Source organism: Carettochelys insculpta, chromosome 15 (assembly GCF_033958435.1).
Source record: "Carettochelys insculpta isolate YL-2023 chromosome 15, ASM3395843v1, whole genome shotgun sequence".
Lineage (NCBI taxonomy): Eukaryota > Metazoa > Chordata > Testudines > Carettochelyidae > Carettochelys > Carettochelys insculpta.
In genome coordinates this window covers 2,728,865-2,983,125 of record NC_134151.1, presented here as the reverse complement: position 1 = coordinate 2,983,125, position 254,261 = coordinate 2,728,865, and the positions used below count along the sequence as shown (strand labels likewise).

Genomic DNA, 254,261 nt, shown 5'->3' with positions numbered 1-254,261 from the left:
CAACGGTCCTCGGAAACCCTTGCCCATGAAGGCACTTCCCCCAACTGCCCCCCCAAAATGGCACAGGGCTGGTCCTTGTTGGTTGCAGCAGGAAGCCAGCCTAGTTGTTCAGGTCGGTATCAGGGAGAGAGCAGAGCCTCTGCGAGCTGTTATTACAACCCGACGTGGGGGGGGACAGTGCGCGCGCACACACACACACACACTAGTGGGAGGGGAAGGCTGGACAGCGAGCTTGAGGTGAGAAGGGCTCTGGAGACAAGGAGAGGCCTTAAGCCGGGAGGGTGAATGGGCGGAAATGGCCCACTGGCGCTGAACTGAGGGGAAAGACAGAGCCGGTGTGCAGGGGAGCAGGGAGGCTACTAGGGAACCAACCCACAAGCAGCAAAGAGACCAGGAAGCCCCCGCACCCCAACACCTTACTGCAGGGGCCCGGACACCTCTCCTACCCAGGGCAGGCCTTTCCCAGTGGGAGGCAGGTGGGGAGCTGTAGGCCTCCCTTAGTGGGGCAGGAGGGGGTCTCAGGTGCCGGCAGGGCCTCAGCACATGACAGTGCACAGAGCGGTCACCATGAGCAGGCTCTGTTTCTGGAAGGCCACCAGCTCCACTGGCACCCACAGCCTGGGCTGAGAGCAGAGGGTGCTGAGCCCTCCTTACAGGACCAGGCCCTAAGAGTAAGACATGGTGGGATTTGCACGGTGTGTTCAGTGAAGGGAAGGGGGCCTTCCACTGACCCAGTGGGCCCCAGCCTGTGGGGCACAGCACACGCCTGGGAGCATGATGGGACGTTCTGGGCAGGTGGCCAGGCCAACCCCACAAGGGGCCAAGAGGGAGCATCACCCAGCCCTGCTACAGCCCCACCCTCAGCCAGGACCCTCACGCCCATCCCCACCCACAGCCTCTACCCCCAATCATGGCCCCGCCCCTGCCTCCCTCCCAGCTCCACATCCACCCCAGCTTCAGCCTCTGGCCACAGCACAATGCTCTGCTTCAGCCCTCCCTCCCGCCGTCTCAGCCCCAGCTTTCACTCTGTTCCCCTGGCCACGTCCTCCCAGGAGTTGGAGCGTCATGCCTGGCCCTCAGCTCCCGGGCAGGGAAGCCAACGGGTATTCGAAGGCTTGATGCACTATTCAGTCAGCCTGAACGTTCACCTCACACCCTTGAGGCGCCAGCCAGGCCAGGCTCAGGGACAGAGCCATGTACACACACGAAGGCCGGTGTGTGTAGGGAGAGCTGCTCACATGGCTTTGGGATGGCTGTGAGGGCAGGGCAGCCATTCAGCCCTTCATTTTAAACAATAACAGACTTCAAGCAAGCCTGGCCGGCTGTCCCCCATCACTGGCTCCCCTCGCGGCTTAGCAAGGCAGAGCCCTTTGCAACGGCCCTGCAGGCGAAAGGCCCACGCGCCTGCAGAGCAGACTCGAGCAAGCTGAAGGCGCACGCCCATTTGAGAAAAATGGCGCCAGATATTTCTGGGCACAGGATAGCGACACGTGGCTGGAGATGAGAGCGCTAAATATAAGCTGGCGTTGAGAGAAAGCCGTCATTTGGAGAGTGGGCTGCAGTTTGCAGAAATTAACGGGTGTAATTAGCGCCAAATATAGAATGCAATTATTTTATCTGAACTGGGGGTGTATGTTACACCGCTGAGACATGGCAGACATGTACAGTTGTATCACTCCTTCTGCGGCCCACCGTCGAGCGGGGAAGTGCCCTGGCTCAGCTCCTGGGAAAGAGCAAGAAAACCAAGAGGTGCTGAATGCACTCAGTGTCCTGGACCGAACACACACAGGGGCGTGGCGGGAAACTTGTCCACCAGGGCCTACTAAGGACTTGGCTGCAAAGCTAGAGAGATGAAAGACAGTTCCCTGGGCTGCAAGTGGTGTTCTCCGAGAGGTGTCGCTCATGTCCATTCCAAGCTGGGAATGCGCAGGCCATGCCTAGTCACCGGAAGCTTTTTGCCCTAGCCAGTAGCCATAGGGTCGGTGTGGCGGCCCCTAACGTGGCACCTGTATGGAGACCCCGTATGCACCACCCCCACCCCGCCCCAGGTCCTTCTTGCCGGCTACTCCGACAGTGGGGAAGGCAGGAGTGTTTGGAATGGACACGAGCAGCACATCTCGAAGACCACCACTTCCTGAACAGGGAACTGTCTTTTCTTCTTCGAGTGATTGCTCATGTCCATTCCAAGTTGGGTGAATACTAGCCAGTGCCAAGGAGGTGGGGTCGGAGCCCTGGGCAGAATGCAGGGCAGCTCTGCCCATTGCAGCGTCATCTCTATCATGCTGTGTCAGCACACAATGGGCCGTGAACGTGTGTATGGAAGACCAGGCTGCTGCCCTGCAGATATCCTGGGTAGGGACTTGGGCCAGATATGCTGCTGAGGAAACTTGAGCTTAATGCAGGCCACTACCCAGGAGGAGATTTGCTGGGAGGAGCCCGGGAGGCCCTTTATTCTGTCTGCCACTGCCCCGCACCCCCCCCCCCCCCCCCCCCGCACACACATCCTAGAACTGGAAGGGACCTTGGGAGGTCATCTAGTCCAGTCCCCTGTCTTCTTGGCAGGACGAAGCACCATCCATTTGCCCTAGTCCTTAACAGCTGTTGGGATTTCTTGAAAGGTTTGGCTCTGTCCATTTAGAAGGCCAGCGCCTTCCGAACATGCAAAATAAGCAGACTCTGCTCCCAACGGGAGGCATACGGCTTCAGGTAAAAGACCGGTAGGGAACTGTCCTGGTTAACATGAAAGGGGGAGACCACCCTCAGCAGGAACGCCGCATGGGTGGGGTGGGTCTCAACTGACCTTGTCTTTATGGAGCACCATATACAGGGGGTCCACCATCAGGGTCCTTAGTTCCGATGCCCCCCTGGCCAAAGTATCGGCCACCAAGAATGCTGCTTTGTAGCCAAGAAATAGGAGGGAACAGGAAGCAAGGGGTTCAAAAGGGGCCTCCATGACTCTTGACAATACCAGATTGAGGGCCCACACCAGCAGAGGGTGTCACACCTGTGGCCTGACCCTTCCCAGGCCCTTCATAAACCTCTTTATCACAGGGTCTGAGAGGATTGATGATAGGCCGGGTCTAGGGCGAGAAGTCGAGATGGCCCTTAAGTGGACCTTGATAGAGGACAGTGATAACCCTTCCTGACTCAAGAATAACAAGTGGTCCAGAATAACCGGCATTGGAGTCTGCCCTGGGGATAACCCCTTCTGAGGTTCCCAGAGAGCAAAATCTTTTCCATTTGGCTACGTAATGTTGCCCTTGTGGCGGGCTTCCTGCTGTTTAACAGCACGTCTTTCACCAGTCCTGAGCACGAGAGCACCACCGCTTTCAGCCACGGCACTTCCACGCTGTGAGGTGTAGCACTTGACGGTTGGGGTGCCGCAGTCTCCTCGCCTCCTGGGTCAAGAGGTCCAGGAGTAATGGGAGTGCGATTGGATCACAGACAGACCGCTCTGAGGGTCAAGTACCAGCATTGCTGAGCTCACACTGGGGCCACCAGCATGACCAATGCCCGGTTTGCCTGAATTTTGAGTAGGGATCGGTGGATGGGTGGCACCGGCGGGAAGGCATAAAGCAGAGGGCCCAACCACTGAATGCTGAATGCACCTGCCCAGGAGCCCAGGCTCAGATTTCAGTATGCGCAGAATGTCCGGCACTTTACATTGAGCTGGGAGGCAGAAAAGTCTACTTAGGGATGTTCCCACTTCTGGAAAATTAAATCCAGCACTTCCGGGGGCAGTGACCACTCGTGGTCCATGAAAGACCTGCTGAGACAGTCCACCTGGGAGTTGTGGGCCCTGGGTAGGCAATACACTTTCAGGAGAATTGGATATTGAATGCAAAACTCACAAAATCTGAGGGCCTTGTGACACAGGGGAGAGGAGAGGGACCGCCCCCCCCCCGGCTTTTTTATGTCATACATTGCTGTGGTGTTCTCCATGTGCACAGCAACACAGTGTCCCTTTAAACTGCATTGAAATACCTCTCACGCATGCCCGATGGCCCTGAGTTCTTGACCATTTATGTGGAGCCGGGCCTCCTCCTTGCGCAGCAGGGCCTGGGCTGGCATTCTCCCAGAGGCGCCCTCCGCCCCAACCCAAGTCTGAGGCATCCATGTCTGGCGAGAGGGAGAGTTGTGGGGAGCTGACAGGCACTCCCATGCCAACTGATTGAGTGTCCTGCTACCACTGGAGGGTTAATAGCACTCTTGGAGGGCCTGTCACCAACATGGCAATGTCGTCCCTGACAGACGGTACACAGAGGCAAGCCACAGTTGGAAAGGACACACTCACCGTCTGGCGCGATAGACTATCAACATGCTTACAGCCATGTGACCCGACGACCTGAAGCAGCCGCTGGCCATCATGGTGGGGAACTCGATCAATTTGTGGAGAAAAGATGCCATGGCCCAAAACCTGCTTTGCGGCAGGAAGGCCCCAGTAGGGCCTCCACAAACGCCATTACTTGGGTGGCGGGGGGGTCAACGCTGACTTCACCTCGTTTACCGTGAGACCGAGAGTGTCAAATGTTTGTCATATCAGCTGTATGCGCTGTGCTACCTGGCGCTGCCCATGACCCCTCGACCAGCTAATTGTCCGGGTAGGGAAAGAGGTGCACCCTGGGCCTGCGTAGGGAGGCTGCCACCACTGTCATGCATTTGGTGAAGACCCTTGGGGCCGGGGGGGGGGGGGGGGGGGGGGGGCGCTGCGGGGGTGTTATAGACCACACGGAACGAATGTGAGTTGATAATGGTCCTTTCCCACCATGAACCGGAGGAGCTGCCCGTGGGGGTGGATAAATTGCTACATGGCAATATGCGTCCTGTAAGTCGAGTGGCAAACCAGTCCCGCTCTTCCAGCATTGGAATAATTAGGCCCGGGGATATCGCACTAAACTCTATCTTTTTCACAAATTTGTTTGGGTTTTGCAGGTCCAAGATGGACCTTAGCACCTCACCCCCTTTGCCCTCAGGATTAGGAAATAATGGGAATAAAACCCCTGCCCCTGAAACTGGTGGAGAACCTCCTCTCTAGCCCCCCGTTGGAGGAGGGACTGTATCTGCTGCCTGAGCAGAATCTCATGAGGAAGGTCCCTGAAGACAGATGGGGCAGGAGCATGGGAAGGTGGGGTACAAAGAAAATTGGACAGTGAAGCCCCTTCCTACTGTGTGCAGGACCCACTGGTCCAAAGTTCTGTTGCAGCAAGCGTGGTAGAAGGGGGAATAGGTGGAATGACAATAAAAGCTGAGCTGGAACTGGAGTGTAACTGGTGTGTCGCTCCCAACCGCACCATCAAAATTATTGTTTAGGCCCCGGTGGAGGTTTTTGATGCTGCTGGCCCTGAGCCTGTTGGCCATGATGTCTCCTGTTAGTGCAGCCCCGTTGCCTCCTGTTACCGCGTTGCTGTTAAGGGAATGTCTGAACTGATGCCTCGGAGTGAAACGCCAACGTTGGGTTGCAGGCGTGTGCTGGCCGAGCGAGCATAAGGTGGCCCTCAAGTCTTTTAGGCTTTGGAGCCTTTTGTCTGTCTCATCTAAAAACAGGGATGGCCCCTCAACGGGAAGGTCCTAGATACTTTGCTGGACCTTGAAGGGGACCCCCGAGACTTGTAACCATGCTCCTCTATGCCTGGCTATCCCAGAGGCCAGGACCCTCGTCCAGTGCCACATGCAGTGCTGCCCTGGATTTGAGCTTATGCTCATCCACCACCATGTTAAAATCAGGTTTATTCTCCGGTGGAACTAGCTCTGAGAAGCAGGATAAGGAACCAGCCATGTTGTACACGTACCTGCTAACCAGAGCCTGCTGGTTAGCAATCCTAAACTGTTGGCCTCCTGTCAAGTAAACCTTTCTACCATACAAGTCCAGGCATTTAGCCTCTCTGTTTTCAGGGGAAGGGCCTTGAAACCCCTGTCTGGCCCTGTGATTCTCTGCATTAACAACAAAGGAGTCAGGGGGAGGGTGGGTAAAGAGGTACTCGTTGCCCAGGGCAGGAACAAAGTACCCACGCTCGTTCCTTCTGGCTGTGGGTCAACCCACCAGGGTCTGCCACACCATCCTGGCAATTGTTTTAATAATGGGCAGTGCCACCCTTGTGGGCCCCGATGCCAAGAAATCATCTGTCACCGGGTCTGTTTCGTCCCTGACTTCCTCTGCTTGTATATCCAGGGCCTGGGCCACAGTGTGTAGCAACTTCTGGCATGCCACGCCATCCTCCATACCTGGGGATACGGAGGAACCAGCCAAGGCCTCATCCGGGGAGGACAAGAATGACACCCCGCCCTTTCCATGCCCACCAGCAAGAGGGGTTCCACACACCCCGCCACCTCCGTTTGAGTCCCTGGCACCCGTGGGCTGCAGGGCCATGCTCAGTGCCTGGGGTAGAGCGCTCGGTAAAAATGTGGGCTGCATTATGGGTACGTCAGGGTAGTTCGGCACCTGGACGGCACCGGACCTGCTGGTGCTGTTACTGATGGAGCCTTAGGTCCTGGTGCCGTTACTGATGGAGCCTTAGGTCCTGGTGCCTGCAAGGGCGGTGCCCAATGTTCACTTGGTGCTGTGTGATGGTGCCGATGCCGGTGCCAGGCTCACCGAAGGGACCTCCCACTTGGTCAGCCCTTGTGATTGTTCCGGCTGAGGCACCCCCCACCCCAGTGATGCCGAAGGTGCCATCCTGGGCATGTGGGGAGTGCCAGACACCCTAGTAGGGAGTCCCATGGCCTACCCTTGCATTTCATGGACCGCCCATGAGGTCCGAAAGGGCCATTGGGGGAGCACCTTGAAAGGACTCCTGCCAACCCTCGTCTGCAGGGTGACACCTCCGGTGCCGATGTCCGCTGTGGCACGACAATCTCACGCTCCCACTGCTGATTGAGCTGGAGTAATGAGAGTCGGACTGTGACGCAGGCAACCAGAGCAGTTCCACAGGGCCCATGGTTTGTGCAGGCTCCCGTCTCCCTTGCACTGTGTGATAAGGCACGCTGAACGGGGTCACTGTAGGTGCACCTTGTGGTGGTTGGTCCAGTGCCAGGAAGTGGGACGGTGCCATGAAGGACGACTTCTGCCAGTGGCCTGCGTTGGTGCCTGCGTCTGGGATGGTCCGTCCAGGGGTGCGGACTCCCAGTGCGGTGTCGGTCCTGGCACTGTGATTTGGATGAGGCCCTGAGCCGCAATGAAAGCCTCTGGTGTTGAGCGCAGCCTTGGGGGAGCGTGGGCTCCCACCTCCTGCTGGCTCGATGCCCACACTTCAGGAACCAGCTCATGGTGCAATCTGGCAGATGCCTTGGAGGGTTCTTGGCTCTTGACCCTTTTGGGGGACTGGACCCATTCATGCCTCTACTACTTGCGAGGCACCGGGCACTGGCTTCTGTATCACCATGTAGCGCTTGGCACCAACCCCTGCTCCTGACGTCAGGTGTTTTCTGACAGCACCAACGTTGCCAGAGCACTCTACACCAACAATGCGCCGCTCTGAGCTTCTGCAGGGGTCCTATCCAGCTGCAGGGCTCCTTCCATTGGTAGGACTTTTAAACACTGTGCTCAGTCCTTTAGAGTCCTAGGTTTGAAGGCCTTACGGAGGCTGTAACCTTCACGAAGGTGTAGCTCACCAAGGCAACTCAGACAAGTCCTGGGTGGCTCATTCTTGGGCATTCACTTGCCACATTTTGAATCCTGGGGAGCCAGGCAGCCCCTGGTGCCAAAACGCAGAGAGCGGTTAAAGTCCCGCCTTGGCGCACTGATAACTAAGCGAAAACTATTTACAAGTAATAAGTAACTATCTGAACTAGTTACACTCACAATGACTAACTAATTTACAAGTGAGGGCTACCAGCTGGCTACAGAAGAAGAGAGAGCTGCAGCAACTGACAGCATGGCGAGAAGGAACTGAGCAGATGGGGGTGGGTTGGGTGGTGCATACATTGGTCGCCATATAGGTCCCACTCCAGGAGGTGCTGCATCGACCCTGTAGCTACTGGCTACGGCAAAAAGCTTCCGGCAACTGGGCATGTGTCAGAGCACACCCAACTTGGACTGCACCTGAGCAATCACTTGAAGAACCAGGAGTGACCAGGTAAGGCCATAAGAATCTGAACAATGCAGAAACCAGACCAATGCAGCCACACCAGAGTCGACGCTAAAGCCAATTAGCCAAATGCATGGCGTTCGGGATCCCTCTGTGTGGGAAGGAGGGAGACCACACACCCATGGGTGTAGGTAATTCACCTCCCCAAGCTGCAGTAGTGAGTTCACTGGATGTATTCAGCCATTGACCTGGCCATGTCTACACAGGGCTTAGCTACACCACGCAGTGGAGTGTCCACACTCAGCCGGGTAAGCACCTGGTGTAGACCAACCCTGGATTTTACTCTCATTTACGCCTCTAAAGCCCTACAGCATGTGCCCATTCAGACCACTTCCCAGGGCTAGGGGGATTGCCAACCCTCCAGGACTGTCCTGGAGTCCCCCGGAACGAACAAGCCTCCTGGAAGACATGGACGAAGCTCTCCGTCTCCTGCCCCAGCAGCCACTACTTTGTAGTGACTCGTAGCCCCTACTGATCTGAACAGAAGTAAGACAAAAGGGCGAGGCGGAAGGCTATATGTGCCTGGTCTCAATGTGAAGTGGCTGAGCAGTTGTGTGACCAGCATGGCGCACAGGCAGCCTAGGGGTTAGGGGCCTTATGGAGGCGTGCAGGAAGCTTGCGTCTACTCTCTGGCTGCTACAACCTCTCTTTATGCCCTGGATCATTCAGCTAGTTTCCCACTGTCTGGATTCCCGAGCGTTAAATGGAGCCAGCACCAGGGTATTACGAGGCTAGAAACTGTGACCGTCTCCAACTGCCCAGGCAGGGGAGCTGGGAAACACCCTGTGTACAGGACGCAGCAATCGGCCAGTTTGTCGCTGCTAAACCTGAAATCAACTCCGGCTTGCTAACTGGCCCCCAAAAACGTGGCGACATCTGGGGCCCAGCTGCCACCACTGAGCTGTGCTTAGCATGGACCCATCCCCGCTGCATAGCTGGACAGCATTCCAAGCCCGGTACATGGCACTGCGTTTGCGGCAGGGCTCCAGAAGTCAATAGCCTCAGCTCCTGGTGCGCTGCACATGGAACCTTACACCCAAGTGACTGTCCTGAAAGGCGAGGAGAACAATGCTGCCTTTATCAGTGCTGCTCCAGCCAGGAGCTCATGGCCACGTACAGGCAGCTCTGCCTTTTCCCCAGCGGGCTCTGCTGTTAGCCGATAGCACGTCCTCCTGGAAGGTTTCGCACGTATGCGGAATGGTGTAGCTCGTGAATCACACTGCCAGCTCGCTTTGTGCTAGCTGCAAAGGAAATTGTCTAAGCAGGGGACTGGCTCTTCCTGCCTCCAGGGTGCCTCGTGCAAGTTGTGTTGGGCGTTAGCTCGTTCCAACTCCCACGCTGCTCCTGCCTGAGGCCTCCTGCCCCGCTCTCTCTCTCTCTCTCTCTGCCGCTCTGGGTGCTAGCGTCCTGCCTTGGTCTTTCTTTGTGGCTTGTTTCTCCAGCCAGGTCATTAACCTCTGCCCCTTTTGGGGTACCAAAGTCCCACTGGACAGCTGCCCACTCTTCTGCCCTGGGCGAGGAAATCAGGCCACCCAGCACACCAGGTTCCAGCCCAGGGACCCCACAACCAGCAGCAACAGGGACTGCCTGCTCCCAAGCCTGTTTCCTAGGCTGCCCCTACTTCACCTCCCTCATGGTCTCTCCCCACCCTCCCCTGATGTTGTCCTTCCCTCAGGGCCAAGGCCAGGGCCACAGACCGCCTTGGCTTCCTCCTTTTCCTCTCTACGACTAGGCTGCAAAGGTGTGCGGGCTCTAAAATTGGCTACTCAAACTGTGGCCACGCTCCCCCCAAGCCCCCCGCCCCGAGGCCCCACCTTCACACACACCCCTCCCCCCCCGAGGTCCTGCTGCAGCACCGCCTCGTCCCCCAGCACCCCGCCTCGCCCAGCGCTCTCCCTTGCTGCCTGTAAAGCGTGATGGGGCCATGCCCCTCAGCCCCCCTGTGTTCCAGTGCCGCTGCCCACAGGCCGCCACGCTGGAGTCGCCTTGGGCTGCCGCTGTCAGGGCTTTGCATATTCAGCGGCACCAATGGCTCAAGTGCCCAGGCGGTGAGCAAACCACCCAGGCCTCTCCCCCTCACCACCTCAGGCCCCCACCCCCAGTCCACCCCAGGCCCTTCCCCCACTCCACCCCAGGCCTCTCCCCTACTCCACCCCAGGCCTCTCCCCTACTCCACCCCAGGCCCTCCCCCATGCTACCCCAGGCCCCTCCCCCATGCCACCCCAGGCCCCTCCCCCACTCCACCCCAGGACTCTCCCCTACTCCACCCCAGGCCCTCCCCCATGCCACCCCAGGCCCCTCCCCCACTCCACCCCAGGACTCTCCCCCACTCCACCCCAGGCCCTCCCCCATGCCACCCCAGGCCCCTCCCCCACTCCACCCCAGGCCCCTCCCCCACTCCACCCCAGGACTCTCCCCCACTCCACCCCAGGCCCCTCCCCGACTCCACCCCAGGCCCCTCCCCCATGCCACCTCAGGCACCATCCCCCACAACTCCCTTTCTGCCAAGTTTCTGCCCCCCCACCCACCCCTTGCCACCCTCCCTGCTGCTTCTGCCCCCCCCCCAGCCCTTCCCCTATGCTCCCAGCCCCCTGCCTCCTCCTGCTCCTCTTCCTCTGCCCTCTAGCACCTCTCAATAGCTGACTGTGGCGGAGGGGCACACTGAGTGGGAGGGGGCAGAGCCATCCCCAGTGCACCCCTGGACTGGTGCCTGTGGGAATCCCTCCTGTTCCTTTTCAGCTGGGCTGCCCGCTCAAGCAGGGCTGCTTAGCTGCCCAGCCCCCTCTGATACGGCCTAGGAAGTTAATTGGCTTCCTCAGGCTCATTACCATCACTCCAGCCCTGGCTGGTGTGGCATGAACAGCCCCCATCACATAGGAACTGCCTGGGCTAAGCTGAAGGGCCTGCAAAACTGCTGGTCCAGATGGTTGCTGGGATGTCTTCATGTGCCGAAAAGTATATTCAAAAACAAAGCCCAAAACCGGCCCGTCAGTCTTGGGTAATGCAGGACCAGTGCCGCATGGCCGAGGCACATCAGCACGTTGGCGGCGGTTTGAAAGCGACGAGCTGGAGGAGGTGACAGCTCGTATTGGCCCAACATCTCTTGGCAGAAAAGACGCTTGCTGCTGGGGTGGCGCTTGAGCACGAGCTTCTTTCGCTGGCAGCAGCCGCTCCAATGTAAGCACTCGGCTTCCCTTGCTCCCCTGAATGCCACAGCAAACGGAAAGCTGCCGGACTCATCCGCCCAGCCTGGGGAGGCTCCCGGTTCCAGCCACGCAAGGGAGGCTGTTGGTGTGGTTAGCCCAACGATCTTGTGCGTTGTGGCTGCCAGTCCCCGCTGTGTCCTGGATGCGCTTTGTGACCACAGCCACCACTGCACGGCCCTTAGCGGGGCTTCTCCAAGGTATCAGGAGTGCCTAATCGCCCCTCTAGCCCCCGCCGAGTTCAACACTTGTGGGTTTGGAGGACTGACTCCGGTTCAGCAAATGGATTTTCAAACACAGCTGCTCATGGGAAAGGGCAGACTTTTCCCCCCTGACATTTCCTGCGAACTCCTCCGCCACCTCCCCCAGAAACACTAGGCATCAAGCCCAGATCGGCTCACCCTGAAAGCCAGGTCAGGGTGCAGGTGGCTTTGAACACGATGGCTCGGCCCCCACGTCATTATTTAAGCCCTACTTTTCAAGGATCCACAAATTTGAGATGCCACAGCTCCTGGGTGTCCACCTTGCATCTGACTTGCAGAGGTGCTGAGCGTCCCAGGGCCAGGCGGAGACAATGGGAGCTTCCAGTGCTCAGTTCTGGAGCAGCTCCACCTTGTGAGACTGCCAGCTGGCTGGGTTGGCAGGCCTTTCAGCTGGCACGCGGTTCTGTAGTGAGCATCGCTGTAGCGGGGTAGTGTTTCTGTAGCTGTCTCCGCCACATCGAAGCCCACCAGGGACTGTGGGAGAAGAGTTGGTTCCCAAGTGCAGTGCTAGGAGTTCTCAGCGTGCCCTAAGCCCCAGCTGTACATCCACGAACAGCTGCAAGACACGTTCGTGTTGAACGCTTATGTTTGCACTTGGCAGCCCTGTCACTTCAGAGGCCTTGGGCATGTGTATGTGACGTTCCTTTAAACATGGAACGAGAGCCATCCCAGGGAACGGCTGCCAAGCAAGTGGGAGGCCTGTGACATCCAACTCCCATATTACCTTCCCCTCGCACTAGGCTTGGGAATCCCAGGCAGCTGCAGCCAAAGCAGCCGGAGGGACTTTAGAAGTATGTGATGGGATCCAGTCCTGTTGCATGGATGGAGCCAAGCCAAGGGCTGGATCTGGGCAACAGGACCCAGCTCCGTAGTCCTGTGGTGAAGACCAGCCTGCCCCTGGGGCTGCTCCCCTGGTGAGATACAAGTGCTGCTCACATCACAACTGCTCTGGCCACTGGTAGACATTAAGGTACTTTGCTGGCCCCCTAACATCTGAGCACCCCTTTAACACAGTTACCCTCAGGAGACTCGGCCATGCAGTGCTGGGCTTGGCCTCTACTTCACAGGCTTTGTCTCTGTTTTATAGCTGGGAAAGGAAAGCCACACAGGAAGCAAAGCCAACAACCCAGCCCATGTCTCCAGGTTACGCCCCATCCTCCCACAAATCCTCCCTCTCTGAGCGCAGGAAGTACCCAACTCGCGAACGAGTCGTCACGTTCCAAACTTTCACTTGTAAGTCAGTTGTTTGGACTTCACAAAGGATTTTCCCACTGACGTGATGCTCTCAATGGTAGGTAGGGACCCCAGCTAGCACTAGCTCGCAGTAGCCTAGTTAACACATCAGGCAGCGGGAATCCCGAATCTTTGCAAATTATAGAAACAGCTGTTTAGCTGATCCTCAACTGCTGGTGCTTGAGGAACGGTGGGTTTACGTAGAGTAGGAGGAGGAAGGTGGAGATTCTGAAGGGGCTTTCTGGGCATCCCATGGCCACCCCTCGCTTCGCACCAGCTCCTGCAGCCAGAGCCATCACCCAGCCACCCCCCCTGCCCCGGGGGCTCAGCACTGGCTCTAGAAATCCCCACCTCCAGGCCGTCCTCCCCACATGGCCTGCATCCAGTGCAGGAGGCGGTGCGTGCAGGCCGGAGGATGCTGACGCGCTGGTTCGGCCAGTGGCTGGCAAGAGGTGGTGGTATCCCCTTCAAAGCACCATCTCTTGCTCCTCTGGAGTCCTCCAGCCACCACCGGTGCCTCTCGCCTGCTCTCCCGTTTGTACGTGTGGAGGGTCCCGTGCCCGATGAGTGTGACACAGGAAGCGCCTGTATGCTGCTTTCCCTCTACTAGCCAGAGTTGGGCCTGGGTGGCCCATTGGTCCCCTCACTGGCCCTGCTGTAAATCCAGAGCTCTCCATTCAGCCCATGCAGGGGCATCGGGCAGGAGCCAGTAAATGACAAGGAACCGTGCAGCAGAAAAGGCTATTTGCTGTGCACCAGCTTTGGTGCGTCTGAGCCGCTGCACGTATAGTGTGAGCTGCACTCGGTGCTCTCTGGCAAGCTGGGCGTCCCATGCTGGCCCCCTCCTGGGAACAAAAGACTGGAAACTGTGCACTTTGCTAGGGTGATGGTTTCGGGGCACATAACTCAATTGCCCACATCAAAGAGAAACGTTCAGAAGCCCAGCTCCGGCAGGAGCCAGGGACCACTGTCCTCAGAGCAGGTAAAAAGCATTGGCTTTGTCACACCGCAGCCTCTCCCGGCTTCACTGGGCACCTGAAATCTGACCCACTTTGAGTTACCCTGGAGGGCCCTGGCTACGCTCTGGGGCAGCTGCTCTGCCTTCCCGCCAGGTCCAGAATCACCTCGGGATCATTCATGTCAGTGATGGTCCATCTTCGCCTAGGTGCCCTCCTGCCTGCAGGGTCAGTAGCAGAAGGCCCAAGGGGCCTTGGTTCCTAGCCCTGTAGCGTTCACTGGGCAGCGAATCCATCCTCCTCCGCTGTTCCTGCTCAGAGGAAAGGCTCCCTGCCCTGTCGGGAGCAAGTGCCCCAGCCTGCCACGGCCACATCCCCACCGCCAACACTAGGCGAGGGTGGGAAAGAACCGTGCTGAGAAACAAGCCCCCACCCAGCTCAGGCACCCGGCTGGCACGTGCAAATTGATGAGCAGAATCACAGCAGGGCCAGATGGGCTGGTCTGACATCATCAAGTCCGCACCCTGCACAGCAGCAGGACCACGGCAACCTGGCCCAGCCCTGCCAGATGTTCCTCCAACATGCTCGTGTGTTGCCAGATGTTTCTCCAACATGTTTCTCCAACAAACATGCATGCCAGATGTTTCTCCAGCAAACTCGCTATGGTTGGGGGGCCCGCGATTCCCTCCTTCCCAGAAGCTTGGTCCAGCACTTCCCTAACCCACATGTGAGTTTTTCTCACAGGTTGAACCTCTCTCTTGTCCAGCACTCTTGGGACCTGACTGATGCCCAGTGAGAGAATTTGCCAAACTACAGGAGATAAGTGTTGGCTAGCAGCATTCTCAACACTCCCACTGCTCACTGGGCTCGTAGAAAACTTTTAGGGGTAAAATACAGCTAAGTAACAGCACAAAACACAGAGTGCCAGGACAAGTGGCTGAAAACAAACTTTATGGGACCAGGGGAACCTCGGTCACGCCATGGTCATCCAGCTAACTAAAATCATGCTGGACCACGGATGTGGCCAGACCAGAGTGTTCCGGATTAGAGAGGTTGAACCCATTGCTGACCTGATGCTCCCTTGCTGCACGAAGTCCATGTCCTACCTTCAGTGACCCTGGAGAATGCTTGAGCTCCATCCTTTTTAGACAGCCCATAGCATAACTGAGAAATTAGCATCAGCTTCTCCCTTAATCTTCTTTTTGCCAGCTAAAACAGCCAGTTTTTAAAGCTTTCCTCACAGGTAAATTTTTTTCTAAGCCCTTTATCATTTTTTTCTGTTTTAATCCTTGTGACTTTTTTTTTTTCCAATATGTTCACATCATAGCTCAGGTGTGGTTCCAAGAACTGGACACTCTGTATTAGCAGAGGCATAAGCAGTGTTGAGTAGCGTGGGGTGATTATCTCCTGTGTCTTACATATAACGCGCCCCTTCACACACCCCCACAACTATATTAGCCTTTTTGCAGCTGCAGCACGCAGCTGACTCATATTTAGTCTGTGAGCCACTGTCACCCTCAGCTCCTTTTCCGCCTTTTCATCACCTCGCTAGTTGTTCCCCAGGCTGTGGCTGTGCATTTGATGGGCTCCTTCGTAAGTGACGTTCTTCACGCTTGTCTTTATTGAATTGTGTTGTGTTGCCTGCAGAAGAATTCTCCAAGGTCGTGTTGAACTTTTAATCCTGGCCACCAAAGTGCTGCTCTGACACTTCTGTGAGCCTACGCCACTCTGTGAGCCAAGTCATTAATGGAACTATTGGCTCTCGTCATCATTGTGTGCACAGATTTGCCAAGCTTTGGGTACGCAGTTACTGGGACCATGCACCTAAAATAGCTTAAAATCCATCCCTCTCCATGCGGGTGGGGGTCACAGACACACACACATACATTTCAGTGACAGGCCCTGGGCCTGAAGCCCCAACCTCTGCCAAAGCTGGTGTCTTGCCAGCCTGCCCAAGTTCTTCATGAGACTCCGTTTCATGCCAGGGCCCACAGACGGTGTTCTTGTTCCTTTACATTTGGTACCAGCATTTAGGGCCGCCTCCAAGCCCGCTGAGGGCAATGGGATGGTCCCGCTGAACTTTGGAGTTGGCCCTTACCAAAAAGCGTCCTGCTCGTCTTCCTAGAAGAGGCTTCACACCAGGAACTGAGGCGATGCAGCACAGATCACTGTCCTGGGTGTTGACAAAGGGCCAGACCGCAGCTGCTAGGCAACTAACGCTCTCTTGGGCAGGCTTGGACCGCAGCTACATGAGGCGGGGCCATAACCGCAGCCCTCTTTTACCTCGTCAGAAACTGGGGTGCAGAAAGGTCAACTGATTTTCCCCCCCCCCGAATTTCACACAGCAAATCAGTGGGAAAGCCAGGGCTTGCCCCAGAAACCTCTATCCCCAGCCCGATGCAGCAAATGCTCCGCATCCCCTTTAGCGACCCTGTCAGAGACAGCAACTGGCCCTATTCGGCTCAGGTTACATCTCCGCAGCTGGCGGGTCCCACTCGGGCGGCTGTACACACTCTCCTGCGCTCGCTAGCCGTGTAGCCTCAGCAGGGCTGGCGAGGAGCGGCAGAGCTCCGAGGGTGTACCTCACAGTCTGCTGCCACCCTTGCCCCCTGCCTCTGAGGCTCTGCTGCCAGCTTTAGCAACAAGAAGTCCTGTGGCATCTCATAGACTAAGGGATTTATTGGAGCATCAGCTCTCGTGGGCAAAGACCTGCTTTGTCAGACACACCCCCTACCACGGCTACCCCTCTGCTACCAATCACCCCTGTGCTGCCCAGTGGGGTTGGGTGTATGTTCTCCCTGCACAGTTAACGCCATTGCTGGACAGTTACTCTGCTAGGCATTTGCATGGGCTAACCAAGCATCTGGGAGGCTCCTTCTCTGCTCTGCTCCCCCCATGCACCAAGGACAGCCGCCGGCTGGTCAGGCCCAGCGTTCCCTGGAAGCTGGGTGTTTCTGCAGCGGCTCAGGAGAGATTCAAAAGCCGCCCAGCTGATAAGGAGGGCGCCCACGTTAGGTCGGTGTTCCTACTGGTGGCGTGTAGTCGCACATGCAGCAGCGCCCATAAAAATGTAATCCGCCCCGGAGGGAAAAAAGCTGCACATAGATGGGAATGATTAGAGGAAATACTGGCTAGGCCTCGTGTGCTCCCTGGGGTTGGGACAACGCCCACGCAGGTGAGATGCCATTGTACAATTCCAGAGCGGGAGCTCAGCCGGTGGCGAGCGTCTTCACTGACAACTCAACTGCAGCTAATTGGTGTTAAACCCAACCCGGGGGTTATGAGGCGAAAACCCCACCAGTATCACGACCTGTTACAAAGCGTTATGTCCATCCTAAGACGGTCCAGCTTCCCAGCAGTGCAGCTGAAGTGTTATCTTTCTGCCCCTCTGAGACTCCTGCCCCTTCAGCTGTCAGTTTGGTCACACTAAGATGGAAGGCCCCCAGTACTGCTGACCACCTGTGAACATTTGGGGGCATGTTCTGAGCCTTACAGTTGCAAAAGATGCCTTCTAAACGTGCCTTAATGCAGCACTGTCTCACCTGATCTGCAGATGATAGCACCACTGAGAGAAGCATGAGCAGACCCATTCATCTCAGTGAGGTATTAACTCTGAAACCTAATGGTGGGAGTTGCAATGTCACGTTCGGTTAGTTACTACAACATTTGGTTACTCTGGGATGTAAGTGAAGTTCAGGCCTGGGAACTGTTCTTCACACCCATCACCCGCCCCTAGGCTGATCATTGAGTTAAGCTTAATGCTGGAAACATGTTGATTATTTCTTATTTTATTTATAATATAAAAAATGTTCAAGTGTTAAACAGTCAAGAGTTCAGACATTCAGACAATCCAGAGCAAATGTTTACAGTCGTCATATGACAAATTAGCAGAGTTTCCAGCTGCCCCATTGTGGGTGCGGAATAGAGGGTTTTGTTACTTTATTGCTAAACGTTAAATGAAATACACTGTCAATTGTTGTATTATCTTCTCAGTCACAGCTTCACCATGCATCCAGTCTACAGTATCAGAAATGCAAAGGACATGCAGAAGTGAAAATACAAAAAGAAACAGGTCAGGCTGCAATGTAAACAGGGGTGCTGCCGGGAACTGAAAGGAGGGGCGCTTTCACATGTGAATTTTCTGCTGCTTGGACACACAGCACTGCCTCTTTGAGCCACACGGCCAGTGGCCAGGGCCACCCCAGCGTGACATCCAGCTTTGATAGCAAGTTATAATGTTACACGGGCACATTACAACAACCACTTTCTTTATGATATATGGCACGTGGGTACAGCAGAATCCACTGAATGGCTTTCCTGATGCATCGCCCGCCTGTTCCACTGACCAGGGGCAGGAGCCTGGTGATGCACTGCAGTGACCTTCAATAGGGAATGATCACATACCTAGCACCCACGCCACTATTCACAGCAAGGGGCAGGGCTAATCTAGCAGTCGTACTGCCACCTACTTCCCCACAGCCTCTGCGCTACTCTTCTGCACTGTCCTGGCCAACATGTGACCCTGTCGGAGATTCACATTGTTTCTTGCAATACTGTAACGCCGTCTCTTACAGCAGCTTATCAGCAGAGAAGGCTCATCTGCAGCTGCTGCAGTGGGCTGCTTCCCTTGCCATCAGGGTCTGTACCAGTGGAGTGGGTTCAACCACGTGTAAAGACGTAATATTGTACCACATTCATGTAAACATTTTATTCATTGGACTACAACTTCACAAAACCTTGCCAAAATGAGTCAGTTTTACTTGGGTCCCCATGAGTAACATGGTCAACAACTGTATTGTAAGGGCTGTTGCTACCGTCTGCTTTTTCTTTTTTTGTGTGTAACTCTTCCTACTACAACTATTTTACTGGCAAGACTGATTCCCCTTAGGAGTTACTTATGAGAAAAATACACACACGTGTCATTTGCGTGTGTTTAATAACAATATTTTAAAGAACAAGATGACAACTGTCCAGAGCAAAGTGGAGGGTGCTGTTTCTTTCAAATGGGAAAGTGCCCTTAACATGGGAAGTTGTCTTGAACAAAAAAAAAAAAACCTATGATATTTAGAATGCTACCGAAACGTAATATCCTCAGCATGGACTCTGGCATTAGCAGACAGCAAAATAAAGGCACCACGATATTTTTTTTTCTATTTTTAAGAAGTCAAAAATTGGCCCATCTTTTTGTTATTTGTTTTGTTTTGTTTTGTGTTTTTTTCTCCTCAGAAGCGGTAAGTCCAGATGTTACATATAAATAGAGATTCCCTATAAAAAAGTTCTTTGCTGTTAGCTATTATAAGACAACTTTGCTAAACCGAAAATAAAACATTTGATTTGTTATATTTTTTCCTCTTTTATATAAAATAAAAATCTCTCTCCTCCTTTTCGATGCCGGCCTGTTTGTGGTTGCGTGAGTTTGTGAGGCTTCTAAAGAGGAGCCGAGTCCTGTTTGGGTCTCGTGTGCGGCAGTCTGCTTGGCCCGCTCTCTGGCTGAGTGCCGTGTCTCTCGTAGGAGTAGTAAGTCCTGCTGTCTCCTGGCCGATAGAGCGGTGGTGAATCTGTGCTCGTTGCCTCAGTGTTCTGAACGGCTAGGAACGGGGTGCTCTCCGCTATGAGCTCCTCATCTGACTCGCTGTAGGAAGCACTGCTTCCCGAGAAAGAGTCTCTGACTGTCCGGGCTCTGTGCGAGATCTGCCCATTGAGGTTGGATCTCTTCCACCGCCTGTTGTTGCCAGCTGTTTTCTTTGGTTTTTCTAGTGCTGTGATGTACTCCTGTGTCGTTTCATACTCGTCATCCTCCACAATGCGGAAGGGGCTTGAGGGCAGGCTCCCCATGCTCTCATTCAGGTAGCTCCTCCTTTGGTAGTAACTGTCGTATCTCTGCATGTCCTGGAAGGGCACCTGGTAGTGTCGCAGTAAGGGCTGCTGCTCTTCCACTCGGAAACTAACGGGTGCCGCAGGCGGAAGGGACACTGCATGAGCCGAGTTGGGGGAGGTGATCTCAAAAGTTGGTACCTGTGCAGCAAGTGAGTAATGGAAGTCAACAGGAGACAGCCGGGCTGGTGTTGTCAGGGCCGACACATACCTGAAAAGAGAAACTACTATATTAGCAGCCCGATTAACAAGAGCTTCCTAGATAGAATTCTTCTCCACAGGAATACCTGACCCTTGGGTCCAGACTATCAGGGCCAAATAACTACCACAAACACACTCCTTACTTTGTGTAGTGGCATGCCTACACTCCTCACGCTGCAACTGACAGACCCGCACCCTTCATGTGGTAACTGACTGACCTGCTCCCCTCACACTGTAACTGACCAACCTGCACCACTCACACTGTAACTAACCGACCCGCTCCCCTCACACCACAAACTGACCGACCCACTCCTCTCACACCGCAAACTGACAGACCTACACCCCTCACACTGTAACTGACCGACCTGCACCCCTCACACATCATCTGACAGACCTACACCCCTCACACTGTAACTGACCGACCTGCACCCCTCACACATCATCTGACAGACCTACACCCCTCACACTGTAACTGACCGACCTGCACCCCTCACACATCATCTGACAGACCTACACCCCTCACACCGTAACTGATGGACCCGCATTCCTCACACAGTAACGGATGCACTCACAGTCACTGAGACACCTGCATCCACATGCTCTAAACATCACTCAAAAGAACCAAATGCCAAGGAGTTTTACAGACTATGGGGCCCATTTACAATAGGGCCGCCCCATTACAGGGCGTGCAAGCCCTCCATTTGGACTCCCGGAGCCCTACATTAGCCCAATGGGCATGTGAGTGTATAACTGTTCAGAATGGAGGTTTACAACTGAACTCTAGCCCCCTCCAAAACACCACCCCTTTCTCAGTGCCAGCCACACTGAACAGCTGTTGAGGAAATGAAGGATAACATCTGATTGAAACAACAGTGAGAATCTAGATAGGAAATAATACCAGAGCTAAAACCCCTCCCCTTGCAAAAAGTCCCATGGGAGCTTCAGGGTCAGAAATAACTAGAACGTCTCTCTCAAGGCTCCTCCAGAAGATGCCAATTCCAGTACAACTGCAGCTTCCAGCCCCACACCTAAGCTCTGGAGCACTCCAGGGCCAAAGAGTATTTTGCGTCTGAGGGATTCACCAGGGAAGTCGAAACCTTTCGTGTTTGTTTCTTCACCTGAACCAAAGTCGTGCACTGGAAAATAGCTTTGGTGAACCTGAGTCTGCATGTTTCTGAGAAAAAGGAATTGAGCCTGAAAAATGTCCCTCGGCTCTAGTTGTTAGGTTATGGTGTCCCAGCAGTTTCAGCTTCAAGCTCTTTGACCTTGCTTGGATCTGCGATGGGCAGTCCTGAGGCACAGACACTGGGTTAGCTCCACATTTGCTCTTTTCCAGCCTGGCTGCTCGCACCATTTTTTGAGGAGGAAACGTCCAATTCAAATAGGTTCTGCAGTTCCCGCTACAGGCAGAAAGCCTGGGAAGGCTCTCGCCACTTGTTCCGTTTCCTTCCCCATCTCCTTAAAGACTCTTAGCAGAAGAGATCCAGAATCTCATTTCCACTGACTCCTGCCCTCTTTGCCGGTAGGGCTGGAGGGACAGCAAAGTCGGGAAGGGGCAGGGGCAGGGTGGTAAAACCCAGGAAGCCAGTGGAGGAGGGTGGCAGAGCTAAGATGGAAGGGGGAGAAACAAGTCCACCCCAAGGAGTTTCTTTCCTGGCAGAGAGACGGTTGGCACATGTCGGCAGAGGGAAAGGACTCGCGGAGATACAGAGTAGGGGCAGGAGACCAAGAGACAAGAAGTGATGGGGAGTAAGGGTTTGGAAGAAGAGTCAGTCAGGCCTTGGAACCTTGAGTGACATGAGGAAGGAAAGAGGGGAGTTAGAGGGGGAAGAGAGAGTGAGACAGGCTCAGAGGCAGAGGAGGGATCTTAGGGGTGGTTTGGAAAGACTAGCAGGCCCCGGGCCAGAGAAGCAGGCAGAGAGGGGTGAGGTGTCAGAAGGAAGCAGGAGGAGAAGAACCACCAGGCTTTGGAAGCCCTAGAAAGACCAAACCTGGAGGATCTCAGCATAGGCCTAGAACAGTGCCCCAGGGCTCAGCAACCTGGCAGCAGAGGCAGAGGCAGGGGATGGGGGGATTACAAGGCAATCCAGAGAGGAGCAGGGAGCAGTGAAAGCGTTGACGGAGAGAGGCTGGGAGGATGGGAGATGGAAGGGATGAGGCTGAAAGCAGCGCAAAGTCAGTCTCAGGACTGTGACAGGAGTGATGGGGACAAAGGAAGGGAGACAGGCTGAACTATCGCAGGTGGGACCTGGGACATAGCCCTGGCACAGAGATCAGCGCTTCAGCGAAAGAAGCACTGGAGTCGGGTCAGTGACCTCTGTGATGGGGCAGAGTTGTGGATGCCTGTAGAGACCGTAGGGGTGAAGAAGAAAGAGACCCAGACCTTGAATCCAGACAAAGCTTTGGAACAGAGACTCAGGCTTCCCTCGGTTCTAGACCCATCCCGGCACTCTTCTGGTTTTGCCTTTTCTCCCCGCTTCCCTCCTCTCCTAAATACTTCCACTGAGTCCTTCCCCTTCTCGCTCTCGCCCGCTCTCCCCTCCCCACTCAGCCGAGAACGTGGTAAATTCTCCTGCCAGTGGGATCTCTGGGTCCTGTTCTCTCTGCTCCACCTCAGCCAGGGGTTTCCGGGCTTGAAGCAGGAATGACGTCTATGCAGTGTGATAGATCAGATCTCAGACTAGATCGTTAGAGCCCTGCAGATCCACGGACCACCCCCCAGACATGGATGCAGATATCCACAGCTCAGTTTTGCAGATACAGATGTTGATACAAATTTTGCATCTGCGCAGGGCTCTGTAGCAGTGTGTCCCTAATAGCGTTCCCTGGAACCCCGGGGTTCCGCGGAGTGAAAAGAAAGGTTCCGCGAGAAAATTCCATGACCATATCGTTTTAGGTTTTAAAAATAATAATTAATATTAAAGCATCTACAAATTCTACTAAAAACAATTCTCGTGTGTGTTTGACACAATAAGTGTCTCCGTGGAGCGCCAGTTCAGCCAGAGACTGCGGATAATGATGTCATTACTCAGCGTCAGTTGTGCGATCGCCTGTTACTCCCAGTACTCACTCTCAGGGAGCGTGGATCATTTTGGGGCGGTTTATGTCATGAATATTCAGCTTTATCAAAACGTGCAATTCGTCAATTGTTACCCTTCGCCAGCGTGTGCTTGCATGACACTGGGCTCTCAGACGACGCAGCAACAAAAATGAAATACAGAAACCAACTCAATGCCGCGCCAGATACGTGAATCCAACTTTCCAGTATTAAACCAAATAAAAACAGAATTTGCCAAGGAAAGAAAGCAATCCACTCTTCCCACTGAAAACTGCCAGCAGAATGCACAGTCGTTTTTGAACTTTAAGTTTTGTACACACTAAAATGTGACTTTTGTTTTTAAATATGTGCAATTAAACTAAATGTTGATCTCATGACCTAGCTGAGCATTTGTTTATTATTATCCTTACTAATTTGTGCTCTACTTTCTCAGCTCCATATAGAAGACTGTTATTAGGGGTTCTGCAAAATTCTGTCAAGTTTAAAAGGGTTCCATGGCCAAATAACCCTGGGAAACTCTGCACTACAGATTACCACGTTGGTCCCCACTGGTCTCAGAATCCAAAAGTCTCTGTCCCTCTCCCTGCACCATCATTTGATTTCTAGATGGTTTCTTCCCCACCTCACTCCCTGCCCCCTGCCAAGTTCAACTGTCAAGTCTTCGGTAAGTGTGTCATTTAGCCAGCAGCTTGCTTTCACATTCTGGATTTCCCTTGGCAGTCACACACTTCCGTTTGCGCTTTCCACTCGTGGATACCCCAGCGCAGGACGGAATATGCAGGGTGTCTATCGATAGGCCTTGGGGCATGTGAAAAGACGCCAGCCTGTCTGGCCAGGAAAGAGAACAGGTACAAAGCTGCGCCAGCACTCTGATCAGGTAACTAAGCAGGTCACACCCGCCTTGGCAAAGTGATCTCGGTGCCAGGCAGACGAGGGGTTCACACAATACCGAACGACTGACGTTGTGACGAAGGGTTCAATTTGGGTGCCCAAAGGTGCGGGGGGTCATGCTGGTATTTAACCCTACGGAAAGCCCTGGTTCAACAGTCTGACTACTTGCTGAAGCAGCAAACAAATGACGTATTTCCTCAGCACAGGAGTCTCTCTGTGAGCCTGTGCTCTGCACGGTGGAACCAACTGCTCAATCCCCCATTCTTCCCGTTTCTGCTTCTCCCTCAGCCCCTCACTCTCTCTGCTAACTCCTCCATTTAGTGGTGTCACAATCACGTAACCTACGAGTCCAGCTTCCCACCTGCCCGTGCCGTAGGAGCTCAGCTCCTACAGACCCTTTCCCACTGATCTCCCCTCTGCTCATCTCTGCTAGGACCCTTCGCTGGGGAGCACCAGAGGCAGAGAGGGTGGGATAGCTCGGTGGTTTGAGTATTAGCATACCACACCCAGGGTTGTGAGCTCAATGTTTGAGAGAGCCATTTAGGGATCTGGGGCAAATAGATTTAAAAAAAAAGCTGGAGGGGGATGGTGTGTGGTCCACCCAAGAGGGCAGGGGACTGGATTCAATGACCTCCCATGGTCCCTTCCAGCTCTATGAGACGTGAATCGTCATTAAAAAAAATGCTGAGAGGCCCCAACTCGCCACTGTACCATAAGAACAGCCATCCTGGGTCAGACCCAAGGTCCATCTAGTGCCATGTCCTGTCCTCTGATGGTGGCCAAAGCCAGATGCCCCAGACGGAGTGAACAGAACAGGGACTCATCCAAGTGATCTCTCTCCTGTCATCCATTTCCAGCCTCTGACAAACAGAGGCCAGGGATGCCATTCAGCTAACAGCCATTGATGGACCCAACCTCCATGAATTTATCTAGCTCTTTCTGAACCCTGTTAAAGTCCCGGCCTTCACAACCTCCTCTGGCCAGGAGTTCCCCAGGTTGATGGCAAGCTGCGTGAAGAAATATTTCCTTTTGTTTGCTTTAAACCTGCTGCCCATCAATCTCATTTGGTGACCCCTTAGTTCTTTTGTTATGGAAACAAGTAAATAAACTTATCCTCACTCACTTCCTCTCTGCCTGTCACGGTTTCATAGACCTCTATCAGATTCTCACTTAGCCTCCTCTTTTCCACTCTGAAGACACAATCTTTTTAATCTCTCTTCATATGGCAAACCCCTAATCATTTTTGTTGCCATGTTCCGAACCTGAATCCAGCCCCTCCTCTCTACTTCACCTTCCTTTGCCTCCAGCCCCCTCGTGGGTCATGAGCTATTTGTCCATCCCTGGGCTGAACTGCTCCCTACTGGCTGGTAATTGTCACAGCTGCTCATGGCTGCAGGTTGTTTGCACCGACAAAGCTGTTGGAGCAGGTGCCGAAGCTCACAGGATAGCGGCTTCTCTCTGGGGAGAGGAATTCCTCCCCATGTCACAGGTGGTCAGCAAGTTTGGAGTCTTCAGCCAGGGACCGAGAGAAGCTTCACTCTCTGCCTGTCCCCAGAAGTCACCCTGACATTGTCAAACTTTCGCTTATTAATATTTGTGACAGAGCCAGGCCAGAGGGCTACAGGAGAGTGGTGGAAGGGAAATATATTAGCTGCAGATTAAATAGATCCCTGTTCCACAGAGGCTAATCTAGAACTAGCAGGAACTTGCTGGAATCAATCAGGGCAATCAAGCCAATTAAAGCACCTGGAGCCAATTAGGAGGTTTTTAGAGGCAAGTGAGTCAGACTAATCAGCACAGCTGGGGCCAATTAAGAACCAGGTAAGACTGGTTAAAAGGGGGCTCCTCTTCTGTTAGCTCAGTGCACACAAGGAGCTGAGGAGGGAAGGAGCTGTGGAGAATCTGGGAAGAACAAGCACAAGTAGGTACCAGAAAGAAGAACCTGCAGGTATGGAAGGTGCTGGGGAGGGCCGTGGGGCCTAATAACCCACACCAGAGTCACCTGCAAAGGAGCTATGTCCCAAGGGCTCACCTCTCACTGTGCGGCGAGTCTCGCAGCGAATCCACAGAATCTCTGTACTGCACCGGGGGTCTTCTCGATTCTTCAACGCAACAGGCAGCTCCTCGCCGGGCACGGGCCTCAACGCAGGCAGGGCTGTTGCATTTACTGGTTCCCACTGAAGACAGCATCATACCGGACTGCGAATCTGAAGTCAGGCTCTCCGTCCGGTCCAGGCTCCACGTATGGCTTTCCTGCCTGCGGAGCAAACCACAGATCAACAAATTCAGCTGTGGGCTGCCTCACCACGCCCGTTCCCTCTGGCTGTGTGTGGGTCTGAGCCACACAGAAGGAAGGTTAGAAATCCACACGCTGGATCCACTTGCCTCTCTCTGTAAAAGCAACGGGGCTAGTTGTGGGTGAGGGGCAGATTTGCAAAACTTGGTCTTGACTTAATGAATATGGGTGCAAATGGTTGGGGCCCTCAGGAGCAGAAGCAGACCCTTGACCGCCTTACAGCACATGCAGATCAGGCACTTGGACAGCTGCCCATCTGCACTGACACCCCCAAATAATTGTAGCTGCAAAGTTGTTCTGCCAGTACTTACGTACCAGTATCTGGCTGCAAGTGCTCTACAAGAGAAGCCTACTGAATGCTGCTTTTTCCTGGAAAATGATTAGGAGCCTGGAGCAAACCCGCTGAAATCAAAGGGCCTTAAATGAACTGCATGTATCTGTTGCAAAGAGAGGACTGCATGTGCGGGAGCCTGGAGGCATCTAGAAGAGGGTAAGAGCAGCAGATGCCTAAGGGGGTGCCAGTGGAGCCCATGGTAAGGCCCACCTACAGGAGCCAACACACAGCCAGCATAAGGACTACACATGGTCTGATGCAAAGGAAAGCAAAGTCTGTCTCCCAGTGGCTGATTTTGCTGGCTGGAAGAACCAATGCAAATGTAGATAAGCATTTAAGTGAAAGCCATAGGTTGGCCTCCATGCTTCCAAAATGTCGTCCTGCTCTGCTCTCCCCTTTCCTGATGGCAGGACAGCACCATAGTCAATGGGGTTATGCCAGCAGAGGGTTTCCCAGGCATGCCTGAGCAGGAGAACAGTCCTGAGGCTTGACCACCAATTGCATTTACACCTCCAAGTGGTGCCCTAGTGAGAGAAGGAGGGGAAGAAAAGTGAAATCTGCTCAGGGTGTGTCTTCAGGACGTGTTTGCTCAGTGAGGCTCAGGCAGAGAAACAGAGTTTTAGACACCAAAAGCCAATTCATGACAGTACTTTCATGCCTTGTGGGATTTACAAAATGCTCAAGTGAGTTGGGCACCTAACTCCCGCTGTCTTTCAGTGGGAGTTAGGCACTTTGGAAATCCCAGTGGATGCCTGCCTGCCATAAAGCCTAGTTATTGTGATGGGAGTGCAAAGAAAGAGAACAAAACCCTATCAACCGGGGCTGTACAACCACATATCCTTTTGCACACACAAGTCAGGACTGCACCTATTGTGTCTTGTCTGTGCGCGCAATTCGTGAATGCTCAATACCTGAAAAAATTATGTCTCAGTCCCCAGATTTGGAGGCCTGACTAAGATAACAGCCACGCTGCTGGAGGAATTTATGTAAGAGAATGTCTTCTAAAGGAGCTAGCATTTGCCTACTGGTCCTCCTTCATGGAACACGCGGAATGCAAAAGGTTAATGAACACCCGCCAAATGCTGGGATTACACTGGTCGACAACTTGCGTAAGTGAGTTCAGAATCAGAACTGACATCTTTTGCTTTCTCAGTTGAGCACATCTGGCCTATAATTTACTGCTGGGGCATAAAAATATGGACCACACAGCATCATCTTATGGTTGTGTTTTAATGCTGAGTGCACCTTCAAAGAACTGACTACACTGAGTGGAGCAAGCACAGTATTCACCGGGGTCATCAAAGAAGGAAAACTAGAGCAGCCACAAAGATGAAGGCTTCCTCCTAGCTCAGCACATTTGAAAGTGTGATTCAGGCTTTTCACGGACACTATAAAAATGGAAAAGATGAGTTTATAATTGTAAATGCCCTGGGAAAAAAAATCGGAGACTCTGCTTCACGTATCAGCTGCTTCTTCCACCTGGATGGCTATTTTAAAATTTGAAGAAATAGCACTTTGGCCCTGTCCTGTGAACAAGCACTCCTGCTATTTCACGGATGACCTAACACCGCGTAAGGCAATCAGACCCAGATTCCCAAGCCAGCGTCAGAATGGCTCATGTATCTGAAGGCGCAAGGTGGAAACAGAAGCATCAACACCAATGTATTTTTTTTTTTGCTTTCAACAAACTGAATGAACAAGCTTTTGTTGATGCCAAAGTGCATTTGCCAAACTGGACGCCAGTTCTGAAAATGTGGACCCAAATGTTTAACAATATTTATAGCTGTCTCTTCTTCCACATCATGGGCATGTGTAGCAGGCTGTTTCTAGCCATTAGTAATATATTCTTTACTATATATAGAAGATGCAGGCAACTGCCTGTGTGAAATACACACCTACGTATATTTCATGGATTAATGTATATACAGATGCATTTAACTGTTCTGGATAACTACCTGTTTGAATAGCTTGGGATGGTAAAACTTAGTCTGAAGTTTAGCTCTCGATCTTTCATAGCATTCTTCCTCAGGAACAACTATCTACGTGCGGATATACAAAGCGCATTCACGGTGAGTGGACAAAAAGCAAATTTGCCACCGCAAAGTTGTAAGGAGGTTGTGTTTCATAGCTTTGAGATCCCAGGTCTGAATTTTGATGTTTAAAAATGAAAAGTGTATGCGAGGGCCTCAAACCAAACCCCAGAACCCAGGGCGTCTCCCATCTGAATCTGGGTCCAGATCTGCCTTTTGTAAATGCCCCCGAAAACCTGGGAAATTTGGTTTATTCAAAACATGGATCAGAACCCAAATTTTGCAGCTCAGCTCCATCTCCTGTACCTCCTAAAGTATTTTAGAAAAGAGGACAGCCGTGTGTACATGAGTCAGGTTTGCAAAACACGTGCCTCAGAAGCCTAGGTCCCATCTTCAAGGGGAGTGAGCACTTACAGGCTAGACTTTTACAGGTGCCTAATGCAGATAGCACCACAATGGGAGTAATAAATGTGCACATTTGAAAAGCCCATTTTGCATTTTCCGGGACTTAAATATCTAAAAATCTGGACCCATCTCCTTCTGGAAATGGGACTTACGAGCTTCTGAAATTTTTTTCTGTAGATACTTTTGCAGATGTTACCCAAAGTCCAGTGTGTGCTGATTATCTGAGTTATTATATGTTCCAAACAACACAGCTAAGAAGGATTTCCTCCAGAGCTATCACAAAATCAAACATGAAGAATAATCTCCAATGCATTTTCCTCCTGTATCTCTTTTCTCTCGGTCACTCTAAGTGACAGGATATTGCAAATACTCAGTGAACAAGCAGGTGAAAAGAAAACCCTTTTGTATTCACTCTGGCTTAAGGAGTGGTGCTCTTGCTCCAAACTTGAGAGGCTCTAGGCGGGTTAGTACGGGTGGGGGTCTGGCAACCTCACCTCTGGCTTGACGTGGGGGTGGCTGAGGAGCCATGGTGAGATGGGGAGCAGGAATGACTTCCCGAAAACGTCGTCTCTGTTTCCCTCCGTATCACGTGTTCCGTGGCAGAAACGTTTTTCGAGATGTACTGTAACAAAGAGAGTCTCAAACATCAGGCAATGGCTCATGGCTTAAGTGGGGGTAGAGGGGGTCCCCTTCTTCTGCAGCCTGGGGCATGGCGCATGTGCAGGTTTAAGCTGTTAAAGATGGTGGACATGGACCACGCACGAATGCTTCATTCAGGGACACTAGGCCCTCACCAAACCCCGGAACAGCCCTGCCTTTTCTGCCCGGGGCCCAGACCCCACCTCTATTCACCACAGCCTTGAGTTCCCCCCCACCCTGGCCACAGGAGCCCTGAGCTGCCGGTCAGCCCACCTGCACCACCCCAACTCCCCGGCCACCCTCTGGCCTGCCCCAGGCTATTGACCTGGCCCTCAAGTGCTGGCCCTGAGCCTCCCTCTAGCCTGAGCCACTCCAAATTGCCCCAGACCACCAGCCAGCTGAAAGCGATGACCAGCCAAGACCCTGCTCCAGGCTGCCAGGGCAAGCTGAGCCCCAGCCAGCTTCACAGAAAGAGGGGGGGCCACGGTAGGGCCTGGCTGTAGATGGGGCTTAGCCTCCTCTGGTCTAGGATGCGCACTGCCCACAATGCGGGACTCCCTGTAACTTCATCTGAAGACTTCCGTAGATCAGGAAGAACTCGGGGTCCATCACCGCAGCGGTGGGTGAGGATCTGCAGCCTGTGGTGTGCAGGAACCCAGACCAGATGGTCACGGTGGTCCCTCCTGACTATATTGTCTGAGTCTATAGCTCACATCATGTAACAACGGCAGGACCAGGTGCACCTCTGTGTCCACACTACAGAGAGGAGGAGAACAGCAGCTACCCAGAAGGTTAAAAAGCAGTGGCTGGTCTGTGCCACTTCACTACATCAAGGAGAGGCTGCTACGTGGGAATTATGGAGGGGCGTTGGTGAATGCTGAGCGCTGTATATTTACACCAACAGCTCTCCTGATCTAGCAACGATCATACACAGCTCTCGTATGGATTATTCCTACTTACAGCATAGGTTTCGCCCAGTTTCATGTCTTGCCGCAGCCCGGGAAGGCACTAGAGCTGCTTTTTCAGATGCTCTGCTGTATGCATTCATGCCCGTCTATCTAGCTAGCTCTCTCGTCTTCACTGAGCACATGAGAGGAAAGGATCCTGTCCTGTGTGTTCTATCACGTCTGACCGTCTCCTGCCTTCATTGTTTCAAATGCTCCCAGTCACCATAATCACTTTCACGGTCCCTTTGAATTTAATGGAACTATTCGTGTACATGACACTGAGCCTGGATCAGGGCCTAAGGTCTTAAAATGGGCCATCGGCGTGGCATCTGAGCACCCCATCGAGCCGCCTCACCTTGAGCAAAGTGCTACTGGTTGAAATTAATGGTGGCTGAATAAGGCCTTTTGTCCATGGTGTTCAACCAGTTCTGAAGCAAGAGCCACTACAGTGGCAACTGCTATAGCAAACTCGCCACATTATATTAAACATATTTATTGTTCAAGCCAAGCAGCCACACTCATCTGGCCAAATAGCCACATGCGGCTAGTGGCTAGCATTCTGCGCACCACAGTCCTATGCAAAGTACCATGCACACCTCTGGCTTTTAAAGATAGCAGCAGCCTCAACTTCACCAGCTCTGGAGTTCATGGTATTTGTAGAGGTCCAGAATGGTGCATTCTGAGATATCCTCAATGACCAGGAAATACCAGGAGCAAGTGGCACAGAGAATGTAATGTGATTAGAACCACAGAATCACAGAGCTGGAAGAGACCTCAGGAGGTCATCAAGTCCAGCCCCCTGCCACAAGCAGGAGCAACCCCCACTAAGTCATCCCAGCCAGGACCTTGTCCAGCCGGGACTTAAAAACCGCCAGGGATGGAGAATCTACCACCTTTCTAGGCAACGCATTCCAATGCTTCACCACTGCCTGGGGAAGCAGTTTTTCCTAATATCCAACCTACACCTCTGCTTCTGTAACTTCAGACCATTACCCCTTGTTCTGCCATCTGACACCACTGAGAACAGTTTCTCTCCATCCTTTTTAGAGCTCCCCTTCAGGAAGTTGAAGGCTGCTCTTAAATCACCCCTCAGTCTTCTCTTCCGCAAACTAAATAAGCCCAGACCCCTCAGCCTATCCTCATAGGTCATGTGCTCCAGCCCCTTAATCATTTTCATTCCTGCATATCTGTCCTGATCGTCCTCCCCAAACCCACCAGTTTTAAAAACAAATTTCCATTCCTTGGCAGTTTTTGTAAATGGAGTCCCATGTCTTTGCCCTCAGTTTTTCATGTCAAATCCCAAATGTTACACCTCAGCAAAAACACATGGTGAAAAAAAGACATTCTGTAAACTTCTACACTGCCTCATACCAAAGCCACTTACATCAGCCATCTGAATTTCCTCAGGATCCAGCTGGGGGTGACTGGGGCCATTGGCCAGGCTCCGGGTTGGATGGGCGGGGCACATGTTTTGCCGTAAATGGTTATGCATCTGTTTTCGTTGTTTTCTACAAACACACAATGGAGACACGGATTAATGGGGTTTACTCAGCATTCTAAGATCTCACTGGCCTCTTCATGCCCAAAGCCTGTATGGAGACAGATAATGAGGTGGACAAAGCTGTGCTCCCAAAGCATGTCTCAGAGATACTTCCAGCACATGGGAGCCAGGGCAGTGGAAAATCTTGAGCATAAGACAGTTCCATGGCATTAGGATCTTTCTACTATGTTTGAGGTTTCCTGAAGCAACAACACAAAAAGCCCAAACCAGCACTGATGTTCTGAAGTCACATGGTATTTGGGGAAGCTTAGATCAAATCAGACATCAAGAATAGTAACATACACAAAACACACAGGAGGCTTTAACACCTCTATACACACAGCTACTGACTTGCAAGTTGCATTCTTAGAAAAACGAAACAAACCAATCCTCAAACCGAGACCCTGTGTAACCTCTGTGTTAACTTAGTAGTAAAATGGAAATTATATTTCATTGTCTCGTAGGAGAGCTGATGAAGCTTTGCTCAACAGGCATCGATATGAAATTCAGTGAAATACAGCCCGCCGTCAGCAGAGGTGAGATCAGACGTCATGATGACTGGGTCCCAGAACAACGGATTTTTCCCAGTACAACACCAAGTCCCGTTCTCTCATCCGCAGGACATTGTCTGACAGCAAAACGGGGTTGAGTTAGATGAAACCCAGAACGCACGGCACAATCAGGCATACTACAAGCTCTGGGGCGGGGGCAGGTATGGAGTTTTCACTTCCACTTCCTTGCCATGTTAGACCTTACATTTTTCTCTGGTGTAAGTGGGTAACAGAATACAGCATCTCCTTTGTGTATTATCTTAGGTCAGCAAGTGCTATAGCTAGAAACACGAGCCACAAGCTTGAACACTGCTATAAGATTTACTTGTTTGCTAGTACTCACTTGGTTTTACAATAGGCGACCACACATACTATTCCAACCACAAGCAATGCGACGCAGATTCCAGTGATGGTTAAAACTCTCTTCTGATAAAGTTCTTCTGCTTCTGCAAAGGTTAGAACGACAGACTAATTAAAAATGTAGCCTGCAGGAAAGGATGTGCTCTGAATACACAAGTACTAGCAGAATCCAATCAACATGGGACTGTCCCTAAGTGTTCCATGGTTCGGTTCTGAGGAACACTTGAAGGCTTGGATGATTATCCCAAACCTGCCCAAGAACACTGAGATCTCCTAACATTCTCTCCTCCTTTCCTCCTGGCTCCCTGCTCCTGCCCAGGAATCCCACCCTTCTGCACCCCAGAAAATGTACTGACTCCTTTCTTCCCGTATAACAGCTAGTCCACAATCTCCAATAGCCCCACGACTCTGATCTGTCCTTTCCAGTAGATTCCCCAGGTTCCTTGGTAATCCAGTATACAGGACACTAACAATGCCCGAGGTGACAATCAGGGTCCAGACACCCCAAAGAGAGAAGAGGCAGGTCTGGACCTCAAAGAATAAGCAATTGAATCAGTTGGCCATATGCAATGGTGTTATGTATACAAACCCGCCAAGTCAAATTTTTTATGAAAGCTTGTAATGTTCTAACTTGATGGGCATTAGGAAAGCCGTACACAGACTAGGGATATGAGAATACGTAAGTTCGTCTGTAGATCATTCTGTTCATGACCAGAGCTACAATTACAAACAGTGGTTAGTACAATTACTAAGCAAGTTGTTCCTACAGAAGATACCTCCTGTACTAGTCCACTGCCCAGCCAGGAAGGGACAATGGGGGACCATTAGAGTGAATGGCAGAACATTGAATCCACTTGGGGAAAAAAAGAGACGCAGCCTTGGAAAACACAGAGTACTCCAGTGACACAGCTGTGGCCAGTGTAGCCACCTGCTGTAATGATGATGGTGGCCAGATGTCTCAATTTGATAAGGATGGTCTTGATATAAGAGGTTTTGTCTGACATAGGTGCCTTGTTCCCTGTCCCTCTCCATAGCTAACCCACCTCCCCAAGATGTGATAACTAGGTTGATGGAAGAATCCTTGCATTGATCTAGCCACTGAGTCTGGAGTGGGAGGTTAAGCTGGCTTTACGGCAAAGCTCGGCATGGATTTTTCACAATTCTCAGCGACGTGGCTGGGTCGACTTAATTTTGTCACATAAAGCTAACCCAGGAGACGCTGGGCTTTCCCCTCCATGGGTCACCACAGTCTAAAAGAAAGACATAGAACCTGCAAACCATTAAAAGAGAGGAGCTTTGAAGTGCCAGACACCCACAACCCCAGGACCAGCTGCTAAGTGACGTGTGTGTTCTGGACATAGAGTATGGCGGGAAACTGGTCAGTGGCAGTAGGTAACTTGTATTACAAATGGGAATGTAGCTACTACAGACATGCAGGGACTGAGCTGGCACCCTTATATTTGTTTTCTGGGTAACTTGAGATGGATCTGGGGAACTGAAAGAGGATGTTAAGGTCACCCTTATGCTTCTAGGCTGGCTACTGATGGATTCCTCATAGAATCAGAGAATGCCAGGGCTGGAAGGGAACTTAGGAGGTCATCGAGACCAGCCCCCTGCCTAAAGCAGGATCAACCCCCACTAAATCATCCCAGCCAGGACTTCATCAAGCTAGGACTCAAAAACCTCTGCGGATGGAGATTCCACCACCTCTCTAGGTAACACGTTCCAGTGCTTCACCACCCTCCAGTGAAATAGTTTTTCCTCATATTCAGCCTACTCCTCCCCCTCTGGAACTCGACCCATCATTACTGAGAACAGCTTCTCTCCATTCTCTGTAGAGCCCCCTTTCAGGAAGTTGAAGGCTGCTATCAAATCGCCCCTCCGTCTTCTCTTCAGCAAACTAAATAACCCCAAACTCTTCAGCCTCTCCTCATAGGCCACGTGTTCCAGCTCCTAATAATTTTTGTTGCCCTCTGTTGGACCTGCTCCAATGTATTTACATCCTTTCTATACCGGGCGGCCCAGAACTGGACACAGTACTGCAGATGTGGCATCACCAATGCCAAAGACAGGAGAACAACAACTTCTCTAGATCTGCTGGAAATGCTTCTCCTAATGCACTGCAATATGCCGTTAGCCTTCTTGGCTACAAGGGCACCGTGTTGACTCATATCCAGCCTCTCATCCACTGTAATTCTCAGGTCCTTTTCTGGTGCACTGTTACTTAGGCGGTTAGTCCCCAGCCTGTAACAGTGCTTGGGATTCTTCTGTCTGAAGGGCAGGACTCTGCACTTGTCCTTGTTGAACCTCATCAGATTTCTTCTGGCCCAATTCTCCAGTTTGTCTAGGTCACTCTGGACCTATCCCTACCCTCCAACATATCTACCTTCCCCCTTACCTTAGTGTCATCTGCAAATTTGCAGAGAGTGCAATCCATCCCCTCATCCAGGTCATTAATAAAAACATTGAACAATACCAGCCCTAGAACCGATCCTTGGGGCACTCCACTTGAAACTGACCACTAACCAGACATAGAACCATTGATCACTACCCGTTGGGCCCGACCATCTAGCCAGCTTTCTATCCATCTTACAGTCCACGTATCCAACCCATACTTCCTTAGCTTATGGGCAAGAATGTTGTGGGAGACTGTATCAAAAGCTTTGCTAAAGTCAAGGTATATGACATCCATTGACTTCCCCATGGCCACAGAGCCTGTTACATCACCATAGAAGCTGATCAGCTTGGTCAGGCATGACTTGCCAGTTATGTCACTGTGATGTTTTGGGGACCACTCCACACCTGTAACAGGTTCTGTCATCGCTTGCCCTGCAACCTGGGGTGCCTTATTGCTAGGTTGTCATGGCACAGCTCTGAGCCTATGAGCCTACGTTTTTGCCCTGGCTTCCTCCAGCCTCGTAACCCTGGCAGCAGACCTCAAGATATACAGCTCTTCCAGTTACAGGTCTCCCCACGTTCTTAACTACCTGACTGTCCGATATTTCCCCTTTCTCCCACCCCCCTCCACCCGGTTTGCCACTCCCAGTGGAGTGAAAACAGCCCCCAGCTACCAGTTCACTTTGCCACACATAGCAGAGACCGGATGGGAGTAAATATACCATAGGCTATTGCCAGAATATTACAAGCTTTCATACAAGTCTTAACATCACGTACAGCCAGTTAGTTGGTTTAATTGCTCATTCTTTGGAATTGGGAACCTCTGTTCTCCCTGTGAGGTGTCTGCACTCTGATTCTCACACCTGTAGGCACTGGTCCTTTGCAAGCCTCCTCACAAGGTGCAGCAGATCTCTGTTCTCTCTGCTGGTCTCGAGGATGTTTTTGGTTTTGTTTTGTTTTTTTCTTTTTCTTTTTCTTGCAACACCTGCGTATTACAGGTCCTGGAGTTATGGCAGAAATCACAAAATCTGGTGCACAACCGGACATCGGTTCTGAAAGGAAAAAGCTTTCAAATAATGAAAGGTTGGATGGGCATAGAAAAGAGGCGACAGGGCTGCCGGAAGACAGGGAGGGAACAGAGTATTGAAAATCCAGTAACAGGTAACAGTAGTGGAATTTTTAATGAAATCCTGGAAATTAGTCTAATTAATTTCTCAACCTAACCAGCAAGGTGGATTTGTCTCAGTTAATATCTGTGGCAACTGGTTTCAGGAATATCATGAGACACTGTGCAGATTGAACCACACTGTGAAACTCACACATATTTGTGAATGTGAATTTCATCAGTGATACGTTGTTTCTGTTAAGATAGGGCTGGAGCAAGCCAGAGAGAGCCACAGTTATTTGTAACGGCACAAGTCTCTTGCAACAGATTATCAGTAAACTTGGAGAGGCTTCAATCATCTGAAGAAGTGGGTCTGACTCACCACAGCTCATGACCTAATACATTTGTTAGTCTCTCAGGTGCTACAGGACTGCTTGTTATCTGTGATGCAGAGAGAAGTAATTTATCCAAACTGACCAGGTCTGTAAAACTGCTCAGGATGAAGTCAGGGGAAAATCTAAGATTTAAACTGCCTCTGATCAGTTCAACTCCTTCAACCAGTCACGTGGCTCGGGACAGTCTATTTTCTTGTCTGAAGACAGTAGGGCAAGCTCTGCCCTCAGTGCCACGGAGGCAGATCTGCTGAAATCACTGGACTAACTGTGGATTTCCAAAAGCAGGACTGAGAGAAGAACTTGGTTCACCATGTTGTCTTGTGAACCCACTGGGAGGGAGAACCGCAACGACAATAAGAGCATTGAACCCTGAATAATATCCTGGGACTAGGATAATATATGTAATAACAAAGCTCAGGGAAAATAATTTGGTATTTGAGCCTGTTTTAGCCCTCCACTTTTGGAAGTATCTAATGTAGAAAGAATTGGTCTCTTTCTGAACAGAAAGAAATCAGAACCAGTTCCTTGAGAGGGTGTCAAAATCCACCTGGTTTTGTTTCTTCCTATCAACATAGAAAAACAAATGTGAACTATTGCATTCTGCACACCGTGAGTGTTCGTGCCAAAGCAGTGATACAAAAAGGGAGTAAAATCGCCATGTGTGCTACACTGTGAATCCTGACACAGGTGGCATGTGCCCTGCATGCCACGTTTCTGGCAAACTGAACTCAGATTCTGGGTTAGGAATGAAGGCAGGATACATAGACATTCACACTGCAGACTTATACCACAGCCATTATTACAGGTGACAGGAATAGAGAATTTCTTACCTATGCAGCCCTTCCTGTATCCTACTTCCACCACAACAGGCATCTTCCTTCAACATTCATTACAGAGGATGACAGCAAGAATCTCCCAAGCTTTGGTGCATCCATGCACTTTCCTTGGCCGATACGGGGTGAGGGCAGTATGTCCTCTGAGAAGCAATTCATCAAGTTCCTCCTCAGTTAGGGTAATATTTACCCCGGCATTGGCCCTCAGGGGCTAGTTGGAACCTAACTGGTGCTCACTCCTGTGCTGACACAAGTGAAGTTTTTCACTTGTGCTGCAGACACATCCGTGATGATTGGTTGCTGGATGATTTGGTGTGGTCTGATGTTCCCTAGCCTCACCATGACATCAAATGTCCCCTTCTGGGAAGAAGTCGTGTTTGGATTGGGATGTTTAGCTCTACTTTTTTTACTTGCCCTTCCCTGCATTCTTCCTGGTGAGGAATGTTGTGACTCTTTTATACTGGTGAAAGCAGAGAAAAGGAAGAGTTCCACGACTTGCCAGGCCTGGATCCCAACAGCTCAGCCCCTTTCACTCCATCAAACATCCTGAGTTCTCCTCACACCACTGCTGGGATCATTAATGTCAATGAACATGCCATCCTAGGAAGTTAGCAAACTAGGACAAAGCAAGAGGGCCATGACTTGACTGGAAGGGACCAAAGATTGGGAGATTTTCACTGGTTGTCAGTGTGCATAACTCTCGTGACTAATGGCGAAGGAGGAGCCCCGGGTGGCACCAGGAGCACGAAACCGACAGAGTCGGGGAAAGAGGTAACAAGCACGATCTTATTTTGCTGAGCTGAGCACGGATTCACAGGCCCCAGCCATTGCTTGCCCCACAAATAGGAAATTCCTCCTCTTTTGAGCTATCAGGACTGGCTACCCTGATCTTAGAAAAGCAATATAAGCCGCTCCTCTGTGAATCTCATGAGCTGATTTTTGTTGGGGGACTCAAATTTGTAGCATTTAATTTTGGAAAAACAAAACAAAACAGCTTTTTCCTGGATTATGGAAACAGCAAATCAGTTTAGATTTCAGTCAGATCTAAAAAAGAATGGACTGCTTAACAAGATGCCTTTTGGAATCCTAGTTTAACGTTCTCTCTATTTGGCAGAAGCCCAGTAAGTCCTGAGCCTCTCTTATGCATAGTTGGTGGTATCAGTTCCATGAGGCCAGAAAACACTCTGCTCTCCATTTGATCACCGGTGTGGATTACTGCATGTGAAAAGGCACAGCCTGAGTTTTTGAAAGGGTTAATAAAAATTTGCCAAAGCAGCTAAATGTGATTGTTATTGCTCACGGGTGAATATGCTTCTTCACGGGGGGAGACCAAAAGGGATCCGTTTCTACCCTGGAACCAGGTGCAATGACATTGTCAGAGAGAATTTTCATGATTCACAATTTTTGAAGCAAAAATGTTAATTTTTTCAGATGCAAAGCCTGCCATTTAGTTCACGGAGCGAAGAAGGGATGGAGTTGGGAGAGGCAAAACTAGCAAAGGAGTTAGGTTTCCCCCCAACTCACAACCCCTTCTCTCACAAATCAAACCCCATCCTTCACGTGCGGCACAATGCGGTGAGAATCCCTGACTTCGATTTCCCTGCAAGTGCTAAAAATCCCATTTTATTCCACAGGGAACTTTCGAATGCATCAGAAATGCAGGCTTAGGGCCCGAGGAGCGTGACAACCCTGCAGCAATGAAAACTGGAGCCACGTGTCACCGCTGCAAATCTGAGATTAAAAGGGCTGTTGAAAATAATTGCCATTGGCTCCTCAAGGTCTCGTTACATTGATGGCTGATAACTTAATACCTTCATGTTACATGAACTCATTGGGACAGTGACAGACGGAAAATAACGTTAACTATATACCACAATTTTATCTTTAATGTATACTAAAAATCTTTGTGGTCAGTTCATTTTTGTCATTCAAATGCCATGCACAGCTAGGATGCTATACAAATAATAAATAAGAGTCATCAGCATCACTCTAAACCAATGGCATTATGGACAAATCATTGCACATCAAGTAATACAGTCACAGTTCCAGCCATGGGTACGACAGCAAAACAGATGACAAGTGAAGAATGGATGAAGGAGGGAAGGCAACTAAAGAACCAGCACTTTAATGTTGGTCACCTAAGAATGACACTGGGAATGAACAAGGAAAATGAGACAGGAGTAAACTAAATAGGGATGTCAAAAATCCTCAATTCTAAATGTTCTTTAAAGGTTGTATTTGTAACAGCAGCACCATTTTCTCTCTAATCCCTCCTCCAAATCAACTCATGTTCTGTAGCACAGAGCAGCCAGCTGAGCGGGGATGGCACCACAGATGCCAACTCTGCCCGGTGTTGCAGCAGTTTGGAAAGGTGGACAAATATCTCTGGGGGACCGAAAACGCCCAACTCCTAAAGGGTGTGGACTGCCTCTTGCAAGGTGCTCAGCCCTACCATTTCCATTCTCACCATCAGGAGCAGGAAACACCCTGCACCAGATCCTAGGAAAGAAAGGATCTGAGTTCCCTGGAGACAAAGCTCATTCTCAATGCACTGGTGTCGTGATTTGCTGTGAATAGCCCCAGGACCTCAGAGGTGGGTGGCTCATGGCCCAGGCAGACCCCCAAATACCTATGCTGAGCCAGTATAGCTCTCGGGCAGCCCCTGAATCTGGTCCAAAGAGACATAAGCAGAGGCAAAACTGCTCAGGGCAATTACCAGATCCCCCCCAGATCACTGTGCACACAGCTGGGCACCGCTATTGCACCTAGGAAGACACAGGGCCACCGGGATGTCTCAGGGACTCGCAGGAAGCAATACACGGAGGGTTTGCAGAACATGGGTGGTTTTAATTGGAAATTTATGCCAAATTCTGCTCGCAGTGATTCCCTCATAATCCCGCCGATACCAGTGTGAATATGGCTCCTGGAGGCGGGCGAGAGAGGGTTACAAACAGGCATGAGCTAGTCAGCAGGCCAACCCCCACTGCCTTAAACAACCCACACCATGCTGGAGTTCTGACTCAGTAAGAACTAGAGGCAACAGGAGGCTGTCCATTTTTGTGCCAGCTCTTTAAATATAGAAACATGGCCTGGCCCTGAATAAGGACCATGGGCCTGGGGTCTTTGTGGTTTTTGTACACTCAGCAAATGTTCCACAACCAAACGGCAACGTAAAAATTGGGGTAAGCGGAGAACTCCGCCAGAACTATGCCACACACAGACAACCAACCAGAGGGGACACAATACAAGGAGGGATGACTGCAGTAGAAAGAAGATCTCCATGCTGGATGGAGGCCAAACTTGCAGGGTTACGATCAGCCAGAAAGGGACTGGGTGTGCAGGCAAATGGGCTTTTCCTGATCCTAAACTTATCTCAGGGTTAAATTTTCAAAAGCATGCAAGGCACTGTGACTTGGGTCCTTTAATAGCTTGGAGGGTCTGGGCCTAAGGTGCTTTGGAAAACGATGGCCTCTCTTCCTAGGGCTGTATAAATGAAGTCAATGGAAAGAGGCTCCCCAGTTGACTTCTCTCTGCTTCCAGGACAATTTAGCTGACGTGACTTGATTTACCCCTTTAATCCATTTTCCTTCAAGCCAAGCCCACGTTTTGTGAGATAAGCCTGACTCTGGTCGCAACCCTCCCCTGCACTCTCCTTGATTTCAGTGAGAGAGGGCAACTTTCAAATGGCATGACACTACAGTTAAGCTTCACCTATTTAAAAACAGCTGCGAGCTTTGAGGGGGGTTTGTTTGATCCAAAGACCTTCTCAGTAGCTTAACTTCCAGACTGCCCATTACTGGAATATTTGTCCATTGCCAAGCTACAATCACTGATCACCTTTCAAATTGACACAAACCGCAGCTCTTCAAATTAAATACAAAAAACAAAAAACAAAAATGCAGTGAGGAGACATAACGGCAATTTAGTATTGCAGTCATGCCTTGCAAACAGCGCTTCTTGCCATGCCCAAGAAAAACGTGCTGCTACAAATACATGTGTATTTTGCAAGGTTCACATTTGGGGATTGGTTTTTTGTTTTGACCCAAATATCTTTTTGGGTGCCAGGAAAAAAGAGCAGAACAGCTGATTTTTTAATCATCCCCTTAAAGCTGTAATGTTTAGGACTGTGGGCAGCTTTTTAATGGCTTCGGATTAACAAATGAATGGTTGTTCCATACCCTTTAATTCAAATCCAAGATGCTCTGCCAATGCAGAAAGAGGACAAGGAAGAGAAAGAAAAAAGAGAAAAACAAGTCTGTCAGAGATTTCTAAATAGATAAAATATATACACAGCGTGTGATTACAGCAGCTTAGCTTTTCCTATTCATTGTCTCAGTAGCAGTAGGAACACAACTAGGAACACAACATATGCATTGATATGTTTTATATTCCCACAAGAGGTATTGCTCCATGTAAACAAACAGCCAAGCAGACAGCAATGGTAGTTAATCATGAAGTCTCAAGAGATGAGACATGTCTGTTAGTACCTGAGATGGCATTCAGCTTTTAGTTAGAACAAATGTTCACAGCTGAGAGACATATCCCGACACCAGGATCTGATAATTTGTCTCCTGAATTTGCACACCCAAGAGTAAGTGCTAGTCAATTTCACAACCCTTTGCGGATGAGCAGGCCTTTAAACAATGCAAAGCAAAAGGATACAATCTATTACCCCTAATTAATGAAGGGAACACTGTGCACGTAATCTGACTTTGATCTCAGACACACAGGTAAGTCCTGCGGCGTGACTTTTAAAATTCACTGACTTGTGCATTGACTGCGCATGTCTGTTGGCTACAGTCACTAATACTGGGGTGTAGTTTGTTGTGTACATACTGTCTATAATTAATTATGCAAATACGCAGCTGCCTGTGCAAGACAAAAATCGCTGTGAATGGAAAACTCAGAATTGTTCTCAAAGTTTCTTTGATGTTAGTACTCTTCTGCCTTTGGCATAAACTGTGACCTTGTTTTCCTTAGAAAGGAGTGGGGCAGAATTAAAAATCTCATCATATACCATTTAAACTTTAAATCAGTTACAAATAAGAAAGTGATCTTTTTTGGAAATTTAATGCTAAGAGAAATACAGTTTACTGAATGGACCAACTGTGCTGTTAAGCTGTAAATACTCAAAATAGCTGAACATTCTGAATGATGTATTTTAATTTCTGTGTATAATCACACCCAGTGGGTGTGGATGGAGCAATCTTATAAAGGGAAACACCTATATGCATCAAGGGTAATTTTGCCTGCATGACATTCAGACCCTTGCCTTGCACATAAAGCAGAGTTGTAACTCTTGCACACCCACATACACAAAACATGATCATTCCTGATTTCTGGGTGTGACGGTTGCTATGCTCCGATTTCCACAGGAACCACTTTTGTGTTAGAAAAAGACAAGATTCGTTTTGCTACTGCCCTGAACTCTGGGGATTAGCACCAACCCTTACGGACCACAATAAAGTCTTGCCTTAAGCAACAGAGAGATAGCCGTGCTAGTCTATATACTATCAAAACGAAAAAACAGTCCAATAGCACTTTAAAGACTAACAAAATAATATGGCTATGATCTGAAGAGGTGGGTCTGTCCCATGAAAGCTCATCACCTAATAAATTATTTTGTTAGTCTTTAAAGTGCTACTGGACTGCTTTTTGTTTTGTCTTAAGCAAGTTCCTCTTTTAAAGTCCATTTTTGAGTACTGTACCATTGTCTTATGAAAGAGCCTGAGACTCCCCTACTTTGAATCATGTCACCATTTATACCTGGCCAAGCAGAATGCAAAATATTGCCACCTGGTAGCAGTTCATAACCATTTTGCACAGCTATAAATGACAACCCAAGGTTGAAGGGCAGGAGAGAAATGGACCCAATTCATATATTCTTTTGAAGGTTTTTGCTTATCGCACAACCCCTGGGTCTAGCATGGTTTTATTTCAGTTTTTTTATCTTGTCGAGAATTTTGTTAAAATTTGGGGGGGGGGGGGTGAGAGAGAGAGGGTATCATTTTTCATGCACCTGTGTCTCGTTCCCTGCCTCCTCCCATTAATCCTATCCTCACAACTTACTCTAACATACCAAATGCCTGAGCAGCTTCAGATGGAGGTGATTAAAATGTTTTAACAATATTTATCTGGTTTGACAAACCAGACATTTTTGCGGGGGGGAAACAACCACCTTATTAATCTTAACCATTGTCAATGGTCATTTCCCATTCTGAATATCCCCTTTCATTTACCATTCTCTGGGCTTCCTCTTGAGCTGTTGGTTTTGTACAAGGGGTTTTCTTCTTTGCTGCCAGCCCTGATTGGACAGTTTAGCCCCACGATGGAATGTTTTAAGATTGAAAATTTTCTTTTCATAAATTGACACTTTACTTAAGGAACTTCAGCAGAAAATGTCACAAAATGAAAATCCGCCTAGTTGAAAACGTAAGGGAATTGATACCATATTGGAAATTCTTGACATTTTTGCCAACTATTTTTATTTTTTTAATTAGCTCTTTGTATAACAGCAAGTTATAAGCAACTAAAAACAGGGTACTAGAATAGCAAGTTATAAACAACTTTAACTACAGGCATCATTACCTGTGCCACCTATAATTAAATTAATCTGCCTGGGAATTGTTCCCTACTCTCTTAAATATGGAATTTCCCCCATTCCTGTACTTCACAGAAGTGTACATCTCCAATGAAACACCATGCATGGGAAGTAAAGGAGGAAACATTTCAAGGGCAGGTGGAATTCTTATAAATATAAGATGTCTATTAGAAGTTGATCAAGGGTTTTGAACGTTATGTCATGTATCTGAAAAAGAATTAACAGACCAGGAGCAACCAAGGTACACCAGTGTGAACAAAAAATACCTACCTAATGGCTTTGCAATTTATCATGCAGGTCTGCTACTTATCCCACGGCTAAGATGCCACGTACGTTATTATGTACATTATAAATTTTTTACTTTTTAGAGTGCATCATTGTGTAATAAATTCTACAGTAAAGGTTAAAAATAAATTTTCTTACATATGTCCCAAACTTTCCAAAAACGTCTCTTTTGGAACTACAGTTTGTTTTGGTCTCAGGCAAGAAACACTTCATTGTTGCTGTTGCTGAAAGTTTGAAAAGTCTCACTCATCTTTTCTGAACTATCGATCCATGACGTTCATGCACATTTTAAGACTTTGTCCACATTTGCAATTTTGTTGGTAAAACTTCTGTTGGTCAGGAATGTGGAAAAAACAAAACAAAACAAAACAATTTTCAATGTTTAAACATTCCCCTGGGGGACTAAACTGTCCAATCAAAACTGACACTAAGAAGGAACCCCCTCGCACAAAGATGGTGCGAACAGTAGCAGGGGATGTACATCCCACTCAGTAAGGGGGTATAATTATGCCACCAGGAAGGTTCTCTTCTTACTGTCATGTAGTTGCATTGGTACAGCTGTGCCACTGTAAGGTCTGGTGTGTGGATATAGCCTAAGGCTCAGGTGCTTCTTTGCCTCTAACCATTCAAAAACAACCAAACATAACCCCCTGCAAACACCGCATATGACTGGCCCTTTTTGAGCACCTGGTCCTGGACTAAGTTTGGGGAGTAAAAATCAGTACCGGTTCAACCTCTCTAATCTGATACCCTTGAGACCTACTGGGTGCTGGATGAGAGAATTTGCCAGACCACAGGAGGTCAATATTGTCTATCAGCATTACTGACACTTCCACTGCTTACTGGGTTCTTAGAAGACATGTGGGGTAAATTACAGATAATCACAGCACAAAACACAGAGCCAGGAATAGTGCCTGGAAACAAACTTTATGGGACCACAGAAAATTTGGTCACTCCCATGGTAAATCATGGTAAACTAACTAAACTTGTGCTGGATTATGGATGTTGCTGGACAAGAGAGTTCCAGACTAAAGAGGTTCAACCTTTATCTAAAGGAGGTGTGCGAGAGTTGAATCACTCTGAATCTATGCCTAAGGGGGAAGCTGGGAAACTACACTGAGACTGTCTGGAAATAGAATCAAAGAACTCTAGAACTGGAAGGAACATCGAGAGGTCATTGAGTCCAGTCCCCTGCCCTTACAGCAAGACCAAGCACCAGTGTAATCTCCAGTTTGAGTATATATACTTGCTCTAACTCTGTGCACAGATACATACATTCCAGTGCCAGAAGGGACCACTGGGATCATCTCACCTTCAGGCTAACAAAGAATGCCTCCAGAATAAGTCATAGAGCACCTCTATTAGGAAAACATCCAAACCTGGCCACCCTGAGTCCTATCTGGATGAGTCCTAGACTCGGATGTGTCCTTAGATTCTGCCAAGATTTTGGCACGGCCACATGAAACCCTGAACATTTCCAGCAACGCAATGTGGTTTCCCTCTCTGGCCAGACAGGTTCAGGCTGCTCGTGGGACAGTTTACATCAGAGAGACTGTGAATGTCTTGTAGAAATGCTCACAGTCCTAGCTGGGAACAGGGAAATATTAACACAGAGGGGAACAATCCACCCACTTTTCCCCTTAGCTTTCTTCAAAAACAAAGAAATGTGAGGAAGTCCAATTCTTGCTATAGTTAAACTTATACCAGCTTAACTCTGAATTGAATGTTTGACTGATTTAATGAAAAATGCAAAACACAGAATGGACATTCTTAATTCAAATTCAAATGGGTTTATATAAGGTATGTTCACACAAACATTTAATTTGCAGCCCGGGAACCTACTCCACATTAACCCGCTTTGGACTAACACTTACCAGGGACACTTTTGACATGGAGTAACAGTTTACTACTATGTTTTGATCTTGTCATCTTTGAAAGAATTGCTTTTGGTTCATCAACAGGCCCCCCGGGGCCATCAGCCTGCAGCAAGCTGGTGCAGCATACAGTTATGCTCCAATTTGCTGCAAACTAATTGTTTATGTGTAGACAAACCCATAGATCTAACGTAAATCATTTCTGTGCTGCATCAAGTGTGTTGCTAACTCTTGCACTTTTAGTCTGTGTCTCATGACATTCTGGATTTTTTTTCAGCCCCAGCTTCTGGAGTCATGTGATTAGAGCCTCCACTTTAAAAAGATATGTTTCTATCCATCATGGTCACAGAGAAAAGTTTAAAAATACAAAGCATATGAACACTAAAGGCTAAGAAACTGGAAAACAAATAAAAAGAGCCAGTTTTTGTCTGAATCTATCCATTTTAGACCAAGCTCTTGATTTTAATGGTGCCATGCTCATGAACTTGGCAAAATCAATATAAGTGAACTTCAATCAGCTTCAAAGTATCCAAACTCATTCGCACAAGTGTAATGAAATCCTGTTAAAATCACATTTTCAGTTAAAGCAGTACAGCTTTACAGAAGAGGTATGAGTTTCAAAAGTGGCTAAGTGGCCTACAAGCTTAAATCCCATTTTCAAAAGTGATTTTGACACTTGGGAGACTAAGAGTCAGATTTCCAAAGGTATTTAGGCCCCTGAAGATACAACTATGCACCTGGTAGGACTTTCAAAAATTCCTAAGCATGTCAGATAATTCAATCCTTTTGGTAGCAATGAGATTTAGGTGCCTAAGCTATTTAAGCAAGCCAGTAAAATCCCATTAGACACCTATTGATATTGTTAGATGCCTGGGAAATGCATATTTCTCAAAGTACCAATACTTTGCCTCTATTGCCCATACAATTATTTTGATAACTACTTAGGGTACTTAGGCTCAGGTTAATCATAAGGACACCATTCCAGATTTTCACTGGCTGAGCATCCACCATTGGTGCCATATTTTCAGAAGTATTCAGACGCAGAAGATCCCATTGTGACAATTATAGCCAGATGTTGGGTTTGGAGCTCTTTGGAAACATAAAACATAGTTTATGATACCCAACACAGTTGTCAAGTATCGGAGGGGTAGCCGTGTTAGTCTGTATCTGTAACAGCAATGAAGGGTCCTGTGGCACCTTATAGACTAACAGAAAAGTTTTGAGCATGAGCTTTCGTGAGCATGGACTCACTTCATCATCTGATGAAGTGAGTCCGTGCTCACGAAAGAGCATGCTCAAAACATTTCTGTTAGTCTATAAGGTGCCACAGGACCCTTCACTGCTGTTAACACAGTTGTTGTCATTGCAAAACCAGCGTCTAACGTATTCTGGTATTTTGGATTTTTGCAGTGTTTGTGGCATTTGCCACACCTGGAATTTACACTGGAGAATTAGCACTGTGAGGACTGGGTCTGTTTTCACTGGGACCTACTATAAGGGCTTGAGTTAATACAGGTTGAACCTCTCTAATCTGGAACTCTCTCGTCCAGCAAATTCTGTAATCCAGCATGATTTTAGTTAGCTGGATGACCACTGATCACGGTTGTGGCCAATTTTCCCGTGGCCCCATAAAGTTTGTTTACAACCAGCAGTCCTGGCTGTCAGTGTTCTGTGCTGTGATTTAGGTATAATTTACCCCCGAATGTCTTCTAAGAGCCCAGTAAGCAGTGGAACTGTTGGTAATGTGCTAGACAATATTTGTGTGGTCTGGAAAATTCTCTCAGCCAGCACCGGTCAGGTCCCGAGGATAGTGGGCTAGAGATGTTCAATCTTCGTTATTACAAAACTAACATTTTCTGGCTTTTTTAAAACTAAATGTCTAACGGTAACTGGGCATTCATGTAGCTATGGTTCCCGCCCCCCACGCCCTGCATATGTACTATCCTTGGGTAATTCAATGAAGTTCAGTTAGCTGAGACCAGACCATCTGTTCTAAAGTGTCTTTATACTATTAATACCTTTCAGCTGTCACATGGTCACCAACATGCCATCTAGGCATTTGTTAACACAGTCTCGGAGAGAGCGGTTGAAGGAATTGAATATTTATGGCATAAATCTTGTATCTGAGACATCTGAACTAGTTTCACATTCAGTGAAGAATTTTGGGGCATCAAAAGCTCAAAAAAGGTGAAGGCCAAAATATTCACACTTAAGTTGCTAAACACAGGCATCTTGGCCAATTCTGGGGACTGAAACACCACACTTTCAGAGACACCAAGTCCCCCCAGCTCCTCTGAAAGTCAAACCACGTGTATTGAGGAGTCTAACTATGGATTTAGATGCTCATCTTTAGGCATGCAAGTTGGAAACTTCTGATCTAAGGGACTTGCTTCTGAAGGTCACAGAGCAAGACAATGTCACACCTAAAACAGGGGGCCAGTTCTCTCCACTCCCAGGCCAGTGATTTTACAGTCACAGAGTACGTCTCCTCTTACTACTCTAGCACAGGTCGAATCTCTCTAGCCTGGCACCCTTGGGTCCTGACTGGTGCCAGACAAGGGAATTTGCTGGACCACACGAGGTCAATATCACCTAGCAGCATTATCAACACTCTCACGGCTTACTGGGCTCTTAGAAGACATTTAGGGGCAAATGACAGCTAAAGAACAGCACAGAACACTGAGAGTCAGGACTGGTGACTATAAATGCACTTTATGGGACTGCAGAAAAGGTGGCCACACCCACAGTAAGTGGTCGTCCAGCTAACTGAAATCATGCTGAATTACAGCTATTGCTGGATGAGAGAGCTCTGGATTAGAGAGGTTCAATCTGTATCCCAACACACTCCAATAATGGCCTGATTCTGTTCCCAGGGAGTCACCAGAAACAGGAAACAAGCTCAACACAAGCTTTTATTACTGCAGCTGCGTCAGGTGGTAAATACACTGGCCTAAGCAGTACTGAAAGACACGGGAGAGCGCAACTGTGGTAAGTGACAGTCTGAATCGAGTGTGGATGGGCCAGGCACCTTCCCCATGTTGGAGCTGCAACGGGCTGGGGCAGTGAACAGATGGGAAGGAGGAATGCTCTCCTTTAAATTTTACCTTTCTGCCTTCTGCAGTGCTCCAGAAAAGAGCAGGAAAATGGGAGGCAACAGCTGTGAAATCTACAACGCAAGCGTCCCAAAAAAGAGTAAATCTCACTGTACCGAATGGCTGGAAGATGGTGCATAGCAGATCTGCACTTAAACCAAAGCCAAAATGAGGACACATCCATGCCCGTCCCATGCCGATCTCAAGGCACACTCATAACTAGGAGGTTCAGAAGTGTTTAAGCATCCAGCTACTGCACGTTTCATGGAAGATCATTCCGAGGTACAAAGTTGGGAGGGACAAAATGGGGGAAGTAAGAAAGGGATGAAGCGGGGTCCTGTACTAATGAAATAGAATCCCTAGCCTCTGCATTCCTGCCGTGTGTTTGTGATGCAGGGACTGAATGCCACCGTGCAGCAAAATTCATCTACAGGTCACCACTTCCTTCCTCCAAATAGGACTCGAGTGGGAATTAAGTAACACAGACGTCTTGCGCTGGCCCCCTACTCGGGGACAAATTTCAGGCAGAGGGTAAAGCAGACAAATCGGGAACAATCTGTTTGATTGTATCACTGCTTAAGGAACGCCTCGGGGAAGGCAGTGAGCGTGTTCTGAGCACATGCTTTTAAATTGAGAGATTATCCTTTAAACTAAAATAATATCACAAATAGGGTTAGTTGGACAACTATTTTGGCAGCCCCTCCTTTGTACATTTTGATATCACATCTGAGCTTCACTGGGGATCTCCCCTACAGGTAGGATGGGTATAGGAATGGCAGACCTATAGCTAGAGGATCCTTGTTAATTTCATGGCCACATTTTGCTTTAAAAACAGGAGACAGGCATTGCCCTGTGAATGACAATTCCAGACAAGATGGCCGTCATGGAACCATAGATTTCTGTTAGTTCCCCGGACCTGCAGAGAAGCTAAAAACAAAGGTCAGGTGATCAGCTTTCTCATAAGTTATCCTCTTTGGGTAGGCGCATAAAATTGCTCAATAATTCTCATTCCACTGGGTTCAACTTTGCTCCAAAGAGTCTGGAAAACAATCCACACTCCCGGCTTAGAAACACAAGGAAAGGCAAGGATGCACTGAAGAAAATGGAATGGGGTAATACTTCACCTCGCAGGTGCGACCAGCCTACAATGTTTCCTTAATTGCATACCAGCTTAGCTTGCCCAGTACCTTACTTATAAAAACAACAGCAGGTTTTGGCTGGTACAGGAATATGCTGCAAATGGCAGCGTATTAGCCGGCTCCTGTGATTACCATGCAATTAACCTTAGTAGGTCCCTGTCTGTAACCTGCACTACAGGTCAGGCATGAGAAACAACCCTGTTATTCTGATGAAGCACTAACTCCCTGTAATTACCCGGGCACAACATGGCACAGTAATTACCCTACAATTAAGTGGTCAGCAGTTATCCTGTCACTAAAGGGCAGATGTGTGATGTTTGTGGAATTTAAGATGTTACTCACTATGGTTGTTGAATTCAGATGAATAAGAGACAGGGGAGGAAAAGAGGAAAGGACAATGAATAGAGTATATAAGTTTGCAGGGAAGGTTTTATGAGAACCTGCTTCCTGTGATCCAGGGCTGTATCAAACAGAAGTAAATGCTCTGCCCTTTACTCTTACTCCCTAGTTCCTGGTTATCACATAGGAAATATATGATTGAAGAAATTAAGTCATGTGCATAGAAAGGGTGAAATTCAGGTCTATGCACTGTTGAAGCCAGATTCAAAGCTTATCTTGAGGATTTAAGTAGTGCATGGGAGTGAATTTTATCGCAAATGCATAAAACCCACACCAACTCTGAGTCCAAATCATATCTTCTGTGAGAGGATCAAACATACATTTACAGTGCAGTTAACCTGAAGACCTCTCTCGCTTTGGGTAAGACTCCCCTTGACATCAAAAGGGATTAGGATCCAACAGACACAGCGGATGCTACTTAACAACAACCTCTTAATTCCTAGTTAAAACTTGCTATTATCCAGAAGTTGCTAATACGCAACTTTTTTCAAAGGGCGATACATAGACAAATGAGCACAAAGCATTGATGCATTGTATAGTACACTAGCTGTGTAACTCTTAACTGTGATTTGCAACTTAGCATTTAAATAGCTTCAGTATTAAATGACTGGGGGATGGCTAACGTGAGGCCAATCTCTAAAAAGAGCTTCAGAGGAATTACAGGCAAGTAAACCTAACTTTAGTAGCAGGCAAACTGATAGAAACTAAGAACAGAATTGTCAGTCATATAGGAACATGCTTTGTTGGGCAAAAGTCAACATGGTTTTAGCAAAGGGAAATCACGCCTCACCAATCTACTAAAGTTCTCTGAGGGGAATAAGCCTGTGGACAAGGGGGCGGATCCAGTGGATATAGTGTAATTAGATTTTGAGAAAGCTTTTGACACTAGCACCAAAAGCTTTTAAGCAAAGTAAGCTATCATGGGATGAGAGGAAAGGTTCTCTGATGGATTGATAACTGTTTAAAAGAAAGGAAATAAAGGGTCAGAATAAATGGCCTGCTTTCTGAATGGAAAAAGGTAACTATTAGGTACTGAAAGTACTAGATCCCTGAGGAGCCGGTGCTGGGAAAAACCCTATCCAACAAATACACAGATGGCCTGGAAAAACAGGTAAAGTGAAGTGGCAAAATTTGCAGATAATACAAAATTACTCAAGATAGCTAAGTCCAAAGCAGAGAGCAAAGTGCTTCAAAAATATCTCACAAAGTGGGTTGTAGATGGCAGACAGAATTTAACGTTGATCAATGCAGAGCAATGCACGTTGGAAAACATAATCCCAATAAGACATATAAAATGATGGGTTCTAAATGAGCTGTTACCACTTGAGAGAGAGAGATCTTGGAGTTACTGTGGACAGTTCTCTGAAAACATTCCCTCAATGTGCAGCGGCCGTCAAAAAAAGCAAACCGAAGGTTGGGAACCAATAAGAAAGGGATAACTACAAAGACAGAAAATATCATATTGCCCTTTTATAAACCCACGGTACGCTCACCTCTTGAACGCTGTGTGCACATGCGAGCGCCTACCTCAGAAAAGACATATTCAAATTGGAGAAGTTTTCGAAAAGAGCAATAAAAAGGATTAGGGGTACGAAATGGATGCCACACGAGAAGAGATTAATAAAACTGGAACTTTTCAGCTTGGAAAAAAAGATGACTAAGGGGGGATATATAAGAGGTCTGTAAAATCATGACTGGTCTGGAGAAATTAGATAGGAAAGGTTTGGTTTTTTTAATTCCTTCTTGTAACATAGGAACTAAGTGCATTCAAATGAAATTAACAGGCAGCAGGTTTCAAACAAAGGAAGTATTTTTTTCACACAACACACAGTCCACCTGTGGAACTCCTCATCAGAAGATGTTGTGGAGGCCAAGACTATAACAGGGTAAAAAAGAACTAGAAAAGTTCACGAAGGAGAGAGGTCTATCAATGACAATTACCCAGGATGGGCAGTGGTGGTATTTTAGTGTTTCCCAGGAGCTGGGGCTGAGCAACAGGGGACAGATCATTTGAGGACTACCTATTCTGTTCCTTCCCTCTGGGACACCTGGTATTGGCCATGGTCAGAACACAGGATACTTGGCTAGATGGAGGTTTGGTCTGACCTAGCATAGCCATCTCATGTTCTGGTATGAAGAAAATCAAACATGGCACACTGTCATGGAAACATGATGTAGCACAACACTGAGAGCAAATTTGGAAAATTTCACTTTGCTGTGTGCCACAGGAAAGGCTGAGAAGTCAACACAGCTCTGCAGTATGGTATGAAGCCAAAGTTTTATAAACCCCTCAGAGAAAACTTATGAAACAGTTACCCTACAAGTTCTCTGTATACTCAACAAAACTGTATGTACTTAATGCTTCTTAGGTGTCACTCCAATTGACAAGCAAAAAATTTTACAACAAATACAAAAATAATACAAGTAAAAGTGTATTTTTAAGAAGAAAAATTGTCCAGTGTTCCGTGGGTTCCAAATGTTGTCATTGGCACCTACTAGTCTTTCTCCATTGTGCAGAAGCCTCAAGCTACAGCTCTGGCATATCCCGCCAGAAATGTCCCCAGCACTCCTAGCTGCTCAATGGGGAAACATATCATCAATGCGCTACCATTTGGTGCCTCATCAGCCAGGTGGGACCTTCTCCAGAAGTGTAGCATAAGAAAGATCCTCTTTCATCTCCAATTCTTCTGCGGTTGGGTTTTCAGGAACAGGAGCAGTGGTCAGCACATCAGTGTCCATCATTTCCAGGTGGTGAAAATCCTCCCTTTCTGAAGTGGCCTGGAACAGTCTGGAGGAGAACAGAGGCCTCTGATTCCACAGCAAAATGAAAAGAATCAGATTTGAGGAGTTTTTGCAACATCCACTGCTCGCAGATGTAGGTTGTCCTTCAGAGAGGCAATTACCCATGCACGAAGACAAGCACAGCAGTGACCTTTGACCTTTTAAATAACACGTTCATTGGCTGCACGACTGAGATAACATTCGGAGGCAACCACAGAAATTGCGACAGCTCTTTAGGAACAGCAAGAGTGCTTGCCCTGCTCAGCCACCTTCAGGGGAAGTTTCTCCATCTTATTCATGTTTGGATGACCTGGTCATGCGATGCAGCCCATAGCTTTATTCCCCCCTGTGCACCCTTCCTTCTGCATGCCAAATGAATCAAGAAAGCCCTGGCGGAAGGGACGGGTCTAGAGTACTGTGGATGCCACGTGGCTGGCACTGCTCTAGAACACTGCACAGACTGACTGACTGCCATCCAGAAACTGTCTGGCCAATGTCTTCTTTCTCCCCAGACTCCTGACACAGCACTAGGTTGCGTTGGGCTGTCTGCTGATGGAGCCAGCCATCTGAAGAGGTGAAGTCCTTCCCTCCTTGCTCAGCCACCGGCTGACTTGCTTTCTGTTTCAGCATCAGCTCAGAGAGTCAAGCACCCTGGCCATGGGATGCTGAATCCAGAGCCGCAGGGCTTCACCAGCATCTGAGTCAGTTCCCTCACACCAGCACTCGCAGCCTTGGTTTCTCCCAACGCTCCTGTGAGAGGCTCCGGCGAATGGGTGCGACAACAGACTTTGAGAAACCAAACTCTCAGCTGCTCTCACTTCCTTCGCACCAGGATCACGTAGGCCCCTCTGAACTCACACGTTATCCATGAACTCTTGGTTCACCCGTTGGGAAATCCTGGCCAACAGCTGAAAGGCTGAGCTGTGCTTCCTTGGAGAAATGGTTTGTGGCAATATGCTGCCATTTAGGGGAAACTGCTATTAAATCTACAGTATTTATTATAATGGCTGATCATCCACCAAACAAGATCAGTCTCAACTGACGCGTCCATACGGCCCTTTTTCTAGAACACAGTACTAATCGGCTGAAAGGAGGAAAGCTTTGGAGGAAATCAGAGGCCAGTTTGCAGGGCTGGTGTAGGATGTGCAACTCTGTATCCAGCTTGTTTCCAGATCAGCCATGGTGGACTGTCCTATGTTCTGGAGCAACTGCATGAGGCGTAGAAATTTGTTGAGATTTGTGAGGGGGACGTGGTCTCTGACTCTGGGGCTGCAGGGAAAAATTACTTCTGACTTAGGACATCAGGAGGAGCTCCAGGAAGACAGTTTTCCTGGGACTAGGCCCCTTCCAACCCTATGATAAAAATGATTTTCCTGCTAGAAAAGATAGGGCAAAACTGTCTTCAACACACAGTCCCACCAGGTTTCAATAATGCTTTCTAGAGTCCACATCTGTAGAGGTGATTTCAACTGCAGAAAGAGAAACTTGGACAGCTGCGCTTTGTTACATACCTCCAGAGGCAATGGCCTGCTTCAAATATTTGCATTAAGAGAAATCTGTCACATACAGCTCACCTACTCCTAGAAATCCCAGGTACCTGTTATGAAAAGGGGCCACCAAAAGCAGAAACAGAAGAGCAGGTGCATCAGAGGAGCCAAAGTGCTGCTAGCATAGGCCAGCCCTAGGATTCTTCAGACAGCCAGCGTCACAAGAGCAGTGGTGTTTGGCACCAGCTCTGGCGACTCGCACGTATCGGTGCGTAGAGAAAGGAAGGTATAGATTCTTCCCAAGTCCCAGCCTGGGTGTCCTTGTGAGATCCATAGGCAAAATTCCCCACATGCAGTGGTGGCGTCCTGGTAGCAGTACCACATCCACGGACAGCTCTGACTGAAGGTGAAAACAAAATAGTCCCTTACGTGGCTGCGACGTTTTATTGTCGAGGCAAAGCTGGCAGGAACAGAAGGCCCTCTGAACTGCCTTCAACTCTATATTCAATATTAAACAGTGCAGAGTCTTTGAGGAAGCACTGACAGGCCTTTAACTCCTTCTCTAAGTAAATACAAGACACGACTGTCCTCTCCCTTACTCTGCTTCTACTGTAATCACGCCTTGACTGGAATACAGTAACTACCTCGTTCCACCAGGGGCAGTGAAACGAGAAGCCCAAGGCCTGATGACAAAGGCAGAAACCCCAACCCTGGGGGTTTCAATGGGAGATGAGAATCCATCTTAGGACAACCAGGACTTCCCAAAGACAATCCAGTAAAAGTTCTGCAACAGATACTCGAACCCCAAGCTGTTGGGGACCATTTATTAACTGCCAGAGTGGTTAATGTACAACTGTGTTACTGCAGCTCCTCCAAGAACTGACATTGAAAGGGTGATTCAGGTAAGTCACTGAGTCTAAAAGACTGAGTTTGGGCTGATACAGAGCTTCTTTCTGGTCCTAAAAATGGACAAGATCTTCTGTCCAAAAGGGGCCTCCAGCCTCATCAAAAGGTTGGAAAAACTCTGGCCTACAAGAGACCCAAGACAAGGCAGTGACTTGTGGCTAAGGGTGAGTGTGTGCTTAAATCTGTTTATTTTTATTATGTTTTGTCTGTAATGCCTTGACCTTACCAGTAACTGTTCTTGCTCAGAAAGAGCTGGGAGGGCGATCTGCAACTGTTGGCAATACGCTGACTGTAGCTCACGGAGAAATCAATGCACAGGCACTGGCAAGCTGCCCTGCTTGGATATCACAGTGGAAAGCAGGTTGCTGAGCAGCCTCAAAATTCCCAGTTGGAAAGGAGAGGGCCAAGGGTCCCTGCCTAGAGACAGGTGATGGCTGGAGACCTGACTGGACAGTCCTGAAGAGGACCACAGAGAGGGAAATCCAGGTACAGCGAGCCTGGAACACTGCGGTGCTCAGGACTAAAAAGTATTAGAAAGACCATGTTACTCCCAATATTTATTTAGCAGCAACATACCTGCAGCTGCAAGAATATCTCCAAGATCCAATCGGTTTTGCTGGAGGTTCCCTGAAAGAGGAAGTACTCAAGAGAAAGAGAGATATCACCTTGGTGGGCAGGAGAGGGTGAAATTGCTTAGAGCAACTCATGCTCCCTCTTGGGAAACAATTTGGGAAGACACCGTATCAGCATGTTTTGGCTAAATGGGTTTTGCCCCGACACCTGCCTAGGCTGAGGAACTTGTACTCAGGTGAGCTGACAGCCTTGCCAGCCCCGGGCCAGATGGGGGGTGCACTCTGTGCCCCCTGAAGGGGTGGGGCCTCAGGCAGAAGACGCTGGACAAGGCAGCCAGCCCTCTACGGCACCCAGACCATCCCACCTCCCAGCACCCACCAGATCATGCCACCCAGGGCTCTGCAATGCATTGTGCGGCCCTCCACCGGCAATTTAGTGCACCTTCATGTCAACAAGATGACAATGCTCCGCTGTTCAAGACAGCAGCATATCGGACAATGGAGTACGTCGATGAACCAAGTGTCAGGCTAAGTCTAGAAACGGGTCTGTCATTTGCACCTCAGAATTCATCTCGACATCTCTGACTCCCGTTACCATAGCACACAAACGCCTAGGAAGACGCGCTATTCTGTGGATGCTGCGCCCTCGGGTTGTCCCAGACACCCGCCTCCAAAGGTTATAGAAAAGTAGGTGCAGTGTGAACTCCCACACATAGCATGTGGGAGTCCATGCTAGGATGTAAGCAAAAAGGCTGATAAAAGCCTTATGAAGCACAGATTGCTCAAGGTCCACATGCATATTATAAGCTGAGATAACTAGCCCCCTGAGTACCACACCTCAGCACCTGGCCAGGCCCCTCTGTGCTGGCCAGATGTCCTGTGAACGTTTAGAACAACTAATGGAACTGGAACAGGGGTTGGATGCGGTGCCCCAGAGAGTGATGCTGATAAAACTGAAAACCACACCCTCTGGAAAAGAGAGAGAAGAGACAACCGCTGCTGCAGCCACGGCTTTAAGAGGCTTCCTCCGCCAGGAGAGATCCGCATCACATCCAAAGCTGTGGCTCCTTAAGGAACAGGATTATGCAGTAACAATCCTGTGTCAGCACCCTGGGAATAGCTGGATGGAGCAGGGATTGGGCAGTCCGTGCTGTGCAGCGGCAACGGTTTGTTAACAGATTATGTTGTTGAGTCTCATTCAAGCTCCTTTGCCGCTTTCCAGGTTACACCGTCATACTGCAGACCACCAGACGGCAAAAGGGTGGAAATTTAAGAAAAAAATATTTTGACGCATTTGTAGCTCTGCCAGATGGTGCCCAGTCTTTTAGGCTGAAGCAACATTCTTAAGTAAACATGAAAGAAAGAAACAGACAAAATTGCCACTTCTGTTGGCTCACAAATCCGAGGCAGCTGCTGGTATTCCTGTTGGAGCTTCGCTCTGGGTGGAGGGAGTCCAACAAGAGCTAGGATGGGCACCTGAGCAGAGCATAACCAAACCTGCCATTTGCTTAAAACACGCATTTAAAACGGCTCGTCCAACATATTCCTATGCAGGACATGGAGCTTCATCCAAGGCCCACTGGACGCAGCGAAAAACCTCTACTGACTTCAAAGGCCTTTGGACCAGAGCCATACAGGCTGACAGCTCTTACTGGTGTCAACGGGAGGTGGATAATTATACCTGAGGGCAGAATTTGGACCGCACACAGGAGTTTTACATATTCTAAGAGAAAACCGTTGTTCTTTATGTTGCAAAAGAGACTTGGTGGGTAACTGCCCTGTTGTCGGACCACAACATTCACCACCTTCTCAGGCCACAGAATGACAGTTGTGAACTGCAAACAACCAGCCCAGTCAGTCTATCGTACAAGCAGCTAACGAAAGAAAGGGCCAGAGATGCCACACTGCAAGACTGCACAGATAATAGAAGATGCTGATATGCATCTGAAGAAGCCTGCTGGCACCCTAGCCACACAGCCTGGGCTTATCACGGAACCCCTGAAAAACTACAAACAGGAACCAGAGACTGTAATTCTTTTAAACTTGGTGGCTCTAACTATAGATAAGAGCACTGGGATGGGGACAGAGCAGGTATAATGTGGGGAAACCCTGAGACACTAAAGTCAGCTCAGTCCATCAGAAACGTTAACTTTTCCTTCATTTGCACATTACATTTTTATTAGTTAAAATGCAGCCAGAGTGGTTCTGTTTTACTGAGGTTTCACACTTTAGATCGTATTTCATGCTCTGACCTTCATGGTCCTCTGATTACATCACAGCTCTGCAAGCTGACTTATAGCAGCTAGCAGAGATCTGGTTGTATGTTCTTCTTGGCTTGCAGTCTATATGATTATTATATATTCACATTGCTGTATACATATTATAGACATAATTATAATTGTAAAGAGACATAATTACACATAAATATGAAGACCATGAAATGAAAAATACTTTCACAAGATGATTTGATGATTCATAAACAGTGAAGATAAGCCTAGGCGACTTCTTTTCATTTAATAGCACTCTAAAATATCAAAGGCACTTTTCTCTTTTATATACTTAATTACATTTGGTATGCATTTTAAATTCATTATTTATTCCCCATCAATCTAAACCAAAACCAATTTCTCAGCCGTTCGGATGTAGGATGCAGTCCTGCCGGTAACCACGCAGCAAACATTGCTATCCCACTTGTTTAAACATGATATGCTTTCAGTGCTCAGGCCCAGAAAGTACACTTCACAATGCTGCATGCCTAAGCCTCTGCAGAGCCCAGTGAAATTAATGGAGCTCTTCACAGTTACAGGGGCCCTAACGCATGTATCAAATGCAGGAGCAGGACCTCATTTACTAGATATATCTTAGATCTCTTCTCATCTCAGGAAACCTGTCCTGCCTTCCCTACCATGTTCATTGTTTGTTTTTGCAAATGCCTCTAGTGGTGTTGTACGGCTCTCTGCACGAAAGGTGCTGTGAAAAACAGCATAAAACAACACATCTAATTTGAGTATTTGTCCTTGTGGGTCCCACATGCGGCACACACACAACATAAGACACAGGAGCCACGTGGACAAAACATCTCCAAGGACTCTGGTTACTGGTAAATAAGTAACTATTCTTCAAACTTTCTGGCTTTGGTCCAGTATTTCTACACATTTCTGGCTATTTCTGCATTACAACAAAGAACAAAGACAAGCAGCATTCATTGTAATTTTCTGTGGACAAATCTGGAAATTCATATTCAAATTTTACTCAGGCAAATACCAGCTGGCTTTAGCGGCCATTCGTCTGTGTAAGGACAAAATCGAAATGAAGTCAAAAATCTCCAGCTTTCTGCCAACGTCATTCATTACAGTGAGTTTCCCTGTCCTCATCTGGAAAAATATTCCCCAACCAGCAAATGAAAAACTGAAATCGTGCAAGTATGGTCCAGAAAAAAGAAACTTCAGTCTGTTTACTGTATTGTCACATAGCAACGATATCATTAGAATCTCTCATGACAACAGGTTCTGGAGTTACCACATAGTGTAAGATAGAGAAGGACAAAAATCAGCACCTGGGAGGTGTACTAGCCTCTGAACCGCATCACGACCATGTGCAGAAATTTCTGCAGCAGGCTGTTTTTTTTGAAAATATGGACTTGAATTTTTTTAAATATAAAGGAATTCCAAATGGTCATGCAATGAGTGTAAGAGAAGGTACTGAAAAATTTGAGTGGAAACAGTGATTGTTAAAGTGATTGTGTGATAACAGACTAACAATTTATACAGTAAAGGTTTTTATAGAAATTACCTTCTGGGATCTTGCTGTAATACTGTACGTGAAAAACAATATTCCCTCATGCTGTGAAATGTAGTCCCTTCCCTGCTGCAGGGCCAGCTCCCTAGGCAGGGAGCTGGCCAAGGAGCTACAGCTCCCACGATGCCTTGTGTCCTCCACCCTGCACAGTGCAGCTGGGAGGAAGGGAGAGAAACTGTATCGGGCAGCAGGGGGTGCATTTGATCAGAAGAGGTCTGCACACGGTCACAAGAACAAAGTGGAAAACCACTCTACAGGGAGAGAAATCATCCAATTATTTCAGCTTCTCCGTATCACAGAGTGTGGGAGCAGATTCTTCTCACTACCAGAGAGGCAAAACCTCCACTACTGTCTGGCGAATAGAAAATATGACCCTGCACCTGCCCAGGTCAATGGGAGTTTTACTTGCGCGAGGTCCACAGTAAATACAGAGTATGGACCTGCGTTCCCTGTAAGCTGGGTCATAGTGCAGCCACTCAGGAGAGAGTCAAATGCTGCTGCCCAGTTGATTAGCAGAGTGTCCACAGCTAGGTTTTGTTTTTACTGGTGGTGCACATTGCACATGCCTCCATGCACATAACAAAATGTATTCTGCACATGGATGGAAAAAAGAGGGAACACTGGTGTGGATTTAGCCCAGCCAAGACCCATACTCATCTGCAGGGAACTCTCTACACCTGGCCTGATGGAACTCTGAGAACATGCTCCTCGGTAACCAGCTGAGATGCAGCAGAAGAGTCTAATCATCCTGTCAGGCCAGTGTCCAGAATTTGTATCAGTTTGCAAAGAATCAACCTCCAGCTTTTGCTTATCCCACCCCGATATCCAGTGAAGAGTTAACACTTATAATACAGTCGCACACCAAGGCTCCAGTCAGGAAACAAGCCTCTAAAAAATAATATGCATTTAATCAGGGTTTACAGTGGTCATAATGATTTGTTATTTTACTTAATGATTTGTTACTCATTCACGGTGTGCTCAGAATATGAATCACAAGACACTTTTCTTTTCTCTGGAATTTTTTCTTGGACCTGTCTGAATCTGTTTCAGTTTTTGATCTGTCTCTCTTGCATAGCATGAAGTGAAAAGGTAATTAAAGGGACAGTGCTAAATTTTTATTGGGCCCCAGATTTAGATTTTGTTAAAAAAAAAAACAAACAAACACACAAAAACCAGAGAGAAATATAATTTTCCCCTTTAAATCTTCCATTTGAAAAAAAGCTGAAACTAAATAGGCATTCCTCTGGGATTTTTTGGGATCCAAACATTGCATCACTGCAAACCTGGAAATGAAACCAGCTATAAATCCAGGTGAATCTCACTTCTCTGATTATTATTACTGAAGCAGAGACCAATGTAAAAAAGAAAACAAATAATTAGTGAAAGGTAATCAGGACATTCAGTAATCAGTGGGTAATAAAGTGATGTAGGTCAAGAAATGAGTTTGACTGTAATATGTGAGTAGGCCATTTAGGGGTCTGAGGCATATAGATTTAAAAAAATAAAATCTGCCAGGGACAGTGCTTGGCCCTGCCAAGAGGGCAGGGGACTGGACTTAATGACCTCTTGAGGTCCCTTCTGGCTGTATGAGATATGTATGCAGTAGGGTCTCAACATTCGCAAGGGTTCCATGTTGAGAACCATGGCGAATGTTGAATTTCGGGAATAGGGCAGCCACTCCCTGCCTGGAGCCCCAGCAAGGTGGCGGTTGCTGGCACTCCCCACCTCAGATCCCTGGGAAGCAGAAGCTGCCGGCGCTCCTGCCCAGGGCCCCGGAGAAGTGGTCGCTGGTAAATAAGTGAATTCGCAAAGCTTAAAGTCGTGAATGTTGAGACCCTACTGTATCTCCATACATACATATATATATATATATATATATATATATATATATATATATATATATACACACTGAAGTTGATAGTGTAATTTTAAAGCATGAATACAAAAAAAAGCTGTACCCACCAATGGAAAAAAATCACATTTTTACAGTCATGCAAAAAATTCAAAGCATAGTTTGTTCTTGCCATGAATGTTCTGAAAAAACAAAAGGCACTTATCACCAAAAAGAACTCATTGTTTGCACAAATAAAAGCTATTGTTATTGCAAGTGGCAAAAGTTCTTTGCAAAAAATGGTGACACCTCTCCCTGACCAAACTACATCTCCCATGATGCACTGCAGTCTCTCCTCTGACCAACTGATAAAGTGCATCATGGGAGTCACACATCACTGTGTCTGCATCATAGTAAATGTGGCCTGGCCAGGAGTCCGTTGGAGAGAATGGAAGAATAGAACCTGTACTATAACTCCCACAGGGCAATGTGATACTGTTGGGAAATGTGGTTTAATGCTGAACTAGCAGAAAACGAAACATTTTGGGTCAGTTCACAAAATGTCCTGATTTGGAAATATGAAAATGTGTCCTTTTGATCAAAAATGCTGAAACAAAGTTCTCCCATTTTTAAATGTAATTTTGAATGTTTTGCCCATTAAAAAATTACATTAAAACTCTGCAATCCAATTTGGGAAACAAACAAAATGTTAAAATAGCTAAGTTCTATATGGGACAGATGCCCAATTTTCATGTATTGCTAGACAACTCCTCAGCAACAAAGCCTATTATATCTTGTTTGTGTATGCAAGGGAAACTGTTATAAAGTTGTTATTACATAGGTACTACTGATTCCTACTACTTTAAGCATAGGGAGGAAGGTGGGTGTAAGGACAGATCTGAGATACCAATGGGGATATGGTAACTGCTGGAAAATAATGACATCTCAGTGGTGACCCCCATGTATAGTTTCACGTACACATATCTCGGGTTCTTTACCTATGAGGCTTACCTTCGATGAAAATTAGGAGCAATTAAATAGCATGATGAACTGAGCAAATTTTAATAACACATCCTGTGCAATGCCTTTAATTCTTATATTGCACCAGGTGTACATTTTGCAAAGCGATGAAACAAAGACAAAAGCTAAGGAGAAATATCGGGGGAAACATTTTGGAAGCTTCCAACCCATGGTCACAAATCTCATGAGTGCATAAATTTTGAACAGATTGATGAATTATCAGAACTGGGGACTCAGCTGTAAGCCAGGTAGCAAGGACCTCACAGAGAACACACACTTTGGCCTTGGAGACAACCAATGCTTACTTGCACAAGCTGTCTCACTGAACTCAATGGGGCTACTCATCCATGTACTCCTCAGTGGAAAGGGTTGCACAACTGGCCATTTGAGAAGCCCTGTGCTTGATGGCCTTACCTGGAGCTGGATTCTTGGTTGCACTAGTGTAACTCCAGAGCAAGCCCAATGGCTTTAATGGTGTTACTCCTGATTTACACTAAGATGAGAATTTTGCCTTGAGTTTCACACTCATGCTAAAAACACCCACTGGCATGAATACAAAGGGAGTTTGTCTAACCAGGGGCCTAGTAAAAACGAAGGACTCCGTTATCTAAGTCAGGCACTGTCCCACTCTGGAGGCAGCACAAGGCTGCTATATCCCACGGGCAGATGCAGGGGGAACTCTGTCTCCGGGATATCTACTGCTACTTCTCGTAGGAGCTGTACTACCTAGAACTTCTGAAAGGAACAACCATAATTTAACCTAAATCCAGTAATGGGTGATCTCAATTTACCAGTGAGTGAAGTTTGGCTTAGCTGCTGAAAAAGTAAATACAGCCTGATCGCTGAGATATCTTGAAGAAATATTGTGAGGACCAAAATTATAGCTGGGTTAAAAAAAGAATTAGAAGAGTTCCTGGAAGAAAGGTCCATCAATGACTGTTAGCCAAGATGGTCAGGGACAAAACCCCATGCTTTGGGTGTCCCTCAACCTCTGAATTTCCAGGAACATCGACTGGACAATGGGAATGTGACACTCAATAAATGATCCAGGTCTGTTCATTCCCTCTGAAGCACCTGGCATTGACTCCTGTTGGAAGACAGGACGCTGGGCTAGATGGATGTTTGGTCTGACCCAGTGTAGCCATTCTCCTGAAATAATTGGTGGCCATCTACCTATGGCTCCCAAATAGACACAGAGAAACTCATGGCTCTCATAAAGGTTGTGCAAAGCAGCTCCTGATGTGATGATAACGTTAACAGAAGGCTCTGATTACTCGGGCTGTTCTCTACAGCACCCTGGAAAATCTTGGCTTGTTTGGATTGTGCATGAAAAGGGCCAACTGTAAAATCATGCATTATGTTGGATTATGAGGGAAAGCGAGAGCCATTCAAAATGATTATGAGGCAGTGAGGGCTTTCGTTTTCCTCTTTGCAGCACTCCCCTAGCTCCCGCTAACGTCAACCAGAGCTAGGTGGGCATGGAAAGAGGAGAACAGGGCCCTGAGGAGTGGAAGAACCTCCTTTGAAGCCGTTACATCGTGCTACGGGAATCAGGAAGAAAGAGAAGTAGAAAGAGACATACTGGAGAAGCTGACCATTGCGAAGTGCTCACACCGGTCCCCGGTGAATTCGATCGGACACCTAACGAAAGAAAGAAAACCAGAAAGAGAGAAACAAGATAGCAAAATGATACCCAAGCGGACTGAAATGCGGCCCCTCCTGATGTCACCTCAGGGCCCTTCCATGAGTCCTACCCATCTACTTCTGCCTGATCCCTTACCTGGTTCCCTAAATGCTGGCCCAAACCCTATCTCAGAACACCCCTGGCTAGACCACGCTAAGTCCAGTGCTGCGCTGCGCCCAGGTGAGTTAAGAAGTGTGGTGCATTTTTTGTCTTCAAACATACTGTGCTTAGGATCTGGCATGTACAATCGCAAAGGCAGTTTTTCCAAACATCTCTGTCCGAAGAATCCGTTTGGACATCTGGAGGAGGAAAAGGGGACAAATCACAGAACAAATCTGGCAGCATCCTCGAGGCGATGGTTAGAAATAAAAGCGCATAGCGATGAATGGAAAAATAAAATTAAAAGCTTCGTGTACAGGCCCTGCACTTAATCTCTGCCGTGTGTAATCGGCCTCCCTTTATTTTAATGGCCTGTTCTTTTCTAGTCTCCAGGCAGCCAGGTGTCGGTCAACGCATCCTTTCAAGCAAGGCTTATTGTTTTCCTTCTCCTATGCCCACTGCTAATCACCTCTATCAACCACCACCTGACCAAAGGCTTGGGCGGGAGCTGTGCTAATGAGCAATCATCTCAGAGACAAGCATTAATGACACTACAGCCAAAGACGGGCAGGAAGTAGCACAGGGTGAGCAAGCAGTGGCTGGTAGGTGCGCTACTCCTCCTAACACTGTTCCTTCCCAAAGGCACTGCAGAAAGCTCCAGCACCGTGGCAGGGTTTTAGAGAGCACTTTCTCCAGAGCCCTCCGTGCTACGGGAAAGAAAAATAAGCTGCATTGGAACAAGCCCCTGAGACTGTGCCCAGATGCTGGCATCTCAGGGCCTCCCCCAGTCACCATTACTGTGCCAGGAAGAACTGGACGCACACAGCCAAATTCAGCCATCAGCTACACAGGTGGAAATGTGCACAGGGGGATTCCAACCAGCGACCTCTGGAGCTCAATGCAGGTGCCTCTATAGTTTGAGCTAAAAGCCAGGTGGCTCTCAGCTAAGGCGGTGGAGGAGACTCCTTTCTGTGTGTGAGTGGTCTAGGTGGCACTCTATGGGGCAGGGAACCACACCCCTAGGTGTGTGTGGGTTGCACAGATCCACAAGAAGCCCACCGCAGTCCTGCCACTGATGTAACAGGGAGTGGAGATGTGGCTTTGCAGCTCCGGCAGCAGCAGACTAGTGTAATGCCTGGGCCAGATCCCTGAGGCTGTCTAGTGAGGGCAGAGTCGCAGGGCAGAGCTACACATAGGAGGTGGGGGAAGCAGGACATTTAGCATCGATGCACGTAGCATATTTTTGGCAAGGCCAGGCCAAGAGCCCAAGCAAGTGGCTTTGTCAGAAGGCAATTTTGACCTGAGCCTTAGGAATGAACCTCAGAAAGCTGAAGGTTTAACCCTGAACAATTCAAAGGCTTTTTCAAAACCTGGGAGGTTCCTTTTTTCCTCATTCTCCTTCACCACCTTTTCTCCTCGCCTAAGGAGGTAACTCCCCAACACTGCCCTTACCTGTCCGTGATTCTCAAGCCCCTCTGTTTAACCCGCAGACACCTTCTCTGATCCCAATGGAGCTCTCTTCCCACGCAGCTCCCTCCCTGCGCCTGCCTACCCTTCCACATGCTGAGCTCCAGCTGGCGACCCTTTTTGTAGGTCGCACGCTCCCCAGCAATACTCATACAGGGTTCAGGAGCTGCAAACAGCTCTGTAGCGTCTCTCCTGCAGATCTTTGCAGCAGATGGTTTTAAAACGCTGTGTGATGAAATTATCAACCGAGCCAGCTTACTACCAAGCAGGGTGCCTCTGCTAACCAATTGTTATTGATGAAATAATATTATTTGGTCAGTCATTTTGCTTGTGACATTTAGATAAACAGTACGTGAACCAACAAAGTCACATGTCTGTGGCTCCTTTGGGTACTGCTGATGTCTAATTCAGCTCGTGAACTATTGACGTCCCAGGATCACTCCTCTTGAGCATCTCCAATGTCAGCTGCCCTCCCCACCACCACACCCACCACAACAGTTTGCTCCTGACCCTCCTCCTGTGGAGATCTGAGTACTTGTGAGACTGAAAACAACTGTTGGCCCTACCGTGCTCCCGACACCCCTATCGGCCGACAGATCAGGGACTGAGAAATGTGTTTCATTAAAGGGAGGAAAGTCGGAACCTTGAGACTGGGGCTGTTTCTTTCTCACTCCATTACACACGCCCCATCATGGTTTCAGTTGGCCTGATGGATTTTTAAATGTCTAAATTCAACCTCAGATTTAGGATGATTCCATTATGGGCAGCACTTCAGTTTTTCTGTGTGTCAGAGGTAGACCTACTGTCAGGATCATAGTAGCATCAAAGCAACATAGAAAAAAGTAAATTAGTTATCAAACACCCCCCGAGCATAACTTTGCTGACTCCGCTGAAGTTATACTGAGAAGAATTTGACCAATTAGCTGCAGAAGGGCATGCTGGATTTTATTATTCTTGAACTATCGACAGCTCCATATTGCATAGAAAACAGAAATCTCCCCTCCACCAAATTTCCATTAGTACTTTCTACCAGTCTACAGATAAATTGAGGAGGAAGAAGGAATTGCTTTTTTGAACCGTATAACATGATCAAAGCTTTTTTAGTTCAAAAGGATGTTGACAGATTAATTTGGTGCTGTTGTTCAAGAAGTAGACTAGAAGTGGTTTTCTTTTCTTGCCAGAAGTATGCTTAGAGGATGAACGATGGCTTTGCAAATAATTCAAATTATTGAATTATTCAGTTCAAATTTATTCAAAAAATTATTTATTCAAAAATTATTTTTGTTCAAAAATTAATCGAAAAATTATGCAAATTCAAATAATGCCAATAATTCAATAATTTGCAAAGGAAACAAATGAAGACGAAGACAAAAACAAAAATAAAAACGGAGATGGAAACAAAAACGGAAAAGAAAAGCGTTCCAACTTCTTCTGTTGACTTGTTTAAAGGAACGCTGTCAAATTGCTTAGGTTCTACATTTATCTGGCCTGAAAAGAAGGGAAGAGTTAGAAAGTGTGATGTTCCCCTGAACTCTATAAAGATGGAGGGGACGTTGTTTTGTCTTTTTGATTGCAACCTTTCTCTTCCTTGTTGGAAACACAAACCCAACAGCACCTGCTCTGCAGAACTGGGAAGGTCGGAGGAGGGGCACAGATCACATTCCCCTTCTCTCTGAGGGAGGGCTGGGCAGACTAGGGCTGTGTTGTTCCCCATTGGTACGGCAGCAATCACCCAGAAAGGGGAATGCAGATGCCTCTCAGCTGGAGGACTCCCCGTCAGGGCATCCCAGGGACTGCAAAGGCAGCTTATTGGCCACTTTGCACATTCAGACTCTGCTAGGAAGCCAGGCGTCTTAGTGTTTGTACCATGCCTGGTGAGCCTTAGGCTACAGCCTGTAGACATGTGAATTACTTTTCATAGTTTGCTGGGCCAGAGGGACCTAATGGAATCATCCCGTCTGACCTCCTGCATCATACAGGCCACCCAGTACCCCTGTACTGAGCTCATAAATTTATGTTTGACAGACCAGTCTGGTCCTGATGGGAAGACTTCAAGAGTATGCATCCCTTCTCTTGGTAGCTTGTTCCAGCAGCTGATGGCCCTCTGTTAGAAAGGTGGGCCTGACTTCTGACTGGCGTGTGCATGGCTTGAACTTCCTCCAACTTTTTCTGCTGGGTCAACGAGCCCCTTAAAACCCAGGATTTGCACCACTGAGGTCCCTTCCACGCTGTCCCCTAGCCCAAACCAGTCTTCTCTTCTCTTCTAAACAGACAGCTGCTTATTACTGAGTGGTTAGGGTATTTTTACTATTACTCATGCTCTTCTACTATTGTTACTAATCACAAGGGCTGCCGCTAACTCCTGGCTGGAAAATCCGCACTTCCTGGTAACTTTCAATGGGTGAGGCATATTACTGTGTCATTGTCTCCGAGCCCCAGAGGAGCCACGCAACCTGTTCTTAAAGTGGTACTACAGGGAAAGAGAGCATGGCCTCTTTGAACACGGGGGTGGAACTAGACTTAGGAGCTGGCTAAGGTTGCACCCCCTGAGTCACTCTTAAGGTAGCGAAAAAGTGAGCCCCCTTCCCCCCGACCCCATTCCAGCATCCCTTGGTGAGGATTGCTCCAGAAATGATCCAGATACATGTAACCTATATTATGGGAAAGATTTCTGAGGTGGAAAAACAAACCTCGGCAAACTCAGTACCAGCCTGACCTTTGGTCCTGTCTCCTACACTTCCCCGTCTCCCTCCCTCTGCAGCTCTGACCTGCTATCCTTTCCCACCAAAGGCGCGGACGTGTTCCAGCCCTGCTGCCGCTGCCATCCAGTTTGCAGGCCGTGTCTCTCAGAATTCCATCTTCCCCAGTGTCCATGTCCCCTTGGCCTTCAGTGAGGGTCAGGCGCCTACGGTCCCAAGTCACTTCTGATGGTGGAAGTCAGCATTTCACTTTTGCCCTCCGTAGTATGCAAGATCTCCGACCACCCTCCCGGGCTGCGGTGCAGGGGAGAGGCTCATAAATGCCGCCTCGGCGTGAAGGGCTCGAGAGAAGGTGGCTTCAGTGGACCCTCACCATGATGGGGCCGGGGAAGCCAGGAAGTGCAGTACCCAGCTGACGTGTACTAGCTGTCTGAAGACAGAAAGCCCAGGGCTGTTGAAGGATGGGAGGTCACCTGGGCATCTCTCGGGAAATGCGTTTGAATGAGAAGAATCAAAGGTTTCATTGTGATTTGGACTTCAGGATATTGAGCCATCCGAACCCTTTGAAGTCCACCCATCCCTAATGATATAGCTAGATTTACACAGAGCCTGTTCAGCAGGGCACAGCCCCGCTGTGGGCCCCGGGGCAAGGCGGGAGAGGGGCCCGGTTCTGCACCCTGGAAGGGGCGGGGCCAAGGGTGCAAGGGGTGGGGCCCAGGGCAGTCAGTGCCCAGCCCCCGCCTGGACTGTGGCCCTGCCCCCACATGCAGCCACGCACAGCGGTGGAGCCGCACTGCCGCAACCCTTCAAAGGGTCCCAGAGCTCCCTGGGCGGTGGCAGGACGGGTTGTCTCACGCGCAGAAGGTGCAGAAGGCAGATGCTCCACAGAGGGCTGCTGCTGGGTGCACGTGAGCAGCTTGCTACTGGGCTTCGCCTCGGGGCCCCTCAGAGTGATGCACACGCCATGACGTTCCAGGTCACCCTCAGTCGACAGCGCAGGCCCACGTCAGGCCCGGCGCAGAGCTACACCAACCTATGGACAGCAAGTCTCGCCCTGCTCCCTGATCCATCTGTGGATCACTCACCGTCCTCTAACTCAATCCCTTCTCTGTGCTCCGCCAGCTCCAGGGGCCAGTTTGGTAGGGAACGGGAAGCATCGGCCTGCCTCTGCTCTCCCCACTTTGCCTCGACTTCCCAGGGTAACCAGACAGGACCCCTGTGCTCCCCCAAACAGCAGGACCACAACTGGCCTCATCTCCCATTCAGAGCGTCCCAGGGAGAAGGACAGACCCCCTGCAGCCCAGCTGGAGCGAGGGACCATCTGGTCCCTATTTTGAAGCAGATCCACCCTCATCTCTGCCTATCGCTTGAACATGGATTTCAGAGAGATCTTAATGGATTCGTCTACACATGGAACACTTCAGTATGGGCCTACCTGCCCTGATGGGAAGGGAGCTCCCATCAGCACAGCTAATTCCCCTCCTGAAAGGTGCAAGAATTCTCCTGTCTGCCTAGCACCAGCTGCGCCAGGGTTAGGTTGGCAGATCTGCATTTCTTGGCACGGATTTTTCACACTCCGGCGAGGCTGATGTCAGCTCCCGGTGCAGATCAGCCCCAGGGGCCAGTTTTGCTCGTCTGCTTTCAGGAGATGCCAACCTCCAATGGCTGGCACCACGCCCTTTGCTCTCGGCATTGTTTTGTTAATTGAGATCACAGTACCCACTTGGGAAGCGACTCCGAATATAACAATCTGTCACTGTGGAAAGCATGAAAATGAAGGTGGTTGAATTTCTGAGACTATGGAAAAAATGTAGCACAAGGAGCCCTGGCATTTCAGTGAGTGAATGGTGAAATAAGGCATGCTGCTTATTTGAGCTGGAAAAGAGCATTGTTCTGTCATCATCCCCCCGCCCTCCACCAGTCCCTGAGAGTCCAGCACCGGCAGGCTGTGCGTCACAGAACAGCCACCCAGAAGAGAAGAAAGCAGCAAGACCAAATGCCCAGAATTTATCCGGGGCATCAGTGACAGGGACAGCCACTGTCTGGTCAGGGCTGAACTGCAGCCAACCGACTACAGTAACCAGGGAGGACACCAGCATGACCCCACTGGCTGGAGCGGGGCCAGCTTCAGGCTGGGTTTCTTTAGAAGGGTTCAGAGAATCAGCTGCTTGTTCAGCATGCGCCACAGGAGAGCAACATGGGAAGGTGACCATAGCGCTGTGGCCTCAGCGACTCGAGCACAGACTAGGACGGGCTGGCTCAGGGGATTGGTGCGGAGACAGGGATCTTCACCTCTAGCTCACATGTTTCTATCCAGCCCAGACTACGTCAGTGGCATCCGAAAAGCCTTAGCATCCCATGGCTATTTGGCGACCTATGTGATATGAGCTGGCAGGCCTCAGTCTCCTTGCTAATGGAGGTGTGTCCACATTGGTACGTGTCCACTCTAGGCAGCCTTCTCCTGCTTCAGCTCTGGGGCCTGCAGCCGAATACGTCTAGGGGTCTCTTCTAGTGCTACACCTCTGGGATTCCACAACAAACCACCGCCGCTAGGAGTACTGGTCCCGGTGTCAGCCAAGAGGCACACACAGAGTGGGGAAGAGACTAAATGCTACAGCTGGCTGAATCATTATTTATTGAGCCCTTTTACCTGTTCACAAATAGACCCTGAATTCTGACAAGGTATTTATCTTTCTTGCTGGGCTTGTCCACCAACACCTTATTGACTGTTTGCAGCCTGTTCACTTCATCTTTACATAGCTTGTTGCTGTTGCACGTGTGATTGGCCAGCTAAGCCACATGGCATTGCCACTACACCCCTTCTCCGCCTGAAGGGATGACAGACGTTTTTTAAAATAGGGGAATAATGAAAACCAAATGGCAAGCTGTTTACACCACAATCCATCCGCCTAGGGCAGGGGGAGGATGTTGTAGCTCTGACCGTGTCATTGTGATTTTTATAACTCTGACCCCGTGCTCTGGGATATTGAGAGGAACGCACAATAAATCAAAAATAAATCAAAGACTATTTGTGCCCGAAGCTCTGTGGTAGGAATCGCTGGAGAAACAGAAGCAGAATGCAGATCAGAGTGACAGGAGAGAAACATGCCAGCGGTCGCAGAAAAAAGAGTCCATGAATGCACACTAACGAAAGGTGGCTCGAGTCACATTCCTGGCAGTGCACAACTTAGGCCTGGTCTACACTAGGAAATTAGGTCGAACTTACCTGACTTAGGTCCATTTTCTAAGCAATCAGTCTGCACTACAGGGTCCGTTCTGCCGACTTTGAGAGAATATAAGGTTGACTTTGGTACTCCTGCTTTTCATGAGGAGTAAAGCCAAATTTGACCTGGCGTGGTTGACTTCAGGGCAGTGAGCATCGTGAAATCTGACATTCTTGACCTCCTGGAGGTGTCCAACAGTGCACCAATGTGGCCGCTCTAACCACCACTCTGCTCTGCTGCTCTCCAGGTGTGCAGGAAACAGCCCAGGAAAGTTTGAATTTCATTTCCTGTTTGGCCAGCGTGGGAAGTGGAGCAGGCAGCACATCTAGCCATGAATTCCCAGGGTCACAGATGCAGCATGCAGGAGATCGAGGACCTTATTGCTGTGTGGGGTAACAAAGCTGTGCTGGCAGAACCACGAAGCAGCAAAAGAAACAGACATCTATGCCAAGATCTCACAGGGCATGGTAGAAAAAGGATACACCAGGGATGCCCAGCAGTGTCGTGAAAATAAAGGAGCTCCGGCAGATGCACCAGAAGACAAGAAACAAATGGACGTTCTGGGTCATCGCCACAAACCTGCCGCATCTATGAGCAGCTCAGTGGGATTCAGAGGATGGAGGTTGGGGGTGGGAACACAATCATTATCCCCAAACAGTCAGTGGGGACCTCCTAAGAGATTCCTAGCATCAGCAGGGAAGAGATGACAGATGAGGAAGAAGAGGAGGATGACAATGGTCTGCAGGCAAATGGAGCAGCTGAACTCACCGAAAGCCAGGCACTTTTTTTAAATTTGGATCTCATCCCCTGTTCCCAGGACGTTTTGCAGCTGGACTCTGATGGTGGGGAGGGCACCTCGGGGGAGCTCTCATTTGTAATCATGCTATAAGCGGGAGTAAGGCAATTGGGTGTGATCTGTGGCAGGTGCTGTACACACACAAGAACAACTTGTTAATGTGCCTGGGGACGGAGCGCTGATCCTCCTTGAACATCTCCGAAAAGCTTTCAGACATGTGCTCTTTAATCCTTCTCACAAGGTTTCTGGGGAGGCTTGCCTTAGTCCGACCTCCACAATAGGACACCTTTCCTCACCAAGCCACCAGCAGGTAATCTAGAGATATCGCACCACAGAGCAGTGCAGTATAATGACCAGCCTTCTGCCCACATGCAGTCAGCATCGGTTCCTTATCTCTGTGTTATCTTAAGCAGGCTAATAGCTCACACTGCAACCCAGAGGAAGCAGGGTACGGTGCATTAAGCTATGATAGCACAAGCTGCTCCACCAAGCCTAGGCCACGCCCCCTGTGTGGGCTCCTAAGGAAAGGGAAATTTCACTGTCCCAGCAAAGTGGGAAGGGGCAGCATGCAGAAACCGTGAGAACCGTACAGCTTCACTAGCCCAAGCCGCACTGCCATGCCTTGCCCCCAGGGTCCTGTGGGAAGGAAGACTTTCAGAGTCCCAGCAGAGTAGGGAAGAGCAGCACATGGTGACCTTGACTGCCACAGCCTCGAAAGCCTCCATGACCTCCACCTGCTTGCAGCATTCACAGCTGCAGAACCTGCTTTTGGAATCACAGGCTTGAAAGCATGTCCCACTCTGTACCTTGCCAAGACTGGAAGCAAACTGAGTCAGGCAGGTTCCTTAAGTTCTCTGGGAAGCCCCCGCTGCACAGAGGGCACTTAAAAACCCAAATTTGTCCTTGTACTTAACACATCTCTATGGTTTGCCACAGAGGTTCTTTCACAAAATTACTTTGTGTGTTACAAAACTCTTTGTTGTGGTGTGCTCAACAGTGGGCTCTTTGACCACCACTCCTCACCCACTTCCAGCAGACAGACCGGCACAGATCTGAAGGAGAAAATGAACCTGGGAAGGTATGTTTTTAAAGAACAAACAAGCTGCCTGCATGGACATTGCACAAGTAAATGCATGGAGGAGAATCACACTGGAGGAGAGGAGGGTAGATTGGGAGGAAGGGAGGGTGTATCAGAAGCACAGGAGAGCACTTGAAGATTGTGAAGTTCAGACCAGGAGAAGATTTTGAAGCTGATGATGCACCAAACAGAGCTCCTGAGATGCCTGGTAGAAGAGCACAGAGCCCCAGTGCATCCCATAACGAGCCACATGCCCTCATCATGTTCTGAACCCTCCCCTCATCAGCACCCCAGAATGCTGGGAGAAATCAAGTGCATCCTTGCATTCCACTCCCAGGGACACATCTCAGAGCAGAAGGCCAACATTCCCCCACCTCTTGCCCTTGGTCACCCACCTCTAAAGCCCCTGCCATGAACTCCTTTACTGTGTGCTACATTTTGTCCCTGAAATAAAGATGATTAAGCTTTCAAAAACGGTGTCTTTATTGCTTGTGTTGCACCACAGTGGAGCGGGGGGCGGGGCGGGGGGCCGGGGTTACAGGGTTTACAGGCCAGTATACATCATACAGGGGGCACCTCCTTAACAGCAACAGACATGACTGTCATGTCGCTGTCTGGCCATTCAAAAAGCTGTTTTTCAAAGCCGCACTAATTAGCAGTGCCCCTCGCTGTCCTCTTCTGATCGCCCAAGTGTCTGGCTGCTCATAATTAGTGGCCAGGTGATCTGCCTTGGCCCTCCACCCTGGTATGAAATTTTCCCCCTTGCTCTCACATAAGTTATGGAGCACACAACAGGCTGCCACCATGAGGTAATGTTGCTTTCACTGAGGTCTAACTGAGTCAGGAGGCTCCTAAACCTGGCTTTTAAATGGCCAAATGAACACTCTACTACCATTCTACACTTGCTCAGCCTGTAGTTGACCTACTCCTTAGTGTCACATAGGCTGCCTGTGCATGGCTTCGTGAGCCAAGGAAGCCAGGGGTATGCAGGATCTCCCAGAATCTTTATTGGCATCTCCGTGTATTCAATGGTAATTTTCCAGTCTGGGAAAAAAGTTCCAGTCTGTTGCTTTCTGAACAGGTCAGAGTTCCTAAAGAGGTGCATGCCATGTACCTTTCCCGACCGTCCTGCATTGATGTCAGTGAAACGGCCCTTCTGATCCACCAACATCTGCAACATCACAGAGAAGTACCCCTTGTGATTTATGTACTCTGCGGCAAGGTGGTCTGGTGCCAAGATAGAGATCTGTGTTCCAGTCCTCACACCGCCACAGATAGGGAACCCCATTGCAGCAAAACCATCCCCTATGTCCTGCACGTTTCGGAGAGTCATTGTCCATCGTAGGAGAAAGGTATTGATTGCCCTGGCTACCTGGATCACAGCAGCCCCCACTGTAGATTTGCCCACTCTGAATTGATTGCCCACTGACCTGTAGCTGTCTGACGTTACAAACCTCCACAGATCCATTGTTGCTCCCTTCTGAACTGTCAGAGCAGGTCACATTTTGGTATTTCTGCGCTTCAGGGTGGGCGAAAGCACTTAAAGTCCCATAAAAGTGGCCTTACATATGCAGAAGTTTTGTAGCCGCTGCTGATTGTCCCAGGTCTGCAGAACAATGTGGCCCCTCCAGTCTGACCTTGTTTCACAGCACCAGAACCAGTGCTCCACAGTGTACAAAGCATTGATTGCAGCCAGCATCTCCCTGTTCCTCTTCTCCAGTGGTTCACATTCATGTATGTCCTTGTCCTCCTCAGAGTTTTCATCATGGTGAAGGCTGCTTGGGCTCAGCAAACACCTCAGCACAATACATGAAGTACTCACAATACTTTCACAACAGCTTGAAGCTGGACAGGTTCCATGCAAGCCTTGCATTGACACCTGCATGGATACCCAGTGACAAAGGTTGTGAAAACCCTTTCTGACATTGCTTTCCAAAGGGGTTATGTCCACACTAGAGGGTTTTGTTGGCAAAATGGCCATTTTGTCAACAAAACCCACAGTGTCCAGATTCCCACGGTGCTCTGTTGACAAAAGTTGGCAGAATGTAGCACTTTTGTTGACAGCTGTACCCTGCTCCCCACGAGGAATAATCTCTCTGCTGACAGAGACTTGTTGACTGAAAGCCAGTCTGGATATTCCAAGGGGCCCTTTCTTCACAGACAGGACTTCCAGGACACCAGTCAGCCCTGTCTTCTGTGCTTCCAGTTGGCCGCTTTGCTGATAGAGCAGATGGGCAGTCCAGCTGCTTTCTGTCAACAGAGCAGATCACTCTTGCAATTCACTTGGCAGGCTGGCCATGAGTTGTAGACAGAAGTTTTGTCAGAAGATACCTTCCAACAGGGACATCTTTTGATAGATCCCTGTAACCCCTTTTGACATAACCAGGGAGTGGGAGGAGAGAACTGCACTATGGGAGGCTGACGATGCACACCCAGAACCGCCTGTGGTGCTTTTTTGTCCCACCAGACACTGGGAGCTTAACCCACAATGCACCAGGGCAGTAGGAACTGTGCAATAGGTACCCACAGTGCATTCCTGAAAAAGTCGAAGCTGCCCACCCTAACGGGGACGCACTCCATCCACTTCAGGTGCCGGTGTGGGCATGTGCCCTCAACTTTACAAAATCGGGTGCTAAAAAATCGATCTGCACAAATTCAACCTAATCTCCTCGTGCAGATGTACCCTCAGCATTTTCTTGAGCCAGTCACACCACAAGGTTGAATGAGAACACTGCGGGGATCCTGACACCATGAAGAAAAAGAACTACAGATGCTCCTCAAGACAGCTGTGAGGGTAGGCAGACCTTGGCTGCAAAATGTCAGCTTGACACACAAAGGTGGTGCTATGCGTAAGCGTCAGGCGTGTCTATGAAATTTCACAAAATTCCGTGGATTTTTTTCTCCCATATTCTATAGAATGTTAGAAAACGATGGACGGGAATCTGTAAAATTTTGAAGCAACCTGATTTATAAAACATGATAAATGTTTGCTTTGTTCAGCAAAACATTTATGTACATTTCGAGTAGCTTTAAATTAAAGTGACTATGTATTGAACACACTTATCTCTTTTTAAAATTTTTCCACACCTCTGAAATCTTTCATTTTCAGCTTGTGACCTTCCAAACTCGTAAGCCTTCCATTATCCCAGGCTGAGGGCCAACACAAGGACATGATGGTTCTTTATTAGCATCTTCAAATCTCACAAGCTGATTCTCGCAGAAATGATCTTTCCTAATTGTGGTTTTGGTCTATAACACAATTGATGGTTTTTAGTCCCGGTTGATTTAGAAACTTGATTGTCTTGGAGCTAAAGGGCCCTGTGGCTGTCAACAAGATCAGGGGAGTGATGCATATTCATCTGTGACCTCTCCCTTCTCATGTACTCAGCCACGCGCAGTTCAACCAAACCCCGTGATCAGAGCCCATCACCGTGTCCCAGCCCAGCAGCTGACGTGCTGAGATCCTCAAGTCAGGTTGCCAGCTTTGGCTGGATGTGTTCCTGGAGGTTTCATCGTATGACTTAATGTTTTATTACAGATTGACCTTTAATTTCTGGACACTCCAGGAAAATCCTGGAGAGTTGTCAACCCTTTCCTCAGACTGAAGATGGCAATTTGTCTGCCATACCACTGAGTGCTTAAAGACTCTGGAATTGAGCTTGAGGGTTATTTTTACTTTCAGGGAAAGCTCTAAGGCCTATTTCCAAGACTTTCCCTAACAGGAGGGCCTGGGGAAGCTCTATTGTCCCCCACCCCTATCTCCCCTGGGGCCAGAGGCTCTTCATGTTATTAGTGCTGTTGGGTAAATTATACATGTATGTAGCACTGCAGACCTTTATATTTTGGATGCCAACGGGCTGCAATATGCCTGAAGCCTCTCACAGCTCTCTATGGGTAGCTTCAGGTGGGCTGTGTGCAGATTCAGGGTGACAGCATTGCCTGGGGCATAAGCGGGTTTTCTTTGCAACCCAAATATGTAGACGTTTTTGTTTTTTACATTAAAGCTTAAATTATGCAAAGCCTCTGCACACACTCCAAACTGGATGGTGACATCTGCCACAGATTAGAAATTCCAGGGCATGTATTCCCAAGTGACTCCACTCGGGATTATTTTTTTCAGCGTTGAACAAAACTGAAATGTGGTTTCCCAGCAAAGTGCCACTGCATTTTCCTCCCTCAGTGTCTGATGGCTGGAAGGAGCACTTTACGGATGACCCCGCTACAAAAGCTTAACCCAACACAAGAGCTGCCCCCTCTTTTGTTTAGTAAATATCTGCACCATCTCAGGCGTGCAGCCACTTCAGGAGAGGAATTCATTTCAGGTGCCTCCTGGCTCTTTTGTTCCAGAGCACAGAATCTCCTGTGTTTGTGGACGACTCTAACTAATTAAATACGTTCCAGTTAAGTTGACTAAGGAGATAAAAACAGAGGGTGGGCCAGCGGAATGTTCCCAAGTCGTATATCCTGACTGGTGAATTTCAAAAGGGGAACACTGAAAGCGCTGATAACAGCACGCTGGTGGAGGAGCCAGACTCTGTTTCCATACTGCTACGGAAAAATAATACAGCCTGGCAGAAGGTCTTAGCACCCGAACATTGGCATCATTGCCAGTAAGGAAGAGGAACAAAGACCAGGTTTGAAACAAGGTTTATAGCCGGTTTGATCAGCACTGGTTTCCCAGCATCTGTGGTTGAGTTTTATGGACAGGTAGGCCTGATTCACCATGATTACAGACAGATGTGAATCACTCCCAAGTCTGCGTGTTCCCACCTGTGGTTTCGATTCTGGTGCATTTTCTAATGTTGGGCAATTTTTAGTTGTATTTTCATTTTTACATTTTAAGCGTCATAAACAGTCTGCTGCGATTCGAAGGTGTTTTAACGGCTGCACAAGGCCCGTACCAACGGCGACAACTCCCTTACAGTGGGGAGGGGAGCGTGTGTGCAGATTTCGGGACAGGATCTATAACGCAGCGTGGAAAGGCTAAGAAGTATGGCTCAAACTTTTAATTCCATCTCTCCCTCCTACACTCCATATTCCCTTTCCGAATTGTTTTCCGGACTTCTTGTTTCAAAAATGCTGCTGCTGATCATCAGCTGTCTTGACGCTCATACCCTAACCTTTCTCTGCTCTGCAGTGTCGGCACTAACCGCCTGCACTAGGATTCCCTCATTTTACAAGCAAAGAGAAAGCATTCTGAGTGATGCTATCCGAAATTCAACTCCTGTGTACACATTCCAATGCCACACTAGTGACTAAACAGCCGGTGGTCACCTCCAGTTCCCCAGGGACACTAAATAATTTTGGCCTGAAGCCCAAACTTGCCATATTCAGTCCCCAATCAGCATTTAAAAACCCTGGTAAACCAAGGAACCCGTAGCAGATTTAATGTCCAGTATCTCTGAGGACACCAGGACCAGAAATGAAGGTATTACATTATAGGAATACGGGTTCCAGCGCTTTCTTTTCTAGCTCTGGCAAGTAAACAGTGACATTGGAGACCTTAGAAATCACCCCATTCTGATTCTTTGCTTCCCCCACTGCAGACACACCCACACCCCCTTCAAACCCAGCATGTTTGTAGCAGCCAGTAAGTTGGGATTTATTAGAGCTGCGAACCCATGCATCATTCTCTCTGACAACAAACACCCCACAGCTTTCAAACAGTACCATAGATCAAGAATTCCTGTCTATTTCTAGTGGTTTATGAGGCTGTGGCTGCTAACATCCTAATGGAATTCAAGTTGGGGAAAAAAGCCCACAGGGCAGTGATTGCAACGGCTTAATTGTAAGGCGGATTCTTCCATGACTAGGCTAGAACTGCTCTGGCAAGTGTGGTCCAAACACTTTCTGGACCAGTAACACTCTCCTCGGCGCCACTGATGGGCAAAGAAAGAATAAACCCCCCCTTGTTCCCCTCTTCTATAGGGATTTCCAAGTTGACACCACTTCAAGCTGGCACCATGCCAGGTGCTTGAAGGCCATCTCTGCTGGGTCCCTCACGGGAATACTTCAGAACCAGCACAATGTGCTCACTCGCAATAGCTGCCTGCTGACTTTGAGCCAGATTCAGAGCTGCTAAAAAGGGAGAGCGCATCGCCGAGAGGCAACACACTGTGCCTAGGCACATCCACGAAGGAGCCGGCCTGTGAAGTCAAGTGCGTTGCGGGCGCAGAGAATTGCGCAGTACGTTTCAGTATGAATTTCGCTCCATTATAATTCAGACCCGGACTGAAACGTTTCTAAAGAGGGAGGGCATCAGATCTAGGACTGTGGCTCAGCGCATGCTGGCAGAGAGGCCATGAACTGACTGGGGGAAAGACTGAATTCTACAGCTGGCCAAATTACCCACTGCAAATAAACTATCCAAACAATTTACCCCTTCTATTAGCAACTGTTCACAAACAGAGCCTGGATTCTGCCAATGTATTTACTGTCCTTGCTGTGCTCACCTAATTAACTGATCACAACCAGCAGGCCCAAGCCCCAACCACTGGGTGCAGCCACAGATCTGGTTTTCCCCTGTGTTTGAAATGTGTCTGGATCCAGACCTGCGTTCGGTGCCCATCGCTACCTCCTGCGACCAGAGAGAGGCTATTGGTACAGCACCTTCCCAAGCCCGGCCCAGAGTGAGGCTTCTGGTGCACTGTGGCTTGCAAGGGATCTCAGGGCTTCTTCGGCATTTCCTCCAGAGGAAGCTCACGCTGAAGAGGCTGGATATTAGGAGGTGCTGAGCCACCACAAGTCCAGCTGAAGTCAGTGGGAGCTGAAGGCACTCAGCACCTCTGAAAACCAAGCCCATGATCTGTAAGGGCTACTGGTCATTTGATCACACGGAAAGATTTACGTGTAACTATCCCAGCTTTTCGCCGCAGGGCCATAAACAGGGGAGAAAACAGGCTCTTGGCTGACTAGCAGCTCTTTGCTTGTGATCCCTGCCAAACAAACAGGGCAGTTTTCATGCCAAACAAGGCAATGCCAAAGCATGCAACGTATGGTGGCAATAAACACACACAGAACCTAACCAAACCTCGTTGACCTTCCAAAATAGTTTGCTGGTTAGTCAGTCCAAGTATTTACTTGAAACCAGACTTGCTGGCCTCTTCCTGACTCAAAAACAGATTTGAGCAATTGCCACATTTGCTGCATGTTACAGCATAGAAGGGGCTGGATGGAAAAACATGGAGACTTCGCCTCCTCCAGGTTAAAACTCCCGAATCTGGCATTCTCTTGTACAGCAACCGCCATCATCCGGCAGGACCCTGGATCTTGCAGGACCAGATCAGTGGCAGGAGCCCAGGGCAGGGCAGCCGCCGGGGGCTTGGCAGCAAGGTGGGAGAGCAGCAGGGACCAGCGGCCCAAGCTGGTAATCTGGCAGCCCAGGCTCAGGGTAGATCATCAGAGGGGCTGTGCGGGAAGCCGCAGCCAGGGCTACGTGCAAAGCCCCTGACTGGGGAGGTGCAGTTCAGTGGCTCATCCCCAGGACAGGGCAGAACGCCGCAGCCTGGAGAGGCTGTGGAGGGGTGGCTGTGGCCGAGAGCCAGCGGCTGGGGAGCCTGCAAGTGTAGGAGGGGGGAGAGGCGGTTGAGAAGCTGCAGTGACAGCAAGGCGGGGTACCCAGGAGCAGGGGCTGAGGCCAGGGAAAGGGGCAGAACTGACCACCCCTGCACCTGCAAACTCCCTCATCCGGGACCATTCTGGTCCTGTGGGTGCCGGATGAGGGAGGCTGAACCTGTACAGAATTCGTCCGTGGAGCTGACAGAAAGAGCCCTGCGGCAGAGCAAACTTCCACTCCCTGCTTTGCCGACCATCTTCAACCCCTGAATGCTTTAACCCCTTCTGCTCTTGGCCTGTCTGCCTAGCCTGAGAACTCTCTTGGTTACTTCTGTGGGGCAGACTTCTGGGGCTGGCTGTCTCCCTGAATCCCTCAGCCCTCGCTTCACACAAGCTGCTCACGGGAAGCCACCAGAGGGCGTAAGCTTTGGGTTACGGCTGGCCTTGCCTAGGCTTGAAACAGTGCTCTAGAGGTGAAAGGATCCCCTAACCTTGCCCCTGCCCTCCACCCTGCACCAGAAATTCCACGTTCACTGATGACTTACTATGTCTCCCTGAGGTTTTTGTAGGTCCTACTAGAAAAAGGAAACAGCTAATACAACACCTGGTTCCCAAGAAGCCCCTTCATAAGCCAAGTTTTGTTTGGAGCTAGAGTTCTAACTGGCACCTGGGAGACACCCTCACAAGCCTCTTTTCTTAAGCTGACCGGGCTGTGCCAGGGACAAGAAGCCTCCCGTAAGGAGAGGGGCGCGTAGGGGGCTTTGAGTCACTCCTCAGGGGCCCCTCGGGTTCAGAAGAGAGGGTCATGCTCCAAGGAAGAGCCTGTCCATTCTGAACAGGAGAACGCAGACTCTGCTGCTGAACCTTGATCTGGCCTGGGGAAAGCTGCCGGGGCAGAAGCAGATCCCACCCTTCCCTGCAGCCAGGAGGGAAGAGAGAAACACCTTCTCAGACTTCCAGCATAAGCCTCCCCTGAAAGGAAGGTTCAGCCGGGGGGGGACGGACCATCATGGGGATTCTCAACTTTCCCCTCGGAGCCCCTCTCCCCCAAACAGGCTATGGAAACCCTGCGGCAGCAATTGATTTTCTGCAGTTTAAAAGCCAGGGCTGGCGTTTGGGGGTAGCAAGCAGGGAAATTGCCTGGGCCCTCAAAGCCAAGTTGCTTCAGCTTCAGCAGCGGGCCCCAGGGAGTCTAATGCTGGCCCTGATCGTTAGCATCTTTTGGTGACTCCCCTGAAATCTGCTCAGGCCCCCTCCCCCACCCCATGGGCCCCAGGTTGAGAATCACTGACCTATGATACTTGGGGATGCATAAGGTCCTACCAAGTTCATGGTCCCTTCTGGTCAATTTCATGGCCGTGGGATTAGCAAATTAGTTGATTTCACAGTTTCAGACACCTCCGTCTGCCACATCACAAGGCTGTACCCATGAGAGACCCAACCCAAAACGGATTGTGAGGGGCAGGATCACACTTGAGCTTCCTGCAGCTGCCAGAGGTGGGTCTGATCCCCTTCCTGCAGCTGGGAGCACCCCATCAGGGGGCTCCTCACTGCTCGTCCCCATTGGACTGGGGAGGAACAGGACTCGTTGTGGGAGAAGATCAGACCGTACCTCTCTCTGCTGCAGGAAGCTCTGTGGCTGTGCAGGGGATGAGGAGGTCCTGTCCCTTCCCAGCCTGGGAAGAAGCAGATGGAGAAAGGGAGCACCTGGCGGGAGTATCCCCAGCCCTGCCCCTCTCTGTCCCCTTCAGTAGCTAAATTTCACAGGGGAGGGCTTATTTTGCACTCCGTGATGAATTTTTCAGGGCTGTGAACTGAGTAGGGCCCTAGAGATAAGGCAATGACATCAAAAAACCCACCCTCCTGCTAAACCTACGTGGCTCTGTCAGTACGATCTCCCGAGAACCTTCCGAGAGGCATCTCTCCTGCAACCGCGCCACCCCCCCGGCTTCCGCGGCAGGCGACTTATCAGGCACGACCATCACTCACTTGCAGGAGAGCTGATTGATCCCCTCGATGTAGTAGCACACCCCGCCGTTGACGCAGTAGGACTTGGCTGTTTCGTTGCATTTTCTGGCATGTCCTGACCAGGAGGAGAGTGTGGTGGTCACTGCAAGACAGAAGAGGATACACGGTGACGCCACGTGCTCTGCAAGTCGGCTCCCTTCGTTGACTGAGCTGCCCCAGCTTTAGACCTACGTGCAGCTCCTACGGGGTCAGGGAGGTTTGAGTGGCAGTTTTCATGCTCCAATCGCACCTTTGCATACAAAGGGTGAGGGGCGGGGAGAGAGTTCTGGGCAGACGTCCCTTCCAGAAGCCAGGAACCAGAGGCAAGGAGTAGGAAAGGACATCCCTTCCTTGCTCCGTATTCTTGGCCCTGGAGGGTGACTGCGAAGACACTCGCAAGCCCAACCTCTCGCCTCCTCGGCCAGGGAGAAGGTCCCAGACGAGGGACGGAGAAAGCACGTGCTGCCTGGAGCTCCAGAGAGCCCCACGGTAGCTCTGACACGACACTGATACGCTGAGCTCACTAGATCAATATCTAGTGGCGCTGCAGCGTGTGGGAGGACACAGAGTGGAGCTCTGTGATTCCCTAATAAAGGAGTTGTCCGTGGCCTGGGGACTGACATTCACCCTTTGTTCCCAGGAAAGGGACATCACAGGCTTCGACCTGCACTCTGCTCTCGAGGGGCGGCCTCGAATGAGGAAGTGGTAATCAGCCTAGATGGACATTTCAGCTTCGGCTTCTCTGATGAGCCTACCAAACAAAAGGAAGCTCTGGCCAGGTCCATGAAGGCTGTGCAGCCTAGTGGTTAGGTTGTTGCGTGGGGGCGGTGGGCAGAAAGGGGAAGGACTGATCCTCTGTCTTGTATTCCCCATAAGATGAGCATTTGGGCAGCCGCCCTGGTGAGATTCAGACACCACCAGCTGACTGGCAAAGCGCCCACAGTGTTTCTATGGGCGGTGCACATCCGCATATGCCTTGGTGCACATAACAAAATTTATTCTGCCCACGGATGGAGAAAGCACAGCGGGAACCCCGCCCCCGTCCCCTGTATTCCTGGCTCAGGAAGTTGAAGCCATTCCCAACTCAAGTCCTAAAGTTTGGGTTGTGGCCCCAACAGTCCAGGTTCCCCTTACTTGGGCTTCCTAAGAGGTTTCCCCTCTTTCTCAGAGGGCTGGGGCTGGGGATTTACTTGTTCCCATGGCTGCTGGGCAGACAGGCTCTGGTTCATGGCCTAAGGCTGCTGAACCAGACTCCTGCCTCCTCCTTTGTCACCCCCCAAACTGAGCCAGGCTCCTTCCTTTGCTCCCCCTCCAGCCCTGCCATTGGGTGGAGGTAAAGCGGGGTGAGGCTAGCTGGTCCCAGAGGCTTTCTTCAACCCTTTGGTTGCTGGGCACTCCTTTCTCCACTCCTTCACAGAACTGTTGGGGATACTTCTCCTAGCTGGCTATTCCCATATTACTCTACAATTAAAGAACGCTGAAACCAACAATGTTCTGCAGCAACTTACTGAGATTCTCCTGGCCATTACCGTGAAACCCTGCAGAATGTAGCAGAGAACACTGAATGTCTTGTCTCCTTTTTTAAACTCTCCTAAAGAATTCTCTGTTGAGTTCTAGAGACACCGAACAACCTCCCAGAAGGTATACAGCCCATTCCATTGTACGGCACTTTCCATAAGAGCTGATGTGGCATCCCCACATATTTTTCAATGGGTCACCAAGCAGCCATCAACCACTTACTAATCCTGTGGTCTGGATGGAAGTCAGTGAGCTGTGTAGCAGGAAAAGACACCTGAAAACATGGCTCTGGTGCAAGGCTGGAGTCAGCAAGAGTTAGGTCAAAAGCAGACGTTTGCCTGCAAGTCAAAGTCCGGTGCACGAACTCAGCACCGGTGCGGCTAAAACACAGGGAGCAGAACCCATTCCAGCAGGCCAGCACAAGAACACCCCGACCGAGCACACCGTAAGTTGGTTTGATACAAGTGGTGAACAGGGATATTTTGTCTGACTCATCAGGAGGAAAGCACGAGGGGAGATAAATCTGTCAGGGAACACGTGCTGATGTGTAAATTGTTTGTCCCAGATGGTCTATAAACATTGGAGTGCCTTGATTTAACACTGGCCAACTCAGGGGGGAATGAAAGGTCTTGCCCCTGAGCGAGCTATCTATTGTCACGAGCATGTGTGTGTATGTTAGGGTACCTGTAACTTTTGAACCAGGGCTTCATCAGCACTCAGCCTGGCCAGGTGTGTCACTATGAAACCAAGCCTTGTGGTCTCATTAGGCAGTTTGCTTGAAGCTTGCTGTATGGGCGATCTGGCCAGAACCAGCACACTTAGAACATACACGCAGCTGAACATCTGAAGACAACCTGGTGGCACAAGACCTCATCGTCTTACTTCCCAGCTTCACCCGCAGGGGATGCGAGCTGAGCCCACACAACAGTGGTACGTAATGGCAGACGCCCTGCCCTTCTGGTGACCCCCTCAAATAAGTGGGGTGTTTTCAGAAACATAAGCCCAGCACAGGAACAACTTACATGTTTTGTTCTGCTACTCTGACGTGGACAAGGACCCCTGCTGGTGGATCTACTTCATAGGGAGTCTCTCTCTCTCTCTCTCTCTCTCTCTCTCTCTCTGCTCATTCTGCAGAGTAGATCATGCATGGCCTCAGCCAGCCGACATCCGCACATTTTACTCTCTTGGTTACATAAAATGGGGCAAGCTGGTCCCACAGGTTTTCTTTAACCCTTGGGCTGATGGGCTCTCTTTTCTCCCCTCGTTCGCAGAAGGGGTGGGGATACTTCTCCTAGCTGGCCATTCCCATATGGGAAGGTCCTCTACAATTAAAGAAAGTTGAAACCAACAATGTTCTGCAGCAACTTACTGAGATTCTCCTGGCCATTACCATGAAACTCTGCAGAATGTAGCAGAGAACACTGAATGTCTTGTCGCCTTTTTCAAACTCTCCTAAAGAATTCTCTGTTGAGTTCTAGAGACTTCATTTCGGGCACCCACTGTTTGCTGTCTGCTTTGGCAGCAAGAATCAGTTCATTGTCAGCTGTGCTGAGCTGTACGGCTGCACAGCTTTGGATATGCACTCAGCAATGCTATTCTCACGCCGCGCACCCCAGAAGGGCTGCTTTTTGAGTTGGCTTCCTTCAACTTTTTCTTTATAACCTGTCTGTTTCCCAGCACACTGCTCCTTGAATCCCAAGGTGGTTTTGGTTGGTTGGGTTTGGTTTTGGTTTTACAAATTCAATTATGTCAACAACCAGAGAAATGCAGCTGACTCTAGGGTAGAACACAGCAGAGAACAGCCTATCGCGGAACCAAGCAGATTAGAACAGAGAGCAACAAGTGTGAAATACACATTAAAATAAGGAATGGTTCTCAGAGAGGCAGAATGTGATTCAGCTACCACTCTGGGGTTAACCCTGCTCTTGAAAAATGCCCTGGGACTTTTAGTGACTGTAACAGACTTGCCAAGGTGCTTTTGTGGATTTGCTGCCCAGGTCCCGTTACAATTAATGACAATTGTGTGTTGAAATCACTTAAGAATTTTTAAGGTCACCACGCTGCACATTCTGTGTCACATCTAGGACAGCACGTACCCAGCAGCACAGCACCTCCTAGCCCAAAGAAAGGACGCTGGCTCAATTCTGACTCAGAAGAGTGAGTGTCAGGTCCCAAATCACCAATGGCAGAAATCAAACGTCTCCTTTAAAACTAACGCTAGAGCAGCTGAGTCAGGTCTGAGCAGCGTGCTCCAAAACCTTGGTACAAACCGAGAATGCAAAGCGACAGTCAGGATAATAGAGAACAAGTGCAACCAGAACAAGGCCATCAGACTTCAGAATCAAGTAATCTGCCACTTATTAGCAAGCAGCTCCATGGCACAAGTTTGGCAAAGTCCAGCCTCAGACATCATACAGGGAAAGTATACAATCTGGAGTAAGATTTCCACAGTAAACAAAGAGGGTGAGGAATGGAGAGGGGGAAATAATCATGGAGCACGGACTCCACAACCACTAACAACAGAAAGCACACAGATCACTCCATATAAAAAGGCAACATTTAAATGCACAGCATTAAGGAAGGGTCAGAAGATATGGAGAAATCAGATACTATGCTTAGACTGGGCCACATGGGCTCTTACTTAGATTCCAGGTGCTTTTAATCTGATTTTAAATATGCAGTGTTCTTTAAACAAAACAAATAAAATAATTCTTCCATAGTTGGTTAAAAGTTGCACATTTTGCACGTTGGAAGAGATCTTTTATTAGAACTATTCCTGTCTGAAGAATGAATGATCAGGTCGTTTTTCTCCCATTGCCTTGATAATATTTTTTAAACCATGTTTTATGTTTGCATTATGCTGCAGATCCCAGAATGCTTTGCAGAAATTGATACACATGCAGGACTATTCACTGGCAGCTTTCCCTCTGCCTCTGAAATGCAGCCACTGCTGGAATGAAACGTAGCAGCCGATCGGCCACAAGCACCAGAGAACAGAAGAGTTAATTGAGATGTCGGTGTGAAGAATAACTGAATCAACCAAAAATGCAGGGAGAACGGAGGTTGGTAGGATACCTCCTCCTGAAATGAGGAGCACACGTCTGTCAGATGCTGACCTGTGAGGATAATTCTCAGATTTACAAGCAAATACACTAGATGAGAGGCGTCTGCATTTCTAGCACCTGTCACCTTGGGCCATCTGAAGAGTGGTTATGTAAAGCGACTGACGCCAAAGGATTTCTGCCACTAATTTCAATGAGAGCAGAAACATGTCCCAAGGGCTGAAACTGGGTTATTTTTACCCAGGAGCCTTATAACCCCATTCTACTCTTTTGCTACATCTATTGTGAACAGAATCACAGAATCACAGGGCTGGAAGGGACCTCAGGAGGTCATCTAGTCCAGCCCCCTGCTACAAGCAGGATCAACCCCTGCTAAGTCATCCCAGCCAGGACCTTGTCAAGCCGGGACTTAAAAACCTCAAAGGATGGAGAATCCACCACCTCTCTAGGCAACGCATTCCAATGCCTCACCACCCGCCTGGTGAAGTAGTTTTTCCTAATATCTAACCTACACCTCTCCCTCTTCAATTTCTGACCATTACTCCTTGTTCTGCCATCTGACACCACTGAGGACAGTTTCTCACCCTCCTTTTTAGAGCTCCCCTTCAGGAAGTTGAAGGCTGCTATTAAATCACCTCTAAGTCTTCTCTTCTGTAAACTAAACAAGCCCAAATCCCTCAGCCTCTCCTCATAGGTCTTGTGCTCCAGCCCCTTAATCGTTCTTGTTGCCCTTTGCTGAACCTGCTCCAGCAAATCCACATCCTTTTTATACTGGGGGGCCCAAAACTGGACACAATATTCCAGATGTGGCCTCACCAGTGCCGAATAAAGAGGAATAACCGCTTCTCTAGATCTGCTCGAAATGCTCCTCCTAATGCACCCTAGTATGCCGTTAGCCTTCTTGGCTACAAGGGCACACTGTTTACTCATATCCAGCCTTTCATCCACCATAACCCCTAGTCCCTTTCCATCGTACAATAACGCCAGACTATCCAGAAAAGAGATTCCAGAACCGTTCGCCTCTACTGGGCTATAGAGCACAATACATCCTCCAGGCCTGACACTCCCCCAGCACCCAAGGTGCAGAGCGCCTCCAGCTCCCATGGCGACAGAGGGCATATTTTGGTCGTGGTGCAATGCTATTTATCTGCCATGCGTTGTGAAGCATCGAATGTGTTCAGATAACTGAATGTCTGAACAACAAGGGAGCAGTTTGCAGCAAGTTACGAAGTGGGGGATGCCTCTCCAGTGGCAAGAAGCTTCGGTTAAAATAAGGGGATGGGAGAAGAGCTGCCCAGAGAGGTTCTGGATGCAGGAGTGCAGGGAAGGGGGTCAGGGGTGCTGCAGCACGTCCTGGCTTCAAGTGGTCTTCATCTTATACTGGGGTTCAGTTTGGTTCAGTGGCTTTCAGCACCCCCGAGACAAAATTATTCCAGCACCCCTGTTTGCACAGCACCATTATTCACACATGATCTGCGTCCCGAAACGCTCCAGGGAGTCGTGACGGTGATTACGGGGAAACAAGCGGTGAAATGACAATGAGAAGAATCAGCGTAAATGACCACCTTCACCAGCCGCCAGATGAGAGCCGAATGCAGACCAAAGAGCCGCAAAGCACGGCTCAGAGCTGATGGACAGCAGTGACACAGCAGAGTCAAAGCAATACAGACAGCACTCTTCCTGTCTGCTCCAAGAAGCCTATGATTGCTCTAGATAACCTGGAGAAGCCACTGGTCCATGGTTATTCCAGCCCAACCCACCTTAAAAAAAAAGGCAGGGGTTAAATTCAAGTAGATTGTATATGTGTCCTCAACCCAAGCAACAGAAGTACTTCTTTCGAGGATGGACAGCTGATGCCAAGATATTAGATAAACCAAACAATTTCCTCTTCTGGAATTTGGTCTCTGTCTACCTTCATTTAAGGGTCTTTGATGGAAGAAAGAGTTGGAAGTGGCAGGCTGAGAACTCTGTCTGATGAAAGTCTGAGCCTGCTTTCTTCTGCAGACCAGAGTGTAAAGGCCAAACAACCTTCTGCAGTCTTTAACAAATGCAACGTGTCACCTGCCTTGGCACTACAAAGACCTTGACCATTGGAAGGGAGGTCCAGAGTTGAGTCTGAACTGTGCCCAGCAGGCCCAATATAAAAAGCCAAGAGTCTCCTCTCAGGAGGACAGCTCAAGTTGCCATAGACCACATCCACGGAGCTCAATGCTGCCGGCAGAGATTATTGCAATCGACATTCCAGCAGGACAGATGGAAGTAAATTCCGCTCACTCTGCTGGGTCTTCATCTTGAAACACTGTGATTCTGTCCCATTGCATGTAGTTATTTGAAGGCAACATTGACTGATAGTCATTCTCGATACTAAGCTGAAAGGAAGAAATTCAATAAATCTTTTCCCCAGAATATCTTAGCCTGCTGAGACAAGGTCCCTTCAGACCCATGAGATCTCTCTGAAGCCCCAGTGTCCAGATGATCTCCCTCGGCTCTGGCGCATTTGAGGAACAGCGACTGTACACTCTTCTTTCGGAATCTCTTCATCAAAAGCGGCTCTCGTGGGTGTTTCTAAGAGGAGAATCTTGAGGACATTCTGGGTGTCAATATGCATTTCTCAAATGACTAACATGTCTCACAATTTCACATATACGGCTCTCCCTGAATCAGTCTAGGAATATGTCACACCCATCTTCCAGCAGAACTATTCTGCACATCAGGTGACACTGAATATCCAGGCGGCGCGACCAAGACGTAACAGCCCCAAGAGCCCTCCACTACTGTCACCTACTTTTTTAATTTTTGTCAGCTAGCAATTTAAAGAAAAAGCATCGAATAAAGCCAAAGACTTTACAATAAGCTCTCCAGCCACCCTGCACCGTAGCTATCTAACTAGGAGGAACGCTGAGAAGTTCCAACACGCTCCTGGAACCAGCCAGCAGCTGGGGATGCCCCAGTCTCCATGACTCTCTTAAGAAGGGGAACACACGAAAGAGCAAGTCACATGCACAACCCCGGGGGTGCTGAAAACCTTCCGAGCTCCAGTGTGGAGGGTGCCAGCACACCCAGCAGCATGAGGGTGAACGTTGCAGTTCCTACATCAGCTATGATTTAACCCTATGGCCACGGATTTTCAGCCTGCTGCCAACCAATGTAACGCTGAGGAGGTTATCAAGATACTACAGCTGTAGCCTGCAAAGGGTTAATGAACGTAAGGACGTGCTGAAGCACACATGAAAAAGTGCAGCATCGGTGTCAACACTTGGGAGAACCTTGCCCAAGTCCATCCCCAGTGGAGAAGGGTAACCTGTGAAGGGGCGGCACCACAGTACAGACAGAGAGAGGCGGAGAAGGAGAAAAGAGCATCAAAAACTGCCCCGCGCCCCTCCAACAGCTACCAACACCTGACCCTTCTGTGATAAGGCCCGCAGCTCCCGAATCCCGCTGATGAACCATCAACAGACTCACAAATAAGAGGGCGTCGTGAAGACGTCCTGCTCATTATCGGGTGACCGCCAAGAGACGAACGCCATTTGGGCCGTCAATTGTGTTTTACCTTTCATGAGCCACAGCTACTGTTTATCGGAGCAGGAGAACCGTGCCAGCTAAGACCTGCTTCTCGCCACCTTTTTTTTTTAAACCACATTGAATGCTGGGTCCACAGAGTCCAGACACTTCACACTCTCAATATTTAGACATTAGCTTTGACAGATGAATTCAGCAGGTTTGAGAGTGTATACAAATTACTTGCTCTGTCTAGGCCTGATGTTCTTCCTGATACAACAGAGAATCTCAGGCTCCTTTCAAACTAGTTCCTCAACCTTCCATCAGAGATGAAGTACAGTGAGGTACCTGGGCCAAGTAATCCTCTTTGTTAGGTTGGTGCAATTCTGGATTGACTCCCTGATGTCCATGCAGTGACAACGCAGGTGTACTGATGAAGCGGAGCGTGGGTTTCTATGCCAAAGGTTATCATCTAACAGGGGCGCCGATGTCATCAGGAGGGTACGGCTGCCATGTGCACACCGACCCTTAGCATTGGGGTTTGCTATTGGCCACATTGTGAACACGTCGCTTACATACAACCATGTGAGTTGGAGCAACCTGCACGCGGCTGGCAGTTGATGGGGGCAGGAGTTTGGAAGTATTCCGTGAACATAAGAAGGGCCAGACGGGGCCCAGTATCCGGTCTCTCAACAGTGACCAATGCCAGATGTCCCAGAAGAATGAACAGAGCAGGTAACCATCAAGCATTCCCTCTCCTGTCTCCTGTTCCCAGCTTCTAACAAACAGAGGCTATGGACACCATTCCTGCCCATCCTGGCTAACAGCCATTTGTTGGACTTGTCCTCCATGAATTTATCTAGCTCTTGTTTGAACCCTGTTAAAGTCCTGGTCTTCACAACATCCTCTGGCAAGGAGTTCCACAGGTTGACTGAAGTGAAAGACATACTTCCTTTTCTTGGTCTTTAGCCTGCTACCCATTCATTTCATTTGGCAACCCCTAGTTCCTGGCTTTTTATTGATCTGGGTATATCCCAACATTTAGAGCTTCTTGGAAATGTTGCTCACTGAAATGACCTCATCTCGTCTGTGACAAGATCTCGAGGGCACAATAGACAGCCCAGGGTTATGTAAGTACACGCCAGTTTAACATGAGCTATGTCTGCACAACAAGCTAGGGTCTGATGCCACCATCCAGGCACCCATATTCATGGAAGCTCAATGAGAGACACTGCAAAGAGCAGTAAAAGTGCAGTTGCACGGCAAGTGGCACCAGAGGTACAGCTGGGCTTTGCCGCGTATACGTCATGGTTTTCCGGTAAATTTGTATTTGGCCCAGCTCAGCCGTTCTTCTGCTACTGCCACCCGCATCAGTATGGATAACTCGCTGTTTATGGTCACACTCATTCCACATGAGCCAGCACACACAGGGTTATACAAGCAGGGGAACCGTGCCTCTGGGTCGTAGTGTAGACCCAAGTGTCCATAAAAGAATGCAGGAGACTTCACTTGAAACAACAGACAGGCTGAAACGGGCACAACATCTGTCTATCTTGTGTCATTAAGGCTTCTTAAGAGAAGGGATGAGAAATGTTTCTTAACTGGCAGCCTGTTTCAGTGAAAAAGGCAGCTAACTGCAATGTCTTGCAGCTGCAAGACTCTGTATTTTGGTCAAGCTTCAACAAGAACCTCTCAAGTGATTTCTTGAAGATCACAAGGCTGTCCAATTAATTTTCTCTTCTGACACCTGGGCTCCATAAAGCACCTGCCAGCATCACAGCGTCCATCGCCTTGACCCTACAGAAATACCAACATCAACTTTATGCATCTGCAGATGCTTTTCTCCAGCTGTACTAAAGCGCTTTATTAGACAAGGAAACTGAAGACCACAGAGGGTCATAACAGTCCAACAGTGGGGTTGGAAATAGACCCTGGGTCTTCTGACCTCCAGTTGGGATGGATTTTCAAAAAGCTTTTCTACAATAACAAAATATTTTTGAATTTTAATTGAATTTTTAAATTTCGGTTCACTATAAAACGATTTTCTTTCTCAAAACAAGCCTATTTATATTTCAAAAACCAGCTCATATTAAGGCCTAAACTGTCTATAATCTATCAAAACCATTTACATTAATAAAAATAGCAGTATTCAAACTGTAAATCTTTGTTGCCAAAGTGTTAACGAAAGTCAATGCACTGAATTGGCAGAAGTCACTAGTGAAACCATCCATACCAGACTTTGCTGATGTGCAAAATCAGCTTCAGAATATTCCCTTATTTCAGTTTATTCAACTAGCTCAGTTCAAGGATTGGCTCACTTAAGGTTGAAAGACCAGCTGGGAATTGAAAAAGTAGGAAAACTTGTTCTCCTCTTCTAGTCTATGAATAAAAACAAGGTGCCAAAAGATGAGATCTACTAGTTTGAAAATCTTGAAGGACAGAGTGAGCAGAAGCAATCAGTTCAGTTCACTACTGAGAATACATCCTTTGTTTAAGAAAATCAGTGTTAAATACAGAGGGTTTTAATAAACTTTTTTATGCAACCAACAAAGCAATTAATTCTATTTAGCTAAAAACCATTTTAAAATGCTGTTTGTGTATGTTTAATGAAATTCCAATTTCCAGCACAGCTTGACCTGACTCATCATTACTAAGCACAAAGACTGTATCTACACTACAAAAATAACTTTGAAGTAAGCAGGTCTGAAATATAGCATCTACACACACCCTACTTCAAAGTTAAACTTCGAAGTGGGGCCCTAGTCCATTCCCAGGAATGAAGTAAGGACTTCAAAGTTGGGCTCCCTTCAAAGTTAACTTTGAAGTAAGGGAAAATGTGGGTAGACTCTCTGCTGACTAACTTTGAAATTAGTTCCTAGCATAGATGCACCAAAAATGTGTCATTGATTATTTTGTACATAATGAAGAAAAAGTAAAAATTAGGGAACTGAATAAATGTAAATTACATTATATAATTGCTTAAATAAATGTCCCTAAGTATAATGCGTTCTTCTGTTTAACACAGAGTACCGACAAATTTAGTTTAAAGATTATATTTAGTTACAAACCAACATGTTTTAGTGGTTAGCAGCCAAAGAGAATCAATTTTTCTTTAGAAAAAAGTTACAAATGCTAAATAAGATTAAATTTGATTATTCAAGTCAAGGTTTTCTGCTTGCTGATTTAAACCATTATTAAAATCTACTTTAAATCAAATCACCTGCTATTATAGGTCTCTGCTCTCATCACTAGACAAACCGCCTCACATGTCTTAAGGATAATTATTTTTCATTCTCTCACACATCCAGGTGTCACACTTTCAAGCCATCCACCTTTAACGCACCTACAGAACTTATTACATCTATAGATGCTACATAGCATCTTGCTGTGTGGGCCCTATCGCGCCTAGGATTAAAATCCCTAACTACAAACTTCCCCGCAAAAAGCAATACAGAGAATGATGTAGAAAAAAAAGCTCAGATAACGTTATAAAGATCAGTAAAGCCAAATGCAAAGTAATTAATTTAGAGGGGAAAAAAAGTCCAACTACACAATAGGAAACAACTGCTTAGGCAGTAGTACTGAAGAACAGGCTCAGTGAGGACAGTTCTTTGAAAAAAAAATCTGTTCAATGTGCAATGCAGTCAAAAAAGCCGACAAAATCTCAGGACCCGTTAGAAAAGGGATAGATAGTAAGAAAGAAAATAGCATGATGACACTATGGAAATCGCTGAAAGACCTACACTTTGAATGCCATGTGCAGTTCTGGTTGCCCCATCTCAAAAAAGATATATTAGAATTGGAAAAAGTAAGGCAGGCCTCACGCAGTGGCCCCATGACCTCCCTCTGAGGCAAGGATCATTTATTTAGAGGTTCTAAAGTAGGGGTCTGCAACCGAAATCGTGAGAAGAGCCATTTTTTCAAATTCAGTTACAAAATCAGTCCTTCAGGAGCCACAATGCACGTGAACCGTGAACACGAAATGGTCCTTACTAAATAACGCCAATCCGGGCTTCTTATCGCCATGGTTTTACTAACAGCACAGGTGTGCACACAATGATTTGTACCAGTTAGAAAGCTGTTAACCCCATCTCCAGGCTTTACCCCCCATCCCCAGGCTTAACCCCTTTGAGCCCCAACCTCCCCCCCAAGGCTTAACTCCTCTGAGCTCCAACCTCCCTCCGCCCCCCAGGATTAAGTCACCTCAGTGCATAGTTCCACCACGGCCTGTGTCCCGCTGCTCCCCGCCACTGCCTCCTCCTTGGCAAGCTCCGAGGCTACGTGGCTCTGGCAGGGACAGGCTCAGCCGCCTCTCCCCCGAGCTCTCCTGCCAGATGACTTCTGCCCACGTGGGGCAGCTCCCTGGCCTGGCTGGCTTTCACTTCCGAGCTCCTGGCCCTGCCGCCCTGACTGCTCAGCAGCTCCGGAGCCGCCACCCCTTAAACGGAATTTATTTTTAAATCAATAAATTCACTTAAGCAGCGACCGCCTCTGGAGACACACGTGATGTCAGCAGTGGCAGCTCTCGGAGCTGCAAGTAGCTCTGTAAAGAGCTGCATACGGCTCTGCAGCCGCAGGTCGCCAACCTCTGTTCTACACCGAGTGTTTATAAGTGTTACACGGAGGGTTTATATGGAATCATAGAATTCTAGGGCTGGAAGGGACCTCAGGAGGTCGAGTCCAGCCCCCTGCCCAAAGCAGGATCAACCCCCACTAGCTGATCCCAGCCAAGGCTTTGTCAAGCTAGGACTTAAAAACCTCTAGGATGGAGATTTTGCCACCTCTCTAGGTAACGCACTCCAGTGCTTCATCACCCTCGTAGTGAAATAGTTTCTCTTAATGTCCAACCTCCACCTCCACCTCCACCACTGTAACTTCAGACCATTGCTCCTTGTTCTGCCATGCATCACTACTGAGAATCACCTCTCTCCAGCCTCTTCAGGAAGTTGAAGACTGCCATCATCACCCCTCATTCTTCTCTTCTGCAAACTACACAAGCCCAAATCCCTCAGCCTCTCCTCATGTGCCACATGCTCCAGCCTGTAATCATTTCTAATAATATTAGAAGAGAGATACTTCTGTTTTTACTCTTTCTGCCTCAGAAACACCTTCTCCACTTACCTCACGCTCTAATACACAAAGATGTGGTACTGGTATTCAGTGACTGCATAAGAGATTTCAGGTCGAGCACTTTCATTCTGGTGAGCTTTGATGGGGTTCCCAGTGAGGCTTGTAATGCAAAAAACCTAATTACTGCCTTAATATTACGGAGAGTTTCCTACCTCTCCATAATAATGAAAAAAAAAAAGAGCTCAGCTTCAAGCCATCATTTGCAAATGGAGGTGATATTTACCGCAATAGGGAGACAGTCGCACAGAGGCAAGGTTGGGCGGGAAAGAAAGAAGACAAACAGAATGAACATTTACCCACATAGCAATTTTCTGATTTTCTTTCTCAGGTTGGAACACAGTGCGTGGGCTGTTTCCCTCCACGGGTTATACAGGGAAAACTCCCTTAACAGCTTTTCCCCTCTGATTGATAATGTGGGGACTTCAGAATATTCAGCTTTCAGGTAAACCCAGAGCGCCTCCAGTGAAACATATCATTATCCTGGATTTACACCGGTGTCACTAAGCGCAGCGTCTGTTGGTAAAGCCCGCGTTCGTGATACCATAATCTGCCACATCACAGCTTGACGTGGCTCATGCAGCATTTAGCATAAGCACGCAATTAAATTAGAAAGGGATGGCCTTGGAGACAATGAACCCTTTTTCTAATTAGGAAACCTAATACAATTGTATCCAGACGTTGTATTACTGTGGTAGCTCATGTAGTTGAAAACTTTGCCCTCTGTAAAATGCATGAGCTGAAGAGTCACAGGGAGGTGGCCGTGCTCGTCTGTAACTCCACAAAACAAACCAGCAGTCCTGGAGCACTTTAAAGACTACTAAAATATTTATTAGGTGAGGAGCTTTTGTGGAACAGACCCACTTCTTCAGATCTGGAAAATTCCAGCCGCTGAGCGTGATCAGGGCTGGGGCGGGAGGACTTTTTTTTGTTTTATGAGCTGAAGTGGTTATCTAGATACAGGTAGACTTTAATTTTCTTAAACCATTGGGGTGGCAGGCAGGGGAATTGCTTAAAGTTCCTAAAGTTTTCTACTAAGAAGCCTTCATGAAATAAATCCACTGGAATATAAGCCTTGTACTTAGGTGCCAGCGTATAGAGCAGTATAAACAAGCCACTGTCTGTTCAGCATTTTAGTTGGAGCTGACTTCGCTTGTGCTTTTTAGGTTGCCTGTTGTAAAACTAGGCAAACACCAATGCCAGTCGCTGCACCCAGGGGTACCTCTGTGTTGCTGTACCCTGACTGCAAACTACTGCTATAGGCAGGGCTGCCACACAATTGCACCAGACCCCCAAAAGGGGTAGGGCTCCCCTCCAGTGCTGCCCAGGCTGCACTGCCCATGATTCCAGTGGTGATTTAAAGGGCCTCGGCCTCACACCACTGCTGGGGTAGCAGGAGCGGGAGCCCCAGGCCCATTTAAATCACCAGGCCCTGGGGCAGCTGCTCTTTTTGCCCCCATCCCATTGGTGGCCCTGGCTTGTTGTTTCTTTATCTCTCATGGGCCCCACATACACTTATAACATTATATCAAGAATGAGAACAGATACCTGAGCCTGCCTAAACTAGCCAGATGTATGGGATGCAGGATCAGGCCCTTAAATGTCATTAAAGGACCCAGTCCTACATATTAGTTCCCTGGGTGAAGTGGTCGAGCGGTGACATCTGGTCACGCCGTACCCTAGGTGAACTGCAAGGTACGTCCGAGTCGTGTGTCTTGGAAATGTACGGATAGGCTCACCCTGATTTGTCATCTCTCTGTGGCTGTGTCTACACGTGCCCCAAACTTCGAAATGGCCATGCAAATAGCCATTTCGAAGTTTACTAATGAAGCGCTGAAATGCATATTCAGCGCTTCATTAGCATGCGGGCGGCAGCCGCGCTTCGAAATTGACGCTCCTTGCTGCCGCGCGGCACGTCCAGACGGGACTCCTTTTCGAAAGGATGCTGCCTACTTCGAAGTCCCCTTATTCCCATGAGCTCATGGGAATAAGGGGACTTCGAAGTAGGCGGCGTCCTTTCGAAAAGGAGCCCCGTCTGGACACGACACGCAGCGGCAAGGAGCGTCAATTTCGAAGCGTGGCTGCCGCCCGCATGCTAATGAAGCGCTGAATATGCATTTCAGCGCTTCATTAGTAAACTTCGAAATGGCCATTTGCATGGCCATTTCGAAGTTTGGGGCACGTGTAGACACAGCCTATGACTGTTTTTAATGCATCATTTATCTATACAAATGATTTGCTGTTAGGTTCGGGAAATAATACACTGAACAGATTGGTGCGGACCAAAGGCGATCTAACGGCTATAACTAAGCTCTGATCCTGCAAACTTAAGTCTGAGAGGGACTTTCTTCGCATCAGTGTTCCCAAAGAATTCAAAATGATGTTGGCCGCACTTCTGAAATCTTCACCACAGAGGCAGAGCAGCCCGTGCTGTAAATTTCAGGATTGACTCACCTTACTCTATAGAAGCAGAAACGTACTAGGGATGTCAGAACTGTTCAGCCTACTGATCTAAGCAGTGAAGCCAGGTGAGAGGGGATCGGCGTGGCACGTCCAGTGCATTGTTTGTGTTAGGTTAGTCATGTGTCTTTGAAAAGGGAGAGGGACTAGTAGTAGTAGCATCCTTCAGTCTACGTAGACTATGGATCGCGCCCTTTGGAGTTCCATTTGGAATCATCATTTGCAGCGTCGACCGTGACTGTGAAGGCCCACACGAGAGTGACAGTCCTTGCTGCATCTGTTGCATGTGTAGTGGGTGTCTGGCAGGTCCTTACTGTGCTTTCTGTGCGCTCGCTTCTCCTCTGCTAGCTGTCTGACCCTCATCTCACCCTTCTGAAGGCCCTTGTGTAGTTCCTGCCTCCATCTGCTGCGATCGTCTGCCAGCTCCTCCCAGCTGTCCAGCTCGATGTCTACCTCCCTGAGGTCCCTCTTGCAAACATCTCTGTAGCGCAACTGGGGGCATCTGGGAGGTCTTTTGCCAGAGGTTAGCTCACCATACAGGATGTCTTTTGGGATCCTTCCATCATTCATCCTTTGGACGTGGCCAAGTCAGCGGAGCCATCGCTGCCTGAAGAGGGTGTGCACAGTTGGGATTCCAGCTTGCTCAAGGACGGCGGTGTTGGGCACTCTGTCCTTCCATGATATTCCAAGGATGCTCCTGAGGCAGCGCAAGTGGAAGACGTTCAGCCTCTTTTCCTGGCGGGCATACAGGGTCCAAGTCTCACTGCCATAAAGGAGGGTGCTGAGGATGCAGGCTCTGTAGACTTGCATTTTGGTGTGAGTGTACAACTCGATATTATTCCACACTCTCTTGCTGAGTCTGGACAGAGTTGTGGCTGCTTTTCCGATCCTCCTATCCTCCTACTAGAGGGACTAATTTATAGAATTATAAATTCTAAATATATATAAACTACAATACAAATATATAAATTATAATACAAATTGGGGTATAATACATTTATCTGTCTGGCATTTGGCTTTCATACACCTGCTTGGTGCTTAGCTTTCGTAGGTCTATTTTTAGTGTTCTCTGTTCCTTTTGGGGGGAAAATAATCCATTCAAAAACACTTAGCCAAAGGACATAATTCAGCAAATCCGCTCTTGCTTTCTAGAAATGTATGATAACAATGCAATGATGGAGTGCAATTCTGTTTTCCTGCTATTATCCATACTTTGCGTGTACAGCAGAATCCTGAGATACGCGCACTCAAGTTGCACAAGTCTTGGATTAACGCAACTCTGAGTGGCGGGGAGCTGGCGCCTGGCTCCGGCTGCCCACCTCTCAGGCGAGCTGGGAAACCGACCAGTGCAGCACCCTTGATTGAATGATCGCTGAAAATAACACAGGGACAATGAAAAGCACGAAAAAAGAGTGGATAGTAAAGATTTTGAAAAAAGAGCTGCTGAGGAAAGGGTTTTTGGGCTTCTGAGCACCCTCTGTGTTCTCAACAGGCTCTCCACCCACTCTTCCCTGTGTGAAGGGGTCCAAAGTTAGAAGAAAGAGGATAGAAAAGGCCCGGAAAAAAGACTTTTGGCTTCCCTCTCCACTACACAGAAATTCCCAGCACAGGGGACTGGGGATGAGGCTTGCCAAATTTCCCTGCCGTTGTGGGGCAGTTTGGTATTTGGGGAATTGATTGGCCAGTTGACATGGTCCTCAAAAATCTTTTTTGGTGCTGGGGTGTAGTGTCCGTGGCTCAAGAGCCACTTGAACCGTCCCCCCCGAGTGGCAGCCAGGCCCCGTGATTCATAGCCACCGGCAGGAGACTTCCCCCTGGCAACAGCTAGCCCACTAGGCTCTTGTTGGGTTGGGGGATTTAGGGGTTTTTCAGGGGGGCCAATTGAGGTAGTCACCCCAGGCAGCTGCAAGCCCTTGAAAATCTTAGCCACCAAGGGAGACTTACCCCCCAGCAGCAGAAAGGCCCCAAAAATATTTTTGGTGGGGGGCCAGTTGAAGCAGTCCCCTCAGATGGCTGCAAGCCCCCAAAAATCTTAGCAGCCAGGAGAGGCTTCCCGCCGGCGTCAGCAACACCCCAAAATCTTAGCTGCTGGGGAAGACTCCCCCTTGCCCCTGGCTGCAAACCCCCAAAAATCTTTCCTGCCCTTGGAGTCCTAACTGCGCACAAGCCAGGACCATCAGCATTGAAAAGCAGGCACGTCTTTTATTGGGTCGGGGACTGGCCAAATGCTGTGGCTGAGTGCAGGAAAGACCCCAACTGTGTGGCGCCTCTGGGGCAGGCGGGGGGTGCGCACAAATATAAACTGCTGAGAAGAAGTTTCTCAGACTCTCTTACAAACCTGACCCCCGCAATAGCCTGCCTGCCATGCGGTGCAGTGAGGCAGCAGCTGGCGCTCGGCAGCACAGAGAAAATAGCAAGTGCTCAGCTAGCAGAGGTAGAGACAGAACCACAAACTCCATGTTAGGGCTATTTGTAGTGGGTAGATGCACTCAGAGTGCTAAAAGCAAAGAAAACAACAAGAAGTCCTGGGGCACCTTATGGACTAACAGATATTTTGGAGCATGAGCTTTCGTGGGCAAAGACCTCCTTCGTCAGATGAGACTCATGCATCTGATGAAGCGGGTCTTTGCCCACGAACGCTGATGCTCCAAAATATCTGCTAGTCTATAAGGTGCCACAGGACTTCTTGTTGTTCACGAAGATACAGACTGACACGGCTCCCTCTCTGATAAAAGCAAAGAAAGACATTTCTCAGCCTCTCTTACAAGCATGACCCCACAGCCATGGGCTTCCTGATCCCAAATTCAAATTCACAGTCTTCCTGTTACCTAATTCCTGTGCATTTGGAGAGCAGCAGCCCGAGCAGAGCACTGTGGGGGTACATACAGGACACCTCTGGAGGCAATAAATTCAATTTTACAACATAGCGCTTCCACACTGGCCTTTATTCAAACTTTAAAATCTGAACATGACGTTACACCCAGCCAGTTCTGACGATATTATGATATCGATATTAGTGCTCCCTAAGAGGAGCTAATGGTATTCACAGTGAAGACAGTCACGCTGTAATATTGAGCTAACTGCCTTAAATTTTGATTTCTCTCATAGTATAGACACAGCGATACAGAGGTTGTGAAATCTCCATCCCTACAAGTTTTCCAGTTCAGGCTTTCAAGTCCTGGCTGGGATGACTTAGTTGGGGTTGGTCCTGCTTTGAGCAGGGGGTTGGATTTGATGACCTCCTGAAGTCTCTTCCAACCCAATGATTCCAGGAGTCTATGATCCTCTAGATTAGGATTCTCTCGCTCTTTCTGTGCAGCTTGGGTATAAGATACAAACATTTCTTCTGAAGGATTTAATTAGTGATCAAGTCCTTTCTTGGAAACTGAGCAGAAGCAGAGATTAAGTATATGCCAGGCTGTTATAAGATATCAAAGTGGAATGCGTTGTAAAAGCAAAATAAATAAAGAGAGGAGATCTGGGTGAGGGGGAAAAAACGATAATTACACTCTTCCATCATTACAGCTAATTTAGTTTCTGAAGAAGGTAAAACATGTGGTACATTTGTTATTCCTGGGGAAATTAAGGTAGAAAGCAATGAATGGAATAGCCATTTGCAGTTGAAGCTCAGGGTGGATTAGCTATTTTGGGGATATGTGTTGGAACATATGTAGAAGGACCTGCTGGTGCAGAATATCCAAGGAGTTTTTTAAATGTGTTTGCCATGGTTGGCCTATTCAGCAGTCTCATTTGAATAATTAGGTAAAGGGGTTATATTAAGGAGTGTACCAGCACAGAGCATTTCTTACTTCTTTATCACCCCTGTGTTTAAAAAAGTAGAGGATTTCAGAAAATGGACATACAGGCCTGAATTTGACAGGTAGCTGACACAGCAGAATAACATTTCTTTCCTTGACATAACAGTGATTAGTAGCCAAAGATGGAGCCACTGGAGGCTGCTGAGACAAACAGTGACTGAGTGTGAGGAAAGGTAGGGTAATTTTATTACTGCATGTAATTGGTAGCTATGCAAGATAAAGTAACACAATAGATGATCAACGTAGATGCTTACAGACTTAACCTGATGAATTTGCAGAAGACAGAAAAAAATTTCTCAGGTTTGCCATGGTTAATCATTAGCTATTTTGCCTTCTTCTGTGCAATATATTAGCCACAACCCGTAGAGATATACCAGGCGCGTCAGAGTAGTGATTTGCCAAGGTATGAACATTTTCTATGGGTAAGAAACACTTGAAAAGTCTAGACCTGCACACTCCTGGTCTACTATATTCAAGATGGCTGATGCAGGTCACAAACTGGCATCGTTATTACCCAGTGCACAGCCTCTTATCTCCCTCAAAAATTGGAAGAAAAGAAAAGAAAAGAAAAGAAAAGAAAAGAAAAGAGAAAATAGGTGAAACCAGCAGGACCACAAGTCTTGGAGGTACTACTGGTGCATCCCCTCAGGGCTGTGGCCCTGAGATACCTGCCCCAGCTCCTCTGAAAGGCGAACACAAAGAGAACAGCAGAAAAGGGCATTTAAAGGAAAGACCAGACTGGAAAATAGAGACTTGAAATTCAGGTTCTTCACATGCCGGTGGTAAGGGAGATGCATTTCTCTTTCTTAGATACAGCCTCTTCGTTATTGTCACTTTAAGAATGGATTCACTTGACGGAACTGGCTGGGAAAGGGGTCCCCACCCCATCCTCAGAAAAAAAAATCTAACTTTCCTCAAAATTAAAAAAAAAAAAGGCAAAAATGTTTCCATTTCAGCAACTTGAAAAGAGCAAGTTTTTGATTGAAAACTGAAAATGTTCAGCCAAAAACTGGGAAAAAATGGTTTTCAGCTGAAAGTATTTTATTTGGGGATCTTTCCTTTTGCTGATGAAAAAACCCAGACATTTTTATGGCCCTGGGTCAGTTTTTGAGTCGTTCAAAACCCAATTACTCCTCATTGAACTAGTTCTTTATTAATGTGAAGCTCAAACTCCTCCCGTTTCATTTCACTCAGTGGCCGTGTCTATACTAGCCAAAAACCTCGAAATGGCCATGCAAATGGCCATTTTGAAGTTTACTAATGAAGTGCTGAAATACATATTCAGCGCCTCATTAGCATGTGGGTGGCCACAGCACTTCGAAATTGACGCGGCTCATCACCGCGCAGCTCGTTCAGACGGGGCTCCTTTTCGAAAGGACCCCGCCCACTTCGAAGTCCCCTTATTCCCATGAGCTCTTAGGAATAAGGGGACTTTGAAGTAGCCGGGGTCCTTTTGAAAAGGAGCCCCGTCTGCATGAGCCACGTCAATTTCAAAGTGTCGTGGCCGCCTGCATGCTAACGAGGCGCTGAATATGTATTTCAGCACTTCATTAGTAAACTTCGAAATGGCCATGCAAATGGCCATTTCGAAGATTTTGGCTAGTGTAGACATAGCCAGTGTGTGTAACCGACGCTCAGGAGAGCGCTGAACAGGTAGCTTCGGAGAGTTAAGTTTCACGGACTACAGAGCAGGTACAGGGGATGACACAGCAGCTCGCCTGTGACATGGGAAAGGTCCTTCATTCTGTCCGAGGTTTCTCTGCCGAGAGCAGGACTTAAAATGACTGCTGCTGTGGCGATGGGTTTTGTGACCTGGGCACATCCATTGGAAACAGGTGCTGGGCAGGAGCCGGTGGCTCACTTGAATAGCAGAATCTCTCCTCATGAGCATTTCTGAAGCGACGTGTGTGGACTGGCTGCCCGGGGTGCACGTAAGGGGCTAATGCTACGTGGGGCCTGCTTGGCTGAGAGATGCCTCCTGCTGTGCAGACTTACTGCAGCTGTGCATGGCAGAAGCACCCAGGCTGCAGCCCCTGGGTTACAAGAGAGATGGCTGCTGGCTGGGCACGTGCTACCCAAGGGACTATGGAATTCCCCGGTCTGCAGTAGCCTGGCCATGTTGCCCTGAGAACGCCATCTACTATAAAGGGCTCAGATGTGGGGGATGGGTGAGGGGAATGGAAGGTTTGGGTTCTGTTAAGAGTTAAGGTGACACCAGATTCCCTGATTTTATAAGGACAGTCCCGATATTGGGGCTTTTTCTTACCTAGAGGCCTACTGCTTCCTACCCTTGTCCTGATTTTTCACACTTTCTATCTGGCCACCTTAGTTAGAATTGGGGTGGGGGAGCAGATATTTAGCTTTGTGGATTGGCATGCATGTTTTTGAGTTACGAGCGGCCATCCAGTTGACATGCCTTGTTTTGCTCTGATTGATTTTGGGTCTTAGTAAGGATTGAATTTTCAGTTCAGCTCCTAGCCAACAACCCTCGAATGTGGAAGAGGCACCTTTCTGAACACGAGATATACAAAAGCGTCGGTGGGGAACAGTCCTGGATGGATTATAGGCAGCAGGGATTGGACCTCAGACTGACAGATCTAAGTGCGTGTGCCTCGAACAGTGGAAGATCTCAGTCTCGGCTTTATGAGCCAAACTTGTAGCAACCTCATCAAATGGCACCTACAGGACAGCCACAGCTGGAAGGGGACAGTGTGCCATACTGAGGGAGTGACACTCCCAGGAAACTCAATACAAGCTTTGGGGACCACCCAGATCTCCACTTACAATGCTGCACGCAGTGCTTAATTTGTGCTGGTGCTTACCAAAGCTGCACCCAGGCACCTCTGGGCCCGGCAGTGCACAGCTCCGGCACCTCTGGGCCCGGTGGTTCTAAATCCCAGGACATCTGGGCCTGCTGCATCAGTTATGAAAGTAAAAATAAATCTCTGTGTTTGCCAGAAATGCGTTTTTCTTAAAATTTGCAGAAGAGTTGCATCCAGCAGGATTGTAACACAGGGAGGGCTGAACAGAGCAGCTGTCCTGGCGGCACAGCTGGAAGCGGAAACGAATGCCATAAAAGCAGCAGCATGGTAAACATTCAAACAGAGCTGGAGCAGGTGGGCGTGGGTACGGCAGGGCAGGAGCAGGATTTCAAAAACAGTCAGGCTCTTGTAGGGGGTACAGACAGGCTTGCTGGATTTCTCTGGCAAAGCAAAGCACCAGGCTATATCCAATGTCACCTCCTGCAAGCACTGAGGGGAAGGGGGTTAGGGTAACAAAAGAGCTTAAATCTTTTTTTCCCCTCCAGTTGGGTTCTACTTGTTCAGGTCATGCTGAAATATACAGGTTGAACCTCTCTAGACCAGCACTCTCTTGTCTGGCAGCAGCCGTAATCCAGCATGATTTTGGTTAGCTGGACGACTCTTACCACCAGTTTCTTGTGGTCTCATAAGGGTTGTTTATGGCCACTGTTCCTAGCTGTCAGTGTTCTGTGTTATTGACCCTCGTTGCCGTCTCAGAGCCCAGCAAGAGGTGGAAGTGTTGGTAGTGTGCTAGACAATACTGATCTCTCGCAGCCCAACAAATTCTCTGGTTCAGCACTGGTCAGGTTGCAAGAGTACTGGATGAGAGAGGTTCAATCTGTAATTTGATCATTTCTATTAACAATGTTCCTTAATAATACAGAAAACAAAGTAGACATACTCAACTGTTTTACCGATATGTTTACAAGTCGTTACTGAGAAGCACCATAGTTGGTTGTTTAAGTATTAGCACAATGTAATACTGCAGTTATTGCTGTTTCAACTGAACAAAGAAAGGTTGTGGACAATGTGGATGTGTTCGGAGGGTAGCAAGTTAGCGCAGCGCAGAGAATGGGGGAGGGGTGAGAATAACATTGTGTAACAACACAGGGGAGAGAGTCAGAACAAAGGTGGATAGATCTGCAGCTAGAGAATATATTCAGGGTTATTTTCCCCTGAATTTGCCTTTAATTTTTTCTGCACATGCTTCACACATGCCATAAAATACATGAGTGTAAACTCCTACCACTAATAGGTACAGAAGGCTACTCTCAAATAAACTGGTTAGGACCGAATGTGTGTGGCACTATTACCAATTCAATGTCATAATAAGAAGGTGAAAGTTCAAAATTAAATCATTCCGCGACCCCGGTACCTCTTCCATCACAGGTTAAGTGCTTGGGAGGTCGGCAGCAGAGCCCAGCCCTCCGCATCTCCGCGCCAATCCAGGACCTTCCACTAGAGCTAAACTCACCTCTTAATCAAAAATCCAAAACAAAAAAAACCCACAGCCATATCACACAGTTATACTGCAGAACTGAGCTGCCAAACACAAGGGTCTGGGTCAGGCAATACATTCCTTGTATCATTTAACCGGACATCCTTTGTGTCTCTCATAAAAAGAGCTAGAACTTTGGTTTAATGTTCCTTGTGGAGGCCCTAGGAGTTTGTAGCTACTGTCCTCACAGACTGGCATTTTATTCCCACGTCTTCTTTTTCTCTTTGTTGCTTTACCTGAGCAAAGTCCATTTGAAAGAGTTATGAATCAAAGACCTAAAATCATGGTCCAGTTTTCTTTGACCACAGTGTAGTACAACCCGCACTGTTCAGTGGGATCTTCTGGCATCTGTGTGTTCTGTCCTATTTCATTGAATTTGTTTCCTGCTGCCTTTACTGTTTTATCAACACTCTTTATAGAATACAAAAGAGATTTATGTAGTAGGCTCATACTGAGAGAGAAAGGTGCATCACACTACCCCAAGTAACCTTCAGTTCAACTCACAGATAAGAGAGGAGGGCTCATCTGCCAGAGGAAGATGCAGGCTCAAAGAGGAGCAGGTATCAGGGAAAAAGGGCTACTGCTGGAAAGGGTCACCTAAGACATGTTCCTTAAGGAGGGATCAGAAGAAAGAGGGAGTCAGGGAACAGCTTGAAAACCCGGTGCTGAGGTGGGAGATTCTGAGGGAGCAGAGATGTAGGCAGTGCAGGAGAATGAGGCGTTGTGAGCCAATGAAGAGATTTGCTTTGCCGCACTAAGGCTGGTGACTGGCAGGCAGCAATCGTAAAGACGTGACTGTTAATGCAGCTAATTGCCCCAAGATGCAGGTCTGTTTGTGAGGAAGTTATGGTAGGGGATTAACACCGCCACTCTAGGTACAGCTGCACCGCTGAGTCAGTCTTTCTGTACCGCTAGTTCTTCCTTCAGCGTGGAGCCGACGACTCTCAGGCAGCACTGGGACAGCCCCGAGAACTAGACTGAGACACCAGAACTGAGCATTTGTCACTTCTGGCTTTCAGCAGCTCTAACAGACCTTGCAAATTCCAGTTGAAATTGTGTCTCAGAGGCAACCTTCAAGCTTGGCAAGGAATGAATGAAAACTCTTTGTCCTCTCCTCCAGGACACACCTCTCAACTCATACTCAACCTGTCATCTGAAGAAATATTTATACGCTACATAATACAGATGCTGTCTGACTCTGTTGGGAACTGGCAGCATTACATTGCTGTAATTACGCTTTGCATTTCACTGGCATCCCTCTTAGAGTCCTGCTCCAGTTGATGCTGCATAGCTACAGACACCATCCTCGCTCGGAAGAATGTGTTGGCGGTGACTCACCAGTCTCGGATGGATGGTATACGAAAGGGCTACATTTTCAAAACACAGCTGCCTAAGTGAAGGCCACAAAATACACACGTGCCATGTCTGATCTGCCGGCACAGTTATGTGTTGCTGTCATAATGACTGCCCAGGTCTCTCAAACTGTTTAACAGGGTTGTGCTGGCTCGTTAACTAACTCTGGGTTCTTTTCCTGAACTGGAAAAGATACAGCAAAGCCGGAGGGTTCTCTTCGGACGCAGTGCTTAGCACACAACCAGCTTTTTGCATTCTGGAGGGTTTTACAGCTATGGATATGTTCCCTTTATTTTTACAGACGGGGGAGCTAAGACATACATGGAGGTTGAGTGACTACCCAAGGTTACAAGTACAGGGTCAAGTCTACAAACTCTGCCAAAGGAGTGCTTAATACTAAAAAGAGCCCCATTTAAAGCTAGGAGCAACACAGCTTCATCGCCTCTCAGCAGGATTATTACAGGCAGCAGCATGTGGAAGTACAGTCACGTGACATGCCCAGCTCTAATAAAATTGAAAGTCTTTTGATACCCAAACACAGGCTCCCATAGCCCGTCCGTGACCCTCAGAGAGAGGGAGCATATTTTATTGGGGAACATCAGTTGGCATTTCACTCAGAGTTCTACCCTCAGCAGTCAACACCTTATGGTGATGATCTTTCCGTTTCAGAAATGCTTCAAAGACGACAAAGCTCCACTGCCACAACCCCCAATTGCTCTTTTTAATAATATTTAGTTTCCAGATTATTTAACAAGGGAACAGACACTCTACCAGCGGCAGAGTGTGATTATAAACACTTATGCTTAGGCTGCATTTTAATTTATCTCCCAAGCTGGTTTCACGTGATAGCACTAAGCAACAGATAAGAGACCATGTGCAGAACCTGCTGCCCCGTGCAAGAAAAGCAAGAGCTCTCTCATGAAGTTTCTCAACTTACCGCTTCTCACATTAAGACTGCCTTTCGCTGTGTCCTTCCCTAGCACGTTCTCTGCCTCACAGCTATACTCCCCAGCATCTTCCAGCTTCACTTTATTGAACTGCAGCCTGGAAATTTTTCTGTTGAAAAATAAAGTAGACTTTTTTTTTTTTTTACTTGCGCATGGACGATGTTTATGCCATTAAACGCACAGCCCAGCCCAGCCCTTCCCCACCACCTGACCCAGGCCAGCTCAGTCACCTTCTGCAGATTGCACAATGTCTGAGCTCACAGGCCACTTACTGTTGAGCCTGATCAGCGTTTGGATGGGACGCTGCCAAGGAAATTGCAAGCCATACAGAAAAACGTGATGCTCTGGTCTCCACGTGAGCATGGAACCGAGGCCTGAGAATGGTGCTTGTGGACGCAGAAGCACTGTTGGTTACACTTTAATTCAACTCTTTACTTCACTGTGTATGTGTAATGACACCCACACAACCTAAGTTATCTGAGGTGGACCAAAGCCAGGTCCTTCAGCATTGAAAGCCCTGCCCTTGAGATCTGGATGACTGCTATTTAAACCCTTGTACTCCGAGTGGAGCATAGGTCATCTACAAGTCTCCTCCACTTCACTCTGTCTTGGAACAAAACTTCCAGCTGGCTCCAGGAGTTCCCCACTCTCAACAGATCTCAAGTAGTGGAGCTTTGTGAGTACTTCTGCGCCTGTTCGGAGCGGGGGGGGCGGCTGCCAGACCCAGCCACAAGAGGAAAACATGAACTATAGCAGCTTTTTCCAGGCTCTTCCTTGAAAACAAGCTCCATCACTGCCTCTGAATTCCATGGGGCTCAACTTCCACGAATGTGCTGCTGTGTAATATGCTCTGGGCGGACACAAACCCAGCTGGCAGCAGGGCTGGATTCAGGGCTCTAACCAGCCCTCCCCTCAAGCCCCAGCCTCCTCTACTTGAGTTTTAGCCTCACTTAAGTCAGCAGCTGTGGATGGCATCCACAGCCTGGGTACTGCTAACACACTGGGTCTGAAGGCCATTTGAGTCCACGGTTCCCATTGGGCAGAAATGCCAGGAACTACCACATGAGGCCTTGCAAATAATGAACTGTCATGTAGCACCTTAGAGACTAACAAATGTATTAGGTCATGCGCTTCTCATGGGCAACTAACGTTACTATCTACACTGTGTTTAATTAGCACGAGGACGGGGATTCTGGAGCGCCTAGGGTAAAGCATGCCGGCATCTGAACTGGGTGAGATCGCTCCCATTCTCGGGAAGGATCCTCTGTTTAACAAGGTGGCAGCCTGATGGATGGACCTGTTTGCTGGTAAACCGAGCCTGTTTGGCATGCGGCCGATGGCAGACTGTAAGAAAGAAAAGCACATCTCACTTAAGCGTAGAGCTGCACTTTACATTGGATGTGCTGGGTGGCGCATCAGCGAACTCATAATCCCTGGAGTTTGGAAACCCCAGATCCTGGCTAGTTCCTAATTGCCGGGCATCAGCATGACACATGGTGAGAGTCTAACTGCACGAGGCAGGCCCAAGTGCCAGCAGTTCAGCTCAAGGGTTTGAACCAGGTGTAGGGACCTGAAACTAGAGCCAAGCCGTGGAACCGTTAGTCGGGAATTGGGAGCAAGGCAAGAACAGGACCAGAGAGAGAGAGAGGTAGGAGAAAGAACGTTGAGCAGCCAATGAGCTGCTGCCTAGCTTAAAGGTGTGTCTGCCAATCAGAGCAAAGAATCATAGAATCTGAGGGCTGGAGACTTCAGGAGGTCACCGAGTCCAGCCCCTGCTCAAAGCAGGACCAGAGATGGCTCCACAGTAACCCAGCTGAGCACATTAGTCTGCCTGAGGGCTGGGCCAGCTAGTCCTCAGGCTCAGCTGAAAGTGCCCCGACACCCCATAGGTGGCTTTTGTCGCTCTGCCTTTCTGCCCAGCTGGCACCTGCACGGCTCTGACTGGAACGGATGCGAGATCTGGCAGTGCCAACCTCAAGCATTCAGCACTCAGAGGACAGGCCCCATCACAATCACAAGGTTTTTAAACAGACGACCAAGCGGGTATGGATTTTATTTGTTTTCCAGCGTTTGCATCTGTGCCGTGCCTTCAGGTCACATCTTCAAGCAATGATGAAGGCTGGTGGGCATGCACTCCTTTTCTACCTTGTGCCCACTTCACACAGAATATGAATCCCTTTCAGCACCAGCTGGGAAGCCTTCCTTTATTTAGCTCATAATTATTGCAATGCACCCTGTTGCTGCTTCAGACACCAGGGGTGTCAGCCAAGATGGCAGCAGTGACATTGGCTTTTCTTAAGTGAAAGTCATCAGAGTCACATGGAAAGAGGTCAGAAAAAATTGTGATTACTTCTGGGGCAAACCTGAGCTTCTGAGATGACAACACAAGTCACGGAGCAGTATTAATACTGAAATATTTACGGCATAGCAAAGGAGCAGAAGCTACATATGGGCCCTTCAACTTGGGACTGCTGGAGGCTTTTATATACCCATCAAAGTCATACATTTAAAATAAAATGGCTGTAACTTAAAAAAAATAAAGAAAGAAAACAGAGCTCAAGGCAGATGTAAACAGCCCCTTCCAAAGAACCGTACCAGCCCGTGGAGAGTGGGGAAAGCATGGTCCAAAGATTCCTTCTTGTACCCCAAACTGCAGCTGATCCTCAGCGCAAACCAAACTAAGGATCTGAGACTGCAGACACTTCTGGAGGTCACCGTGCTCATGCAGTACTCCAACTGAGCCAATGAGAATGCTTACGTTACAGCCCACATCTGGGCTCAGACTCAGGTTTGAGCCACGTCCTCCTCCTTTCCACCCACACACAAATCAGCCTGTGTCAGGGTAGTGTATATTCAGGACCTGGGTGTTGTGGAGCCTGAGACCCATTAAGACAGATCCAAGCCCAATAATTCTGCAGTGTGGACGTAGCTCAAGCCACCGACCTAAGTAAGAAGTTCAGCTTAGTGCAGTCTGGATGCATTAGCGCCTCTGTGAAACCCAAGTCCAGCAGGGTCAGAGTACAGTGTGGAGACAAGTCCCATGACCCAGATTTACAATTCAGAGAAGACAAACCCTACGGGATTCCTTATCTAAGGAAATTACAGAGGTGTGTAAACTTCTGCAGGCTCAGACCGTAACACCAACCTATTTAAAGCATCCTCGCCCAATTGTGGCATCAATGGCATTTATGACAATTTAGAGTAGTGACACCTTCAAATTCTCCTTAGTTGTGTGCTTTCCTCCTTTGAATCCACCTGTGTCACTTCTAGTTTGTGCCACAACCTCAGACAAAGCGTCCAGCTTGTCTCACCATGACGGCCGTTCCTTTTGTCTGAGCCAGAGGCACATTTTTCTGCAGGCTGAATTTATCACTGGTGTGAAGAGGCGCCATTCTGGTCAGGACAATGGGGCAGCACCTGCTAACCTAGGCGACTGCTTCAATCTTTGTGTCTCAGCCTCATGAGACAGAACGGAGAAGGGGCCCGGGGGAATGACAGGCTTGCTTGATGACACTGCAAGAAGACAGTCTCCCATGAGTTCGTCAAATGGTCAACCTAATCCGAAGCGGACCTCCAAAATGTTTAACTACAGGGACAGGCAAACCGTGAAGGGTCAGTCGTCTTTTTCCTGCCAAAGCCAGGAGCACAGATCAGGGATACAAAAGCAACTGGAACCAAAAGACCATCAGGCGTTTAAGCCAGTGAGTGCCCACTGACTGCAACAGAAAATCCACATGCGGATCCGTCTCTGCAACGAGCTCCTGGTGAGGAAGAGCATAGAAATACCAGCTCAAGTTTCTGCTCTTCGACAAATGTGAACTCCCCACCCACCTTTAACAGCCAGGCTGACAAGGCAGCAGGAACAAAGTAACTCAGTCTAAACTTTGTTTTCCAGGATGTCGGAAAAGAGGTCGACATACTCGGGGCAGGTAGCTGAAGGGGCACTCTGGAGATCTGAATACAGCTTCACTTGCTCTGCTATGGCTTCCCGAGCATGTTCATTTCTTGCTGGGTAATCTTTTACATTCCCACCAATGGCACGTTCTTTAAATTTAGCAGGTGATAAAATACCAGCCAACACTTCCACCCAAGAGGTAGGTTTCCTTTCTGTGCAAGGCAGGCCTGTCCCAGCCTGCTCCTAATTAGCAATGGAACATGCAGTTCAGAAGCAAGGAATCAGGATTTTCCCCCTCCTGTGAACTCAGTGAGAACAACTCCCCTGCCCCGGGGGGCTGGAAGGTGGTGCTTGTCTCCAACAAAGCAGATAGAGAATTGAAGCGAAATCTGAGCTTTCAACTTACAGGTAACTGCCAGCCCCCTTGGTACAAGACACTCTATTGCATAGCTAGCCTCTCCCATTCAGTTTGGAGAAGTGAAGAAGCTTCCGTCTTCTCACTCCTTAACGGTACTTAACTCCTACGTGGCACTTCACATCCCTAGATCCCGAGTGGGCTGGGAGTGCCCCCTTTTAGAAGTAGAGAAACTGAGTGACAGGGAGGTTGTCAGTGCCCAGGTCTCCTGACTCCCATTCGAATGCTCCTTTCATTGGCCCGCCAGGCACAGAGAAGCAGAGGCCTGCAAGAGGATGGCAAAGAATTAGAATTAGGTCTGTGATCTAACAACACCAGGGATGGACACGTGTGGGATGCTAAGAAACCAAAAGGCCCAATGCTGTGAATACCTGGATGCACTCTGATAAACAGACGATTGTGTAGCTTACTGTGAGCGGGTCTCTTGGATTAGAACTCGAAACAGATGCCCCGTCAGATCTGCGGGAACAAAGCCTCTGGTGCTTTCTGCAAGGACAGAGACTGCCCTTGCTCTCCTTGTCCAAGATCCTTCCTCCCCAACATTATCCTCCCAGGGGAAACAGAGGTTTGGATCTTCTACCCCAGCGGGTGCTGGCAGATCCCAGCTCCCTGGGATACCCGCATTCCCACAGAGAGTGAGTGGGTTCAGCTATTTGGCCCTGGTGGCTCTGGCTGCACATACAGAGTTGAACTGATCCCAATCTGAAGGTTTCTAACTCCCAAACAAGCCTTCCAACAGCAGCACTGGAGGCGGAGAACCTAACGTGCTGTAAGATGGAGCTTAGTAAGCTCATGAAGGGGATGATATGACCAGGTTGCCTGTGACAACAGAGAATTGGGACCATGAACCCAGGAGGTCCCTTCCAGTTCTGAGGCCACATTTGGCTCTGAAGGAGATTTCTGGGTTGGGTCCCCCGGAACACAGAGTGGGGATCTCCTTCTGCTTCTTGGGAGCCTTAATCACTGCTGGACTTCAGTCCCTCCTGTCTTCTCTTCCAGGAGTCTCTCCCACTCCCAGCAGGGCCTCTTTTGGAGCAAGGCCACTGTGATGGGCAAGATATTTGCATGCAAATACAGAGCACCTGGCTCCTCCCCCTGGGATTTGAAGAAGGCCGTTTCCAGTGCGTTGTATGCTATCAGCAAAGGCCCAATGGGATAGTATCAAATCACTGCCAGAATCCTGCCTGCCCTCAGAAACGTAACTGAGCCAGCCACTTCCTCTCACCCTCTGTGTGACAAACAACAGACAGAGGAAATCTTCCCTCTTAGGGCAAGGGCCAGGCACGTTTAAGTAGCCCTCAAGTTTGCCTGATTAGCACTTTGGCAGATCTCTGCCTCAGCAACCAGCCTCCTGAAGGGGTGGTCATAAAGGAGGCATGCAAGGTGCTCTCATGGGAAAGAGAAGAGGGCAGAGGAGTCTGTCTGGAGAGCAGGTTGACGTTCAGGTTGGGACTGGAGTCTCTTCAGGTCAGGAGACCTCAGGATCTGAGACAGCAGGCTGCCTGCGTTGGATTGTGTTGAGATTTGGGACTTTTGTTCAGTCAGAAGGAAATGTTTTTCTCACCTAACATGTTTCTGGCCTGTCCCTGGCCACAGGCCAACTTGGTGCCGTGGAAACTAGCAAATGCAGCATTGTTACTTGAGGGGAGTGTCTTGAGAGAAGAGGTCTGGTTCTTTCTCACGCTGTCACTCCTGTGACAGGAGTTATGGGGTATGTGTCACCAGGATACCCAGGTACTATTTGGGCGAGTGAGAAACCACCTCCTTCCTGCAAGCCAGCTTTGCTCTGCGTCAGAGGGTGCTACACATGAGACGGAGGCTCTGCGGTCAGGGAGAGTGGCAGGAGGATATTCCAGCTGGTGAGAGATGAAGGTCTCTGGATGACAGAACAAGGATGGTGCCCAGGTTAAGGTGCCAGCTGAACAAACAGGAGTCACAGTTCTAAGCCAGTCCTCCTGGGGGATCTCGGAGAAGTCACTTAAACCCTCTGGGGCTCAGTTCTCCCACCTGTGCAACGGGAATAACACCACTGCCTTACCTCACGGGGCTGTTGTGAGGGTAAATGAATTAAAGATTGTGAAGTGCTCCGATGCTATGGTAACAACAGCCATATAAGGACTTAAGAGAGAGACAAAGCACTTATGCAGGTGGCTACATCTTGTGCTTAGCTAGGATCAGGACATAAGAATGGCCAGACTGGGTCAGACCAAAGGTCCTTCAAGCCCGGTATCTTGTCTTCCAACAGCAGCCAATGATGGGTGTCCCAGAGGCAATGAACAAAACAGGCAATCACCAAGTGATTCATCCTGTCACCATTCCCAGCTTCTCACAAGCAGAGGCTCAGGACACCTTCCCTGCCTGTCCTGGCTAAGAGCCACTGATAGACCTAACAGCCATGAATGTATCTAGTTCCTTTTGGAGCCCTGTTAAAGTCCTGGCCTTCACAGCACCTTCCAGCCAGGAGTTCCCCATGTTGACAGTGTAGTGCATAAAGAAACCCTTCCTTTCATTGGGTTTAAACCACCTACCTATTCATTTCATTTGGTGGCCCCTAGGGCTTGTGGTCTGGGACCAAGTAAATAACTTTGCTTTATGCTGGTCCTCCTCCATAGGCTGTTCACAGTGGGGCGAAGTACCCCCGTGTCTTGCCAGGGTCTCACGCCTTTCTCCTTGGCTGGAGGGTTTAGGCTTCACCCACCTCTGTCTGTGCAGGAGGGTGAGTCAGTCTTTTCCTCCCAGCCCATGGTCAGGGCTTTCAATCTCACTGGGGGAGGGGAGCCCAGGCTCTCTTCTGTCCAGCTACCTCCCCCCACCCGCTTTCACAAACTCTGCCAGTCTCCTTATGTGTCTTGTCTCTTCTTATCTCACTCTCCACTGCTCCCCTCCCTCACGCTACCCCCGCCCTTCCCTGACTGGAATGGTTTTAAGAGCCCGGGCAGCACGCTAGCTGGCCATGCAATCCGCTGGCCCTCCTTCCTTGATTACTGTCCTTGTCTGTTGCCTTCACCCGAGTGCTTAATCACCTGTTTCCCTCCCTCCCCTTGCCTGGGCCGTGCCCTGAGCCACCTTTCCCCCTTCCTTACACAGTCAGCTGGTCTGAACCTGTTACAACAGGTAATTTCTACACAACAGCCTGCAAGTCCATTCACGGCCAATGCCACCTGACTTCCCACTGTGTGTATACACATTTACAGAGAAGCTGGTTAGATTGACTTGCATTCAAAGCCCTCTCTTGACCAACTCCCTAATTTTCCCTAGGAAGGTGTTACATTAATCACAGGAAGATCAGCCATGAGTGAGGCCAATAATTTTGGGGGTGACTTTGAAACCTATAGGCAGGTAATCCACATTGTAAGGTGCTAAGATGCCCCAGTGTGTTGTATTTGACTTCTTTTAGTCACTTCTCATTTTAAAAACGAATACTCTATTCACATCATCGTGAGACCAGATGTAGGGTTTTTCATGCTCTTCTGTGCTGGATATGGAAGCAGAAAATGAACTTTCAGACTTCCAAGAGACCAAACAACCCTATCTGTATAGTCTGTTTCTTTGTCAGCTGTTACAGGACATAACCAGTCAGAAACAGGTGGTACGTGACACCACAAATGCCAACACTGCTCTGAAAAATAACTGACTGGCAAATTTGTTCTTAATCAGCGCCTGCAGGGCAGCTTGATCTGCTCCCACACTCCCGAGCCTTCCCGGGAAGAGAATGCTTCTCAGTCACGGCTATCGCTTGCCACGTCTTTATAGTTACTTCCTGTTTATCGGTCGGTTGTTCTGTCGAGGGGAACAGTAGACATAGAGAAATTGTCGTGGAAAATATTTTTACCCCCAGTACATTCATGACGAGTAAATGTCTCGATTCTCTTCGCTTCCTGTATATGATGAAGATGGATGTGTTGTCCGGACTCATGCGATCCCAGAAGTGTTATCACACCTGCCTAAACCACAGCAACTAGCTTCTGCAGAGACTTTAATGAGCGCATCTCAAAGTGCTTCACAGAAGTGATCAGTGTAATGAGCCCATTTTACACTTGGGGAAACTGAGGCACGGAGCAGTGAAGACGTGCCCTAGGAGCCGCCTCTCTCACATTGGAAGCAAGGGACGTGGCTGGTGAAGACCTTTACACTGACGAACTGACGTCATCATCCGCCATTGTTCAATAACGGTGGGTTCCCACCTGATACAGAACAGCTGTTATTACAGTGAGTTTACTGAGCCTGGTAGCCTGTTACACACACTGCGGGAGGGCTCCTCTATGCGGAAAATGCAGAGCGGAGGGTGTGAATTGATGCCACCCAGCAAACGAATTCACGGCTTGCTGGGAACTCTTGGAGTAAGAGAGCACACCAAGTCCACATGAGTCCATGTGGGACCAAAAGGGGTGGGGGCTTACATGGGTTTCTGTAGGGTGGAAAGGCAAAGAACAGGGCTAGAAACTGTGATCTATGCCACGATCCTGTCCCATCAGCTGTTGTTATCACTGCAATCCGGTTCCAGTGACCCTGACACGTGACCTTCCAAGGAGAAGGACAGAAGAGGGATTTAGTTCTCAGACAGAGGCCAGCCCATTGCTTAAATGGGCACCCCTGGATATACGGCCCAGACAGTGGATGCTTGGGGGAGACCACACTGTGGGGTCTGCTGTTGGCATTCTGCCAGGGTGCCCGAGAGCTTGCGATCTGCTGGCCATATTGAGATCGCACAGGAGATCTAGTAGAAAAAAGAGCTGTGAACACACACAATTGCCAGACAGACCCCCTTTGCCCCTTCCCATTTTCGGGCTCCAGCAAACCATGCGACAGATTCCCTCAGCAAGGCCCCTTCTCTGGATTTCACCCCACGTCACCCTGATTCAGCCAGATGTCCCAAACTAACATCACAGGGGTCAACAGCACAAAGATTGTTGCATTCATTTGCTTTGTCCTGCTGTATCAGAGAGTAGTTATTAATGGTTCTCAATCCTGCTGGAAAGGTATGACTAGTGGGGTTCTCCACAAGGGTCTGTTTTGAGACCAGTTCTGTTCAATATCTTCATCAACGATTTAGATAGTGGCATAGGAAGTACGCTTATTAAGTTTGCAGATGATACCAAGCTGGGAGGGGTTGCAACTGCTTTGGAGGACAGGGTCAAAATTCAAAATGATCTGGACAAATTAGAGAAATGGTCTGCAGTAAACAGAATGAAGTTTAATAAAGACAAATGCAAAGTGCTCCACATAGGAAGGAACAATCAGTTTCACACATACAGAATGGGAAGCAACTGTCTAGGAAGGAGTATGGCAGAAAGGTATCTAGGCGTTATAGCGGACCACAAGCTAAATATGAGTCAACATTGCAAAAAAAAGCAAACATGATTCCGGGCTGCATTAACAGGTATGTTGTGAACAAGACACGAGGAGTCATTCTTCTGCTCTATTCTGCGCTGGTTAGGCCTCAGTTGGAGTATTGTGTCCAGTTCTGGGCACTGCATTTCAAGACAGATGGGGAGAAATTGAAAAGGGTCCAGAAAAGACCAATAAGAATGATCCAAGGTCTAGAGAATGTGACCTATGAAGAAAAGCTGAAAGAACTGGACTTGTTTAGTTTGGAAAAGAGAAGACTGAGGGGGGCACTTGATAGCGGTTTTCAGGTACCTGAAAGGGTGTCATAAGGAGGAGGGGGAAAACTTGTTCTTCTTGGCTTCTGAGGATAGGATAAGAAGCAATTGGGCTTAAACAGCAGCAAGGGAGGTTTAGGTTGGACATTAGGAAAAAGTTCCTAACTGTCAGGGTGGTCAAACAGTGGAATAAATTGCCTGGGGAGGTTGTGGAATCTCCATCTCTGGAGATATTTAAGAACAGGTTAGATAAGTGTCTATCAGGGATGGTCTAGACAGTACTTGGTCCTGCCATGAGGGCAGGGGGCTGGACTCGATGGCCTCTCTAGGTCCCCTCCAGTCCTAGCATTCTATGATTCTGTCTCTCACCACGTCTCTGATCTCCTTGTCTCTAGTTCGGACGTTGCTGGGCTGAGCCAGGCCTCCTCCCGATATTTCTGTTTCTGTGCACCCTGCAGCAGCAGCTTGCTCTTGCACACATTTGGTTTGCTGCTCAGGAGACATGGTCTCAAACGAAAGCTTATTTTTAATCAGCTTGGGGTCAGCTAGCCTAGCCTTTGTGAGTGAAGAGCCCTGCAACGTTTGGGACGTCTTCTCCTTCTGACCCTCGTTGGTGGTCCTTTGGCTCTAGTTAGAAAAGAAGCCAAGACAAGCTCACCAAGAAGCTCTGCACTACCAACTAGCACTTCTGCCATGAAAGAGGAAACTTCCACCTCATCATGGAGCCTTCTTCCTTTCTAGGTGCCCGACTGCCAGAGGACCTGGGTGCTTCACAAACAGACACATCTATCCTCTGCGACAATGTAATAACACTTCCCCAAATTTCACCGGTGGGAAAGAGATGCCACAGGAATCAACAGAACTTTTTCCTGAATTCTAAATAACCGCTGTGGATGTGGATAATCATTGGATTCAATTTGCTGGACATCTTCCCTCAGAAGAACAGTCATCTTCTTCACCATACGATGGAAGTTTTGGAAAGTAATGATGGGGTGAAACCTGGGAGAGGTTCTAAGGAAAGGCAAAGTCTAAAGGGAGACCGTGGGGGAGGCTTTGTGTGTGTTCTGTTCAAAAACAGTGCTTGCATGGGGAGGCACTGGTAGCCCTGACCCATCTTCATCAGAGAGTTCCCACTACCTCCATCCCATCACACAGAGACGCTGCTAGCCACTCGCTGGCCCATGCCATGGAGTCGTCCTTTCACTCACAGCCTCTGCACAGAGAAACACAGAAATGATGGCGGTTTCCTGCCCTCCAGAGTTTGCCCCTAAGTTGCACAAGTGGGTGGGTATTTATCTAGCACTGCTGTGGCACTTAATGCTACAGCTAAGCTTGCCCAGCAAGAAAGCTCTCCCAACTACTCTTCACCAGTTCCTCCACCGTTGTCCCCACAGGAGAGACCCTGGTCTGGTGCAACCCCAGCAGGAAGTGCACGAGTGCCCAACCATTTGGGACAGGAAGTGAAGAGGATCAGTACATCCAAGTGGAACTGCAGGTCAAATGTAGGAAGTCCCCGATGGAATTTGCCCAGGATAGTGCAGTTAATAATGCTATTCTTGCAAAAAGAGTGCCACTTCAACGATCAGTAGCTGAGTTAGTCTGTATCTTCAAAAACAACAAGAAGTCCCATGGCACCTTATAGACTTACAGATATTTCGGAGCATAAGCTTTCGTGGGCAAAGACAAAGATGCATCTGACGAAGCGGGTTTTTTGCCCACGAAAGCTTATGCTGCAAAATATCTGCTGGTCTATAAGGTGCCACAGGACTTCTTGTTTTCTTCAATGACTGCAAGTGGGCGCATTGCTCTCAAATACCATCTTAGAACATCAGTGAATATCAGACTTGTTGATGGGGTGGGGGTCAGGAGCAAGTAAGGGGGCAGTTGCCTCTGGGCCCAGCAGTTTGGCAGTGGACAGAGCTCCAGAACCCTGTGAAACCCTGCAGGATTGCTGCTCCAGTTGTAGGTGGCTGTGAGGGTATGCGGCAGGGAGGGGCACAGAAGCCATCTGGGCAGCAGTGAGAGTTGACTGCTCTTGGCACTGCCCCCTCCTCTCCTGGCCCTGCCCCTTCTTGGGACGTGGAGCTGGACCCCATCCCACCTCTCCGCAACGTCCTTGGTGGCTGTTGGCACCGCCAGGGAATACTAAGTCTGAAAACAGGATGCCACCGACAGCACTGTAGGAGTTTTGTGGTGGGTTCCCTTCCAAACACCAACCCAGACTAGCCATCTTAGCTTGTGAAATCTGACAGCATCCCTGCAGAAGGCAGTATGGGTAGCGAAAAAATACACCCAGCTACTTGACTGCTGAGAGGGGCGATCCAATGTGTTTATACCAGAGGTGTTAATTTTTCTGGTGCAAAGCAGCACAGTTTCATACTTACTTGCCATTCCCGTATTTTATTCGGATGTCCTTGCTCTTCTTCAGTTCTTTGCCATCTTTATACCACTTGTAAGAGGGCTGGGGATTCCCTGCAGTAGCCTCACATTTCAGAGAAATCTTTTCCCCCACCTGAACGTTCGGACTCTTCAGCTTCTTCAGTTTCGGGGGCACAGCTGTGAAGACAGAAATCAGAGGGGTGTGAAAACCTGCTTTGGGAAGCGGCACCATGCAAGACAAGTGACACTGCTCAGCTAAGTGTCCCTCTGCTGGGATTCCAAGAGAAGCAGCTGCTCTGCAGCTGCATTTACAGCGTGGCACTCAGAAGCTGGATTCTTATCTAAACACTTATCCTTAGCATCATTATTTTTCTGAAAGTTAACAAGTGGGTTGTCGCCGCTGAATGTGCTGGGAAGGAAACAGGCTCCTGATTTCAGCGGGAAGCCAAGCTCCCCAATTTCCAACTTTGCCCCACATCTGCTGCAGATTTCCAGCCCCCTTTTCCTCCCACGTGAAGGCAGGGGCTGGGTATTACCTGGAGCACAAGACAGAAGAGGTTTCATTCTGCCTGCTGTCCCTAAGGACCTGCAAGCCAGGCTGAACATATGTTGACTCCTAGGAGGACTTTTCTCAGCTTGCCTTTTTGCTAAAGCATCAGCTTCTACTTTTGCTGCTTCTGGCAGATGTACCGCTGATGCTGCAGCTTCTGCAGCTCAGAGCTGTACTGTTTGGCTACCAACAGACCAGGGAATGGGGATAGTGGGTCATTCTCCTGCCCTCTAGCTGCATGAACTGAAGATTTCCTGCTGGTGATGTGCTTGCCTGTACGCAGCTGGAGACACAGAACATTAGAACTGGAAGGAACCTTGAGAGGTCATCAAGTCCAGCTCCCCATTCCTATGGCAAGACTACACACCAGCTAGATGTCATCGCAAAAGATCTTTCCACCAAGGGGGAAGAGACTATAAAAGAAGGGATTATCAATGACCTCACTCGTGTCCCAACTCAATACCTGGAGGACAAAGACTTTCAAGCAGAGTTATCCCAAGCCAGGAAGAGTCTCAGCCTTTCTGTTGAAGGTCTGCAACTTGTTTTTACCACGTGTCTGGCGTGAGACAGCACTTAAATCAAATCCTAATTAGTTTGTAGAACTTAGACTGTAAATTTACTTTTTGCTTCTTGAGTAACCAACTCTGATGTCTATGCCTGCTACTTACAAACACTGGAAGCCTACCTTTCTGCAGTTAACAAACTTGTCTTATAGTCTCCTTAAAACACAGAGATTACTGGGAGAGATCTTTAAAAATCTCTAGGAAGTGGAACATCTGAGAGGTCAACTTCTAGTCTGAAACCCGTCTCTGAGTGTTACCTTTACTGGATGCTTCAGAGAAAGCGGAAAAAAAGTACTAACTGTGCACCTGGAAAATTGTACATGGTTTTACCATTTACACTTAGCAACACACTGCCAGGGATTATATTAAACCCTAAGCCTGAGGATCAGCAACCTCTGCAATTTTTGTCTTCCCAACTGTAACCGCAGTCTGTTCTCTCTGAACATGTCCTTTTTTAAATGTTACCTTTCAAAAGAAAGTCTTAGCCAGTTATAATTGTCTCATAATCCCATGACAATGGGTTCCACTTGTTAATTTTGTGTCCCGGATTAAGTACTTACACTATGTAACAGACGTTGTGCACCTTTTAATTTCACTGTGTAGCCTGTCCTTGTGATACAGGATTGCTATCAGCGGAGGACAATCAGATGGACTTCATTATACCTGTCGTCTTTTTACAGACCTCGGTTATATTTCCGCTCAGTTTTTCTTGCCAAGAGAAATAATCGTAAACTGCTGGGGATTTTTAAATACTCTGTTTGGAAGACTGTGCTATCCAAAAGAAGAGAGGCCAAGTAATACACCTCTAATTGAGACTTATCCTGAAAGTACTGAAGAGTCTAACGATCCTCCTGGAATTCACTTTTAAACCTTGCCTGCATGCCTGGGGAAGGATGTTTTGTGTTTGGTTCATGCATGTCTACATCCACCTGCTGGCTCGGTCTTGAGCAAACTTTAAAAACCCTTCAGCTCTGGGGGATGATGGAGTGCATCAGCTTTGAGTGAATCAGTTGGACCAAGCAGCGGAAGAAGTGGAGCAGCCACTGTCTCTGGAGTTTGAAGGCAACGCTGGAGCTGCAGCTGCCGGCTACCAGTGGGGGCAGAGAAAGGAACAAGAAAGCAAGGCGCGGAGTGGACCAGATCCCAAGCTGGCGTAAATCAGCAGAGCTCCACTGCAGTGAATGCTGAGAGCCGGTGAAAATCAGCTTGAGAAGCTGGTCCAGCGTAGCCAGGGAAGCAAGAAAACATGCAGGAGGAAAGAAGGGAAAGAGAGCAGGTTGCAAAAGGTCCATCTATGCTGCACACCCCTTTTGGCAGTGTGCGGAGTACATGTGCCACGTCCATGCTGGCCTGGGGATAGCTTGCAGTGTAACCAGTGAGCACTGCATAGGCGGGTAAAGACATGCCCCAACCGTGGGGGTAGGGAGCCAGGTCTGGATCTATGCAGTTCTGTGCATTCCCAAGCAGCCTCCCATGCCAACCCTGCTATTTTTAGCAATGCAGCGTCCCGCTGCCGGAGCCTTCCTGCAACACAGGCAAAGCTCCAGCAGCCAGGGAAGACTCTGGCAGTGAGGAGGCTGCAGGGAAACACCTTTCTCCGATGCAGGTGGCTGCAGCCTGCTTTCCCCTGCAGCACATGGCTAAAAAAGCCACATGATCGAGAGCCCAGCGTGCCCCTCAGTAAGGTTTTCCACAGGTTAATTCACCTCACTATTAAAAGCGTGTCCCTTATTTCTCGTCTGAATTTGACTAGCTTTGGCCTCCCACCACTGGATTTCATTAACCCTTTCTAAAGAGCTATGCCATGTGAAAACGAACAGCAGGGCCATCCGTGCCCACATACAGAATATACAGCTGTGGAAGGCACCAAAAACTTGGGGCACCACAGGGTCTTACTGTGCCCCTCCCCACCTCTACCGACGTCTGTTCTGTGGCTCTACGTTCTCTGGAGAGAATCCGTTTCACTTAAAAGTGAAAGAGCCTGCCAGAGCTATTAGCAGAGCTTGTGAAAGGGCCATTTAAATGTAAGGAAACCACCGAACAGGCATCTGCCAACCCCAGCTACATACTGCCAGTTTCTGAATTTACTGTGTTAGCCCCAAGTTTAAAATTTGGGCATGGGGGTGTCAGTTTAGCAGCACCACTTAGGACCCCATAATCCTAAGGACAGCCCTGATGAGCAGTGAGAAACATTGAAGACTATGACAGAGGCAAGTTTACATGTCCCGCAGTCCCCAGGAAAACCACACCGATTTGGGTTTGGCAGCTCACAGAGCTCCAGTAGCAAGGACCAGTGGAAGAACAGAATAGCACCGCTCGCAGATAAAGCTGGGCTAACTATTCATGGGCACACACTGAATTCCACACCCGGTTATTTGATGGCCACGCCCTGCAAGAGCATATTTCAGATGTGGATGGGTCACCAACAATTTCTTTCAACTAGGCCTTGGCATATTCCAAATTCACGGTCTGTGGCTATTCACCTCCTGTGTCTGCTCCTGGATTCAGCACCTGAAAGTTTTATTTATGGGGGGGAGAGGGGGACGTCCAAGCCCTTTTGCGACGGCCGTCTGAATGCACACTGGCAAGACGTCAGCTCTCTGCCATCATTCTTGTGGCCAGTACAGAGTTTCAGGGGAAATAACTCTGAATCAGCTGCAGGTGGAATCAATGAGCATCAGTCTTCCATTGGCGAGAAAGGCTGGAAACAGGCTGAGCCAATTAAGGCCCTCTCAGTGGGATAGAAAGGGTTGGATGCTTTTTCCAGGGGTCAGGAGGAAGGATCTCCTCTTACCTCAGCCCCTAAACAAGACTCTTGGGATAAGCCTGCAAGGCGCAAGGAAAGGTGGTTGGGGGTCCTGACTGTGCACCCCCGGAAGGGGCAGGGCCAGCTCTCAGCACCGTCACAACCATGGTGCTGGGGGACCTCCAATGCTCCCCCACAGCCACATGTAGCCAGAGCACTGCAAAGGGACCCGGGGGTCTGGCTCTCGCTTTGAAACGCCACGCAGAGAGGCAACAGTCCCCTTTGGCCTCCCTCAGCCGCGGTGGGCCAGCCTGCACTTTTTCACTTCAGTCCATAAATGAGTTTTGTTTGGGGAATGTAAGGGTCAGAGGGGCTACCTTGAGCCGACTATTGATTTGACTTCTGCAGGATTAGATGAGGTCTTTCCATTCGATTTGCCACTGGCTTAGACAACTCTGTGATACCCAGGGAGCCAAATGATTATGTGAGCCTCTCTGCTTTCACTTACAAGAAATAAGTACATTTCTCGCCCTTGCGGCTGCAGAGAAAAGCTGGAAAATATGAATCTGAAAGTTTTGAAATCCAGGAAACAAATAAAAAAGCCGCACATTTATTATTTTTGAAATCTCATGATTTTTGAGGTTGACAATATGATGATGGAAATATTCATGAGGCAAGTTAATGGCACTTAGTTGCATGAGTGTCTTGAATCCTTTTTGATGGCTTTTTTTCCCTCCAGCTGTAGTTATACCTAGCTACATGTATATTAATGAACTGGAGTTTGGCTGTTCAGTTTCAAAAAGCCCAGAGTCTGGGGCTAAATGAGTTTAGCTGCACAAAGACAAGTCCTGTAGAGCTTTTTGCATAGAAATACTACAAAATCTGCTTGAAGTCTCAGGAAAGTGGGGCAGAGGCTAAGAACATCTACAGACTGCATGGAAGGAAATCTCATTCTGTAATCACTGAAATTAATTAAATGGCTCCAACAACCCTCATCAAAGGCCTAGAGAACATCAAAACAACCCAGACACGAATAAAACCACCGATCCTGTTCTGTAGCCCATCTGCATGTGTGGTCCTGCTCCAGGTGCTACTCCCAGCATTCTAAACCAGCTGTATTGTTATTGGGAACACCTGAAGCCTGCACAGCAGGAATCATAGAATACTAGGACTGGAAGGGACCTCGAAAGGCCATCGAGTCCAGCCCCCTACCCCAATGGCAGGACCAAGGACTGTCAATGCTTCGCATACCCATTGCCTCCTCAATGGCAAACAACAGGGTCAGCCACAATCCCAAAATTTAAACCTTAAATGAAATTGCCTGGATTCTTTGAAGACCCACCTCCCAAGGCCTGATCCAGGCATGTTTCATCTACTGTTGTTTATATCTCATGTTGCACTGAAGTAGCGTGATAACGCATCCTGTACTGCAGGTACCTAGAGGATGCCCACAAGCATGTAGGTGCCTTAATCAATCATATAATTAATAATAAATGAACCAATAAATGGTCAGCATGCCCAAAGGAAACCACGCCCCACCCAAAATGTACAATATATAAACAACCCCATAAGCAGCACAAAGCAGAAGGAAGGAGTCCCAGAAAAGAGGCTGTATAAACCAAGAAATTGTTCCTAACGTGCTCCTTGGACACCCTTTTAATAGGGGAAGTCAAACTTCCTTTGTCGTGGGAGACCCTAGAACTGCAGCACTCCACCGCTGCCTCTAGAGCCACAGGCTGGTTTTTAAGACAATCCATGGGTTCCTGCTCAGGTGGGTGCTTGGGCGACCATGCAGGTGAGATTCAAATGCTGCTCAGCTAATTAGCAGAGCGCCCACAGCCAGCAGTATGTGTTTCTGCCAGCAGTGCAGATCTGCACGTGCCTCAGTGCACATAACAAAACTTATTCCACACCTCGGTAGAAAAATCTTGGAGGGAACATTACAGGTCTCCCATCAGTTTGACAAGAGCCACTCTCATCCTGCCTCATCTCCAGCAGAGCAAGGAGACTGCTGATCATGGGAAGGTTCTCCCCGCCGCTCGACAGCCGAGGAACAAGACAGGAAGCACTGTGCAGATGGACCTGGCTAGCCGGGGTGTTGTCTCTCCAAGCTGCTCAGAGGAGACCGTGGCTTAACTTGACTGCGGGAAGGCAGAGAGGCAAGAAAATGGGTCAAGAGGAGAGGCAGGTTACAAGGTCCTGCAGTGGGTAATGCCTTGATGTGCCAATGCAACATCTGTGGCCAAGCACCTCTTTCCTACCACAGTCCTGTGCTACCACAGAAAAGGACACAAAGAAAGAGGGTGGCTGCCATCTCCAAGACCTCTTGGCTCCCCACATGGGGACTGAAATCCACAAGCTGAGGAACCCCTGTGTTAAAGGACTTCATCAATACATGATGCAGTGTTACAATGAAGCAGCATCACACTGCAAATGCTGCAGGGTGTGACTGCGCAGCTGGGTGACTCTCGTTTGATGCCAACATTTTAGGGCGGGACACAGCACCTCTGCAAGGCTGAATGCCACTGTCCTTACCTGATGCCTTCTGAAACGATGGGAATGCAAACCACATCCCTCACCCGAAGTGCATCCAAACCTCTACCTAATCCTCACTTGTATGTGAAAGAGATGTCGCCATTCAACTTAACAGTCTTATCCCAAATCCTGCTGCAGCCGTTCAGGGAGTAATTACAGACTCCAAGTTCAAACAGAGAACGAGAAACTTAATCTAGTTCCTGTAATATACATTGTGCCTTAGGCAATTTATATTCCCCATGTATGTGAAAAGGGTGACCAGATTTTCTCAGTGGTATTATCTCAACCGTCTTTAACAACAGCGATGGAGTTTTATTTCCCAGGGCAGCATTTGACAACTGGCAGACTCTGCTGTTATCATCTTTAGGCCTTTTAATTAACATCTGACCAAGCCTCTCTCAAACAACACCTGTGATCTTAGTAATTCCAAGGTGTGATTTGGCACCTCTGGAATTTCAGCTCCCAGTCCCTTGCTACAACCATTAGACAGCACAGAGTCCTTAGGGCTGCCTGACGCTGAAGGCTGGTGAGGAGGGCCAGAGATAACAGGGACAATGATGTGGAATACATCAAGGGCTTCTGGGCATCAGTCAAAGAGACAGTGAGGATCTGACTCCCCACTTAGCATCCCAGGGGAGCAGCTCTATGCCTTGAGGAAAATAGACCCTTAGTCTCTAGGTTGTCAGATACCTTCTAAGCTGTAGATCTCAGCCCTACCTTTATTTAAGGCTGTCAGTCAAATCCTTGCAGTTCAAATCAGAAAAGAGAAAAAGTTGACAAGATTCTAGAGCTGTGATGACCAACAAGCTAGACAATAGCCACATGTAGCTGTTGGGCCAGTTGAGTGTGGCTAGCTGGCTTCAACAATAAACAAAGTTTCAGAATAATGTGACTAGTTCACTACAGCAGTAACCACTAGAGCAGTTACTGCTTCAGGACTGGATGGACACTATGGTTCTACAGTGATGGAAGCAACGTGACAGACCCTGGGATGTTCGTTGCCCGAGCAAACAGGCGCTCCATAAGCACTGTAAAAAGAATAGTTGTTATGTTGTGCATTTTTCAGCTCTCCCCTTCTCACTCTTCAATTTTCCCTGTCTCTCTCAAAGGGTCATGTTAACATAATTAAAGTTCCTGCGTGGGGTTCTGATTTGAGTTAGAGTCCTGGGGAGGAATCTTGGCCTTAGTGAAGTCAATGGCCAAACACTTACTGACGTCCAAGGGACCAGGATATCCAACACGTGCGTGTAGAATTAGCTTGTGCTTTCACCACACAACAGTGCATACACGTGCAACACCTGTGCAGGCAAATGAGCATTTGGCATGTGCAACAATTAGGACGGGAACAAGCACATGAGCAAGTTATGATGCAGGAGCATTTTTGCCTTGCGCATGCAAAATTCTAGTAATCTTTGATTCAAGTGCTTGATGTATCTATTTAGCACTGAATTAATATGATCTGGCTTCCATAAAACATAACTGCAGCAGATTTTTTACTGTATGTGGTTCATTCTGAGCATGTTTCACCAGCAAATTCTCCTGGAAGCTAGAGCCATAGCATGTAACATTGTAAGGAACCACCAGCAATTCAAGTCTGACCATCTGCATAGCAGAGACCATCAATGCCACCCAGCACGCCCCTCGACCCCAAAACTCCACAACAACAATTAGACCAAGGTATTAAACTACTAGGTGCCACAGGCAAACAGTAGGAAGGATGAAGGTTTACTGATGGTCCGGGTCCCTGGAATGGCAGGATGGATTAACTGTGATGTGGCCAAGTGATGGTTGCAAGCAACCTGAATCCCACGCCGCAGAGAAAAGTCAAGCCCCACCCCCAAAACCTGCCCAATCTCCCCTGGGGGGAAATTCCTTCCCATCCCCGCATAAGGAGATCCATAAGTCCCTGAGCATGGGAGAAAGAATCAGCAGCCACACACCTGAGAGAGAAATGCTGTCAAACAAGTGCAATCTGATGGATGAGCAACGTTCATCTCTTCCTATTAAATCCAATACAGTATTCAGCACAAAGGCAGCAGTCTCTGCTGTCCATATAGCTCCCAATGTCTGTAGTGCTCACAGTAACATCTGGTCTGCACATGAATGATTCTGGAATACACTCTGGGAACAAAGTTATGTTTGTTTACCAGGAGAAAACTGCTCATTTTCCAGATGACCTTAAAGGAGTAGTGTACGGGCCCTAACCCTGGAGTCATCTGGCCATCAACAAGTTGAGGCTTGTACTTAGATGAAGGTTTCTAACCATCAAAGGAGTGAAGTTCTGGAACAGCCTGGCATGGGCAGAGGGGGAAAATCTGACTGGTTTCCCTACTGAGCTTAAGTTTATGGAAGAAATGGTACAAGGAGACTAACAACAATAGCATGTAGTGGTTCTGCGATGGCTGGAGAAAGGACACCAGATGGGGAGGTGTCTGGCTGCAGGTTTTGTTCACATTTCAGAGTCTAAAGTGCCGTATTTGGGGCCAGGAAGGAATTTTCCCTAGATGAAATTGGCAGAGACCTTGGGGGGTTTCGTCTTCCTCTGCCACCTGGAGCTCAGGTCACTTGCAGGTTCACACTAGAGTAAATGGTGGATTCTCTGTAACTTCGTCTTTAAATCATGACATGAGGACTTCAGTCACTCAGGCAGAGGTGAAAGGTCTATTACAGGAGTGTGTGGATGAGGGTCTGTGGCCTGCAATGTGCTGGAGGTCAGACTAGGTAACTATGATTGTAGAATCATAAAACAATAGAGCTGGAAGAGACCTAAAAAAGCCATCAAGTCCAGCCCCCTGCTCTAAGCAGGACCAAACCCATCAGATCCGCCCTGCCAGGGCTTTGTCGAGGCGAGACTTAAACATCTCCAGGGATGGAGACTCCACTACTTCCCTGGGTAGACGATTCCAATGCTTCACCGTCCTCCTAGTGAAAAAGTTTTTCCTAATGTTCAACCTGGACCTTTCCAACCGCAACTTGAGACCATGATGGTCCCTTCTGACCTGGAAGCCTATCAGCAGCTTCACACATCAGCAACGTGGGACCAGAGAATCAGTACTGGTCACTAGGCAAAACAGTCCACTAATGCAACCCTCGGATGTGTACACAGGGCAATCTCAAATAGGAGGAGGAAACCTATGCTACCTTTGTGTTTGGCATTGGTATGACTGCTGCAGAAATAGTGTGTCCAGTTCTGGTGTCCGCGAGCCAAGAAAGCCACCGGAGAAGGTTTAAAGAAGAGCCAGGAGAATGATAAACAGATGGGAAAACGTGCTTTCTAGTGACAGACTCCAGAAGCTCAATCTATTTAGCTTAACTAAGAGGAGTGGCCATCCCAGCCTAGAAATGTCTACAAGGGGAACAAAAGTTTGATAAGGGCTCTTCCATCTGGCTGGGAAAGGGATAACAAGGCCCAGTGGATGGAAGCTGAAGCCAGACAAATTCAGCCAAGAAACAAGGTGCAGCTGTTTAACAGGGAGGGTAATTAACCGATGGGGCAGTTTACCAAGTGCTATGCTGCATTCTCCACCACCAGCAAGGTTTAAATCTAGACTGGATGTTTTCCTAGAAGATCTGTTTCAGTCTGGAAAGGAATTAATTCATCGAAGCTCTCGGGCCTGTGTTATACAGGGTTTCAGTGGTCCCTTATGGCCTTCCCTCCACTTCATTTAACTGAGTGCTGTACTAACACGGGGGCCTGTTTTCCCTGCCCCAGTCTAAGACAACCCCCTCCCCAACACACACACACAAATTATTGAAACCATCAAATTAAAAACACCCATTATGTGACCTAGGAATTAGATGGTTGATTGGCCAACTCTTCACAAGACTCTAGCACTGCTTGTTGAAATCAAACGTTGTATTTCAAATTCTGGGGATTGATTCTTCCATCACTTACATGAAGATAAATCAGGAGTCACTGCTGAAGTCACTGGAATTGCACCAGTATTACACAGAAAGGAGAACCAGGCCCTGAGTACCTGTTGCACATTTGCTCTTTCACAGCATTGTTAGCTACACAGAAGCTAATGGTAAAGCCAGGGAGATACATACCAAGCTGTAAATTAAAGGGGAAAAGTAATCCTCTTAATGGAGACAATGCCTGCACAGACTAGCACACTAGAGGGTGCTGGTAATTAGAAGAAACTGCAGAGGGTTATAGTCTCTTGCAGGGAAGTGAGAGAAAGCATGGGCACGGGAATTTGCAGGTTGAGGGACACATTTGCAAACATCAGCGCTGACATTGTGCTCAATGCATGGAATGTCCACCCCAAACTTGGCCAACAAGTCCTTTGAATTATCCATCCCCTCCTAAAAACTCACTGCTCGCATCTCGTCAAGACAGAGCATAGAAATGATGCGCATAACAGAGCCATCAAGGCATGCACACGCCTTACCCTCCGCTTCCTCCCTTTTGTGTGACAAGCCTGACTTGTAACCAGATCTATCACAGTTAGGCCATACCTACTCTACCACTGCTACTGCAAAGCGGCCGTGCCATCACAGCACAGACACGTCCTTCAGCAGTAGAAAGGATTTTCCCTTTTGCACAAATATTCCCCTGCTCCGAGAGGAGGTAGCTAGGCTGACATAGACTTCCTCTATTGACTTGGCCACATCTACATTGAGGGTTGTGTTAACCTAACTACAGGACATAGGGAGCAAACTTTTTCACAGCCCTGAGCAACAGTTAGGTCACTCTCGTTTTTACTTGCAGACCAGGCCTTAGATTTTAAGCTCTGCAAAGCAGGTGCTGTATCTTGGCTTGGGAGGCACCAAGATTTGCAGATGCTTTTTCACATTACCAACACATGTCAAAACAGAGGTGAGACCCTACCCAAGATACATTATCAATGCCTGTATTATTGTGTTGCAGAGGACCAGGGTCAAGATCTTACTACACACCGCACAACTTGCACACCCCACAGGCTAGAAAGCGTTAAAGACACAGGGAAGCGTGCCTGCCAGATGAGCCACCAACCTTTGGTGGTGCTTCAAACCATAGACCTCCTTGTCCCGAGTGGGCTCCCACTGGAAGCATACACAGTTCGCAGGGAAGGGTCAGGCAGATGAAGAATGGGGCAGGTCCCAGAGGCCACAGGTGTAGTTAGTTGCAGGGCCCCAGGGACTGGGTATCATCAGTCAAAGGTAACTGAACACAGAAGGACGCTACAGTTTGATGACTGTCACAGGCCCCAAGAAGGATGAACACCCATGTCCCCAGTAAGCACCCACAACGTTGCAGAAGAGAGGGCTGGATCTAAAAGAGTTGGGCTGATTTAGCCTACGTCGCAGGGAAGCAGAACTTGGCCCGCGATCGAGGCTATACAACCCCAGATTTGTAATCTCTGCACCAGCCAAGCAGGAGAAGGCATTGGCCCCAGTGGAACAGCAGGCAATAGTAATAACATCACCCTTTGATAGTTGTGCCAGGAAAAGGTAACTTTCATATACAACTGCAGCTCCATGGGAAGCCCATCAGAAGCACTACAGCAGCATCTCTCCAGGCTGACATGTAGCCTGGTTTCTGAGGTTTGTGACGGGTAATTGTGGGGACCCCCTGGAGCAAGTGTCATGGGTGGCTTACACTGATGAGATCCTCTCTCCAGTGGCAACATGCCAGCAGGGGCACAAGACATGTCCGTTCCTGCTGATCAACAGTCTAGTCTAATTTCCTCTCTGTTTCTGTTTGGAGTCTGTCAGTGAGATAATTCTTCAACACGAGAGGTGGAACCGCTCTAGTCCGGCACGCTCTGGACCTGACTGGTGCCAATCGAGAGAATTTTCTGGACCACAGGAGGTCGAAATGGTCTAGCACATTACCGACACTCCCACTGCTTACTGGGCTCTTAGAAGACATTTGGGGTAAATGACAGCTAAATAATAGCACAGAATAAAATATCTGTTAGTCTATAAGGTGCCACAGGACTTCTTGTAGTTCTCGAAGATACAGACTAACACGGCTACCTCTCTGATACTTAGCACAGAACACTGCGAGCCAGGCTGTAAACAACTATACGGGACCTCGGGGAACTTGAAGGCACCTACGATAAGCGGTCCTCCAGCTAACTAAAATCACGCTGGATTATGGATGTTGCCAGACGAGAGAGTTCCCGATTGGAGAGATTTCACCTGTACTTGCCGAACAGTCGTGCCCATAAGTCTTGACCCATAGATCATAAACAAGTTGTTTGTTACAACTATTCAAAATTCCACCTGTGCTGGTTGGTTTTGGATGGATATACAGATCACATGCTATTGTTTCTGTTCCCTGCTTGGATCAATGCAAATCTTACAATCAAGTTTCTGGCACAAACAGATGATATTTGCCATCTGTGAATACGTCCTAATGTCCAATTAAAATTTGCTCTTTCCACAAACCTTATTTTCTGCAGTCTCATTTGCTAGAATGTCCAGAGAAAGGGAATAAAAAAACACTGCTAAGCCAGGAAAGCATGTTCAGTTTATGATGGCGCATATGCTTGCAAATGATGTCAGCACAAATCAAACTGATCAGTTTGGAGATTTAGGAAGAGACATGAGGAGGGGAAAATGTCGGTAACTTCCTCAGAGAACTTTTAAGCAACAAGTGCAAGAAAACAAGGGAGAATATAATAATAAAGACCAATCAATGGAGGAAGGTTTAAACCCAATGGCAAAAGAAGGTGGCACAGTGGGGAAGGCAAAGTTTTCAGTTTGGTGCTTGGGACCGGGGGAGGGCATTGTGACAAGACCCTTGTCAGTCCCCTGGGGTGGTGCACTTCCTGGTGGATTTTTGTGTGTGCCTCACAGACTCACAGCGGCCCTTCTGCTGCCTTGGGTCTTTCCAGAGGCAAAGGTCTGTCTTTACTGAACCATCCTCATCATAGGCAAGCCACAAGGGGAGGTGTGCAAGCCCCCTTCGGAAGGTTCAGATGGCTCTGTCCTTCCACAAGAGCAGCTCTCCAAGGGAAGGGTTGGGGGAGCCAGGACCTGCCCACTACTCTGAGCTCTGGCCCAAGGTCCCTAGATGGGAGGCAGCTGATCGGGCTTTTCTGCTGCCCCAAAACACAGCAACCTTTCCCTGGGCCACTTCACCAACCCACTTCCCTCTAAGAGCTTTCCCTGTACGCGGCTGAGCCACTTCTCTCTTTTAACCTCAGTCCCCCAGCCTCTCTTCCTGGTCTGCTTCTCATCTCCTTCCCCCATCTGCCTGGGAGGAAGCCTTTTATAGCGAGTCAGGAGACCTTAACTGGCAGCAGGTGTTTGGTTAGCCTTTGCTGCAGACTGAGCCTTAACGAGCCCCTGCTGCCTGCCCTGGCTGCTGGGACGCCCTCTGTGAGCCTATGTGTGGAACAAAACAGCACTGACACAGCTCCCAGTGTATTTGTCTCCCCCCCCAGGCTTTTGTAGTACGTTGCCTGTGATCTGTTACAGCATTCACAGGCAGTTATGCCCCTTAGCTGACTATCTGGGGAAACTTTCAGAGCATTAACTCCATCCTCCTATTGAACACTCTTGAGGGAAGTAGAGGGGCCTCATTGCTTGGCACATTTATAACCTAACAGACAAACGTTTTTAACTGCAATAATGCAGGCTTGCAATGGTGCAAGGGGGATGACCTATTAGGGGAACACCCAAGGGCTTTCCATCTCCAGAGTCTACAAAAGCAATCTTTCAAACTCAAAGAAATAGGCAAAGGAAAACTAATAGAGGGCAACAGGATAGGACACAAGAACACAGCCATGGCAGAGTAACGCAGCCAACAGTCAACGGAATGAAAACCAGCTGATGGGTCTCAAAAATGTAATTGTAAATGGGGAATCAACACCAAACAGGGGCACTTCAAGAGGGCTCCCACAGGGATTGACTCTTGACCCTCTTCTGTTTAACATTTTTATCAAAGACCTGGAAGAAAACATAAAATTTTCACTGATAAAGCCGGCAGATGACACAAAAATCGGGGTATAGGAAGTAGAGCGAAGAGGATGGGTCTTTCAGTAAGCTGGGCTCAAGAAACAGTCTATGTTTTCATACAGCCAAATGTAAAGTTATACATCTGGTATCCAAGAATGGCAGCCACACTTACAGAATGAGGGACTCTCTCCCGGGAAGCAGAGACTTTGAAAAGGACTTGGGGGGGGGCAGTTCACGGTGGGTAATTATCTGATCATGAGCTCCCAGAGTGAAGCTGTGGCGAAAAGGAGCCAATATAATCCTTGGATGCATACACAGAAAAAACTCTAACAAGAGAAGAGGTTATTTTACCTCTCTATTTGGCACTGATGCAGCCACTGCTGGAACCTTGCATTTGGTTCTGGGTGTCTGCAGTTCAAGGAGGATATTGGTAAATTGGAGAGAATCCAAAGAAGAACCATGAGAATGGTTAAAGGGTTAGAAAACACACTGTATAATGACCGACTCCTGGAACGCCATCTGTTTATCTGAAGAGAGAGAAGAGGGTTACGAGATGACTTCATCACAGTTTATAAGTCTTCACATGTGGAATAAACATTTGAGAATGAGCTCTTCAAGGTATAACCAGAGCCCATGGCTGGAAAATGATGCTAGACATATTGACATTAGAAATAAGACACAGGGCTTTTAATGGGAAGGGTAAACAGCCACTTGGACATTTTACCAAGGGTTGTGGGGGACTCTCCATCACCAGCAATATTAAAATCCAGATTGGGTATTTTTCTAGAAGACCTGCCCTGGGCATTATCTGGGGGCAGTTCTCTGGCCTGTGTTATACAGGTGGTCAGAACAGATGATCACAGTCACCGCTTTTGGCCTTAGACTTTAAGATCATAGGACTGGATGGCACATCAAGACCAGTTCCCTGCTGTCACAGGCAACCACTGCAGATAAACTTTTCAAGCTGCATCTTAAAATCAGTTACATTTCTTGTTGCTGCGAAGTCCCCATGGGAAGCCACTCAGAAGTAAGATGGCACCACATTGTTCAACCCCATCTTTCTCTATTCCCTTCCATTGTTCATTCTAGACCCTTCTCCTTCTCCCTTCCCATGCCTCCCTCACCTCCGCCCCATTGACCACATTGAAAGGTAGCAGAGATAACTCAGGGAAGAAAAGAATGAAACAGTCTTGTCTTTGCCATTAACGTCTTGCTTCGTTCTGGCTGCACAGATACACACTTTCTGGCTCTAAAATCAGGCACCTAAGTTCAACGTTGTGGCCATGGTTTCCCTCCTCAGTTTCTTGTAATAACTAGTCATTTTCCACATCTCACTGAAGGGTTCCAGGCAGCCATTACCCCAGGAATTCTTATAGGTTTGAGTTCTCTCTTTAGCCAGTGACCTGAATATTCTTAGTCCTTCTTTTTGGTTTTCTGCCAGCTTTAAACAACACCCTAATCTAGAACAATTAGCTGAAATAACCAAAACTCAGGACCCAGTAAAATAATGTCCTAGATGTTTGCCGGAGCAATGATACAGCAAAACACAAAATGTCTAATGTCACAGACTTCCCGTATTTTATGCAAAAGATGTTTATTAATATAAATATACATAACTCAGCGATAACTCTGGGATGCCAAAATACTTCTTGTAGCCTATTGTTTTCAATGGTACAATCTGCTGGATCAGTAAATCCTATTTTTGCGTGTATATCATTCTTCAGACAGAGTTACGAACCTGGAAGCCCTGGACAGAGCAGGAACCACGAGCATCAAAGCCATGATTCTGAAAGCCCAGCTTCGCTGGACAGGGCACATCATACAAATGGAGGAGTCAAGAATCCCTAAGCAACTCCTCTACAGTGAACTCTCCCAGGGCAAAAGGAATCAAGGTAGGCCTCGCAAGAGGCATAAAGACTGCGTGAAGGCCAACATTGCTCATGCTGGTTTAAAACCAGATCAGCTAGAGCAGCATGCAAAAGACCGAACAGGCTGGCGTGCTCTCGTACAACACGCGTATGACAACTTTGAAGAGCAGCGACACGTACGCCTTATTGATTCTCGTGAGAGGAAGAAAACAACAGCAGCAGCCGCACCAACAGAGCCAGCACAATTCCCTTGCCCCCACTGCGAACGCCCGTGCGATTCAAAGCTTGGACTCCTCGGCCACATGCGAGTCCACAACCAATAAGCCTGTGCAAGCTCAAGATGTCATCGTTGGACACAACGGACTACCTACAAATGTAAACTTGGAAATATTAAGTATATGTATGTTTATATTTTTAAAGGTGCTAATAGCAGTCATTACTGGAGTTCCTAGAACAACTCAAATGGTGGGGTTATCTTCCTTAATGATGGAGCGATCGACCTGTTGCATGTAAATGGCTTTATTTGTCCTGTAGGTCTGGAAGGTGGTTGGGCTAGAAAGACATGTGATCATGTCACCTAGTTTCTTTTGGGAATTTAAGTTTTTTTTCAATCAGTGGGAGGAAGTCTATTTAAGCAATAGGAATCTTTCAGCCCCTTTGTCTTCAGCGTCGGAGGGGTAGCCGTGTTAGTCTGGATCTGTAACAGCAAAGAAGGGTCCTGTGGCACCTTATAGACTAACGGAAAAGTTTTGCGCATGAGCTTTCGTGAGCACAGACTCACTTCATCAGATGCTGGTCTTGGAAATCTGCAGGGCCAGGTATAAATAAGCCAGAGCAAGGGTGGGGATAACAAGGTTAGCTCAGTCAGCAAGGGTGAGGCTTACTACCAGAGAAAAATGATGTCTCTCTGAGTTTGTGCAAGCTTCCTTGTGAGGTTGATAGTTTTCAGCCTGTTCCATCTTTGGTCTTCAAGCCTGCCTTGGAAATTGCCTGGCACACTCTAAGACAGACAGAGAACTGTACTGGAGACCCAGGTCAGGATAAAATCATTTCTGACTTGAAGATTTCACCTGATATAAAGGCAACTGTTTAGTGAAGAACTCACAAGTAACTAGACTTTTAGGGGAACAGAGTTAGCTGTGCATTTCTTCTTTTGTTTGATCTGGTAACTCACTTTGATCTGCTTGTATTTATCTACACCCACTTAAATCCCACTGTTTTGCTTAGTAAAAACTCTCTTGTTTATAATCAAGCCCAGTGTAAATTGTTATTATCTGGGGAGGGCTACCACTGCGCATATCTTCCTCTCATTGATAAAGGAGCTTACCTAATGAGCCTTGATGTGCAAATCTTTTGCACAAAGAGACACAAATCTATCTGGGGTTTTAACCCTTTCTAGGGTTTGATTTCCTGGGTGTTGTGTCCTAGAAATGTAGCCACCCAGAGCTGTGGTTAAACTGTGCCTGCACGCCCCGGCTCAGAACCTCTGAACACAGGTTCAGTGTCTTTCAAGCAGGGCAGCCAGAACCAGGGCTTCTAGAGCATCAGGCCAGTTTTCATAAAATCCGAGAACGGGAAGGGAGTTCAAGAGGTCACCAAGTCCAGTCTCCTGCCCTCATGGCAGGACCAAGCATATCATCCCTGACAGATGTCTATCTATCCTTCTCTTAAATATCTCCAATGATGGCAATTCCTGAACTTCCCCAAACCATTTATTCCAGTGTTTAACCACCCTGACAGTTAGGAAGTTCTTCTTAACTTCTGACCGAAACTGCTCTTGCTGAAATTTAAGCCAACTGCTTCTTGTCCTTGATTTGAAACCATTGAGCTCATGTTCAAAGCTGAGTGGTTTTTACTCCCAGGGGCCTCCTCTTTCTGTGTCTTCTCCCCCCATGACTGGGCTGGGAGGGTTGTAAATCTGGCGGGACTCTGAAGGTGCAATGTGCTGTCCAGGTGCACAGCCTCCCATCTCGTGTTCTCTTTCTGCTCCCACGCAGTGCCACCCACGCTCTCCAAATGCTTGTGCTTGGGGCCCGCCCTCAGGACTCGCTGTCCTGGGCAAAGTACCCTGCATTTGACTCCCTTCTCTTCCTGCAACAGACACATCCATCTACTCCAGCCCGGCCCAGCCCAGCCCGGCCCGGCTTGCACAGCATTGAACGGTGTGATTTAGTTTCAGTTTTGACTTCTGCTGACGCAACATTTGTTAAAACTCACTCCAGCTTCTCTGCGTTTGGTCTTCTCCCTTCCCATCACTCCCTTCTAACGACTGGGTCAAGGGGGAGCTTTTGCTCCCTCCTTTGCTCTTTTCCTCTCCAACTGCTTTTCCTCCAGGGCAGAACCTTCTTGTCTTTGCTTCTCCCAGCCCTTCCACTTCCTCTTTTCCTGAGCTGCCTTTTCATCCTCTCACTTTTCCTTCCTTCCCTCTCTCGCATACCCCACTCGTCCATCTCTATCCCCTGTTGGCCTCCTCTCCATGTTCCCCATCACTCACTCGCCCTCCTGACGCTACCCTGTGACTCAGGCTGTCCCTGCAGTGGGCCCAGTGTTCACGCTCAGTGGGACCCTGACTCCACATGACACCAAATCCTTTGCTCAGATGTTGCGCTGAATCATGTCCAGAGGAGAAGAGTGCCTCTGCCTTAGGGGGGGCAGAACCCCAATGAACGGAGGCCCATCTGCCCCAAGCTGGACGGGAGAGGCCCTGAGCTGGGTTCTGTGGCCAAGTGCCTCAGTCAGGGGTCAGCTGACACCTCGGCTCGGTTGCGCCTGCTAAAGGGTGGGATACGTATTGAGGAGGAAGTGGTGGCAGCTTAGAAAGTGGTAGGGGAAGGCAAGGAGCTGGATGGGGCAGTAGGACCCTGAGGGGAGCAGAGCAAGGAGCGGCAAGGGATGGGTTTTGTTGTTTTTTCCGTGCCAGGTGTATTTTCATCCACCCCCTCAGTTCTGCTGCCCTAGATAACCGCCTGGAGGGCTGGGCCAGCCCCATGTGCCTTGGCACCCGCACAGAACAGGAAACGTGGCCAGAAGCTGCCTTACTCACCGTGTTATGTATCAAGCATGCAACAGGCTGCAGAGCACTGAAAAATAGCCGCCCGCCCAGGGGGGCGTCCGATGACATGGAACGCCGCTAGATAAGCCTGGCCCAACGCTCACCATGGGCACAGTTGCAGGCCAAGGGATAGGATGCACCCCCCCTCCTGCCAGCCCTAAGGCAGCCCGGGGTACTAGCACCAGAACATGGTACCCCAAGACACTGGCCTAGCAAGGGAACAATAAGCTCTTACTGTGCAGCCCTCTGCCGCTGGAGCTAAATTCAGGTTCTGTACTCATCGCCCTTGTTCCAGCAGCCCTTGGGCCACACTGCAGCCTGCAGCCGGCCCGTAGAAGTGGGGACACACACAGCCTCAAGAAACTGGCCTGAATGAGAAAAGGTCCCTCGATGACAAAGCCACGGAATTCCCTCTATTTGCCCTCTGCTCTTATTAAGAATATACAGAGACGGAGGAAGTTTCCAAAACCTTATTGAGAGGCAACAGACATTACAGCAGCATGTCCATTCAGCGAAGAGAGGCACCACCTCTGGAGAGCTGAGGGTTGTCCCACTAATGGGTGGGACGTCCACTCTGTGCTTCGAGGTGGGGTTGAGACCTCCTCCGTCCCTTGAAGGTGCATGGCAAAGCGGGATGTTTTAAAGGGGTTGCGAGGCATGTGTTCGAATTTGGTGGGGAGGATTTAAAAAAAATTCTCCCTGTTCTAGCCCCCTCTGTGTCCCTCGGGGCCCTTCTACAGCAGGGAAAGACAAACAACCCCCACTGCATTTGTGGGAGCTTGTCTCCTAAGGGGAGAGGGCAGGACCTCAGGTGAACCCTGCGACAGAGGAGGTACTGACGCCCTGCCAAGTTTACTTCAGATGAACAGATCTATATACCTCAGTGTCCGTCACGCTCCCTTGCTTGCTCCCTTTAATTACTACAGGAAGCTCCTCAAATGCTACTAAGATTAGCTCGTGGCAAATCTTAGTTACGTAACGCAAATGACAACACTCACATCCCATGACTGCATCCCCGACCCCAAATTACATGTCGCCATTTATCGTGATCTGCAAGACAACATTCCTGCCAGCTGGAATTCATTTGGAGCGGGAAAGTTTCCCAAGATATTGTATCAGATGATTTTTGCTAAAATCCAGCTCATTTCATGCACCTCTTTTGCCACTGCATCCAAAAAAACCCCTCCTATGTTTCGGGGGCAGTTTCTTCTGTACAACCCCATGTTGGTTAAAGTCCATAGCTCCATCTCCTCCTGCAGCTTAGGGATAAGTCAGCGATGCCTGGGCCACTGTTACAAGAGCACTTTCCCCAAACTTCCTAACTTCTGATAAGAACCAGGCGCTGCTCTGAGGTTTGTGCTCCATTTAGGCCAAGCAGATTTCTGGCAGGCCTGCAAGGTACCAGGGAGTTTAGGAATTACTTGCCAACCCTCCAAAATTACCTTTAAAAGTACATTAAGTAGTGCCCAGAATGTGGGGGTCAGCTGAAAAGGAGACATATTCCAGACCTCCCAGTGGACAAAGCCTCAGAGACCCGTGGTCCATCCCATGCTGAGCACTCTGGGTTAAAGTGGGTTCAAAAAGAAGCACACTATTGGTATATCTTTGCTGGGTCCATCAGAGGAATCAGCCCTTTGTCTGCCTGAGAGGCAGACACACCTGGGTACCAAAACCGAGAGAAGTGTCAAAGCAAACCAACAGAGAGGGACTGGGTCACCAGGACAGCCAGGGCAGGCACAGAACACAAATGAGGAGAGACTGTACCCAAGCGGAAGAGAGGTGCCCTGTGGGACTTTGGACAGCTCAGAGCCAAACTCCACCTAGACCGGACTCCTCTCTCTCCCAGTGGCCAGTCCTAGCTGCTTCTGAGGAAGATGCAAGAAAGCTCCTAATGAACGGTCTGAATAACCTGCCTTCAAGGGGCTTTTCTTCCTTGCCCCAGACACATAACTGTTGCGTGTGCCTTGATATAGGTGAGTTTATATTCCCCGGCCCATTTTTATCCTGTGGTGGTGTCATTCTCCACGTAACATCCAATCCTCTTGTGAACCCTATTAAACTCTTGGCCTCGTTGTGTGTTGTGGCAAATTGTTCCACAGGTTAGTTATATTGAAAAAACAATGTTATCAGTTTTACATGTGTTCCTTTACAGTTGCCAACTGCTGAGGGGAGAGGTGAAGAGAGAGCAGGCAACTGCTTCAGTGGGAGCAGTGAAGAGAGAAGAGAAGAGAAGAGAAGAGGATTCAGTACCATCAGCCCACACACAAACACAGAAAGCCATGAGATTGTTAGGCCAATCATGAGATTTTAAAAGACAACAAATTACATCTTACTAAAAATCAAAGGAGTTCAAACACTGCAGCACAAGAAGTGGGGACCCAGATGGGATGAGTTTCTTCTTCAAGCTTACGTTCCACACAGAAGTTTCTAAAAATAGGAAAACACACCACAAGCAAAGCAAATCAACCAAGCAACCAAAATACATTGCATGGGAATAGAGATGGCTCTGAAAAACTGATCTGAATAGAGTTCTCTCTCTCTCACTACTACTTTACCAATCTTGATGATTTCTCTTCTGCATGCAGGGCTCCTGCAGACAGCAACAAAAACGGACCAGTCTCTGGTCCCTCTACTGCAGCTTACAGAAGCTCTAAGCAGCCGCAGAGACACTGGAACTGCCTGTCTGACAACAGACTCAGGAAGTAATCCCTGCCTCAGGTCCCATTCAGGAAGATTCACCTCGCAACCAGAAGAGTGACAGCCGCAATTTTAAAACTGAAAGCTCGGGTTCTGCAGAAGTTGATGGTCCTTGTCCAAGAAAGTTCCCTAGTCACCAAGGGGAAGTGACCTATTCAAGCCCTGATCTCAGTCATTTTGTGTCAGGGTTCATTTAAATCTCCCTCCCCACGATCATCAAACCTCCTAGTGCTCATGGCTGCAGCAGTTATTAACCAGGATTCTCTTCCCAGCTCAGTCCTCTGGGATTTGAGTCTGTGATGCCACTCCACGAGGCACAGCAAGAATCACAGACCACTAGAACTGGAAGGAACTTAAGTGGTCATCAAGTTCAGTCCCCTGCTGTCATGGCAGGACCAAGCAACACACAGATCATCCCTGATAGATGCTTATCTAACCGTCTCTTAAATATCTGCAGCGATGGGGGTTCCACAACCTCCCCAGGTGACTTATTCCAGTGCTTAACCACCCCATTTTTCCTAACGTCCAACCTAACCCCGCCTCGCTGCTAGTTAAGCCCATAGCTCCTTGTCCTAAGAAGCTGCAAGCCAAGAAGGAAGCTGGGACCTGAATGTGGATTTACGCTCATCTTTGTGCCTGGCAGATTCTGGAGCCCTCTAGGGGCTGAAACAGCCACCTGCATAAATCAGACCAGCTCCCCGTGGGGCTAATTTACAGTAGCCCATCCCAGGCTACCAAAGGGGCTATATTGCACCTGAGGATCACTGCGCCATGCACTGTGGGCCCAATCCCTACACCTGGAGCCCTCCACTAGCCTGTTGCAACACATATTGTGTCCCTCTACGCCATGGGAGCATTGTATAAGGAACACTGGAGGGGACACAGTCTGCTCCCTCCTTCCTGTCTGACCTCAAGCTAGGTCATTTAACCTCCTTGGGGTCTCCCCTCCACAGAAAGGAGAGAGTAATGCTGATTTATTGTACAAGGTGTTAACGAGACTTGGTTCATTAATGTTTGCTCTTTGAGATGCTTGGAGGGGGTTACCAAACACAAAGTATTCTCTGATTCGCTCGACTATTTCTTTTTCCCAGGTTGTGGTCTTATTTATCCCTACAAACCTGTCCAGATCAGAGGAATTTGTCCTCCTTCTGTTTCAATCTCCTAGAGGTTCTTGGTTATAGTTTTGAATCTTTGAGCTGTTCATGAAGCCAGACTGGCTAATTCTAGTTCCTTTTATCCTCCTTTCTCAGGCAAATCATCCCCTAATGCAATGGTTCTCAACCTTTCCAAACAACTGAACATCTTGAGGTGTCTGATTTGTCTCGAGTACCTCCACGTTTCATCTCACTTGCTTATAAAATCAGACATCAAAATACAGAAGCATTTTTACTCTTATTTTCTCAACGTGCTAAGACTGTAAATCCCTGACTCTCTCGTTTTGCTATGTAATTATCAAAAAAATCAATGGGAACATAAATATTGTACTTACACATCAGTGGATAGTACATATTATCCGGGGCGTGAACACCTCCGATTGAGAACCACTGGTCTAATGAACCTTCACGGTGGTGTATTTTATAGCTTCTACCAGAGCCACAGATTTTCATACTTCCTTCCATCGTATTTCGCTCCCTACATTTCTTAATTCTCCCAAATTTCACCTTGAATTCTCATCCCCTTGCCCTGGTCTGTTCTGCAAACCTACACCTTACTGTAGATGGTTCAGCAATCTGCAGCTCGGTCATTGGTCTAGAGTTGGATCCAGGAAGGGTTCTATTCTGGACAGAATCCCTTTTTCCCGGTCATATAACTGGCATCTCCACAACCTTTGAACCGTTCTCGCGTTGCATGGTCAAAAGTCTCAGAGGTGGAGCTATGTCAGTCCGTAGCTACAAGCAGTCCTGTGGCACCTTAGAGACTAACAAATGTATTAGGTCATGCTCTTTTGTGGGGGAAATCCACCACCAGATGGAAATGGACCAATGGACACCTTTAACCTTGGCCTGAACAGAGAGAGCTTAACTGTCTTATGCATTACAAGGGCAATTTCCCCACCTTTGACATTCACAGGAATGAGATCCATCCAACTTAATTTGCTTCATCAACTGGTCCAACTAGTGACAGGTGACTTCCTCCCTGCTCCCCCCTCCCCCACCACCACCACTCCCTGCTACATAAACCCTGGGTTCTGTTTTTCCTCTCTGTGTCCGTGTGAAGAAGTGGGATTTACCCACAAAATCTCATCACTTGATACAGTTATTAGTCTCTAAGGTGCCACCGGACTGCTCTAGGCACCTACACAGGAACTTGAAACTAGTTATTGACAAAAATTTAGTTTAATACCACACCAGAATAAAGTTCATCACATTCCTCAAGCTTACCACGCAGGCAAATCCCTGAATGAGCGAATGAGACATGCATAATCCTCAGGAAGGCAACAAACTCTGGTTCTGATGGATGCACTGGGAAAGGAAATTCCCAACACTTGGAGCGTCCCTCCTGCAGTATCCAGGCCTACGAATCCAGGACCCATAAGCAAGAAACCCTTCAGCTGTCAATCAACCATAGAGTCCTAGGGCTGGAGGAGACCTCAGGAGGTCATCAAGTCCAGCCTCCTCCTCAAAGCAGGACCAACCCCAGCTAAATCATCCCAGGCAGGACTTTGTGAAGCCAAGACTTAAAAAGCTCTAAGGATGGAGATTCCACCATCCTCTGAATTATCTTCAAGACACAGAGGCCATTTCTCAAACAGCCAAAACCAAAACCAAAACAAAAGAGCTCATTATAGGATGTTTTCAATAATGGTCCTTGCACCTGGAAGTAGGAAGCCAGTGCAGCCTTCAGAAAACCGGAGCTCTGTGCTCCACAGGGCTAACCTTAAGTGAGCGATAACCACATTCTGCACCAGCTACCGGGAACAAGAATAACCCTCCCTGCCTTTCTCAGCCCAGCCAGGCACTCCTCTTCTCCGGCTCTGACAGCATTCTCTGGAGGGGCGCTGAAATTGGTGGAAGAGTGGACTGGCCTCTGCGTGCAAACGCAGAACCTGCAGGATGAAAGCCGGGGGCTGCATGTGAATTCATGGAGACAGCCACTGGTCAGCGAGTACCACCAGACTTTCTAAACCACTCAGTGGGTTGTGTGCATGTTGGGAGTGGAGCCCTTTTGCCAGTCTAGCCTCCGAGGGATAACATGAGCTGCTCCTCTGCCCCTCCCTGAATCAGCCTGGCTGGGCCATGTGTCTGTGGAATCATTCTGATGTTTGAGCCTTTGGAGGAGACACTTTTGGACAGCAACAAAATTATCCAGCAGGTGAATTCTGAGTTTTTGCTGGTTACAGACACCTACAAGGGCCAGGAAAGAACACCCAGGCTGTGTGCTGAAATATTCAACGTGGCTGCTGACTTTTGAGGACTATTCTCCTAATCAATCAGAAACAGACTATGAAAACCCCTGCCCGGCACCAGGCCCCCAGCCTGGCCTTTCAGGTCTAGAGATTGCATGAGGTTGCTGACAGCAGAGGGCAGCATTTTGCTGGGGGTGTAGCCGGCTTGGTGCTTGGCAAACGTCCCGAGTGTGCCCCAGCTGTGAGGGGGCTTTGGGTGAATAGACACGCACAGCAGCACGCAACAGGGCTGTCGCTGGCCACCCACCTAACCAGTAGCGTTAGGGTTCACAACTGGCAAGTTATTGCATGGGAAGGAAGGACGTGTTTGCGAGTGACTCAGCATGACCTGGAAGAGATTCTGGGATCCATACCAAGGAGGTAGCCGCAGTTCCCAGAGAGGTCGTGAGATCAGGTCAGACACAGTGGATTCTCTTCCGTCTTTGCTTTGGCAGAGAGATTCCGCTAACAAGGGAGTTCGTAGTCTGGCACGGATGGATGAGGAAGGAGGAGGAAGAGATGGGGCTTCCAAGGGCAGTGTGAAACTTGCTGCCTTTAACTGCAATTAGAGATGTATTCAATGGCCCGTACTGGTGCAATCGTACCTTTGGTTTCAAGTGAAGTGAGTTTCAACTCTCCCCGCCCACCCCTCCAGCAGACTTAGATGAACCCCAAACCTCAGAGTAAACCTCAGTTGAAAACCAGCGGGTCAGATCCTCTGCAGGGGTCAATCCCTCAACAGTTCCACAGAAGCCAGAAGAGCAAAGGCAATTTACACCCACTGAGAATCTGACCTATTGTTTCTAACCTGACTTTACTCTGAAGTTACCCAAGTGTGCAAATCCAGATGCACACACACGAGAGTTTGTTTAAAATGTCTGTAAACCTTAGAGAACGATGCAATCCGCTTGCTTTGAGTGACTGTTGTAACAAACCCTCCCACTGCCTCGCCTGCGGTTAGGGTGGTTGTAACACTGTTTAAAGTCACTTCATCCCCCAAAACTGACCCTGGAGTTTCATATTTACTCTATCTTAAAGCAGTCTGCAGGCAGAAAGGTTTTTGTTTTCCTTCCCCTTCCCTTCCCCTCCCCTGACCCCCCAACACACCCCCACTAACCACCATCCAGGCAGTTTCAGCCTGGGACCTAAGACCAATCTGGCTTCATTCCTTTCCACACACCACCGAATAATGCACCGACTAAATGATGTCCATAATCACAAGTGCGACTGCTCTCCTCCAGTGAAGTCGTGAGGCTCAGCAGGAGCAACAAGAGCAGTGATGAGATGTTTCTGGATCCTCTGATCCAGAGCGAAGCCTCCCGAAACCCCTCATCACCACTCTTGTTGCCTACACGTACGCGCAATACAACGAAACATGAGGGAGCTGCCACTAATCTCTTGCAGAACCATTACTCACCACGCATACCTGCCCAGGGACCCCGTATAAGCACTGGTGAGAGTCTGCCAAAGCTAATTACCTGTTTGCTCATTCCCTAAGCATTTACTTATAAGCTTAGCACAAGTATTTTTTTGTAACTGTGCCAAAAGAAAAGCAGCAGCAAACATCAGCCTCAACTCCAGGACGAGATGCTGCTCCTTGCTATTGTTTCAATAATTTCCCGCTTCTAAGATAGCACCCAAAGCCATGGGTAAAACCTCTGACCAAGCCCAGAGATCCCAGAGGGGGGCCTTAAGTAAGGAGATTTCTGTGCGGGGACAGATGAAGCTCAAAAGGTTTTTCCAGATCAGCCCCGACAGGCATTGGAACATTCTGAATGGCTTAGACAGTGACCACGTGTTCCCTCATCCCGCCCCTTCAGAATCCCAGCACTCTGGATGGTGTCTCTTGCTCCATGTGTGAACAAGAGCCATGGCCTGAGGGGAAAGGTGAAGGTTCTCTGATTTATCCTCAGGAACAAATTGGGCCCTGGCTCCCAAGATCAATCCTGCTTTCAGCTCTTCCCATCTTCACTGGACATTCTCCGACTTAGAGCATTTGATGCAGTTCAGCAAAATGCTGAGAACTAAGCCGACCCAAGCATCATACTTCTAGCAAGGAGGTATTCTTACCTATGTCTGAGTTGAGAATAAACTGTAAAATTCAAGAATTACGGAGCAAATCATGAGTTCCCCTTTGTACTTGGGTCTTGTTATCCACTCAACACAAGGGAGATTCATAACATTGACACTTGAATTGACCCTCCTAATGGCTTTTCAGAACCTCAAGTTCTTCACTCACGGCAAGGAAGTGCTCAGAAAGACTTGCTCTCTATGCAGATTGCCTTGGAACATGAACACCTCCCGGAGGGAAACTACAATCAAATCCTGACTTTTGTGGAAACCAAACACCTACAAAGACATCTCTTGCAATGCTCTTCAGCGGGGACCTAGAGAAACCTGTCCCTTCATTCCCCTTACACCAGGGAGTTCAGAAGTAACCCATACCCATGGATGGTCATAAGAACAGCACGATTATGGTTCCTCTACCTGTCCACCAATGATCAACAACAAACGATTCTGCGCATACACACAGTTTTCTTTGCCACCAGCAAAAGGTATGGCAGAACACAGGGAACTGCTGAGGAATTCAGCCTACAAAGTACTTCACATTTCTCTTGTCTTCCCCTCGCAGATTGCCTATAATCTGCTTAGCAAACAGCTCCAGCTTCTCAGAGTTCTTCCCCTTGGCAAGTTTGCTTCTCCTCCAATTGTGTCTAAGGCTAAAAAGGGACCTTTGCACCCCTCAGGCATCTAGGTGCTCTTCAGCACCCTGGCATCAGCCGTCTCCTTCTCTCTTATCCTAGCAACAAGGTTTGAACACCAGCTTTTGCCTCCCTGATCGTGGCTCTTCTGGTTTCTGTCCGCCCACCTCTGGTCCTTAGGCATCCAAGCCCCTCTCAGCATCATTCCCATGGAGGAATTTCCCTCTGGACCTGCACTCCTACATTCCCCAAGTCTTTCACGGCAGCCTGCAGCAAAAGTAGTGACTGGAAACCACAGCATATGCCTTACATAGCTTCCTCCTCTTCAGAATGAGGCTAGCACTTCCCAGGAGGTCAGCTACCCGGTTGTGCTTAACACACGTTCACAGAAGCCAAAAGACAACAGGAGTGGAAGTTCATTGTGGAAAACCCTCGTTCCCTAAGTTATACAGATTTGAGAGGCTCTAGCCCAGAGTGGGAAATAATTTTTGATGGGGAAGAGGCCACACCAAGATTTTGGACCAAGAAGTGATCAAGGACCCCACTTTTCTATAGAAGGGGGCAGGGTCTGGGATGGAGGCTGGGTCCAGAAGAGAGCTCAGGGTAAGCGGGGTGCAGGAAAAGTTTGGGGTCTGAGCGGGAGTTTGGCTGAAGGAGGGGGTTGCGAGCTGGGGCAGGGGATTGGGGTGCAACAGAGGATTCTGGCCTACAGGAAGGATAGAGGATCTGAGAGGGAGTTGACACCTGGGGCAGGGGAAGGAGGTACAGAGGTTTGGGTTGTGAGCTGGGGCAGGGGATTGGGGCGCAGGAGAGGATTCTGGCCTGGGCATGGTTGTAGGATCGGGTGCAGGGTGTGAGAGCTGGGGGCGCAGTGCCAGAAGCAAGCTGCGACCAGGAGGCACTTACCTAAGCAGCTCCTGGCGAGAGGCACTCTGAGCCAGGCTTTCCTGCCTGCCAGAAGCCCCAGCCTGCTGGCTGTTCCATATGGCTCTCTGCACTGGAAGGGAGGGCTTCATGCACTGCCCACCCCCAGCAAAATCTCTCAGCTCCCATTGGCCAGAAACTGGCCAATGAGAGTAGAGAAATTGTACTGCTCTGGCCCCAACCCCAGCAAAATCTCTCAGCTCCCATTGGCCAGTTTCAACCATTGCCCCCACCTGCCCCCACACATTCTTTCATTTCTTAATAGGTGGAAATCAACCAGTGGGAGCTTGAGAGATTGTGCTGCACTGTCCTGTCCCCACCGCAAAATCTCTCAGCTCCCATTGGCCAGTTTCATGTGCTGCCCTCCACCCCCAGCAAAATCTCTCAGCTCCTATTGGCTGGAAACCAGCCAATGGAAGCTGAGAAACTGTGATGCACTGACCCTGCCCCTAGCCATGGGCCACATTAAAAGGCCAGGCAGGCCAGCTCTGGCCCACAAACTGGATCTTACCCACCCTGCTAAAGCCTCTCGTGCTTCCTCTGCGATTTCCATGCTTAAGAGCAATACCATGATGATAGATCTGAATAGTGAGCTCTTCCTTTACTGCCCAGCACAAGTGTCGGAGTAGCCTGGCTCCCACCCATGGCATGTCTGCAGGACCAGGGCCCAGGATGGTCAGTGCTTTGGGGCCAGAAATATTGCTATTCCATCCCATTTCCAAAGGCATTTCTGTGACGGCAGACATCTGCCCCAAAAACTCCAGTGGCACCTTACAGACGAACAGATTTATTGGAGCGTAAGCTGTTGAGGGCAAAGACCCGCTTCGTCACATGAAAGCTGATGCTCCAATAAATCTTAGTCTACAAGGTGCCCCAGGACTTCTTGTTACTTTTGAAGACACAGACTAACACAGCTACCTCTCTGATAAAAACTCCAGTGACTCGGTCCTGTCCTAACCCTCCCCTTCCCAGTGCGTTCTCTTCAGCATCCCCTGCTCCCCTAACCCCAAAAAGCACAACCTGTTGGGTTCTTCTGAGGAAACAGGCCTGGAAAAGTCACCCGTGTCACCTGTGCCATGGAGTTTGCGGTCAAAACGACTGTTCCCCTCCATCCCGTCCGACCTCGCTGGCCAACGTCTCCCCTCCCAGGGTCTGGACAGGCAGAGGCCTTGGCTACGGAGGCATGGATACGAACACTGAGCCTGGTCCCTCAGTAGGCCGAGTTCTCCTCTCATGAGGGAGAGCGAGTAACCTTGCTGGCTCCATCCAGCTGGGCGGTGTGAGCGGAGAGCCAGACCCTGGACCAGGGACAGTGTCTGGTTTGCACAGACTAAGGCTCACTCCTGAAACAGCTGCTGGGGAGCAGGAACCAGAGCTGGATGAGCTAAATTTGGTACCGTCACACCTATTCCCAGCGTGGGAAGAGAGGCCCAAATCACAGGGACTCAGACTATTTGGGTGCCCAACTTCCATGTCTTTCAATGGGCGTCAGGAACCTAAATACCTAAGGACCTGGACCACAGCGTCTAGAATTCCCTCGCTTGGTAACAGGCCTCACAATGTCTTCCTTTGTCTTCCCAATGACCCTCCTGGGTTCTCCAGTGGGTGACAGCTTGGGAAGGGGAAGCGTGTTCCTGCCTCCGTCTGCCAGTCGGACGCATGTTTCTTGTCCCGCAGGGAACCGCCCTTCTGTGAAATGGGTGCACTGCAGCGCAGACATCCTCACAGGCAGCAGCAAGCCTGCTCCAGGGGCAGCCTGGGGCAGCCGAAAGGAGCCAGCCGAGCCCAGAGCAGCGTTTGCACCTCTCCATGCTGGGGCCCACTTCTTCTTAGGGCTTCCCTCTGTCACACTCAGAGCAGTCCAAAGAACCACTGAAAACAACAGAGGCACCACCTCACCCGACACGCTACAGCCCACCTACCCCAGGGCCAGGCACCCCAGCACCCTCCTGCAGGGCCAGGCACCCTCCCCCGCTGCCTGTAGCCCACCTACCCCAGGGCCAGGCACCCTCCCCCCCACCTGCAGCCCACCTACCCCAGGGCCAGGCACCCTCCCGCCACCTGCAGCCCACCTACCCCAGGGCCAGGCACCCTCCCACCGCCTGCAGCCCACCTACCCCAGGGCCAGGCACCCCAGCCCCCTCCTGCAATGCACCTACACCAGGGCCTGGCACCTCCCTGCCTGCAGCCCTCCAACCCCGGAGCCAGGCACCCTGCAGCCTGTCTACACCAGAGTCAGCCCCCTTCACCTTCAGAAACCCCTGCATCAGAGCCAGGCACCCCCTGCAGCTCACCTACCCCAGGAACAGCCCCCGCCCCACCTGCAGCCACCACCTACCCCATGACCAGGGTCAGGCACACACACCCCACCTGCATCCCACCTACGCCAGATCCAGGCACTCCCCCGCCGGCAGCACACCTATGCCAGGGCCAGGAACCCCTGACATGGCGTCCATCTACTCCAGGGCCAGGAACCACACCCCGCATGGAGCCCACCTACTGCAGGGCCCAGAACCCGCCCTGCCATGGGCCCACCTATTGCAGGGCCAGGAACCTCCTGCCTGCAGCTCACCTATGCCAGAGCCACGAACCTCCCCCCACCACAGCCCACCTATCCCAGAGCCAGTCCCCGCTGCCCACAGCCCCCAGGGCCAGGCACCCCCCCAACCTGCAGCCCATCTTCTCCACACCCAGTGCTACCCACTACTCAGAGCAGCAGGCACCCCACCACGCCCAACCAGCTACCTGGGCACCACCCCAGCCCAGCTGCCCAGGGGCAGGCACCATCCCACCTTTGCTGCGGTAAAGCACCTGCCCCCGTGAGTTCAGTTCATGAGGGTATCTACGTGAATGAGAACCTTCCCCCTCCCACATCAGCTGGTCTGAAATCCTGCCGTAAAGACAGACCCGTCTGCTCACACCACTGTAACATGTCACCAGCACCGACACCCGCTCTCCTGACCCCCGACACGGTCACGCAGCCTGGACACAGACAGGTCGAGGGCAGCCCCGGGGGGACAGCACCAAAAACATTAGGAGGAAGGCCAGAGGCAAAGTTTACTGTCAGTCACACTTGGGAAAACACAGGGCAAGTCTGGTCAGATCAGTGGCATTACTCTGAATTTCCCCCCTGTTGCAGGCAGAGCAGAATACGGTCCATAAAATAGGAGCCAGTTTGAGATCTAATCCCCCAGTTCAAAAACCCAGCTTCTAGCTTCTCTCCACACTCATAAAAAGCAAAAGCATCACAGAGCTGCTACACAGTCCTGCTAAATGGCCAGATAAACAACAGATAAGTAACCACCAGGAATAATCATTCTCCTGCTGTAACTGCAGAAGGGGAGAGACAGAGAGAGAGGGAGGGAGCACTGCGCTATGCCAACACCAGAACACTTGTATTTTCCATTCTTCCCCGGCACAACACAGTCCTGCAGCAAAACAGTCCGAATTAAACCCAGTTGGAATGTTTACCCGACATCAGCTAAGAGCCTGAGAGCAGCCACCACATCTTTCAGAGCCCGGACTTAACAAGCCAATACCGATAACAAGCATGGTGCATTCCAGTCCATGTGCTTTTAGTGACATGCAATAGGGTGGCTTTAATAATGATGCTGCAAATTCAATCAGATTCGGTCAAGGATAGTTCATCCGTCCCAGCGTACATTCCTCCATCCCCGACTAGCTACAGCCTTGCAGAAATTCACATTGGGAAAAGAAAAAACTATTATCCTGAAAGCCTCTAATTAGCACGTCACCGCTGCATATGAGATCATGAGCTCTGCTATTTCTAGAGAACACACTGCCCCAAATTCCTGCTGGGGTTAGCAATAAAAAGGATTTGATAAAGAAAGATTTCTACCTGCCTGAAATATGAATGAGCTGGAGACAGATTTGTTTCGGAGATGCTATTTATTACTTCAGTTGACTCATGCAATCTACAAGTACACTCTTGCTAGAGGGATTTTCTTAATTGCGGTAAAATTTGTTAAAAATTGAAAGTACCTTTTCCTGGGTCTGGATGTTTTTCCCCATTTTTCCCTTCTTTGTTCCTTTTGCCCTTTCCTCTCCCTTTTCTCTTGTTTTCGGACATTCTGCACAGCTCAAGTGTTTACGGTCTCAGGGATAAGACAGTCCCCACCAGCTCTAAATGCCCCACCACCGCTACTCCAAACCTTACTTGCCAAATGCAACTTCCCACTGTTCTTATATTGTTTCTGTCACAGGCAACACCCACTACTCCAGGGGTGGAGAAGCAAAATGTTTAACTCTTCGCTTACTGCCGCCCCGGTTGTCAAACACCTAAAGAGCTGCAGGAATTATAGCGGGAAGGGAAGAAGCGGGAGGGCCAGGGGAACGAGGAGCTAATTTAACCTGCTTGCAGTCAGAGCTGTCTTGACAATGTCAACTCCAAATGCTTACATTTTCCCACTGTGATTCTGCCCTGGCTGGGGTTAAGAAACAGCTCGGAAGAAGCAGTCGGATGTTACAGCCGTAAGTTTTCAGCCTGATTATTTTTCTGGATCTCAGATCAAATGAAATGTAAATACAAGCAAAAGGCAGTAGCCTCCCATGAATGCAGTACAGGGCCAGGGCTCAGGAGATTCTCCCAGGGACCTTCACCCAGCATAGGCTGGGTGAGATGAAGGTGGTCTTACCTGAACCACATTTGTGGACTTGGATCTTGGGACTGCCCAGGGACCAGCCCAGTTTCCTGCATAAGTCAGAGCAATCCAAAGGCTGCCATTGCACCCAGTGTTTGCAGTCCCACAGGGCATTCTCGAGTGCAGAAATACCCTGTCACCCCCTTTTCCCGTCAGAATGACTCCTGCCTAGGAGACCAGAAGAAGACTGTATGATGCAGACCCAGTACGGTGCCTCAACACCTCCTGCGAGGAGAACCCCTAGCAGCCAACTAAACCTATTTCTCATCTCCTAGAGAACACCAGAAGGGACGATCACTGTCATCTAGTGCACCTCACAGGCCACAGAATCTCACCCACCCACCTCTGTGATCAATCCCGTTCCTCTGGCTGAGTCACTGAAGTCCTCAAGTCGGGATTTAAAGACTTCAAATTTCAAAGAAGCCACCAGTTATGCGAGTTAAAAGCTTCATGCCACCCGAGCCCCACTCTGCAGAAGAAGTCGAAAACCCCCCCAGGGTCTCTGCTGATCGGACCAAAGGGAAAATTCCTTCCCAATGCCTAAACAGGCTGACCAGTCCAACCCTGAGCATGTGGGCAAGACCCACCAGTCAGACCCCTGGGGAAAAATGTCTATAGTAACTCAGAGCGCAGGCACATGAAGTAGGAGTGGGGAGGGGGAGTTGCTGAGGCACCCACACGTTTGCACCCAGTTTCCCTGCACCTTGGGGCGAGCCCCACTGCTGGCTTCTCCTGCCCTAGGTCCAGGCCTCTGGGCAACCCCCTTAGAGTCCCAATGGCCCTTCTGCGAGTGCCTTGCTGCAGATTCTGCCACCTCCTACCCCCAGAGTCCTGCCAGCTCCCCATAGGTTCTGCCACCTACTTGCTGGCTCCAGTGGCCTTCAGAGTCCCACCACCCGCTGGCACCAGCCACTGGCCCTGGCAGTCACAGGGTCCCATGCCAGCCAGGACTCTGCAGCTTCCCCCCAGCTGTGGCCTCAGCTTGGGCAGGGAGGGTTGCCAGCTCTCCCAGACAGGATGCACCAGACACCACTTGGAAACCAGATCTCAACAGGTCTAAAGGGGGGCACAGCTCAGTGACCCCACCCCAGAAACAGTTCCAGCACCACTGACTCAAAGCCCTCTCCATCTAGGGCCCTGTCATCAGCCAATCTCAGGAGGTATTTGCTTCCAGCAGTCACAGGCGTGCTACACACCATCGGACACCGGCTCATCAGACCAACCTCTCTATAAACAGATCTAGAGCGAGCAATCATCTCTCCCCTTGGCTGGGCTAACCAAGCCGAGCTCCAACAGGCTCCTCTCCTATGGCGGGTTTCTATCCCTTGGGTCGCCCTCGTAACCCTTCTCCACACCTGTTCCACTCCCATTTCACCCATCTTAAAACCTGGCCCAGGAGTGCACCCAGCATTGCAGAGGAGGGCTCACCAGTGCCTCGTACAATGGTACTACCACCTCCCGGTCGCTGCTGGAGACCCTTTGCCTGAGGTGCCCCAGGACTGCACCTGCCTCTTTCACAGCCACACCAAATTTGGTGTCTCCTTCTCATCCCATGATCAACCAATGCACCCAGGTGTCTCTCCTCCTTGGTCACTCCAAGCCCATACATCCAAAGCTTATAGCAAACATTTTTGTGTTTAGTCTCTATGTGCATGACATTGCATTTTGCACTATTATTTCTATTACTCCAATTTCCAAGGTCCTCCAAATCTCCTTGTATGATCTTCTGGTCCTTCTCCATATTGGCAATACCTCCCAATGTTGTGTCACTTGCAAACATTATTAGCGCACTCTCACATTCCATGCCAAAATCGTGAATGAAAATATTAAATAAGATTCATGAAAATCCATGAAAAACTGTGGTAATAACCTTCCTCCAGCCTGACCATTCACCTTTTGGTGTGACCCATTGTAGTTTCCCCTTAAGCCAGTTCCTCACCCCCGTTCCAGTTCTCATAGTAATCCCCATTGTCTCCAGTTTAATGGATTTCCCATGTGGAACAGTAACATCCACTTTCCTGAAATCTAGATAGATTTGATCTATTGCCTTGCCTTTCTCAAAAAAAAAATTATCTTCTCAAACAAGGAGATCGGGTCGGTCTGGCAACTTGCCTTTTGTAAAACCATGCTCCATTTCTATTCCTACTACCTCTATGTCCTCAACAACTTTCTTTTTCAGAACTTGTTCCAAGACCTTATGTACAACTGAGGTGAAATTAACAGGCCTGTCGCTTCCTGAATCACTTTTCCCCACCTTTCTTAAAAATGGATATTGTGTTAGCAGCTCGCTGTTCCTACCTCCGCAGTTTACAGATTGATTACAAAAAGCCCTTGCTATTGACCACGCTATTTCACATGCCAGTTCCTTTAGTAGTCTGGGATGGCAATGATCCAACTCCCTCATTTGGCTCTACTAAGGTCTTTGAGTTTGGCTTTCACCTCAGATGTGGTAATTCCCATTTTCATATTCACATTTCCATGATCTGTTCTGCACTTGCCATAAGCTCCTCATTCCCTCTATTAAAAACTGACGCAAAATGTTTCTTTAGGTGTTGGGTGCTGCCTAGACTATCTTCAATCTCCACCCTATTCTCAGGGTTTAGCGAGCTCACTTCTTCTTTCCTTGTTTTTTATTTAAGAACCTTTTACTATTCCAGTTTCATCTCCTTTGCAAGGTCCAGCTCTGCTAGGCTTTTGCCCATCCTCATTTTTCCACTACATTGTCTGACCTCCTACCTAGGGGGAGCTTTCCTTGATGACCCAGTCCATCTTCCTCCTAATCACCTGCCTGAGGTGCTTGGTCATATGGTTTGATCTGCAACCCTTCCCTACCAAGTGTTCCTCTTGCTTGGGAGGCAGGCTGGAGACAGCTTCTGCCACTTTGGTTTAAAGTAATTCCAAGCCTCCTCCACGTTCGGATCCTTGCGTTCTCCAGTCCAATCCACTTCCCTAACTGCTTCCCTTACTTTTTCAATTCACACTTTTGGAAACACACTCATTTCCGACTTTAAACTATATTACCTCATGATCTCTCACACCAAGGCTGTCCTCTACACCTAAGTCTTCTATGAAGTCCTTGCTATTTACAAAATCTAAAATGCCATCACTTCCAGTTGGTTCAGCAACTCTTTGGTGAAGAAATCTGTCAGCTCTCATATCCAGGACTATCTGGACCTGATCTTTATTATAAGTGCTTGTCCTCCAATCCCTATGTGAGAAATTAAAGCCTCCCATAATCACAGAATTCCCAGTAGTATTGCCTGAACCTCTCTAGTTCAGCATCCTTGGGATCTGACTGGGGCTGAACTAGAGAATTTGCTGGACCATGGGAGGTCAATATTGTCAAGCAGCATTACCTACACTTCCACTGCTTCCTAGGCTCTTAGAAGTCATTTAGAGGTAAATTACAGCTAAATTGTCAACAAGTTTGCTGAAGCCACTCGCCTCTTTGGTTTGACCATCAGCCTACCTAGGAAAGACCAAGGTACTGTTTCCCTGCTCCAGGATCTGCTGCTGTCCCCGCTTCAATCTTTATTGAACAGAGTTAAAAACAGTAGAGGAGTTCAAGTACCTTGGCAGTGTAACAGCCAATGATGGCTCCCTTGACAAAGAAATCAATGTCAGGATCTGCCAGGCCAGCTGGGCACTAGGACGTCTGAGAGTGCGAGTGTTGAATCAGCACAGTATCTGACAGTCCACTAAACTGAAAGTGCACAAGGCTGTAGTCCTGACCAGCCTCCTGTATGGCTGTGAAACCTGGACCTTGTACAGAAAACATGTGAAACTGCCGAAGCGCTTCCACACACGCAGCCTGCGGTCAATCCTGCACATTTGATTGAAGGACAGAACCATGAACCTGGAAGTCCTGGACAGAGCAGGAACCACAAGCATCAAAGCCATGATTCTGAAAGCCCAGCTTCGCTGGACAGGGCACGTCATGCAAATGCAGGAGTCAAGAATTCCTAAGCAACTCCTCTACGGTGAACTCTCCCAGGGCAAAAGGAATCAAGGTAGGCCTCGCAAGGGGTAAAAAGTCTGTGTGAAGGCCAACATTGCTCATGCTGGCTTACAGCTAGAGCAGCAAGAGCAGCATGCAGATGATCAAACAGGCTGGCATGCTCTCGTACGACACATGTAGGACAACTTCAAAGAGCAGCGACGCATATGCCTGATTGATGCTCATGAGAAGAGGAAAGCAACAGCAGCAGCTGTGCTGACAGAGTCAGGACAATTCCCTTGCCCCCGCTGTGAGTGCCCATGCCGTTCGAGGCTTGGACTCCTCAGCCACATGCGAGTCCACAACCGATGAGCCTGTGCAAGCTCAGGATGTCACCGTTGGACACGATGGACTACCAAGAGACACGGCTAAAGAACAGCACTGAACCCTGAGAGCCAGGACTAATGGCTGTGAACAAATTTTATGGAACCACAGGAAACTTGGCCACACCCTTTATAAGTGGACATGCCAGACGATGGGTGTTGCTGGACCAGAGAGTGACAGACTAAAGAGGTTCAACATGTATGAAAGAGCCCACATCAGAACCAGGAGGTCTAGAGCAAATCCCAAGCATTATCCCATTAGCTCCTCTGTCAGATTTCTTCCCCAAAGTGATTTTCATAGAATCCAGAATCCTAGGGCTGGAGGAGACCCCAGGAAGTCACCGAGTCCAGCCCCCTGCCCAACCAGACACAGTATGAGAAACCAAAAGTGAGTAAAAAACAAAAGTGAAAGTGGCCGTGTGATGGGGTGGACCAGGCCTGGAAGCCTCCTACTGGAAGCACTGTGGACCTGCCACATCCTTCCCTCAGCCAGACCACAAAGAAGTCCTCAAAGGGAGGCCAGAGTGTCCACAGGAGGAAGCAGCCAATCAGGAGCCAGGAAGGCCTGTAAGAAGGAGCTGCAGGCCCAGAGTCAAGTATTTCAGTGCTGCTGAAGATCTCAAGAAGAGAGGACCAGGGCCACCTGGCTGCCTGACGAGGGGCAGCACCACAGAGCTTCGAGAGAAGAGAAGAGAAGAGACTGCAGGCCCCTGGGGAAGCAGCCCAGAGAATTCAAGCAGCACTAAAGCAGCCTTAGCAGATAGGGAAGAAGTAGCCTGGGGGGAAGAATTGGGCTATTGCGACCCAGCCAAAGGGTGGAACTAGAAGGGCCCTGAGATGACACAGACACTTCCTCCAGGAAAGGAAACCCTGGAGGCCCCACTCTCAGAGAGAGAATTAGCTGGAAAGACTATGCAGAGGGCACCAGGATGGGCCCCTAGTACACGTGTACCCCAGAAGGGGTCTGCATTTGACTGGCACACAGTGTGACTCACCCGCCGGGCTGCGTAGCCACAAGAGCTGATGGACTGAGCCAGTGCAGGCACTCGCACTCAGACGGATGAGGGTGCTTGCAGGAGGTTAGTGCCACCCCCTTACGGGCCATCTTAGCCTCCCTGTCCCAGCTGTGGGAAATGGAAAACGTGAAAGTGCAGCATCAGCAGCACCAAACAAAATCGATTTGTGAGCACTCTTGCATTGTTAATGATCTGCTATGTGGCATGAATAAACAATAGCCCATGCATATGAATTTTATCATGGCAGATATTGATCTTACATTCAGCTCCCAATCCTGCAACCACATCCAAATGGGTTGGCCCCTGATACAGTGCTCCAGGCATTTGTGTATTCAGATCCGGGTGCAGGATCGGACTTATAAAGCACCTTTCTCCAGGAAAATCTTAACACATTTCTAATGAAGATAAATGGCACATCCATTATATTACTTCAGAACTTACATGGCTAGTTTGTGTTCTGGAACATACTTACTGAAAAGGATTTTAAATCTCATGGGCATTACCTTATCCTCTACATAGGTCTGAATAGTTATGGTCTCATCAGTTACTAGATGGCTCAGTTTAGCTGGTATTTAATAATTACCTGCAAAGGCTGTTGTAGATTTTTATTTATCCTGTGATGTTCTTGGCCCTTGTTTTCTAGCCCTTTGATACTTACTGTAGCCATCTTAACTTTAACAAAGGGAGGGATTATATACTGGAATTATCCAAAGGGATTGATCAATACCTAAAATGCAGCCACTTCTGGTCTGACCTGTACCAGAGCACTGTAACACTACACAACAATATCCAAGTAAAACTGTTGGGTGAATTGACTGGTAGGTAGTACAGGCAAAATGTCATTAGTTTAGCTGGAATTTGTTCAGTAAAACAGCCTTTAATGGCCAAAAGCATGTATGACCCATGTTGTTTTTAACAGCTGAAAGACCATGCCTCCGGGATACAGTGATGATTGCAACTGGGCATGACAGAACACGATCAGTACTTGACTCAAGGTGCCACATTCTGTTCTAGCTTCATTTCCTGAGTTGCGCTAAGGTACTGCGCAGCAGCAGTGTCATCTCCAGGTGATCACAAACTCCTGGCCTAATGGAGCTGAAAAAGACCTGACCGTGGTCCATGCTGCCTCTCTAGGACCATTTAAAAGCAGCTGATGACCCAAAATTGCCTCCAGTTTGCAAACTCCTCTGTGGATTGCAGCCCATGAAAGCTTAGGCTCAACTGAATTTGTTACTCTGTGCCGTGCCACAGGACTCCTTGTTGCTGAGACAGACTAGCAGGGCTACCTCTCTGAAACCTGATCTGAGCCAGGTTCCTGGACAGGTCTATACTAGCACCATAAGTTGTGGTTTGTTGGGTGTGTAACGCAAAAGGTAGCAACAATGGGAAATATCTGCAGAATTCTCAAAGGTGCACAATGCTATGGCTTCCTGGCCATATCTTTCCTCGTCACACCACATCCCTTATGGCTTATCTTGATGGAGCTTCAGCCAGCCACCATTTCTCCATGACCCAAATTCTACCAAGCACTCTGGGGCTGGAGGACAGAGAAATAAAGAGCTGTAATAACAACCAGTATGTATCACAGACCCATCTCCTTTTCTGCATGTACAGAGTGGGGCCAAGTTGGGGGACAGAAGCCCACAGATAAGAACCCTTGGAGACGAGCCACCTTCACTGGTGTCTGCAAGATGGTCAACAACGCTTTGTGACTGACGTTACTGAGAAACAACTGCCCCCGTGCCAACCCCAGGTCTGTGGCCAGAAGGACAGGTGTCAAGGAGATCTGAGCCACCTACCTCATTGCCTGTCATCTGTCATCCTACCCCAGGACACACGGCTCGGTCCTGGATGGCAGCTGGCTGGATTGTCAGTTTAAGTGACCAATGCCCCAGAGCTTCCTTTACAGAAGCCAGCAAAACCCTGCATTTTTTCCATTGTCCTGTCACATCTTTTGTTCCCATTCTGAGTATTCAGAAAAATGTGGCAGTCGATTTTGTTCAATAAGGCCCCAGATAAGTTCCATCTGACAAGCACCTGATTTCTATTTGGAGCGCAAATGGAATTTTGTCGCCCTCCAATCTGCCATCTGCATGCCTCGTGGCTCTTACACTAAAGCCGTCCGTGTGCGCCAAGACAGCTACGAGACTGGGGCCAGTTCTTCTGGATGATTGATCATGGAACCCTGGCTCAGCTAGCCGAAGCGGGACACTTCAAATTGCATCTTCTTCTCATTTCCAAGGAATGAAAAGATCCACCGGCTTGATGTGATTTATCAGAGAGCGATAGAGATAGATACCCTCTACATTTGTGCTACAGCACATGGGCCTGAGAACATATTATCAAACCTTATTAACAACCTGCCGTACGTGCTACCACCGATGTACAGCAAAACCTAAATGAAGAGTGTGGTCCGCTCCCCTTAGAATAGCTTCTCTGCATTAATCTTGCCGTCAGCAAGCCGGCTGCTTAAAAAGCAGGGCATGATGTAACCCTCGCTAGCTGAGATGTTGGACTTCTGATAGTGTAGAAACCTAAAATGTACAAAAAACGGAGCTGGACTGTATTCCTCTGTGGAGCCGCACAAGGAGTAGCTCCTACTTTATATCGTAACGCAGCGGTTCCCAAACTTTACGGCATCACGCCCCCCCTTTTGATTTTTGAGAAACCTTCAGGCCCCCCTGCCTCTTCTTTACCATCATCCAACCCCCTTTTGACAAAAAAAATCAATTAGAAATTTAAAATAAACACAAAAAATTGATATAACATGTTATTTGAAATTAAAAACAAGCACAAATTGGTTTTCTTGGCCCCTTGTGGGCCACCAGAGCTGACCACGATAGCTGCCTGAGGCCTGCGCTGCCAGAGCTGCCCAACTGAGCCCTGCACCACTGGGGCCAGCCAGCCACCCACCCACTAGCCACTTGGGCTAGCCACCTGCCTGCCCACCAGCTGCCTGAGCCCAGCCCTGCTGGGACCAGCTGCCCACCCACCAGCCTCCTGTCACAGCTGCAGGCCAGCTGCCCGAGCCGCCCACCCAAGCCCCACTGCCAGGGCCAGTCACCCGCCTGCCATCCTGAGCTGCTCGAGCCCCATGCTGCCAGTGCCAGCCACCTGAGCCCCACGTTGCTGGGGCCAGCCACCTGCCTGCTAGCCTAAGCCACCCGCACCCTGTGCTGCTGGGCCAGCCACCCACCCGCCAGCCTGAGCTGCCCAAGCCCCACACTGCCGCGGCCAGACACCAGCCCAAGCTGCCTGAAACCTGCGATGCTGGTGCCAGCTGCCCAAGCACTGCGAGTGCCACAAGCCGGACGGTCACCCAAGCCCCATGAGCTGCCCGCCCGAGCCCCTCCCATCGCAGGCACCACCAGCCCCCCACTCTTACCCTATCCCCCTCACCCCAGCCAGGCACCCCCAGCCTCTCATGCAATCCCATCATCCTCCCCCTCAACCCACACTCACTCTTCTTTGCAGGAGGCAGCTAGCTCCATGTGGGACTTCGCCAGCTGCCCGCTTTTTACAGCGGCTGCACCAGGTCACCTACATCAAATGGCAGGGGCTGAGAGCTAGAAGCAAAGTCTGGTTCTTTCTTCAGGTGGGGGGAATAATGGGGGAAGCTGGGGGGAATAATGGGGGAAGCTGAGTTGCTTTGCGCCCCCCCAAAATTTCTTCATGCCCCCAAGTTTGGGGAACCATCTCTTAACGGGACAGGATAGGACTTTATATCTTACTCATAGCGAGGGGTAGAAGTATTGGCACCCCGTGAGTTCCATTTAGTGTGTCCCTACCAGGCATATTCTTCAGATCAGCCTGTGCCCTCTAGTTTCCCCTGTTCTCGCCATTTAGAGAACTTCATGCTCTCCTTCCAAGAGATCTTTTCTGTTTTGGGTTTCCCCTTAGCCCCCATTGCAATCACCTGGACAGCTTATCTACGAAGCCAATAAACAGAGCCCTTGCGGATCCAGAGCCCTGCAAACCAGTCAGGCTGTGCGGTGAGCTGGGGCTTGCTTCCCATTTGGAAAAAATTCCAGGCATTCTTGTGTTTCCTTTAAACATTGGTGCTGCTGCTATTTCAGTGCTGAAGGGCTCAGCACCCAGCAGCCTCCTCCAGAGAAGGCAGTAAGTTACCTTCAGCGGTGTTTATACTTAAGTGATAGCAAGGACGTCTCTCTCCCTTGGCCCTTCCCCTGCATTTGGGGCCAGCCTTAAAGCTGAGTGCTGTAAGCTGCTGCTGGAGGCCCTGCATAGGCTCACAGACAAACCCCGAAGCAGGAGCTGCACTGCAAGGTTTGACCTGCCTTGGGTGTGAAACAGCCCTTAGGTGAGCATGGCAAGTCGCACAGCTGGCCACAGCTGCATCCCACCGAGCTGCCGTCCCCACGGCACGCTTCCCCCGCTGCCCAGTCCCACATTCAGGCACACACAAGGAGGGCCGTGATTTGAAGCAGAGCAGCGACGTCCCAAGCCAGCGGGAGGAGTTCCACAGGGTGCCCCATCGTGCCAGCCCACCAGAGCTCACGGAGGTGCACACAAGAACCTGCAGCCAAGCAGCAGCCTGGGGTACTGGGGGCTGCCCTGTCCCCCACATCCATGTGCCAGGATAGCCCTGCTTCTGCAAACACACAGCAATGCACTACAGCCAGTGCAGCCGTTTCCAGGGCAACACAAAATACTATTCCACAGGGGACACTGGTCAGTAGACCACAGCAATCCACACCAGAATTTGGCCAGGACCTTAGAAAGAACGATGCTGCCCCTCTTGCAAACTCTGCCGGGGGCTCCTCAATGACATCCCGATTGGCCAGACCACCCAGAAGGACAAGACCAGCAGGAGCCCGGGGCCTGCTAATGCACTGCAGAGTCATGGGTTTTGTACTGACTCATGGCACGTAATGTAAAGGACCCACATCTTTCCTCCCCGGCCACAACTTTTCCACCCCTCTCTGTTGTTGGCCATGGCGTTGCCATCCCCCCTGGATCTCAGTGTCATTTCTGACCATTCTCTCTCTTTCTCTTTCTCCTCCACATTGAGACTGTCCCTGAATCCTGCCGTAACAGCCTCAAGATCTACCAGTCTGTTTCTCTCCCTGCCCTCAGTCCTTTTGTGACACTGGCAGTTTCTGATATGAAGCCCCACCCACACCCCTTATTCCAATGCACCCAAAATACACTCGCAGAACCATCTGCCCTATCCCCAGTTGGCCACATCCAGTCCCCCTTAAAATCCCTTCAAAGCATTATCATTTTCTTCTCTCGAACGGTAAAAGCTTCACAACTGAACCTCAGCAAAACAGTTAAAAATTTAAGAAACTGAGGTCAGCTGTTAACTCAGAGGAAGCTACAGCAGAGAGGGGTTCCCAGTGGCGTCATGGGCCTCAACTCTGTGGAAGAGGGAGAAGACAGTGAGGAAATGTGATGGAGGGGGTATCAGCTCACACCGACTGAAACCCCAGGAGCCACACCTTGTTCTAGCTCATGTGTGCTCTGAGGTTCCCTCTCCGAGGGCTGACAGGAGCCAAAGGGTGGGAGAACTGTGTGAACACTACAGGAGTGGAGTTAGCTGCTGTGGTGGGCCCTGAAACAGGGCCAAGATTTCAGCCCTGTGGATCAGCTTCCTGCAGAACAGTGGGACACTGGGGAGAGCCTAAGGGCGGGTGGAAGTTTCTTAAGATTATACGTCTGTCTGTGGATATGAGGCTCTCAAGGGAGCAGCCCAGTGAGCTACTGCTCTGGAAGCAGTCCTAAGGTACTTTCATCAGCTGGGCTGCATTAACAGGTGTGTTGTGAACAAGACACGAGAAGTCATTCTTCCGCTCTACTCTGCGCTGGTTAGGCCTCAGCTGGAGTATTGTGTCCAGTTCTGGGCACCGCATTTCAAGAAAGATGTGGAGAAATTGGAAAGGGTGCAGAAAAGAGCAACAAGAATGATCAAAGGTCTAGAGAACATGACCTATGAAGAAAGGCTGAAAGAATTGGGCTTGTTTAATTTGTAAAAAAATAAGATGAAGAGGGAACACGATAGCGGTTTTCAGGTATCTAAAAGGGTGTCATAAGGAGGAGGGAGAAAACTTGTTCTTCTTGGCCTCTGAGGATAGAACAAGAAGCAATGGGCAGCAAGGGAGGTTTAGGATGGACATTAGGAAAAAGTTCCTAACTGTCAGGGTGGTCAAACAGTGGTATAAATTGCCTGGGGGAGTTGTGGAATCTCCGTCTCTGGAGATGTTTAAGAACAGGTTAGATAAGTGTCTGTCAGGGATGGTCTAGACAGTACTTGGTCCTGCCATGAGGGCAGGGGGCTGGCCTCGATGACGCCTCGAGGTCCCTTCTAGTTCTAGTATTATTCTATGACAGTACGATTCTAAGAAGAGAGATTCCAAAGAGGAACCAAGATGTGTTGACTACCACCTCTGTGTTACACACTGTCAGTATGGGACTTCGGTACCCCCTCAGGGGAGGAACCATAGCGAGACCTGGCTGTGAAAACAAACCACCATTGCAGCAGACCACTGACTTCCTGAGGAGCAAAGTGAAGAAGAGTTGCGGAAGTGCCACATCCTGCCACGAGGGGCATCCCAGGACAGCGAGTTGGTGCCAGGAAGCCACATGAATCAGTGAATAATCCACATTATATCCTTCCTACCAGGCAGTCTGCAGAACAGAGAGGCTTGAGAGCTACCAAGCACATCACTGGATGAGATGAAGCTCTGAGAGTGTGTTAGAGTGCTGGTTCCTCACTTCCCTTCAGCTACCTGCACAAAGAAAGGGCCAAACATCCTTCTGGTGCTAGCACCATTGACTGCAGGGGTGTTACACCAGCAGCGATGATATGGAGCCTCCTGGACCATATTTTGTTCCATCATTTCACCTGTCCTGGCCAGTCATTTCATCCAGTCCCTTTATCAGCTTTGGTCTTCTCCTCTGGGCCCTCCCCTATTTATCTGTCTTTCATCAGCTAGCTCACCAAGCACTGGTACAAGGGTAGCTGCAGCAGCAGCATGGAAGGAGGAGTCATCTGCCTCTGGCTTCAGGATCTCCTGCTTCATGATCACATGTTGAGACCGCACAGCTCAGAAGCACCACGAGCGACACATTAGAGCTTCCTGTCTGACTTACCTGCTCTCGTGCCCAGTGTCGGTCTCAGGGCTATTGCTTTCTAAACAGTTCCCTGTCATTACATAATTGCTTTCATAATTATTCTTGCCCCAAGGTCTTAGCTGTGTCTTCACAGATTTCAAACCAAGATTATTAATTTCTGCTCATCCTCCAGCCTCTCTGCCTCCTGTGGATATTTTCTCCGTTCTCCCAAGGCATTTGCAACATCTCTTCTAAAACATAATTAAGATGTTTTCTGCTTCCCCACGTAGATTTCTTCTGAGATATAAATCAAACAGGACCCAGAACATCCCCCAATTTCCTGCGCCCTGGCCTGATCTGGCTCCCATGGGAGTCAATAGAAGATGTAACATCAGTGAAAATTTGACTGGGCCCTTCATGTGTAGCTCCAATTTCACTACAGGTTGAACCTCTCTAATCTGCAACTCATTCACCCAGCAACATCTGTAATCTGGCATGATTTTAGTTAGCCACTTATCACGGGTGTGGCCACGTTTCCCAGGGTCTCAGAGTTTTTTTACAGCCACCAGTCCTGGCTCTTAGTGTTCTGTGCTCTTCTCTAGCTGTAATTTACTCATAAATGTCTTCTAAAAGCCCAGTAAGCAGTGGAAGTGTTGGTAATGCTGCTAAACAATATTGAACTCCCGTAGTTCGGCAAATTCATTTGACACCGAGCAGGTTCCAAGGGTGCCAGACAAGAAAAGTTCAACCTGTACATTGTTCAATTTATTTGGACATTTCCATTTCCAGTTATAACCAAAACTCAAAAGTTCAGAGACTTAAAAAACAGGGAGAAGGGAGAAATCAAAGAAACATTTAAGACTTTTTTTTTTTAAGAATAAAAGCTAGGCTGATTGAATTCTAGCTCTCGGCCAAGACTTCAGGAAAGGGACAGACCTTTGTATTTATTTCAAAGACATTGCCCCATCCGTACAGAGATGATATTTAAAGAAGAATGGTATTTGTTACTTTTTCCTGGTGATTTTAACAAAACCGAAAGAAATCCTTTCCATAGCAAACCACAAAGAGTTCTGGAATTCCACATAAAAATTATGGCAACTAACACATTTCTTCAAATCAGTCAGAAAGCTGCTGGGTTTCTGGCTTTTCAGCCTAGGCTCATTTTAAAAGCTAGAGCTGGATGAATTAATTATATGTTGCAAATAAATTAACTGAAGAATTGAAGCCTACTTCCTGTTTGTGAAATGTTCTTGAAACATCCTTGGTCTCTATAAACGTATTCAGTCCTCAAGAGTATTTGCCAAATAGCTGATGTGGAGAAACTTCAGCCTAAGGAGGTTTCACCTCTGCTTTCACTATTCACTCTTCATGGGGCAAGATTGGCTGCTGAGGGCTTGAGTCTGCACCGATCAACGTGAGATTTGCTATTTACTTCAGTGGCAGCAGGATGGGACATGACAGCCCCATCACGTGGTCTGCCCTCCTGGACTGAAGCATTTTCACCACTGGGAGAGTGAATGGGTAGCCGTACAGAGAGCAGCCATTAGTTCAAGTACATGTCAACATGGAGAGTCACCTTCCCTGCAAAGAGCTAACTCAAAACGTGGTTGGACCCTAGCCAGAGTGCTGGCATTCTGCACTGACCTGACAGATAAGAGACAAACAGGATGGGACTGAATTGGTCAGATGTCACAGAATTGGGGCTTTTGTGACATTTAACAATCACCTTCCCTAGGGCTCTCCTCCAGTTTTAGTCGTGCAAAGCTTACGCTCTAAGGTTTCATTTGAGCCGCCTGCGGGGGCCAGGAAGGGATTTCCTGCCCTCCTCTCCCCTGCCAATACACTGTGGAGTGAGGTTAACCTTCTTCTTCCTCTGAAGCATCAGAAATGGCCCTGGCTGGACACAGGGTATTAGATGGGGAAGGCTGGGGCTCTGCGTGGGCACTGAGAAGTCTGTCTCTCAGGTGTTTGCCTGGCTAGTTCTCGCTCACATGTCCAATTGATTCCCCATAGGTGGAGTCAAGAGGGAATTGTCCCCCCGGGTCAGACTGTGACCTTGGAGGCTCTCACCTTTCTCTGCAGCATGTGGGCACAGGTCACTTACCAGGATTATCTCAGTGCATTTCACACAACTATTTCCCTGCACTTGCAGGGCTTCAGTCCTGGGGCACATAAGCATCATGTGTTGTAAGTTGCAAATACACAGGAGTCAAAAAAAAACCCCAAAAAAACAAGAAAAGCAAACAGAATGTTGGGAATCCCTAAGAAAGGGACAGAGAATCTGACCGAAAATATCATATTGCCTCTTTATAAACCCACAGTGCAACCCCATCTTGCATACTGTGAGCAGATGTGGTCGTCCCATCTTCAAAACATGCACCGGAACTGGAAAAGGCAACAAAAATTATTAGGGGTATGGAATGACTTTGGGATGAGAAGAGAGTAATAAAATGGGGACTTTTCAGCTGGGAAAACAGACTGTTAAGGGGAGATATGTTTAAGGTCTATAAAATCATGACCGGGGTGGAGTAAGTAGAAAAGAAAGGGTCACTAGCTCCTCATAAGACAAGAACAGGGTCACCACATGACATTAAGAGGCAGCAGGTTTTAAACAAACAAACAAAAGGCAAAAAGCAGTCAAGTAGCACTTTAAAGACTAGCAAAATAGTTTATTAGGTGAGCTTTCGTGGGACAGACCCACTTCTTCAGACCACAGCCAGACCAGAACAGACTCAATATTTAAGGCACAGAGAACCAAAACCAGTAAGCAAGGAGGACAAATCAGAAAAAGATAATCAAGGTGAGCAAATCAGAGAGTGGAGGGGTGGGGGAGAAGGTCAAGAATTGGGGGGGAAGGTCAAACTAGTTCTTGACCTTCCCCCCCACCCCTCCACTCTCTGATTTGCTCACCTTGATTATCTTTTTCTGAGTTGTCCTCCTTGCTTACTGGGTTTGGTTCTCTGTGCCTTAAATGTTGAGTCTGTTCTGGTCTGGCTATGGTCTGAAGAAGTGGGTCTGTCCCACGAAAGCTCACCTAATATACTATTTTGCTAGTCTTTAAAGTGCTACTTGACTGCTTTTTGTTTTGACAATGTATAGACTAGCACGGCTTCCTCTCTGTTACTATTAAACAAAAGGCAGTACTTCTTCACACGATGAACAGTCAACCTGTGGAACTCCTTGACAGAGACTGTCGTGAAGACCGGGACTATAACAAGGATCAAACAAAAGCTAGATACACTCATGGAGGGGAGGTCCATCCCTGGCTGTTAGCCAGGCTGGGCAGGGATGGTGTCCTTAGCCTCTGTCAGAAGCTGGGAATGGGCAACAGGGGATGGATCACGTGATGGTTCCCCATTCTGTTCATTACGTCTGCAGCACCTGGCATTGACCACTGTTGGAAGACAGGACATGGAGCAAGATGGACCTTTGGTCTGACCCAGTCTGACTGTTCTTTTGTTCCTGGTGCCCTGTGCTTGTTGGGCTTGGCATGCAGGTGCTGTGGGAGGGTGTTGGTGGCCTGGGCTGTGCAAGAGAGCACACTCTGCTGGGACTCCCTCCTCCGGCCGTAAGTCCCTGGGGCCACGCTCCTGTTCCTAGCTTTCTGACACTGCTCGTTCCAACTGCAGAGCATCTTCTGCACTAGCGATTTCTGGAAAATCAATTACGTTACAACAGGCACGAATGTAATCTTGTCTAAAAACAAATGCTCCCGGAGAGCAGAATTTCTGGCACAATAGACCTAAAATCCCCCCGCATATTTTTTTCATGCTGGGTGATGAATTATTTCTCTTCTATTCTTTCTTAGGCAGGGAATTACTCAACCATCTTGTCCTATTTTAATTAACCTACCTAATAGCTTCCCTGTCTTATTTGCTTGCCCATAACCCTTTGGTTTAGCATAATGAAGTGTTTGTTCTTCCTTTTGTGTTGTAATGGACTTGTAATGACCTTCTCTGGCATTCATTTCACCCTTAATAACTAGCGATTTAGGTAACAAAAGCCCTCCTTCAGTTCGCTGTCTGGTTTTTAACAGACACATTCTGCATCTCTTCTCCTTCTTCTCTGAGGATGGAAAATGGAGAACATGCCCCTGACATGCAGTCAGCACCCCCAAAGCATCCCAAAAAGCAGAAGGATTTAGCACAAGTTGTAAAGTTAATAACGCCAATAAATAACTCAGGGCCCCATCCTGCTCCTAGAGGACAGTCACCTCCGGGCAGAGAAGTACAATATCCAAGCAGACTCTGTTCACAAGCCACAGGCCATAGCCCTAAGTGGGACTCTCCCAGTTGGCCTTTGTAATGACTTGTACCTGGCCACAGCCAAGACACGCAGGAAAACGCAGACCCACGGGACTTGCTAGAAACAACTTCACAACCTCAATTTCCCTTCCTTTTCCCCATACTCAGCTGCCCTGCGTCCCACCATTGGATGGCCCCACAGTCCCCGCCCAAACGGCTGACCCAGGCCAGCTGCAGGTGTTTCACTGAAGTGTAGACACAGCCAAAGCAAGCTCAGATGGAAGTCCTCAGAGCCAACTGTCACCCTGGAAAGCACTTTCTCTCTGCCTCCACTGTCCCCGGCTCTCTGTGGTCATGGGCCTCCACAACCATAAGCCTGCTATCCTGCCAGCCTCAGAACTCCTGGAGCAGGGTTATCCGTCCCCAGAGAGCTCAGGGGCTGGCCGAGGACCCCCAGGCGTGCCAGGCTTGGATGGTGTTGGGCCTGGGGGGCTGCTTTTGTTGTTAGCAGATGTCACAATGGAGGGGGAGGGTCCCCAGGCCCTGCCCCCTCTTCGCAGTCAGACCTGATTTCCTTCAGCAGGGAGAGTAGGAGGGTTACGTGGCGACAGGGACACAGCGTAGAACAGACCTGTCAGTACCAAAACCAGAAGCCGTCAGCACCATCCTTCTTGGGGTCCTGGCCCTCCTTCGTCCCTCTCCAGCCAGACGAGACGGCCTCACTCAACCGCCCAGTTCCAATTCAAACTAGCCAGGCCCCTCCTCCAGCCTTTGTCCCATTTCCTGAGGATGGAAGGTATCACCTGGTGGCCTAGGTTACCAAGAGCAGGAAATCCCTCTGTCTATGTGTTTTTTTAATAATCTATTTGCCCCAGAGCCCTAAATGGCCTCCTCAAGGACTGAGTTCACAACCCTGGGTTTAGCAGACCAATGCTCACACCACTGAGCTATCCCACTATGCCCTGATGCTGTGCTGAGAGAAACTGAGGCGCCCACCTGGCGTTCCTACAGGGCATCAGGAAACACATGCAACCTAACCAGGGGAATAAAATCCTCACACACCCCACTTGGTCACAGCAGAGGGGAGCGATTCTCCCAGGAGGGCAGAGCTCAGGGTTAGAACCCCCAGGATGCCGGAGCTTCCTGCTAGAGAACACTGCTTCTTGACAGCCGCCTCCCAGCCCCTTACGGCTGCTTAGGAAAATGGAGCAGAAGCCAGCAGGGAATAATGAGAGCAAAATTATCCCAAATGAGGGACAGCGAAATGGAGCGGCGGCCCCCAGAGACTAACCGCTGCCAAGGAGGAGTCGCAGGCAGGAGCTGACGACTGTCATTCAGCTGGACCCCAGGGCACAAGCTGCATTCGCATTCGCCCTCCTCAGTAAGCACATGGACTAAGGGCTGACGAAGGCGGCTGACGCAGGCCCATGCAGCAGGCACTGGCCTGGGTTCCTGGGGAGGGAGAGGATTAGGGCATCTGGGGAGAAAGCTGAATGGTGGGATTAAGTAGAAGCCATAAAAGACTCCATATGCTGGCCCAGCTGGGCTTTCTCTGGGCCTAGGCTCTGTGCTCTTATCTGGACATAAGCATCCCAGCCTCTCCCACGGCTGGGTCATTAAAGCCAATGCTGTCTAGAGTGGAGCTCATTTTTGGTGCCTGATACACCTGGCGTCTGGGCTAACTTAGTTGGATTTTAATGCTAACCTGATGGCTTTTCTAGCGGCAGGCGGAAGAGTCCTGTGGAAGGAGTCATGAAAGAGCAGGCTGGGTTAGACACCTCTGGCCTCCCTCTGGGCCCATAAAGAACCAGGCCCTTTAGGAAGACACAGCCCACGTTTGCTTTGCTGGAATCTCCAGCCTAACTCAAACCCCTCCAGATGTGTCCTCTTGCCAGGTTTCCTGACCGCTGTTGCCGGGAAGCTGAGACAAATCACTGCCCAGATGTGATTTCTGAACCGCGCGATCTGCACTCTCCCTGGCTGCCTTATGCTCTGGTGAGAGGCCTGGGCAGCAACAAAAGACATTCTTCCAAGTCTGATGTTCCTAATATAAAATTCCATCCTGGCTCCAGAAGGATGCAAGCACAGCGTGCCCTCTGCCCACCAGGCACGCAGCGGCTGCCTGCCAGCAAGCACAGCCTAGGACCCATGAAAGGCAGAGAAGGGTGGGTCCAAACCAGGTGCGGAGTGCACCACACTCACCTAACGGCTGGCAGAGTGGCTGCTCCCACCTGCGCTCCCCAGCAGGCTGACCAGCTGAGCTAGCCAGAATTCCTCCTGGAGCGTGGTTTTTAAAACTTTGCAGCTGAGCCCTCCAGCGCTAAGGCATGCTTGCTGTGCCACCTTCATCATTCCAGCCATTCCGTGCTGCCTAATTGCAACCCCACTCCCCCAGCTTTGGGAGCACCTAAAAACCGTCCTCTGGCTGCCCCTGCATGGGTATGCGTCCTCTCCCTGGCTGGCCCCAGGAGCAAAGCAGGAATGGGAAATCTGACCCAGCCCCGGAGCCATCTCAGCTTTGTAAGAGTGTCCGACCACAGGCGTGCTGTCTTGCAGTGTTGGTACTGAAATATCTTTTCCTTTCGGGGAAGGAATTATTTTCCTCAGCCTAATAGGATTAGAGTGGACCTGTTAATATTCCAGGCAATTAAACCAAACAATAGTTGGCACATCATAAACCAGGAGAACAATCTACTGACTCAGGCTAGTAAATAACCCCAGAAAAAGGGGAGGGGGGGATTTCCCACCCCAGAGAGATGCCTTCCCTATCCCGATCCCCTCTCATGCTACACCCCTCCCTGGGCACTCCAGACTTCACTGGGCAGATGGTACAAGGAAAGCGAATACAGGATTCTCTCAAAACACTCTTCATCCCCCCATGTTGACCTTTTCCCAGTGACCAAACCTCCACCGACTTTCTCTCCTTCCCGCACAGGGCTGGAGTTACCCCAAAACCCACGGCACAGTGCCTGAGACCAGCCACCCTCCAGAGCCCAGCTGCCCTAGAACTTCCAGGCTTGGGCCCGTGGGTAGCCAATCAGCAGCCTGCGATGAAAAGTCCTCAGAGACACTAGCGCTGTCTGGCCTCTGCATTGACAGAGCCCAAATTCTCCTTTCCCTCCCAGAGTGAGGCATTATCAGGTTCTCCCGCTGCCCTTCCCTGCAGCTGCTAACGAGGCATGAATTATGGATGGCGCTGTCTGAAGAAGACCAGAGCTGCGCTGCTTGGAGCCCTCTGCATGCAGCCCGGCACATTTGCTTCAGCTGGGATCCCAACGGGTCCTGGATCCGTTCCTTGGGCCTACAAAGAGAGGATGTGAGCCAGGGGTTGAGCGTGAGGGCCTAGCGGGCTGACAGGCAGCACCACACAAATGGGCCACCAAGGAGAGTCACAAAGGTTACAGCTGGGCGGAGATGCTCAGGAACCACCCCCATTCCGAGCTTCCCTGTACAGGCGGTAGGATGTGCACTAGCAGAAATGGCCAGCCATGAACAGCTGGAAACGGAGCCACCGGCGCTGGGATTCCAACCCCAACGTGGACAAGAGGGACTATTGTGCCAGCCTCTATCACCCTCCACTGAGTTCCACTGCTCGTCCCACCCCCACAGACTGCACTGCACTCCTCAGGATCCTACAGTGGCTCTCCACTGCTCAGCCCACCCCCACAGAATGCACTGCATAACTCAGGATCCTACAGTGGCTCTCCACTGCTCAGCCCACCCCCACAGACTGCACTGCATAACTCAGGATCCTACAGTGGCTCTCCACTGCTCAGCCCACCCCCACAGAATGCACTGCATAACTCAGGATCCTACAGTGGCTCTCCACTGCTCAGCCCACCCCCACAGACTGCACTGCATAACTCAGGATCCTACAGTGGCTCTGCACTGCTCAGCCCACCCCCACAGAATGCACTGCATAACTCAGGGTCCTACAGTGGCTCTGCACTGCTCAGCCCACCCCCACAGACTGCACTGCATAACTCAGGGTCCTACAGTGGCTCTGCACTGCTCAGCCCACCCCCACAGACTGCACTGCATAACTCAGGGTCCTACAGTGGCTCTGCACTGCTCAGCCCACCCCACAGACTGCACTGCATAGCTCAGGATCCTACAGTGGCACTGCACTGCTCAGCCCACCCCCACAGACTGCACTGCATAACTCAGAATCCTACAGTGGCACAGCACTGCTCAGCCCACCCCCACAGACTGCACTGCATAACTCAGGGTCCTACAGTGGCTCTGCACTGCTCATCCCACCCCCACAGACTGCACTGCATAACTCAGGGTCCTACAGGGGTGCGACACTGCCTACCCCACTCCCACAGATTGCTTTGCACTCCTGAGAGCCCTGTGGGAGGGGGTGAGGGCTGCACTGCTCATCCCCACACTGACATCACTGCAGTAAGCTCCGCAGCCAAGCAGTGCCCATGCCGCCAGGGGAGTCAGTGAAAATGGTTATTCCAGATGAGTGGGAGACGTTCAGACCCAAATTGGTGCCTCACTTTGCATGCCAGTCTCTCGGCGCCCTGGGCTGCCCCGACTCGGGAGGCATGTGGATTGAGACCGTGCCTCTGGCAGAAGTCCGCGCCTGATGCTTTAGATTCCAAAGGACAGGAAAAAGTGAAAACCCCCAAACAATGCACAGGGAGGAGTTTGCATTCCTTTCAGCCCCCAGCAGCTGATCAGCTTACACCCTGGAGCATGCAGCTTTATTCCCTTCGGATGCTGTTCCCCTTCTTTATTAAAGGCGAACACGGCCCAAGCGCAAGCCAGGGCACATGCCAGGATGCCTCAACACAGGCGCTTCCCAAAAAGCCCCTCACCAGCACAGAGAAATCACCCGCGGCTGGTTGTTTTAGCTCTGAGGCAAAGAGTGGGTATTTCTGCAGGGCTGGACATGGGCAAAAACAGAGGCCATTTGCCAGAGACAATAGAACATTTTCAGCATCACCCACACCCCTTAAAAGGTCACCAGAACTTGAGAAACACAAGCTAAGGCTTCCTCAGTACCGTTGCCTGTGGGCAGGCTGCACGTATTGGCCAAGAATCTCAACAGTGGCTACAGGCTGAACCTCTCTTGTCCAGCACCCCATGGACCTGACCGATGCCGAACAAGAGAATTTGCCGGACCACAGGAGGTCAACATTGTCTAGCACATTGCCAATGCTCCCACTGCTTACTGGGCTCTTTGAAGACATTTAGGGGTGAATGACAGCTAAATAACAGCACAGAACACTGAGCGCCAGGACTGGTGACTGGACACAAACTTTACGGGACCACGGCAAACGTGGCCACGCCCATGATAAGTGGTCGTCTGGCTAACACAAATCACGCTGGATTACCAGATGAGGGAGTTACAAATGAGAGAGGTTCAACCTCTAGTGAAATTGGAGCTACACATGAAGGGCCCAGTCAAATTTTCACTGATGTTACATGTTCTCTTGACTCCCAGGGGAGCCAGATCAGGCTAAACCACAGGAAACTGGGAAGCGTAAGAATGATGCAGCCTTCACCTTCGCATTCCTTCACCCAGCGGGTGGAAATGCTCATGATTTCGTGTGTTGGCCGTGCCGGTTTGCCTAACCCTGTCGTCCAGCTCAAAATGGAGAAGACTTTTGTTACTGAAGATTAATCTTGTCTTGCACTGGTCTTTCCCTGAAATGTCTGTTGCTATAGCAACCGGCAGACTTCCTGTAGAAAAGACATCTGAAAAACACCCCCAAAGCTGTCGGCAGTATACTCCTGGACAGAAGAAAGCTACAACAAACAGATTAAATACCTCATTGAGACACTCCCCAGGGCAGATCTGAGAGGAGGCTAAATTTAGCAGCCCAGCACTGAAATATTAAGCGGGGCCCAATAGATCTAAAAAAAACCTCCACCAGCAAATCAGAGAGGACAATCAAATGACAGCAGTTCATGCAGGTTTGCAATCCAACAAAACCCATACAAAGATGGGTAGGAGATGGCTTGGTCTAATTACAATTGCACTAGACAGCAGTCCAATTGCTGAAACTGACCACAGCACCTTGATCCTGGTACCCCACCCAATCCAGGCATGACAGACCACAGGGGCTGTACACAAGACCGGCATTTACGATACGACTACACGGAACTGCGCAGGCTTTGCCACTGCAGAAGCCAAGATCTTTCTAGAGCCAGAAACAGCCTTTTCATTGTGTTTTATTTGTGTAGTGAGGCGATACACCGGAGCAGGAACCTTTCGCAATCAGGCCTTCTGGATTCTGCTCCTCACTGTGCCACTAACGCACTCTGATACCATGTGCGCACGAATTAGGCCAAAATAGTCAACCCAAGATGCATAAGACTAAGCCCCTGCTTGCGCATTCAGAGCTACCGTTGCATAAGTGGTGTGATTTTCAGAGGTGCTCAACCTCCCAGTTTCTTCAGCGGGAGTTCTCAGCAGTCAGCGTCTCTGTAAATCAGGTCACTTATTTAGGTGACTCGTTTTGGGTACCTGTGACGCGTTGGATCACAGAGATCCCCTGGAGGATGTCCCCTGACGGTGATGGGCTAATCCTACCGCCTAACCTGCTCTCTGGGGTGCCCCCCCACCCTGTCCTGCTGAGCCAGAAACTCTGGTCTCCCCCAGCAGAGACACAGAGTTGGGGTAACAGCCAGCGTTCCGTCTAATGTTTCCCACCCACGGGCAGAATAAATGCCGTGGGCACCAAGGCACATGCCGATGTGCACCAGCAGGGGAAACACAGGCTGCCTCGTGTGGGTGGCTGTTGGCACTCTGCAGGTCGCCTGGGTGACACCCGAATCGATTCCGGGCAGCCGCTCCAGCACTCAGCCCACAGGGAACACCGGGAACAGCCCCCAGCAGAGCAGCACAGACGGCTCCGCTTTGGGATGGCTCAGCCACAGGGACGCGACAGCACCCTGGTGCACCGCACAGGTCGAACTAAAACTCCAAATAAATCCGTCCTACGCCGTCTGACCATCTTGCACAGAGAAAGCACGTAAAGTTTGTGCCGTTTATCAGTGAAAGAGATATGCACAGCTGTCCCCTCCCTCCCTCCCTCCTGTAACAATGATTTGCCCTGAGTTTGATCATCAACAAAAGTGATTTTATTCCATATAAAAATAACAAGCCGTCCTGGGGCACTTTAGAGGCTAACAAATGTATTAGGTCATGAGCTTTCACAGGTAAAACCCCCTTCATCAGATGGGATTTGAAGGGGGTTTTACCCAGGAAAGTTCATGACCTAATATATTTGTTAGCCTCTAAAGTGCCCCGAGGACTGCCTGTTACTTGTGAAGTTAGAGACTGATGCAGCTACACCTCTAAGTACAAGAAGTAGGATTTAAGTAGTTGCAAGTGACGACAGGCAGATCACAGTAAGTTAAAATAAAACCAAATATGCCTGCTAAGCCTAATACATTAAGAGAAATTGTTATAAATCCTTTCACGAGAAGAGGTTCACCCTTCGTATTGCTAACATCACGTACGAGAAAGATGCACACACGAAGAGAAGACACATGTTTGGATTACAAGCTCCTGAATGACAGGTTATTTGCCCCGTTTTGCATAAAGCATTCAAGTTATGCATATTCATATACAAAAACACATTTCTATAAAACTATGGGGGCTCAGTGTTATAGCATCCCCGTTTGAAAATGACTGGCGTCAGGCTTCGTGCTCTAGACAACTGGTAGGAGAACACTTACCTAGCTCAAGGCCTATGTTATGAAAGTTACTTACAAAGTCCTGAGAACCTCAGTGGAGGGGAAATGTGAAACTTTTAATACTACGTATCCAGGCAACTCATGGCCATATAAAAAGTTGCTTTTTGCTGATAGGGAGGGACACTGAAAACCAGCAAACATGGGGTTCATGTGATTTCTGGGACTGAGGCTCTGCCTGTCTGAGGCTAGCCCAGGTTGGCTGGATAGGGCCATTGGAGAGAAGGATAAACTATAATTTATTATGGACTAACCAATCATTTGCAACATGTTTTCTACTGAAACAAGCAGCACATGAACTCTAGTGCACCTGCTTCTCCTCCTCTGTTGCTCGACCTGCTTTGTCTGCTGCCTGCATGCTGGAAGCAGCAATGAATATCTGTGCAGCCCCCCAACCGTGTGTCCCAGCTCACCAGGCAAGGTATTCCATGGGCACCTACCAGAATGGCCACCAAACCTAACCATATCTCTTACCTCCATCGCCTCTCTCTTCCTTCCTCTCCTCCTCCTCTCCCAGAGCTTTTCTCTCTCTGCCCTCCAGCCTCCCTTTGTGGTGTGATCATACCCACCTCTCCCCTGACAGCCGAGCGGACGCTCGACACTTAACACAACCACCAAAACAGGCTCCCACGCTCCCCTGAGCAGACCACAAGACTGGTGCTGAAGATGGAGGCCAATCCTATAAGGCAGCTGCGTATCCCCTGTGCCATAGAGAACATGATGGGGGAGGTATATGCTTACAAAGTACTTTGTCCTTTCTGTACCACCTGGCATTCAAGGCAATTTCGTCATCCAAATAGATGAGCACACCTAATGATTCTCAGATGCAACCAGACGTGACCATCATGCCCAGGGCATGGTGTTATGGGAACAGGTAACCTAATTGGTGTCTCTAATTTGAAACACAGGCCTCTGGCAGGCAGAGAAACATCCAGAAAGGAGCAGGAGCAGTACCTGCCTCTCGACAAGCAGCCTGTGGTATATCCCAAACTAGGCAAACTGATTAGGAGCTGGCAGCATGACCCTGCTATCATCACTTAGCTCCTGAATACGGCCCCCATGCAGTGAAGTCCTTAAACCCAGGCCACGCTTTATGCATGTGCATTGCTGAATTGGGGCCCATCAGGAAATGGTCAACCAGCAAGTGTACGTCCCCCAAATAGCCAGGTTATTGCATTCTGGGATAATCCAGATGTGCATGCAGCAGTGAACAGAGGACTACAGGGGCAGGTCCCAGGGAAGGCTGCAACGGCAAAGATCCAGTGGTGACTCCCTCAGCCTAGGAGCTGCCTGAGGCAGCAGCTTCACCCCCTGCGTGAGGCAACAGGGCCAAAGTGCAGGAGGGAGCTCAAGGGGGATGTGAAAAGAAGGGTGGCACAAGGGACCCAACAATGAGGGGAGGCTGTGTGGGTTGGGGGTAGCTATCAAGCAGAAGCCCTGTCTGTGACTTCCAAGCCAGCAAGGGCCAGGCGCGGTTCCCCCTTTACAATGAAAGGGAAGGAAACTGTGAGAGTCCAGGCAGCTCTGCGCCTGCTGAGAGGTCAGGCTGGGTTATCTGCCAAGAATGCTACGACGAAACCCCTCAGCCGGTCCAACCCAAGCGTCCTCCTTGCAGCCAAGACACGCCGTGATAACTCGCACCCTTCAGAACGTGCTGGTCACAGGCAAGAGGAGCAAAGCCAGGCTGATCCCTGTGCCAAGCCCCCAAGCACAGACACAATCCAGAGACATACAACAGGATGTACTGGGAATCACATAGCCACAGAGAGAGGTACGTGTGACTTTTCGCCAGCCCCCAGAAGCTGACTCCACTGATAACTTCATCTGTACGGGGTGAAGGTGGACGGGGTTATGCTCTGGATATACCGGGGGATCACTGAAATGACAGTGGAAGGCAGCAGAATGCTATTCAAGCTTCAGCTGAGAGTTTTGGATTCAGAGCAGGATCTGGGGGCTTCAGAGGAGCCTGATTCAATGGTTTAGAACAATTACAATCCCCTCCGTCCCTCGAAATCTTTTGCTGCGGCTGGAGTTTCACATCAACACTGACCTTCTTCTGTGTCACAGCTCCCACACTGCTGACCTGCTGAGTCTCTCCATGCTCCAGCAAGTCAATAGGGGGAAGAGCCGCTGGCCGTGGGAGGGGCGGGGCAACTGCCGGTTCACCACAGCAGTAGAGAATTGTCGGTGGGGACAGCTTTCAACCCTGAACGACGGACACAAATTCCAAGCGTGTGCCTACATGAGGGTTTGCCCAGGCCAGCCATGAGGTGCCACGCCAGCAGGCCTGCCCCAGGGCGGACATGGGGGCTGGCTAAAAGCCACACGCTAACAGTTGACTCTGCTCAGAACTTCATCTGCATTTGACATTATGCTCCGAGGGGCCTGACGGATCTTTCCAAATGCACGTCATTTGGTCAGGGTGGTACGTGGCTCCTGCCTGGCGGGTGGTGGACGGCCTCATGTTCAAAGTGTGAGGAGCCAGCCCGCAAGCTGGGAAGCTATTGTTTTCTGGGCACGTGTGCTTGGACAGGCATCTGGGGCTCCTAATACGGAGCTCAGCGCCGTCAAACTGTCTGGGTACTTTCAAATATTTGTGGACTGACGGCTGTTGGGTTGCGTGCTCTCCCAGTGCTTACTGTGTACAGCATGGTTCTGGCACTGCTCTGCCCCTCAGTGCTCTTTAATTCCCTGGAATGGAAAATGCTGAAGAGCTCTTTGGAGCAGACACCTCAACCAGAAATCATTCCCCAGTGGAAAATCTCCTTCTCCGAGGGGAGTAGGAACCTCCCACGTTTACTGAAGTTTGGAGACAGGCAGAAGCCATGGCTGCCACCTCTTCCCCTAAGGCCCGGCCCACCTGGAAACCAAAATGGGACCAAGGAGGCAGGTCCCTTCCACCTACGTATGGTGGAGGTCCCAAGAACTGCCCTCAGTCCATGTCCCCACCCCCCAGGCTCCCAAATGGAGGGTCCACAGTTCCCAGCATCTGCTCGGGCTCCCTCTGTGGGCTCCAGCTGCTGGCATGTGACCACAGGGGAAAGAGGAGAGGCTGGGATATGCCTGTGGAGAAGAGTGGGAGGACCATGGTCCTCTAGTCCAGCACCTCTACCCTCCGTGTCCTTTGTGTACACGTGGAGCTGGCGACACGACTCCCCACTCAGACTCAAGCGCCAACAGAGCTGAAGTGGCATCGGCTGGGGCTGGTCACCTGTGGACACACACTGGCAGAGCACACAGGCACAACCACAGCCATGCTGCTTTTCTTAGGGAGTGTGCAGGTGGGAGTCACCAAGCCCCAAAGCTGCCCTGCAGTCTCTGCCAGGCCCCAGGTGTGGCTCCTGGAGGGCAGTGGAGATGTGCCGGCCATGACGTGGAGATCAGTCCCAGGAACAAAACCTTCTTTTTCTCCAGTGACAGGAGAGCTGCAGGGGCGCTCCTCTGAATGCCTCTTGCATGGACACTGATTTTCCACCTCTGAGGAATGAGCACGACACAAAGGGATCAGGACTGCAGGGAACAGAGGGAAAGAGACACAACAGCAGTGGGCAGAGCAAAATCTGCTCCTGAGAGTTTAGGAGAGAAGAGGAGACAACGGACCACCCAGCGGCAGCGCCGAACAGGGCTGGTGCTCAGGGCCTTGCATTGTTTGAGTGAATGCAGGTGGCACAGCTGCCTCACAATACCCCTGAAATGACTCTGAGTCTTTTGGACAATGGATAGTAGAATTGTAGCGTGGATAGCCAAAGCGGGCATCTCAGGCTGAACCTTTCCTTCGTTCATCAGACTGACTTTGCCATCGCCGCTCAGCCTGCTCGTGAAAAGAGTGAGCTAGAAAGAATCATTTAGAATCATTCATGCATAGAAGATTAGGGCTGGAAGAGACCTCAAGAGGTCACCTCGTCCAGCCTTCTGCTCAAAGAGGACCAACCCCGCTAAATCACCCTGCCAAGAGCTTTGGCAAGTCTGGCCTTAAAAATCTCTAAGGACAGAAATTCAATCACCACCCTAGATAACCCATTCCGGGGCTTCGCCACCGTGCTAGGGAAATAGTTTTCCTGAATTCCAATCCAGACCTGCTCCGCTACAGCTGAAAAGCATTGCTCCTTGTTCTGCCATCTGCCACCACTGAGCACAGCCTGGTCCATCTCCTTTAGAACCCGACTTCAGGAAGTTGAAGGCAGCTATCAAATCCCCCCTCACCCTTCTCTTCTGCAGACTAAATAAGCCCAGCTCCCTCAGCCTCTCCTCATTAGTCATGTCCCCCAGGCCCCCTAATCGTGTTCTTTGTCCACCACTGGACTCTCTCCAATTTGTCCAGCTCCCTTCTGTAGAAAGGGGGCTAAAACTGGACACGATGCTCCAGATGAGGACTCTCCAGTGCTGAGCAGAGAGGAATAATCACATCCCTCGATCTGTGGGCAGCGCTCCTACTTACGCAGCTCAAAATGCTGTCAGATTTCTCTGCAACAAGGGCACACTGTGACTCACACCAGGGTTCTCGTCCCCTACAGTCCCTAGAATCTCTTCTGCCGAACAGTCCCCAGCCCATAGCAGAGCATGGGATTCTTCCATCCTAAGTGCAGGATTCTGCACTTGTCCTTGTCGAGTCTCGTCAGGATTTTTTGGTCCAATCCTCCATCATTTTATCTAGGCCACTCTGAACCCTTGGTTCCTCCGCCCTCCCCTCTGGTGTACCTACCTCCCCCACCCCAGAAGAGAGTCACCAACAACCTTGCTGGGGGTGCAATCCAGCCCATCACCTAGGTCATTAATGCATGAATTAATTAATTAATCCACCTTACAGTCCATTCATCCAATCCAGGTTGCTTTAACTTGCTGGCAACGATATTGTGGGAAACAGTATCAAAAGCTTGCCTGAAGTCAAGGTATATCATATCCACCTCTTTTCCCATTTCTGCATAGCCAGTTATCTCATTACAGGAAGCCATCAAGTTAGCCAGGCACGACTTGCCCTTGGTGAATCCATGCTGTTTCCAATCACCTGCATCTCTCCACAGTGGATTCTTGGAGGACCCACTCCATGACTTTTCCAGGGACTGAGGCAGGGATGACCAGTGTGTAATTCCCTAGATTCTTCTGCTTGCCTGCATTTGCCTTTTTCCAATCATCTGGGACCTCTCCCAAAATTGCCACAAAATTTCAGAGATGATGGCCAATAGCTCTACAATCACACCAGCCAACTCTCTCGGCACACCCTGGATGCACTCTACCCGGACCCGTGGACTTACGCATATCCAGTTTAGCTAAATAGTCCTTTGCCTGCTCTTTCACTACGGAGGGCTGCTCACCTCCTGCCCATGGCAGCAGTCTGGGCTCTGATCTCTGAGGCAAAAGAACCAGCATTGAGTACTTCCACTTCTTCCACCTCATGTGTCACTAGGCTGCCCTCTCCACTCAGTCAGGATGCTGCACTTTCTGTGCTCTTCTTCTTGCTGCTGACATACCTGTGGAAACTCTTTCTGCTACGCTTCACGTCCCTCGCTAGCTGCACCTCTAACTGCACTCTGGCTTCCCAATTACTCCCCCACATGCTCGAGCAATATGTTTGTACTCCTCCCTAGTCATTTGTCCAAGTTTCCACTTCTTGTAAGCTTCCTTACTGTCTTTCAGCTCATCGAAGATTACTCTGTTAAGCCAACCTGGTGCCCTGTCATATTTGCTATTATTTCTGCACAATGGGGTGGTTTGTTCCTGTGCCCTCAATAAGGTTTCTTTAAAATACAGCCAGCTCCATGGACTGCCAGGGCATCGCCCTTGTTGATCTCACCTCTAACGGTAAATCAAAGGTCTCTTAACAGGATTTCTTTCACTTCATCCTAGCATGCTGAGCAGTCGCATTTTGCACTACAACTCCTCCACCTTCTTCTCCCCCACAGTACCTCCTGAACTGTTTATATCATCCATGACAGCGCTCCAGTCATGAGTCACCCCACCAAGCCTCTGTTATTCCAATCACGTCACAGCTCCTTGGCTCTGCCCAGACTACCCATTCTTTCTGCTTGCCCAGGCTTCCTGCACCTACAATAACTAGCTGATTGTCCAATTTTCTCAGTAGGAGATAGGCCTCCTCTGTTGCACCCTATTCCTTGGGTTTCCTCCCAGTATCCCCCTTCTCCAATTAACCTCAGGGCACAGGTCTCCAGTCCCCAACAAACCTGGTTTAAAATCTTCCTCACTATAGCCGTGTCTACACGTGCACGCTACTTCAAAGTAGCGGCACTAACTTCAAAATAGCGCCCGTCACGGCTACACGCGCCGGGCGCTATTTCGAAGTTAATTTCGACATTAGGCGGCGAGACGTCGAAGTCGCTAACCCCATGAGGGGATAGGAATAGCGCCCTACTTCGACGTTCAACGTCAAAGTAGGGACCGTGTAGTCGTTGCGTGTCCCGCAACTTCGAAATAGCGGGGTCTGCTATGGCGGCCATCAGCTGAGGGGTTGAGAGACGCTCTCTCTCCAGCCCCTGCGGGGCTCTATGGTCACCGTGGGCAGCAGCCCTTAGCCCAGGGCTTCTGGCTGCGGCTGCAGCAGCTGGGGATCCATGCTGCAGGCACAGGGTCTGCAACCAGTTGTAGGCTCTGTGTATCTCGTGTTGTTCAGTGCAACTGTGTCTGGGAGGGGCCCTTTAAGGGAGCGGCTTGCTGTTGAGTCCGCCCTGTGACCCTGTCTGCAGCTGTGCCTGGCACCCTTATTTCGATGTGTGCTACTTTGGTGTGTAGACGTACCCTCGCAGCGCCTACTTCGATGTGGTGCTGCGCAACGTCGAAGTTGAACATCGACGTTGCCAGCCCTGGAGGACGTGTAGACATTACTCATCGAAATAGCCTATTTCGATGTTGGCTTCACGTGTAGACGTAGCCTATGTTAGCAAGCCTGCCTGGGAAGATGTGTTTCCCTCTGTTGGTGAGGTGGACCCCATTTTTTCCAAAAACTAACTAGATTATCTGCTTCTTCTCCTGCCCATTGAAAACAATCCAGCCACAGGCCCAAGTGGTAAATAATGAAGGTAGTAGGTCCCTGATCCAGTAATCTGGATGGCTGAGAAAGCTGGACACAAGCAAGCCTAACATCACCAAACGTATAGTCTAGGAACAAAGAATGGAGGCCATCCGTGGGCCAGGGGAAGGCTCCATCCTGGGGGGCAGTGACTGAAAAAGAGGTGGGGATCATGATGGATAATCACCTGAATATGAGCCTCCAGTGCAACACTGTGACCAAAAGAAGTGGGGTGGTCCTTGGATACGCACACGGCCATCTCCAGTAGCTTCAGAGAGGTTATTTTACTGCTGTGTTTGGCTCTGGTACAGCTGCTATTGGACTCCTGAGCTGTTGATAACTTGGAGAGGACCAGAGGGAAGCCACAGGAGTGATTGAAGGGTTGGAAAGCATGTCTTACAGTGACATGCACAAAGAGCTCAATCTACTCAGCTGAACAAAGAGAAGGTGAGGATGTAACTTGATCGCAGTTTATGAGTATCGACATGCGGCATAGATGTTTGATAACGGTCTCTTGTTGTGTAACTGACAAAGTTACAACACGATTCCTTGGCTGGCAGCTGAAGCTACAAACATTCAAACAGGAAACAGGGCATGCATTTTTTACAACCAATTCACCAAGGGTCCTGGTGGATCCCCCAATTTTTAAATCAAGATTGGATTTTTTTTTTCCCGAAGAGATCGGCTCTGGCTCACGCAGGAATTAGTTCTGAGCAGGTCTCTGACCTGTGTTATGTAGGTGACCACAGCAATCCACGCTGGCTTTGTAATCTAGGAATCTAGTAACACGCTGAGGGATAGGCATGGGCAGGTCAGGACCATGGCCACATACCCATAAGTACCCAAATGCAGGGAAATTCTCAGCTGGCCTCCTGCATCCATGGCGTCACTGTTGCTACTGCCTGGTGCAGCCTGCATCCTATGTTTCGGCTGCTGTACAATGCTCCCTTTGCGCTACAGGACAGGAAAAACCAACATGCTCCTGGGCAGGAGCCTGTCCTGCAGCATGTTACCCACTGCTGAAGCCGCTGGAGGCCCTTCTAATCCAGCCCCTCTTGTCACTAGAGCAGTGATAACAGATGGCCTTTGCAAAGGCCAGGTCTGTCCACACTGGGGAAGGTCCAGCTGTCTCCTGCTCACACAGCGCAACTGCTCTTAGGCTGCAGACACACTAGATCACTGCTGCAGGGTTCGGCCATGACAAACAGCGCTTCCAATCCCCTGGCCCCATTTACCACTTTTTCACAGCCCAGCCTTAACCTAAAGGGTCCCAGAAGAGCCCAGAGAAGCTCCATCCCTCCCATTCTTCGGAGAACAGTCCACAGTTGCCCTTGTAGCCAAGAAGGGCAATGGCATATTGGGGTGTATTAGGAGGAGCATTTTGAGCAGATCTGGAGAGGTTGCTGTTCCCCTCTATTCAGCACTGGTGAGGCCACATGTGGAGTACTGCGTCCAGTTCTGGGCCCCCCAGTAGAGAAAGGATGGGGATGTGCTGGGGCAGGTTCAGCGGAGGGCAACGAAAATGATTAAGGGGCTGGAGCACATGACTTATGAGGAGAGGCTGAGGGATTTGGATGTGCAGAAGAGAAAACTGAGGGGTGATTTAATAGCAGCCTTCAACCTCCTGAAGGGAAGTGTGAAAGTGGACAGAGAGAAACTGTTCTCAGTGGTGACAGACGGTAGAACAAGGAGCAATGGTCTGAAGTTACAGAAGGAGAGGAGTAGGTTGGACATCAGGAAAAACTACTTCACCAGGAGGGTGGTGAAGCACGGGAATGCGTTGCCGAGAGAGCAGGTGGAATCTCCATCCTGGAGGTTCTTAAGTCCTGGCTTGACATAGTCATGGCTGGGATGATTTAGTTGGGGTTGATCCTGGTTGGGGCAGCGGGCTGGGCTTAATGACCTCCTGAGGTCCCTTCCAGCTCTGTGATTCTATGAACAGAACTTGCCTGCTCCCTGCTTCTGGAGGGGGTCATCTTGGCAAAGGAGCAGCGAACGAGCCCTTCCCAGGAGGTGCTCCAACTCAGGGACCAGTTTCTGAGAGGGAACCGAGCTCCCCGGCAGGGCGGCATGTCATATGGGGTGAAATTCAGCCCGTGCAGAATGGAGCACAAGCTGAGACACACATGAACCCTGCTTGGCTGACCTGGAAGTTCTCCCCCTTGGCTATCCCAGCATCCCTCCACCACCACCACCACCACACTGAACACAGTAACGTCCACTCCCACTCTTTCCCATTCCCTCCTCAGTGCCCTCTCCTGCCCCTTCCTTTGCTCCCTCCTGATGGCAGTCCATGGGATAAGGTGCTACACACACACTTCCTCGCCCCTCGAGGTTGCATGGCAGGGGATTGCTTCACATAGTCCTTCCGCTGCCAGCTTCTCTGGCCACAGTGATCCTCCCCAGCGCCCCCACACACACACCCCCACTGGGTCTTCAGCCAAACCCCAGAACAGATCAGTCCTCTTCCAGGGTCCATTTCACCACAAAGGGCCCTGGCCCCTCCTGGGCTTGGCTGCAGCTCCCTTCCACTTGTAGGTCCTGGCTCACAGCTCCCTCCAGGAACCTACTCTGCTCCCTGTTGGCCTCCCATCATACCTCCTCAGGCTCTTCCCAGAGGGGAACCCTGTGTCCCTCCCACTGGGGTTCTCCTCCCTTACCTGAGCTCCCACCTCAGGTAGTTCTCACCCTGCTTTTCCACCTCAGCAGGAGCCGGTCATTCTAAGAAAGCCCATGAGGTCTGGTTGGCACCCCTTTGTCACCAGCTCACCCGCCAAGCTGAGGGAGAGCTGCTAAGTCACAGGCAAGCTGTGCTCAGCTTGCCTCAAAAGGCCAGCCTCTCCTGGGCAGGCATATTTATAGACTACTAAGGTGGTTTACTTGGTTCTGGAAACAAGAGGGTTCTTCCTTCGAAAAGAAGTCATTCCTGGCGCTTTGGTTCTGTCATTGTGCTGTGAAGGCCAATTGCTTGGTAAGAGGCAGCACAAGCCAGGAGATGAGATGATTCGGCATTTTCCCTCCATCTGCTTTTGACCTCTTGTGTAACCTATCCAGCCTGCTTTATCTCGGCTAATGAAACCATCAGGTCTTGGGGCAGGGACCATCATGTCTGTACCACCCTAATCAGGCCCACTGATGGAGGGGAGAGGGTCAAGGGGGCCCATTGCCCTGGGGCCTGGTGATTCAAGGGGCTGGCATGGGGGTGGCGCAGTGCAGTCGAGGCGGTGCTGAGGGCTGGCTGTCCTGAGCCCCGCCCCTTCCACTCAAGGCCCCGCCCCTACTGGGAGCGTGGCACCGGTCTCCCCCGCAGACCTGCCCCAGGGGCCTGGCAGTTTCGTCACACACACCCCTCCAACTCTAATCCCAGCCAGAGCCACTGGCATGACTGTAATGAGACCAGTGAGCCTTCATTTATGCCACCCTTCAGCACTGTGGCTGCTCTGGGGCACATCTCACACCTCGAAGTGAAGAAGCACCGCAGCATAGCTGGGGAACGTGTGGCCACATCTGTCGAAGACGTCGTGTTCATTTCACCAGGCCCTTGCTGTAACGTACAGGCATTTGTGGAATTTCATTCATCTTCCGTCAGAAGCTTTTCCGCTTGTCGAAACATGGCCGGCCTGGATGCAAGATGCCCACAGGGTTCTTGTAACACTACACCTGAGTGACAATTCCCAGGGCTCTGCCCCTTTTCCTCCTCTTCCAGCTCATCTCACCTCTGGTCCATCTCTGATAATGTTCTAAGTCCCCCAGTCTGTGCCCAGTATCAGAGAGGTGGCCGTGTCAGTCTGTATCTTCAAAAACAACAAGAAGTCCCGGGGCACCTTATAGACGAACAGGAATTTTGGAGCATCAGCTTTCGCGGGCAAAGACCCGCTTCATCAGATGCATCTGACAAAGCAGGTCTTTGCCCACGAAAGCTTATGCTCCAATATTCCTGTTAGTCTATAAGGTGCCACAGGACTTCTTGTTGATTCTTGGCCCAGCAGTTTAGGTGGGCACAATCACACACTGAAAACTCTTTGAGTCTGTAAACCACTAAGTTCAACGGCAGCTCTAACCTCTGATGCTGTTGCAAAAAAAAGCAAACATGAGTCTGGGATGCATTAACAGGAGTGTTGTGAACAAGATGCAAGAAGTCATTCTTCCGCTCTACTCTGTGCTGGTTACGCTTCAGTTAGAGTATTGTGTCCAGTTCTGGGCACCGCATCTCAAGAAAGATGGGGAGAAATTGGAAAGGGTGCAGAAAAGAGCAACAAGAATGATCAAAGGTCTAGAGAACGTGACCTATGAAGAAAGGCTGAAAGAAATGGGCTTGTTTAGTTTGGAAAAAAGAAGATGAAGGGAGGACATGACAGCGGTTTTCAGGTATCTAAAAGGGTGTCATAAGGAGGAGGGAGAAAACTTGTTCTTCTTGGCCTCTGAGGATAGAACAAGAAGCAATGGGCTTAAACCGCCACAAGGGAGGTTTAGGTTGGACATTAGGAAAAAGTTCCTAACTGTCAGGGTGGTCAACGACTGGAACAAATTGCCTGGGGAGGTTGTGGAATCTCCATCTCTGGAGATATTTAAGGACAGGTTAGATACGTGTCTATCAGGGATGGTCTAGGCAGTACTTGGTCCTGCCATGAGGGCAGGGAGCTGGACTCGATGACCTCTCAAGGTCCCTTCCAGTCCAAGCATTCTATGAATGTATGATTCTAACCTCACGTGCCAGCAATAAGAACTTGTATTCCAGCCATTAGGCCTGACGCCACACTCCTTTAAACTGAGTCACGCAACATCAGTGGAGTTACTCCTCATTCCCACCGGGGCACGGACCTCTCTCCTGAAAGGTTAACCTTCACGTGGAAGAGTTTTAATTCAGTCAATCCTGCAGAGCAGGGCAAAGGTTTCTTTCCCAGGGACGGAATCCCAAAGAAGACAAATGATGATTACGAACCCCCTGCTTGGCTCTGACTGAGGACAATCTCCTGCTGGCTTTGCTTTACTGGACATTTTGCCAGTGTGAGGACTGCATAAAAACAGAGTAATTTGGCTCCATGTTTTTAACTTCTTGCATTCAGAATGTAAAACTTTGTTCCACACCTAAGTTCAATATTTTGCTGTTCCAGAGCCAGTTGCATGGTTATTTCAGACAAAAGGCTGCCTTGGAGGCTATGTAATGCCCCTGTAAACCTCCACTCCAGGGTCTAGTTGTGTTCATTCAGCTACAGGATATAACGACTGGTGGCCTCCAGTAGGTATTTATCCAAAGCAGCAGAAGTTGAGATTCTGCCCTTGTTTCCACCGATGCGGCCAACAGAATTACTCTGGAGTTTCAAGGAGCAACGCTGAGCAGAAATTGCAGTTCAGTGACCCAGCGTAGACTCTACAGAGATTGCTTCACTGACCGGGAGCTCAGCTGGTGACATTCCATTGCCTTTGCCATTGGTCACAACTTTCGCCAAAAACCCAGGTTTTGGTGGGCTGTTACAGGCCTGGACTCAGGCCCACAGGTCAGCGTGCAGGAGGCAGGTGAAGGAAATACACTTGCCTGGTGCTGACACTATTTTCGTATCTTTTGTCATTTGCAACGAGTAAAACCCCAGTCTCAGCCTCTGTTGTGCTTGGTCACAGCCTTGTGCCTCCAGGAAGCCCCAGCTGAAGTCAGCCTCTTCCTAGGCACACAGCTCTGCCCCCATAGGTCTGCGTGCAGCCTGAGGCTCAGATGCGACTCAGTCAATTTTCCCCCTCCACTAACCATGGAAAGTTATTTTTTTAATTATGACGATTTAGGGAGAGGGAAAATTAAAGACATGTTGCACTCACAAACAGCTGGAGTTGGCTCTGCTGTCTGTCAATTTATAAGAAACAAATATAATTAAATAGGGTTGATGCTGTAATTTCTGAATCTGTTATTCATCTCAGCTGCTACAGCCCATTGGAAGATGGAGTGGTATTTTCTTTCCTTCTCTGCCTTGCAGTACTTCAACCTTACCAAGACTATCAAAACAAAAAAGCAGTCCAGTAGCACTTTAAAGACTAACAAAATAACTTATTATGTGATGAGCTTTCGTGGGGCAGACCCACTTCTTCAGACCACAGCTCACCTAATAAATTACTCTGTTAGTGTTTAAAGTGCTACTTGACGGCTGTTTTGTTTTGATAGTATATAGACTAGCCCGGCTCTCTCTCTCTTACTTACCAAGACTGTTCTATAGCTGCTTCCCACCTGAAGGGAGCAGCTCACCCCCCTTCCACTCCCCATCATACTCCCAGGGCCAGTAGCAAATCCTTCCTGAGCCAATGGGAAGCCAATAGAAAAGCACTGCGCCTATTTCTGGCTGTCCTGTAATGCAAACGAGCAGCTGAGAACAAGAGGAGCCAACGCCGTGGGACCAGCCAACGCGCCCGTGAGCTTGGGGGTCTGAGAACCATTGCTTTGAATCAGTAAAAACTAGACAAAATACAGATAGACCCTGCCTAGTCCGGCACTCTCTGGCCTGGCAATAACCAAGGTCCTGCATGGGGGGTGGCCAAGTTTCCTGTGGTCCCACAGAGTGTGTTTCCAGCCACCAGCCTGGGCTGGCAGTGCCTGGGCTGCTATTTAGCTGTACTTTACCCCAAATGTCTTCTAAGAGCCCCGCAAGCAGTGGGAGTGTTGGCAGAGCCATTCTGTCCAGAGGATGAGTTGGGGTGGCTGCCCCAGGCCCTGCGGCGGCTGGTCCTGCCATCCTATGGACAGGAGGGGGCAGGATCACTTGGGGCATGGCGTGGGTGACAGGGGGCAGCAGCAGGGGAATGCCTCTCCCTACCCGCCCCGACACACCACACGGCACAAGCAGCAGCTGTCTCTGCTGCACCATGGCCTCCCAGACCACTGGTCCCCACTCCTCCACCGGTGGCTGGCCTGGGAGGGTGTAGTGGAGCAGAGAGCGTAGTGAGTGCCGGGGGGAGCCCAGGGAGAGGTGACCCCTGGGTGCTGCTCCATCCGCCTCCTGCCCCAGGTAATGCCTGGCCGGGCTGGACAGGGAGGGGGCAGGAGTGGAGCTGGGGGCATGGTGGAGGGGTTGCCTGCGGCCCCACGACTGGGGCACTGGGCAGGGGGAGCTGCCCTGGGCCGCACAGCCCTGAGTGCTGGCGATGCTGCTAGGTGGACCTGACCTCCTGCGGTTCGGAAAATTCTCTGGTTCGGCACCGGTCTGGTGCCCAGGATGCTGGACTAGAGAGGTTCAGCCCAGGTTGGGAAAGGGACAGCTGGGTGCTTTGAGCATTGGCCTGTTAAACCCAGGTCGTGAGCTCAATCCTTGAGGAGGCCATTTAGGGGTCTGGGGCAAAAAGATATTCATAAATAAATAAAACGGTCAGGGACAGTGCTTGGCCCTGCCAAGAGGGCAGGGCACTGGACTCGATGGCCCCGAGGTCCCTTCCAGCTCTATGAGGTATGTATCTCCGTACATTAGAAGAGCACTGATATGACCCCACCCCATGCATCAAACCTTTCCAAACCGAACAGCAAAACACCCCCGTGGGCTCCACCCTGGCCTGGAAGCACAAGGCCCACTGCACAGCAGCGATAGCAGGGCGCTAGGGCCTGACGCCGCTCCCAGTGACGGTGGGGTAAGCCGGCAGTAAGGCCACTGAAGTCAAACGTATTACACCAGTGTCAAAGCAGCAGGTACAAGTTGAGACACAGTCCCACAGAACAATAGGGATGGAGGGATGCCACGCTCCTCGTGCTGATGCAGCTGTTTATGGCTGCAGGTCCCGCCCTCCCCGAATTCCCTTTTACTTGCTCACTACTTTTTTTTTTGTTAAACCAAAATGAGGGGAACTAAACACAACAGATTTCAGGAACACAATGTTAAAGCTAAACTATGTCCTGTCCAAAGCCAAAGCTGCCAGCCCACTGCTCACGCAGACGTTCGCTGCTGAACCCCAGGCGAGGCTGCCATGAAACTGGTGCAAGGGACAGGAAAAGTGGAGCTTTCATACTTCCCCGATTTGGGCCTTGTCAGCTGTGAGGCTGCGTGAATGGCAGTTCGCCTAGCAGAAAGCTGGCACGCTCTGGCAACTTCTTACCGAGCCCGTCCTGCCGGGCGATGGTACCTTACACCGACCCCGAACAGAGCTGGTGCTCTGCATGGGAATCCCGACACCACAGTGTTCGATGCAGCCCCTGCCCACACAGCACTTTGTTGACCCATCCCTGGAACCCACAGAGACCCTGCGTGCTTTCAACCCGCCTGATGTGCGTCAGTTTCAGCCAAAGCAGCTGTATGTGTTTATGTACCCGCAGTGACACCCTGGGAGGCACTGTGACCTCTCTCGGGAAGCTGTAGGAGAAACAAAATTCCCTCTTTCAAACTTCGTCATGTCTCGACTAGCAACCAACTTTTACAGAACAAGAAGGGAGCCGTCAACCAAGAGCTGTCAGCCATGGAGAGAGCAGATCACGCTATCGGCCTGAACCTCAGAGGCAAAAGCAGCCAGCTGGCAGGAGGCCGCTTCACCAGCTACGGCTGAATCCAGCCCAGGGCTTGGCATCTCCCATCAGGTCACCTGGAGCAAACATCTCTGCTAGGGATGGGGCAGGGCAGCAGGACAAGGCCTGGGCAGGGAGGAGCACTCAAACAAGCGCCCATTCAGCAGGGAAGTGTTCCCTTCCCTGTGTAAGGCTGATGCCCCCCCCGTCCTCACTTGGCAGCGGGAGGGAATGAACCTGTGACCTGAGGGGCTGAAGCCCTGTGCTCTGCCTACCACATGAGCAAAAAGCCAGCTGGCTCGTCGCCAAGGCTGCAGAGCAGAGACTCCGCTCTCCCATGTCTGTGGTCTCAGCGCTCTGGGGTTACACCTGGGAGAAGCAAGCAGGGGCTTGCTCCTAGCAGCACAGGTTGCTTTCAGTTCACCTCCCCGCGCCTGTCCCTCTGCTGCCGCTTGGGCGCTGTGCCGTGGCTGGGGTGCAAAATTTACCCCGTCTTGCTGCAGGGTTGGGCCTTTCCAGTCAGGGATGCTACCTTGGGACTATAACCTGTAGAGATTTGCTCTTTTTATTCCCCGCCCCAGAGGCTAGAGCTATGTAAATTACTGTCAGGAAGCTGCCTCTTCACTCTGCCTGAGCCTCAAGCAGAAAGTAAACACCGAATCACTCCTCTTGCCATACACAGCCAAGCTAAAGCCTTGCTCCTACCACACATTAAAGCAAAGCTTGACCCAGAGTGGGAAGGAGAGAGAAAAATCCCCCAAAGTGTTAAACTCGACCTCTTTGCTACAAATGCCTGCACTGATGACAACAGAGCCCTTCTCGGCAGGAGAAATCCAGGAGCATGAAATGAGAAAAGCCCTTCAGCTCCTCTGCAATGGAATTACAGCAGCCTGACGCTGCCCCGTCTCGGGAAATCTAGCCTTTAAAAGTCGCACTGCGATCGCTGACGGCAATGAAAGAGACTCCACCGCTTCCCTGGGGAGACCATTCCAACGCTTCACCACCTTCCTGGTGAAGAAGTTTTTCCTAATGTTCAACCTGGACCTTCCCAACCGCAACTTGAGACCATTGTTCCGTGTTCTGCCATCCGTGACCACTGTGAACAGCCTCTCTCCAGCCTCTTTGCAACCTCCCTTCAGTTAAGTTGAAGGCTGTTATCAAGTCCCCCCATATTCTCTTCTGCAGACTAAACAGTCCCAATTCCCTCAACCTTTCTTCATAGGTCATATGCTCCAGCCCCCTAATTATTTTGGTTGCCCTCCACCGGACCCTCTCCAGCGTGTCCACATCCTTCCTATAATTGGTGGCCCAGAACCGGACACAGTACTCCAGATGCGGCCTCATCAAGGCCGAATAAAGAGGAATAATCACTTCTTTGGACTTACTGGCAACGCTCCTCTTGATGCAACCTAATACACCATTAGCTTTCTTGGCTACAATGGCACACTGTTCACTCATGTCCAGCTTCTCGTCCACTACAACTCCCAGGTCCTTTCTGCAGATGCAAGAAACAAGTACACACATAGCTCCTTGCATCTCTTCGGCAAACTGCTCATATTGGGGGCAGTATTTGCCAGCCGTCCCCTCTGGGGTCAGCTTCCCACTGAGCGAACGAAGAGCTTTTCAATGCCCGGAGAGCCTTTTCTTGAGGATTCCTGCATCCGTGTTTGGAGGAAATGGCGAAGCTTTGAGGGAGGATGCCTCTGTTAGCCTGGGCACACGGCCCTTTCATACATGGGGCACGTTCAGTTCAGCAGCATTCGTACTGGGTTTGCCGCTGAGCGTTCCTGAAGATGGTTGTGGTGTGAGTGGGGTATTTAGAACACATGGATATATTTATTATAAAGCCACTAGGAAGTGATTTTAACAGGTGTCTTGGAAAGCCATTACTCAGTTGAGGCCAGACTGTGTCACCCTTACTAACACTGAGTAGCACCTTACTGCTCAAGAAAGCCCAACGAAATCAATGGTCATAGGAATAAAATACAGCCCAGCACAGTGCGATCCTCCCCTGAGATTTCCCAACCCACGTCTCACCTGTGTTTGTGCCCAGAGAGCCACGTAAAGCAGGCGAGGTCTGCTCGGGTGCTGACCCTGCAACGCCCATTGGCCCGGAACCATGATCAACGGGAGCTGTTAGGGTGGGCCTACAAGTAAGGGGAGCTTGCAGAGCCAACTGCCCTCCCAGGGACACACAAACACCAGCATCTTCTGAGAGCGGCACGGGGCCCGCTGGAGCCTATGCACCCCCAGCCAGGAGCCACCTGGGGCAAGTGCCTTGCACCCCGACCTCCTGCCTAGCCCTGATCCCCCTCCCACACCAAACTCCCTCCCAGAGCCTGCACCCCAACCCCTGCCTGAGCTCACTTCTGCCCCACACACCTCAGAGCCTGCACTCCCACACCCCAAGACCTGGCTCCAGCCTGGCACCCTTCCCACTTCCTGAACCTCTCCCTTTGGCCCCACACTGCACGTGGCCCAGAATTGATTGTTTCGGGGGTCTGTTGGCCCGGACAGGGAAAAGGTCCCTCACCTGGTCTAACAGCAGGGTCAGGATGATTTGACTGCAGCCTGTAAGCACCTATCCAGGGACACGTGTGCAACAGTGGGCTCTTTAGTCTATCAGGAAAAGGATGCACGTGATCCACTGGCTGGAAGCGCAAGGGAGGCAAAAGGCAGACTGGGAAATGAGCACAAGGCTGAGACCAGCAGTGAGGGAACGAGGACGGTGGTGGAGCTACATCATTGGCAGTTTTCAAACCAACCTGCTATGGAGCTCAGATCCCCGGCAGGTCCCATCTGCCCTTCGCATCCAGCCCTCGCGCCGCTCCTCTGCCCCATACAAAGCGTCTGAGGGAGCAACGACAGGTACAGTGGCTGGGGGGCGGCACAGCCAGCCAGAGCCATGGCTGGGAAGATACTGCCAGAGCAACATATTAGCTGGAGCGCTCTGGGGTCAGCACACCCATACGGGGAACCCTGTCTCTTGCAACTAGCTGCGCCCCAGGCATATCGCCTCAGCCTCTGCAAGAACATCTCTGGGCACCATCTGAGGAGAGTCCTACCAACGGCCCAGCATCCAGGCCTCTGCCCTGGGATGCATGTCACGTGTTTGGCTTCGCCGAGCCACCTGCCCGTCAGATCACTCTGGAGCAGAGTTCGCCCACCCTGGGCCTCTGCCGCACCCTGTGGGTCCTTAGGCCAGTCAAGGTTCTCATTACACAATTCAGCCACTCCTAGACTGTCCTTCCCTCCCCCACCCTGGGCTTGCCACACCTCCCTCCATGAAGGCTTCCTTCTTAACCAGGTGTCATCAGGGTTGCCTCTACCGCACCCCCTTGTGGCCTGTCCAGGCCCAACTCAGCCGGCCACAAGGTAGGTCGCCGTAACAAGACGACGACCTGTGGCACCTTATAGACTAACAGATATTTTGGAGCATAGGCTTCGGTGGACAAAGACCTGCCTCATCAGACGCATGAGTGGGCGCGTTTCAGAGGAGGATTTAAAGAGAGAGTCTCACTGAAGGGGAGGGCCAGAGCTGAAAAGATCTATTCAGTCAGGGTGGATGTGGCCCATTATCAGCAGTTAACATAGAGTTGTGAACATCAAGAGAGGAGAAAATACGTCAGTTCAGTCAGGAGGGATGTGGCAGGTCTTTGCCCAAGAAAGCTTATGCTCCAAAGTATCAGTTAGTCTACGAGGTGCCACAGGACTTCTTGTTGTTTTTGAAGATAAGGACTAACTCAGTCACCTCTCTGATACTTGTCTCTGGGAGGTGCAGCGTAGCCCAACTTCAGCCTAACATCCCCGGTGCACCACAGTTCTTCCTCTTGGACAGGGCGAAGGTCCAAAAGAAATCAGGAAAATCCACAGGTCGGAACAAGTCCATCAAATGGACAGTCCTGCAGCCGGCCTCCCTGTGCCTGGCTGTTCCAAACTCTGCAAGGGTCACCATTTATCAGTAACAGCTTAGCATTATTTACTGTAGGGACTAGCACCCAAGGGCCCTCTAGTCTAGACACCGTACGAGCACAACACAGAAAAGGTCCTTGGCTCAAAGAGTTTAGAGCCCCAGTGTACACGTGCTACACTTCACACTTTGAGATGCAGCGAGATACCAAGGGAAATGACGTCCCTCATGAACCCTAAGGGAGCAATGGGTCTCTTCCTGAAAAGCTTCCTATCTGTCCATCCCCTGCCGACCCACCTACCTATCTCCACACAGACTCATCCATCTAGGCCGCGTCTCTCCTTGCTGAAGTTCTCCAGCCCACCCCCTCTCCCCAGGCACAAGGCCATTCCATACCTGGGAGATGCTCCTTGCAGGACTCGGCACATCCTCCATCCTGTCTGCTGGGGTTCCTTGAGGAGTCAGTTCAGCTCAATGGAGCAGGGCTAGACTGGCACCAATGAATCCATATTAATATAAACCGCACAGGAAGGGTCAACACAAGGCTTGGCCAAACCACAGATGCAATAAGCATCTGAAGTGAGGTCTGGACAGGTTTCCACGCGCCGGTGTCAGTGCCAGGCAGCACCAGAACAGCCCTGACCTTGGAAACCAGAAGCACTGAGTTCGGCCCTTGTTGGGCCCTCAAATGTGTTTCATGTTACCGGCTTTCAAGCACCTCGGGGCAGGTTAGAGAAACACCTGCCAGAGATGGTGCTAGGTCCTGCTATGAGTTGGCGACCTCTCAAGGTCCCTTCCAGTTCTGTGTCTCTATGCTTAGACCAGAAGGCTGTTCTGGTTCCATGCGTTCCCTGCCACTCGTGTCAAACACTACACAATTGCCTGTTACACTGTCTAAGCCGCGCACAGCACAATGGACAATTGCTTCACGTTTCCCACCGATATCAAAAATGGGGCCCTAGTCTGAGGAGAGGCCCCTGGCGCTACCACAACACAAACAGTTAATGGCATGAAACCCCCAAGAGCTAGTCCGTGCATCACCAAATGCAAACACTTGGTTGGCCGGAAGGGTGTAACGTGGGGATGAACGAGTAGCCCTGGAAGAAAGACAGCAGTGAGATGAGGCGTCTCTTGCTCCCTGCATAACAACAAGAGTTAAGTCAGCTGAGACTCTGAGGAGCCTCTCAGGTAGCTCCCAAGTCCTGCCGACTCGATGCCAGGCTGGGCAACTCAAGCAGTGCTCCTGGAGCAGCTTCAACCCATGGCGCCAGCTTGGTGCAGCTTCCCCACTTTAACTGGAGTATCTCTCACCCACCCCTGTAATTATCCCTCCTACAATGGATGTGTGCTGGAAATGACAGCAGCTTATCTTGTATTTTCTGTTATCTTGTTATTATCAAATTAACTACCTACCGTAATTAGCTAAACAGCGTTCTTTTGGCATGGAGCTACATCATTTCTTGACACACACAACCCGCTCCCACAAGAATAGCAACTTCTGGCAGCGTTCACCTTGGTTGCTGCATGCTCGGACAGCCAGTGATCTTCTCAAGGTGGCAGCAACGCTCGGGTGATGGACGCCTCCCCCCCACCAGCACTCTGGCTTTGGGATAGAGCTAATGACAATACAGTCCCCAGTGATAACAAAACGGGACATACTTCCCAGTTGTGGTTACGCAGGCACGCGAGGCCTTGCGCAGAATGGAAACTTCATCGGCCACCAGGCTGGCCCTATATTTCGTATCAAACACCTGGTCTCTGTCCAACCCTCGTGAGCCCTGAGAAATTAAAATAAAACTTTCTCACAAAACAAAATCTAACAGCTTGTTTCCTTTTGTGCAAGCGATTTGAACAAGCCACTCTTACGCCGTGCCTGCCCTGATGGATTATGTGGTTTCTGCAATGCTAACGGTGAGAATGTGCCAGCTGGAAACACATGGAAATAAACCTTCGGGAGCAGAAAAATCAAAGATGGCCTCGAGGAACTAGTCCAGCAGCTCCAACTCAAGCAAAGCTTCTCGGGGGGCAGCTGGATCGGGCTTGATGTAAAAGATGGTGACTGTCCATCCTACGTCACCGCTTGTTTGGCTTTAGGTTCGAAGGGCTGCTTGCCTATGTTCCCGCAGGTGCCTAGGTTGCACCCATCACCATGGATTCTGGGGACTGTGACCAAGGTTAGATACAAGAGGGAGCACATGCTCTGCTACTCCACGGGGTGTTCCTACCTGGCCATCACTGAGTAACTAATGAACATGGTGAGCAACATTACCAGCGACTCATATGCTGCACACCAAACCTTAGCCCCTGAGGAGGAGGAGGACGACAGCTCCTCTGGGGCCACACAATGGCACTATCGGTTTGCCACAGCCTGTCTCCCATGGGCCAGAGGATTCTCAGAGGGCTGGATCCCTGACCTCGCCTGCTCCAGCAAGCCACCGTACCTGGCTTGAGCTCCTGACGTGCTGCCCCATCCCATTGCCCCAGCAGAGCCTAGGAGAGGACTGGGGCCTCGTGTGAACAGCCAAGAAACCACAGCAGAGGGATACAGCAGAGGGAGGGGTTTTGCCTAACGGTTCCTTGAGCCCTGAGCAGGGTGCTAAAGGCAGATTGCAGCAGCTTCACATTCCAGACACCAGCGGCGACCTTGCAGTGCAAACATGCTTGAACTTGCTGATAAACCTGCTGCACTTATCGGATAATAACCAAAGCCGGCTAAGGCCTTTGGGTGAGCAGCAGGCCCAGTAACCCCACAGCAATAAATATAAATGCCCGTTATCAGCCCCTCTGTGTACCTCTCTTACCACTAATGAGATCAGGCCTATGCGATCCCACGCCGTCAAATGGTTTGTGTCAGTCTGACACCAGACGCCTCCGTGTCTCCCGGCGAGGAGGAGTTTATGGCCTTCTGCCAACAGGAGTTAAAACCTGGGGCTGGCACCAACAATTGCAGCATCTGACTGGGAAGAAGGTGCCCAGATCACAGGTCTACAAATACTATTCTATATGCCAGTGCTTCATAACCATGCATACTCCCATATTAACTCCTCCTAGTCAGAACAGAGCGGAGAACATCTCTCCTGACTGGGAAGTTCTGCATATTCCTGAGACAAGTACTTACCTATTTCTACCCTGGCCTAGGCTGAAGAGACGATCTTTCTTTTCATAGGAACTGTCACAACCCCAGAATAATCTTAGCCATTTATGAGTAGTTATGCTGCTGAAATTATAACAATATTTTACATCTTTCATCTCAGGATCCGCTAATGCTGTAGAAACTGTAATTACTTTAGGACAAACATGAAAAAGCTTAACCAGTATTATTCCTACTTTGCCTATGGGTAAATGATCTAAGGTCAGACATAAACTAAACTGGTGGCAGTAGTGGGATTAGAACCCAGGGGTCTTGAGTCCAAGTTTGCATCTCTAACCACAGGGGAGACACTGCCTCCTATGCCCATGTTTAGTTAATACTGCAGCCAACCCAACTGCAAGCAATCTCCAGGATCTGAGGTGTGTAAATCTGGCATAAACTCACCTTTGCCTCCCCTAACTCACATACATACTTTTGAGTTAACCCAGCTGAAGTTAAGCACGTGCTTGTGTGTGTTGTTGAATCAGGGCCCCAAAAAAGCAAATTCACGACTGATGCAGCGTGGGAACCCATCGGCATCTTTTTCAGCACTCCCCAGATGGAGGCTGGGAACTCTTCCAACCCTGGACGTAGGGTGCCCAGGTCAGTGCTGGCAGGGCAGGATAAGGATGCTTCCCCTTTGTTCTGAATCCAGCCCATTTCACCAACAGCACAGAATTCTCACCTAACACAATGCTCAGGAAAACCAGTGAGCCAATAAAACCCAACAAGCACAAACAGAACTGCAAGATAAGAATAAGGGCTCCAAATGACAGGGAAGCTGCTGAAAAATCCCATTGCAGGCCTAAGGTGATAACACAAGGACTGCGAGCTGTGAGAAGAAGCCACCTTCATAAGCACGCATGAATTTGCGAGAAAGAGCATTCAGGTACTTCCGATGGCAATGCCATCCATGCTCCTGCAAGGACATAAGGCTTCAGCCAAGGCAAACGGCTCTGCAGACACAAGGGTTCTGAAACTGTCCTCTGTTCAGGTAGCGGTCAATGGCCCAATATCTGGATGGCAGTAGGTTTCAAGCGGAGCACCCCAATGCTCGGTTCTGGGGCTGGTGTTTTTCAACACCTTTATTAGTGACCTGGATGACGGACTGGATTGCACCCTCAGCAAGTTTGCAGACGACACAAAGGTAGGGAGAGAGGTAGATGTGTTGGAGGGTAGAGATAGGATCCAGGAGTGACTTGGATAAATTGAAGGATTGGACCAAAAGAAATCTGATGCAGGAGAAGTGTAGAGTCCTGCACTTAGGATGGAAGAACCCCAAGCATTGTTATAGGCTGGGGACCAACTGGATAAGCAGAGGTACAGCGGAAAGAGACCGAGGGGTTATGGTGGATGAAAGGCTGGATATGAGTAAACAGTGTGCCCTTGTAGCCAAGAAGGCTAACAGCATACTCGAGTGCATTAGGAGGAGCATTATGAGCAGATCTAGAGAAGTGGTTGTTCCCGTCTATTTGGCACTGGTGAGGCCACATCTGGAATATTGTGTCCGGTTTTGCGCCCTGTCCCCACCAGTATAAAAAGGAATATGGATGTGCTGGAGCAGGTTCAGCGGAGGGCAATGAAAACAATTAAGGGGCTGGAACACATGACCAATGAGGAGAGGCTGAGGGATTTGGGCTTGTTTAGTTTACAGAAGAGAAGACTGAGGGGTGATTTAATAGCAGCCTTCAACTTCCTGAAGGGGAGCACTAAGGAGGAGGGTGAGAAACTGTTCTCAGTGATGTCAGATAGCAGAACAAGGAGCAATGGTCTGAAGTTACAGAAGGAGAAGCATAGGTTGGATATTAGGAAAAACTATTTAGCCTGGAGGGTAGTGAAGCATTGGAATGCGTTGCCTAGAGAGGTGGTGGATTCTCCATCCCTAGAGGTTTTTAAGTCCCAGCTTGACAAGGTCCTGGCTGGGATGACTTAATTGGGGTTGCTCCTGCTTTGGGCAGGGGGCTGGACTAAATGACCTCCTGAGGTCCCTTCCAGCCCTGGGATTCTATGAATGTGGCAACTTTTTAAACGCATTCAGCCGCTCGCCACGCTCTGCTGCCGCTAGGGTGGCAAGGAAACAGGACGATTTTCTTGAATGGGCAAGAACTTGAGACACGCCAGCCTCCACATGTCCAGGAAAAAGATTCTCTGCCCTGCCTGCAAAATTACACCTGCACTGGGTGGCATTCCATTGTGGCTAAATGCAGTCAAATCACGTCTTGATCCCCTGGTGAAAGAACAAGGCCAGACCCAGAACAAACATCTTCCAGAGTAAGTACCTACTGTACACTTGGGCACCACAATTTCAAAGACTCTGAGATTCAGTGGTCGGCATGGTACCCAGCCCCAAAGAAGGAGACATCTCAAGGCCTTCTCTAGTAAACTGCATACCCCTTTTTATACACCCAGCCATCTTAGCTGCTTGCTTGGCAGCTGGTAATATAACCCCAGCTGTCTGCAGAGCTCGGATGTACAGAGTTTCTCCTTCAAGCCACCATTCAATTCCAGCCTGCGCTGATAGTGATCAAAAGTCATAACCACACTTGGCAGCTGCTCTAAAAGGAGCGGGAGGTGTCAGGTGTCCACGCCACAGCTGGCACTTACTGAACAAATAAAAGCAAGCAGCCAGAACTGTAAGGCCTGTTACACCTGGGACAACAGAGCCACCCCAGTTCATCCAGGGTATAATTCCAGCGTCGTAACAGAGAAGTAGCCGTGTTAGTCTGTATCTTCGAGAACAACAAGAAGTCCTGTGGCACCTTAGAGACCGTAGTCTATAAAGGGACACTGGACTTTTTGTAATTCCAGTGTAGTTACACCAAGAGCAAATCTGGTCCATTGGAAATTAAAAGCAAAAAAGCACACTAACACTGATAACGAGCCTGGTTTGCACTTAAACGATAGTAAAATTAGGTAGGTAAAAGCTGCAGTCGAAGATGCATTCAGGCACTTGTACTGCACACCCATACAAAGCAGAATGTTGGGTTTTAAATTAATAGGCCTAGAACACGCTCCACACGCACCGGCGGGCTGGAGGGGTTGTCTCATTAAGTTGCTACTGGAGCCTTCGCATTTGCACTTCCTGACGCTTGGAATGTCGCTGGTACTGTCAGGAGCCTGTATCCTCCCGGCTCTGGGCAATTCATTGTGCAGAAGGTTTTTGCTTTAAAGGAGAAGTGGAAAGCAAAACCACAGGCAGTGCAGGAAGATGTGTTCTGAATGGGAGAGAAAAATGTCCGGCACCCTGAGCTGTTCTGTTTGCCTTCCTGCTCCTGGCCAAGGAGGCATGCACCTTGCTGAGCTAACCAAACCCTCCTGCCCAGGAACTACTCTGCTGGTGGCCAGCAGATTTTGCAAGCGCCTGCCTCCAGCGCTAGCAGGCTTGCAGACTTTACAAGTTTCCCAGCTTTCGCACAGCACAGCTTTACTCCCGGGGGTATCCTCCACCACGGGACAAGGGAGAATTTGGTAGAAATTAGCACTGAGCGTGTGGAATTTGCTCCCCCAGAATGCTGCTGGGCCCAGCAGAGCCCAGCTTGCACGTGGAAGACGCTGCCAGGATCAGGGAACAGGAACTGGCGTGTTCCCATCAGGGAAAGTTCTCTGCAGGTCCTAAGGGAAGGCAGCGTTTGCAGGAAACATCTGATCAAGCCTCGGGCCCTTCTTCCCCCTGGATCCCTGGGCACTGAGGGGCCGGAGGTGAGGGGATGAGGAAGGGGCCATGGTTGCTCTCATAAGTGGAAAAGAAACAGGAACTGGGTTACTGCAGCTCTGTTTCTACGGGAATTTGTGTGTCCCTGTATTGTTACAGGCACACTCGCTGACAGGTTTTCAGCAATCTGTTACCAAAATCACAACAAGTGACCCGAGTCCAGTGTGATTCTGACAAATGTGCAGAATTTTTCAACTCTGTACACAGGACTGGGGGGTGGGTGGCACAGAAATATTTAATTTCTAGTCTGGAACAGGAGCAAGAACTAGTAACTGCCTTCAGCCGACGCAGGTCCCCATCCCGCACAGACTTTTCCAAGGATGCCACTTTATACCCCAATGCCCATAGACACACACGCTGCAACGTCAGCGGCCCTGGAGCATAATTGCACCCAGGGTGTCTGCCCCTGCCAAGCCTCATTATCAAGTGTTATCCTCGCTCCCCCTGGGGGCTGCATCTCCCTCTGTCTGGTGACTTTGCCATTCCTCCAGGCAGCTGTAGCCAGGGCTTAACGTGCGCCACAGCTTGCCAGAGTGAGCACTGGTGCCTCTAGGGTTGGTGGTTCAGAGCCCCGGCATTTCATTAACTTCATTACAAATTAAGCACTGGACTGGAGTTTGCACAGAAGACAGCGGCATGGCTGCTAGCCAGCAAATACAGGCTACGAGGACATTAAGCCAGTTCTTCTGGAACTCTGCCAGCTGTGCCACCCCTTATGAACCAAACTGAAGGCCCTCATCCCAAACAACTCGGTATTCAGAGGGCTGGGCTCTGAGCCCAAAAGAGGCCTGTTGAGAAGATATACGAGCACGTGAGCGGTTCTGTGGTAGATGCTCTTTGGGAATCTCTGCTCCAGCAGCCATTACAGATGGAGCAGGACTGCAGCAACCGCATAACAAGTGGGGTTCCACCAAGGCCTGTTCTGGGATCGGTTTTGTTCGATATCTTCATCAACAGTTTAGATATTGGCATAGAGCATACCCGTATTAAGTTTGCAGATGATCCCAAGCTGGGAGGGGTTGCAACTGCTTTGGAGGATAGGGTCATAATTCAAAATGATCTGGACAAACTGGAAAAATGCTCCGAGGTAAACAGGACGAGGTTTAATAAGGACAAATGCAAAGTGCTCCACTTACGAAAAACAATCAGCTTCACACATACAGAATATGAAGCAACTGTCTAGGAAGGAGCATTGCGGAAAGGGATTTAGGGGTCATAGTGAACCACAAGCTAAATAGGAGTCAACTGTGTGATGCTGTTGCAAAGAGGAAATGTGATTCTGGGATGTAGTAACAGGAGTGCTGTGAGCAAGACTGAAGAAGTCATTCTTCCAATCTACTCTGCACTGGTTAGGCCTCAATTGGTGTATTGTGTCCAGTTCTGGGCACCACATTTCAAGAAAGATGTGGAGAAATTGAAGAAGGTCCAGAGAAGAGCAACGAGAATGATCAAAGGTCTAGAGAACATGAGCTGTGAGGGAAGACTGAAAGAACTGGGCTTGTTTCGTTTGGAAAAGAGAAGGCTAAGTGAGGACAGGATAGCAGTTTTCAATTACCTAGAAGAGGGTTACAAGGAGGAAGGAGAAAAATTGTTCTCCTTGGCCTCTGAGGATAGGACAGGGAGCAATGGTCTTAACCTACAGCCAGGGAGATTGAGGATGGACATTAGGAAAAACTTCCTAACTGTCAGGGTGGTTTAAGCACTGGAATAAATTGCCTGGGGGGGTTGTAGAATCTCCTTTGCTGGAGATATTTAAGAGCAGGTTAGACAGACGCCTATCAGGGATGGTCTATCCAGTGCTCAGTCCTGCTGTGAGGGCAGGGAACTGGACTCGACGACCTTGCAAGGTCCCTTGCAGTTCTAGGGTTCAGTGATGGCACACCTGGCCTCAGCCCCAGCACCTGCGGTCGTGCGACTGCGCCCAATCTCAGGCTCCATTTTTAAAAAGTGAATGCCTGTGGCTCAGGGCTGCTGAAACAAGCTTGAAATGTGACCGAAGCACAACACACGCAGCGGCATCTGCCCGAGTCTGTGACAGCCCCAGACAATCACTCAGAGGGGTGAGCTGCCCCCCTGCCTTTCAGGGGGTGTTAACTCTAAGTTCTGGGGACGCTACTCAAGACTGAGCAAGGGACGGAGTGTAGCATGGAAAGCCTGGCCACCCTAGCACACAACACAGTGGCAGGGAGGGGAAAGGACTCTGTTACCAACCCTTCAGCTCCTGCAGAAATGGGATCGAGCTGCTAGTCGGCATCCAGGAGATACAGCCCCAAGAAGCTGGTCCAGCTGTGCTGGGAGAGATGGGAAGGGCCGGGTCACTCCCATGACAAGTGGGGAAGCAGGGCCATGGGGACAGAGCTGAGCTGTGGTTTGCTGAGGGCCCCCATGGCTAGAAATGACCCTTCTTTGGACCGGAGCCCTGGAGTCTAAGGGCCGGGTGCGAGTGCTTGTCCACCGACCAGTGGCTGAGACCACAGCACAACCCCTCCTCCCAGCCCTGCTCCACTACAGCCGGCAAAGATACCACCCTCTGGCAGTGACTGAGGGCCGGGGGAAACAGGAGGTCAGATTCGGGCAGGCAGGGAGCGGGGTTAGGGACAGACAGAGCCACAGCTGGTGGGGAACCTACAAGCACAAGCCTGCCAGCAGCCGGCAAGGCCGAGAGAACAGGGAGCGAGATGGGGATGGCAGCAGACATGGCTGTGAAGCACAAGCCGGGCAGATACAGCTGCCCTGTGCCCCAAGGAGAAGGAGCAAAACATCCCTCTTGCCTTCGACTGGAACCGGGAAGGAGCACAGCTCTGGGACATTCGTGTGACGACAAAGTGCTGCTTAATTATCAACCCCAGTCGTGACGGCAAACAGACAGCAGCTTCATTAAGCCAGTTGCAAATGGATGGCAGCTGGGTGCCCCGATTGAGTGTGGGGATTTCAGGAGTCAAAGGAGGAAGGAGCCACAGAGAACGGCTGGGAATTTCTGCATCTTCACCGGGGGAGGCCAGGAATGGGGGAGCGGCACTGACACCTAGTGCTGGGATGGGAAAGTACAAGGGCCTTCAGAAGGGTGAGATGAGGATCAGACAGCCAGCAGAGGAGAAGCGAGCCCACAGCAAGCACAGCAAGGACCTGCCAGACACCCACGACACATGCAACAGATGCAGCAAGGACTGTCACTCTCGCGTGGGCCTTCACAGTCACGGTCGACGCTGCAAATGATGATCCCAAATGGAACTACGAAGGGCGCGATCCATAGTCTACGTCGACTGAAGGATGCTACTCTTCTTCTTCTACTCTGAACATGCTGGACCTACGGGCCCCGGGCCACAAGAGAAAGCTGCCGAGGACTTCCCCAGCGTGGGGTCTACTGTTACAGGTTCCTTTGCATGAGAGCTGGGCCAGGACATGCGCTTGGCGATGGAGTCCGGGGGGAGGCAGGTTTTGGAATACAGGGTCCTCCACAAGGAGCAGGGCCCAGAAGGAAGAACCCAATGTGCCGCAGCCAACAGGTGGTGCAGGTGAATGCTGTCTGTGTTTCTGTAGTGTGGGGGATCTCTCGGCCTGGAAGACAGCCTGCTCCAGGCTGAAAGTGGAGCTTCATGGGTAGTCCTGGGCAGTGGTAGCAGGTGAATGCCCTTCCATGGGCGAGACAGGAGCTCGGTCTCTACTGCCCCATCAGTCCTTGGCCTGTCTGCAAGAGTTATATGAGGGTGGGAAGGACCAGGCCAGGAGGGGATCCCCAGCATCAGCAGGCAATTTGTACTAAGAACCGTGTGCCTGAGCAGCTGAGGACCACTTCACCAAGGCTGGATGAATGCAGAGGCTTCAGCCCAGGTCCCCTGGCTCAGGCAGACCCTTCTAAAATAAATCTCTGACCCCCTAAACACCCCAGTGGCACAGCTGGGCTCAGGCTGGAGGCCTGCCTGACCTGGCCGCAGGCCAATCCAGAGGCCAACTGCTGGGAATGTCCGCTCAGCTCCTGGTGGGGGTGAGGCAAGTCAGCTCCACGCACTGTCCCCACCCCCAGTGCCATCCCCACAGCTCCCATTGGCCAGTTTGCAGCCAATGGGAGCTGTGGAGGTGGGTAGCACACATGGATGTGCTGTTCCCTCCCGACAGGGGCATGCAGAGACTTGCCAGCAGCCCAACACTTCCCGGAGCAGGCTGGGGCTACAAGACGCAGACAACCTGACTGAGCCATGCTGCACTGCCAGCCAGGAGCCAGGAGGGACAAGCGCCTCACAAGCAGAGTCTACACCTCACACCACCTCCCGCACCCCAATGCCCTGCCCCCACCTACGCCCCCCCCACACCCCAACTCCCTCCCAGCCCCCACGCCCTCTCCTGCACCCCAACACTCTGCCCCAGCCTGGAGCCCCCTCTAGCACTCAAACGTCCTAGCAGAAATCGACTACTGGCAGAGCTGTTCTAAGGTAACGTGCAGGCTATTTTGAACAACTATACTCCACGTTTTTAGACTGAAACGTTTAGGTTAATTAAAAGGCAAATTTAGTCCAGCATTAATGGCCTCACTGCCGTAATTGTGATTGTTTTGTTTTAAATTTGGAAAGAAAGCAGTTTCCACCACACTAACGAGAGGAGCGTGGCGAGCAAGACATGAAAAGTAAGACTTCCGCTCTATTCTGCACTGATTAGGCCCCGGCTGGAGAACCGCGGTCCAGTTCTGGGCACCGCATTCCAAGAAAGATGTGGAGACATTGGAGAGGGTCCAGAGAAGAGCAACAGAAATGATTAAAGGTGTAGAGAACACGAGCGATGCGGGAAGGCTGAAAGGACTGGGCTTGTGTAGTTTGGAAGAGAGAAGACTGAGAGGGGACATGACAGCAGTTTACAGGGACCTAAAAGGGCGTCACAGGGAGGGAGGAGGGAAAAAACAAAATGTTCTCCATAAACTCTAAGGATAGGACAAGAAGCAATGAGCTTAAAATTGCAGCAAGGGAGGTTTAGGACTGGTGAAGCACTAGAATAAATTTCCTGGGGAGGTTGGGAATCTCCATCACTGGAGACGCTTAAGAGCAGGTTAGACAAACACCTGCCAAGGATGGTCTAGATGGTGCCTGGTCCTGCCCTGAGGGCCAGAGACCAGATCTGATGACCTCTCGACGTCCCTTCCTTTTCTAGAGTTCCAGGATGCTAATAACCTCAGGCCCACAGGAGAATTAATCCTGCCCTGTGTACCACATCTCACTGTCAGGCAATGAGTCAGTGTCACTGGTCTCCTGTCAGCTATGTCCCTTCCTTTGGGCCAGCCCCACTCCCTGCACCGCTCCTGAGTCCATGGCATGGTGCTCAGCGAGGCCAGGAAGGATGGGGAAAGGAAGGAATGCTCCACTCCGGGCCACAAATCTGGGGGAGTTAACCAGCAGATCATAGAATCACAGAACACTAGAACTGGAAGAGACCTCGAGAGGTCATCAAGTCCAGTCCCCTGCCCTCTTGGCAGGAGCGAGCACCATCTAGACCATCCCCAATAAACATTTATCCAACCTGTTCTTAAATACTTCCAGCGATGGAGCGCCTGCAACGAGCCGAGGCAATTTATTCCAGTAAATCCACGGAGCTGAGCACATGGAGCTCTGTCCCTCCCCAAGCAGAGACAGTAAAGAATGTGGAGCTCTGGGAGGGCTCCCCATAGCCTGCCCCACTCCCGTCAGGCAGAAACAGTAGCCGTTTTGCTGCCCATAGAGCGGAGTGGTGGCTGGGTAGAAGGGTGGCAGAACTAGATCCTTACTATAAGCATTAACAGATGTGTTGTGAGCAAGACACGAGAAGTCGTTCTTCCACTCTGCTCTGCGCTGGTTAGGCCTCAGTTGGAGTATTGTGTCCAGGTCTGGGCACCGCATTTCAAGAAAGATGGGGAGAAACTGGAAAGGGTGCAGAAAAGAGCAACAAGAATGATCAGAGGTCTAGAGAATGTGACCTATGAAGAAAGGCTGAAAGAATTGGGCTTGTTTAGTTTGGAAAAAAGAAGATTGAGGGGGGACACGATAGTGGTTTTCAGGTGTCATAAGGAGGAGGGAGAAAACTTGTTCTTCTTGGCCTCTGAGGACAGAACAAAAAGCAATGGGCAGCAAGGGAGGTTTAGGTTGGACATTAGGAAAAAGTTCCTAACTGTCAGGGTGGTCAAACACTGGAATAAATTGCCTAGGGAGGTTGTGGACTCTCCATCACTGGAGATATTTAAGAACAGGTTAGATAGATGTCTGTCAGGGATGGTTTAGACAGTACTTGGTCCTGCCATTGGGGCAGGGGGCTGGACTCAATGGCCTCTCGAGGTCCCTTCCAGTCCTAGTGTTCTATGACTGAGAAGTGTGACCAGGTGCCCATCCTGGGACTGTGCAGCTGCACGGACAGCACAATAAATGGCACAAATAATAACCCAGCTCTTTCCATTCCCAGCCAGCACTTTGCAAAGGTGGCCAGTATCCCTTCCCCATACTGCAAACTGAGAGCCAGGGAGGAGAAGTAACTTGCCCAGCAAACCCGTGGCAGAGAACCCCCCACACCCTACAGCTGCACTCATAGGCCATTCTGCCTTCGGTGCAGAAAACGGCTCACAGATCTCTTCAGACAGGCTTTGCCAGAGTCCATTCTGTTCACAGATTATCCAGCCAGAGCCAGGGGCTGACAAAAATATAAAAACAAGATAAGGACTCACCCAATATTTTTTTTTTAAATCTCATTAAATTGACCGAAAAAATAAAATGATTCGCCCAACAGCACTTGGCCAGCTTCAATCGCAAGTAACAGAAGCCTGAAGTGGGGTGATTAGCAAAAGCAGAAGTGGTCAGATAGAAAAAAGCTGGAAATTCCCCTTTCCCAGGTCCAGGCCTTTGTTTCTCTTGCTAACCCCTTGGTCCTCGTAGGGGCCAGCCACCGGTCTCCCTGGCATTCCGCTTTGCACGCAGTGCCTACATCCTGTGCTAGCCTTCCTTGCAGTCAGCTGGGCACCTCCCAAGCCGCACTCCCTCTTCCCTGGGGGCTTCAGTGCCACAAGAGGGAGAGGGGAGACTGTCGTCCGGATGCAGTTTATTAAGTGTATTGGGTACCCTGTTGAATTGTGATCGCACGTGGGGAGAGCGCAGACGGAACACGTCGGCTACCTCTGCTCGTGCACCACCCCATCCTACAGAGGTGATGGCCACTGTCTCAGGAGGATCTCTGAAAAGAGATCCACAGACAAGCTCTTAGTCTTCCAGCACCACTGCACGATGTGGTTTTTAATCTATTCTACTACCTGCAAATTCTGGGGGTTTTACCCCAGACGGTCACCTCCAGGATTGAACTCACAACCCTGGGTTTAGGAGGCCAATACTCAGGCCACTGACCTATCCCTTTCCAGAGTTACAAACCTGGAAGTCCTGGACAGCAGGAACCACTTGCATCGAAGCCATGATTCTGAAAGCCCAGCTTCGCTGGACAGGGCACGTCATTCGAATGGAGGAGTCAAGAATCCCTAAGCAACCCCTCCACAGTGAACTCTCCCAGGGCAAAAGGAATCAAGGTAGGCCTCACAAGTGGTATAAAGACTGCGCGAAGGCCAACATTGCTCATGCTGGTTTAAAACCAGATCAGCGAGAGCAGCGTGCAAAAGACCGACCAGGCTGGCGTGCTCTCGTACGACACGTGTACGACAACTTTGAAGAGCGACGATGCATATGCCTCACTGATGCTCGTGAGAGGAAGAAAGCAACAGCAGCAGCTGCACCAACAGAGCCAGGACAATTCCCTTGCCCCCACTGTGAATGCCCACGTCATTCAAAGCTTGGACTCCTCAGCCACATGCGAGTCCACAACCAGTGAGCTTGCCCAAGCTCAAGACATCATCGTCGGACATGACGGACTACCTACTACTATCTGCAAATTACCCACCTTCTCGTCCGCTAACTCTGACCCATACGCTCATGCTCGCGCACCGGCACGCCACAAACCCATTGGCCCAAGGAAACGCTGGTGGAGCAGACAGCTTCGGGAAAGCGGATGCTTTTCATTTTTCCAACTTTATCCCCACACGCTCCCCGGGATATTCTGTTCTGCTGGAAGCACCCACAGCCATTGTACCCGCGCTGAGTGGGCTGTGTGTGTTCCCAAGGGAAGGGCCCAAATGGAGAATTACAGCAATGCAACGATATCGCACAGGGAGAAAAAAGAAATCCAACCCCGTCCATCTGGAACGATCCCGCCCTCCTTTTCCGGTCAGTCAAACAGGCAACCGGCACTCTCCGAGCACCAGGGTTTCAGCCCTATTCTCTCGTCTCTGCCTCTCTGGGCTCTGTCGGTTCCCTGGAGCATTCCTCCTCTTCCTTGCTCACGTCGGCTCTTGGAAATGAGATAGAAACCCAGGACACCTCCTGGACTGCACAGGGCCTCCTCGCTGCAGAGGGCATTTCCCCAAATGTCCATCTCCAGCACACGGGGGTACCAGCTCCCCAGTAAACGTAAGAACAGCTGAGTCCAAGACAGTCAGCCCATCTGCACTTGCTATGGGCAGGTCGACTTTAGCCATTATACAACAGCTGCCAGGGCCTGATTATCTCTTCTCGAGGGGCCCAAGATCCAGAAGGGGGCCCAAAATGAAGGGCTCAGAGCACGGGAGGGAGCTGCAGCTGAAGCAGAAGGATGGATGTGGAAGGAGGCGACGGTTCTGACTGCGGGGTGGGGAAGAGGCACTTGGAGTACGGGACGGGGCTCCAGGCTGGGGCCAATGGGTCTGAAGCGTGGGTGAGAGCTCAGGACGGGAGGCTGGGGTGTGAGGCCTGGGCGGGAGTGGGATCGTAGAGTCAGGGACATTGGGTTCCGGAAGGGGCTCAGGGCTGGATGACGGGTAGGGGGTTCGCCTGGGGCACCTCTCCTTTGCTGGCAGAGGCAGGAAGCACGTGATCAGCATGGACCACCTCGCCCTGCACTCACCTGCAGGCAGCACTCCCCGCAGCTCCCATTGGCCGGGAATCTCAACCAATGGGCGCTGGAGCCGGGGGAGCCTGCAGATGGGGGCAGCATGGGGCCAGAGCTTCCAGCCCAGCTGGGAGTGGACAGCAACGCAGGGCTGGATAACGTGCAGGGGCTTTAGTGGCACCCGCCTCAAGCCTACGCTTTGGGTAATGGACAGTAAGGGACGACACTGCACTGGGCAGGTGAGTCGACCGAGACGGGGAGCTCCTCGGTCTGTGCATTCCTCAGCCTCAGGGCTCTGTCTCAGCACAAAGCTGAGAACGGCTCTGAGAACCAGACCGACAAGCAAGGCCACTGGGAGCAACCAGCCAAGATGGGTACGTCTGACAATGTTACGTGACCCCGGTTCACTGCCTCATAACCCTGGTACCCCCCATTTCTCAGCCTAGGGATACGCCTTATAGGCTGGCTTCCGGTGCAGCTTGGGAGCATTTCATCCCCACGCTGACCCAGACCTGCCAGCTCGTCCCGGCAGACAGGCTCACCTTGGCTGCTCTTGCACCTCCCACACACAACCTGCGGACTAACCGACCAGCAGCCAGATCTGGGATCTCAGAGACCAGCCACAGATCCACAGGTCTGCCCTTCCCCTCTGGAGCACCAGGGCCAGAGGTGGGCAGGGACCACCCCACGTCTGAAAGAAAGGAAATGATTGGACGCGCCTCAATCCCCAACCTGAACGCCTGTCACGCTTCGGGGTCAGATCGTTCCTCCGAGAGCACCTATGTGAGAGGCGCCTTCGCTGGGGATCCCGGCACTGCTTAACAGGGACACGGGTAAGTCCCAACCAGGTCACCAAGCACAGGACAGGCTGCAGAAGCTTCTGGCACTAACGTTTTCGTGGCAAGACTGAAAACCGCCGCAGGAGACTTTTCCATCGTGCAGTCGCTGCCAGAGGGTTGGGATAGAGGCAGCCAGAGTGGAGACCAGCAGCAGGGCTTCTGAGACAATGAGCACATCGACCTTTGGAGTGGGACGGGGAACACGAGGAGGTTGGGAAGTGCAAGACGCTGGCCTGAGGGTGATCCCATTACAGGAGAACCGGGAGAATCAGAACCTTCAAAGGGACCGCTTGGATCATGGAGGTTTGGTCCCTTGGGTGCAGGAAAGACAGCGCCAGTACCAGTCACGCCCCAAGCTGCACACTAGCTCTGCCATGCAAGAGCTGCAGGGGACCCTGAAAGGCCCTGAGCCTGCGAGGACCACACCTGCAGGTGCTGTGCGATCAAACATCCTGTGGTGGTCGCAGGAGAAGATGGACATCCAGCTGGGGGTGGCTCCCTCTCAGGCTGCTACACAGCTCCCCACCTGCCCCTTCCGCCATCCCCTTGGGAAGGCACCGTGCAGGTCAGGGTAGCTCTCCGCAGCTTTAGGAGAAAAGTGTGGCGCTACGTCTGTACCACAGGGCTAAACAATCACTGAATGGATGTTAGACAGTGGGCTCAGAAATGAACATTGGCTGCCGAAGCGCCAGGCCAGGACCCTAACCACTAGACCGTCATTCCACTCCGGTCCAATGCACACATCTTCCGTCCCAAGGCCTATGAGTTTGTTAACTCAGAGCTTGAACCCGAACCTGGAGCTCCTTTATCTATAGCAACATGCAGAAGCTTTAGAGGAAATCCCTTAACAGCTGTTCTGGTCCCCTCTCCCGCTGTCCCAGAAGGAAAAATAAATAAATAAAAAGACGCTGGTGAGATTTGGATATAATAGAATTGTTTAAGATGAACGGCTCACACCCAGATCAGCAAGGGGACCGGTTGCCTCTTCCCTGGCTCACCAGCAAGGAGCCAGCAGAACATTCGTTCCACAAGATCTACTGTGCAGGGCCAGCAAGGGATCAGGATAAGAGTGGGACAGTCTGACCCACCTGGACCAGCTCTGCCAAGGTTCGCACTTGAAACCATTCAAACGACCCAGAAAGAATTCCACTGCAGAGTAATCAATGCGTCGTCTAGAGGCCAGACTCTTCCAGCAGATGCTCTCCTTATCTCTTACAGGCTGCAAGATGGTAAGCAGTTGTCTTCCAGGTCCCAGGGTAGGACAAGAAATAATCAGGTTAGTTTTTGGCAAGGGAAATTTATTAGCTATTATCTTACCAGTAAGAAGAGTTAAGCTCTGCAACTGGCCACCTACAGAGGTTGTGGAACCTCCATCACTGGAGGTTTGTAAGAAGAGTTAGACCAAGGCAGTCCCCCTTTACTTAGCCCTGTCTCAGTGCCAAGGGATGGAGGATAAGACCTGTCAGGGTACCTTCCAGAGGTCTATGATCTAGACATTTTTACTACACCTTTAGGCACCCAAACTCAAATGCTCCCCAAGCTCTGTTGGAGAGACATGAGCCAAGACATCTCCACACCCAGACTTCCCACAGGGACAAGCATTTTGGTCACACGTACAGGTCAATTTTGATGCTCTGTCCACTCCAAGAAGAACCCCCAATCTGTCGTGTGCTGGGAGATGTTCATGAAATAGCAAAGGAAGATGTTTATTCCGCATCTTAGCAGCTGCAGCGTGGTAACCCCTCCCCGCTTTGTGCTCTCTGGGAGAAAAAGCTGTCACTACAAGGAATAGAGGACATGGAACAGCCCAGAGCTTGCACTGGACATACCCAAGACAGAGTCTGAGGAACACTGGTCAAGGACTGCAATTATCTCTTTAAAATACATAAGCAGCAACCTCAAGCTAAAACTACAGTTCCCATAGTACTTAATCACGTAATGACAGGCTGATTGCAATGCAAGTGCACAAGGGGACTGAATGAAGGCAGCTCAGCCGCCACTCGCTCCAGCATTTCCTAAATTCTGAGCACTTGGCTTTGTCGCCTTTGTAACTTTCTCTCACGTGGTTTTCACTAGGTAGCAATATAAAAATAATGCCCATGTCAGAGTCCTGGTTCCGTTCCCTGCTACTGTTTTAGGGAAACCCCTGTACTCCCAAACCCGTCCAAATGCGATATTAATAGCTAGAGTGGCGGTAAAGTCCATCACATCCCCTCTGCTGCAGGACTGTGTCAGCACAGGAGAACTAGAGAGGTAAACTGACCCTACAAAAAACCAAAACTGCCATGTCTATTTTAAATGGTCAGAATGGAGAAAAATGGGGGGGAAAAAAATCTACTTGCAGGAAAAGTAAAGAAAAGTAAACTAGATTTTAAACACCATAATCTACAGCGTGATGAGTCTCAGAAGCACAGAAATGAATTATGATTATTTTTAAACACATTATTTCAGTCTGAGTGTCTCCTTAAAGATAAAGTGGCAGCCTTGCAGCAGGGGAGAAGTACACCCTTAATAACCTGGAGTCTCACACAGTTCTTTTCGATGAAGCATTTCCATGAACCATTAAGAATAGGTGCCGCATATTAACCTTAATTAATTGAGTTGATTTGGGTTCTCAGGTGATACTAATCTCTTAATAAGTCCTTAATTAGGCCTTGTGAAATGGCAGGCCCAGAGAACAAGCCATTTGGCCCAGCCTGCCCAATCCAGCCCCATGCACTGGGGCTTTTTTATATTTACCTTCATTGCATTATCCCGAGCTCCCTACGCATTCGGGAGAGGTGCAAACAATTTGAATCAACAGTCTCCTCATCGAGTTTCTCTGTCATTCCCAGTCTAATGCTGGTTCTGAGCCAGGAGTTTCGACCAGGTCTCTCTTGCCCCACTTTCTCAGAACTGGATTTCACTACATGGGAGTGGAGTCCGGGGAGACCTCAGGACAAGACACGTGGTTTTGAAGGGAAAACATTCCAGTTCTGAGCTCCCAGCAGCACGTTACACGCAATGGAGATTTGGCTCCTGCGCTGTCCAGCTTCTCCTCACTAGCAAAGCTGGTGGTAAGTCCCACTTCACAGCAACGGTTCCCTCTGCTGAGCCATTCCTGGAGAACCTCATGGACCCACATCCCTTCCTGAGACCCCAGATCCCCCAGTGCTTCATTCAAAAGGCAGCCATGGAGGGCTCCACGGACCCCTTCTGATGCAGGGACCAAGGCGGAGAAGTGCTCTTCACACTGCATCCGTCCCCAGCATTTCCGCCTCTCCAGGGCTTTGGGAGAAGCTCCTAACATCTCTCTGGAACTCCCATGCTAAAGGCCTATGGCAGGTGCAGTTTCTCAGGCGTTCCCCAGCACACAAAGCCTTCTTTATGTCCAAGCATCTCACGGGGCATGTTAAAAGCCAAGTCCCGAACACTCCTGGGGTGAGCTGGCCATGATCATGCACACTCCAAAGGCTTCAACAAGTCGATTTTTAATCTGAAAGGCCTGATTTGAGCAGCCCGTTGCTCCTCCTCCAGGCACTGCCCTTTGCGTTGCCGCTTGATCCTCCTACCTATGCCCACTGCCCATTGTTTATTGTCCAGGGGGCATTATAAAGCACAGCCAGACAAGCCACAGGTGCAGAACAGGTCAAACCACTGCAACATGGATTCCTGGCTACCTCTGGGACAGATGGAGCTGGCATTCTGGAAGTACAAGCTTGTGAGGATGGAAATCAGTGTGGAGGGTCTGGGGCTGCAGAGCATGGAAGAGTCAGAGTTTAATGACCTTTTTACAGTGCACTGCAAGACTCATCTGCCCAGGAGACAGTTGGTGGGGTTAGGCGAGATGGGTTGGCTGGGAGGAGCTGCCTGTTTTAGACTGACTCATGCATCTGACGAAGCGGGTCTTTGCCCACGAAAGCTTATGCTCCAAAATATGTTGGTCTGTAAGGTGCCACAGGACTTCTCGCTGTTCTCGAAGATACAGACTAACACAGCTACCTCTCTGAGAGTCTAGACTGGGTAATTCACGTACGCAGGTATTGCATTTATACTTAGCACGCAGGTTCCAGATCAAAAAATGAACTTAAAAAACAAAATGCGAAAGATCAGACAGTTTCTCTCACTTCAGCGCCTCTGCAACAGCGTGACAAGAGGACAACCACTGAGAAGCAGATAAATACACACGAGGATTTTTTGATGCGTGAGTCACAGCCTGACATCCAGGCTCAGTTCTTGCTCAGCGTGAAATCTGAACAGCATTGCTCTTAGGGATTCGACCATCTATCCACCTGCCCTGTCAGGTTTTAACATTGCTCCAGAAACCAGCTGTGCAGGGTGTGAGGCCCTGTCCATCCATGCTAACCTACATCGGTGATACCCTCTCTGCAGAGCGGCAACCTTGTGCTGAGCTCAGAAGAGAAGATATATCTTCTCACCTGGCAAATTCACGCAGCCAAACACTAAAATTCCTGACTGGAATTCAACCCCTCACCTGCAAACGCAGCTTGTGCCCCTGGTGCTACACCAGAGAGGCCTGGAGACATCGAGTACAAGAAGAGGAAAACCTACAGCAAGCCACCAATCTGTGCAACTCTTGGGACACCATCTCAGGGCCCAGCAGCCCTTGTAACCTCTCTCCCAACACCAACACTCCCATTTTTTTTTTTTTTTACCAAGACACTAGAGAAGACTCATCTCCTGACACACCTGTTCACCAGCAGCATCCAGGACTCTTCTCGGGCTTAGCCTACACTGCAGTCAGGTCGCTGCCAGGCGGTTTACGTCAACCTAACTCTGAAAGCGTCTCAGCTAAACTGTTGCTCCCATCGATGTACCTTGTCCACTCGACCGACTTGACTCCACTTCCACGTGAGACAGGCCCTTAGGTCGACACTGCGTCAGGGCAGACTCTGAAACACCCTAAGAGTTGCTCCCTTTAAGAAGATGACCTACAACAGCAGTTCCATCCGTGTGCGTGCGTCCTCCTGGTGAGGATACATGGGCCAAGAGAAGGGGCACTGTGTGGACATGCAAATGTGATTTAATTACCGTGGTGGCCACACCGCAGCTCAGGTCAACTTCATTCTGTAGTGCAGACACGACCTCAGCTGGGAACCAGGCCCACCCTGGACCAGAGAGGGCACTGGCAGGGTTTGTGGAGGACCTCCCCTGCCAGTGGGCCCTTCTGCCTGTCCTCAGCGGGTAGGACTCTGGACCTTGACATGATCCTGCCCCACTCAGTCCCCCCATCCCCAATTCCAATCTGACATCGCAGTGACTTTGACGGTGACCCTCCTTCCAGCTCACCCTGCAGAGGCCATCGGCACCAGGCTGCCCTCCCGCCGCATGTCCCAAGGGCGGAGCAGGCTCCCACAGGGTTCCAAGCCCGGGCTGGTCTTGAAGCAGAATGCCAAGCAAAGGGACCAAGCTTGGCCCTCCAGACTAGTTCCCCAGTTAGGCAGGGCCTCAGCCAAACTGGCGCCCAGGCAGCCTTGCCAAAGTTTCCCGGGGAAGTGCCCTCTCTAACACAGGCACAAGCGGCAGCCAAGCAAAGTCTGTGCAGGGGAGCAGCTTTCTGGACCCTCTGTTCTGACCGAGGCTGCTCCATTCAACGTCCCATCTCCCGCCCCTCTCGCAGAATCGTGCCCCCATCAAGACGACGCCATTGAGACCAAGCCACGTAACGGCAATGGCAGCTCCGCCGCACACAGGACCACTTGTGTCCCGGCTCTGCAGTAGGCGCTGCTCATGCCTACCCCAAGGCCTTTGATGCCGCCACCTCCCCGCCCTCCTGCCGGCAGCTGTGAGCGACACGAGGGATACAGCGTGAGTGGGCCTCAGGAGGAGGCCCCAGAGAAGGCTGTGGACAGGATGTCACAGAACAGGCACTAACTCGGTAGGCACGTGTCTGCTTGCTGGGTCCTTGCTTTGTGCTTGAGGTCCAAGGCTCCAATCCCAGCGGACCGGCCGGGTAGAAAATGAAGGTTCTGCTCCTTTCCAGGCAGCAATTTTCCAGCGGGGACGGAGGTGTAAATGGATCGCAGGGTACCCCGGGGCATCGGCTATTGCTATGCATGATTTCAGAGAGGCTGCGAAACCTCACGGTTCAGAGTTTAACCCACCCTGGGAAGCCTCGGGAGAATGGCGAGACCCAATGCAGAGGGCTGATTGCCCCACTCCTGTGCCGTTCTGACGCCTTCCCATGAGGCATCTGGCCGCTCTCAGGGAGGGACACTGGACTGGATCAGTTGGCAAGAGATGTTGCTGCCTGGAGACAGGTTGTGCATGTTTCCCAACCTTGGGCTGGAGACACCAAGCCTTCAACCCCCTCCTCAGGGGACAACCCCCCGAGCTTTGGGAAAGTTAGCAACCAGATGCAGCAGCAGAGCTCAGTGACCAGGGCTGACAGCAGCGTCGGTGGCCGTGAGGACAGCCCGACTGGAGGCTGTCAGCCCCCCGGGAGCGCCTGGAGGCTGGCAGGCAAGGGGCTGGAATTGACCTCCCCAGTCCGACGCTCCTTCGCCCAGGCCCAGTCAGGTCCCATGGGTGCCACACCAGGGATGTCCAACCTGTACTTCATTTGCCACTGAAATGCAGCTGCTTCCAGTAACTCAACCACAGCAACGCTACCCCAGCTGTAAAGGCCTTGCGGGATCGCGCCCCGTGGCGCCGAAGGTGCCTGTCGTGATGTCGCACCCCCACGCTTTCAGACCGACGGGGCGTTAAGGAGGTCTCGGGTTGGCTCAGACACTGCTCCGGTGTTATCAGAGCCTCCCTTGGGCCACCCTCCCAGCTGCCTTGTCACAGCCGTCCTGCATCTCTGCAGCACGTGGCCTGGAGTCTGCTTTACGTTCCTCCTTTGGTTTACAACCCCGGGCCCCTATGGACAGGCAGGCCTGGGAGAAGCACGCACTCCTTCCTGCCCGGCACAGCCCACTGACTTTCCGTGTCCACGTCTGCCCCCATAAGAGTTCTGACTCCCTCGAAGCACACCCAACGCTCGGCCAGCACATGTGCGGTGACAGATCTGCCTCCTCCTCTCCCGTTCACCCAGCGCCTCTGCCGGGAGCGGGGCTGCCAGTCCAACCCGGCCAGACAGGCTCCCTGCCTTCCTGAGCCCTGCCTTAGCCTTTCCCTGACGCCCCAGGCTATCGGGAGAGAACTCGAGATGCGCTACTGCCCCCACAGCACCTGGCCCTGCTTCTGGCTGCCCTGTTCTCTCCCACCCCACCCCTTTGGACGTACCCACCACCAGCCTCCCCACGCCCCGGGCCCTGCTGTCTGCGCACAGCAGGAACTCCTGCGCCTGGGGCCCAGCTGCTCAGACTTGTCCCTGCTCCGGGGGCTGCAGGAGACCCGGACATGGGCAGCGGTGGGATGCCATGGGGCGGCAGGGAGACGCCAGGCTTCTGAGCCCAGGCACAGGCAGGAAGTGATGTGGGCCGGCGGTACCCAGGCTCCACCCATAATGAGATGCGCAAGGGCCTGCCTCCACCAATGTTCAAGGCATCCCTGCACCCTGGGCATGGCTGGCTGCCTCTCCCTGCCCCTCTGCCTCAGCTGGGGCCTCACCAGGCCAGGGGAGCCCCAGGGCCCAGCCTGCTCAGGGGAAAAGCCACAGCCCCTCTCAGCTCAGCTCAGGCAGGTTCTGGGCAGCCACATTTCTTAAGCCGCTGCGGCAGCCGCCCCACTGCCTGCACAGGGCACAGCAACGGCAACTGACTCAGCAGACTCTCTCCCCCAGAGCAGCAAATCTACCGCGGCCAGGGGCCTGCCTTAGGATTGCCTGGGTCCTGGGCAATAGCCCCCTCTATATCCACCCTTCTCAGCAGGCCTGGCCGGGAGGAAGATCCCCTCCCCAGGAGCAGGTGGGGGGGTCCTCGTCTGGCCCCAGCCCTGGGGCAGCTGGCGTGCGCCCCAAACCCCTCCTCCCAGCCCCACCCCTGTGCCCAGCCCTGAGCCCCTCCTGAACCCTTCACCCCTGGTCCTACCCCTCAGTCCCTCCCATGCCTCAAAGCCCCCGCCCCCTCCCAGCCCCCGCCCCCCATTGCGCCACACACGGAAATTGTGAAACGCCATTTTTGCATTATTTTTAAAGTGACATCAGCCTACAAGGCCGTGGGGGGGGGCAGTCGGGGCCAGATGTGGACCGGTTCAGGGAACTACCAGGATGTCCCGGGCTTGCAGCACACCCCACACAAGGGGGATGGAGGTCATGGGATCGGGGGAGTGAACAATCCTGCTTCTGTGATGCAAGCAACCCCACCCCCACCGCCCTTCCAGCACCATCGCCAGGAAAATGCAGCAGGCAATTCCATGACAGGGACTTGGCTCTACTTTCTGTGAGCTTCTGCCCAGCTGGCCCCCAACTCCCTCTTGCTGGAGCTGGGTCACACAGGCCTCTGGGGCCACCTCAGGGCGCAGCTGCACCCAGGGGCTTTCCCGGGCCAAAGTCTGGGTGCAGCCAGAGACTTGAGCCTGCCAAGAGGCCAGCATAGGGCAGTCCCAAGAGTGCGGGGGTGGTCAATGCACCTGCCTTTCCAGAAGCTCCCAGGGCTGCTCCAGAGGCTCAGAAGTTAGTCACATAGACAGGGTACAAATACGCTGCGAGGAGCAGGGGGAAGCATTCAAACAGCCCTGGCCGAGTAAGCAGCCCTGTCAGCACCAAATGGGGAGCAGCGTTCCCGCCAAGTTTTTCCATCTGCGGGAAGAATAAATTTTGCTCTGCGCGCCCAGGCCTGTGTGGATGTGAACCACCCACGGACACACACACCTGTGGGAGGCAGGGGGTGCTCTGCTAACAGCCGGGCAGTACCTGACTCTTGCCCAGGCAGCCACCCCAGCGCTCAGCTTAGGGAACGCGGCAGGAGGAAGAACGCCAGAATGAGGACCTGTTTTTCTGGCTCCTTAGCTGACTTGACACAGCTACGAACCCTCCTTTGCCCCAAAGGCACCCTGGGAAAGCTCACAGACCCTGGACCAACTCTCCTGTCCCCTTGGCTGCTGGGGAAGCCAGCAGCAAGCACAGCGGCTTGAAGGCTGACAGACGCATCCCTAGCGCGAAGGGAGCAGCTCTGCAGAGCCCCTGGAAGGGCAAGAACACACTGGAGCTTCTCAGGTCATACAACCTGCGAAAGACCATTAAAACCCTACAAAAACCACTAGAAATCCAAGGCCACGTGTCCCATCTCTCCACTCCAAAGCTGCAGCCAGTAAACCAGCCCTGGGGGCTGGGGGGGGGCAGGAGCTGGGGGCTGGCTCCCCTGGGAATTAGGGAGGCCAGAGGAGGAAAGGTGATTAAACCTGTTCGTGGACAGTGACTCAGTGGTACAAAGCCATCCTAAAGCCCTACTGGTCACCGAGGGGTTAATGCTTGAGACGCAGCCAGCTGTCTTCGTGCTCACTGAGCTGTCTTCGTGCTCACGCTGCCGGGAGCCCAGGGGGTAATTCTTCCAAAGCTGTTTAACCTGGAGCCCTTTTTAACTCCAGAAAGCTGGAAACTCATTACAAATCCAGGAGACGCCCGCCAGGAAGCTGGGGACAGCCGGCCCCTCGACAGCCACAGTTCTAAAGGTGACCCAGGAGCAACACTCCCTTTAATTTGTTCCATCCACGTGTGCGAGAGAAATTTTGTGGTGTGCGCCCACCAGTCGCAACTCTCACTGCCGGCTGTGGTGCTCTGCTAATCAGCTGGGCAGCATCTGACTCTCTCCAGGTGCTCAGCTTGCAGGGAACGCGGCCCAAAAGCACAAGGAACCGAACGCCTTCACTGTTAACAACAAGGGCAGCACCCCCTACAACCCGGGCTCGCTAGCCAGGACCAAGGTGATGGTGGCCTGGTTAGCAGGAGGGGATGCTGATGGATGCCTCTCTCAGCCTGACTAAGCCAGGGACACCGGACTGATGGAGAGCAAGAAGATGGACCTCCGTGACGTCCATCAAATTAACACCGCCAACTTCCAAAACAGGGACGGGGGACAGCGACGCAGCCTGGTGCTCGGCCATGCGGAAGAGCTAGTACCTGCCAGGCCCACCAGTAAATGAAGCAGCGAGCCCCCCATGGAGGGGATCAGAGCTGTTTACCAATTAAAAGTCAGGTGGGGGCCTGGGGGTGCCTGGCTCGGGGCAAGGGAGGGGCTCGGCTCTGGTGGGTGGCTCATGGGGGATCTGGCTGACACAGGTGGCTCAGGTCGGTGGGCAGGCGGCTGGCCCCAGCCGCTGGGGGGCAGGTGAGCATCTGGTCCTGGCAGCACAGGGCTTGGTCAGCTCGGGCAGGTGGCTGGCCAGCTGGGGTTGCACCAGGCACCCACAAGGGGCCCAAAAAAAAAAATACAAAAACCAAACCTATCTGTGCTTTTTTTTTAAATTTTAAATACTCTTTTATATCAAGCTTTTGTGTTTAAATTAAACTCCAAATTGAATGTTTTTGTTAAGGGGGAGGTTGGCTGATGGTAGAGAAGAGGCCGGGGGGGCGTGAGGGTTCCTCAAAAATCAAAAGGGGGATGTGACACCGAAAAGTTTGGGAGCCTCTGCTCTAGACGGTGCCTGGTCCTGACATGAAGGCAGAGAACTGGACTCGATGCCCCCTGAGGTCCCTAATAAGGGGAGTTTTAGGAGTCTGATTACTCTGGGCACACAGCACACGACAGCGTCTGGGCCCAGGACACAAGAAAGGCTCCCCCGTCACTCACGAGCAAATCCACTAGTCAGAGGCGGCCGCCACAGATGAAGGACCCTGCCCCAGGGCTGCCTGTCAACTGAGTGCTTGTGCAGCCTCCCAGGAGAGATTCAAGTGCCGCCCAGCTGACTGGCAGAGCAGCCACAGGGCCCATGGCCAGCAGTGAGAGCTTAGGTCGGTGATGCACATCTGCATGGGCTACAGTGCGTGCACACAACATCTATTCCGCACGTGGGTGGGGAAACCAGAGGAAATATGGCCCGGTATCCGGAGCAACGTGGAAAGAAACACAATCTCCCCTCTCCAAGCTGCAAGGCACGGGAGGGCAGTGAGATTCCTGCCAGGGAGCTACGCTTCAGACGGGGAGCTCCAGCTTCCACATGGACCAGGTTAGCAGGGCTGTGATCCATCTGAAACAGTGTCTGTCCTTTCCCATGCCCCCCGGGCTGGGGTGGCATTGTAATTTCCTCTCTGTGCTTCTTCCAACCCCTCTCTTGGGTCCTCCCCTGCCAGACTGTATCCAGCACCTGCCTCTGCTCTGAGTTTGTCCAAGTAGCAGCAGACTGAAACTGACAAGGTCGGTATGATGCAGCTTCACCTGTCTCATCAGCATCCGTCCTCACCGGGGCTGTCTGGAGACAGTTCAAGCAGGCCTGGTTCTTCTGCTCCCCGAGGGCTAGCAGGGGAGAGATGCTCAAGTCCTGACAGATCTATAACCGTTTGTACAGCAGCATCCTCTGAGCGCTGGGACCTGGGCTGCATCTGAGCTGGGGCCGGCGATCTACATTCATTAGCTGGTGAACACATGAGCAGCAATCCGAATGGGCTTACCACCATGTGACCTTTCAAAAAAGAGACACTCCCCCTCAGGGGTGTCACCTGTATCCGTGTCCACCCAGCCAAGCTGAAAGAGATCTTCAGTTACCTGGGACACAGGTGAGCATTTCGGACTTCCTCCAGTAGAGGGCAGTAATCTGCACACCCAGCCAGTTCGTTATACTACAAGGCTCTGTGCGTTGCTAAAAGGGCAATAACCATCCGCTCTCTTCAGCTCCCTGTCTGACTTCTCCAGCACTGTGACCCAAGAACCCGCCGCTGCCAGCTGGCTAAGGGATCACAGGCTTGGTTCCCTGTCAGCTGGGCACTTAGGCAGCCACTCGGGAGAGATTCAGATGCCTCCCTGATTTGCACAGCTAGGTTTTTGGTTTCCACTGGCGGCGTGCACTCACACACGGCTGTGCACGTCAAAAAACGCTTCAACATGTGGATGGAAAAAAATACACCCAGGGATGGAAAAGACGAGAAGGAACAATGGCCACAGGAATATCTTGCCTCAGAGGTCATTGAAAAATGACATGCAGGATCTCATATGCAAGCTGGCTGTCACGCAGGTTAATAATATCTTTGAGAAAGGAAGGGACGGACACTGCGTCAAGAGTAAGGTGCGTGGATTGCAATTGTGGTCAGAGCTGCAGCAGGCATCACTCAGCAGCAGAAGCAAAAACCAGCAGTTTGTCGGACAAGAGACGTTTACGTGCCTCTTGCTGTGCCAGGATGTACGCTGAGCCTTGTCCGCTAAGCCCACGGCTGCCCGTTTACCAGCGACCTCAGGGATGAACGAAGAGCTGTGAAGTTGGCAGGCAGGGAGCACAAATGGACAACACGCTCGGCAGGGATGTCTGGAAATTAGAAGGCAGAGATGGCATCCCTGCAGAGGCAGAGCGACCGGCGGCTGCAGACGGGAGTTTTAAGAGGGAGAGAAAGAGGTCCCACCGCTGAGGTGGCTGCCCAGTGAGCATCCCAGCGTTTGGTAACATTGCGTTTGCTCGACCGTGTTCATTTTGAATTCTGATTGCAGGTGATTTCAGTTTCAGCTATTGTGACAGCTGGGCTTGTATGTCTGGAAGAGACAGATCCTTTGCTCCTTTGGTCAGCCTCAGGATCAGCCTTCCCCTGTGTGTCTAACGAAGGGGAAGGCCTGACCAGGTTTTGCAAGCTTTAAAAAGCCAGAGGTCGAGCAACCAGGGGAGCGAAGCGGACAGAGGGCTGCAGACAGGGCAGTTTTAAGAGGGGGTGAGTTTGATAGAGTGGGTGTGATGGGGGTTCACACTATGGGTAGGAAGACCCACAAAACCTGTGCCAGCACTGCTCCTGTCTCCTCCTCCTGCGCCTGCAGTCTGACAGACCGCCTGACCTCTACCCAGACCCTGGTGCGGTTTTGCAGGGACTGTGACTTGCAATTCCCTCTTACTGAAGTCCAGGCTGGGGAGACCCTCCCTTGGGGAAGGGGGTCTTCTGGTGGAATCACTCAGGAAACAGGTGGAAGAGCTCCAGGAGGAGGTGGCCAGGCTAAGGAGTATCCATATCCACGAGCAATTCCCAGGCAGTATTCGTGTGGAGACAGCTGAGGTTAAGGTAACTGTCCCACCACAAAAAAGGGTACTGACACCCTATCGATAACGGAGGACATGGCTCGGGGGGACACAGGCAGCTGGTCACTTCCAGCAGCAGGCTCCTGCTTCGAACCCTCCCACAATGGCACTGGGAAACGGCTTTGCTGCTCTGGATACAGGAGATAAGGAATCGCCCCCTACAGCAGAAGCAGAGAAGCCTCGTACCCCCAAGGCTGGGAGGTCCGCTGCCTGCCAGGAGCCCGTATCCAAGATGTTATGGGGGCGCTGTCGAGGATTATCCGTCGTGTTGACTACTCCCCGGTGCTGCTCATCCGTGTAGGCAGGAATGACACTGCCAGGTGTGACCTTGAGCAGATCAAGTGTGACTACAGGGCTCTGGGAGTACGGGTGAAGGAGTTGGGGGCACAGGTGGTGTTCTCCTCAATCCTTCATGTCAAAGGTAGGGGCCCAGGCAGAGACAGGTGCATCCTGAAGTGAATGCCTGGCAGCGAGGAGGGTGTTGCCAGGGGGGCTTTGGCTTCCTCGTTCATGGGATGCTGCTCCACGAAGGACTGCTAAGCAGGGATGCGGTTCACCTTTTGAGGAATGGGAAAGCGGTATTTGGATCGAGACTGGCTAACCTAGTGAGGGGGGCTTTAAACCAGGTTCAATGCAGACAGGTGACCAAAGCCCACAGGTAAGTAAAAAACCTGGAGACCTGCAAGCTCAGTTGGAAACGGGAGGGATCATGAGCTATAACAGCAGAGAAAAAAGAGGGACTAGGCAGAATGGGGAGACAAAAGCAAATCAATATCTTAGCTGCCAATATACGAATGCAAGAAGTATGGGTAATAAGCAGGAAGAACTTGAAGTCCTAAGAAATAAATACAGCTATGACATCACTGATATCACAGAGACATGGTGGGATAATACACATGATCAGAATATTGGCATAGAAGGGGTATAACTTACTCAGGAAGGATAGCCAGGGTCAACAGGGAGGAGGTGTTGCCTCACATATCAAAAATGCGCACACCTGAACTGAGGTGGAGATAGATGCAGGAGGCAGATGCATTGAAAGTCTCTGAGCCAGGGTTGAGAGGGGTAAAAAAGTAAGGGTGATGTTATGCTGGGGGTCTACTACAGAACACCTTTCAACCACCGAATCCCAGGGCTGGAAGGGACCTCAGGAGGTCATCTAGTCCAGCCCCCTGCCTCAAGCCTCAATATAGAAGAGGTGGATGAGGCTTTTTCTAAGCAACTAACAAAACCATCCAAATCACAGGATTTGATAGTGATGGGGGACTTCATCTATCCAGACATATGTTGGGAAACTAACCCAGCGAGGCCCAGAGCAGCCAGAAGGTTCTTGGACTGCAAGGACAACACACTTTTTATATTTCAGAAGGTGGGAAAAGCCACTGGCGAGAGGCAGTGCCAGATCTGGTTTTAACGAACAGGGAGGAACTGGTCAAGAATTTGAAAGTGGAATCCAGCGTGGGAGAAAGTGACCATGAAATCACAGAGTTCATGAGTCTGAGAAACGGTGAAAGGGAGAACAGCAAAACAGAGACAACGGATTTCAGGAAGGCAGATTTTGGTAACCTTGAAGAGCTGGTAGGTAAAGTCCCATGAGAAGCAAGACTAAGAGGAAAAACACCTGGAGAGCGTTGGCACTTTTTCAAAGGGACATTACTAAGGGCCCAAAAGCAAACTATACCGCTACGTAGGAAGCATGGAAAGTATGGTGAAAGACCACCCTGACTTAGCCAGGAACTACTGCATGATATCAAAATCAAAAATAAATAACGAACAGTGGAAATTAGGAGAAATTACAAAGGATGAATATAAGCAAACAATATATGTATGAAGAGTAACAGAGAAGTGGGTCTGTCCCACGAAAGCTCATCACCTAATAAATTATTTTGTTAGGCTTTAAAATGCTACTGGACTGCTTTTTTGTTTTGATAATGCACGTATGGAGGGGCAAGATTAGAAAGGCAAAGGCACAAAATGAGCTCAAATTAGCTATAGACATAAATGGTAACAAGTCATTCTATAAATATATTAGAAGCAAGAGGAAGACCAAGGACAGAGCAGGTCCACTGCTCAGTGAGGAGAGAGAAACAATATCAGGAAACTTGGAAATGGCAGAGGTGCTTAATGACTTCTTTATTTCGGTCTTCACTGAGAAAGTCGATGCAGAAATGCCTAACATGGGGAAAGCTAGTGGGAAGGGGTAGGTTTAAAGGATAAAATAAAAAATGAACAAGTTAAAAATTACTTAGAAAAACTAGATGCTGCAGATCAGCAGGGCCTGACTAAATGCATCCTAGAATACTCAAGGAGCTGAGAGAGGAGGTTTCTGAGCCTTTAGGTATCATTTGAAATGTCCTGGAAGTGGGGAGAAATTCCAGAAGATTGGTGAAGTGCAAACATAGTGCGCATCTATAAAAAGGGAAGAAGACAACCCAAGAACTACAGACCAGTCCGTTTAACTTCTGTGCCGGGAAAGATAATGGAGCAAATAATTAAGGTATTCACCTGCAAACATCTGGAAGAAAATAAGGTAACAGCCAGCATGGATTTGTAAAGAACAAATCATGCCAGACCAGTCTGATAGCTTTCTTTAACAGGATAACAAATCTTGTGGATAAGGGAGATGCGGTGAACGTGGTATAGTCAGTCTTTTTATCAATAAACTAGGCAAATACAACTTAGATGGGGCCACTAGAAGGTGGGTGCATAACTGGCTGGATAACCGTTCTCAGAGGTAGTTATTAATGGTTCGTAGTCATGCTGGAAAGGCATAACTAGTGGGGTTCCGAAGGGATCTGCTTTGGGACCGGTTCTGTTCAATAACATCAGCTAAATCATTGATATTGGCATAGAGAGTTCGTTTATTATGTTTGCAGATGATACCACACTGGGAGGGGTTGCGACTGCTTTGGAGGACAGGGTCAGAATTCAAAATGGTTTGAACAAACTGGAGAAATGGTCTGAAGTAAACAGGATGAAGTTTAATAAGGACAAATGCAAAGTGCTCCAAACAGGGAGAAACAATCAGCATCATACATACAGAATGGGAAGCGACTGTCTAGGAAGGAGTATGGCAGAAAGGGATCTAGGGGTCGTAGTGAACCACAAGCTAAACATGAGTCAACAGTGTTGCAAAAAAAGCGTGAACAGGAGTTTTGTGCGCAAGACACAAGTCATTCTTCTGCTCTACTCAGCACTCATTAGGCCTCAGTTGGAGTACTGTGTCCAGTTCTGGGCACCACATTTCAAGAAAGATGTGGAGAAATTGGAGAAGGTCCAGGGAAGAGCAACAAGAATGATCAAAGGTCTAGAGAACATGAGCTATGGGGGAAGACTGAAAGAACTGGGCTTGTTTCGTTTAGAAAGGAGAAGACAGAAAGGGGACATGATAGAGGGTTTCCAAGTACCTCAAAGAGGGTTACAAGGAGGAGGGAGAAAAATTGTTTTCCTTGGCCTCAGAGGACAGAACAAGGAGCAATGGGGTTAAACTGCAGCAAGGAAAGTTCAGGATGGACATTAGGAAAAACTTCCTCACTGCCAGGGTGGTTAAACACTGGAATGAATTGCCTGGGGAGGTTGTGGAATCTCCGTCGCTGGAGATAGTTAAGAGCAGGTAAGACAGATATCTACTGGGGATGGTCTAGATGGTACTTGGTCCTGGCCTCAAGGCAGGGGACTGGACTTGATGACCTCTTGAGGTCCTTTCCAGTCTAGTGTTCTGTCTGGTCTGGTTCTGCAGCCTGTTTGCTTTTAGCAAAGTGCTCCGAGAACTCAGGGGCGGGTGAGCACAGTGCACCAGCCTGCTCCAAGCACGCGAGCCCTGCAGGGTCTGGGCAGATGCTTATGTAGTGAAAGGCTGGTGGAGTCAGCTTGCGGATGCACGGCGAGCAGAGAAAAGGCTGCCTGTCTGAGAGCACATGGCTGTGCAGAACCTCAAGGGTGAAACCCCGGGCGTGCCACAGGCACAACACACATGCCTGAAGTCTCATGGAAATCAGGGTCCTTCCTGATGTCCCTTCCGGCTGCCACCTCCCCCTGTCTGCCATGCACTCATACAACACACCAACAGTGTTGTATCACCAGCAGCCCTGTTCTGCCCTTCCAATTCAGACCGTGTCATTTCCACACCAGGTTCCATCGGGATTGGCATCAGAGGGGCCCAAGGCACCGCTCTCCCCGAGGGCAGCAAGTGGGCCAGCTCCGTAAGTTAATAACCATAGATCAGACGCTGGCCTGCAGCTCCCATACAGGTGTTGCTAGTGGTGCCCTTTAACTTATGCCTGCGCCCCACCCCCTGAGGAGCAAACTGGCCCAGAACTGAGGCGGAGCGAGAACAGGGGACCAGCCCAGTCAGAACCTAGGAGCTCACAGTTCCAAGCCCCTTGGTGCATTCTGATGGGCCATGCTGCTCCTCTGCTCTCTGCCTCCAGCTAAGCCCCTGGCAGCGAGTATCTTCTGTGCTGCGGGTTAGTCTGAGAATGGCTGACTTCAAAGCAAAGCCACCATGCGGCAGATTGGGCCCGTCAGAGGGGAGAAGCTATGAATGCATGAGAAAGCAGAAGCAAGCAGGTGAGATGTGGTCCAACAAGGGGTGGCCGGGGGTGGACAGTCAGCGATGGGGCAAGAGAGGCAGTGTTGGTTTCACAATGGTTCCTTCCTTCCCTGGCAGCGATCTCCACTGGGTGGCATCATGGAGCCGGGTGGGAGCAGGGGCAGGGTTGTTTGCTGAAGGCAGCTGCAGTTCTCAGTTCCTAGGCAGGGCTGTGGGGAGGTCTCACCTTGGTCCCCCTGATCAGCGCACACAGGGGGTGTACCACAGGGCTGCAGTTCCATTAGCGCAGCCTGTTCTCGGCGGCCTCCGAGTTCTGAAGTCAAAGGGGACGTGGAGATATGATTTTCAAAGCAACTCAGTGACTGAGCAGCCCAAATCCACCGAAAGCCAGTGGGGCTTGTGCTCCTATGTTGCTTCTGAAAGCCTTATCCCCAGAGGAGCGATGACCGTTCCCTCCTCCTGCTGCTCATCACCAAGGGCCTGATCCACTTGCTGCTGAAGGCACGAGGACTTCCCATTCCCTAGGAGCGAGCGAGGCCCTTCGGGTGAGCTCCCTTCACGCGGAGAAGGGATGGAACATTGGCAGCCAGAGAGTTCCATGGCCGCCAGGTGCCCCCTGGGGTGATAGGAGCTGGGTAACCATCTGCAGCAGTGCGGGACTTTGGCTGGATGGCCCAAGAACCCCCCGTGCTTTACGGGAAATGAGTTATGAATATAAATACGCAGAACTCAGAGACGCTTTGGAGCAAACACCTCCGGTAATGTTTGTGATGGTGCAATCGGCCGGTTCTGCGAAGCCAACTTTTGTGCATGTATCGTTTTTGCAGCTGAAGCCCTTTGACAGCTCGGTTCTGCTCTCTCTTCACGAGCCAGATTCTCACCATAGGGCAGCCACACCTCCTGTTGAGGTCTTCAGAGACGAACATCTGGAATACGTATATGTAGATAACACTTATAACTTCACCTACAAAAAGGATACAGGCACAAAAATCAGCTTCACAGATCCAGCAGATTATCCCATCACAAACGAGAGGTTACAAAATGCATTTTGTCCAAAGCATCTCCGAATTCTGCATATTTATATTCATAACCCATCTGCCATAAAGCACGGGGGGTGTCCATCACATCCCTTCCCCTTTATGGAAAAATCCTAAAGCATTTAACAGGGATGGAAGCCCAGCAGGGTGCTACTGAAACAACTCAAAGCAACCTCCTGAACTGGAAGGTGAAGCAGATCGCTGCTGCAAAATCGCATCCCATGAAAGCCTACAGAAATGCGCCCTGGAAAGGGTGGAAGCTGGCCTCTCACCCATCTGCCCAATCTAGAAGAACTCAAGCGTCCATCTGAACACACGCTGTCAACTTTGCTGACCATCAAACAAGCCCAGGACTCACATGGCTGCAGCAGGGGAAGGAGAATACAAGAGAAGGACTGGTGAAAGCTCTGCATTAGCAGACAAAGCTGCAGCAGGAAAGTGAAGGGTTTATTTCCCTGTCTGTGAGCTGCCTATGGTTTGAGTTCTACATAACAGAGAGAAAACCACTTTGAAGTGAACGTCAGCTTAAAAGTCAGAATTCTGGAGTGAGGATTTTCCTTTAGACAGTTCAACTGGTAAATTACTCTGTGTGTTTTTCTCCCCGAGAACGACAACTTTAAGCTGACGAACCGTTCTGAATAAAAATCCCTCTTAATGATCCCACTTTCCAGATGATCTGTGCCTGTTCCCACAGCAGACCACACAATAACAATGCTCTGCCTCTGCTCAGACTTCTTCCTGTGGGACGAGAATCTGTCTGCCACAATCTTCTCTAGCTTCACCTGCCTCTACCCTCCTCTCCCGGTTGATGATTTATCTCCTAGGAATATTAGTTTGCTGACAGAGAATTGGTGCTTTATTATTTTCTTGAGGGGCAAGGTTTAATCTGTTGGAGCTCACATGTCACATGCCAAAATCATACTCGCCACTGCTCATCGGGCTTTATACACGCCTATCATAATTAATCTTAAAAGAAATACTGGTGCAACCACTGTTGTATTCCTGCGTCCAGGTCTGGTGTCTGTAGTTCATGTGGAACGTTGCCCAGCTGGAGAGGGGTCAGAGAAGGTCCATGCACACCTATTAGCTGAACAAAGAGATGGTTCTGGGGACTTGCTCAGAGTCTGTTAGTACTGACGTGGGGAACAAATACTGCATAACGTGCTCGTCCATTGAGCAGGGGAAGGTTGAGCAGCAGCCAGGGGTCGAAGCCAGACACTGTCAGACTAGCAATAAAACACACATTTTTAACAGGAAGGATAATTAACCACTGGGACAATTTACCAAGGGGCATGGAAGATGCACCATCAGTGGCAATTTTTTCACTCAAGAGTGGGTGTGTTTCTAAAAGATCTGCCCGAGGGATTGTTCTGGGGAGGTTTTATGGCCTGCGTTATGAAGGGATCTGCTCTGTGATCACTGGAGGGGTGCCTCTAATTTTTTCCATCCATGGGCAGAATAAATTTTGTTACACGCACCCAGGTGTGTGGGGATGTGCACCACCAGTAGAAATACCTGCTGCCAGCTGTGGGTGCTCTGCTAATCAGCTGGGCAGCACCTGAACCTCAGCTTACCGGGACCACTGGATCACAGCGATCCCTTCTGGCTTCAGGAACGTGGTGCGTGGAGACGCTCGGATAAGCGGCACCGATCTCCTTAGTGGGTCCACCTCCCTTTCAGCCATTGGCCGTCGCTTTTCCCTGGGGGCTGCAGACAGGAACTGCCGCGCTGAGCTGTGGGTCACTGTGCCGTGGAAAAAGGCGCCAGCCCTGGCATTGGGAAAGGGATTTGAAGTTTCTTATCTTCACAAGCTTCATCAGTGTGGACTGCGAGGAGACGGACTGAGCTTGGCTGCTGCTCCAGAGCTGAGCACCCTGGGCGTTATCCGGAAGGGTGCTGGCATGAGATTGCCTGCCCGCCCGCCCCCAGAGAGCATCCCGGCAGAGAGGCACGTCTCTCCAGGCCAGGCAGGGAGCAGCAGCCCTACAGAACCCTTCAGAGGGCACAGCCCCACACACGGCCTGTGTGAAGGGAGGAGAAAGGTCATCATAATCCACAGCACTTCTCCAGCTCGGTAGGAGGCACAGCCCTTTGCCCACAGGGCTGCAGACTCGCCGTGCTCCGCAGGTGCCTGCGGCTTTGCTGTCCTTGCTTCACAGGCCGAGGAACTGGGGGCAGGAGGGAGCTGGAGAATCACTTGCCCACGCCCCATGTTTTCACAGGGCCTCTGTGGGTGAGGCACAAAACTGCAGGGGGTCACTTAGGATCTTCTGGGAGGTTTTGCAAGACGTTAAACCCAAGGCCTGGCTCAAATCTAACGACTTATGGTGCCTCCCTAACTTCCCATTGAGTAAATTGCTCTTCATTTCCTGCCCCTGCACCGTCACCATGCAGGCTGCTTGCTCCAGCCCAGAGGTGGCTGCAATTCCAAGGGGAGCCAGCAGTCCCTGCCTGCCTGTGCAGTCTGCAGAGCGACCCAACGCTGTCCAAAGCGCTGGCCTGGGTCCACTAACTTCTGAGGCTCAACACTTGCTAGCCAGGAAATGCCGCTTGTCTGTCGTCCCCAACCTGCCTGACTGGGGCCCTTCCCCACCAGCAGCAGCCCCATCAGGGCTGCATGAATGACTGTGTAAGCCAGAAGGGGGTGGGATGACAGCTCCCCTTCCCCTGTGCTGATCCTCAGAGCATAAGAGCCTATTACAGCCTCAGCCAAGAGTTCTGTAACTGTTCTGGTTTTACCAGAGTCGCCCGTTCAAGCCCAGCTGCTACCGCAGCCACCACAATCGCGTCCTTTGGGCTGCATTCTCCTGGTAACGTGCGACATCCCCCCCGAGCACCACAGGGCTGGGGAGCTACCGGCACACGCTCAGCAGGGCCGGATCCACTTGACATGTGGAGGCCCATCACTGGCTGATCACAGGGGGTGGCTCACGATCCAGTGGCCCTTTGCCAGAGGCCTCACCTGTGGGCGAATGAGCCCGGGAGTTGGGACTAGCAGTGGCTTCCCCACCGGGGCTGAAGTTGAGACACGCCAGGGAAGCCGGACAAGAGGATCTTGCTGTGTTTGCTTTCCAGCCACACCTGTTTCGTGGCCTTTTCCAGGGCTGCAGCCAGACACTGGTCACCTGCAGACCCAGAGTCTGGGCTGGACGGGAGCTCACCAAGGCACAGGCAGGCGCTGCAGACCCCCAAGCACTAAAGCCGCATCACCGGGGACAAGCCTTGTCCTGTGCTCCCGCCAGGGCTCTCCCCAGCACCACACTCCTGGGAGCAGGGCCTGGCTCTCGCAGCCAGCGTGATGCAGGGGATGGGCGGCAGCAGAATTCCTGCACACCCTGGCGTGGCAGGTTCACCACCAGCGTTCCCCGTAAGCTGAGCACTTGGGCAGCCACCCAGCTGACCTGCAGAGCGCCCACGGCTGGCAGCGTGTCTACTGGTGGTGCCCAGCAGCCGCCTTAGGATCCACTCCACACCGTGGACTTGGCAGAGCAAGGGCCACGCCCTCCCCGCCACATTCGGTCAGGAGCCCAGCACCCCTTCACAGCATGACAATTTTGCAAGGGTGACGGGGGACTGACTCCCTCACGGGCGGTTTGGAAAGCAAGAGGGCGAGCGTTTCAAAGAGCCGTCCATGCCCCAGAGAAAGGACACTTCTGCAGCTGTGCTAGGTGAGCGGTGGGGCTATGATCCCATCTGGCCTGTGACTCTTGGCGCTGCAAATTTAGCTGTGCCCAGGCCGGAGTGCGGGTTCTGCATTTGCTCTGCCCCACGTGGCTATCGCCTGGTTGCACTCAGACTCTGGCTGCACTCAGACTGTTCAGTGCATGCAGCGGCCCCGAGTGCAGCACCAGACATGGAGAAATTAGAGGGGGTCCAGAAAAGAGCGACAAGAATGATTAAAGGGCTAGAGAATGTGACCTATGAAGAAAGGTTGAAAGAATGGGACTTGTTTAGTTTGGAAAAGAGAAGACTGAGGGGGGACATGGTAGCGGTTTTCAGGTGTCATAAGGAGGAGGGAGAAAACTTGTTCTTCTTGGCCTCTGAGGACAGGACAAGAAGCAATGGGCAGCAAGGGAGGTTTCGGCTGGATAGCAGGAAAAAGTTCCTAACTGTCAGGGTGGTCATGCACTGAAATAAATCGCCAAGGGAGGTTGTGGAATCTCCATCGCTGGAGATATTTAAGAACAGGTTAGACAGATGTCTATCAGGGATGGTTTAGATAGTACTTGGCCCTGCCATTGGGGCAGGGGGCTGGACTCGATGGCCTCTCAAGGTCCCTTCCAGTCCTAGTGTTCTATGATTCTATGATAAAAGAAACAGAGCCCAGAACTCAGGCCTGCACCAGATGAACAGAGGCAGGTCCACCACAGGTCACCTTACAACGCACCGAGGTGCGACCTTTCAGCCAGCCGCTGCTAAAGACAGCTGGATTTTGGAGTCAGAGCTTCCCCGTTGGTTGCATGTTTCTTAAACCTTGTGGAGGTGCTGCCTGAATCCCTCCCATCCGCCTGCAGAGGGATCTAACGATTCAAGCGGCAAGGCTGGGGAATGGGTTCTTAGCACTCCTGCAGCACCTCCTCTCCTGCCCCCTAGCACATGGCATCGACAGGCCTCAATGCAGCTGTCAGAGCAGCATGACCATTCCCCAGCGTAAAGGGGAAACTGAGGCACAGAGCTGGCTTGCCCCAGGGCACCCCAGTAATGACACAGCAGAGCTGGGAGTGAAATGGACACGCGCCCTGCCCCTGAGAGAGGAGCTGTGCGCTAGCAGAGCCTTGGCTCCACTGACAACGGAGCTAGTGATCAGAGTGTTCTTTCTTCCTTCCAGCCAGTGCAGCCAGGCTGGCAGCTCTCCCATGGGAGAAGAGGAAGGGAGAGATGCTGGCAGTCAGCGAAGGGTCACATCGGCCACAAGGCAGCTTGCTACAGCGAAGGAAGCTGGATCCTCATTCCTCCCTTACACCTGTTTTACCTGGTGCGACTCCCCCGACGTCACTGGTGTGACTTCTGAGCTATGCCAGTGTGAGCAGGAGGCAGCTCCGGCCTCTTGTGCTTGTGAAAGGGCAGGCTGAAATTGACCAGGATGTACAAGTGGGTGGCTCAGAGCTGTCTGAGCAGAGGGACAGACACGGAAAGTGAATCCTCCCCGAAGGGATCCCGGCAGGTAAAGCTGCAAAAGGAATCCTGTTTGAGGCCCTGTGGGTTTCACTTGGCTTCCCAGGGGCTTGGGGCGCATACAACTCTAACAGTGACCCTGTTTGCAGGTTTCAGGATCCTTCAAACCCCGCAGGGCAAAGGCAATTCTCCAAACGAACCAGGGAAGTTTCATTACGGCCTGTGCCTCGCACATGAACTTGCAACCTTCTGCAGGCATTCACCAGGACGAGGGCCGGGTCTGGCCTAGGGATCTGCCCCGTCTCCAACTGGCACAAGAGTCTCCCCAACAGCAGCCAGTCACCCTAAAACAGCCTTGAAAAATCTCTCTCCAGGGTAGAACGAACTCGGGTGATGTGCACTCAGCGTTGTGAGTGCCCTCTAGTGGCAGTCCTGATTACTGATCCTGATGAATGAATGTACACACCACGCACGTCACGGATAGGGGCCCTAAAGTTACAACTTAAAAATAAATGACGTATAATGAGGAATTTTCCCCCATAAGAAATAATGTAACTAGAGGCAGGGCAGGGACTGTGAGAGCATAAATTTAAACCCTTTCCGTACCTACGTGACCCTTTAAACCCTTTCCGTACCTCTCACTTACCGTATCAGCAAGGACCTCCCTTAAGGGTTGGTCTGTGCTGAAAGGACATGTGTTTTGCAGCTGTTGCTGTGCCTAACCTTATTTGAACCCAAAAGCAATTGAAAGTTGTCCATTCGGTTTGAAATAACTCAAACTAAAGGGTCTGGAGGCTATTTAATCTCCTCTTGGTTTCAAAGTATGTGAATTCCTGTAAGTAATGGAATGGAATTAATAAGCGTTCCTAGAAATAACGTAAAATCTTTCTAAAGCACATCCCTTTCCTCTCCAGTGGCCTAAGAGCAGGGGGTGAAACTCAGCCCGAACTCCATTGTCATTCAAATGCTCCTTGATTGGCTTGGACTCACTTTCCCAGTCTCCCTCATCACTCAGGTACAGTTTAAAGTAATTATCCGAACCCAAAATATATTTTAAAGCAATTCCATCCTACCTGCAGTCTGAGACCGAGGAGAGTTGCAGAGGATGCTGGGAAGGCAGGCTAATTTTCTGGTTTCTGAACAACGTAAAAACTTAAGTGTGAGGAATTTTTACATGTTTCAGGGGTGTAAGTGTGAAGCAACACACATCGGAGCAGTGTACACGGAGCACTGACTGTAGTGGGCCTCGGGAAACTATCTTCATGCAGCAGAAGTTCCCATACGTACCTTGTGACGCTAGCGCACACACACAGTGTCACTTGCAAAATGTGGCTAAACTATCACGCGACCCAAACCCGTTTCACACCTGACTCATCGAGCTCAAACTCCCGCAGTTTTCATTCCCGGGGGCTGCATGGAGCCATACGCAGAAGCAGCTCAGCTCCCCTTCATCAGGGCACGACCAATTGGCTGGTGGCTGTTCAGTGGGAAGAAGGTGCTGGCACTGATCCGGCTCACCCTGTCCCAGTCCTGGGCGCACACAAAGGGTTTCCCCTCCTGGAGTCTCAATTCAGTACCTACCAGCCCTGCTAAGTATTATTATTGGTTCTGTCACAGACCTCAGGCAGGCGACTCAGCACCTCTGTGCCTCAGTGTACCCACCTATGAAAAACATGGGGAGCGTAACAATGACTTACCTCAACGGGCGACAGGCACGTTACCTGATTCACACTGCTTAAGTGCTTTGAGATCCCAGAGAAATAGAAGGTTTTAATTATTTGCAATGTTAATGAAAATAACAGACACTGAAATGCAATAAACGAACAGCTGGTGCTTTTTAGCCATGGATCCCAAAACCTTTTACACAGCACAATTAATCTTACTTCGCAGATGGGAAAACTGAGGCACAGTGATCCTCAGGACAGAGCTGGAAACTGAGCCCAGATTGCCTGTCTCTGGATCGGAGAGGCCAGCCCAAAGCCATCAGTAGCATCAACCCAGGTAGACCAGAAATCTGTGCAACTTAAGCACCTGCTGTGTCCATATCACGTCTTACACATGGCTGTGGCAAGAACTAATACAAAAGGAGCCATTTCTCCACACCACAGTCCATCTGCATATTTAACATACGTAAAATCCAGCACATGTCCCATACACATGAGATGCAGGAGCCCTTTCCACACGGAAAATCTTACCCACGCCTCTGGGAAACGGAACGCCCCCGCCCAGCCCACTGGCAGAGTTGAATTTCCAGGGGGAAATCATGAGGACCACATTCATTTCCTCCATGTGGAGTCACGTCCTCAGTGATAATTCCTGAGGGAGCCCAATGCTCTGAAATATGCAGATACTAAACGGGGCCTCACGGCTGCCCTGCTAGGTTAGCCTCTTGCTCTCCCAGCCGCCTCCTAATGGCCACAGGCTTCCCCCTTGCCAGGTTCTCTCCCTCATCACCTATATCAATGGGACCTTTGCTGCTTGATGTATGGGGCCAGGATCAGGCTCCTGGTGTCCTACTCCCGACCCCAGGACCTACCCTCCCGTTGCAGGGGAAAGGGGCCACAACCTTTATCTTCAGCTGCTGGGCTGTCCAATCTACTCGGCACCTGTGGCTTTAAGGAAGAGGGGATCGTGGTAGAGGCACAGCAGCTCCGAGCATGTCAGAGCTCTGTGGTTTGTGGGACGGCGCCTGCCCATCCCTCAGCTGCCAGCCTCCCAGCCAGGCCTGTGGCATGCTCCCTGGGAGGGCCTGAGAGCCAGCTGGTGCTGGCATTAACCTCCAGCCACCGTGGCCTTTCTCGGCTGTTTATTTCTGGACCTGAGCAACGCTCCAGCCCCTCTGGGCCCCACGGGAGCACATCTCTGTCCACCTTCCCTTCCTGATTTCTCCCCCCGCTGCCATTACTTCCCTCAAGGGGCCTGTGCTGGGTGTGGGTGAGCAGAAAGGCCATAGGGTCACCCAGTACTTGGACAGCAGAGCTGGGAGTGGAACAGACATGGACAGTGGAGAGTTTATGGAATCGGGTGACCATATCAGGCCAGGAAGGAGCAGCCTGCCCTTAAAAAAAAATCATCCCCGAGACACAATTCTAACTTAACCAGAGCTGCACCCACATAAAAATGCCGCCTCCGTACCCCACGGCTCTCTGCCCCCTCCATGGCGCTGCACCTGCGGCTGCTCGCTTCCATGCGTCCCATGGTGGATGGGGAAAGACTCTTCCTCCCTCCCGCCAGGCTCTGATTGCTCACCCAGCCAAGTCCCCTCTCCCACCTGCCTGCATTCCAGACTCACACAGAACTGTGGAGTCAGTAAGGCCCAGAGCCCCAAAGGACAGGGCCCGAACATCAGTCAGACTCTGTCCCGAGGCTCCTAGCAGCTGGGCCTCTGCCTCTCTCTTGCTCAGGGAGCGCTTCCAGCACCTAGCTGGTAACACAGAATAACTCATCCCTGCTCCAGGCCTCAGATCCAGCTGTCCCTCCCGGGGACCACCTCCTGCCTCCGCTCTCACAGCCCAGCCGCCAGCAAGACCCTTCCTCCAGGCCCCCAGTGCCTCCGAGGCAAAGGGCCAGCCTGTGGGTGGGCCGTGTGCACAATGCTCATATCACAGCAAAGGCAACAGGGGCCGGGGCACAAGGGATCCCACATCCATCCCCAGCCACCCCCACAGCCCAATTTCTGCCAGGCAGGGAGTCTGGCTGAGTGACCGGCCTGGGACAGCCACCTGCACCCGGCATGCCGGCTGAGCCCTGCTCGAGGCGCCCGGCCAGGACTAGAGACCAGGCTGGCAGCACAGCTCGGCCAGAGGGGGCGTGGGTGCACCCTCCCTGTCTCGCCCGCAGCGCCAGCCGACCTGGCAGCACAGGAGCCACGTCGTGCCCGCCACAGGGAGGCCCTGGGAGAAGCGTGGAAGGAGCTGGACACGGCAGTGCCAGCTGGGAGCGGGTGTGAGAGGAGCAGGAAGAGCCCTGCAGTGACACGTGGGGCAGTCGCACGCCCCGCCCACTCTCGAGCGCGGATGACGGGGCCTCCAGCATGTGGGGCCCTCGCGGTGTTCTGAGACGGCGGAAATTTTTCGCTCCGTGGCTCTCACGGCCATGTGGCGCCTGGGACGTGAACACGGTGGGTCGCCCCGCGGCTTCCCCCACGAACGCACGTGCTTCTCTCTGCCCTCCCGGCTCCCCGGGCCTCCAGCACGCTGAGGACAGATGGTCTTCGCTGTAGAGCCAACTCGGCGGGGGGTAACCGGGTTTGCTAGCCTGGTGCGAGCGGACGTAACCCACACCTAAGTGAAACCCACTCACTGCCCCCTCAGCTGGCATGGAGACCACTGAGAGAGAGGAGTGTCCCCCGGACATCCTCAGCTGAGAGCCAGCTGGAGGACACCGTCGGCTCCTCCCCCGCCAGGGGAGGGGGATTTAACCAGACGCTAAGCCGGGAAAGCGCGGGAACGCAGACGAAGAGGAGCATGGGAGTGGACGTATTGGCTGGATTTACACTGGCAGTCCCAGCTACACTGCACGGCACCGTTTTTCAGTAGCATAGGGCGCAATCACAAAACACCAGCACAGGAAGGGACCTCGGGAAAGCTCATCAGTGCAGTCCCAGCCCTCGTGGCAGGGCCAGGCACCATCTGGAGAGATGTTTATTGAACAACATTTGGGCTCTCCCTGCTGGCTGCACAACGCCCCTCAGACGAGACAAGAGGCTGAACCCAGGGTGGGCAGCTGGGGTGAGAAGTGGGAGGTCCCGCAGCCAGCGGGGAGGAGAGAGGAGGTGAGAACAGGTGCACAGTTGGAGACTAGGAAAGCGTATGGAGCAGTGTGTTGACCGAGAGAAGCCCAGAGGGACCTGGCCACCGGCTCGCAATAACAATGCCCTACAGACTTCGGCAGCATCTGTGAAAGGCCACATGGGCTATGGGTGTATGCCAGTAACCCGGCTCCGCTCAAGCTGTGTGCAACAGTCACACGGTGAGGGAGCAAGTGCCTGACCGAGCCGCATCAGCGCAGGTCCGTGCAAAGCAGAAGCCACATGCATGTCCAGCAGGGCACGACAGCCATGATTCAGACCTGGAAGCAGCTTTACACCCCTGGCTTCCATGAGGTTGCTCCTGGTTTGCAGCCACTCAGCTGCCCCTGACGTCTGAGGAGGAGAAGATGCCCTAGGATAATCCAGAGAATCTGAGCAAGCAACCCCAGTCCAGCGCTAGCACTGGGGAATGCTGGTCCCGCTGTGATCTCTGGAAACCACAACAATCCCAGGCCATGGTGCCATGCCGCGTATCCCACAACGAGCAGACAGACCGCAGAGGGTCCCCAGTGCCACCATATCACCACTAAACCATTGTCCCAGACCAGCGGCAGCAGCTGACCATAACCAGTGCAAATACTCTGACTGGTAAAAGCTGCCTCCGTCCTCTTGGGTACAGCATGTCCTTCCTTCTGCAAGTGCCTCTGAAGCGGCCTCCCTCCGGACGCCAGGCACAGCACAAGCTCGTCTCCAGCTTCATTTCTTCCCCATCACTTCCCAAGTCTGCTGGCTTGGAGACTTAGACCCCGAGGCTGCGATTAGACCCTCTGCAAGTGTCCCACGCAGACTGGACTGCAGAACCCGGGCCGAGGTTTGGATGGAGCTCCTGCACAGCTGGCCTCTTCGCCAGAGCTCCTGCGGCCCAGCTCCAAACCTCGAGCTGAACCGTCATGTCAGAAACCTGGGAAGAGCCAGGCTGCGAGGAAGAGGTGACAGGTATTGGTTGGCCTGACTTACCTTGGAAAACACTGACCCTGGGCTGCTGGTGAAATAACGGCTGTTATCTCACCCTCCTTCTCTAATGCGCTGGGACTGAGAGGGCTACAGCCCTACTGCCCACTCACTGGGGGACAGAGAATATCAGGCCACTCTGTCCCTCTTCTGCAAATCACACGAGGGACGGACGCAACCGACAGGCCAGGAAAATACCAGTGCACAAGAGAAAACCCCGTGAACTGCGGCTCTCAGGCTCAAACCTTCGCTCCACCTGCCCAAAGCAAACAGCGTGCAGAGGCCAGGGGTCAGATTCACAGCTGGGTAAATCCAGAGCAATTCAGTTTAGTGGTGTGAAATGACACCCTGGAAGGGAGAGCAGAGTCACAGGCACGTCTGCACTCCCGCCCCACTGTTGACACTGCAGGTGCAGACTCAGAGGTCCCCCGCTTCCCAATACAGTTCTGCAGTCTACTCTCACGCACTTGGGTGAGCTCTGCTACCCACACAGCCTCTCAGACCCAATGGCAGGGCAAAGAAGACAGCCCCAGCTGAACCTAATTCTCATCATCAGGGGTTTAGTCCTTGCTATGACCTTGACTACTTACTACATTGGCTGGTTTCCCTCCATTCAGCCTGACCTCTAAGGCTGGGTTTTGCTAAGCAGACTAAGGGATTTAGGTGTCCAAGTCCATAGAATTTGAATAGAAACTGGCTACCCAATTCCTTAGGATTTCCCACATGGGTAAGTGCCTCTCCTGCACCACAGTTGAGCTGGGCAATAACTCATAAAACTGTCCTGGCTCTCAACCATAGAATTTTTTACTCCAGAAAAAGAAACAACCCAAACAACTTTAAAACCTTGAGCCAATGACCAGCCTCTGACACAGATGAGTCAAATATACTCTAAGCTAAACAACAACAGTAATGCGCACTTCTGTAGCATCTAACATTTGGGGAGCTCTAAGCATTTTGCAAACATTTAGTTAGGCCTCCCAGCAATGGCTATGCCTATTTTACAGGTTGGCAGACTGAGAGACAGAGCCGGTCGGTGGCTGAGCCAGCATCACCCAGTTACTCAAGGGTAGTCAGCAGCATCAAAACCCAGCACATGCAATTCCCAAGCTCCCAACCTGCTCCCCGCCCCCCACCGAAATACAACATATTATGTGCCAGGACTTTCACGCTGGGAAGTTTCTGCTAAATACCAAATGATTATTGCAGACCAAATTAAAAACTAAAACAGTCCAGGAAACTGACATAGAAACTGACAGTGTTCCACAGTATGAACTCCGTCCCTGTCATTTTTATTCATCTTTATCTGGTTTGGCACAGGTTCTCCAGCAGGCTCGAGTCAAAATAATGGTAGTGGAAGAAACTGGGGATCATGTGGGGGTGGGCCCCTGCTCACACACAACCCTGCTCCAAACACTGCACACACGCACACACACTCTCTCTCTCACTCTCTCTCGCTCTCTCAGCCTCCTGCCGCCTACGGGATAAAAATCTCTCTTCAGCTAAATATTATCTGTTGTCCCATTTTCCTCCCGTGGTCCATCCCCACTCACGTGACTCTGAGTCTTGTTACAACAGCTAGCAAAAGTAGTGAATTTGCTTTGCCGTTTCTAAGCGGGTCCAGAGGTGACCTCTCTGTGCACCAGTGGCTGCAGGGGATACACCCAGTACAGTTTCATTTGGGATTCTGCTTCTGCGCCTTGCCACGGATCGTGAGGGCAGATCGTCTCCCCCATTTCCTGTATCTCAGAGGCCACAGCACACCACCCAGCCAGCAGCCACACGCTGAACCAAACCACCAGAGCACTGCAGCTGGCAGGAGCCTAACAATGACTTGCCTTAGGCAGTGACTAGATGGGCCCAAGGTGTCAGACGTCAGAACACAAATCAATCAACTTGTGTCACACGCAGATCTACCCACCTCTGCCTCAACCACAAGATCTCCGCTTTCCGCCAGCCCTCTGAAAAGTTCCACTACCAAGTCACTTGGCTACTTAGGCCAACTCACGAAGAATACTTGCCTATTTCAGCTGCTGCAAAGTACAGCTCCCCATTCACACAGCCAGGCTTCTCCAATGCAGAGGACTATCCTGCAGCACTGCCGTCTGGTGGGCTCCCAAACACAATTCAAGGCATCAGTTGTGACTGACGAAGCCTTTTCTGGTTCAGATCCTGCCTAGGTGAGAACCTGCTCCCCTCAATGTCCTCCACCAGTAGCTGTTCGAACTGGGGCCTCCGGAGCCACCCCTCTGCAGCTGTTTTCGTCAGTGGGCTGGAGGCCAGAGAGTTCTGAGGGGAAGGCGCTTATCTCCGGAACTCACTTATTAGATTGTGGTGGTGCCAAAGTACCCTAGTCTCTGTTGATCTCCCGGGCACACTGCAAGGACTGTGTATTTACCCAGGACTTTCCGAACTAAGAGGAATCAGTCGAAGGACAAGTCTTTGTTTTCGACACTTTGTTGGTTTTTAAAATACCTCAACCTCGATTTTATCATTTCCTTCTAACAAAAGCGCACTTGCCACCTGGGACGGAACAGGCCACAAAGCCTGGGCTTTCTTCCACAGCAGGGCTGAGCTAAAATTCAGCACCTGAGCAAAAGTGCGAGTTGACACCATGTGCGAACGTGCCGTCTTCGCAAGGAGCAAATGCTTTCCGCAGCAAAGTGACCATTTTCTATTTGCAAAAGCTCAAGGCAAGAAGGAACCAGCTTTAGCTTCCCAGCAAACCCAAGGAAGTGTGATTATCTGAAGGTGGTGCAAAATAGCTTCAGACAGTTCTAATTAGCAGGGGAGGGAGCAGCAGCAGCGTCAGCTTCCCCTGCCTGGTTTATACCTGTTCTGGGGAGCAAGAGAGACTGTCAAGCCAGCACCTTTCCCCAGCATTATATTCAGTTCACTGTTTGTTTACGACGTGTTGACTGAATTACCCAAAGAAAAAGCAAAGAGCATTTCCTGCAAATTCTGCACCGACGGCTAGTGCTGCACTTTACATACTGATTTGGACGGGACCACAGTTATTCACTTCTGAGGGGTGCATTTGCCATTGTGCGTTCAAAACTTTGACCACCCACCTCCGACTACCACTAACAGGTGTGGCAAAGCCAACACCACATTCAGCAAACTGAGAAACGTCCCTCCCCACAAAAGTGATGGGCTATTTAGGGAGCCATCCTACAATCGTGCATTCAAACCTGTCCCGGCGTGAACAAGAATCCTGAACGGCTAACGCAAGCGAGATCAGGCGCCCTAGCTGTAAGGAACGCCGATCGCAGTAACAAATCCCAAGCCTGGATGTACTTCCTATGGAGCATAGTCCTTACTTCTGCAAACAGCTATATTTAGTCCCGCTATGCCCTGTACTAGACTTCCATAGCGCTTCCTGTCGAGGGTCTCAGTGAGCTCTACTAACCTGCTTTGTGAAGCAGGTTGGTATAAAAATTCCTGGAGGGAAACTGAGACAAAAGGGCACTAGATTGACCTCCTGTCAACACAGTTCCTCTGCAGAACACCAACGCAAGGCCTGGGGACTCAAGCTTGTTGAGAAAAGTCCTGAGCACACTCAGGGCCCGCTGAGGTCCTGGCGAGCAGCTGGTACGCTGTCCCTCTCAAGAAGTGCTGCGTGGCTTCCAGAATCAAGCTCTTAATCCCTAATGAAGAGCAGGGACCGCTGGACCCTGGCTGACCCCTGAGACTGGCCAGAGAGGAGAAGCAAGCAGCCACTTGAGCTCCCAGACCTTGTAGAAATGACACTGGAGCAAAGCTTTGGAGTCCATCTGCTTGCCAGTACAGGATGGCTCCCTAGCATCTCTTCTCCAGAGCTCTGCGCAGTCCAGCTTTCAACATCCCAAACAGTGGTGCACCTGCCACTTCCTTTAGTTATCACTCCATGGACCCTCAATCCCATCCTAATCCTGGAGCTCACAGGCCACCTCCATCTCCCTCTTTGGCTACGTCTACACGTGCAGCCAACATCGAAATAGCTTATTTCGATGTTGCGACATCGAAATAGGCTATTTCGATGAATAACGTCTACACGTCCTCCAGGGCCGGCAACGTCGATGTTCAACTTCGACGTTGCTCAGCCCAACATCGAAATAGGCGCAGCGAGGGAACGTCTACACGTCAAAGTAGCACACATCGAAATAGGGATGCCAGGCACAGCTGCAGACAGGGTCACAGGGCGGACTCAACAGCAAGCCGCTCCCTTAAAGGGCCCCTCCCAGACACAGTTGCACTAAACAACACAAGATACACAGAGCTGACAACTGGTTGCAGACCCTGTGCCTGCAGCATAGATCCCCAGCTGCTGCAGAAGCAGCCAGAAGCCCTGGGCTAAGGGCTGCTGCCCACGGTGACCATAGAGCCCCGCAGGGGCTGGAGAGAGAGCATCTCTCAACCCCCCAGCTGATGGCCGCCATGGAGGACCCAGCAATTTCGACGTTGCGGGACGCGGATCGTCTACACGGTCCCTACTTCGACGTTGAACGTCGAAGTAGGGCGCTATTCCTATCTCCTCATGAGGTTAGCAACTTCGACGTCTCGCCGCCTAACGTCGACATTAACTTCGAAATAGCGCCTGACGCGTGTAGATGCGACGGGCGCTATTTCGAAGTTGGTGCCGCTACTTCGAAGTAGCGTGCACATGTAGACGCAGCTTTTCACAGCAGGAAACAAGGCTTCATCCAACCCAGTTTTCTCCTCCAACACAAGGCATGCTGGGAGAAGACAAATCCTGGCCTGGCTGCCCAATACCCACACCCTCCAACAGCTGGGGGCATTGCAAATCAAAAGATCAGTCCTCTCTGGCATGTCACCCAACCTCCTGCTGTCATACTGGTCCACACGAGAGCTGAAGTCAGGGGATCATCACGCATCAAAATTTTAGTGTAATGAAGTTGCTGCTCAATTCTGTTGCCTAATAACCAACTGTCACAAAGGTGGTTATGTTATCACTGAGTATCCTTCTTTTGCAACCTGCCACACAGCTGTGATGGGACAGTTGCCCCAAACAATCTGCGGATTCTTGCAGTCAGGAGACCTTCTTCCGACAGTTGAAAATACAGAAGAAATAAATGCACTAGTGACAAGGCAGCGAGGTGGCCAGACTGCCAGCTCTTACCTAGTTAGCTACAACAGCCTATTCACCTTCCTTTAACCTCTGAGCCAGGGAGGCTCAGAACATTCTTAGCTGTCACCTGGGATTGCTTAGAACCTTGCAGGATTGTGGCTTTTCTTAAAGGACCAAAGTGTGCAACCTACTGGCTGTCGTGGTACCATCGGACTCCAGATGACAACCTCATGAAAATTTACCAGTCCCATTCATTGCAGATACATTTTTTACTTTATCACAGCAGTTTCACTAAACATTAGATGTTCATACTGGCCCATATACCTCCATCCATACATCAAATACAGTTCTCCTGATATTTGTGTTCTTAGCTCATTTTTCTTTGCTGCAATTTATGATGTGACAGGTTCCTCCTCGCTGTCCCAGCAATCACAACTGTAAACTTCTTGTGGTAATATCCAGAAAACAGACAGAGCCTGTTTTAACAGACTAGGATCATGTCCCTTCAATGGCCAAAGATTTGCCCCAGAAAGCCTCCTTTAAAAGAAAAACTATTAGATCTTCATTTCAGAGCTAAATATAACTAGCATGTCAAATAGCCTTTAATGGGAAAAAGGCCTATTAACCTGATGAGTGAGTGTCTATATAGGGAATCTGAATCACCTTGGGATAAGCACCCTGTATATTTATAATCCGTTGACCAAATTGGAACCTGTCTTAAGGAGAAATTCGCTGTGCGTTTCCCACTGCACCACAACGGAGAGTTCTCCCTGCTTCCTCCTGCGCTCTTGGTGGGATGGAGTCTGAGAAGTACAACCACGCTAAGGGCCAATTTTACATACTGCATGTTCATGTCCTACAGCTGGTCCAAATCATGCAATGCAACCACCAAAAATAAGGCCTCCATGAAATTTAAAAACCATGTTCCAGCTTTTCCAGATCACAATAACGAAATTCCAGATCAAGAAGTATAATAAACCAACACTTTCCTGTTGAACTGATTTGACGTCTTTACTTAAGCATGATGAAGTCTAAGATAGGAAGTCCTTACGCCGCACAGAACAAATCCCACTTGTTATTCTAAGAAAAACTACATACGGTGGAAGGAAAAGCTTCAGAAAATTACAAGGCCATTTTGACAGATGCAAAACTTTTCAATAGTTCTCCCACCTCCCTGCAAAGCAGCCTATTCCAAAACCCAAACATAGGTCAACAAACTACCTGCCTCTGTATTTACTGACATGGTGTCTACTATAGTAAGGCAATGCCTCAGATAGGACGTTGTGGCTACCCAGCTAATGGAGCCAGAACTTCACGCTATTCCAAGGGCTTTGATTCAGTAGACGGGCTGCAGCTAGCAATGAAAACAAAGAACAGAAAGAAAACAATATGAATAAAATATGAGACTTGATACCAAATGCTGTGGTGAGCTACAGGACTGGAGCACCATCCAGAGCACCAGCAGCATCCATTTCCCAAACCGTCTCTCAAATCAACACAAGCTGCTTGGGTATAGTTTGCAGTTGATTTGACTTGCTGCCACCCAGGAGCTTGTCCTGCAGCCATCCTGCAACCAAAGCCCGGAGTGTTACCTCCCTGGCCACCTGCCTGCTGTTACAGCCAGCCCAGAGGTGAGGGAGGCAGTCACCAGGGGTCGCCCCTGGGGTGCTCCAGCACAAGGAGTTTCCCAAGCTAGGTCATCCTCACACCGGCACGGTGCAGGCAGCACGAGGGCTCGTCCATGAAACCAGAGCCACCCAGCAAGTTCAGCTCCCCGCGGTCTGCCTGGCCCCCTGCAGGCTGGGCAAGCCGGGCGGCGCGGAGGTCAGGCTGCAGGGGGCAAGCCGGCGTTGTCTACACCAAGGGGGAGCCGCGCCGCACCGCGCCTCGCCCAAGGACCGAAGCACGACAAATCCCGCCGGGCCGGGCCGGGCCAGCCCCCGCAGCCGCAGCCTCCCCCAAACTTTCCCCGCCGCGGGGGCCCGGGCCGGGCCTGCAGCCGCCCGGGGGGTGTGGGGGGTCACTCACCGCAGTCGGCGCACAGGATCCGGCCCACGTCCTTCTTGAGGTTCTTGCCGCTGGTGTCCAGCGGGGCGAAGGAGGCCCGGAAGAGCAGCGGCTGCTCGGTGGGCTCCAGGAAGAAGATGTAGCGGCGGTTCCGCTTCACTTTGAGGCAGGGCGCGGGGGAGCCCACGCTGATGAGCTGCTCCCGCCGCAGCCCGCCGCTGTTGCGGGGCCACAGGTCCAGCACTTTGACCAGCACGGCGGGGGGCTCGCGGGTGCCATTGGCGGGCGCGGCGGCGGGGGGAGGCAGCGCCTGCACCTTGCCCTCCAGCACCACGGCCGCGGTGTACGCCTGCTCCTGCACCGACTTGAGGCTGGGGGCGTAGCAGGCCAGCGAGACCCCGAAGAGCAGCATGGAGACGCCGGGGCTCGGGTCGCGCCTCATGCCTGCGGCGGCTGCGGTCCGGGCTGCAGGGCTGCGGCGCGGCGGGGCGGGCGCTGCTGCTGCTGCGGGTGCGGGTGCGGCGGGCGCTGGCGCACGGAGCCTCCTGCGGGCGCGGCGCGGAGCAGCAGAGCGGCCGCCTCCGGCCAGGCCATTTGGGGGGCCGCCGCCTCGCCGCCGCCTCGGCAGGGGAAACGGAGGCGCTGGAGGACCGGAAGCGGCGTAAGCTCCGCGCCCGCCGGGGCGCACCGAGCCTGCCGCCCCCAGCGCCGGGGCCCGCGGGGGGATGCGCCCCGAGCTCTGCGCCGGGCAGCGCCCGGAACGCCCCCGGCGGGGCTCGGGGCCGCCGCCCCCCCGGGCCAGGTGAGTCCCCGCGGCGCGCCCCGCGGGTCCTGCCCCCGGCGCCCTTCGGGAGGGATGCCGGGGAGGCCGGGGCGCGGCGCCCCTGCGGGGGATCTCCGGGACTCCCCTCGCGGCCCCCTCCCCGGCGGGAGGTGCCGGGGACTCCCCGCCCCCTGGGGGGTGCAGCCCTCTGCGGCGCTGGGCGGGGAGCCGGCGGAGCGGCGCTGGCCACCCGCAGCCGATGCTCAGCTCAGGGCATCCCCGGGCGGCCGCCCCGCAAGGTGCCAGACTGCTGCGCGCTCGGCCCCCTCGCCCGCCCGCCCGCCTCCGGGCCGGGCCTGGAGCCCCCTCCCTGGGCGAGGCCGGGGGGGTGGGGGGTCCTCCCGCTGCGTTCACACTGGCGCTGCCCCAGGCCTGCCGGGCCCCGGGTTCCCGGTGCGCCTGGCGGGCTGCAAAGGGAGGGGGACAGAGCCGATCTGGGCAGCGGAGGGAGGGGTTCGCCGGGAGCGGGGTCCCCAGGGTGGGCGGAGGGAAAGGGAGAGCGGGCGGGCATT

General features: G+C 50.3%; 1 protein-coding gene across 1 annotated transcript; it reads right to left on the bottom strand.

Moving 5' to 3' along the window:
- Positions 1–18,810: 18,810 nt before the first annotated feature.
- Positions 18,811–253,386, bottom strand: NRG2 (neuregulin 2). The gene is made up of 11 exons (XM_075009597.1): positions 252,948–253,386; positions 122,368–122,539; positions 110,061–110,179; positions 83,971–84,091; positions 64,963–65,021; positions 41,774–41,797; positions 32,849–32,951; positions 31,799–31,922; positions 29,323–29,450; positions 25,796–26,020; positions 18,811–19,824 (listed from the first exon to the last, which is right to left on the bottom strand). Exons 1-11 carry the CDS (start codon positions 253,366–253,368, stop codon positions 19,167–19,169), a joined length of 2,154 nt encoding a protein of 717 aa, XP_074865698.1. The 5' UTR covers positions 253,369–253,386; the 3' UTR covers positions 18,811–19,166.
- Positions 253,387–254,261: the final 875 nt, after the last annotated feature.

Excerpts from the sequence above, each read along its gene's own strand:
- NRG2 (XM_075009597.1), bottom strand. The coding sequence starts at position 253,368 with ATGAGGCGCGACCCGAGCCCCGGCGTCTCCATGCTGCTCTTCGGGGTC. Across the intron at positions 65,022-83,970 it reads ATCAATCAGCTCTCCTGCAA|GTGTCCGATCGAATTCACCG; the intron begins GTGAGTGATGGT and ends TTCTTTCGTTAG. Across the intron at positions 26,021-29,322 it reads ACCCCCACGTCAAGCCAGAG|GCAGGAAAGCCATACGTGGA; the intron begins GTGAGGTTGCCA and ends TTTGCTCCGCAG.